Source organism: Cardiocondyla obscurior, linkage group LG07 (genome assembly GCF_019399895.1).
Source record: "Cardiocondyla obscurior isolate alpha-2009 linkage group LG07, Cobs3.1, whole genome shotgun sequence".
Taxonomy (NCBI): domain Eukaryota; kingdom Metazoa; phylum Arthropoda; class Insecta; order Hymenoptera; family Formicidae; genus Cardiocondyla; species Cardiocondyla obscurior.
The window spans coordinates 8,169,364-8,449,571 of NC_091870.1; the positions used below are offsets into that span (position 1 = coordinate 8,169,364).

General features: G+C 41.7%; 23 protein-coding genes across 56 annotated transcripts; 12 read left to right on the top strand and 11 right to left on the bottom strand.

Annotated features, from left to right (window-relative positions):
* Positions 1-315: 315 nt before the first annotated feature.
* On the bottom strand, positions 316-31,323 carry LOC139104215 (interaptin). Of its 5 annotated transcripts, none has more exons than XM_070659559.1 (6): positions 26,773-27,805; positions 5,277-5,438; positions 3,351-3,746; positions 2,546-3,219; positions 1,338-2,442; positions 316-1,256 (listed from the first exon to the last, which is right to left on the bottom strand). In XM_070659559.1, exons 3-6 carry the CDS (start codon positions 3,744-3,746, stop codon positions 813-815), a joined length of 2,619 nt encoding a protein of 872 aa, XP_070515660.1. In that variant the 5' UTR covers positions 5,277-5,438; positions 26,773-27,805; the 3' UTR covers positions 316-812. The 5 variants fall into 5 exon arrangements, with proteins under 5 accessions (XP_070515660.1, XP_070515661.1, XP_070515659.1 ...); XM_070659560.1 differs by lacking the exon at positions 26,773-27,805 and adding an exon at positions 7,081-7,358; XM_070659558.1 differs by lacking the exons at positions 5,277-5,438; positions 26,773-27,805 and adding an exon at positions 30,647-31,323.
* A 260-nt stretch (positions 31,324-31,583) lies between these two features.
* LOC139104354 (ciliary microtubule inner protein 2B) lies at positions 31,584-32,741 on the top strand (the record flags this gene model as incomplete). Its single annotated transcript, XM_070659776.1, has 3 exons — positions 31,584-31,803; positions 32,125-32,315; positions 32,375-32,741. Coding segments are annotated over 3 exons (585 nt in total), but the record flags the coding sequence as incomplete, so codon positions are not given.
* Positions 32,735-36,549, bottom strand: Kyat (Kynurenine aminotransferase). 4 transcript variants are annotated; one of them, XM_070659567.1, is made up of 9 exons: positions 36,355-36,549; positions 35,349-35,482; positions 35,102-35,252; positions 34,658-34,894; positions 34,343-34,586; positions 33,747-33,913; positions 33,307-33,657; positions 33,125-33,192; positions 32,735-32,826 (listed from the first exon to the last, which is right to left on the bottom strand). In XM_070659567.1, exons 1-8 carry the CDS (start codon positions 36,394-36,396, stop codon positions 33,136-33,138), a joined length of 1,383 nt encoding a protein of 460 aa, XP_070515668.1. In that variant the 5' UTR covers positions 36,397-36,549; the 3' UTR covers positions 32,735-32,826; positions 33,125-33,135. The 4 variants fall into 4 exon arrangements, with proteins under 4 accessions (XP_070515668.1, XP_070515666.1, XP_070515670.1 ...); XM_070659565.1 differs by having other exon boundaries at positions 32,735-33,192; positions 36,355-36,548; XM_070659569.1 differs by lacking the exon at positions 36,355-36,549 and adding an exon at positions 36,045-36,173 and having other exon boundaries at positions 32,735-33,192.
* Position 36,550: 1 nt separating this feature from the next.
* On the top strand, positions 36,551-39,313 carry LOC139104219 (E3 SUMO-protein ligase NSE2). Of its 3 annotated transcripts, none has more exons than XM_070659572.1 (6): positions 36,551-36,830; positions 36,965-37,125; positions 37,204-37,297; positions 37,377-37,566; positions 37,658-38,768; positions 38,907-39,138. In XM_070659572.1, exons 1-5 carry the CDS (start codon positions 36,752-36,754, stop codon positions 37,755-37,757), a joined length of 624 nt encoding a protein of 207 aa, XP_070515673.1. In that variant the 5' UTR covers positions 36,551-36,751; the 3' UTR covers positions 37,758-38,768; positions 38,907-39,138. The 3 variants fall into 3 exon arrangements, with proteins under 3 accessions (XP_070515673.1, XP_070515674.1, XP_070515671.1); XM_070659573.1 differs by having other exon boundaries at positions 37,658-38,573; XM_070659570.1 differs by lacking the exons at positions 36,551-36,830; positions 36,965-37,125; positions 37,204-37,297; positions 37,377-37,566 and having other exon boundaries at positions 37,758-38,539; positions 38,615-38,768; positions 38,907-39,313.
* Positions 39,314-40,291: 978 nt separating this feature from the next.
* LOC139104214 (uncharacterized) lies at positions 40,292-84,344 on the top strand. 8 transcript variants are annotated; one of them, XM_070659555.1, is made up of 12 exons: positions 40,295-40,789; positions 42,704-43,235; positions 47,352-47,513; positions 49,117-49,645; positions 50,841-53,513; positions 58,695-59,268; positions 69,782-70,025; positions 70,154-70,374; positions 71,165-71,351; positions 73,522-73,836; positions 76,984-77,254; positions 79,876-79,995. In XM_070659555.1, exons 2-12 carry the CDS (start codon positions 42,977-42,979, stop codon positions 79,883-79,885), a joined length of 5,445 nt encoding a protein of 1,814 aa, XP_070515656.1. In that variant the 5' UTR covers positions 40,295-40,789; positions 42,704-42,976; the 3' UTR covers positions 79,886-79,995. The 8 variants fall into 8 exon arrangements, with proteins under 8 accessions (XP_070515649.1, XP_070515650.1, XP_070515651.1 ...); XM_070659554.1 differs by lacking the exon at positions 79,876-79,995 and adding an exon at positions 78,171-79,848; XM_070659553.1 differs by lacking the exon at positions 79,876-79,995 and adding an exon at positions 78,171-79,848 and having other exon boundaries at positions 76,984-77,241.
* Positions 84,345-84,586: 242 nt separating this feature from the next.
* Positions 84,587-105,191, bottom strand: Scar (wiskott-Aldrich syndrome protein family member 3 SCAR). Of its 3 annotated transcripts, none has more exons than XM_070659562.1 (9): positions 104,916-105,191; positions 91,935-92,278; positions 91,651-91,804; positions 91,457-91,571; positions 91,169-91,201; positions 89,862-90,160; positions 89,442-89,752; positions 88,944-89,363; positions 84,587-88,822 (listed from the first exon to the last, which is right to left on the bottom strand). In XM_070659562.1, the coding sequence occupies exons 2-9, from the start codon at positions 92,206-92,208 to the stop codon at positions 88,641-88,643; spliced, it is 1,788 nt and encodes a 595-aa protein (XP_070515663.1). In that variant the 5' UTR covers positions 92,209-92,278; positions 104,916-105,191; the 3' UTR covers positions 84,587-88,640. The 3 variants fall into 3 exon arrangements, with proteins under 3 accessions (XP_070515663.1, XP_070515664.1, XP_070515665.1); XM_070659563.1 differs by lacking the exon at positions 104,916-105,191 and adding an exon at positions 103,745-104,503; XM_070659564.1 differs by lacking the exon at positions 91,169-91,201 and having other exon boundaries at positions 104,916-105,188.
* A 325-nt stretch (positions 105,192-105,516) lies between these two features.
* LOC139104485 (uncharacterized) lies at positions 105,517-110,548 on the top strand. Of its 3 annotated transcripts, XR_011546040.1 has the most exons (5): positions 105,517-105,689; positions 105,859-106,380; positions 106,664-107,250; positions 107,344-109,863; positions 110,427-110,548. XR_011546040.1 is itself a non-coding variant. In XM_070660020.1 (4 exons), the coding sequence occupies exons 2-4, from the start codon at positions 105,867-105,869 to the stop codon at positions 109,453-109,455; spliced, it is 3,213 nt and encodes a 1,070-aa protein (XP_070516121.1). In that variant the 5' UTR covers positions 105,517-105,689; positions 105,859-105,866; the 3' UTR covers positions 109,456-110,332. The 3 variants fall into 3 exon arrangements, 2 of the variants coding, with proteins under 2 accessions (XP_070516121.1, XP_070516122.1); XM_070660020.1 differs by lacking the exon at positions 110,427-110,548 and having other exon boundaries at positions 107,344-110,332; XM_070660021.1 differs by lacking the exons at positions 105,517-105,689; positions 110,427-110,548 and adding an exon at positions 106,547-106,589 and having other exon boundaries at positions 106,294-106,380; positions 107,344-110,332.
* Positions 110,499-113,093, top strand: LOC139104487 (cilia- and flagella-associated protein 91). 2 transcript variants are annotated; one of them, XM_070660022.1, is made up of 6 exons: positions 110,499-110,595; positions 110,720-111,000; positions 111,139-111,347; positions 111,549-111,873; positions 111,943-112,152; positions 112,830-113,093. In XM_070660022.1, the coding sequence occupies exons 2-6, from the start codon at positions 110,724-110,726 to the stop codon at positions 112,904-112,906; spliced, it is 1,098 nt and encodes a 365-aa protein (XP_070516123.1). In that variant the 5' UTR covers positions 110,499-110,595; positions 110,720-110,723; the 3' UTR covers positions 112,907-113,093. The 2 variants fall into 2 exon arrangements, with proteins under 2 accessions (XP_070516123.1, XP_070516124.1); XM_070660023.1 differs by lacking the exon at positions 110,499-110,595 and having other exon boundaries at positions 110,606-111,000.
* A 153-nt stretch (positions 113,094-113,246) lies between these two features.
* Asx (Additional sex combs) lies at positions 113,247-122,134 on the bottom strand. Of its 3 annotated transcripts, XM_070660019.1 has the most exons (8): positions 121,365-122,133; positions 120,642-120,901; positions 119,417-120,529; positions 118,965-119,243; positions 117,499-118,416; positions 117,146-117,382; positions 116,965-117,008; positions 116,470-116,605 (listed from the first exon to the last, which is right to left on the bottom strand). In XM_070660019.1, exons 1-7 carry the CDS (start codon positions 121,690-121,692, stop codon positions 117,003-117,005), a joined length of 3,141 nt encoding a protein of 1,046 aa, XP_070516120.1. In that variant the 5' UTR covers positions 121,693-122,133; the 3' UTR covers positions 116,470-116,605; positions 116,965-117,002. The 3 variants fall into 3 exon arrangements, 2 of the variants coding, with proteins under 2 accessions (XP_070516119.1, XP_070516120.1); XM_070660018.1 differs by lacking the exon at positions 116,965-117,008 and having other exon boundaries at positions 113,247-116,605; positions 121,365-122,134; XR_011546039.1 differs by having other exon boundaries at positions 116,965-117,382.
* Positions 122,135-122,594: 460 nt separating this feature from the next.
* Positions 122,595-129,148, top strand: Smc3 (structural maintenance of chromosomes 3). 2 transcript variants are annotated; one of them, XM_070660015.1, is made up of 19 exons: positions 122,595-122,761; positions 123,042-123,117; positions 123,192-123,370; positions 123,513-123,831; positions 123,898-124,183; positions 124,274-124,448; positions 124,874-124,987; positions 125,070-125,320; positions 125,394-125,537; positions 125,619-125,930; positions 126,036-126,347; positions 126,486-126,687; positions 126,809-127,099; positions 127,192-127,454; positions 127,587-127,752; positions 127,841-127,979; positions 128,133-128,370; positions 128,489-128,616; positions 128,803-129,148. In XM_070660015.1, the coding sequence occupies exons 1-18, from the start codon at positions 122,747-122,749 to the stop codon at positions 128,613-128,615; spliced, it is 3,609 nt and encodes a 1,202-aa protein (XP_070516116.1). In that variant the 5' UTR covers positions 122,595-122,746; the 3' UTR covers position 128,616; positions 128,803-129,148. The 2 variants fall into 2 exon arrangements, with proteins under 2 accessions (XP_070516116.1, XP_070516115.1); XM_070660014.1 differs by having other exon boundaries at positions 128,489-129,148.
* Positions 129,149-129,770: 622 nt separating this feature from the next.
* On the bottom strand, positions 129,771-132,771 carry Stip1 (Stress-induced phosphoprotein 1). The gene is made up of 3 exons (XM_070660016.1): positions 132,612-132,771; positions 130,672-132,236; positions 129,771-130,605 (listed from the first exon to the last, which is right to left on the bottom strand). The coding sequence occupies exons 1-3, from the start codon at positions 132,621-132,623 to the stop codon at positions 130,533-130,535; spliced, it is 1,650 nt and encodes a 549-aa protein (XP_070516117.1). The 5' UTR covers positions 132,624-132,771; the 3' UTR covers positions 129,771-130,532.
* A 1,776-nt stretch (positions 132,772-134,547) lies between these two features.
* Cact (NF-kappa-B inhibitor cactus) lies at positions 134,548-142,692 on the bottom strand. Its single transcript, XM_070660017.1, has 4 exons — positions 142,485-142,692; positions 140,953-142,252; positions 139,324-139,676; positions 134,548-136,336 (listed from the first exon to the last, which is right to left on the bottom strand). Exons 2-4 carry the CDS (start codon positions 141,450-141,452, stop codon positions 135,930-135,932), a joined length of 1,260 nt encoding a protein of 419 aa, XP_070516118.1. The 5' UTR covers positions 141,453-142,252; positions 142,485-142,692; the 3' UTR covers positions 134,548-135,929.
* A 335-nt stretch (positions 142,693-143,027) lies between these two features.
* Positions 143,028-147,862, top strand: Mfs10 (major facilitator superfamily transporter 10). Its single transcript, XM_070660006.1, has 7 exons — positions 143,028-143,411; positions 144,095-144,321; positions 144,752-144,988; positions 145,055-145,142; positions 145,205-145,425; positions 145,514-146,044; positions 146,135-147,862. The coding sequence occupies exons 1-7, from the start codon at positions 143,342-143,344 to the stop codon at positions 146,255-146,257; spliced, it is 1,497 nt and encodes a 498-aa protein (XP_070516107.1). The 5' UTR covers positions 143,028-143,341; the 3' UTR covers positions 146,258-147,862.
* Positions 147,615-151,886, bottom strand: LOC139104474 (protein CIP2A homolog). Its single transcript, XM_070660005.1, has 10 exons — positions 151,170-151,886; positions 150,862-151,083; positions 150,201-150,694; positions 149,937-150,111; positions 149,501-149,824; positions 149,214-149,419; positions 148,888-149,137; positions 148,564-148,803; positions 148,230-148,481; positions 147,615-148,143 (listed from the first exon to the last, which is right to left on the bottom strand). The coding sequence occupies exons 1-10, from the start codon at positions 151,269-151,271 to the stop codon at positions 147,916-147,918; spliced, it is 2,493 nt and encodes an 830-aa protein (XP_070516106.1). The 5' UTR covers positions 151,272-151,886; the 3' UTR covers positions 147,615-147,915.
* Positions 151,879-159,343, top strand: Rab5 (RAS oncogene family member Rab5). 3 transcript variants are annotated; one of them, XM_070660008.1, is made up of 6 exons: positions 152,070-152,742; positions 154,713-154,881; positions 154,960-155,111; positions 155,221-155,437; positions 156,180-156,304; positions 158,668-159,343. In XM_070660008.1, exons 2-5 carry the CDS (start codon positions 154,719-154,721, stop codon positions 156,290-156,292), a joined length of 645 nt encoding a protein of 214 aa, XP_070516109.1. In that variant the 5' UTR covers positions 152,070-152,742; positions 154,713-154,718; the 3' UTR covers positions 156,293-156,304; positions 158,668-159,343. The 3 variants fall into 3 exon arrangements, with proteins under 3 accessions (XP_070516110.1, XP_070516109.1, XP_070516108.1); XM_070660009.1 differs by lacking the exons at positions 152,070-152,742; positions 158,668-159,343 and adding an exon at positions 151,879-152,013 and having other exon boundaries at positions 156,180-158,260; XM_070660007.1 differs by lacking the exon at positions 158,668-159,343 and having other exon boundaries at positions 152,071-152,742; positions 156,180-158,260.
* On the bottom strand, positions 159,095-169,596 carry LOC139104473 (putative leucine-rich repeat-containing protein DDB_G0290503). Its single transcript, XM_070660004.1, has 38 exons — positions 169,160-169,596; positions 168,882-169,064; positions 168,633-168,826; positions 168,512-168,533; positions 168,155-168,234; positions 167,799-167,982; positions 167,386-167,595; positions 167,138-167,278; positions 166,354-166,404; positions 166,222-166,266; positions 166,013-166,150; positions 165,834-165,929; positions 165,598-165,729; positions 165,411-165,521; positions 165,240-165,335; positions 165,007-165,147; positions 164,854-164,886; positions 164,689-164,772; positions 164,523-164,615; positions 164,290-164,448; positions 164,134-164,214; positions 163,998-164,057; positions 163,803-163,892; positions 163,576-163,722; positions 163,390-163,485; positions 163,105-163,167; positions 162,927-163,022; positions 162,335-162,418; positions 162,098-162,241; positions 161,790-161,837; positions 161,383-161,706; positions 161,212-161,292; positions 161,010-161,147; positions 160,735-160,923; positions 160,512-160,658; positions 160,192-160,439; positions 159,902-160,094; positions 159,095-159,824 (listed from the first exon to the last, which is right to left on the bottom strand). Exons 1-38 carry the CDS (start codon positions 169,376-169,378, stop codon positions 159,618-159,620), a joined length of 4,848 nt encoding a protein of 1,615 aa, XP_070516105.1. The 5' UTR covers positions 169,379-169,596; the 3' UTR covers positions 159,095-159,617.
* A 173-nt stretch (positions 169,597-169,769) lies between these two features.
* On the top strand, positions 169,770-175,127 carry Cycy (cyclin Y). Of its 2 annotated transcripts, XR_011546027.1 has the most exons (5): positions 169,770-170,622; positions 170,714-170,934; positions 171,039-171,325; positions 171,409-171,763; positions 172,108-175,127. XR_011546027.1 is itself a non-coding variant. In XM_070659871.1 (4 exons), the coding sequence occupies exons 1-4, from the start codon at positions 170,391-170,393 to the stop codon at positions 171,695-171,697; spliced, it is 1,029 nt and encodes a 342-aa protein (XP_070515972.1). In that variant the 5' UTR covers positions 169,770-170,390; the 3' UTR covers positions 171,698-175,127. The 2 variants fall into 2 exon arrangements, 1 of the variants encoding a protein (XP_070515972.1); XM_070659871.1 differs by having other exon boundaries at positions 171,409-175,127.
* A 181-nt stretch (positions 175,128-175,308) lies between these two features.
* On the bottom strand, positions 175,309-186,323 carry LOC139104405 (bromodomain-containing protein DDB_G0270170). Of its 5 annotated transcripts, none has more exons than XR_011546026.1 (22): positions 186,152-186,323; positions 185,228-185,423; positions 185,099-185,157; positions 184,791-184,974; positions 184,541-184,713; positions 184,331-184,450; positions 184,045-184,170; positions 183,847-183,971; positions 183,384-183,745; positions 182,415-183,276; positions 182,024-182,324; positions 181,070-181,894; positions 180,009-180,935; positions 179,514-179,921; positions 179,049-179,426; positions 178,884-178,984; positions 177,661-178,802; positions 177,075-177,480; positions 176,732-176,839; positions 176,524-176,649; positions 175,593-176,433; positions 175,309-175,426 (listed from the first exon to the last, which is right to left on the bottom strand). XR_011546026.1 is itself a non-coding variant. In XM_070659864.1 (22 exons), the coding sequence occupies exons 2-21, from the start codon at positions 185,396-185,398 to the stop codon at positions 175,892-175,894; spliced, it is 7,446 nt and encodes a 2,481-aa protein (XP_070515965.1). In that variant the 5' UTR covers positions 185,399-185,423; positions 186,152-186,323; the 3' UTR covers positions 175,309-175,770; positions 175,863-175,891. The 5 variants fall into 5 exon arrangements, 4 of the variants coding, with proteins under 4 accessions (XP_070515965.1, XP_070515967.1, XP_070515964.1 ...); XM_070659864.1 differs by having other exon boundaries at positions 175,309-175,770; positions 175,863-176,433; XM_070659866.1 differs by having other exon boundaries at positions 175,309-176,433; positions 184,045-184,161.
* A 263-nt stretch (positions 186,324-186,586) lies between these two features.
* On the bottom strand, positions 186,587-193,573 carry Ugp (UDP-glucose pyrophosphorylase). Of its 2 annotated transcripts, none has more exons than XM_070659869.1 (10): positions 193,432-193,573; positions 188,987-189,223; positions 188,644-188,826; positions 188,327-188,532; positions 188,178-188,253; positions 187,956-188,102; positions 187,737-187,875; positions 187,516-187,653; positions 187,212-187,378; positions 186,587-187,127 (listed from the first exon to the last, which is right to left on the bottom strand). In XM_070659869.1, the coding sequence occupies exons 1-10, from the start codon at positions 193,453-193,455 to the stop codon at positions 186,915-186,917; spliced, it is 1,530 nt and encodes a 509-aa protein (XP_070515970.1). In that variant the 5' UTR covers positions 193,456-193,573; the 3' UTR covers positions 186,587-186,914. The 2 variants fall into 2 exon arrangements, with proteins under 2 accessions (XP_070515970.1, XP_070515969.1); XM_070659868.1 differs by lacking the exon at positions 193,432-193,573 and adding an exon at positions 192,202-192,460.
* A 177-nt stretch (positions 193,574-193,750) lies between these two features.
* Positions 193,751-197,151, top strand: Sin1 (SAPK-interacting protein 1). Its single transcript, XM_070659870.1, has 7 exons — positions 193,751-194,054; positions 194,204-194,344; positions 194,527-194,801; positions 195,098-195,267; positions 195,340-195,633; positions 195,844-196,085; positions 196,219-197,151. Exons 1-7 carry the CDS (start codon positions 193,982-193,984, stop codon positions 196,410-196,412), a joined length of 1,389 nt encoding a protein of 462 aa, XP_070515971.1. The 5' UTR covers positions 193,751-193,981; the 3' UTR covers positions 196,413-197,151.
* Positions 196,973-198,246, bottom strand: LOC139104409 (uncharacterized). Its single transcript, XM_070659872.1, has 2 exons — positions 197,768-198,246; positions 196,973-197,585 (listed from the first exon to the last, which is right to left on the bottom strand). Exons 1-2 carry the CDS (start codon positions 197,883-197,885, stop codon positions 197,149-197,151), a joined length of 555 nt encoding a protein of 184 aa, XP_070515973.1. The 5' UTR covers positions 197,886-198,246; the 3' UTR covers positions 196,973-197,148.
* A 5,063-nt stretch (positions 198,247-203,309) lies between these two features.
* LOC139103842 (dual specificity mitogen-activated protein kinase kinase hemipterous) lies at positions 203,310-210,772 on the top strand. Of its 2 annotated transcripts, none has more exons than XM_070658899.1 (8): positions 203,310-203,744; positions 204,300-204,790; positions 205,024-205,203; positions 205,273-205,407; positions 205,594-205,838; positions 207,431-208,237; positions 208,347-208,643; positions 208,791-210,772. In XM_070658899.1, exons 1-8 carry the CDS (start codon positions 203,552-203,554, stop codon positions 208,939-208,941), a joined length of 2,499 nt encoding a protein of 832 aa, XP_070515000.1. In that variant the 5' UTR covers positions 203,310-203,551; the 3' UTR covers positions 208,942-210,772. The 2 variants fall into 2 exon arrangements, with proteins under 2 accessions (XP_070515000.1, XP_070515001.1); XM_070658900.1 differs by having other exon boundaries at positions 208,806-210,772.
* Positions 210,773-212,941: 2,169 nt separating this feature from the next.
* On the top strand, positions 212,942-220,853 carry G9a (histone-lysine N-methyltransferase G9a). The gene is made up of 12 exons (XM_070659028.1): positions 212,942-214,644; positions 214,723-215,306; positions 215,405-215,455; positions 215,546-215,643; positions 215,753-216,398; positions 216,594-216,926; positions 217,162-217,390; positions 217,474-217,680; positions 217,841-218,097; positions 218,211-218,461; positions 218,735-218,910; positions 219,494-220,853. The coding sequence occupies exons 1-12, from the start codon at positions 213,578-213,580 to the stop codon at positions 219,657-219,659; spliced, it is 4,065 nt and encodes a 1,354-aa protein (XP_070515129.1). The 5' UTR covers positions 212,942-213,577; the 3' UTR covers positions 219,660-220,853.
* The last annotated feature ends 59,355 nt before the right edge of the window (positions 220,854-280,208 follow it).

The window sequence follows — 280,208 nt, forward strand, 5'->3', positions numbered from 1 at the left end:
CCGTTCCCGCCAGGTCTGTGGCCACGCCTTTTTTGCAATGGTTGGCGCCTCCAATGCAACCAACTATTGCGGCCACACAATCGGCGGGAACGAGTTGTCGGTGGCGGCTCGTAGTAAATTTTGTTGGAACCAATAAAAATTTCTATTACCTGATTGGTCCATCATGAGCCTTTAAAATTGAGAAGTTGTCAAGACTGTCGGAATATAAATTTATTTCGAGGTTATAAAGATCGGCGACGTTATTATTTGCAGGATGAATTAAAATAAAATTAAATTGCACGGGAAAAAGGTTTAAATAAATTAAAATACCAAAAGAAAAGTTGAGACAATATATTGTTCACATATACATCATATAAAGACTAATAAATAATTTCACAGCAGAAATAGTTAGATCAACATTTTATAAACATCTTATCGTGGAAGGATTAAATAAATTAACCACTAAAAGTGTAACTTGAAAATCTAGCGACTCATGTATCTTTTATAAATGTATGAAAAATAATATTATAATTTTTATATGTATATATGTTAATTATCTATACATTAACATTGTAACATACTAAGGAAGCAAGGTTCTTTTTTTTTTTTTTCGTTCTTAATTAAGAACTTCTTGTTCCTTGAACAATACTGTATAAAATTCCATTTGCACTTTACGAGCGAAAGTCACTTGCTGTACAGACAGCGATTAAAAATGTTCAATTAGTCAGTTAATTAAAAGATCAAAATTTTCTGAAGTGAGCTTTTACCGGTGAATTATCAGCTGACACAGAAGTGCGAAAAACGTTCTTAGCCGGCAAAAAACTGGCCAATCGTCAGACAAATGGTCCAGTCCAATGTCTAACATGCGTCGTTGTCGTACTGCCAGTCGGGGTAGTTTGTACTCCGTGCCTTTCTAATACCGCCGTGGCCTTAATCCTGCTCTTGTACTTGACGTCTTTCGGCTTCAGCATGCTCTTGTGATTGCTCAGCAATCTTGAAGGCGTTAGAATCGACTTATTGCTAAGGCCGGTCGCTTCCAAAAAATGATCGTATCCGCTGCTTCCGAGTTCACCGTTGCTATTGTTGTTAGCGATACCGTTGCCCACAGCAGGAACATTGTTGTTGTCTTTGGCAATGCTATTCTCATTTTGACCAGCGCTGTTAAGTCCTGCGTGACCAAGTTTTTCAGATCCGTCACCCTCGGGTCGATCAGGATCGTCCGACAAATCACACTCGTCCAGATTAAACTCCTCGAAATTTTGTCGGATGTCAAACTCCTGCAGAAAGAAAAAAAAGATTTTTTTAATTGCATAATTTATTAAAATAATTTTTCTTTTTTTATATATATAAGATCTTACATGCTCAAGTTCGAGATGACGATCCTTTGGACGATTTCTGTCTTTTGTTTGCTCCTCGGGATCGCCGATTTTAAACTCTTCGAAATGCCGAACGATATTTGTCACTCTGACCGCACCTTTTGCTTGATCCGCCTCCTTTTGTCGTACCTGGAAGGACGAGCGTACGTGATTGAATCTATTCTTCCAAAAACCACCTTCTTCGCGGCCCTTTGTTTCTCTCGCCGAGCTTCTGGCTGAAGTCTTGGCTTCCTCTAAATTCAGATTCCTCACCGCCTTTGACGACGAAGAGGATACTAATCCTAAAATGCTCTTTTTTATAGGATCCGCTCCTCCTGAATCTTGTTGTTTCTTTTCATCGATTAAAAACGATGGACTAGGTATTTTTTTCAAAATCAATGTGTTGTTACGAAACTGTGGTTTCGGTGGTAACGCTGGTGGTGTTCTGGGCGGCGTCGGCGACGTCGTTGTTATTTCCGGTAACGATTCTATATCTTCGTAATCCAAATTCTTGGCAATAGTTAATCCTCTCGCGGACATTTGCAAGCAGGCCTTCTCTTCGATTCTTTCCATTTTTAAAGGAGGACTGTTTGTTAGAGGTTTCGTTAAAATCTTTCTCGTTTCCTCGACGTCGATCTTGGGCTCGATAATGACTAACGGAATCGCCTTGGAATCCTTGGAATTATCGTCGTCCGACTCCTTTTGAACAATTCTCATACCGAACTCATCCTCGGACGCGTTCGCTTCAGTTTCCGCTGTCTCCTCTTCCTTTGACAAATCTTTGTTATCTGAAACGGAGTCTTCAGAGTTCTTTCTCTCCATCTCTGAGCCCACAGATTCGATATCAGACAATCTGGCCGGCTGAAAACGAACAATTCTGCCGCGATGTTTGAACCGGCGCGGCATCGACAGCACCGAAGTTTCCTCCTCTTCCATATCCTGCAACAGGATTTGATTCACGCACTCTAACACGGAATTATGATTGCTATTCGGCCGATAAGTGCTGTGCCTGAATACGTCATCGTTCAGTCGATCCTCATCAGGATCGCTGTACCAATTTCCACTAGCGTCTTCCACCGTCAACTCGGACGTTCCAATTTTCGTTTCACTGCCAAAAAAGAAAAATTATTATTACAAAATAATAAAAAATGTAACAAAAGATATAATTAAATTTTTAACAAAAATTTTTAACAGAAATGCTCGTGACGTACATATTATTATTATTGCTATAATCATCTTTCGTTCTAGATTGCTCTGTCCGCTGCAAATTCCTCTCGTTCACTTCATTGCAAGCGTTGATGTAAATTGGTTCCTCTTTGTCTCCCTCCTGACTGTTTATTCTACTATTAGTTTGCTCCTCGTCTTCCGAAACAAAATTGCAGTCCATCCCATCGTCTTTGCTTTCGGTTCTCGCGATACCGACCGCTTCGATCACGTCAGGACACTTGGACGTTTTCTGTGCCTTTGTTCTGCTCTTCGTCGGCACTATTATCGTCCGATCCTCCGCCGTTAAATTCTCATCGTCCAGAATCATCGTTGTCTCGTTTTCGCTGTCGGTCACCGTCGTTGGCGTGCATCTGTTCGAACATTTGTTTAGAGTCGACCCAGGCGACACGTCCGTGCTCTCGCCCTCGCAAAAGCCCTCTGTGCTGAGCAACGAAGGACTGCCCTCCGTCGTCGTCGTGACGATGGATGCGTCTGTGTTCTCGCTACTGGTCAGACTGGTCTTCGAGATATCGCTACCGGCAAAACTGTGCGTCTTCCTCACGCTGTTACGGTCCAGCTCGTCCAAGATGCCAGACGATGCCGGGTTAAGTCGTGTGATTATTTCACATTTTAGACTCGCGATCTCTTTGCCAATACCGCTCTCCTGCAGCGTTTCTCTCTAAAAATAATTAGAGCAAGTGGTTAAAACTTAGAAGGTACACGAAGAGAATAAAATTTAAAAAAAAATGTGAAAGGTATAGAATTTATAAATTGAGAGTTGCTAATTATTGCGCGAGCTTCTCTAATTACTTGCAAATTCCCGAAGTCTTTCTGTAGATCCTTATCGACGTTAGCGTTGATCTCGATGTCGGTAGCAGGCGTTTTTCGATCGCGTTTACTCTTAATATAGTTCTTCGTATATCGCCTGAGCATCGCGATCTCCAACTGCTGATTCCTGATGACGTTATCTTTCTCGCTGAGCATCTGCCTGATCGATTTTTGCTCTTGTTTAAGGCGCGCCTCCAGAAACAGCAACGCCCGCAGTATCCTCGAGAGCTGCTGATCCCGCAGAATCCTCTCGGATTCGTGATCGGCAGTGCGGTGGTCCAGCTCCCTCACTAGCTCCCGGCATTTTTTCGTGGCGGTCTTCAGGGCGTCCTGAGTCCGCGCCAGTTCCTGTTTGAGCGTTCGGACTTCGGTTTCCATCTAAAAAAAAAAACGCAAATTAATTAGACGAAAAAATAAATTCCGATAGCATGTTCGCGCTTTAAATCATTATCACGAAATTGCGTAACAATGTCATTCATTAAATAATTTAAATCAATCCTCCCTTCATGAAAAAAAAAAAAAAAAAAAAAAAAATAGTAAAGAAAATATTACAGCGGCGTGTTTATTTTGCAGATAAGGAGATCAAGTAATTTTTATCGCGGCAATGGACTGAAAGATCCCTTTGTGGGATCTCCCACGGATTTTCCCCTTCTTCTAAACTCTCCGTTTCTCTCGAAGTAAATGGCTCGCGTTGCACAATACGGATCGCGTCGAGATATACGCTCATCGTGCTTGCGAATGCAAACGCGCAGGCCGATGAATACCGTCAACGTCTGGGTAAAATCGAAGAACAATGCCGGTCGGTCTCAGCCCTCGCTCCGCGAAAGAAGAAGGGCCGAGAGCTGACTCGAGAAAGAGAGACGTTCGCGTTTGCTCATCCAGATGCAGGGTGGACCGGCTCTAGAACCGGAAGGATTTCTGACCCGACCACTGGAGAACCGGTAAGTCATGGCCCGCGCGATAGGAACGATCGGCGACGGCGGTCTATTGTCAGGCAAACAATTTCCAACTTGACGCATTGACTGCGCAAGGGTGCCAGGCATTTGCATTTTAGGTCATGCACGATGACGTGCACCGAGTGTCATTATTACAGCATCAATTACTACCGGGATCCCTTCGCGAGTGACTTTAATGACGAGTCTATGCTTTCTGTCGTTCTCCATAAATTTTCTTTTTTTTCTTTCTTTTTTTTTTTTTTTTTTTTGAGAGTGAGAAAATTCCTGTGGATTTACGGTCCGAGATTTCCGTTTCCGCGTGCAGCGGGGCTCGCATCGCCAGAAAAGGAAACCGCAAAGCGGCACTTTCCGCTAGTCGATTTAACGCCGCTCTTGGCGAACGATCTAACGGCGATGCAGGCTAAAGTGCAACCCGCGATTACGCGTGGTTTATTCGTGGCTGGATGCGCGTACCTCCCTCCGCCTTTCCCAGCTTCACGGGCGGTTACGTGTACGATATATTGGCCGGGACGCAGTGGTGCGTCCATCGGCAAATGGTTCGTCGATGCCGAGCGTCTCCTAGGCGATAAGCCGCGGCCTAGCTAATTAAAATGCGCGATGCTAATCGCGTCGAGGAACGAGACCGTGTCTCCGCCAATTAACGAGTGAGTGCGGGTTCTATTTTTTTTTATATTTTTTTTTCTTTCTTTGGACGCGACTAAATCGCGTCATGTGGGGTCCTCGATATCGATCTCTCCAAGAGAAATTGGTCTCGAGGATCTCGAGCCTCTGAATTTTTTTTCCCCCTCGACTTTCCGTTTCGCCGAAAACGAAGGCTCCTCTCCCGAAGACAGCTAGTTCCGCTGCGTTACCGCAGGCTTCTTTCATCGCGAACTTTTATAGAGCCAGATCTTTTATATCATGTGCCACGCGCGTCGCGGAGATGTGAGATAATTACGCAAACTTGAAATACCTGTGCTCGCCGGAGGAGAACGTTAACGGGAGGGACCGCGTGGACGATCCTTCCGTGAAATTCCTTTAAGAAGCTCGCGCGGACCGGCCGATTACAAGGTTACCAAGTCATCGGGACGGAGGTTTCTCAGGCCGTTGGCGTTGGTCATAAATTATACTGGCTCTGAGAAAGAGAGAAGAAAGAAGAGAGTGATAGAGAGAAAGAGAGAGAGAAAGAAACGATTTTTTAATGCACGCGAAAAATAAAAATAAAATAGCTTCTTAAACAAAAAGATTACTTTCTACAAAATTTCGTGATTTAAATAATAAAATTTTTAATAAATTAATCAGGAACTAAAGACCGAGATAATTCATGTTTAAAATAAAACACATCATCGTTCTTCTTTTATAAATTAAATGTAAATGAGTGAACTTTGATTAAAGTCCATGAATAGGCTTCCATCTTAGGCATAGGCTCATTAGAATTAAAAAAAAAAATAAGAAGAATGTTAATTAGATAAAAAAAAGTTTAAATTAATCTGCGTTTCAGGTTGCTTCGCGCTCCCTTTGCAAATCACGGACTTATAGTTCTTTCCCAGTTGGGGGGCTGAGTTCCAAGATCCGGAAAATTACCCGCGCTTCTACGGAATCGTCAACGTCGGTCAATAATCTCTCCGTGACGACGCGGAAACAATGTGTCGGCCGCGATAACGAGCGTGAAAAGTCACGCCGGCACGAAGAGCGCTTCGATAAACGCGAAGAAGGAAGCGCGGCGGAGGATGTGCCGCGGCACGTCTCCGGCAGGAAGAGACAAATGTGACACAACGAGCCGTGCCGCGTTCTCGTTCCCTCGAACGCCGCGGCGGCGAAGGACAGCCTCCTTTTCCCGGCCCGGTCGGGCGTTATACGATTCAAATTGCGGGTTCACGCGGGTTCACGGACTCCCGCCGAAAAAAAGTGTGCTGCCCGCGCCGGACTTTCTCCGGCCAACGGTTTTTCGGTCCACCGATCGGAGGCGAGCGCGATTGGAGGTCAAGTGGTGGCCGGCGCGAGACAGATCGGGAGCCGGTACAGTTATCCCGGCTCTTTGTGCTACAATCGATCTCGGTCGGATAGTCGCGCCGCGGTTGCCCGGGCCGCCCCCGAGCAGGTCGAGATTCTCGTCTCGATAAAACGCAGCATCCCGAATTATCTCGCGGGGTACCACGGCACCTTCGCCGACGGACCGCCCCGCAAGCGGTTCGCCAATGACGTCACGCGCGCCCGACGTCGCGGCGGGTTCCGCCGGCCGATGAATGGAGAACGCACTTTCTCCTCCGCGTTTACGTACCGCCGACCGCATTTGTTGCGGCAGCTGCGGGACGGCGGTGCCGTTCGCTCGCATTGTTTAATACTTGAAAACAAACCGGCACCATATGCGTTCACCGCCCGAGTGGACGTGCGTGCGTGCGGGCCGTACAAAGGCAGCCAGGTGACGGCCATCGAATGACTTCCCGTCGACGGCGTCGGCGGAGCGATCGCGATCAGCCGCGAAACGAACCTCTCGTCCCCCGGCTCATAATTGGCGAGCCAATTAACACACCGTCGTCCGAGCTTCGTCGAGCGAGCGCTTTGAAAAAACGCGAGCTTTAGCGGCGCGTTATTTAATTCACATCGTACATCGAGAATAGTTGAAGAGCTGACGAGTCTCTCGGATTGGATTCGAGTCTAACCCGAGCCGCTGGTCTTCGAAATACGCGAAACTATTCCGTCCTCCCTGCCGTTCAGCTCGGGGCGAATCTTAGCCTTCGCGAATCGCGGTTATCAGGCCGAATTTTTTCATTTACCTTCGCGAATTCTTCCTCGCTGAACTTTGCGTCGCCGCGGAACGATCCGCATTTGGCCGCGCGTGGGATCAACGTCGGCTCTTCAAGGTGCGCGCCACGGCGGCGGGGCCGAATTTCACCTGGTCGCGCATTCCGCGCGTTCCCGCGATCCTCTCGGTGTCCGGTAATCCTCAACGGGTCTCCGACCAGTCCTACCGAGGCGTCGCGAGTTCCTTCACACCGTCGGGTCTCATTTCGGACAGGTAACGCACCACACGCGCGAAGGAGAGGCGGAAACCGAAGGAGACGAAGGCACACGCGAAGACGGCGCTCTCCAGGGCACCGCAAGATAATATTCGAGGGCAAGGGAGAGAGAGAAAGAGAGAGGGACGACTTGACCAAGTGCTGGAATACCAACGGACTTAGGCCACGGACTGCCTCCGACTGGTCGACGAACACGAACACTCGGTACGTTGCCGACCCACCAGCGAAACGGTGCGTGGAAGGGAGAACGTAGCCGTCCAGGCACGGATTTTCAAAGGCCAGGTCTTGATTTCTTCGACGACGCGGCTGGCTGCAATCGCGACCTCGTGGCAGCGAGAAAGGTTCTTCGTTATCGAGCTTAGAAATAATATATATTTTTTTTTTTCAGGTACAGCTAAGTGCTCGAATTTTTTTATAAGACATCTCAAAACGGCACTTCACGCTATCGAAAGCCATTATATTTTTCTGATGCGGAAAATAAAATCAAATTGTACTAAAATACGAAAGTGATTTGATAAAGTCAGCCAGGACGAAAGTGGAAACAGTATAAAATAAGACATAAGACCCTGGCAGAAAATAAATTAGAAGAATTGAAGTGCGATTAAAATTCTGAAGCGAGGCACTTTCGAGTGATTAGAAATTATTTCGCCCCGCTGATTATTCTCTTCTTTTGTTGCAGAATCGCGAGGCGGCCCCGTTTGCGCCGTGAGTCACATACCGCTGAATGATATTAACCGGCAAGTTCAGCCCTGCATCAAGATGGCAAGCGGGGAGAAGGAAGAAAGTAAGAAAAGCCGACGCGATGGAAAGAAGGAGACGCAAAGTCTGCCTAACGTTGGGATAGTAACTGTGTGCGTGAGCGTCGCACATTTATATGCGGTCGGTCCATCGCGCCCAGGTGGAAACAGGTAGGACCACCGATGGTACCGTCGCAGTGATGCAAACGCGAGCGGAGCCGTGTCCCTTTTCTTCGGTGAAACGCAAAACCCTCGCGGTCGCCAGTCAGCTGACTCGGCTGCCGACCCTTCGCGTTCTCAAAATCGCGCCTCACGGAAGTTTCCTGAAAACGTAGCAACGTTTTCACGGCAACGTTTTCAAGAAGACGACGTGATTCGATTAACCAACGTCGCTCACGTTGCGTTGATCGCGAACGAGGATAAAAAGGGGACGGCTTTCTGGAATACGCCGCGTATTTCCGCGTATTATCACCCTTGCTCGCGACACGCGAGCTATCGCCGTCGTTGGAATGTTATCGATCGATCGGGCCACTCGATCTTGATCTTGCCGATAAAGCGCGCGCGGGAATGGCGATTGTCCTAGAAAACGAGATTCTACGGGTCGGCGCCTGGTCTCGGTTGTGCAATTGCATCTTAACGACTTCGTCGAGGCCTTCTTGCTCTCCCTCCGCTTTTTACGGCGTGAGCACCTTCGGCGGTTCGCCGTTTCGGAAGCGGTGTCTCGATACGCTGATCGGAAGTCCGCGTAGTCGGGCAGGAAATAGAAAGGTATGCGAGATCGAGGAGGGTTCGAGTAATTAATTTTTTATAGCATTTAACGCGTACTCGTTGTCTTGATTTCGTTCTAATATTCGCGACACTTTGCTAAGTTTGCTCGCGCGTCCGCGAAACGTGCAATCTTCGATAATTTTACGAGCCGCGGTAAAATTAATTCTCTCTTTCGTCTCTTTTCCTCCCATAACGTTATACTGATTTATTAACCCGGTTATCTTGGAGACTTCCTTTATCAGTTCACCGGCACGATCAATGTTCGCTATTGAACGGTAAAGTTGATAAACCGAGCCTTCCCGATAGAAAAATATTTCTAATGTCTAAGCTACGTGATTCATCAATCAACACTGGATTATAGATTTATTGGCACTAAAAACATTTATCTGAAAGCAAGACAATAAAACGTTTTAATAGGTAAGAGATAAAACTGTGGCCTCGTTGCTTCGGCGACGAGAAAAAAATTTTTAGACACTTCGAATCTATTCCTTTCCGAGAAGCACCGACCGTCGAAATCGATAGCGAAAGCGAACGTAAATTTAATTCGCGTTAATCCTTATCGCCTCTAATTATCTATTTACCGATTTCCAGCTGAGAACTGTAAATTGAGAATCCCTCGTGGACCGCGTTCGTTTAATCGATATTGGATCGCGCTGATCCGTGACTCCAATTAAAATCAAAGTCGGACACGACGGTGAAGAATGACAATGCGATCGTCGACACCAAAGACGTACGCTGATGAACGGTATCGTTGTACGCGAAATATTCGCTCGCACGTCGCGTTGACGAGTCCTCTTCGTCGTCACGATCACGAGATAACGATAACGGGACACAGGTGAGCACCTGGATCTCGCGATTGATCGTACCCGCACGTGTGACTGAAACCAGAACAAAGTTCGCGATGGGCGTAGCTTTTGATGTCGGATATGCCGTAATACGATACACGCCAAGTGTATTTTTCATACGATCTAGTATTCTATTTCGGCGAAAAGCAAATTCTCTCTCTCTCTCTTTTTTTTTTACCGAAACGCGAAGTAAAAAATCTCAATAAAAAAAAGACACGTGGGAAAAGAAAAACTGCTCAAGCTGTTGAGCACAAAAAAATGCAGGGAGAATAGGTTGTGTCGAATAAGACTGGAACTCGATACTTTACGAAATTAAGAAAAAGTAGTCCAAGCAAAAATCGCAAGAAGTGAAATACCATCGAGTAAACGCGAATAAAATCTGTCGGCGAACGGCTGGAAAAATAATTGTGCTAAGATATCGCGGACAATTGCTAAGTCGTGATTTCGAGGCGCCGTGATTTTCTTTTAGAGCTCTTCGCAGAACAACGCGGAAAGCCGGGCATTATCGTTGCGACGTAACGAATAAATGTCTATTGTTTCGCGATAAATACGAGGTAAATTATCCAGATAAGCGGGTGCTGTGTTATTGCTAACATTAATGAAGATTGCTGCAAAATTCCAGTTTTATGCGAGCGTCCTGTCTACCGGTTACGTCATTTCTTATCGCGGGTGCCTCGGTAGCTTAATTCTTATCGTTGCTTTCTTTCACGCGGGGGAAAATACTCGGGCAAAACCGAGCGTTTCTCCGGGGAATCTCGAGCCTGGGCGCAAGTGTTTATTTTTTCAAATTTTTCTTACGGCACCTCTGCACTTCCCGCTGAATCGTAAAGAATCTCGCGAGATGTTAAGCATACGCGCGTATCCCGTAAAAACTCGGGGACGCGATTGAAAGCTGGCATTAGATTCAGCTTGAAATTAATTAATTTTTCACCGACAGGCCTTAAATTTATCCCGCAAGATACAGTCCCCGTTTTCCTTTATTTAACGACTCAGTTAACGACGAAAACATACCGGCGAACGTGGCGGGTGAACCGCGTTTTACCGTTTTTCAGCAAATAGCCCGAAAGTGATCGTCGGCGCCGCAGTAGGCGATGGAATTTTTTGTACGCTGCTTAATTACTTATTGCCTTCGTTAGGTTTCTCGCGGCGTATCGTAAACCAAGTTTTACGCGCACGCATGCGAACGTAAATGCGCTGCGACTTGCACCGAAGAGACGATCTAATATCGGCGATCTCTAAGCATCAAGTCCGCGGTCCTGAGCAAACGGATCGAGAAAAACGTTAAGTACTTTCGGCGCTTTTTACCTCAGCCTCCGAGGATCGCCGTAGACGCCGTTAATTTTATCTCCCGATACTCCGAACGCGGAGCGCCAATACGTTTTTCAAGAAAACCGAATAATTCGCGGTCGCCTAATTGTCCGAATAGAGCGCTCGGGCTCGATTTGAAAGGATCGCCGCGTAAAGTTTAAGCTGTGCTCTACACCGCGAAGCCGCGGGATGCGGGTGTGCGCGATTTCCATCTGCGTGACGAGGCAGGTGCGCGATGAAGACACCACGGTTCTTGCGTCATCTCCGTGATTCTCCGATTAACAGTCGGCGACGGCAGGCCCACTTCTGCCGACCGCCTGCCTCGCGGCTTTTTAATTCCCCGTGGGAATCGATCGGCTGCAAAGTATCTCGCGAGATTAATTACCGAAGGGCATTACGAAGCTCATTAATATAATAATCAACCAGCGGCGTTTCGGATCGATTTACGCTGGGATAGCGGGACAGCAAAAAGAAGAGGAGAACCACTGGTTGCTCGTTAACCTTCTAGACTGTCGTTGCTACGTAAAACAATGCCACATGTGTATAACGTCGGGTAACATATGGCACTCAATCGCGAAAAAAAAAAAAGAAAAAATGTAAAAGGATCGATACAACGCCGAGATAAGAGCGATATGCGGCGGCTCGCGTTAACAGCGTGACGATTACCTTTCCCACCTTTTTTTTTTTTTAATGCGGTAACTACGCGTGCGAAAACCTCGAAGACCGATGCCTCGCAATAGTAACTCGTCAGTGCGATAAAAGAATTTTTTTCTTTAATAAAATAAAATAAAATAAAAAATAAAATATGCCGGGTTGTCCCTTGCACTTTCGCAGAAGTCGCAGTTTGACTTTCAGAACGTCGCATGCCCGATTATTCTGAAACGTTTTACCTTCGTGACGGTATTCCTAGGATACGTGATGGACTTTCCCCGAAGGAAAGCCGTCCCTCGAAGCCCGAGGCACGGTTCTTCGCGTACGCAAGAAAACAATTTTAAGAACACATCGCGGTTTTTATTAGAACGGCCGGCAGAGCGGCGCACGAACGCGGTGAAGTAGTCGCTACCGCAATAATCGCGTCGCTGTTATCTTATCACCTGGGGAATTTCACCGATTTTTTTTAAAACCTGGCCACAAAAGCGGCTACGAAAGTGGAGCGTGCACTTCAGGCACGGGATCAATTATTCGAGCGGGGACCATCTCCGTTGCATATTTCCACAAAGTTTGCCGGTCGCTTTGACGCCCGTTCTCCTGCGAGTAATTTCTCCGGTGAAAGACGGCGGAGTTGGCAAAGGTGGCCGAAAGGCCGGTGCTTTCAAAGCCACGAAGAACGGGCCGGTAATCCGGAGGAGTTATTTTCATCCTTCCGTCAAAAATTCACGACAGCGTTCACGATCGGCCGAGGCCGACGGTGTCGTCGGTACATAATTCAGCTGCTCTTGCAAATCGGCTCGCGACGATTTAACACCTTGATAGTCCGCGGTCGGATAATTCAAAACTTTCATCGATCGAATAGAGAATACCAGACGGATAAATTTTTGTCGCGCGTCGTACGGTTCGCCGCTTGTATTCCGCTCTAATTGTCGCTCTGCCATTATCGCCGACGTTTGTATACGCGATCGCGTTCGAAAGTGCGGCTGACGTACTCGATCGCCAACTCCGACGTCTGAGAGGCGAAGAAAAATTCGAGGTTAAACTACTCGCGTGTGTTTAAAAAAAAAAAAAGAAGAAGAAGAAGAAGAAGAAGAAGTGTATCATTCGTCGTCTAGGTACGCGTTGAGTTGAGAAGTATTCCGTTTTAAAATTAAAGTTGAATCCCGCGTCGTTACCGTTTATTAAAACGGCGAAGGAACTTGCGCGGCTATATCTTGACAATTCATCGCTATTCCACCTCGCCCGGATTGCATGCCCGACGACTCTAATTGCGAGTGGCGTGAACTTCTGTGCGGTCCCCCTCGAGCCTCCGATCGCTCATCTCGTGCCATTTTCTCCCCTGGCACGGCTCCTTGCCCGCGCGATCGCGATCGCGATCGATAAAGATAGCACGCGAGATGCGCGACACGGATAACAAACACGCGGCGGAGCACACGCGGTATTACGTTTGAAAAGTGAGCACACGTGTCCAATGTGTAATGGGCCCCGCGTGAGTCGCCGCCGGGAGTACCGGCCCCCGTCTTTCTTGTTCCTAGTTCTTCTCCTTCACGACAACCTCCCGCAGCAGCCAACTCGTCAGCGCTACTTCCCGGAGTGCGTTATTACGATTATATCACCATGGACGGGCTACTCGATTCACTCGCTCGTAAAGCCGGCACGTGACGGAAACTCTCGACGCACGGCTCGTTTCCTTCTTTCCGTAATTATTTTTAAGTTCTCTAATTTTTTTTTTTTTTTTTTGAAGAAGCTGCAACTGTCCAGAATAATTCACGCGAGATCAAAAATTTTTTTTTCTTCTACATTTTATTATTTTTATATTTATCTCTCTTCTTGCGTTTTAATTTTATTTAATTTTACTTCCGGCATATCTTAATGTTCTAATTTTTTTTTTGTTTTTTTTTTGCAGGCCTAATTTTGTTTTATGACTCGGTAAGTATATGAGCAAGCTCGACACTTATCGGCGGATATGCAATCACGTCAATAAGGATCGCTAAGGAGCACGGCTTTTGTCTACGACGAAAGTTAAACGACGGTCTTGGTCATTGTTACACATTACTTTTTCCTCTTCTATCTCTCGGTGGTCATGTGCCTTTCTTTCCTTTACGAGTTTCGCAGCAGAACAGATTCGCGCTGATGTTGCGAATGTTATTACGAGAGATCATGCATGCGTACATTACTATCATTTATGGCAGCGAACTTCCTGGTGCTTCCTGTCGTAAACGCACAACTCCTCTTTCAAGCTCTAGAAACGCATTTTATTTGAGCGAAAATGCGAGCGACGGATAAAAAAGAAAATATCAAGACAACGACTAACGTGCACTCTGATCGCGGAATAAAAAAAACGCGTAATAAAAAAAAAAATAAAAAATAATAACTGTGTCCTACATTTTAATCGGCATATACTTCTTCTTAGGTGTATTAAAATTCCAATTTTAAATACGCGTGTGTATGAAATCCTCCACTCGGCAAGTGCCGCAGAGTCGTTTCTATTGTACGCGGCGAGACAATGGGCAGATATTATACGAGAAAGAAGAGGCGGCGAATACAGGATAAGAGGAAGAGGAAACCTCGATGAGACTTCGACGGTCTAGGCCATGGCAGCCTCCGGCTGTCCATTAGATCGACCGTGCGTGATAGCTACGATTGTTAAGCCCGGCATCGCGTAAAAGCGCGCAGCATCCGCGGGGGAGGAAGACGACGCGTATCGCAATCGATCGCGCATCCCCGCGACTTCGAGATACTGACGGAAGGAACGGGACGCTCAAGTGGCGGCGGGAGATTGCGGGAGATTCATCGGGACACGAGGCGAGGGACAGGTAATGCATGATCTGCTGAAAATGTACAATATAGCTCGACATGAATAAAGGCTTTTGTACGCCGGGGCGAGATACGCCTCGGGTGCTGCCACAATAGATCTTAATTTTATCCGATAAATCTGCAATCAATATCAACGGTCATTTAATACGAATATCAATGTTCGATAAAAAAATATTTTTAATAATTTATCACGGGGGATAAATTTATTGCTCATCTGGGCAGTCGGTGGTGTCAAATGTCTCGCACTCTTTCGCTTGTTTTCAGACGTGAAAAGTTATTCTTCTCTCGGCGGCGAGTCCTCAAGCGCGCCAGGTGAAATCTCTCCCGGCGCACAATTACGCGGCGAAAAATCACGCGAGAGCCGATGTGCGCGAAACGTTGTTATTTCACGGGGTAATTACGGCGTCGAGAAAACCTCCCGAAAAATTACATACACTTCTCGGCGATTAAACGGCACCGATTTCACCTATCGCGTCTCGCGGGAGCGAGCGTCAGCTCGGCCGTGGATCTCGTAATTCTCTGCTCGGCACGCACACTCGGCCCCGCTTTCCTCGTACGAGAAAATGGTCGGCCTTGAACTCCCCGGTGCGACCTTGGGGAGGGACCCCCATCGATCATCGGCACGCAGCCGGACTCGCGCGGGTCCTCGACAAATTACTTAATTGATATCCAGCCGATTCGAGACGGTCGGGTTCGCGGGCGCATCGTAAGCCCATTACGACGGATTTGCACGCTTCTTCCCTTCGCCGATGCCCGATCGGTGCTACCCTGCCCCGGCCGAAAGAAAAGCGAATCGGATAACGTCCGAGCAAAAACGAGACGATGAAATTCCTGCGACGAGAAAAAAAGAGAGAAAAAAAAAAAATTAGACTTGCCGTAATCTCGTCCGCCAAGGGATCCGCTATTAAAATTGGATCCAGTGGTCACGGCGCGGTGGGACATCCCGTACGAACGTTACGCGCGACGACTTATAATTATGTTATTACACACTGATTGGTATTGTGGGTAATTGTAGCTCTCAAACGGCCGGGAATCTCATAATTTCGCGATTCTTCAGGGCCGAGAGCGGCTTATCCCCGAACGAAAATTCACTTCGCCTATTAGCCCGGTTAACATTTATTCTCACTGCGATTCGCTTTCACTCGCGGTTTTTGTTCTCCCGCGGCTACCATCTCTCGTAATAGGCTCAAATGAGAAAAGGTAAAAAGAAAGATGAAGAAAAAAAAAAAACTCCCCGGCGCGTTCACGTGCCACGGTCGTCGAGCTTGAACCGTGCAAATTCGCTTTCACGCGCTTTTCCACTCCGGCTGCTACGCCCGGTTTGTACTCCTCTCTCGATGTTTGATTAATTCTCCGCGTCTTTGCAACTTCGTTGCCGTAAGTCTGCAATCACGCCAGCTAAATAAACCGGACAATTAATTATAAAAATATTAAATAATTTACTATTAATTAATTAATCTCCTTTCGATTATAAGTATCGCGAAATTAAGGCTAAAGGTATTCCGTCTCTCGAGGGTGGAGTTGGTGCCGCGGCAAAAAAAAAAGAAAAAAAGACACGTCGAAGGCACGTAACCACGTCCGGTGCAGACCGCGATGCCACGCGTCTATTCGGAGAGCAGAACGCACGTACGTACGTGCGTGGCACGTGCGTCACCACCCGCCGATCCGCCGACACGTGCAACGCGGTCCCGAGATGCATACGCGCGGTCGATCGGAGGCTGGGCGGCGCTTGATAAACCTGGACAGCGAAAAGCACGCATAACTGAATCGCGTTTTGCAGATATCGGCTTTCTTATCCGATATATAAATACTTAAATGCGCGACACGTGTGCCTGAGAGAAATAACTCGTTCCTTGATCTGAATATTGAAGGTATTTAATTAGTTAAGATTGTCACTAATTTTTTTTTTTTTTTTTTAATAGAGGTGATATATGATGGTGATAATAACCAAGAGGTGAATATTAATACAATTATAAAATTATCAGTTTCAGAATTTTCACTTTTTTCTTCCTTGTTGCAAATTTTAGCGGAAAAGAAAAAGACATTTTTAATTACAAAGCTGTTGTATATTAATTTACTCGTTCCGTCACAGAAAGGAAGTAGTTATTTTTCTCGAAGAAAGTATTCTTTTATTTTTTTTTTCCATAATGAAGTAAACGAAACGAAGATTCATGTGCTTATCATACCATGGCCAACGAAACAGATTCCCTCTCAGCGTCGTCGCCTGATTATTCTCGGAATTGAATTACACGCGAGCGTTACTTTGAATTAATTGTCCGGTGCGTTTTCTGACGGCTGGCAAAACCAATCCGTTTCTGCGTGATGCAATCGGATTTCGTTTAATTTAATTAAATAAAAAGTATTTAATCTCGCTGGATCGAAATTTATGAATTACTTAGACTGCTTAGAGATCTGGCTCGCGTGTTCGTTGCACGCGCGGAACGATGCCGCTGCTAATTGCGGACAATTAACGAATGCACTTTCCGGCTCGGTTTACTTTTGATTTCGTCGGCGCGATTGCCAGCCTCTTGTTCGCCCGAACGAGAGGACCGACGTACGTGCACGTAGATGCGTTTCGACGCGACGCCACGAGGTGCATAAATCTCGATAAGGCTGAAATGAGACGAGTTAACGGTACGCTCGAGTGATTAGCACACTAACCAACATCGAGAGAAGTCAGAAACGAAGGCTCTCCCGACTGCCCTTATCTAATTGCAGACGCAGAGGTTCTAAACCCGTATTTACGATCGCGACTTTTTCCTTTTCTTTGTTGCAAAACGTAACTGAAACCAGTATTGAGACGTGACACGCTTTTTAACAAATAAATTAATACCCGAGAATTAATTCGATATTCATTACGCGTAACCGCTATTATATGCAACTCGCATGAGAAACTAATGTATACCGCGGACAAAGAGAAGCTGTAAAATCAATGAAAAGTGGAGGCTGCGGGCAGCCACGGACATTAAACAGTCAAAGCGACATCAGTATTTATTAGTCATATTAAATAGATAATTGTTTTAATAATTATAGTAGGCGATTTAATAACGCCGGTATTGATTGAAAAATAATATTGCAAATAATTAAATAAACGATTAAAATGACTAGAATCCGCCACGTAAAAATAGCGATTAATTTAAATAAAAGAAATTTTTTTACACCGCGTTAAACTGCGTGAGGGTGAGACGCACGAGGGGAGCGCGCGGGGCAGGTAGGGTGGTGCGTGGTGGGAGTACGAGCGGTAGGCGGCTAGCGGTAGCGTGAGTACGTGACTTCCCCCACCACACTCACACGTACGGCAGACCGTATAGCACGTAGTTAAAAAAGCACGCGGTCGGACCGGAAGTAAGATAATTGTTCGATGTGTGGAGACGTATCCTGGCAGGAATCGCATCTTCCACCCTTCTCTTAACGCGGAGAACACGGGCGAAGAGTTCCCGTTCCTTTAAAGTAAGTTCGATCCCCGTTAACATATCATGCGCTTATCACCGCTATACGGCACGTGGTAAAAAGAGCACGCGGTCGCATCGAAAGCTAGGCGATCAATTCGTTGTACGGAGATATATCCCGAATCGCATTTTTTATCTTTCTCTTTACGCGGAGAATACGGGCGAACAGTTCCCGTTCTTTTAAAGTGAGTTCGAGCCCCGTGAACGTATCATACGCATATCACCGGGGTGGTTTAGTGCGTGAAGCCAATCGTTCGGATAGAGCTCGGTCGAAGTGAGACTTGATCGACAAGTAGAGCGACTTATTTAACAGGTAAAAATCTGTAGTGCATTCCGAGTGATAGGGCGTAGAATATTCGGTATAAATTCCGTTCTGCGACGCGTATCGGGGTAAAGCGGGCAAGGTCGTGACATAAAACATCGCACGGTATTCACGTAATAACTTTGAGTATGTTGGCTGCCGGTCAAGCACGCAGTTAGGATACACCGACGAATATATAGTTATTTAATAATTTTGTACTAATCGTTCACGTTTCTGTTTCAGATGAGGAGAAGCTGAAGCACCGCATCTGATTCTAGACATTCCGAGAGGTGGAAAAGGCCTCGGAAAGGCACCGTGCTTCGACGGAGCAGCTCCACGGTAAGAATTTTTTTTCTTATTTCTCTAATAATTTTTTTTCAATAAATATATTAATGTGAACGCTCCTGCAATTTAATATTAATTTTTGTGTTACAGGATCTTGGTGTGATCTACATCCCCGACATCCTGAGAGGAGGAGGAGGCCTCGGATAGGCATCGGGCATCGACGCAACAACTCGAAGGTAAGGATCACACTTCGGCTTTGCATAAAATTAATTGCATTGCTCTTTTAGTCATAAAAAAATTTTTTTTATTATTTAATTAATTAAATGATTTAGAAACGCGTAAATAATTTTTCTTTTAAGACTGACTTAATTTACAGCATGTGACTAATTTTTATTTTGTATCTTTTTTCTGTTACAGAAATTATAATGCCGTTACCGCCGATATCAGTCATCATACGAACCGCAGCCGGTTCGTCGGTCGTTCGGGAGTGCCGCTAGTTTTCCGGCGTTTTTTTTAACGATTTTCTTTTTCATTTTCGGAAGTGCGTTCGCGAGTTACTTGTGCGCGGAAGGATGGCTCGTCACGTCCCATCTGAGAGGATGAGCAGGCCCACCAGGAGGCATCCTGCATCGGCGGAGCAACTTATAGGTAAGCATGAATTTTATTAAATTATATCTTTATTAAAAAAAAATTTTTTACCTTTTTTTTTATTAATCTAATTAATTTTAATAGCACGTCTACATTAATATATTTCTTTTTATGTTACAGCCACCCGCAGAACTCTACAACTCCGCTGTATGCAGATTGGGTAAGTCAGTAACTTGTTTTCAGGATTTTCTCTTTACAGCAGCGTCGAAAAAAAAAAAAAACGCGCGCGAGTGATTAATAATTTTCGCGAATATAAAATCACGGTCGCGTTCGCGAGTGACATGTGCGCGAAAAGATGGCTCGTCACGTCCCATCTGAGAGGAGGAGCAGGCCTCGGATAGGCATCCTGCATCGGCGGAGCAACTTATAGGTAAGAATAAATTTATTAAAAATTAAATCTTTATTTAAAAAAAATATTATCTTTTTTTTTATTAATCTTATTAATTTTTTGGCACGTCTACAATAATTTTTTCCTTTTTATGTTACAGTCACCAGCAAAACTCAAGAACTCCGCTGATGCTCATATCAGTAAGTCACGCGATTTTTTTTCTTAGTGACTTGTAACTGAAGTTTCTTAAAAATTAGTACGTGCATAGTTTCTTCTAGTTAAATATAAACCTTGTTAATTTTTTCTCGCGCCACCATTAGACGAATATGTAGAAAAAGCAACGTCTGCGTTAGGTCACGGTCGAATCCGTTAGGATAATTTCCTTTTCTACGATTCAGGAGTTACTCATCCGGGAAAACGTGCGTCACGCGTGAACGGTATGCATAAATCGTCGTGACATTCCGTAACGCCGCCGTGCGATCTCTCGTTCATAGGGTTCGAGAAACGTGAGAATCAGAACGCGCCTCCGACGGAAAAGGACTTGACGCTCCAGATAATCCGAAGCACCCGATTATAATGATTTGCGACGCGCTGTCGTTCGATTTCGCTCTGGCCGCGGCGTTTCGCGTGCCGTCAAACCTGAAATTAATTGTCCGGCTGTCCGTATCCTCATCGATTTCACGGTTTCTCCCCGTCGTCTTTAACGCAAATGTTAGTATCATCGGCAAAGTATCATCGTACAAACTTATCAGACCGTATCGACGTATTTAAGTATCCCTCTCTCCCTCGCGTGTCGCCTATCGCCACTGATTAAAAAAGATGTGTCTTTACATTACATTTTAACCCGACGAATTAATTAATTGTTCCTCATCGCCGCGTGTTATTTAAAATCGTTTACCACCTCGTGACTTTACAACAGAACGTAATTAAAATTAAATCCCGGTTCTCATAAATCGCTTCGAGTCCAGAACAGCGGGCGCCGCGAAGGGAACGGTTTTCGCTTTCGCGCGTCGGCTCATCACGGCTGCGCTCATTACATCTATCGGGCTGCGCGTGGAGGAGGCAGGTGACACGACGCGACGTCGGACGGCGTGCGTGGAGAGCGCGTATGCGCGTCCGCGTTACGCGATTTGCGCAAACGTCTTGATCGCGGCACTATCAGGCGAGCATAGACCGAGCGGAAGCAGTTTCGGTAGACCCGGGGTACCGCGATCGTGCCACCCGCGTGCCGCGCACACGCGTGCGTGTCGGACACGCGCGGGTGCACACACCGAGGCTCGCTCGCGGGTGTCGCCTACGGCGGCTTCGCTCACCGGGACACCTTCGACGGCTTAGACTACCTCGCCCTGTGATCGATACGGGACGCGAGCACTTCAGCCGCGGCCTCTCGTCCTCGACGCCTCTCGATTCCGCTGATCCGTCGCTCATTTCAATTCCGCGATCGAACGAAATCTCGCGAAATCCGCATCTCGCCGTCGAGCGTTACGTAAGCGATAAAGACCACCCGCGTAACGAGTGCCTAGGAGTGATATCGAGCGTCGAAAACAATAGCTCAGCGTGCCGGAAGTCACCGTCACGATATTCCGTGTAATGATATTTCAGATTGGCCATCTCGTGCGTAATACTAAAATACGTAATTTGCTATGAAACCTGATCCCTCCTCGAGAGGCGTTTTCGTTCGGAAGATCACGTCTACGTATGTACGAATAAAGTCTCGGTAGCTTTCGACAAAGCGGAAAGGTGCGAGATGTAATTAAAAATAATTTACGCCGGCCTGGGGATAAATTTATCACTCGGGCGGCGATAGTTAAAAATACATTACGACACCGAGTGATAATAATATTAAAAATCGATGACTTTCTTTTTTTATTTATTTTTTTTTTTTCTTTTTTATTAACAATGTCTTCACTCGATCGGCGCCGCGGATTTGCAGCTCGTTCGCGAGTGATAAAGCACGAAACGGGATTAGCTTCGGCGAGGTGTTTGCGCGGCGCGGTGCTAAAAAAAATAGAATAGAAAATAAAAAAAAAACGCGAGGAGGATCCTAAAGAGGCCCTGAGCTCGATACACGACGCGAGGCGATTTCGTTATTATAAAGCCATTACAGTCGCGGATCGTACGTTGCGTAAATAACGCGCGGCGATAAATTAATGTCATCAGGGATGTAGAAATTTTCGAGCTTTCCCGCGAGGTCTGTATTTTGCAAAAAACTTGCTGCGCGCATGCTGTCCTGTTACGCGTGTAACAATGTACCAACAATTGTAACTCCCCACAAGCGGCCCGGTCCCCTCACGTGTGCGTGCGGGTTGGAAAATATGATTAAACAATCGCGTTGCCGCGAGCGAGAACCGGCGGAGAGAATTTTTCGCATGTATATATATGAATATCTTTTATCATATGCATAATAGCTAAAAAAAAATTAAAAAAAAAATAAAGACTCGTATTAAACAAAATTATAAAAATCGACGCGAGATCTTGTTAAGTTGTCTGATATTGTGCGGCCTACCGATAACACTGTCGCGTGGAGATTAAAATCAAAATCGCGAACATATCAGGCTACAAGTAGAAACATTGTTTGCTCTTAGGTGCGCGTATCAATACGTGGTGATCTCTGACTTAAGTAATCGACTAATTTAGACGCCGTCGACGCGTGATAATTGTTGCGACTGATATCGCCGGGGAGTAAATAAAAGAATCAAACGCGAAGAAAGCTCGCGAGATAAATCCCGCGTAAAGCCGCAAATGAATTCCCGTTGAATGTAATTACCGAGCGTAATTCGGTTACGCGGTGTGATTAATCCTGCCGTAAAGAGCCGCGGATAATTAAGGCCGAGGCGATGCGACGATTCGCGGCAGCGAGCCAATTATAAACGATAAATATAAATTAACAAAATACGGCGGCTGTGCCGGCAACCCCCGCGGATGTTCGTTCTTTATCCTCCTGCTTTCCTGACGATCCCTCTTCAGGGCTGATACCTACGCACGCCCACGCGTCCAGCGGCGGGGAATACTCGCCGGATAGGTAATTTTCCTCGCGGCTCCCTCGCTTGCTTTTCCACCCTCTTGCAATAACAAATCGCGCGTACGAGGCGCGCACAAAGGGCTCCTTCGCCCACGCTCGCCCGAGCTCGCGGGCTCGGTTTATGCCTTATTTATGAGCGCGAGCCTACTCACGCCCGCTTCCTTACCCAATAGCGCGAGCAAAGCGCCCGAGATGCGCAAAGTTATTCGCTCGCGGGAATCTCGACCGGAATCCGCGCGGCGTCCTCCGCTCTTTCCCGCTTCCTCGACCGCTCGATTTATTAAGAAAATAATCTGAATTTCCGATTGGGTCAATTTCGCGTAAGCGACCATCGCGGAATTTCCATGGAATCTGCGAATAATGATCTGAGATCTGCGCTTGATTATCATTCCCCCGGGGCTATCTGTTATCGGGAGGGATAAAATTTTTTAACTTTTCCATCGGTGTTAATCATTAGGTGCTTTGAAAGCTTTCTTTCTCTCTATCTTTTCTTTTAGTTTTTTATTTATTTTACAAATTACTTAATCTTGATTCTAACCGGGAGTCTCGAACGTATCTGCGATACGGCGGTGGTAAAAAAAATTAAGCGAACGCTAGAATGTAACCGCGAAATATCTTCTCGCGAGCAGAGGAGAGGAAGAGATACTTCTGCGTTAGGACTTGGCGGAGCGAGCCCTTGATATATCGTCTAGATACTCGTATTGTACGGGAGTACTGATCTACGAGGCAATCCGTATTATCTGGAAGAGAATTGGAACGATCTAACGATCGGCACGTTCATATATCGTATCTATATACTATGCACTTTGAACGAGCACGGAGATGCCTCATCACCGCGGCGAGATTGAGAATCGTGACTAATTAATACGCGGCCGGATGCTTTCAGCGTCGACGCGAAATGTTGATTACAATACGTTACTTAAATAACGATAGACAATCTCTGTTCATAAAAAAAAAAAATAATTTAACAACTCTAAAGAATTAAAAAAAAAAAAAAAACGAAGATGACACAATCATCAATTTTTTTTAAATATATATTCACGTGATATATGATTTATGTACAGAAGTACGTTACTTTAGCACCTTTAGCTCCATTATATTAAACGTGAAAGAAAACTGCTTGAAGCGCATAGGATATAACAGCGAATGATTAATCGCGGGTCATTTGCGACCGATCGAAACATAGGACAGGGCATTTCTGTCTGGTAACTTTAATTTGTTGCCCCGCGTTCGAAGGGGATATATTCAGGAATTACGCAGGCGAGGCATTGTGAGCGAGATAAGTTATTCTCGCGGCGGATGCGCGCGGGACCGGGCTCCGAGTGGTCCCTGATTTATCGGGAGTTCTCTCAAAGATGGGGGCATGTTTCTCCGGGGAAACGTGACTCGTTAATCGGTACCATCGTACCGGGGCATTTTATCCGGTTAATAACCGGCCGTGAAATGAACACGGGAATACTATAAATACTTGAGGATTATCCAGGGAAGTAGTCGAGGGCCGTGAACGGAGATTAGAGTCGGTCTCGATCTCGAGATAAGATAGGACTTTCCAATTTAGTCGTTTCTTTATCGCCCCTCCGATAGGTGTTGCAAATTTTTCCCCGGGGAGAAAGCTAGGAGGATGCGATCCGATTTTACGAGAGCGGTACGCTCGGGCGAATATAACGGGCCGGACAGCGAACGGGCGCGGGAGAGCTTTCTTACCGTATTCCGCGGGGCCGCGAAGAAAATGGCAAAATTAACGGGAGGAATTATGCGGCGTACGGGCGATAGAACTCGTTTCTTCCGCGGGGGCAACGTGAGCCGCGAGTGAAGGACGACGCCGCGTCTACGTACCGTTTGCGCGACAGTTACAATATCGTCGGTCGATTTGCATAACATGTCCTCATTACCGAAAAACCCGGCGCGACGTAAAGAAACGGTAAAAGCCCGTTAATGCTCCGTGGGATAAGCATCGTGGGATTTTTTTCGAAACCACGAGGAACGGCGGAAACGACGTTTCTCTTCTCGGCGACGCGGTCCGGGCTCAAAGAATCTTTATTATGTTTATTATGGAACACGCGCGTGAAAGAGCACTTACAAAAGTCTGTCGCTCGAGAATACGAGAAAGGAAAAAAAAAAAAGAAAAAGAAAAAAAAAAGAGAAAAAAGAAAGAACAAAAAAAGAGCGAGGTCGTTAGCCTTTGAGAGAAAAGCGTGCGCGATAAGTGAAAGATTCACGGCGAGCGAACTTAGAAGATGCATTCGTAGCGACCCTAATGGACTTATTTCACCTCGGACCTCTTATAAACGGCGGTCAAGCCTCCGTCGAGCCTGCTCGTGTCATTCGCGGAGATCTACGTCGCCGTGCAGGTTACTTTACTACGGCGATACGTAAATTCACGCGTTCCGGCGGCGTTTATTTCTCACTTTCCCCCCACTGGACCGTTTATCTCGCCCCTTGGCTCTCCCTCGAAGTGGATTTTCACGGTACGTCTCCCACGAGAATGAAACACCCGGTCGTTAAGCCGCACGCGCGGGCATTTCTTTAATAAACGTCGATTAAACGGACGCGCCTTTGACAGTCGCGCCCAATTAAGCCCCGAGCCGCTTTTAATTGCTCGTAACGAGGCTAAAACGCGCGCGCGCCTATACTCCGCGTCACGTCGCATAACAATGACTAACGGTTAGACCACGAGCGTGTCTTTATTCCGTTTTCCATTGCGACGCGAACGAAGTCGATGACATGAGAAACGATTTACGCTCATTCATACGTGAATCGAGGACGCATAACACTTCCGCCGAGGATTGAAAGCCGCGAGCGGAAAATTCAGCCCGAGAACGTCCGAATGGTATCGATAAAAGTTTGCGTTGCGAAATTAAATAAAAAAAAAAATAAATAAAGAAGGGAGGGAGGTAGATTAATTAACGCGAGTATTCCGCGTGCACGTCTTAAATGAGGCTCGACCTCTTCCTTTCCCAACGTCCGCAGAAAATAATTTTCCCGCCTGCCGGAGCGGATTCCTCTCTGCAAATATTCCGCACTTTTCTCGAATACGTATCGCGTTATGCTCCGGCGTGCGCGTCAGTTCCCGGGCAGCCCTTAGAAACGCGCCGGCTACATCTGGACGAGCAAATTGGCCGGATGCCGGGCGATTGCGACGATCGCGGTAGTTCCGATTCATCGATTCGTACGCGTACTGTGCTTGGACGGGACGGGATTGCGCAATGAATCGTGCAATTACAACGCGAATGAATGCCGGGGAATTAATTAGGAAGCTAGACCCGCGACATCGGAAGAGAGAGAAAGAGAGGGAAGCGTCATTCGACTTAACGCAGCTTCATTAGTTACGCGACAGTTATTACCCGTTCGTTAGATCGCGAGCACGGCTCCCGACCCGTGATAAGCCGTTCCGTGGGTTTTAAATGTCGCGCGCGACCCTTATTTTATATCGCTTTTACGTCGGCCGGCTCCCGGCGCGCCGGTTATTTTTAATTAAACGTTAAGGTCGCCCTTGGCACTCCGCGCGGATAGAAGGCTCGCTCACTTTTGCGTCTTAAGAAACGTAGGCGCTTTATATAATATTATAATAAAGCGGCACGCGCGCGTATCGAGGGAAAAGGTAACGTGACTAACCCTGAAAACTAACCGCGAGCGGCAATTATTTCGCGAGAAGCGGCTCCCTTCCGCTGAAATAAAACGCGCCGCGCGCAAATTGCGAGGCTTCTTACGCCCGCGGAATTAATCACGAGCAGAATTAACGTTAACGAGCGCAATTATCCGGCCGGTGATACTATTATTGAAATAAAAGCGCATCCGGGCCACTTCAATCGCGCGCGGGCCAGCGGCATTAATTGGCCGTGCATAATTCACCGGTCATTAGCTATTAATGCATTCGTTCGGCACGTCTTTATCGGCCAATAAGCGGGAGGGAAAAAGCGGTATTAAATTAAAGAGCCTACTCGAAGGCTACTCTTAAACGCGTCTCGAGCACGTCTCGACTATCTGTCTGGTCCCGATTGCATACTACTGACTTCTTTAAGTTTGAAATTACTCTTTGCTTTCTCGCAATAAAAACATTTTCACGCGAGCCCCCTTCTTAAAAAGAGATAAAAACTATTTACCGCTCATTCATCGGGAGCTTGCTCGATGTACTTTGATATTGTACGTGACGTCGATACGCGAAGTAACGATCAATGTCTGAATAGTAAAACGTAATTGCTTGTATAATTTGTAAATTAAGGTGAACGAAAAGGCAGAACGAGGTAGATTGAAAATTCGGCTTGGAGCGTCATTTTTAGATTGTCTCACCTTCAGATCGACATGACGTCCGTCGTGTGATTGTCGCCGATGGAAACCCGTCACGCTCGAAAGGATCGTGGACACGATCATGCGATCGCGATTTTATATATGGTCACGTATGTCTACATTAATGTCATCTCCGAACAAACACACGGGCTCGCGGCGGTATTTGTCTTTAGTTACGTCCGATCAGCGTTTGCAAGATTTTTTTTTTTTAAACTCGATAGTCTCGCAAAGATTTTCCGAACACTTCTATTACTTCTACTTGGCAGATATGATTTACGGTCTTTACGATGATCCACGAGACACACCTGACGAAGAGTAGAATCACACTGAGCTAGTGGCTATCGCGAGTATCCCTCCACCGGTCTTTACCCCCCTTCTTCCTCGTGTCCTTTCTCTTCCTCTCTACTGGACATCCCTATCTGACCTTTTCTCGCTTCTGGATCTGCTTTGACAAACTCGGTTACACCAACATTTTTTTTCTTAGCCTCTTTGAAAGAACCTTTGAAGACACCGTCGATACTCGTTAATAATAATACAACTAAGTGGAATAAAAATAAAATATATATATAAGACAAAAAAAAAGAAAAAAAAAAGAAATGCGTTCGTATTTAGTTCTATCGCTAGTCGGATTATTAAATTCTATTCCTCGGCTGAATCTAAAATCAATTTAATTCTAATCGAAATCAGGTAATATTTAATATTAAATTTCTAACGCTCGAATTGTTGACCGATGGCCGTTCTAGGGCAAGCAAATTTTCTTCAAGCGCAGCGTGATACTTTTGAGATTAATTAAAATTGTGATTTCGGCTTATTTGCATCTCTCGTTTACCCCCTCTCCCCCTCAGTTGACTTCAAGTGTGTACTTTGTTACACGGTTTAGAAGGGTCCGAGGTAAAAAGTTTAAGCCCATATATCATCCGCGTTCGCGAGGTATGGACCGTTTTCAACGCCTTGCGATCCTTCGCGGCTTTAACGACGTGAACCATCGCGCTCTCGCCGATTCTACCGGCGCGGGTTTATGGATTACGGTGCTTCCAGCACCATAAAGTCTGCCGGAGGAGATCAGCAGACGCGCACGTGAGTCACGAGGCACGAGGGAACGGCCGCGCATCTTGCACGTATTGTGTACGTGTATGGGTATATATAAACGTTAATATCGCTCATTCCTTATGACGCGTCGAGCCGCGGAGTGCAAGGGCCTCTAGTAAACCGTTAACCGCATCCCGACGTCGATCCCTCTAATCTTCCGGTCCTTAATCATCATTGTTCTCGGGAAAGCCGCCCAACGCCTCGCGGAATTTATCGGCCCGCGTGGAAATCGGATCGCGAAATCTCACCGTTTTCGCGTTTCAGCGTACATGCCGAAGTGTTGCGTTCGATAGTCGGATTCCTCGCGGAATGCGGTCACGTTGGGACCGGCGAGTGTGAGAAAGTCGCCAGAAAGAATTCCGCCTTGGAAACAGATTGATTTCCGTGGCGTCCGGACACTCGTAATTTTGCTTTGCGGCAATTTTTTTATGCCACGGGAATATTACAAATTTTATCAAACGTTTGTTCTCATTAAAGAGAAAGAGACAGAGAGAGAGAAAAAAAATTCTCAAAGTTAAATAAAAAACGTTTTAGAGACTAAATTACATAAAATTGTTTGCTCGGTCTTTGCGTTTGCATAAATCTATCGCATATGTCCCATGAATTTATTCTACTAGATATTACAAAGCGCGCGCTTCGCGATGATTTTCGTCGAGCTCGACTACTTGCTCGGATTTCCTGTCGAGGACTCGCGTCGTCGCGCGAATCAATTCCTCGGATCATCAAAGATATAAGACGCGGCCGAAGACCGCCCTCGCGCTCCACGGGATCCAGCGAGAAGGATCGATTCGACGATGTGTAAATTATGCGGGCCGCCGTTGCGAAATAAATTATACATGCACGTGCGCCTCGTCGTCGCTTTCTTTGTCATTCTCTGGTAGCACATCGCAAGTTGTACCCGCGTCTTCGGAGCCTTTTGTCCGTACGCACGCGTTCGTTGCATCCGCGCGATCGGCGTGACTCGCATCACACTCGCTAACATTGTTCCATACGGCGGATAGGCGCGACTCTAGATATCCAAGGTGAGGCGTCGCTACCTGGATACAATCATTGAAAATCATTGGTATTCGCGGAGCGGAATTAAAGTGATGAAATTAGGGGAGCCGCAATTGTTTTTCTCCCTCTTCCCCCCTTTTTTTTCCTTTTTTTTCTTTAACACGCACTATGCAGGACGTGAGTGACTCATGCGATGTGCTTGACACGCGCGCGGTGCACCGTCATGTGTGTAACTGCGTCATATGAATATCATGTCGGAATTTCCATAAAAACTCTACTCTTTACGGTTCCTCGAGAAAGAATCGTTTTATTACAGCCGAAAAAAAAAATAATAAAATAAAATAAGCGGTAATATTCGTGCAAAAATTCGTCATTAATTTTTACTGGTGGCGAAGGTCTAGTAGACTTCAACCAGTATATTCTAACGGTAGATTTCTCCACTAGTGCTCGAAATTATAGTGTTAAATTGCAAATATGCGGAAAATAATAGCATTGGTGGGCGCTGATTTAATGCCTCTCTTTTTTGTTCAAGGAACGCATGTCCAGAGAGCTAAGCCGTTTTATCTATATATAAAGTTCGGAGAAAATTATTGATATTCGGGGACGTGCTCGCGTGTCGACAAATTTTATCTGTGTACTGCGGCGTTATAGTCGTTTCCGTTCGTGGCTTCCGTTCCGCGATTTTTTTTTCGATGACGGTACGTTGGTCTAAATATCATTTGATTTAATTAAATAGATAAAGTTGTTGATTTCTTAAAATTTATCCTGCAACTTTCTAAAAATACTTTAATGCGTTTGAAAATTTTAAATATATGTATTAAAAAAAAATGCCACGACAGCGATGCAAATCCAAGAGTTTAAAATTATTCCAACCCTATCGTGATATTTATAGATTTATTCGCAGCGAGATCTAATTAAGAGCGTCTGTGAAGGATGAACGAATTAACCTTCTGATTCATTGAGACTAATAATCTGCATTGATATGTGACCGTAAATTTATCGCGGGCTTCAACGTTTCTCGTAACGCGACGACGAGAACCACTTCAATAGTCAATTAAATTCATATTTTTCAAACATTATGTCGACGAAATGTCAAACAAAACGGAGAAAATTATTGCTTCTCCGTTTCACGCACGAGCAATTAGATTTCGTCCACCTGGTCATGCACCTGGCCAGGTCACGGCCCTCCTAAAGTACGACACAATCACTATACTTAACGAATCACCGTTGAGAATAATACATTTCTCGACGATGATTCATTCACTGTTAATACTATTAATTCTAAATATTACTTTGATATTTTCTTAAAAAAAAAATCAGCAGAGATTGATCGTTATTCACGCGAGCGAAATGCTATTTGACTCTTTTGCGTTACGTAAAAAAATTAAAAAAAAAATAATAAAATAAAATAAAAAGTCAACAAGGTGTGGAAACAAACGTTAGCAATGCGGGTAATTTCATGAATTTTTCCACTCTCTCGTCCCTCTGTCGAAATATCCGGAGAACTCATAAACGTGGCCAGGCGTTAAGTGTTACCTTCCCAAGTTTCACTTTTCCTTTTGCGCGTTTATTATTATCATTGCTTTCGACAAACGTAGGTGGGATTTCCACTTTTCCGCAAATGATATTCTTTCCCCACCTGCTAATTTCACTTGTTCGCTTTTTTCTACTATCTTCCCGTCATTAACGAAACTCGTACAAAGTTATTAACGTCAGAGAGCGATTAATTGCTACCAATAAGCAATTCTTATTAAGTCGTTATTGGCTGTTTAAGCATAAAAAAGTCATTTACCTCATTTTTAGCCGCTTTAATAGTTCTGCAGTCAGATTCGACGTAAAAGATGGAATTCATTTCTGGACGGAACCACATAGTTTGCCTCGCCTTTCTTAAACAATTTACTAATGCGTAATCGGTGAGGTTCTCGTTCCAATTACCATTTTAACACGTAAAAAGATCAACGCGACTGCATCAATAGACTTCACAATTATTTCATATAAAATTATTCTACACTACACCACCGAATTTTTTTTTTTTTGTTTTTTAAACTCGCGGACAAAATAACGTTTATCTTTGTAAATCACTTCCGTTTCTGGAATTTATTACCCAACAATGGATAACGCTCATTTGTGCAAATTATGCCTTTTATCTAATCGCAGATGAGCTTTGCCCGATGTCTACACTTATGTATTTTTGATTATACGAATATTGACACGGTCCAAGATTTTAATTACATAAGTACTGAATGCAACGTCCTGCCGTCGCGATAGCCCCATGAAAACTGGAAAGCGAAACTGTAATCAGGCACCTTCCTCCGTTTAAATACACAGCGCGTGTCCTCCCTACTCCACCGCGAATACACTCTCTTTTCTTTTATCTCGTTGTCAACCCTATCTCCCCCTTTGCCGTACGATTATCTCTGAACCCGCATTAACCGCTCCGACCCACCGAAAGCCGCAGCAAAAGGCTCGTAACGGCTGAAGTAGCGCCAGAATTTCAATTGTTCGATCGGCACGCATTCAAATTAACAGGTTAAAATGTCTAATAAAAAATAAAGTTACAACTTTCTGATTTGGCGAACTTCTGACGAAATTAACTTCGCGAAATAACTGAAATGGAGCTCGTACGAACGGCGGAACCTCACTACATCCCCGGGTAGAAAAACTCTATCAGACAAATTATCACACGATTAATGACCGCGTTTATTAAGCATTAATTGATTATCGATGCGACAACGATAGTGAATTTCGAGGCAGTCGCTCGGTTTTTCAGATACACCGGTCACTGTCCGCAGTACCGATTCAGCTGCGGTGAAACGTACGCAAAGGCCACGCACAGACTGCTGCTCGATCCTACGATTGACCATGCGAAAACGCACGTCCTGGCAAACCGCGCGGGCGATCACGAGGTGAACGATTCGCGGGGCTATGCCTTGCGGCAGCTTAGTAAATGAACGATAAGATAATATAAGATAAGACAATTTATGTTAAAGCTTCCATATATATATATTTAAAAACAAGTTTTTAAAACTGCTCTAAATCGCGCATTTTAAAAAGAACTTTTTACTGCAAATAATACGCGCGGTAGGCATGGAGACCGACCAAGGGCGATGTAAGCGTGGCGAACGGTCGTTCCGAGAGTACCGATCCCCTTATCGTTCACCCCATGTTGCCAGGATACAAGGGTGCTTATCGTTTCCTTCTAATGCTTATCAGTGCAAACTTCCGATACGCGTTTAAAATCGTCGCGAGTCTAACGGGGCTTTCCGTGAAATTTAACTGATTATCGGATAGGTTTCGCACCGGGATCGAAAGACGGATTCGAGGAAAGGTACACGGTGTGCGTGATCGAAGGTCTTGCCGACGCAGAACGACAATTGCGAGGCAAAATGATTTCGGATTGCTTGGGAACGATCGGCGCCCAATACGAACAAATCGAGTCGCAGAACTTAAAAAAACAATTGGTGAGAGAATAAGAGTCGATTGTCAAAATGTCCAAATTAAAAGTAGAGAAGTATCTTAGTTTTTCTTACAGCAAAATTATAAAAAACGACACGTCGTAAGATATAGAGAAATGGCTAACACTTGTCCTGATCCGCCGTTATTTATTCAGTCCACTGACATCTACCATAAAAATATTAAAATGATACCAAACTATCTAGGATATATTCCCGGAAGAAAGTTCAGGCAGGTTTAAATAATTAATCACGTTAAATATAATATACATATGAGGATTAAAGGATGTGAGGATATATCAACCCGGAGATCTAAGGATTAAAAAATCCAATACCTAAAAAAAAGCAATTGGATTTTAACGAGTCCGAGGAAAAAGAACTCAGGAGTTTGAGAAGTCCAAGGATCGAGTATCAAATAAGAAATCACATTTTTCAACAATATTCTTTAATTTGTAGATGCGGTAAAACATTTGGAGTTGATTCAAAAGATGTTAAGAAATGGCTTCGACGAGACTCTGGCCTATAATTTAATTTTACGACAATATCACTTTTTTTGTATGAATGCGATCAACCATATTAAGAACAAAAGCACCTAATTTAGTATAGTATATTACAGAAAAAAATATATCCTGATTTATACATATAAATTGGATATGAAAAATATAACACGAGTAAATCATTGATCTATTCTATACGATCCTATACGATACTATAATAAGTCAGAGTAATGGAATACACCTAATGTTAATATTCGAGCAATATAAGAACTAATAAAAAAAATTAAAAATTGAAATATGCAAGATAATATACACACATACATAGTCGCAATTTATTTGGACGCCCATTTCTTCAAAAGATCGGCAGCTGCTTTCAAATTTTCGTCTTTCTGTTAAAATGCAATAGTCGATGTTTAACAAACGCCAAAGTCGTTTGTTATCTCAACCACAACATTCAACAAATCAAATTTATTATAGTTATCTCTGAAATTTTGTCCACTTACCTTTATGAAGCAATATCGTACATAGTCCTCTGCTAGAGTTTTATGTTCGGGACCGTAAAATGCAGTGGGAGGTATACCTTGAAGACCGACGTTCTTCGTCATCCACTTAGTGAACCTGTAGTCCTTATTCTCGTCCGATTCTTCATTCAGTCTCACTTTGTTTTCCAACGCAGACCAATTAGCAAGCATAAAGTATCCACCTTCGGGTATCGTCGGTATCATGCCGACTTCTCGAAGAAATTTTGCCATGTAGTCACGCTTTGGTAATAATTCCATTGCTAAACTGCGGAAGTAACATTCCGGCTGTTGCAAGCGTTCCATTTCCAATTCGAATCCGATAGCTATCGCTTCCTGCAATAAGAATAACAATTTATCAATTTATTTGTTAAAGTAAAAAAAATTAAAAATCAAAATATTTGAAAATTTTTATGTAACTTTACCTGAATTGGTGTGCTGCAAGTATATACGGAGTTCTGATGTATCACTTGCAGATTGCGCAATAAATTCGCTGGCCCATAAGCCCAGCCTATTTTCCAGCCTGTGACGCTAAACGTTTTACCCGCTGACCCAATCGTAATTGTACGTTCGTACATATCGGGCAAAGTAGCTAATTAAATGAATAACGTTTTTAGATATTACTTCAGGAAATAGATATCGTACACTGAAAGATAGACGGCGACTAGTTTGCAATTTGCATAAATTTAGCATGGTGTGCGTAGTCTTACACGTGCTAAGAAGTGCTTCGTGCGAGTTGTCGTCGCAGCAAACGTTATATCTACCTGTCAGTGTATGCTGAAAGACAGATATGACGACGGCAGCTAGCAAACGCGACTTTAACGTTGTGTGCATCGAGTTTCATCTATTTCCCGTATGTATATACCGCGCCGGCCGGATTGCCGAAGACAGTTGAAGACTGATTTCCCCCCGTTCTCTCACCCCCTGCCTCTACCGCCTAAGATTACGTACGTACGCTAGCCGCAAAAAATGTCATATCTGCCCTTCGGTGTACATAATTTTTTTTTAAGGTGATTCTTACCGATTCTTATATGCTTGTACGGCTCGTAAACGATATGTTCATAAACTTCATCAGAAACCACGAGCACATTCCATTTCTTCGCGAGATTGGCAATAAATTGTAATTCATCTAGCGTAAATACTTTTCCTATGGGGTTATGTGGCGTGTTGAGGATAATACCTTTAGTTTTTTCATTGAAAAGACTTTCCATCTCTTTTCTATCAAACACCCAATCACCAGAAGTCACTGTACCCGATGTAGATTTCTGTAAAAAACTAACATTATATATTCAATGCAGTTTTTTTTTCCTTACAAATTTATTAACAAAGTTCTTACTGGTTTTAATGCTATATATCTGGGAATTCCTCCAGCAGTTTGTACCATAGGTTCATAACAATCGAAAAAGGGTTCAATAATAATCCACTCATCTCCAGGATTAGTGTGCCCTTGTAGAGTGGCATATAGTGCTTCATAAGCACCAGAGGTAACTAATACTTCCTTATTTGGATCCAAATCACGGTTAATCAGTTTAGAATAAAATTTTGCTATCACATTTACTAATCTTGGATGACCCTGCAAGATTTATATTTGCTTTAAAAAATATTGCACAATATATAAATAAAATAATTATTTTATTCGTTATTGATAACAATTACTGGTAATAATTTAAGCAATACAACATTCATATCTTATAAAAAAAAAAAAGAAATTAAATCAAATTAATACAAGACATATAAAAGTAACATAGATAAATTAAGAATTAATAAGATTATCACTTACAAATCCTCTTGTATATTGTTGTAAAAGTGGATTGTCATTTTTAGCAACAGCAGCTAGAGCATTAGTTACATTCTCTGGTGCGTAATAATCAGGAAAACCTTGGCCCAAGTTCAGTGGCTTGTACTGCAGAGCAAGTTGAATGTATTCAACCCTAACCAAAAAAAACATAACCAATGTATGATATAAAGTTTATTTAAAATTTATCAAAATACATGCATAGATCTTCGAAGAATCAAACGCTAGTTACCAAACAGATTTATCGTTGCCTTTTAAACGATCCGGTAAATCAAACTTCGACATTTTGGTGATACTCCTGATATTTTTTACAGTGCCAAATGAAGCAGTTTTACTCGTCGCCGAGAAACAAACTCTCGTTAGCATCTAAAAACACATATAAACACAAGTTAAATGCATCATAATTTAGGTTGTTAAATAATTATATTTATGACAACCGGAGGTGATAATTATATTAATTGCAATTTAAAAGCTGAGGTTGACGTTAATGAGTACGATTTAAAAGACGAGACTCTGCGTATACCTTTTCACGAACTGGAATGCAGAAATTATCGCTACGTCATAACTCTCGGTTATAAAATTTTTATCATCTGCACCGTAATAAAAGCTTATATAATCCGTTATGACGCGAAATACAGCTCTCGGGAAAATGAAGCGTCGCCATTTTTTCCGAATCCATTATCGATATATCAATGCTTATTTTCATCGACGTGAATTAACTTTTCTCAAGCTCAAAGAACATTCGAAAGCAGATCAAGGTAAAATCTAATTTGCATACGGCAAAAGTGAAACGCGAACGACGCGAGCCGAAGGAACAGGCGACATCGCGGAATGACGTGTGTACTACACGAGCATCGTAAAAATTCAATTTGAATTTCAAGTCAAACGTTCGAGCGTACATACATACATGCATACATATTATACGTACTCAATTTCGCTGACTTCTCGATGGCAAGACAAGCGACGACGCGATAGCAGAGCGATCGGCACGTCCAGCCGCGTCAACCGTCGAGGATATTTTGCGCAACAAGTGAAGAACTAGTAGCGAGCTGAAGTGAACCGCGAAAGTCGCGGCTAAGTTCGAAAAAGGACAGAGAAATGGAGCGCGCGCGCGATTTTATAGGTTACCGGTTCATCGACTGAAATTTCTAGGAAGCGATATCGCGCGACTTCGTTCGTCATCGTTTGTTTTTATCTCGAACCTTCCTTTGTCTTCAAAGCGAACGTACGTTACTTACCGAGAGGACGAGTAGAACCGTGGCACCCCGCATGACGGACATATATGGTTTGACATGCTTTCGATTCGAATAATATGTAATACCAGGCGATAAAGGCCGACCGCTTTCACTTTTCCAGCAGTCCTTCGATTATGTTAACTGGCAATCGATCGACGACGAAGGATCTCCTCTCTCTCAGTCGTCAGTTTCGCGCGCGTTGATCATCCGCCATAGACTAGGTAATGTAGATCGGTCAGTCGAGAAAATTTTCGGTGGCCATCGGAAGTCATCGAACGACACCGAATAAGATCCGTTCGTTGAATAATGGCGATTCGACAGTCGGTTGAGAATGCTGTATGAGTGAATGTTCGACGACCGGTATTAATATTTTTAATAGAACGATTGAAGTAGAAGGAAAATGACACAGTCATCGGATCTCACAGATGAGTTAGACGATTGTTTCTTGAAAACGGCAGGGAATATAATAAAATATTACGGTAAGATTTTACGGAGAGAGGTTAGAAGTCCACGCTCTGCGTTCTTGTCTTTTTTTCTCTTTCTCTTTTTTTTTCTTTTTTATGCTTGTGTCTTATTTTATGAATATAACTGTTATTATATTTATTATATTTAGACGACGAAGAATCGAGGAAGAAATTATTGAAAAATCTAAGAGAGACCTTAGAGGAAAATTGTATTCAAGTTACAAAAATAAAAGCTGCAAATGAGATCAAGGAGCATCTGCAATTTGACAACATGTCTGAATTAGAAAAAGATGTAAAAAACCTCACACAAGTAAGGATTGTCTCGGAATTAATTGTTTTATTTTCCAGATTTATATTTATATGACACACTTCTTATTTTTTGCAATAGGAATATAGAAAGGCTTTATCTGAAATAAAAGTTAATCCTGCAGAAGATAAAAGATTAATAGCTCATAATCGCCAAGTTAATGATTTAATTCAAGGTAATAATTAGAATGTAAATTTAGATCTTTCAGTTTTAATGTACTTTTTTTTTAAATTAATAATTTTTAAATCTTGCAGCCATCAAAGCAGCTTCAAATAATGACTTAGACAACACTGACACTGATCTACGGTTAACAAGCAGTGAGATAAATGTAATTGATCCAATTTCAAAAACGAGAATGACAGACCCTGTAAGAAATGCCGCGTGCGGTCATGTGTATGATAAAGAAAGTCTCGTTGCAATGTTAAAAAAGAACCCAAATACTAGGTATGTAATGCATAATTTCGTAATATACACGGATGTTTTGGACAACTATATATTAGGACACAGGCTACAATTTTTATATCTTCATTTACAGGTGTCCAGTGGTAGGCTGCACCAACACAGATTATATAGTTTTAAGTCAATGTCGCTTTGATATTGTAACGAAAACGTATTTAGAGAACAATCCTGCTTAAATTTAGAAGCAGTAAAAAAATTCTCTAAGTATTTATGTCAGATTCGTCAAAATTACATACCTCATGTGTGCTACTAGATTTTGTATTGATTGAAAAAGTTTCTTACCGAATTTAAGTATTTTTTAATTAAAAAAATACATTTTATATAATACTATTAAGTAATAAAATATTTCTTTAGTTATTTATACGAACTGCAAAGCAAAATTTTTGTTTGTGATGGATCTGACAAAATTATTTCGAGTAGTTTACGATTGTGCTCGATTGGTTGCAGTCAATCTAATCGCGTTTATGTTCAATCGCATCGCCAATGATCGATAATGACGGCTCAAACTATGCTTACGTTCGCTCTTTTGTCGGTACTTTTAATTTTATCGGGCATTCGTACTGTCGGCAATGATTTTAATCATAAATCTTCAAGATCGCCCGCTTCGGCCGTTATTACGAAAATTATCTACGGACACACTTCGTACGTAGAATCCATTTTTTATAAGGACATTGTGCAGCCACCACAACGCCGTCTCCTCGAACATCCACGAAGAGCTAAGCAGGTATACCGCAGCCACGACTACAACATTGCACGAGAATATCGTCGGCCTCGATATAAGCTCGACGAAAGCAGACTTTACCGCTCGGCTTTTAATAACGACGAAAATGAGGACGAGGAAGAAGAGGAAGAGGAAGAAGATGAGGAGGAGGAGGAAAATGAAAGCGACGAGGAAGACAAATTTGACGATGAAGACGCTGACGAAGATGCAGACGCGGAACAGGACGAGGAAGAAACGGTGAAGGAAGAACCCAGCGAAGTCTATGATTATGGTTAGTATTAAAAAATAAATTTTTTTTACCGCGTTTTTTAGGTTGCTGTCAGGAATCGTATAGCAAGGTCGGGTTACGTGCCGCTCCGAGGTGAGCTCAGGAACGATCACGAGAAACGGGAAGTCGTAAAAATAAGATCGAACATGAAGGAGTGCAAGGATGAGTCGATAGAGCCGTCACAGTATTACGAATATGGTGAGGACGCGTTGAAACAGAAAAACTCATTTATTCTTTTATAAATGATAGACTTGTAAATCTTGACATTGCGTTGTTTAACTTTAACGTTACTTTAATTTTTTTATTTCACTCATTATTGTATTAAAAATTTTTCAGAAACCGAGGTGAGAAATGTCGCGTCTCAAGATGCCCGATGCGGTGAATGTCAAGTGATTATTCTCGCGAAGATCTTTACAACAAGTTTACTGATTCTTCTATTCACTTAGAAGTTTCGAAAGAAAGGACGTTTGCAAATGGACGCAAGTATTCTAGAATGAATAGTGTTCAACGTGCGGTGTTGTAATAAATTCCTACAAGTTTTTTTTAAGCTGAAGGGACATAAGAAGGATGCGGACTTTATTTTAATAATTAAAATAAGTTATTATCTATGAGCAGCATGCAACTCTAAAAAAAGTATACCTTTTATAAGTTTTTTAAAAGTAAGTATTATACTTTAATTTTTATTGATAAATAAATTTTATTAATTATAATAAAAGGCACTTTATTTGGGTAAAAAAATAAAACTTTTTGCTTTTTGTATTTATTTATTCACAGAAGTAATTCATTGCGTTACGTATCGTGCGTTATGTGCTGATTACAGAAGAGATAAAAGATGCCAAATGTAATAGAAAGAGAAGATCGTCGAGGAACAGCTCCAAAGATCTTGAAGCGTTAATCAAACAGTCATGCCAATTCGGGTGAATGACATTAATACATAGCGGAAGATGGTTTTTTTTTGTGAATCGCCTCATCGACATCGAATCTTGAAAAACTGCCTGGTCGCAAAATCAAGTATATTTTTTTCTTTTACATTTTTTAATAGAACATTGATCGATGCGTTATTTCTTTTTCAAAATTGCGTGCGTATATAATTAAAAGAGTTAAGTAAATAATAATGCAGCAAGTCGATGATTCATTCGAGTGAACGGCAGTGAGGCATCGGCATGCTATTGAATCTTATTAGAAACTGTACGCCTCGTGCGACATGAAAGCGACTCATTAACGAGTTCGGTCGCGTAAGCGTTTTGCGCATTTGTTTAAGATTGACCTTCGAGGTACGCTTGCAGCCTCACACACGCAAGTAACTTAAATAATTTCAAAGAGCCACACGGTCATGTTGCAACGAAGAGTTTGAGATGCCTACATTTTTAAACGGGATCGAACTACCGATTGATGAATAGTTAAGGGACGACTTTTTAACTTTTAGATAAGTTAATCTTTCAGATAGATTATATGTCAATCATTTTTTATACTTTATATTATACATAGAAACATATATTTTATCCGAAAAATAGTTATCGAGAAGTATAAAGAAATCGGGCATAAGTTAATTTCGTGTGGGTGAGATGTGATCCAAGCCGTCAGATGGCTTTACGAACGCCGTTCGTGCTGTGACGCGCGATTGGCCGCGGGGGCGGCACGTGACTGCGACCTGGACGGCAATTCGTCGGCGTCACTGCCATTTTGTAGCCGTGCACCGCTTGCGACGGGCGCCGCGCGTCCGCACTTGTCCTTGTAGTAGTATTAACCCCGCGGTGCTTAAAGCCAACTGGTCGTGCATCGTTCCGGCTCTCGGGTCTCCGGAGGTGAGCGTGGAACCGCGTGCGCGTTCGTCGTCATTTCGCCAGCGGCAACGACGAGACGTAGTGAAACGACGCGGGCGGCTTTTGCGAAGCGGAAGTGACAGGTCGCGCGGCCCGCGAGCGTTGTGTTTTTCCGGTACTCGTCCACGCTCGCCACGTTCTCGCTCTTCGCCTCCCCCCTCCCTGAAGGTGCGTACGATCCGAGTCGCGGAACTCGCGGATCGACGGGCGAGCGAGCGCGCGCGCCATATTCGCGCGTCGGCGGCACGTCACCGGCACGACGACGTCTTGGACGTGCGACAAAGGGGAGTGACTAGCGGCGGCGAGAGTGCAAGTGCGCGGGTGCCGACCGAGGAGCGTCACGCTCGGCGAGCGAGCAACACGCGGACCGTGGGATCGTGGAACGCATGCTGACAGGTAAATACCCCTGCGCCGCCGCACTCGACGAGAATTCCGGAATGCGATGTGCATGCCTGCGTATCTTCGTCTATCGTGCCTAACGTTGTACGTCTCTCTCTTTCTCTCTATTTCTTTCTCTCTGTCTCTCTCTCTCTCTACTTATTCTTCCGTGCGCGCGCGCGCGCGCACGTACAGATCTTTTTTTTTCCGTTCTTCTCGTTCTCGTATGATCTGTTTATGCATTCTATCTGTCTCTCCTCGTTCCTCTCGCCGCGTCTCTCGTAGCCTTTTTCTGCCTGGTGTCTTGTTCCCTTCGCTTTCAACTCCGTACATCTTTGTCTCAGGTTTTTCAGTCTCCGTCTCCTTTTCTTTCTAAAGTCGCATGCAAAACTCTGTCGTTGAATCGCGGAGGGATTCGTGGCCGTTCTTCGTTTTGAAGGAACGCCGCTGTGCGAGCGTTTGCCCGTGTCGGAACGCTTCCCGGACGCTCGAGGGAGGCCTCGGCGCGAGACGAGTCAAAGTTCGTCGCCCTTAGCAGCCGTGAATAAAGTTACGTAAAGTGAAAGTGTCCGCGTGTGGTCAGACGCGTGCCGTAAATACACGGTGATGCGTAAGGTGCAGCGGCGAGAAAGAGGGAGACGGAGGCGACGCGGTCAGAAGTCCCGTGCTTTTTCCGCCGCCGCGCGGATTCACGCGAGCGATCGATGTCCGATTGATGTTCGCGCTTTGCCAACGTTCTCCGGCAACGGTCCAGGCGCCGACCTGAGAGATCTCGGAGCTTTCTCCATCCCTTGATCTTTATCGGGTTCCGTCAAACGTCAGCGAGTCAAAACAGAAAAGAACAAATATAAAAAAAAAAATCGGAACGCGGATAAATCACGTTTCAGATCAATATTCATGAGGAACTGACGCGTTCGTCGTGCAACGCGAAACGAGCCTTTACCGGTGAACGGTTTCCGGTTTTCCGTCGCGGTGGTTTCCACGCTTTTGAAATGGTTCCGCCAAGGACGGCGTTCCGTGCGAACGGCGATAGGCGATTACCTCGAATCGCGCTTCTCGCTCGGAGCGGAGGAAGCGCGGACGGATTTGAGCGTTCTCTTTCACCCTGGCGTACCGCCGCGATGATTTATCGGGGAGGGACGATCGAGAGCGTTGTCGTATATGCCGGCCGCGAGCCGGCTCGGCTCGCCGCGAAAGAAATACGGCGGCAATAAACTTTCCGCCGGTCGCGGAATCCCGCGGGATGGGACGGCGGGCGGGTGTCGGCCAAGGGCCGACGACCCGAGCCGATCTTTATCCAATTACACACAAACGTAGCTTCCACCTGCGTGGAGGATTCCCCCCCTTCGCCGACGTGCCGATGTAAATCCGCGGCTCGCGGCAATATTTAACGCCCAGGCAGGGCACGCGGACTCGTTAAGGTGCGCCCGTATCTTCCTCCATCTCTTGAATACGCTACGGAGTACTCGCGATCCCTCCTCCCCTTCCCCTTAGTTGAATGAATCGCGAACGGATTTAATCGCGAATTCCTCCTCGCCCGCGTCCCGGTCGCGAGAGCTCCGCCGGAGAAAGTTTGAGGCCGGAGGTTCGGGGAAGTCAAGGATGCGCGAGTCAACATTCTTCGTCGTCGCGGAGGTCTCGGCGGCCTTTCTCCTTCCTGAGAAAGATCCTGAAATCTTAAATCTCTCGAGAGTTCAGGGGCCAATTAAGGGGTCTGAATAGGAGGCTATTATGAAGCGTCGAAAGACCGAGTGTTCTGATAAATTTGAATCTTGCGGGAGAAGCAATTTGCCGCGGAACTCTCGAGGGACTCTCGGGTGAAAATGTACGACGTCGGCAGCTCCGTAACCCCACTGTGTTTCCGAAAAAAATAAATCTAAAAATAGAACTCAATCCGCCGATTAAGCTAATCGTGTCTCGTTTGTGTTTCAGCCGTTCCCAGGGCGTGCGAGATCAAAGTGGAGGGTGGGCACGCCGTCTGTGTGTCTAGATGATGCCGAAATCGTGCCGAATCTAACGCGGCCGGGTTCGGCACGCCGTGTCCCCTTCGGGTCGGAAAGAAGCGGCGCGGCTTCCGGTGCTGGACTCGCAACGGCGGGATATGAAGGAGGGGCGAGAAGGGGGTTCACAGTTCGTCGGAGTGGCTAACGATCGTCGGTGCCGATCGTGGACGACGTGGCGAGGGATCGTCGTCGTCGTCGCGCGATGATGAGCGGCAACGATTCGAGTGCGACGGCAACGCTCACGCCGACGCCGACGAGCGTCGGCGTCGGCAGCGCCCCGGTGATCGCCGCTACGGAGGACGAGGAGGAAGATCCGGCGACCTTGACCCTGGACTGCGTCGAGCCCGTCGCCGACATGGACCTGGTGAACGGACCGAATCCCTGGCTTCCGGCGTACGGCTTCCAGCTGCAGCATCACTCCCAGTTCCAGCCGACGCACTTGGAGGATTTACGGGCTAATGGTTCGTACATTAACGCTTCTACTCTCTTTCCGCTTTTTTTTTCTTTTTTTTTTTAACGTTTGTACACTGTACGTATATGTCTTTTTTTCTCTCTCTTTTTTCTATCATGTTTAATATTTAATTCTTGCACGTGATCTGTGCCTCGACACGTGCAACTATCTGATATTTTAGTCGTACGCTTTTAGCATTTTTGAATGGATCTCAATTAATTAATTTAATTGTGTTATTTAAGATACTTTTACTTTGATATTTCTTAACCATTTATTGCGCCTCGTTGTCATATTTCTATTTCTATTTGCCGTTCGCAATTACTTGAATCAGCAGGCAGAAATAATCTCTTAATGCAAAATCTCGAATGCGAAAGAAAACGACCGATTTATTATTATTTTTTTTTTTTTTATGCTTCTCTCGGCTACGTGTGACTTTCCGATACGATCGTGGAACAACAGGCAGCGCGAGATACTGTTAAATCACTCTTTGACGCAAATCTAAGCGCGATTATGGTGATCTAGGTCATTCGCGACTTGTCACGCTGAACGATTAACCCTTTCAATTCAAAATCACGTTCGTGTAGCTTGGGAAAAGAAATGTTTTACGATGCGTAGTTTGTTAAAAACATTTATGTATCAAATTAAATAATTTTGATATCTGTAACAAATAAAAAATTTCCAAGTACCAATGTAGGAGCATATTACACACGCATCAGACAGTTTAAATTATTACACGCGATATTAATTTCGTCGGCAACATTTTAAGCAACGTTACGATACGTCAGCGAACGTATCAGATCGTAATTAAGTTCGGTATCGCGACAATTAACGATGCAATCACGTAAACGGCGCATTCGCGGAGGCGCGTTCGATTTTTACTCGCTAGCGGGCTTCCTTTAGCCTCCTTCTCACCCACGTTTAAGTAGAAAGCAGCGTACCATTAGCAGCCGATCTGTATGCAAAGCCGATCCGTTTTCTAGCCGCTGGAAATCGCGGTAATGATATCGGCCTCCGTCGCCAACATCTAGAGCGTAGTAGACGAGGCGGCGGGATCGAGAAGACTCCGAGAAGTCATTGCCAGCGATGTAAAAAAATTTTCCTTCCGACATAACGCGCGATCAATGCCGACCGGTTATTCTCGCGATCAAGGTCCGTGCGTTGAAACTGCGAGCGCGGTAAACGTGGCAGTCGACAGTAACGATCGGTATTAATCGATAGTAATGATCTTCAAATCTTTCATAAGCTTGCGAATAACGACTTGAGTATGTTTTTCCAAGCTGTTACGTTGATTGAATATTTTTTAGGATAATATCTTTACGTGGGAATTAGAATTGAGAACTTTGATTTATTTGAACGTTTTGTAATTAGGTCGGGCAATAATAACGACGACCGATTAATGCGTCACGGAAAGGACGCTTTAGTTTCTCGTCACGTGGATTAACGTGGATCGATTAGCGAGCGAGCGGACTAATGAACGAATCGCACGGGGCAAGAAATGGAGAGTGAGCAAGGGGGATCGGTCGAGTATAACTGCGCGAGAAAAGTTACCCGCTCTGGTTAGCTTATCATTTGCTTCGAGAGACCGGTTTGGAATAAAGAAAGTCTCGTATCTCTAAGGTGGAAAGTAAAATATCCTCAAAATTAGTACACTGTGAAATATTACTCGCGGTGATAAAACGAGTGCTCCCGGTTACGCAAAAGCTGCCCAGTATTTTCAATTACGACGTAATTCGGTCTTTCGAGTCCGCTGCTTTACGTTGATTCTTCGACGTAGCGAGCAAATTGCGAAAACCTTGAGAAGTTGGCTTTGAGAGAGGCGGCCCGCTCGTTCGAACTCGCGCGTACAATAGATATCGCTATGTGCGCCGGGGAGGTCTAGAAAAAATTCTGATTATTTTTACGTAAGCTTATGGCGGTTTATTCCTGCCCGTTAGTCGTGGAACGGCAACAGGCAGGCGACTGCAACAGGTGGCTCCGCCATGATGTTGCATACTCTGGTGCGTGCCTCCGCACTCGTGCAAGACAAATTGCGTTTCAGCGTCCTGACGAGCCCGCTCTCGCAATCGCTCCGAGGTCCGGCCTCGCGGTTAAAAACACTTCCATTTAATGACGCGTCGGTTACGCGTGATCTTATTCCGTATCTATCGTTCGTGACGGCAGAAGACGACCCGCGGTATCGCCGGTTATGACATCCTCGCTGGACCCGCGTACCGCGCTCTTTTTTTCCCCCTCTCAGGCTAATTAATTCAGTCCGATACAACGGACTACATTTTCTCTCCCTCCTTCTCCCCCTCTCCGCGCTGATTGACTTCGTCGACATTAGCTTAATCTTAATTAACCGGCGAGAAGCAATTTCTCGCATGCGATATCTCTCTCTCGCCGAGCACGTCTTTCTCGGCGAGCTTGCGACGGGAATCAGGTGCATCCGCACGCGGACGCTCCGTTGCGTCACTCGCGGCGAACCGGTTTTATAATTATTGGGATTAATTGGTCGATCCACGATTCGAAGCGTAAGCTTGGCGATCGAAGTGGCGTCGCGCCTTTGCGCGTAACCAGCGCTCGCAGCCGCGATGATTAATGTTTTCCATTGACCTCCCCGTGGCCGTTTCTAGTTTTTATCGGGAATGTGCGCGTGCACAGTCGAACAATTGCCGGCTAATTAAGTGTAATAGAGAATGGATGCAGAAAGAAACACTCGATTTGACCCGTAGGCGTCGCACTTCGTTTTCCTCGCTCGGAGAGCCGCACTCCGACTATTCTCACGCCATTCATTATTTCTCACGTTGTTCCTGTTCAGTTCGCCATTCAAGCGCACCCGACGCGGACGGTACGAACTTTATTTCAATAGCGATATCGGCATTTACTCGCGGAATATCGCAATAGGATTTTTCAGAACTTTCCCCGGACTTCGCCTCTTCGCCGGTTCGCTTCGCGGCGATTCTCTCGTTCTTTATTTAGCAATCGCGTGTGTCTCGTTTTAGAAATCGACCAGGGAAAAAAAAAAAAAAGAAAAGAGAAAAGAAACGGGGGCAGAAATATGTCTAAATTTGGATTGTTCTCTTTTAATTGCGGAATCGCGTGATGCGAGCGCGAGCGAGCGACGCGCGATGCAAATGTTACGGCCGCGTACGCGTAACGTTACGCAACTATTTCAGTAAGATGAAAGGGTGAGATAACGTTTGACTTTTCCACAAGAGAACGAGCGATCGCTCGTGGTTAGAGTGCACCGAATATATTCCATCAGCTACGCCGTGCAGCTATGCAATGTCCCGTTCCCAACAGCGTCTAACTGTTCACGCCATCATTCATTGCGTTGCACGATGACGAAGAAGGTAGGAAACTTGTAGACGCCACGTTCCTGCGTTCGTACGAACATCGTCGTAGGTGCGTAGATAAAACAGCGTTTAATTTAAAAATTAAAATAGAAGTTTCGCCCAACTGTATTTTCGTATCGTGCGCTAATAATTCGAAGGAAATTCTGTTAATTAATTCTTTTTTTTTTTTTTAATAATTTTTATTTTACGAGTCGGATCAGATGATTGTAATGAGAGAGTATTGGAGAGTCAAGTTTATGTCATATAAGTTCTGAGGCGATATCGTCTTTGCGTGTCGATAGAAGTGATAATAATTCTCTGGAACGTACATATACCGGACTCGAGCCTGGGTTTGCTCGGCGGCGAAAGCTTAAGAGGTGCACGACCTTCCAGTTACGTTATCTTCCGACGTAATGGTTGCACTCGTTGATAACGAATGAGTCACGACCTTAAGAATTTCTCTCTTAAGAATTTCGCTCGGACGCTTCTGCGGCCGCCGCACTTTCGACGACAAAATGACGAGGCAGAAAACCACGGAGTTTACATTCGTACGCCTCGCTGAGCTCGATCGGCATGAAATAACGACTTGCGTGTAACGCGTGAGGTTTAAATTTAGAATTGGCGTAATCCGACTGACAAAGTACACGTTGATACAATACATTTAAGGAGATGCAGACGTTTTAATTAACTTTAATCAGTCGAACGAGATAAAAGTTATTCCGATTCTGCTAAGTAGAAGCTTTATTGGGACGTTACTTGTTAATTTATTTCAACTATATTAAATTGTTCTAACGCGATATTTTGTTTTACAGATACGGTGCTAGTGCAGCAAATCGATTTTCTGGAAACAATTTTGGAGGAGACGTCTGACGATCTTCAGAGCGACTCCGATCGCAGCGGAACGACGTATTGGCTGGGATCCGATTCGGAGACCGAGAGCGTAATTCATATAAAAACGAAGCAGAGATCAACAGGTAAGATTTCCAATTCTTAACGCGAGTGTAGTAACAACATAGTTACGACGTTATTCAATCGATATTAAACGGGGAAGTTGCCGCATGCCGAGGACGGTCTCGCGATGAAATTCCGTACGTCGCCCTGGGCGAAAATCGCAAGAGTTAGACATTGTTCGCGCGAGGTCTCGCTCTACTTTCTCTTTTCATCCCGACAGTTTAATCTTCCGGGCTCATTAGTGAACCGGGAATTACGTCGAACGTGCAATTATTCGACGCGATTACTTGCGTTTACGCTATCGACATCGGCGTGGTCGATCAATCGAGTATAAAATCTAATTTCGTTCTAGCATTATGCATTTTCTTAAAAAAAGAGAAGAACTAGAAAATTTTACGAAATAATATAAATTTTAATTTTTAATATGCACTCGCGAAACCGGAAATCTGTAAAGCTAAAAATACTAGAAAGGACATGGGAAATAAAAAATACAAGTTTATACATTTATATTAAAAATATTTTCTTTATTTGCCATGTGAAATTTATTTCATCTTGAAATTTCTTAATTTTAAATTTACATTTACATTTTATTATTTATTCTAATTTAATTTAAACGGGAGATCTATAAATCATGCGTCAGTATTCTCCGTCCACGCACTTTTAAACGCTCCTTTGAATATGCAGCCATTGTAACGTCGAGGTTTGTGGTTGCGATGCCTAGGGGCACGTAGGTTTCTCTTGCCACGAATATCTCGTATTTATGCAGTACAGAATATTCAGAAAAAGTTCGCTTCGAAACGAGCTTGTTTAAAGTGCTTGAAACACAGCTGGACAACGAAAAAACTACGTTCCGTCAATATTTTATTTTATTTTTTTATTTTTTTTATTCTTTTTTTTTATTCTCTTTTTTTTTAACAAGACCGTTTGAATTCGATGGAACGACAAACATAACTGGCGGAATTATTTCCCAGCACGCGCGCGACCTTTCGCTGCCGATGCAATATTCCTTCCCGCACTGTTTGCCGAGGAACATATCACGCTCGATCGAAGCGCAGTACACGATATATATATATCTTCATATCAAACTCATGTATTCCTTAATCGAGGAGCTCTGAAAGGTCAGCCTGCGAACGAGCATTCGGTTCTTTAACGCTGAAAGAGATGCTCTTGATGCACAGACGGACGCGAACGTCACACCTGGATCAGCGGCAGTAGATACGGTTTGATTACATTCCGCACGCGACAATTACGGCTCGGTTGACAACCGATGGTAGCTCGCGTGTAGTGCCCTAAGAGCCGCTTCCGGTTGAATGAACCGTGGCTTCCTGAACGGGCACCGTACGTGTGCACTCGTACGCGTGTGCACGGGGCGAAAGTGAGCCGTTAGATCGGAGCCACTTCCGTGACTCAATTTTACGGAAGTGGGTCGCCGTGCGTCGGATTCCACTCGCATCGATTCTAACGCGATTCGCGGAATCAAAAGTTTAACGCGGCGAGATCTGGATTTCCGCGTAAAGTAGGTTTAGGCCGCGCGCTCGCGTGCTCGTCTCGCTTTTACTCTCCCGAGGTTCCTCCCGCGTTATCGCCGGCCGCGTCATCCTCATCGCATTGTTTCGTTCTCGGAAGACGAACGGCTGGACGGCAGCGGCAGCGAATGCAACTCGGTGGTGCCGAAGAAGCGACGGCGACGCGACCACGGCGCCGATCATCATCACCACCATCATCATCATCATCAGCAAGTGACGGGCTACGACGAGTACCCGACGTCGCCGAGGTCCTCCAGGTCCACCGCTTCCTCGAGATCGAGCTCGCTCTTGCAGTTCGAGTCACTCGAGAGGACCTGCGCCACCTTGTCGCCTTCCAGCTACAGTTTCGACTCCCTGGAGTACTCCAACCGATCGAACGCCTCTCATCAAGAGAACGATTCGCCGGACAGCTTGGAGCAGGACTACGACAAGCTGTTACCGAATGGTTTTGCCAGCACCCTGACGGATCATTTTCCAAGGATCAGGCCCTATCGCAGCTTCGAAAGCCTGAACACGTGCCAGAAGGATGAGGACTTCGGCCAGGCGTCCATGTCGAATGGCTTCGCACCTTTGTACCTGAAGAGAGGTGCTGATTTGTCGAATATTAGGAAAAACAACCGGCGTCCAAGGTAAGTGCACACCGATTTTTTTATTTTAATATCGAATTTAGATTAGCGAATAATGACACGTTTGAAAAGTAATCTAATTAAATCTTTGAAAAAATTAATTTCGCGATAAGTTATTTTTAATTATTCTTAGTTTCAACGAGAATAAAATTGATAACGAGACGGTTCATGTTTTCTGTTAGAATCTCGATGATTTTACGTTCGAGTAATTTTCGTCGCTTATGTGTATAATTATTTTAAACGTAACAGACACAGTTAGTTCACCCGCAATACCAACAGACGCCACCAAGGCTTTTGTTTGTTATTCTTGGCATACGTGCACACGTCGTTTAACACGCCTGCCTATTTTTACACGCGTCGTTAGAATAGAGATACACGACTATTGTAATCATGGATTGTTTCTCGAATTAGTTTGCGAGGACTGGCGGTAAGTGCAGTTTTGCATATCGCGAACACCCATGAGATAAACACTTGCACGTTTCTTAATCAGTATAATTAAAAAATAAAAAAGAAAAAAAAAACATTTTACGTATGAGCTTTGAATTTTATTTTACTTAAATATTTTCTGGAGTTATAAATATAATTTTTATTTAAAATTTTTAAGAAACATTTAATAATGAATTTGTAATTAATAAAGTTACATTTTTCTTTTTTCCCCCCTCGATGAAGTAATTATTGATAATTGTCTATTTGCCAGAATAATTTCCTTTCGTTTATTTAATTTCTATTTTAATCTGAAAATGATACGGTTAAAGAATGTTGGTCTGTTCGTTCAAAATCCGTTTCTGCCGAGTGTTGAGCGCCTCTTGGTTTTCTTGGCACTCATACGCCGAATTCCCCTCCGTGTGACGATCGTTTTACGGCCAAGTTAAATGCAATCGCGACCCTGAGAGAGACCACCTTGACTTTACTGTCGATATTATAAACGTTTGAAACATAAGTGCATTACCGAATCGCCAGATCACCGCTATTCAGCTTGTAAGAACGTGATGCTTTTGCATTTTACGCAATCCTCAAGAATTTTTATTTTTATACAAATTTATATTACAGACAAATTATAATTTAATTTTTTTATAAATTTTATATAAATAAATTAAACGAACAGTATTGACATTTGCATGAAATTTCAACATTTTATCACTTCTGATTTAAAAATAAAAGAGAAGGAATCTTTCAATGTACCGTTTACACGAAACAGAGATTTTTGGCACGAGGACGAGGAATATGAAGAAGACGACGACGACGATGAGGAGGAGGAGGATGACGATTACGACTTCGAAGAGTACGAGCGGAGCCGAGCGCACGCGGATACCCGGTTGACGACCGGTTTCGAGGATCGGTTGCTGTACGGCGAGTCCGGCAAGTACGCGACGTCCTTGGACTATCGGAACACGATCGACTTGCGGGAGATCGGCGTGGAGACAAAGAGGGACACGCTTTTGGAGCTGAAGTCTGGCCAGAAGACGGCCAGGTTAAATATAGCCGGCGGCGGGGCGGAGCACCATCATCACCACCATCATCATCATTATCAGAATTCGCAGCAGCAGCAGCAGCAGCACCAGCAGCAGCAATACCAACAGCAGCAGTACGATCAGCACGATTACCATCACCACCACCACCGTCATCACCGCCAACAACAGCACCAAGGGTGGAGCGACGAGGAGCGCTTTAATTTTAGATTCACGGACAAGTCGCAGAGCGCGCCCAGTCTGCTCGACGGTGCCGAGGAGTCGGCACACGGTGACACGAACTGTGCCTCGTCGTCCCGTCCACGCACTTCGCGGACGACCTCCTACGTGTCGACCTCCTCTCTCTTCGAGAATTACACGCGGGTGGCCAGCGTGCCGGTGGACCTCAACCTCTGCGGCGTCGTCGCCACGCGCGACGACGAGATGAACGGCCACGAAATGGCGGAGGCCGCGTCCGGCGACGAAGATCTTCCCCTGAAGAACCCGCGGGAGGACGCGATCCCGAAGGAGAGCGACGAAACGCAAGCGGAAGCGAAGGCGGTCTTGACCAGCTCGGTCAGGACGCAGCCGGCTCAGAGCGCGATCATGGACGGCAATACGGAGGACCGCGAAGAAGAAGACGAAGAGCAAACCAAGGTCGATCGTGCGGACGATTATTGCGAGGCGCGTAACAAGCAGACGAAGACCACTTCGACGGTGAAGACTCAAGATCCCGCCAATTGCGTGCTGGACATAGCGTTGGTGACGGAGAACGACCTCGACGAAGCCATCAAGCAGTTCAAGCGAGAAGTGGAAGAGGCGACCGCTTCCGGCGTGACGAACGCCGCCATCTTAGCGATGGAGACGATCCAACGAACGTCGTCCGGTCGAGTTAAAAATCGAAGGGTCAAGAACAACGCCAGCTACGAATTGGCACAGCAGTTCGAGGTGGACGAGAGGAATTTTCACAGGAAGCTTCAGGACAGCGATCAAGATCAAGCCGGCGAGGGACCCGGTTCTCCGGGAAAGCGGCGAATATTGAATAACGCAAGCTACGAGTTGGCGCAGCAGTGCGACTACATCAAGGCGCTGCAAAGCTCGAAGGCGGCGTTTCATCGAATGGACGCGTGCGACGAGTTGGAAGAGGCCGCGCTGGGATGTTCCCCGAAGCTAAACGTCGCCGACGTGATGCGCCAGATGGGCTCCGATACGAATTTCAGCGAGAACGCCAGGCCGAAAGAACCGCCGAGCGACACGTTCTTCGGTCAGATAAAAAAAAACTCGGATCCATTTTCAGCCTGTGGCGATGCTAGCGCGCTGAGCCCACGGTTGCTAGACGATGAGGTAGATTACCCCTGCTTGGAAACCAAACCCATAGGTGCATCCTGCTTGGAAAATAGAGCCGTTTTGCGCGAAAAAGTCGAGCCAGAAAGTGAAGCCCAATCGGGAAGTGTCCTTGAAAATTCTACGGCGACGATATTCCCTCGCGTCGACGAAGAGTCCGTCAAACGAGGCGACGAGAAGCCCGAGGACGCGAGGAAGAACTTGATCGGTGAGTTTTATCTCGAACGTGCGGCTCAGCTTCCGCGGAAGGGTCCCGAGGCGGACGAGAGTAGAACGGAAGAACGAAGAGCGGACTTGGAGAACGCGCCGTCGCGCCAGGGCCACGAAGACCGCGCTTGCAGTCCCGGCTCGAGCGAGCGAGGCGCCGGCGAGTGTCTGTGGAGGGTCGTGATCGAGAAGCAAACGCCGACGAAGAAGGAAGAGGAAAAGGAGGAAGAAGAGAAAGACACGGCGGAGGCAGTGGAAAAGATGGTGCGGGGGGAGGAGGAGGAGGGACGGAGTGTTCGTGGTGTTGGCTCAGAGTCCCCACCCGGCGTTGCGGGTTCACTCGGCGGTGAACGTGGTAGTGGGAAGCCCGCGGTGGCCGTGGCGGCAGTTGATACGAATCATCGTGGTGATCGTGACAAACATCAGGGCGACGAGCAGCTAAGCGCGCCTGGTATCAGCAAACGGGACGCGAGCGTCGTAAACGTGAAACGGTCGTCGTTTGTCGCCCCGAAGAGAGAGCCCGCGAATATCTACGCGGCCTCTTCGACCTCCTTGCCGACGTCCGCAGCCGCCATGAAGAGCGAGGAGAGGAAGAAGGGCGGCCTGGGCGGCTTCCTGCAGAGATTCTCCAGGCTCAGGTTCAGCGGCAGGACGAAGGTGCCGCGCTCGGAGGCGCACAAGAAGGCCGTCGAGCCGACGAGGGCGCAAGAAGAGCAGCAGTCGGCCGCGGGGAGAAAGAAGGAGCCGGATTACATTATCATACCGTTGCACCCGCCCGAGGAAGAGAGGAGACGCCAGCAGGAGGTCGTTACTCTCGAGGAGGCGGCTAGGAGGAACAATGTGGACATTCAGAGAAGCGTCTCCAATATCAGGTAAGCCGTAAATTTAATAAAACACTCGTAAAGACGGTTTATTGGATATTCGTTAATCTCGCGTTTTAGAAAAACGTTGCTAGGAACAATTCCAACGGTGCTCGTTAATGTAGTTTCTAAATAATCGAAAGCAGTTTCGTTAAATTACTGGTTTGCTTAATTTTTTTTTTTTCAGAAATGAGCGATAAATATATGTATATATATATATATATATAGACCGGAGTATGTAGTCTCGCATAAGATATTCGAGAGCAACAAGTTGTTGATTGCGCGGCATATAAATATAGAGATCTCGAACAGCTTATCGTGATTTTCTATTCGTTTTATAAGCAGTAATGCATTTTCTTGCGCTGTAACACACGATCGTTCGTCGCGTGCACGATATAATAATCCGCGAATAAAGCCCTCGAGTATTCACATCGAAAACCCGATACAGGCCACGTGTTTCGCGTCGATCACGCGCATGTTTATTAGTTAAGCTATCTGCAGCTGCTGGCTTTTATTTTTTTACAATTTCGCAAGCTTTATCTACATTCGACGAGAAAACTGATACCCGTAACGATCCGCGTATGCCTTTGTACAATTTTATTCGGTCCCCGTCACTTCTACCGTCCTCCCACGCTAAAGCGAGCTGCTTCATTCACAGTTTTGTTTAATTTCCACTTTCATCTCGTCCCACACCGCCGTCTGTCGCAACCGCTCGTCGACGCGTTTCGTTTCTCTCCTCTCTATCTCCCGTGGACCGCGCGAGTCCCGATTACCGCGTCGACCTGCGATCAGGCGGCGGACTTACACCTCGGCAATCGGCGTAATTTCATTCTCGCGCGGGAGCCCGCGATCCCGCATCATTTCTGTTGTCTCTCCGTAATCAGAGCGCCGGGTCCCGGTTCCCTCCCGTTCACGACGGCGGAAACCAGTTCGGTTCTCTTAATTAAATTTCACTCTCACCCCGCATCTCGCCACGTCATTCCCCGCGTAATGCGACCTAATTGCATTTCATTGCAGTCGCCCCCTCTTTCCATTTGCCTGCAGACGGGCTTTATTTCATATTTCTTAACTTCCGCGTTGCGTCGCGTTTCCCTCTCGTGCGTAAATCGCGATTTTTATTCTCGTCTTTTTTTTTAATATATGTGATAGTAATTCAATTAAATTAAAGACAGTCGAGAGATCTTCGTGGATGGTATTCGACCGCCGAAAAGGTCATTTTCAGTTCGTTATCTCTGGGAGTATTTTTATTAGCCTACGCGTGCTCGCCGCCAATCAAGATCGCTGTTCTGGGAATTACGTATCTGATCCCTGTACCCACCTTCGGCTTTAACAAACATTTGCTTTATCGCAATTGAATTTCGCTGAAGCAGCGTCTCCCATTTCGATTCGTGCTGCACCGAAAAAGAAAAAGGAACTTAGAGAAAAAAAAGATGAGAACAGCTTTTATTATTTGACGCGTAAAATAGCTTTGCTGTTTGTTAATTTAACTTCTGCATGCATCGCGTATGCTAAACGTGAACATTCCGCTCGATTATACAGAATATTTAATGAAAATTATTCATTATTTTATATTGTGATAATTTTATAAACTTTCCGTATTTATCGTCACTTCGCGTCATAAATAATAATTATTAATATTTCCGTAAATTAAGATCTTCGATTTTTTTGTTATCTTATTAATGGTCAATTTCCTCACAGACTGTCGGCGCGAATTTATTAATCTTTAGGTACCGATAATTTATTTAGAGATTGTACAATCGTCGTCGATTTATGACTTTGTTTCTCGCGAGCTCGCGTGATTTTTATTCCGAGTCTCATTTTTCTCTTATAACGTACCTCGGTGAGAAAACATCTCATTTACAATACGTCAAGAATTTTTGTCGTCGGCCGCGTTTTTCGGTTTACTTGACGAGATGTTAAACAGAATGCGGCCGATATCCCACGCCCGTTCGCTCGCGTTTAGAGGCGATGAATCATCATTGTAAGCTGCGGGATGTAATTTAGGAAGCCGCCAGCATTTACAAGCGTAGCTGGAGCCGAGCTTCTCTGGCGAGGACGCGAGAGCATGCATATCGAGCTGGTTATGCAAGAATATGCAAAATATCGCACATCTCGGAACAAAACGTTTTATAATTCGCCAGCGACTTTATAACTGAGACAACTTTCAAAGCGGTTTCTTATTTTTTTTATCAGTAATAATTATCTCTTAATGTGCCGCGCAATTAAACTAGATTTGTCGCTTATTTAATTACTTTTTTCTTCATTTTTTTTCTGTTTTAAATTAGTTTTATTTTTAATTAGTTTAATTAAAGAAAAAACGAAAAGGAAACAAAGTACTACTGAATTTGGCCTCGTTTTTTTACTTCTTAATTATCTTTTACAACTGCCCCAGCGCTCTAAAATATTTAACGGCACAGATATTCCATTATTTCGAAATATTTCGAAGCAGTGCGACGCATACGCCGATTCTCGCTCGCTCACCCGTCTTGTGCCGCAGTTAAATATACACCTTGCGCACGTGTGTAGGTGTGGTTGCCAGTTAGAGAGTCGACTTATATTAATCTTATTCCATTCCGGAAGTCGCGTTCGCGACGGGTTCAACGTCACGTTGAGGATTCTGGTCGCGCAGTTTTTGTCCTCCCCCCTCGTCGGATCTCCCGCTCGCGTCTTCGTTATTGCGTAGAAGGACCAGCAGTGTTCTCCGGGCCTCCGTCCCTTATCTCTTCATCCCGGTTTGGCTTTCCTCCCTCCACCCTTCCTCCCGCTTATTTTCGCCCTCCTCTCTTTATTCACCCGTCTCGAAAACGCAACAAACGCTACCATTTAGCCGACTCTAACGACGGCGCAATTAAGCTTCGCTCCCGCGCTCATTCCGCCGGCTCCCAGCTGCGTTCCGTCGTCGTCGGGACGAGTTATTGCGTCGCACCGCAAGGCTGAGCCTCGCGCGGATTAAGCCTTCGTTATAAACCCGGAGTACGGCGGGCCGCGTCATTGCAATTTACGGAATTCGTTTCGGGAGACATCGAACCTCATTAGCGCCAATTACCGCCGACGAAAGGGTGGAATACTTTGTATATAATTTTCCGTATCACGTCTGCCCACGCGGGATGTTTCGTAGCTCGCTCGTATCGTGTCTCAGGCATTCGAAGACGTGTCCCCGCGGCTTCGATAACCGGAGGTTCGGGAAAAGTATATCACTCGGGTCGTGAGCTCTCGAATCGTTCTCGGTATCCGTAGATCCGTCAGTTTTTTTTTTTTTTTTTTTTTTTACGATTGACCGTATGCTAATTTTAGAGACCGATGACGATTCCCCATCGTTGTTGGCCGCGCTTATAAGCATGATCTCACGCTGTACGCGACAATAAAAAACCGACGATTGCAGCGCAGTCGAATCACGTGCAACGCGGCGCGGGAGATCGCCGTGTCGTAATTTTATTCGGGTCTCGCAGGTGGTCCCGCTTTTTCGAAATACCGCAGCTCCCTATTATTAGACAGATTCTCGCCGGCGCGAATTCACCGAGACGGTCGGCGATTCTCCGGAAAGTTCAGGAGGCTCCGCGGAGCTTTTTGCGTGTCGCGCGTAGGCGGCCCCGTGGTTTCAGCCTCGGCTCGGTAACGACTCGTTAATCAAACTCGTAATCGAGTCATCCTTCCACGCGTACGAGAGCGCAGAGCTTAGTGCTGATTTTAAACCGTAATCGCGTAAACTTGCGGTCAAAGATCATCAGCCACGGCAGATTACGGGCCCTCTCTCTCTCTCCCTCTCTCTGACAGCCTCGCAACAGATTGCGACTTGGTACTTATTCGTAATGTAACGAGGCCTCGACGGGCACGGAATAGTGGTCGACTGTATCCAGCTCCTTATCTAGAAGGCTCATGGCGGCTAGAAAGTGTCTCATTAATGACTGTCCTCTCTCCGCCGAGATATATAGCTCTGACTTTATCGATACGCCGTATGCCCGCCGTAGGAAGCTCAATAAAGCGACCACTGTCTCTCGCGAATCCGGACACCGTCGGTCGGAGATGGAAAAGCGAAAGTCGGGATAATTTATCGCGTGTAAAACTCGCTCTAATCGGCCGATCTTTAATTCGTGATTAATGCGGCAAAAGTGCCGGTCGATGATTAACCGCGCAACGCCGCGAGCTTTCGTTGACATTACGATAATATATTTAAAAAAAAAAAAAGAAATAAAATAAAATAAATGAAAAAAAGCTCGCCGACGAATTTATTGCGATTAGCTTTCTACGTGTCAACGTTCGGCGATGCGCTAACCAGACGTTTGCGACACGTCAACTTCAACCGGGGCAACAATTGGATCAGGCGGGGACGTGCGCGGAAAACGCGAGGGGCTAATATCCTCGATTTCGGTCAAGGGGACGGCGAAAAGAAATATAGATTACGCCGTTCAGCCGTCATGTCTGCTATCGAAAACCGATGATGCTGTCGCAGCGTCATCGTAAAATTCGCCCGAACGTCAATTTCCAATTACCGGCATCACAATAGCGTTCGCGTTCCGCGGGACAAAAACTGTCATCGCTTTTATTCGGCACGATTAATTCGGCTCGCGTGACGCGGCCGCTAAGGAAGCCACGCGGCGCCGGGAGTCCTCGCGTGGCGTGACTCGCTGTTAACGCGAATCGGATAATATGTTAGTTTAATGAACCAATTATCTATCATAAGACAGATAAGGTGCAAAAAGTTATTTCTTAATTGCGACGAGCGAGCGAGTTGTGAATAACGGTGGCGTTCCTCGTTTTCTCATCGCACCGCACGTGGAATTAAAGAACCGAGGTAGGGTATGCGAAAAAAGAGCGCCGTCCGGTCGGGATTATAATAGACTTTTATTACGAGTTAATTGCCGCAATATGTAACATCGGTCTACGCTCGTAAGCTTCCCCACCGAAGTGCACGTATCAGGGTCGCTCTTAAAACTCTGATGCAACTCTCCGATATCCAATTATCCGGCGTAACACGTCGAGCAAAGCCTGTAATCGCTCAGCTGGACTCGCTGTTCCGTCGGAACTCGCGTCGAGCTACCACCGTCGAGTTTTCACCCCGAACTCGCCATGCCTCAGCGTGCCGAGGTGTCTAATCGGCGGTTCGTATCAAATCGAATCGCCCGCGTTACCCGGCAAGTCTTCCGGCGCCGATCGAGTCGGGTTGTCTTGAAGAGCGTCTGTTCATTGTTGCAGCAGCAACGGGAGGGCATCAGTGTCCAGCAAGCCGCCCCTGCCACCTCAGCCGCCACGCGTCGCCGCTCTGGGCATGACGACGCGAGCGTCGGCGTCGGCGTCGGCGTCGGCGTCGCGCCGACGCGCCGCCACGGACCTTGGTAACCCGGCGGCGATCGAGATGGCGAAGGCCCGCGCGATGCAGGCTGCCCAGGAGCGCCCGGTCGGCCTACTGGAGACCGACCTCGACGAGGCGGTGATCAACACGAGCTACAACGGCACGACGTACACCGCTGGTCCAGCCGCTGTCTCCGTTGCCGCCGCAGCTACCGCCGCCGCTGCCGCCGCCGCCGCCGCTGCCGCCGCCGGCGCCGGTGGTAAGAAGACCCGCAGCCTGCTCGACCTCAACCACACCTCGGCGGCGGCGCCGCGGCCGCGGCCCGAGCACGCCCTCCACGTACCCCAGTCGCCCGTCGGCGCTACGCACAGGAGTCCCCACGACGACGTCGCGTCCGCCGCAACATCCGCCATCCATCAGCGGCCTCACAAGTCCATGGAGTTCCTCCTCGACAAGGAGAACCTGCATTTCGTTAAGGTGAGTGGTCCCCGCTTGGTGTTAATCTCTCGCGGCGTTCAATAACGTAGTCGTTCAACGTGCGTGAACCAGCGAAAAGAATCCGCGCGCGAAATCCGCGAGAGCCTCGGCTCGCGGCCACCGTCAACCAGGAGTCGCGTCGACGAGAGATATCCCCCTCGTTGCGGGATCGATCGCCTGGGAATCTGCGGACGCATCTATATTAGACGAACAGGGGAAATCCCCTGTGCCGTGATTAATCGAGTCATGCCTGCGTTGTGAAATCGGTCGCGCGTGATATTGGGGAAAAAGGGGACGTTCCAGCGTAGATAGAAGAGACGGTCTCGCGTTTCGCCGAGTTTCCTCGCACCTTGATAACATATTGATTGACAGGTACTGCGACAAACATAACGAAATCAAGCGCTCGTCTGCGATCGTGATCGACGAGCTCGTGCTTCGTCAAAACGTGTCGGGAGGGATCGTTTCGGTGAAATCGGGTGAAGAAAAAAGACATTTTTTAAAATCTTTTTTTTTTTCGGACTCTGCCTATTACACGAAGAATAATTGGAAACGTTCCGAGGCAGCCAATCTGCCCGTTAACTAACACGGTTTTGATCGATACGTTAATTAACCCAGGTTACGTGCTCTTCGTACTATCGTCGTGTCGGAAATTAGCATTCGTTTAATTAACACTGTGTCGCAACACGGATTATCATCGTCATTCATTGGTCTGCCTGGCTTATCTAATATAAATTCTCAGCAGGCAAGACGAGCGATATTTATTCCGAATTCGATGCACGTTATCACGTTTACACGTGGCGTGATAAACTTTCGAGATTGCCGAGAAATTTGTGTCGAGAATTAAATGGCAAATAATTAATTCTCTCAGGTAGATTTTGTGGTCTCGCAATTTTCTTTCGTCGTTAAAGTCAAGGTCTTCGGAATTAACAAATAAATCCGCGCAGCTTCGAGATTCGCCGCGATCTGTTCGTCGAACGCGCTTCGTTTCTTCGTTAGCCTCTCGGCTCGCGGGACACGTTCGGTCTTCGCGGACAAATCGTCGTAACCGCGTTTTGGAAACCGCCGCTTCGATCTCGCCGTCGATAGAGCACCGCCGACCGCAAAGTCCGTCCTGTATCGACAAGCTGACTAAATTAGGTCTCGCCGGATGAGCTCCTTTTAGCGAGGGCGACGAATCACCGATACCTTCGATTCCGCTTCCTCTCTCGGCTCGTCGCCTAGGTATATCGCGGCGAGGATCAATAGAGGCTCCTTCCGCGACAAGGTGCGATGAGTGTCGCAGAGTCTTTCTTCCGCATTGGCGTAATTTCACGTGGACTCGCTCCGGCCTCTCCCGCGGAAAGCGTTTTCGTCGTAGAAATTCCAGGGAAACTTCTCGGCTATTAAAATCGTGAACGTGTCGCTTTTTTTAATTTTTTATTCACCGAGAGGGAAATTCCGGTCCCATCGTTGATCTACTTTTGTAATATAATAGCAGTCCTCGTGTAGGTCAAGCTTTTTTTTTTTTTTTTTTTCTCCAAACGCTTTGCGCAACGGAACTTTCGTTTACATCGAGATATATTCGCGCGATCGTGTAACTTATGTGCAGACGCGGCTCTCGGGTTTCGATACCGTCGGTCTTTCACGGTGCCACGAGCTATCGTGAACAACCGTCATAACTCTTGCCGGACGGCGAGTCTTTCTCCGTTTGTCCTGCTTTCTCTCAGGCGTGTTTCTCGCGATCGCGTACACAGTTCCGCGGCAGATGAAGACATCGATCTCACCGCGCACCTCGATACAATTATTACCGGTCATCCGCCTAATCCACGGCACACGCGGGTCGGGAAATAAATCGGGCTACCGTTCGGCCAATTCGCTCAGAATTCTTCGAGCGTGCGAGGCCGAAAATACGAGGCCTGGGACGTTCGACGCGTCTCGATACGTGACCTAGTCGAGCGTAAGAGGAAAATGGTTTAATAAGGGTCGACGGTCACGGGGTTACGCTTCACGGGACGACGGTCGTCGGCACGATGATCGGCATCCGCGCATCGTGGGAGCCCCACGACCATTCGTTCCGTTCGAGTCTCTTGAACGGACGTAGACCGCGCAACAAAGACCGTTGACCCTGCGCTTTCGTTCACACCCTTCCTTTTCACGCGTGCACACGTTTCGATCGGCTCGATTAACGCCGGGCGGCCCGTTATACGCTTACACAGCCTGGGCTATTAGGCGCTATTATAGTTTCAACAGCTATTCCGCGTATTTGCACCGCGTCGGGAGAAACCGCGAATGTGGACCGGCCGCGCGCGATTCAGAGTTCACGTCGAGCATGTGGAAGTATCCTCGGGAAGAAGAGCGTGAGAAGGTACGCGCAAAATTGTCATGTCCCGTGAGATTTCTGCGGGTCTAACGACTGACCTAACGGCAAACGTGGTATAAAAATCGTTTGCTCGTGGGCCGTGCAGAAAATTTCTAACGCGACCTCTTTCGTTGAGCGGTTTCTCGCGCGCTTCTCTCTTAGGAGCTGGAAAATTATACAATCGCGCGCGTGCGGCCTCTCAGTTCTTTTTTATTTTCATTATTTTTTCTTTAATTTAATTGAAGAAAAAGGAAATTTTTTCTTTTCTTAATTCGATATAACTCGCGTGCGTAAGATATTCTCGAGGTGTCTGTTTGCACATGGTGAAGCCTCCTCTATCTTCGGCATTCTCGCGCCAGCCTCTTCGCCTATTCCGCTTTGTCCGATCGTCGCCGTTCTTTTATTTCCGCGTCTCTCTTCCCGTTCCCTCCGCGTAACGCTTCTCCCTTCAATTTTACTTATTACGTAACGGGGAAAAAGGCCAAGTGGTACCTTCGGAAGAAGGAATTCGGAAGGAGATGAAGGGGGGGGAGAGGGGAAAAGGAGGAGGGCGAAATCTCGTGACAGGTCGATAACCTTTATGCGCATTCTTCCGGAGTCGGAAAGGCCCGGCCGAGTGTCGTTTCAAAGGAGGGAACCCGTCCCGAGGAAAGAGAAGAAGCGAAGCGATGCAGAAATACTTTGATCGCCGCCCGCGAACGTCTTTAAAAAGCTCGATTGACATAGGGGGTGGTCGCGCGGGGTCGGTACGGTCGCCAATTTAACGGGTCAAACGCGTGGAAACGACATATCCAGAAACGTACAAGTTGAAACGACGCGATATATGATATTGACCACTTGAGGAACCCTTCGCGTATTGTTGCGGGATAATCGATAGCTGTTCGGATAAAAATATCGTGTTAGTGCATCGTTGCGGTCTCCGTCGGGGAAGTAGCAATGAAAGCCTGACGCGAAAGAGCCCGGGAATGTCGTGACTCCGTTAAATTATTTTTACGTCAGTGAATAATAATCTCTTCCAGGAAGAGGAAATCATTTTTACCTCGGCGATTTGAGAAGAATTTTTTTTCAAGCCACTTTCATACTGCAAAACAGATTTAATAATAACAGTTAAAGCTCGCGATTATATAAAGGCGTATTATTTTTATTCCGTTACGAACGCAGCTAGATTTTTTTCTTTTTTTTTTAATGTGTATATATTTCGCAAATATTAATGTAGAAAAATACGCGCGGTGCGGAAGGTCCACTCTTCTCTCGCGCGCGAGAGACTCGCGGCAGATGCTCGTCGCTAATTTCCGCGACGATCTCGAGGGCAAGGTGGTTCGGGGAGGAGATTCCGAACACGACCACGCGACTTTCTGCGCATTGTGCAAATATCGGTCCAGTATGTCCACGGCTTTAACAATGCCTCCCTCCCTCCTCTTCATCCTCTCGTGCCCTTCAGCCTTCTCCTCCTCTCATCTCGCTTCCAACCCCTCAGCATAGTGTATTGATCGACCAACACACACACCGACGACAGCGGGGCTCGTCCTGCTGCGCCCGCGTGCCGCGTCCGTGTGCGCCTGTGTGCGCGCCATGCGTTTCTTTGTGCGCGCGTGTTACGCTCCGCCGTCCCGCGATACGCGCGCTTCCACATACGAGCGCATAAACCGATCTCTCTCATTCCGCTTCGTGCACTCCGCTCGGCGGATCCAACACCACCGACGCCTAGCACGCGAATCTGTGCCACGTTGACCCCGCAGCCCGCTTCCATCCCAGCTGTTATCTCGCGAAACCATTTAACCGACTCTTTGTTGCAAGAAGCTAAAAGGGTAACTTTTCTTTTTCTCTCTTTTTTTTTTTTTTAATTTTCTTTTTTCCTTACAAATTTCTCTTACGGCCGTTCGCAAACTCGCTGGAAAATTTACAATCGAATCTTTTTTCAATGAGTTATCGGCGTAATTAAAACTTCACGTTCATTATCACGAACGGGCCTGAATTAGCATCGGGCGGCTCGGAATTCCTCGGAGAAACGTTCCGGCGGATTTTTGCGCGACGAGACCGCTCGCGGTATTGGAATTAAAGTCGAGTGGTTATCGCGAGGATAGAAATTACGAAACGCGCGCTTGAGCGATCGCTCGTTAACGTCTCGCGCGTTAATTCGCTCTTTGACGAGCGTGATACTTCCAGCGCGGATATCGCGATGCTACAGAAATCAATCGCTTCGCCAGCTATCTCCCTGGTTCCGCGGATGATGTCGGGCGGCAGATACGTTCGCGGTAACACCGCGCGTTAATCGCTGTTTGGTACCGCGACGTCGGAACGGAAGTCGAGAGCCGGTGCTTTTTACTTTACCATCCGCCCGGCTGCGGCCGTGACATTTGCATTCGTTAAGCACCCGTCGCGATAATGTAAATTCTCGATTAGCATTCATCGCCCGATTGTTGGGACGGTGCCTGTCGCGCGAAAAAAACTGCCGTTTGTCGACACGTTAATGAGATGAAATTTAATTACGCACGGGGAAATTCTCCCTCCCCCCTCTCTCCCTTTTAGGGAAACTGTTTAAACGCATTATCTCCGGTTCACGTTTGACAGCTCGATTGTCCCGTAATAATTTCGAAAGCCACGACGTGACGTAATGTATGTCGTGCGTTTGCGCGGATATTCCTGTTAACAGAATTGTTGGCGAGTTCCGCGCAATTTGCGCAGTCACGGCGCCATTAAATTTCATTGTTAAATGTTTGGCCACGAAAGCGGGAGAGCCTCGTAGATTTCGCGCGAGCCTAGCCGCTGAAGGCTCGGCTGTTTTCCCGCGGGGAGATCTTCACCGCGCGGACTGTAACGTTACGCGATTAAAAAAGATTCATCGCCGAAATCTGTACGTCGCGCGAAGGCGGGATCGGGCTCGTTGCCTTGGAACGAGGAAGGGATTAAGGGGGTCACGGTAAAGTCAATGAATCACGTGGAATCGTCCGTTTGCATTCAATGTATCCGCCACAATCGATAGTCACGCCTGGCCTGCTAGGAAATCAACGACACGCTCGTGCGCCCGACGTCGAGAAAGACCGGAGGAAACGAGAGACACGCGTTTAGCGATGTACAGAATTAATTTCTGAAAAAGAAAAAAAAAAAAAAAAAATAGTAAATGAATAAGTAAATTTTTCGATAAATCGGGTCTTGAATATTCCTTGGCGAATATTTCTCAATCTCTCGAGGAGCCCCGAGAGAATCTCTCGCGCTTCTACTCGCGTCGAGGAGTTCTCGACAGCTTGTCACGATTCGGGCCAGCATTTCCGGTACGTTTTCATGTCGCAGAGCCGTGCCAGCGCGCCCGGTCGTCTCGTCTCGTCCCGTCTGGTTCTCGCCGAGACGCGAAATTGTGCCGCGCGTAGACTCCCGCAAATCGATTCGACGTTTCTCACTGGTGCACCTGCATATGCGCCCGTGTCCCACACAATCGCGCTGCGGCTGGCACGTCGGGTATCTGGAAAGGAGTCGACATTCCGCCAACCGGACGCACGTCGGTAGCGTTATGTAAGCATTAACCGCGCCGAAGTAACTTCAGAACGCGCGGGGCATAATGTGAGGCAAACGAGAGGACATGATCCGACGACAGAAATACGTTTAAATGGAGCAGCGGCATTATCAAAGACGCCGCCTGTACTCGCAGAACTTGCCGATGTAAAAGTAAATTTTTCTGCATCGCGCTGGTTCGCGAGAGCTATCTCGGTTTTTATTAATTTTTTTTTTTTTTCTTTTTCTTTCGTTAATTTCGGTTTCTTATTACGTTATCGCGCAACCTTCGCGCAAATTGAAAGCAATCTCGAAAAAACTGTGACTTGTCGTCTTTCGGTCTGCGAGCTTGAATTTTCCGCTCCATTTAAAACGAGATGCGAAGAACGATACTGTATGATATCGGAGATTGTACAGCAGCTGACCTCTGTCAGCTACCCTTGCGTCAACCCTTGTATTTGACCTACTTTAACACCCTATTTCGGTTGAAAGATCTCGGCGTATAATGGGGGGAGCAGCTCGACCACTCTAGAAGTGGCTTTAATCCTCATGACAGCTCGCAAGTGGATTATTTCGATATCGAGTTTCAAAAGCCCGTCACACTGAAACAAAAAGGTGCGATGCAAAGTGAATAGGCACTTTTCTAAATAAATACTTTTTACTAAGCGAGGAATAATTATATACTTCTAACAATAAAAATGATTAAATGCTCTTTCTTAAGGAGCAATTCTTTTAATTTCTTTTTTTTATTTTTATTTTTATTTATTCTTTAATGAAACAGTTTTTTATTTTACATATATTGTATTTAAACAGCTCTCTTTCTCTCTTTCTCGTCCCGAGTCTCGGTCGTTCCCTTCGGGCGATTACCAATTCCGCAAAACCGCGGCGTCGATTGCGTTAAGATCGTTTAGGTGCTGGGCGGTGAAAGAAAGAGGCAGTTGCGTGAAACGTTAATACCCGCGAGCACGAGAGTCCGAAGGCCGAGCGGGAATCCGCGACGTGTGGGCGCTCTTCGTGCCCACGTGTATCTACGATACGGGCTGTATACGCCACGTGCAATGTCGTAAACATCGAGGGGCTGATAGCCGTGTGACAGAAAGCCACGTAAGAATTTCCAGCCCCGCTTCGGCTCTTTACTCGACCGGGTACAGCGCTCGCGGTTCTTTCACCGAACAAACGTTTCACGAATCAACGGGATTTTATTGAAACTGAGAGCAATAATTATATCTCCTTTTTTTTTCTTCCTTTTCGTTTTTTTAATTTTTTTTTGTGTATGTCGACTTGAAAGCTTGGTACGCGAATGAAGGTTTCACATTCTCCGGTTAATCGCGAAATAGAAAGGTCTTGTCGGGCAAGATCCGCGTCAACGAACGCGCGAACCTTCGTCGTCTAGGAAATGATAAAATATCGCCGCGCGCGGGTTCCTGATTATTTCTTTCGCAATAAAATATAACTTTTAAGTTCTCCGCGAGGCGCGACTTTGCACGAGGGTTCGTTCGCACGCATTTATGAGTGCCCGGTGTCAGTATATTTATACGCGGCGGGCATATGCGTGCCGCATGTGCGAACCGCAATGCCCGACTTCGTGTAGACGATATTTTTGCTAATACGCATTAGCGACTTCAATAAATATCAGAAAGATAATTTATGCCTACTACAAATTAATCGTAACAGTTTTTCAAAGTGAAACTTCAAAACGTAAAATAATATTTAAGGAAAAAAAAGGAAAAATAGAAAAGGGGAAGAGAAAAAACTTCTTTGCGTTACTTTAAATAAAACTTTATTTAATTTAATATTAACTTGATATTATTTTAAAAGAGCGAATAATATTTCTTTTGTACGCGAATTGTCGATGGAGGAGCTTCGCCGTTATTAACTCTTACTCGGCCATGCTGCTTTGTTCATTTTCTTAACACAGTTCGCTATTGTAATACATCTTCAATCAGCATTTCTATGATAAGGCGCCGGGAATTATTTAGACACAAGGCGACTCCGCCGTTCGCGATTCCCAAGTTTCGAAGGGATCGGGTAAAAGTTTCTGCAACTTCCGCCGCGTTGGTGTGGGTGCATTATTAAGGCCAGCCTTTGAAAACAATAGTAATCGATGGCGGTTAACAATGAATGGTAACAGGCGGCAAGCCTCGGCGCAGGTTTTCCTCTTTTTCTTGCGACTATAGGATCGCAGTTGCACGGTTATTAGTACTATACTTCACAATATTATATCTATAATTCACGTGCGTGTATGCAACAATTTCGTTAAATACTTAATGCGATTGTAGATAGCCAAACGGCTAAGCTGAAATAAAAAAAAAATAGTGTTTTTCCACAGCTGTCATAAAATTAAAAAAAAAAAATAAAAAATTGTTAGTCCACCAATTCGTATAATTAAAAAAGAAAAGGCTATTTAATTAATATTTTAACACGTTATAAGATTATACTTTTTATTAATCACGAATTATTTAATCGACGTTTTATGATGAGAACATTTTTTTACACGCGTGGATTGTGGCGTTTGAAGGATACTTTGAAAAGCAGACGGATATTTCTTGGGTATCGTAGGCGGTGCCGATCGCGCTTGTGGATGCTGCAGCAGCCAGCATGCATCGGCGCGATGCACTTGCAAACGAGAGAGACGCCCGGGGTCTTTGGCCTTAATGGCAGATGCGCTATGTCGCGTCTTTGACGTGGCTTTCCCCTAATTCACGTCAATTGACGGGGGGACAACGCGATGACGCGATGACGGAAAAGACGACGGCCCGTAATTGAAATTAGCATCATTGCATCCCCGTGCTCCGACATACGAGACGTCCGTTATGCAACGCGGCCGTTCGTAACGCGATACGAACTGAAACCTCGCTTTTTTTTTTTTCTTCTTTTTCTTCTTTTTTTAATCGAGATATAGAATCTTATGTCATTTTGGTTCCACCTTCTAAACTCGTTCTGTTTTAATCTCTTTTTTTTTCTCTCTCTCTCTTTCTCTCTCTTTTGCTACATCGATCCAGCTCGATTTCCGGCCTCGTCGTCCAACTGCGCCAGTCTTCGCGCTTTATAAATTTTATTAGAAGCGTAAGATGCGAGATATACACTCGCAGACGTTATTAGGTTTTTCTAGAGGCCCGAGCGCGCTGTGGGAAAGTCAGGTCTCGCAATCTCGCGAATTGCAATTTTTATTTCTGCATTCGCGTCTTATATGGGTGTATTATAAGGAATTTAGCGATTCGCGAAATAGATTCCTCGAGCCGGACACCTCCCCATGCTTTTCCCGGTCCGCATTACGTAAACGCCCCTCATATTTCCGCACGCGGATCATTCCTATCCCGGCTCGCACACAACTCAGCCTTGGCCTCGTACTCCGAATCCCTGCATCATTCGGTTTCGTGTCCGCGCCGCGGGATTGAGAAACCAACCAAGCGCTCTCAATATTTTAGCCATCGAAAATAACGAGACAGCCATTTACGCTTAATTTTTTCCCTTTTTTTTTCTACCATCTCAATCGTGATTAATTTATCAAGAGACGAATTCAAGTTCGTGGAAGACGCATGCATTAGTCACGATAGCTTATTTCTGGATCTTCGCCGTGGAATTATTTAATGGGCTATTTTAATTGTTTTGTAATTTTAACGGAAATGCGGGCTGACTTTAGCACGGCCTTGTCGTTTCCGCGGGTTGGTTTTAATTTCTCGCCGGGGTTAATTTTAACGGGCGCCGATTACGGGAATGCAGGCCGCTCTCGGCCGCTCCTCGAGGAAGCCGAGCTCGAAGTCGGGCTGGAGTTTCAGTTAAAGAAATATTTACGGAGCGCCGTTTCACCCTTCGCGCGGAAGGAAACCTCAACGATCTAAAATGTCTCGAGAAATATTTTCTTTAGGCCGATACGCGCGCACGTGTACGTTACGCTGCGCGAACCCGCTCCCTCGCGCGATGAGAAGACGTTGGAAGCCATTCGCTTTCTGATTTAATCCCGTTAGGCTCCGCGCATGAAAATCACACGCACGCTCGTCACGTGCATCCGTTATGTGGCCATCGTGCGATTAGCATTGAAGTCGAGACAATGAAAAATATGAAGGAAGCCAGCAGCGGCGAACCTCTCGATATCTGTCAAAATTTGCTAGTCATCGGCGACCAACTTTTTAGGTTTTTTTTTCTTTTTTTCTTTAATTCAACGTCGAGAAAATAATAAATATCACGTCCCATGCATGTATAATCTTGGCAATGTAACCTTAGTTATCTGGAAATATTTTCGAATATAGAGAATCTACGAATAGAACTGAGTATCTCTCGCTGAAAGATCAATGATCGCGTCGTAAGTGATTCGTATCGTCGATTACACGTCGAGAAAACGATTGCGGCACGATGACGACGACGACCCGCGAGATCGTTAATAGTGCGACGTGTCGTATTTTCATCGAGAGCACGCCGAGGAGTTGCAACGAGCACCTCGTTGCACCGGCCTTCGCCCAGGTTTGTCCCTGAAACTTTCGCGGCACGGGATTGATGTTTCGCGCAACAGCGACACGTTCTCTATAATTTGTCACACGTCACGCGCCGAATGTCCCAAGCGTTCGCGTTACTATTCGTCAAGGCCGATCTCCTTTACAATGAGCGATTCGAAAAGAGAACAATTCTGCCTGGGGGCAGATTAATTATATTTTCGTCATTTTAATTCCTAAATTTTTCTGATTGCAGCCGCCGGAGAATGAGCTACAGAAGGTGGGCGAGCGCGTGCCGAGCGAGCATGAGCTCAGGGTGCAGCGGTCGCTGCAGCGGCTCAACGTACCCGACTGGTACAAGAATTCACCCGCTGCCCGCGACGGGTTCCGGCTGAAGAGGCACTCCGACGCGTCGCAGCATGGAGGGTGGCGCGCCCTCGGCTCCAAGACCACGTCTCTGTCGTCCCTTTCGTCGTCTTCCAACCGACAGCCGACTACAGGTAGGACAAACTTTGGAATCGCCCGCAAAGTGCAATTAAATAAATAAAAAAATAGGGTTAAATATTTTTTTTAATTTTTTTTTTATTAAGTAATTGCCATGAATAACAATTTTTTTTTTCGGCCGCAGGTATCCTTCTGAGTCCCAGTCCCACGCCTCCTGTGTTTTCGAGATGGAGCACTAGCTTGCTGAACAGCGCCGGCAGTTCACCCGCGAGTTCGGCCAGGTCGTCCTTCAACCATCGGCAGCCTTACCTGGGCTGGCGTTCTCAAGAGCGGCTGACCAACCCGCGGACACCGGCGGAACGTCTTGCTCAGGGTATTCTTCCCCAGTTGCAAGCCGCGAACAAGGTAAGAACGCGACAATGAGATAGCCCCTCTTGTTTCTCGTTTTCTCACTTCGATCCCGTCGAGTCCTTCGCTATCTTCGGCCGCGGGATTTAATCTTCGGACAAATTAAAATCGTCCATCCGTTTATCTGCCGTTTAAGGCAATTTTCTCTCGCTTATTTCTGCCGGCCAGCAAACACGAAGCGCCTCGTCGGAAATTATTGACGTCACCGTTAGCGTCACGATTTTCTTTGCGTCAGCGGGGCTTTAGAATTCTAACGTGTTTGCAAATCGATATTCGCGATTGCATAAATGTGCGTTACGTTTTTGAATTGCGCGTTCGTGCGCTCGCAATATTTACGAATTCTGAAAAAAAAAAAAATCTCGACGTAATATTCCTAGAGCTCGTTTTAGCTCCATACTTTAATCCCTCTGCGAGATCTCGCTCTTTATGCAATTTATTTTTAATTTCCTCGAATAGTACGCAAGCGCGTCGGCACTTTCTAAAATTAGAAATTCTGGCAGGAAAGCTTTTATTATTTGATATCTTCTTTCATGCTTTCTTTCCTAGCAAACATTTCATACACTGTTTCTTAAAAAAAAAAAAAAAAAGGAGATAATTATTTCTTAGACTATTTTTCTTAACGATCTTATTAATATTAAGGCTCTTTAAAGTTTACGATGGATCGCATAAAATACGTAATTATTTATTAATCACATATGCAAAGTATTTATCGAAAATATCAATTTTTAATTCATAATTAATTCTTATATCATCTGGAACGGATCTGACATTTGTTTCGCAACATTAGCAACAGCAACAGACAACGAATCAGCAGCTGGAGGTGCGGAATTCGATAAAGGAGGTGACCTCGGCCATCGTGCACTACGTAAAAAGCGGCCAAGAGGTTGGTGGAAGTGGTAGCGGCCGACTCTCGCCTCGATCTCGACCTGAAGATTGGGACGATAGAGGCGGAGCGAGGTCCACTAGCCCCAGAGGTGAGCACTAAAGCACCCCCAGCCACAAAAAAAAAAAAAAATACCATCCTATCAACATCACAACCACCATCACCTTTGCTCTCCGCCACGAAGGTAATTTTTGAGTTTTCCTATTTTCTTAATGTCTTCTTTTATCTTCCTTTGCAAGCTGCCTCTCTTTTTCTCTCTGTCTCTGTCTCTCTCTTTGTCTCTGTATGCATCAGCTGGCTCTACGCATCGATGAGGTCAAAACAGGTCGGTTTTTAACATCTTTCACATTCCCCGATTTCTTGAATTGAATAATTTTAAGGCTCCATTTAAATCCCAGTTGCCGTATTACATTTTAGCCAAGCGCCGCTATCGCGACTCGTGGACATGATTTTTTTTTTTATACCGTGAATTGAAATTAATGGATAATTAATGAAAGTTCGGATTATAGAGTTTCTAACGGATGGAAAAATCCATCGTCGCTGGTCGGCCATCTATTTTATTATCCGCGATGTGAAAGATGTATTCGCAGCAGATATGCCAGCTTGAGACGTGATTAAAAACAGCCGTGCATAAAGTTCTAAGCCGTCTAAATGTTTAAACGAAGACGCTTCTTTTTGTTCGCCATCGAAGCACCGTGTGTAAGTCATTGTGGCTTGCGAAAGTGCTTCGTACAAGTGGCGCGGATACGCGTGTCACACTTTAACGTGACACGACCATTCAAATCGCAAGTACTCAGTCCACGTCTTCCGCGTTTATGAATGCGCGATGCATAAAATCTCGCGAGCGGTGTATCGCCACCGATATAAATAAACCCATTGGTAACGCGCAAACGCTCGGTCTCGGTATCAGACGATTCTTTATTAGACTCGTCGCGGAATTGGTGCTAGAAGTGCCTTTAGATTTCGCCTTTGAGATTAATCCCGGGGAACGTCAGTCTCGGTCGTCTCTGCCTCGCTCAGAGCTTGACGGCCTCATTGTGGAAACGAGAGATAACAGAAGTAGCGCTCTCGTTGCTCGAGTATTAATTATAAAAATCATTTATTTACGGGAACCGCGCCGTCTTAAGCGAATGGGGTTCATGGCGTTTCCAAAAAAATCGCGCGATCGTGCCACGCTCGATTTTGAGAGTCCGGCGCAGCTGTGATTTGCAGCCGACGTCTTGGTTGACGGGATCCGGCGACCTTCTCGCCTCTTTAATCCCGACGCTGCATCTCGCAAAGCGCCCTAGCGAGACGGCCGCTGCTATTTCGATAGCGTCTCATGACCGTCGTCCACCGAAATAGATTACCCTGAAATTTAAATACCTTCCACTTTTTCTCCCCTCGTCTTTTCGGCGCGAGCAAAGTCGCAAGCCGTCCCGAGACAACGTCGAAAGGTATAAATTGGAAAGGCGTTCGCTGCAAGCTAATTAAATTTTGCGTAAGATCAAACACGCGGAGATTTATTTTGCCGCTGAAAATTTCAATCGACTTGACCGGTCTCCCCGATGCCGCTATCACGTTTGGATTCTAATGCTTGTGACATTAACACACTAGTATTAATTAATATCGATAACAGATAACGAAACTAACTTGCCGCTTAATTAAATATTTTTCACATAACACGCTAACTGTTACCGTAACTTTGGTGCTAGCTTTACTAACACTGTTTCTCAAGATAGATTTACGAACGTTACTCGTGCCGGGAAATTAAAATTATGAACAAACGCAATAGGGTCGTATAAAATTACGTACGATTACGTTTAGTATTCTTTCAATTTATTTATTTGTTTCCTTTGTCATTCATCTCTTCAACACTCGTACAATGCTACTATTACTTAAGATGATTACGTGATCAATGAAGATTAATGCCCACGTCGTCAGATCCTAATCGTTAAAAGAGCCTTAAAGCGAAATACACGACTCCCCCTCGGTATTACGTAACGTGTATGCACGTTAATTTTTTTTTTTTCCATAGTGCTTTACGCGATTTCAATTCGCATATGTCTCTCGCGAGATTAAATTTCGTAGCTGCGTTTGTATTTGCAATCGGGGGACCTTGAGGCTAATAAGTGTCGCGTGACGTAATTTCTCACGGTGAGAAAATAGGGCTAGAAAGAATATTGGAAGATTAGAAATAATTTCTCGACGCCGTCGCGCGCGAAGGGTCATTTTACGGCCCGGGGCCTAATCGCTGTCGCATTTGTCTCGGCACCCCGAAGGGAGCGTGAGGCTGTGCTGGATGGAGAGCTCGTTCGTCGGCACGCGGCCCGTGGACTCGCCGGAGACCCCGATGAGCCTGGCGACCGATCAGGAGGCCGGGGACTGCTGCAACGCGGCCGGCACCGAGTCCTGCAGCTGCCAGGACTCGGCCGCATCCGGCCTCTACCTGGACCTGACGCCCAGCCGGGACGACGTACGCCATCAGCATCTACAAACGTCCTCGGCCGGCCCATCGCCCACGTCCTCCTCGAACTATCACCACCACCATCAGCGTCATCAGCACCGTCAGCAGCAGCAACAGCGTCATCACCGCGGTGAGTTGCTGCTCGCCTAGCGGACGCGCGAAAAATTCCGGCATCCGGCCACTTCCGGTGCCAACTGCCCCCCCCCGTCGACGAAGGACCGCGAAGCTGACGGAGACTGTCCCTCGAAACGAAACCTCCCGCGAAATCGGTAAAATCAAAGCCGGGTAATCGCGTGCGAGGCGGACGTAATTTATCCCGGAGAGAAATCGAAACGGTAACGCGAACGATATCAATGTAAGTTGGGTGTATTGAATAATGCTTTTTAATCTCGCGTATCGGGAAGTAAATGGTTTAATTAAGGTTTAATTAAGCGTTACATATCATTGTATAAATTTGAAAAATATTCTTCCGCGAAATTGATCGTGAAGTAGATTTTTGCATTCTCGTCTTTCCTCCCTTTCGCCTCCGTACCACTCTAGTAAATATTAAAGATGCCTTTTAAGGGCGCCGGTTATTCGGCGGTGCTTTTCATATCGCTTCGTGTAGGTGCAGAGGCCCCGGAGGCGCTCTCGTAATTTTCTCTCTGGTCCGCGAGAGAGCTTTTTATCGTCATCACCGACGGTGATTAAAGCTTACGCCCACATATCGATAATCGTTATCTCCTTTTATCCCGTCCTCGTTTTCGTCAGCTTTCGTCGCCCACTCGAGCGAACCGCAGGTGTGCGAAGCTCAGATCAAGCTCCCAAGATTCGGTTGATGATTAATTTACGACGGCGAGCCAAGCGAATATGTACTTCGCTTTTCCTCCGCGATTCCCGTCGTCCACTTGGGAGCTCTCTTCGAGAACCAGGCTCGGTAGTAAAATCTTTAGTGCTTGCGATCGAGTAAATCGTCGAGCTTCTTAAAGAGTCCGCTATCGGGAATTCTCGAAGCCGGAGCTCTCAAGTGGATGCCGTCGGACCTGATAAAGCGGCTCGAGACGACGGTGCAAAACGAGACGAACTCGTTTAATTAGTATTTAGCGATTCGCCCGATTGTCGCTCGCTCGCTCGGGCGGTCTCGACTTCCTCGAGGACCTTTTTCTTGGGGCAGACGTGGCAACCGGAAGTGCAGCATCCGAGTCGCGCCTTTTGCGGACCTTCTTTCGCGCTGCGAAAAATTCTAAGAGAAAAAAAAAATATATATATAAAAAAAAAGAGAAACTCTCCATTCCACGCGCGTTCTCTCGTCTCTCACTCACTCTTCCTCTTTCTTTCTCTCTGTCATTCTTTCGCCACTCATGCGAGAGAGCTCGTCGCGAAGAATTTTGTAGTACACTTTCTTATTTTGTTTACGATGAAACGCGCCGACGGCCCTTTGCTTCCCCTTTCCCGTTCGCTGATAAAAGAGTAATTACAAAGGCGCTTCCGTACGGTATCTCATGTAACAAGATATCAATTTTATAATTTAATCGCCCTCTTTTTATTCTTTTTATTCGATTTTTATTTCTTTTTCTTTCTCTTTTCTTTTTTCTTCTTTCCGCGCTCACTGTTGTTAGTAGTTTACTTGCGTTTATGTATGTTTTATTGTAAATCTGTCCACCTTACGATTACGCCTGTAGAACCTGTACAGGTGTAATACACATAATTGTATTAATTAGGTTTACTTTTTGTGAAGCGCGCACGCCGTTTATTGTGTTACTAGCGCGTTGATATTATCATTATCGTTATTATGATTTTTAATTATATTATTATTATTATTATTATTATCTCCATTGTTACTATTTTAATTACGACACCGGAGCTCGCAGAATCACGCTCGCACGTCTCGTTTCGTCTGCTGCAGTGCCTTAAAGATTTTTTTTTTTAATTTTTTTAATGTCTTTTTTTTTAATTCTATCATTGTTATCAAGTTGTGTATCGAGTACGTGTAAGTGATATTTATAAAAGTAAGTTCTAATTGTGCGAGTCGCGGGACGACGAGAACGACGACCTCGACGTGATTCTGCGCGATCCGGTGCAGCCTCTGGTCTCTCTCTTTCAAACGGTTCCGTACTTATTGTCCGGACGCGTCAACCAATTATCATTTGTCTGTAGAGCGTAATTATTACCCCTTGGCAAATAAATTATTGTCACCCTTTTTTTTTTATGTTCCGTCCATAAACCTTTTTATTCCAGCATTTATTTTATACGCACATACGTGCATACAATTATTTCTTTATATTTTTCTCTCTTTATTTTTCTCTCTCTCTCTCTTTCTCTCTCTCTATCTTTCTTTCTCCATCCTTGTGTGTTTTACAGTCGATTGAATCGGTTCTCTTCGCAAAATTTCGATTGGTATTTAACTTATTTGTCACGAATTTATATCGACGAGCATCGCCTTGCGGTTTACGAGTAACTTTTAGAGAAGGGAACTGATTCAACGACGTCCATTCACTCATGTGAACGTCTTCTCTCTGCATACACCTGTAATTTGGTCGCATTGTGTACCACGTTCTGCTTGTGTCACGGTAAGTGTCGCAGAATTTTGTTGCTTTCTTCGGCCACGACGTCAGCAATTGAGTTCTGTATCGTCTCTCTATATGTAATTCGTACGCACTTAATGCGCGCGTGAAGCACAATCGATGATGTACAATTTAAATGATCTATCGGTCGATCGGCAGTCAGTGGTCCCGCAAACGTAAACTTGATCTAGCACACAACTAAATGTACTTGTTCCGTGCCGCAGGCTGATCTCGATCGGCTGCAACGGGCGCGTCCGCCGCACGTATCGCGGATCGCAAAAGTTTGTCATCTCCTTAGCGCGAGGAGCTCTTTTTTTTTTTGTCCCCCGAGGCCAAGAGAAATTTAACGAAATTAATCCGAAGGACGCAATGGGGAGAAGGATTCGCTTTTGTTCGTTAATTGACGGATCGGTGGGATCCTGGGAAGGATTATTTCATCGACACTTGGGTACACACATACACGCACACACGTACACATAGACATGCACTCGTAGTTGCTCCCTTTCGTGAAACAAGACCGGACGAAGGGAGCAAAGTAATCGCTTTGTAATTAATTATGGAATTAATGGGAGAAAAAAAAAAAAAAAAAAAAAATTGGGAAAAAGGCTTATTATGTTCTCACCTCGGTGGATACACGCGGTACACGCATACATGTCTACGTACACTTTCGAGGCCAAGAGGATGACGCAAACCTCTCTGTCTCTTCTTCACCCCCGCATGATATCGATGATCAGGATCGGGCCAGAGCGATACGGACGAGGCGATGGCGACGGCAGCTCTTCTGCGGAACAAACCGAGCCCGGGCTCCACGACCCTGGAGGACGTACTCGACTCCCTCCTGGGGCTGCCACCCGCGTCGCGTACCCCGAGTCCTGGCCCGGGGGGACCCGTCGTGACCGCCACGTCCGCCATCCGCCATCGCCATACGAGTGCCGCCGCCGGCCAGGCGAAAGCCGGGAAGAGTTGCAGCGACCTGCGCCAAGACCTCCAAGGTAGGAGGACTATGTAAGTTTTCGTTCTGATCGGCGGATCCTACTCAAGGACGATCAATTTCTATGCGTGCGAGCCAATTCCCCCCCGCCCTTGTCCCCCTCCGAGGAACGTGCGCATCGGGCTGTCTTTTACTTACCTTACGCAAGCGGCAGAATTCGCACACCGGATCTCGTGCCTGGTTCTCGTTCATTTTGCAAGCTCTCTTTCGAGAAACAATTAACATTTCATCTCCGCGCGCGGGGGATGGGGACCTGTCCGTTCTTTTCCTCACGGTTCTCGTACGCGCGAGGGAAATCTGCCGCCGGTGTACACGTATCCCCGGATCATTTTGATGTAGTACGTACCTCGCGATCGTATTCCCGCGCTCAGCGGCGTAAAAGGGAGCCTTTAAACTTGCGTTTTCTCTTCGCCTCGTCGTCACTCATCTCATCTCCCCTTCACCCACCAAGACTGCGCTTCATATTTGAACGTACGAACGGGCCAAGTCCCGCGCGTAAAGTAAGTCGCCCAAGATAAAGTTGCGAAACTGCCTACGCGCGCATCCCCTATATTTTCATCTTCGCCAACGACGCAGGAAATCGAAAGAATAGAAAACGTTCCGGAGAAATTAAAAATAAAATAAAAAAGAAACTTTTTCCTCGTCAAATAAAAAAAAAAAAAAAAAAAATTCCTCTCGCTTTCATCCCTGTGAAATGAACGGAAAGGCAGGAAACGCAATGAACGAAACGGGATGAACGGATGCGTGGTCGTTGCCCTTTGTTTCGGGCCCACGGGCCGATAATCACCAAGTCTATCGATGTAGAAAAAAAAAGCAACGTTGTCCGGCACACGAAGAGGGCGATAACGCGTATCTCGTGCCTCGATGCCCTCCCCCTCCGCCCCCTCTCCCCCTCATTCCTCGAACTCACGTTCTTTTGCACCTTTGCAGAGGCGAGCCTAAGGGCGTGTAAAGCCCATTGCGGGGTAGACACCCCAGAGTCCAAGGACGAGTTCGGCCGTGGCCGGCCACCGCAGCAGCCGCTCGCTGCTTATCGCGCGAATGATTAGGAGCGCGTGATTAATAACACGAGCCGAGACGAAGATCGTAAGACAAAAATCATCACCAAGACTCTCGACACTCTTTCTCTCTTTCTCTCTTTCTCTCTCTGTCTGTTTTTCTTACATAACTTTTTTTCTGTCTCTTCAAAGATCTGTCCCTCTTTTTAGCAGCGTTTCCTATACTTTCCAACGATCTGTCTCAACTTTCGCTAACGCAGTCGAGCTTTAAAAAAAAATGAAAGGTATAGTTGCGTAATTTAACAATATATCACAGAATTAATTCGTAGACTTTAATAGTGTGTCTTCTAATTTTTATTATTTTTTTTTTTTCCCTTTTTTTTCGTTCTTTTTTTCCACACGGAAAACGTAGGAAAGTGCAACTAAAAACGATACAGATCTTCTGTGGTTCTGTGCACGATCAAGCTTCTGGCACGTCGGATGAGTTTAAAGTCACGACTTGAATTCGCTTTTACGCGAACTTAGCAATTCGCCCACTCGCTCTTGTTATAATAGTTCTTTTTCCAATTGTACGTTCGATGATTCATTAAACCTAGACATGTACGAAGTTGGAAAATAATAAATATATTTATTAATATCGTTGGTGAAACGCAACGAGATGTTCGGTCGTAGAAATATCAGGACGAAATCCTGAAGTAATATTAAAAATTCCATGCGTCTTTATTAAAATCAATCTTCATTTATTAACGTAAAGCTCGTAATAAATAATAGTCCTGTAAAAGGAACTTTCGCGCGAGGATAAAAAGGAATATATCTAATAAAAATTTTAAATATATTTATTAGTAAAGTATCCTGTGCTTCTTAAAAGAAAAAAAAGAAAAAAAAGATTTCACATTGTTCTTTTTATAGATTAGAGTTCGATATCTTTTAACACCTTCTTTTCAGTTAGCCGTCTTGTTCTTCTTTGAATCACTTATCTCTAATTATTATTTGCTTCGACGCTTCGGTTTTCCTAGGCAGTTGCTTCATATGTTGAGTTGTGAAGCCATCACCGACACCGGGAAAATGCGATTGAACAGCGGGGAGACTTAGACCGTTTGGGGGATGAGAAATTACACATCCTACTGCGTCATTAACAGCTACATCACGCCGATCACTGTCATTCACGCTCATACTTGCTTATAATTATCATGTCATTGTGCTTAACGCGTTTCTCGCGCTGATTCTCAGTGACGATGACGGAGGCAAGTGAGAACGAGTCCTCTCATTTCGACGCGTAACGTCGTCACGCGAGTTTCATTTACTGCTGCTCACCTTGCCGCATCAAAGCAATGAACATCATCATTTTCTATACGACGCCGTCATTTCGATAGTACCTGAAAAAGAAGAGCTCGCCTCCGAATCGTGTTAAGTTAATTTTTTTTTTAGCGATTGTTCAAGCAGCCGCGAGCGTCTCGCGAGAGTAATGTCTCTCGGGAAACTGCTGAGTCTAAACGTTTGACGGAAAATGAACACGATTACGAGATAAGCTCTTCGTTTAATCACGATCGTTCTCCGACCTCTCTCATCGTTTTCTCCTATTGATCTTGCTTCATTTTTGCGCACTCGTACTGATAGTGGCAATCGATCTGTCGTAGAGTCAGCTAAGAGCGTGATGGACGTTCACCAGGCGAGCGCCGACGATCAGCGCAGCTTCTACTCCGGCGAGCTGGTGAGACGGAAGAGCGAGGGCAGTGACACCCTGCCGGCGTCGCGGGCCGCGGCTGTCGCCGCCGCGGCTTCGTCGTCCTCGTCGCTGATGCCGCGCGGCGGCGGCGGAGTCCAGCCTCGGCATCGCAGGGTGTCCTTCGACAACGCTCAAGACTCCACCAACGGCAGCTCGGCCATGGACAAGGTGGTGCGGTGCCGCAACAACAAGTGCGGCAACTCGACCACCCTGGCGGAAGCGAGGAAGACCTACAAGAGCTGCCACAATTGCACATGCCTGTACTGCTCGAGGGAATGTCGTAGGGCCCACTGGCAGCGTCACCGTAGGACCTGCCTTCACTCGCGCGCCGGCAGCCTCTGCCGTCAGGTGCTGTCCTCGGCGAAGGAGGATCCAGCCACCCTGAAGCACATCTCGGCCCTCGCGAGACGCGGTCACGCCGCCCACGGCCGCGGCGCGGTCAAATGCTTCTTCTCGAGCCCCGAAGCGGCGGAACGTTTCGTCGGCAACGGGTTCGCTGACCTCGGCGAGCCTACTTACGTTCGCTGGTCGGACCTGCTTCCGGGCGAGATGGGTGCCGAGCTGTACGCCGAGCTGATGCGCCTCTGCAAGACGTACAATCCGGAGGCGCGGCTGGTGCTCTACGTGGCGGTCTGCGTGGTCAGCGAGGTGCCGACCAGCGGCGCGGTGAGATGGGAGCGGCAACTGGTCTCCAGGTGCGCGAAGATCAGGCTCGACGGGGCGGCTAAGCAGCAGGCCTCCTCCTCTTCGGCGTCCCCGCAAGCCAGAAGGCGGCTTTCGCAGCCGGCACCCTCGTCTCCCTGCAACATCACCAGAGAGATGGACTCGCCTGAAACTCTCGTGCTGACATCCCTCCCCGGTAACAACGGCCAGAACACGCTGCGGAAAGCGCGAGAGATCAGCTTCACCAACATTCAGCGGCAGCTCAGGCTCAGGGGAGTTTCCCTGCGGAGGCACTTTCCTCAGGTTTACCGAAAGCTTTGTTCCTACGTCGACGGCTCGGTGGACAAGTTCGCGCCGGTGACCATCTATCCCCGAGACCAGGCGTCCGGCAAGAGCTTCATGTGCATCATCATGCTGGACGCGGAGCCGGAGCGTCTTCAACTCTTGCCCACGGACTCGTCCAGAGTCAGGACGGTGGATATCAGCGTGGAGCAAGACTGAGAATCGTATTCGCGCGGTGAAAACCGGGACAGCTCAAGACACGCCGCTCAGGATTTTCCTCAGGTACACGTGGAGGAAGTCGGGGACGTCGCAGACGGATCTCTTCAGGGTGAAAACGATCGACAGTGACCGGCGAGGCAAGGATCACGTCTCGACGAAGAGATGATCGAGAGAGTGGTAGAAAATCGCGACGAACGTCGCTCGGAAATAGCGCCGAGCGACGTTCCTTGCGATCCGCAGTTCTTCTCCGAGGTAAAGAAGACTTCAACAGCCCGGGAGTCACCTTCGCATCGAGGACGGAGCTTCATCAGCGGGATTAACTCGGCCAGTGCAGCAGCGAAAGATACCTGCGCTGGATATCTTTCGAATGATTTTATCGCCTGGAAGAATATTCACGTAAAAGTATCTTGACGAGGGACGGAAATCTCAAACGGATCCTGAAGAGCTCGACACTCGAACTCGTATGATTTCACACACACACGCGCGCGCAAAAACTTTTTCTATCTTTCCTTCTAGAGAGAGACCAAAAAGAAAAAAAAAGAAAAAAAAAAAAAGAAAAAAAAAAGAGAGAAATCGAACGCGAAAACCGAGAAGCATTAATCTAATCGTACACACCCTCTTTTGTGACACTCTTCGTATCGCGATCTGTCAACGCAATCCTCCGTAATTTCAGATATTCTCAATTTGGTCGTTGCTATGTGAAAAGGTTTATTAATCGCCCGCCGGGATAAAGTCTCGACGAGGAAGTCGTCGTCGACCCCTTCAACCCAGAACGCAAGTAATTCTCAAAGGATCGCGGAGAACCGTTCTCAAGTAATTATCACAACGTAGACGTTACAACGATTACGCGGCAAAACGGAGGGAACAGATCCCACCGCGGAATCGCGTTCGCCCGGCGTGGATCTTCTCGAAAGAGGTTGAAGGGATCGGTGGACTTTCGCAATCCCCCGGCGGCCGAGGTGGAAAGTAACGCTTAGAGTACGTTGTTGTGTCTTCGTTCAACTTTGCATCGTTTAAATTTTATCGTATATATTATATGTGATGAGGCGCGGAAACGTTTTTTCTCAGCGAGCTATACGCGTTTCGCGATCGATCGCTACGGAGTCTCGCTTTGGATCCCGCATTACCGGAGACGAGGTGAGAACCGTGCGGCGTCGTGCCTCGAAAAGAATATATGTATATATATATTTTAAGAGATATGTTACATTTTAATTCGCGCAAGAGTCGTTAGCATGTGACTAGGAGAAATGCCTGCCTTCTTACCGGCATGTAAATATACACATCATTATTCTCGTCATTGTATTATAAATCGGATTAATTTGACGACGCGAACGTGATTGCGAGATTATTATTTTTTTTCTTTACATATATCCACGTTCCTTGAGAAACGCGCGGGGAAGGAAAGGTAAAACGAAACGCATCCCGGAGTTGCGGTATGCGAGAAGCTCTTTACAAGAAACGTCCACCCTCGTGACATCGTGCCAAATGGAACAAAATAAAATAAAATAAAGATAACGAAATAAAAAAGAAAAAAAAAAATCGCCGGGGAGAACGCGAGCTTTCGGAACGGTTCCGCGAGAGCATTGCGAACTTCCTTTTGGACCTCAGCTCCACGTCGTTCGAGAGAACGCACCAGATATCGTATAATTTCGGCCGACAATGAGAACAGCGAGCGAGAAGCTCTTCATCGTGAATCAAAGAATCATTTTCCTCACAATAGATTTTAGACCGAGCCGCATCACAAAACGACGCAACGAAAGGCTGATTTCTTTCTTGTGGGAAGAAGAAAAAAAAAATAAGTGATTGATAATGGTGCCAATGATGAGAGACTTACACCATTACTTCATATAGCAATATAAAAAAAAAATTAAAAAAAAAAAGAAAGGAAAAGAAAAGAAATCCGCAATGCGAAATAACGCGAGTATCTCGGCGTCATCGGGCGACGATCACTCGAGCGATCGACGACGCTTCGGCAAACAATTTAATAAATAATTAATGGAAAACGCAGGGGAGGAGGGAGGAGGGAGGAAGGAGGAATCGTCGCGAGGGAACGCAGAGCGCGATTTAATAACGCTCGCCGACGGAAGCCGATACCCGTTTATCGTTACTATCGATGACACCGTAATTTTTATCGAAGACGAAACACAATGGAAAGTAATATCGAACCAATAAAGAGGTGCGTCGTAGTGCCAATGACAAAATGCCACGGATTATTCCTATAATCGACGAGGAAGTCCCTCGACTCGCCGTCGTGGAATCAGACGACGAGAGCCACATTTCGTATACGCGATCCCCGAACGACCCTTACGAACATTGATTTCCGATTTCTTCGCGACGATATCGGGTTCTTTTATAACGCGGGGGAACGTCGAGGCCCCTTATCGATAACCGTTTTAACACTCGTTACATTATCAAGCTTGCGACCAAACGTTGATCCCTCACGTTACGTTTGTACATAGCGCTATTAGAGGGACACATACCTAGAAAGGATAATTTAGAAAGTAAGAGAGCAACTTTGCTGGCGTGGGAGACTTAAGGGAAACCGATCAAAAATGCGAAAGTAGACGGCTTGTCGGAGATCAGCCTGTTACATCCTCGATAGTTCCTTTCCTTTTTTTTTTCCTATCTCTAATTACGAGAACGATTAGCGCGATTTCGTTATACAGGCTGTATGATGAAGTGTATTGACTATTGAACGCTTTGGGATACATCTTGTATAAATATACATATATATTTATACATCCACTCCGCTCTAGAAGTATGTAAGAATCGGCGAGAGAATGCGGTCGGAAGAGAAAATACTCGGTCCTGTTTTAATTGAGAATACAGAGTGTTCCGCGAGAGACCAGCGTTGCGAGATCCTCGCGTCGAAACGTCAAGAAGAAAAATGAGATTACGCGTTCTTTATATCATAATTTCGTTGAGCTTGGATAAAAGCTCTCGGAGCACTCTGTATCGCTCCGACCGACTCGCGAGAAAGCTGTTGCTCGACGCGCGTCGCTTGGACATTAATCGTAACGAAGGAACTTAATTCGCGAGAGAGAAAAAAAAAATAATAGAAAAAATTAAACGAGCAATCAGCCCGCGCATAGTCACTCTAAAATCTAAAAATATCGTTTCAGCGTCTATTTATCGATGCTACCAGAATGTGCTATCATTGTTTTCGCATCTGTGTATGTCTCGATTTTTCAAATAAAATGTTAATTTTATTATATACACCTCTAGTGCCGAATGCCTCGCCGAGGATCGATCCAGAGCGATTCCAAATCGGGAATCGAAGTAAGGTAAAGTAAAAAAAAAAAATATATCCCTCCCTGGCTCGAGCAGCACACTACGAAAAATCGAAAGAGCGATATAACATTTAGCACGGCGAGATAGGATAATTCGGGAACGCTTATATAATTCGCGCTATCAGTTCAAAGGAACGCACCACCCTCGACAATGGAGAAAACTTGGGATGGAGGATTTACGAAATTTTTTTTTGATTTATTTGGCTTTGTACAGATTTACTACAAATTTATTATTATTAATAATACCATCATATATTTGTAACGGTGTGGGTAAATGACGTTCTTGCAACCCTCTCGCGAATTCCGGAGACCGACTCGAGTCCCAAGCAACTCCATTCTCCGTCCCCTCAAACTGTAGATTTCTCATCACGGATATGATCGTTCCCGATCGATTCCCGACGACCGTTCCTCTATGTAAACGTATATATACGTGTGTGTATGTACGTGCGTGCGTATATACACACACATTTGTATCACGAGCATACACTTCGTTTTACGCAAGCTTTGGAATACCCGTGGACATTAGGTACACAACGGTTTTACAATAATTTAGTTCTTACGGGAAACCCTTGGCGGAAAAGCGCGATTGAGACGAGTGACAATTATATTTATTTCGTTCATACAAACTCGCACGATATCGAGAAGCCTACATTCAAACGAGAACCACGTTTCATCCCCCTTCATTTTTTTTTTCCTCCCATCCTCCTTCTTTCTTTCCTCTTTCCTTTAAAAGAAAAAAAAACCCTCTGATAAATACTGTGTCGTAAATTGGCGAGATAGCTAAGAATATCTTTTACATCTAGTGTCCTTACGTCTAGTTTCGATCTGCATTGGGCGCTGTTTATAATACCGGATGTGTCTTAATAACTCTGTAACAATTAGGTCAAACTGATTATTTGAAAAATATAAGAAAGTAGCTCTTTCGTTAAAATTCTGACGGCGCATCCCGTACGCAAAGTGTTGTTCAAATAAAAAGTCTCCTCTTGACGCGAAGTGCAATTCATTTAGGAAGCTAAATGAAATCGTTCGTCTATCAGTTATATTTGCGAACGTGAAGTGATATAAGCATCATTCGTTCATGAAACTTATTTTTTTTTTTCTTTTGGCTCTTACGAGAAAGCCGATTACTGTACAACCGCGCAACAGCATTGAATTGAAGAATTAATCAAATCGGGAATTGAAATTAATTGATTTGATTTGATTAATCTAGAGGGAATCGTGCAATTTTCTAAATTGCCTTTGTTTCGTTTTCATCCAGTCCCAAATAAATTAAACTTAAGCTCGAACTGTTGTCGGGCACTTTACTCTTTGTCTCAACGAGCATCGTCGATCATCGTTACACTGTAATTATCGCATCCGGCTATTTTCAAAGACTCATGCAAATGCACACGCGCTGCCGCCGATTATTCGTACGTCCTTCTGCGCACAGTTTCGTACCTCATTTAATATATTATGCTTACTCGAATCGAAATTGAACAAGCACCGCGATAAAAAAAAAAATTAACTCGCGAGATAGAAAAGAAATGTGAAGTATGTAAAAGCGCAAGGTTGATCTTTGCGCGCTCAAAATAAACTGGAACTTAATTACTTAATTAATCACTTATTGAGAATTTATAAAATCTCAAAGGACGCAAGAATTCTCGGGCTCGTTCAGCGCTCTTCTAAGCAATACTCTTCGAGTGTTCATTTACTTGGTCCAACAGAATCGCTTGCCCTATTATCGCGTTACTTATAGAAGATTTGCAGTACATACAAGAAAATTTACATATCCTTATTCGCGGGGAAATAGCGGAGGTGGCGGAGAAAAAAAAAAAATTAAAATAAAATAAAATAAAAAAAGAAGAACCGCTTATCTTCCTCGCCACCGCCGTGAAACTTCGCGGCAATCTTAACGCGATCAATATTTATATATATATATATTCTATAATATATTTATATATATATAATTATATTTCTGTGTACACATACTTACATACATATTTAAATATATGTATGTAGGTATATATATGCAACTTATCTAGAATCGTCGTCGTTATCGTCGTGTTACGCAAACATCGATGCAAAATAAATCACAATCGTACATATTTTCTCCCGTTCACCCTCCGATTGGCAACTGTGTTCTGCGCTAACAACAATGTGTCGCCTAACGCGCCCTTTTTTTCTCTCCATTCTTTTACCCCATCGTTACACGCTAATGGATACGTTAAAAAATATTCCACCCGCGCGCTCAGTTGCGCGGTTTAACAAAAACATTTTGGTTTCTCGGCACAACAGTTCTCGCGCACGACGCAAACGAAAGTAATCCCCCTGCTCGAGCATGAAGCACTTATGTTACCTTGCTTTTCAGTAAATTAAGATCACTCGCACGCGTGATTGTCGTACGGCATCGACTCGCTAAACGATGCATCGCGTAAAACTGTTCGGAAAAAAAAAAAAGAAGGAATGCTTGAGTGAAAAGAGACTCAGTGTATCGATTAATCTCGGAACGATTACTTTCGCATCGCCTTGCGGACTCTTATCGGCACCGTAACATGGAAGATCGCGGCTCGAAAACGGAGGATAAAGAAAATTCCTCGAGGGGCCTCGCGAAAAGAATGTGAAAAAGAGTTACGGTATTAAGGTTCCTATCTTACAGTCTTGCTCGTGAGTACCCAGCCCTGCGCCTTTTGGTTTAACTTGCGTCACCGCCGCCCTATCGATAGTGCACGCATTTGACGAAGAGCGCTCGTCTATGGGGTAAGTAGAGACGCTTATATATTATTATTACTATTATCTTTATATTATTTATTTATGTGTATGTGTGTGTGTGTGTGTATCTGGCATGTGTATGGATGTGTGTAAATGAACGATCGCCATGCACAGTCGTAATGGAATGTGCCAGGGAAGTCATTAACTACCTGGTGAGCCACGACTTCGGCAAGTCGACGTTCACTTTTCTCTCTGTGTGCGCATATTTTCTGCTGACAGCTTGAACGCCTTCTAATACCATTACCATGACCAGAATTATATCTCATTTATAAATACCAAGATTACGCGTTAAAAATCTAATAATTAGTTTACTTTATTTATATAATGTTCCATGTATTCCCTCGTTTCGAAAATCCATATAAATTTATAGAAATTTATCCTTTCTCGATGGATGAATTTATACAATGATTATATAATGATAACATATAAAATAATATATGCATATGTATATATGTTATTACGTATTTATCAATATTCGCAGTATCAATATCTAAATTGTGATCTCTGAACGAGCTGTACGGCTTGGAAATATGCAGAAGGTATTTAAATTTGAAGCGACAATATTTTAAAGAGACTATAAATGCGGCGTCCAACCTGTCAGGACTTTCTGCCATTCTATGATTTACAATCTGAATTAATTAGTGCGTATTGGTTTTCCTTTTTTTTTCTTTCTTTCTTTTTACGAGCCCACAAGTGCTCCGTTCGCTGCAATTAAAATTTAAATCGCGATTTAGTTATACTATATTTGCGATTAAATTAAACGCAATTAACGGATCTTTGGGGACGTCCCTAAGAACAAAGTGATTAAACTAAAATGATGCTATTGCTTTGTCGACTGACTGATTGACCAGTCGATTCAATATTGCGATTTGACCTTAGAACAAAGTACCGACATCATGATTGACTATTCCATGAAATCGTCGAAACTTAAAAATGTCTTTCAAAAAGTTATTTTTTTCCTTGGAAACTCAACACTCTTCTACTGTTTTCTATTAAGTGACACTTTCTGAATTTTTCAACAGAGAATACGAATGAGATAATAACAAAATACGATGCAAATAACGATATTACTTCAATTTTTACCGTAATATTAGTAACACGATAAAAAAAAGCAAACATTAATTCCATTAATGAAATTTACATTGTCTTTTTTTCATTAACGAGTATATAAACTAAATTCATATTTATAATTTCCACGATTTCTGACGAATAAACCTTCGAGAGAATCGTGGAAAATGTTTTCGTAACTCAAAATTTGCTCCGATCAGTTTGGAAATTCAGAAGTTTGAACGGACAGTATTTAAAGAGCGCGAGTGCTTTACGATTTTTCGAAAGATATAGATCACGAAAATACGAACCGAGATATAATAGAGATCGGCTCGTTACAATGCTGGAAAAAAGAATGGCGTTGAAACGAAATTAATTGGCCGTTTTCCTATGAAGCTGTAACGGCCGTAGATGACAGAGAGTTGGGTCACGCCAGATTGCTCTCTTGCTCACCCCATCCTTCGCTGTCGCATTCACTCTCCGATGCCGAATCGCTGTCGCTGAACTCGACCGCCACACGACGAGCCAAGATTGACGCGACGTCGTTAAGCGCGTTTACGCGCTCCACTTCTTTCTGCTCGATCTTTTCTACCTTCCGCAATTTTATGCCTAAAAAACAACGATCTCGATTAAAACAACGTTACTTCTTATTAATGTAGAATTAATCAAAGAGTTTAAATAATTTTATTTTAATATAATTAAAAGCTAGAAAATATGTATATAAATTTACCGTCACGAATTGCTTTGAGCAAGTCGTTTCGCGGGTCGACTAATGGAATATTCGGGTTGACAGGTTTCCTTAGCTGGCCATCTACGATGCTCTTTAAGGGCTTTAGCTTCGGAGGATTGGTCGCGATCATTTTCGCGATATCGCCATTTGTCAATGGTAACGGCGCCGTAGGTCCATTGGCAATCGGGGGAGGTGGTGGTGGTGGTGGCGGCGGTGGGATGTTACACGGAGGCGAAATAGGTCTTGGCGGAGTAGGATCTGGAGTAGGCGGGGGTGGCGGAAGATCTTGAGGTGCTGGATCTGTCTCGTCTGCACCTAACTGGCCTGAATGATTCGGCGGCGTCGGCGTCGAACGCTGACTTGGTAAAGGACTATCCGACCGACTTCCGCTTCTATTCAGCAAATGCGGTGGTATGGAACCTGAAGTATTAAGAAGCATCGTGCCGTGTAAATTATCGTTCAAATTATAATTACTGTAAGTCATAATAATTAACATACCATTCATGGAAGGAGGAGACATTGTTTCTCCTGGTGGTGGTGGTGGGGGCGGCAAAGTATCTCTCCCGGTGCTCATGGATCTTCCTCTAGTGGGAGTATTGTTGGCAGATGCTACTGTGGGCGTAGAATTGCTCGAAGCGTTGCTCGGTGGTGCCGGTGGTGGTTGCGACGGTCGTGACCTACCACCCCGACTTGGGGTGCTCTGGCCTCCAGGACTTTGATATGCATCGCTACCAGGCGGAGCCTGACCAGAAGCATAATGCGATCCGTACGGATTATCATCGTAGCCTTGAGCTATATAATTCATTCCCCTGCAAAGAGAATTATTAATTAGAATATTTATTAAAAAAACGTGTAACTTTAATCTAATTATTTTAAAATTATTAATTATTGCTAGCTGTGTCGTTGCGATATTTCTACCTGTAATGATCGGAAGACGGCGGACTGTAGAGATGCTGTTCTTCTGGGGGATAGCTTCGTCGCAGTTCGATGCTGTTGGGCCTGGGTGGCCTGGGATCCGTCATTACCATTCCTAGTAACGCATCATCGGGCTGCACATTGTGCGGTGCCCTGTACTGCACCGCTTGTGCCGGCATAATATATTCGCCATGGCCGACGGCCAGTTGTCGTTGTCGTTCCCTCGTATTATGCGGTTGTCTCACACGTTTCTTGTGCCTGCCTCCACCTCCGCCGCCACCCTCATTCCGAGGCCTGTGCGGCTGTTTCGCGAAAAAGAAATCAATTTAAATTGTATAACACGAAAAAGACAACAAACAAGGTGCATCGCATGTAAATCAAGCACAATCGGTTTAAATCGAAAACATCCCGACGATTGATCCAGAGACTTGGTAAGTTGTTTCGATGAATTTAATACGAAGTAGTTAAAAAAAAAAGTTTAAGATACTATCACTTCTAAAATAAATCAAAATTTACTGGATCAATAGTTAAATGGGATATGAATATGTATAGAAAATAAAAGTGAAAATATTACTTTCAAATTTTGCAATAAAAAGCTATCGTGATAAAGAGAAAGAACAAAATTATTTTCTTTTTATTTGCGTTAACACTTTTATTTTCTATGTAACAAATATGGTAAAATGGAGATGAGATCATCCTGAAATGAGCGATGAAACGATCGAAATCGTGAGGATATCGGTCTCGGTCGAAGATGAATCGGTGGATGATGAATATGACGTAGTTCTATCAAGTACATTCAAAACTTGCATGAAAATTGCAAAGAATGGCATTACATAAGTGATTCACAAAGTGACGATAGGTGTGAGATTTATTTCGAGTATCAAAAAAAAACACAACTCGGTTTATGGAAAGGATAGGGAAAGGGCTTCGAGTCAAGATTAGGCCCTGCGTAGATGGAAATTATGCGCTATTTTTTTTCTCTCGATTTCGCTATCGAGAAAGACAATAAATACCGAAAAAAAAAATTAAGTTTATTCGCATTCGATCTACGCAAAGTATATCGCCACTGAGAAAATGTGGCTATTAGCACAACTACAGAACTTCGAGAAAGCGAGCATCTAGCGTCAATCTCTATGTCAGCGCTCAAAAAGGTCGGTTAATGAAAGAAAAACCACAAAGAGGGTGATTATGCGATGAGAGTGAAGTGACTAGTGACGATCGATCGATTCACTGAGACACTATTGGATGGTTTCGTAGGAGGGATAAGAGAGATTAAAAAGAAACTACAAAGATCCAAACCATCGACTTGCCTCTCTGAACGGTTCGGCATATTCAGACTCGCTCTACAACGAAGGGGACAGTAATTCAGTATTTAGAATTCGCAACATTAGATACGTTAATTAATTATAGGTAATGGAAAACCTTTAGTTTATGAATTTACACACCTCGACAACACTGATGATTAAATTCATACAATTTATTTGTAATTGACTAGATCGAAAAAAAAAAAAAAAACAATATAGATGTAAAGCTGTAAGTGATATACGATCAAGTTGTCGAGGTGTGATTTTGAATTATTATTATGCGAGAATTTGTACCTTCTTTCCTCGATCGTGTAATTTCTTTTCAGTGTCTTTGAGCATTTCTTGACTCCATAGGTCGAAGAAGTAATTCGGATCGGTGTAGAATTTCAATCCGTCCTTGCCATCCTCCCTGAAATCAAAGCCATAATTAAGAATCCCAGTTATTATCAAAGTAAATCAATTTAAAATAATTGACGCCGATAGTCAACCTGTAAATGTTAAGCTTGTCCAGAGGCGGCGGCGTATCACATGAGTGATAAGTTTCCATCATCGCCGTCGGCATGGTGTCCCTAGAGACGACTTGCTGGTCGAACACGACGGAACTCTTGAAGGCTTTTCTCATGTGTATATCTTGTAACGAAACTGCACAAAGAAAAAAAAAAAATGAAAAGATGTAACGTTAGATTAATTTTTCAATCTTTATTCTCGTTTCGATATTTTTCTGTGTCACGGTTTATCGTGCAAATTGAAATAAAAATCATGCCGTACGCACCTTCCTCGACGTTGCTATCCAACTGCGTGACTTTGACGGCTAGACGATCTATCCTAGCCTGCAGGGAATTTGCCCGGTCGCTCAATCCATGCGCCTCCCTCGCCAACTCGGCGAACAGGTCCTCGGCATGCCTCGACAGGCTAGAAAGTTGCCTGATAGTGTTGGCCAAGGTACCATTGGTAGCTGCTTCGAGTTCTGATGGCAACGGGAAGTCCTCGGGGATGGTGCCGCGTGCCACGTGCACGGGCTCTACCAGTCGCTTCGGAAGCGGCATCTTTGGCCTACCGACTGCTTGTTCCTCCTAGCTTCTCTTTGCAGTAACTCACTCACCGCTCTCTCGAGACCTAAAATCATTCAAGACGATCATTAGAGATCAATTGCCAGGTCAGGGCTCAAATATATCTCGATAAAAAAAATTACATGTGGCTGAGAAGCTTCAACTTTGTAATATAAAAATTTGTAATACAAATTCTTATATTATAATTACATATTAATATTACAATTATATATTATAATAAAAATATTATCTTATACTATCTGAGAAAAATTAGTGTGGCGCCCTATTTAGCTGATAATCAATTCTATTGTTGCCGTATATTAAATTATAATTTTTTTTTTGTTACAGATCGACGCAGCTGCATCCACTGGTGTCAACGAAAGTGTCGTCACCGCCGATATTAAAAATTATACGAACCGCAGCCGGTTCGTCGGTCGTTTCGGGAGTTCCGCTAAGTGTTCGGGCGTAGTTTTTCGACTTTATTCTAAACGCGAGTGCCGGACAGGAACGCGCGCAAGTGATTAATAATTTTCGCGACTGTAAAATCACGGTCGGGGTGTTCGCGAGTGACTTGTGCGCGGAAGGATGGCTCGACACGTCCCATCTGAGAGGAGGAGCAGGCCCGGGAAGGGCATCATGCTTCGGCGGAGCAACTTTTAGGTAAATATAAATTTTTTCTTCTTAGAAAATCTTTATAAAAAGAAAGATTTACCTTTATATTAATTTAAATACTAACGTGTCTACATTAATGTTTTATTTTATGTTACAGTCACCGGCAGAACTCTACAATTCCGCTGAAGCTCATGCAGATTGGTAAGTCGCATGATTTTCTTTTTTTTTAATTTCGGATTCACTTATAAATACATGAGGAGATTAAATGAAAATATTCTTATCGTTCGCTTTTCCTCTTATTCCGCTGGATGATTCGGAGTTTTCTCGAAATTGAGCGTCACGACGGGCATACGTGTGCAATGATGCATTACGTAACCATCGTAAGTGATAATAATATCTTATCGCACGCGGCTGACTGTCGCTGGCAAGGTGATTATATGTATATCGGTCGCCGTACTTTTTTCCGGCCGCGACAAATAATATAAATATGATTTTTATTAACGCGCATTGCCGCTCACGAGCAAAGTCGTCGCATTAATTCGTCATCAAATCGTAGCTTGCCGTTGGAGAAAAAAAAAATGGCAAGAGCTTGCGAGCTCCACACTCGGAATAGCGAATTAACGCGGCAATATTGACGTAATGGTCGTCAACAAATATAACTTGAATTATCTACCATGGTCAAGAATACGACCGTGACCAAACGCGACGACTTTGACGGCGATGACGACGGCGAAGTCGCGGCGAGCGAACAGCTATTGTATTTCCTAATTAGCAATTAGCCGCCGTAAAATGAGCAACCCCGCCGGATGTTGCACCTGTGAGAAAACACCGAAAAGCCACCGTGACTAACCGTGTCTTTTTAAAAGTAGCCAGAAAGCCCGACCCGCCTTGTTCTTTTTTTTTATTCTTTTTTTCTTATTTCTTTTTAATTCATTAATGCTTTCCAAATTTAATTTTATCGATCGCGAAAATAAAATTATACCGTTTGATTTTATTGTCGAAAGTATTACAGTGATTCGCGACAATTAATTGCTGCTCATAAAATCTGCCATTATTTTAAAGCTCCATCAATTAGAAACTCGTTATTAATGAATTCATACGATTCATAAAATTACTCGGGCAATTTGAAATTGTTGTTTTAATTATTATTGAAATATTAATTTGTGATCCGTACTTGGACGAGGTTTATTTTTTAAGCGGCTCAATCGACCGTACGAACATGACCGTGAGTCACTGTGATTTTTAGCCCTTGTCACGCCAGTATCTGGATTTCATTACGCTCCCACGCGGTCTGGCAGTTATTTAGCCGGCGAGCACAAACCGGACGGAAAGAGATTAATAATACACGATCCATTTCGCGGCCGTTAATCAAGAGAAACCGGACTGCGGTAATAAAATCGCATAACGAACTCGCTAGCGTTGCAAAACGTTACGTGGGGCCTTAGGGTAATGCCCGATGAAAAAAAAAGTACTATTTAACGTCGCAATACATTAATTACTAATCTATTAATTTAGCGTTCACCTCATACGCTTTTCCAATATGCAAATAAAAAAAAAAAAAAGAAAAATAATTAATTAAAAATGTTACGGCTCTCTGTCGAGTAAATTTACTTCGAATCGAACATTAAAAATTATTTTAATAATATTACTCGGTGTTGCATCGACGAATGCTTCTAGAAAATTAAGTACTTCATATCGCAGTGCGTAAATTAATTTTTTCGCCATCGGAATATGCGTTTAAATGCTTCTTGCTCTAATGCGAGCCGGCGCCCGTGGCATTCGGATAAGTATCGGGCTGTTAAACTTAAGCATTTGCGCTAACAGGGACCGGCGAGATTCTCGCGTGCGTCTCGTTGTGAATGAAACCGCAGACGGACGTTACCGCGTGCAATGGGCTCGCATAAGGTGAGGTAGTATCCCGAGGCTGAAAGGTCGCTACTACGTCGCAGTGTGGATCACGAGTACTCGCCGTTGCTACCATTACCGTTTCCCGACGATAGAAACCGGAAGGAACTCACGCGCTCTTTGCTAAACGTGTCCGCCGAAAGTTCGGAGTCGCGTTTATAATTTTTTTTCATACGTTGCATTCAATCGCGCTCGCATCTACAATAAATTATCCACTCGAAACCTCAAACAGCGATTCGAGATCTTCGTCGCATGTCTCGCCCGAGACTTCGCTCTCTCTCCCCGAGTCGTACTTTAGTATTTTTATCTCGCCAACGAGCGTATATAGAGCGTGAAGATCGACTCATTCAGCAAAGTAATAAAATGAAGCCTTCTAATTTTATAGAATACAATGCACGTTTGACATTAAGATATATTGTACGGAGCATATTTTCAAAGACTTTTTAAAAGTTCCGTATGAATTGCTTGTTCGATCCCGCGAGTTCCTGCGCTCCGTACAAATAAATCTAAAAAAACATAGGGTCGTTTTGCCGAGCCGTGAAGTTATTCAATGATTTGTAATAAGACGAGCCGAATTGCTCGATCTGTTTTAAATCCGCCGGGGACAATAGTAAGTGACAATGACTAAGACGGCCGCGCTGATTCCGTCGATTATTCACGCTTGTTCGCGGCCGCATCCTGGCGCATATGTGCGGCTGTTAGAGCGGCGAATGCACATGTCGACCATATGGTCACGCGTAAAACGAGTTGGTATACGCAAGAGGCGCAAGGTCACTACCCCCTGCCCGCAAATCGATGCGGCATTCAGCGACTTTGACAGATATTTTTTTTTTTTTTTTTTTCAAGGATTACCGCACGCACAAGAGTTCACCTTGTTGCAAAGCTGTCTCTCCCTTTCTCGAGAAATTATCTTAATAGCGATAGCAGCGTGAAAAATAATACGACGCCGCAAAAGGAATATTAATCTGTTACAATAATTAACGCACTCGGTAGGCTTTTATATTCACGTTGTCGCCTCGGAAAATCTTACGCGACTGTCTCTCCCTTTCTCGAGAAATTATCTTAATAGCGATAGCAGCGTGAAAAATAATACGGCGCCGCGAAAGGAATATTAATCTGTTACAATAATTAACGCACTCGGTAGGCTTTTATATTCACGTTGTCGCCTCGGAAAATCTTACGCGATTGGACTACGCGACGGAACGATCGCGAGAGATTCTCAAAGCACTTTCGTCGCGTCGTACAGCTAGTTTACAAAGAGGAAGCGCATACCGATGCATCGGCACCGGGACGATATCGAGCGATCGTACGGCGCAATCCGACTCCCGGCGCCGAGAACAAAGAGTCTATGCTAATGCCGGGTACGTGCCGCGATTTTGCAATCGTGAAACACGTGCATCCGAGATCCCATCTCTCGGTCCGCGAAATGTCATTCTTCGTCGTTCCCGCGATCGCTACAAAGCCGCAACGTTCCGACGTACCTGCGAATATCGCATCTGCGTTTTTTTTTTTTTTTCCAAAGCCACTCCGTAATTATCTCTCAAGGTTTCATTTTTAATCCGCTCGATAATTAAAAAACCCGCACATCCGTTTCGTTATCTATGAAACGAATGCCCCGTCGAATGTGGGCGACGCGTTAGTTAAGCGCGGCTAATTAAGGCGTGAGAGCCCAGCCGGAGGAGAGACGACACGGAAGATGAGAAAAGGGGGAGAGAAAGTGTGGCCCGTATTCGGATCACCGATAAGGGAAGGATGTGAGTCGTTGAGATCGCTAAAACGACAGGTTGAATAAATTATATCGACGTTTATGCGTTACGGGAGCAACGTGCTGAAAAGCTGCGGCGGCGCTGGTTCTCGGAGATTGCCTGGCCGAGGGGATATTTATATCCCGCGCTCATTGTGTGCAAGGCACCATTACCATCTTGCTGGTTTCGTACATGCCGCGAGACCGATAGAGGTGCAGCGACCGCCAAACTCGCATCGCGTTTACGTTACGATAAAAATATTTCTACTCCCGTCGCGTGACGCTTCTGTGTCATCGTACTCCGTCACGATAGCAATTGCAGGAGAACACAGCAGTCGGCTGCATACGCTCGTAGCAATTCGATTTCGTGTCTTTGGCATTTCTCCGTTTCTCTTGAATAAAAAAGAATTAAAGCTCTGCGAGGCGGAATAAATCAGCGCGACTTTTTATTATAAAAATAAAGCGCGGAATCGCTTCTCTTCCGCTCGGATTAAGTTTAACTACGCCTGAAACAGTGCCCGAGTTGACGGACTATGTAACTAGCGTTAGTAGATACCACGCGATAGATTTTAATTTCTCATTAGTGACGTTTTACGTCGTTCGAAAAGGAGAAAAAAAATGTCGACACGCCGTACGCTTTTCACCCGTTTTTCTCGCATAACTTCGGTGAAACCTGACCTGCTCGTTACCTAATTCTCGCGATGAAACTTGGCGCTTCGATACATTTTACTGTTTTACAGTCTCTTTAATTTTTATCACGGACTTAGATTTATGAACGATATCTAATTTCCAAAACGCAAAGATGTATGCAATAACGTATATCTTAAAAAATTTCCGGAATCTCGCAAGTTTACTGTTATCTAATCGCAAGATTGATCTCCAACGTTTCTCTTTTTCTTTTCTTTTTTTTCCCCGCGATTGTTCAATGAGCAACGAGCGATCTAGCTTCGACCGATAAAATCGTGCTCGATTCCGCTCGAAGGCGACCCACGGCAGGCTCTCTTTATACGCTTTTATATATCTCCCCTGTCGACTTCAGCGGCTTGATCAATATGCCTCGCGCGCGAGAGCGGGACCGACAAAACGGAGAGGATCGATTTGCACGCGCCGCGCCGTCGACAATTAACGATCGGGCTCTCGCGCCGAATCTCGATTTAACGCGCCTCGGATTTCACGCTCTCAATATCGCCGGCTCGGACACGCTCGCCCAAGTGAAAGCGGACGATTTGTTGCTGCGACGGGATACGCTCCGAAAATGTCGAGAAACGGAAGCCCGTGCAACTCGATGCGCGGCCTCTCCGCCTTTCTTAGCTAGAAGTCTTCGGGAAACTCGTATTCTGTAAGATCTAACGCTGAGAAAGCGACGGCGTCTCGGAAACGTACGGTAGAACCCCAAAGATATTTTCGTTGACCCTCGCTACGAACTGGGATCGACGGGCGCGCGTGTCAGGGGGGGAGGTCCCCGGTCGGTTTCTTCGATAGCGGAGCTGCAACCCCTCGATAACAAAGCGGGTGACGTCATGGATGTTTCCGTGGGTGTAACACGGCGTTCGCTAGCCGGAAAGTGGAAGGTTCATGTGTCGCAGGCCGAATGGGGAGACGGTTAGAAACGGAAGGATCTGAAGAAAAATATAGATTATGAAATATGGATACGTAACTTAAAGCGCTACGACTTTTTCCGGTTGGCCCGGTTCCTTCCAACTTCCTGATTAATTTATTTATCAGATGAACATACGTATTTTATTTAGAAAAAAAGTTGAAGATTGACGTACGATTATCTGATAATTCGCCAGAACGTTGGAACAACCTGTTTTACGTCTTTAGAGCGTCGGATCGGTCGTGATACGCGGATAAAAAAAAAAAAATCTAAAGTGGCGGCTAAATAAATGCCGTAGGATCCTCTTGACCGTGTTTAAAGAGTGTGCACTTCCGGTTGCTCTTCGCAATATGTATTTCTGTCACACGCGATATCGTAAACTGCGCCGCGCGCTGGAAATCGGCGTGTTCGATCGAGGGAATCGAATGTCGGAAACCGGTTAGTTAGCCTTGTTCTGGCGTTGCAAAAAAACAAAAAGAAAAAAAAAAAAGAATTTTCAAAAGCAAGGAGCACGTTAAAAGGAGATCGAGATTGAGAAAGACAGAGAGGCTCGCTCACCGAGTTAATAGCAGCGGTTGCTACTGCATCTGCGAATCTCGCGTATCAGCAGTTGACTGCGAACAACTTTTCCCGCCGCGGAATGATATAAACTTGTGTCCCGTTACATTTTTATTCATCTCCTTTTCCATCTGTTTCGCGGTTACGAGATCTCGGAAAACTAGCAGACCCTAAGAGCGCTCTAAAGCAGTCGAAGTCAGAAGTTACAAGCGCAGCTTGCAGTTTTCCAAAGAGAAAAAAGTTCAACTTGAGACAATTTTTAGACTCCGAAAAAAATGTGAAAGCTCAGTCTTCGAACGAGACTAATTACCCGGAGGGAGGGAAAGGGGGGTAGAGGTTTCTCGAGAAGAAGCAGGATCCGGAGAGGACTCGGGAAGGCACAAAAAGCTCAACCGCGAGTGGACAGAGTGGCGCAAAGTATCGAGTAACATTCGTCATGGTGAGTGCGGAGACGTCGACCTCGGATGCATCCCGGTCTTACTAGTTGGACGCGCGGTCTTGTGTGCGTGCGCGAACACGAGCGGTGCACCAAGTCCGTTTCGCGGCGGGAGCAGATGCGCATCTCCGCGGACAGATTTAATCCCCTTTTCTCAAACAGAGAAGCGGCCCTTGCAGATTAGAACCGTCGGTACCGGGCGCGGAGAACGACGTCAATGACTTTGTAAACGGAGACGATTACGGATCCCCCTTTCTTCCGCGAACTCAAAATATTCGCGCGCCAAGTATATCTGTATATCTGAAAAACTCGAAAGTCTTGCAAAAGTCTGCCGGCGAAGCTCGTACGTGCCAAAGGTCAGTGCACCACGTTGCCGGTACGGAATTAACTTAAGTACGGTGCAGCACTCGTACAATCGCTGGGCTTTTTTTTCTCAGATTCCCGAGCCCGGGTCCACAGCCGTTTCCAATCGCGAGAGCTAGATACGCGCGGAAAAACCGCGCAAAGGCGAACTTGCCACGAATACCGACCGACGCACTTGCATTTACATACATCGTTCATATAACAACGCGATCCGAAGACTTTGCGCGCAATATCTTAATTTTTAAACATTATTTTATCCGGAAAAAAAAAAATTGCTTATTTTTTTAATCCACTCTCCTTATTAAAAAGATATCGTTCAGCTAAATTGATATTACTACCTGCGAAAGAAATACACATTTGACTGATTGATCGCGACATTGATAAATCGGTTACACCGCCGTGCATTTGTCGAAATCGACGCCGTTGTTCTTCACAGGGCGTGCAGCTGATAACGATAAGAACTATAGAATGACGCAACACCGACGAACGTGGCTGACGAAGCCAGAAACTTGATTGGATCACCCGTCACAGCATCGAACTCTCTTTCCCACGATTTGTTCTGGTAATAGAACGTTAATTAGACTAGCGCGAAGTTAAAATATTTGCGAGCGTTGAAATTAGAAATAAATTTATCAACCCTTCGTCTCATCGAATGCTTAGCTCTCTTACTCGGTCAAAATCTTTTTCAGCTTCTTCCACGATTTTTCTTTTCTCTTTCGAAGCAGCGATCATCGATTCGCAAACTCTTACGGGCTCGGAAAGGTCGCGGCGCTATTAATTGCACTTATGCTAATTTGTCGAATAAATTAAACACCGTAATTCGTTTATCTCGCGGTTTAATGTTTGCGATCGAGATATCGCTTCTCGGTAATATCTTGGATCTCTAATCGGCAAAGTTTACGGTACAAACAGCCGGCGCGCTCTCTTTCAACGCGAACCGGCCGCGGTTTTGCGGACACGCTTCTGTATTATCGTTTACACAGATATCACGAGACGCACGGACTTGTTTTTCATTGTCGTGAGAGAAAGAGTCCGAGCTGCGCTCGCGAAAATCACGTTCTATATTGCATATCTCGTAGACGAGTAACTAAAATATATTTTATACGCGTTTTGAATTTAAAAAAAAAATTAAGAACCACCGTCAACTACGGATAATTAAAATTAGCACGATTTCCTTTTTTTTTTTTTTTTTTCTATGTTAAGCCTAGATGTTCAATTTATGCGAACTAAAATGCGCCTATTGACCAATGTCAATAACTACCACATACGCTGTCCACATACGTCTCTTAGCCTAGTTTCTGTAAGCACGTGAATTCCCTCCCTCCTTCTCTCTCTTTCTCTTTCCTTTTTTTTTTCCTTATAAAGCTTAATTATATAGGTCTTCGCGCAGCGCGGATTAAACCGCAACCATATAAACTTGGCGATAAAATCATAATCATACAACCGAATGGTTTCCTGTAAAGAAACCTCTTTTTTCTTTTTTTTTTTAAATTAAATATAACTTTCTAACAAAAAATTAATCTATTGGTTTAAATTGAATTCTCAGGCTGATCTAAAAATTCACGCTGGACTTTGACGGAACTTCATTTAAACCTGTCGAGCCCCTCTTCAACAGATATAGAGTTATTTCGTTATCCCGTTGATAGCGATAAGCAATTCAGAAGCTTGATAGTAAAATACTCTGATACGATAAGTACAACTAATGACAAGAGGAAGATCAAATCGCGCGCATATCACAGCTCGGACACAGCTACAGCTTGTAGACATGTTTGCGAACTGCAGATTATAAGAACGGATTGCTCGTCGATCAAAAGCCCTGAACCTCGCGGAGCTGCGAATAAGCGGCTCGTTGTAATAAACTAAGTCGCCGGCACTCGCGATTTCAAGTCGGATCAACAGCGATATTATCCGGCGTAATTCCTATAAACGAGCCTACGGCCTCGGCAACGACAACCGCGAGTCAAACTGAAAGCCGCCGAACGAAGCTCGTAGAGAACGAATTCTCGCTACGCGAGCTAGATATTTAGCCGGGTTTGTATCAAGTCGGCGGAATCATCGACCCCCCCTTCGAGACTTCAGATCGCCGTGTGGATAAAATTAAATTGAGAAAAGGCTCAAACGATTCAAATTTAATCTCGAGGTTACGATCGGGAATGATCGCAACTGCTGGAAATCAACGTGGCGTTTTCAGCTTGGAAGATCCGTCCGCTCGCGGACGATAAAAACTTTTCTACGCGAGAACGAGTCCTTTCCACCGTCGCCGTCTATTTAGGTCCGGAATATTGACCCCGATAATACGAAAACGTCACTTCGCGCCCGGTTTCGAGTCGCGCAACTGGAAATACGTGTACCAGGCTTAGTCTCTCGCCGATCCCTCTCTACGTGCTCGGAAACGCGGTCAAATATTATTGCGTGCCGGCACTCGTTGCGTAAGAGAGAAGACGTAATCGCGCCGGTTTTTCGGACCATTTTTTTTTTAAAGCGAAGGGACCCGACAGCAGCCGCCCCGATAGCCTCCTACGTTAACTCCGCGATTCCGCCGTGATTTCCCACGACCCTCGTCGAACCGTGAGCACCATAAAGGCCTGGATTATCGATTTTACATCGCACGTCTTTTTCCGTCACGCCGCGGGAGCCCACGGAGCTTCTTGAGTTGGTACCGAATAGGGATGCATTAAAAATACCCCGATAACACCGCGATCCCTCTCGTTACGTATAGGCGCTTTAAAGCGAAAACTTTTTCAGGCCTCGCGCGATTCTAATTTAATTACATTATTAATGTCGCTTGGATTCTAAATACGGACGGACTCGTTTTGCATTAAACGCCATTAGGTCGAATAATATCCTATTTATTGCACCGTTGATATACGCGTATTATTTTACTTCTCTTTCATTTTAATATTTAACCGAAGACGGAACAGTCTGGTCGATACAAGACGTACCGGAGGCGTGTGACAGGATCGCGCACGTGAATCACGTCGGCGCGCGATTGCGTAATCTCGCGCTCCGCAGAAAATTTTTGCGAAGCGATACGGTATTTACGTTACGGCACGCGATCGACTCCGTTCAAGGTAACGCGGTCGGAGGAGGCCCGTGAGGCGACGCAAGGTGCACGAGGTGTTAAGCGCTATCGGCGACACGTCGCGGGGCGATTGTCGCAAGCACCGCCTGCACGTGCAAACGTGCTCGAGATAATTACAAAATCGATGGAAGGAACGACGTTGCGAAAGAAGCGCAGGATGATTGCGTTACGTTGTCTGAAAACCAGAGCGAGGGTAGCATTGGCGTAACGGTTTAGAAATGAGATTTGGCTGCAGCAGCCAAAGGGGAACACGCCGGAAGATGATCCAAGATTAGCCCGTGGACAAGTAAGGGGGTCGAGTTCACCGGTCGCATTCTCCCTCGGGCTACATCGGGAATGTCAATAGAGTCAAGAGGGCAAATGTGGATCCAATTGGGTCACAAAGATTTCAGACCCGCCTAGTAAAGTTTCAGAGCTCGACGGAATCAAAATTCCCAAAGAGAATCTAGAAGACGAGCCGGCAGAAACGGTTCCAAGTTGGAAAGCTGAAGATCTTCCAAAGGTGATCGGACATTTAATAACCGTGGAATGTCGGGATAATCGGAGCTCATAAAATTAAAGCTGCACTTAAATTGCAATTAAAGAATTCAGCCGAAAGATAGAAGCGAGTCGGAAGCTTAAGCTACAACGGCGAGAAGCGAACTATTCGGATACCCCGAACACGCGGAGGAATCTCTCACGTTCGCGCCGAGCGTCGAATTAAGAATTCGATTCTCGGACGCAGAACACGCGTCTGTCTAGGCGGCGAAGAAAAAGCGAAACGGGATGACATGGTGTGGCGAGTCAACGGTCGTCAATCGATAGCGCCGCGTACACGCGTACACGCGTACGTGAAATCATATGCACGCGCGCGCAAGCGGCGACTACGATCTAACGGTTCGTTAATAACATAACGCGGGAAAGGTCAGGCGAACGATCGTTCTTTCAAGCTGCTTATTCGTTGAACGCGCGAGTGGTTCGCCCTCGCAATTACAAGCTATTCGGGGATCGAGCAGCGGCGGCTTGCTTTCGCGAATACATAAGTTTTCGGTACTTCGACGACGGACGCGATTGCCGATCATACGTGCTGCTGCACGACGGAAAGATCACCGTCGAATATCTTACGTTCGCGTACGTGTCGTCGAGGAACATCAACGACGCGGCATTTCGTTCATATTCCCGGCGCATTACTCGCAGGTCGCTTTTAAACGATCGCCGATTCTGGGTCTCCATCGACCGTTCCTTCGCGAGACGCACCTCCAGGCATAATTTCCCACGTGCGTGCTCCCTCGTCGCAGTTCCCCGCGTATCCCACATGCGTGCGTGCGCTAATACGAGCGGCGGGGCGTAAGACCGTTGCGCAAAAATCCTTGCGAAGAGTCCGCGCTGCTCGATTACGTTGCCGCGTTCAAGGCCGGATTTTAATGCTCACCGTGATAAGCGTTATCGATAGCGTGTCGTAAGTGTCCTGGAACGAGACAATGTTAAGCGAAAGGAAAACTGGCGGTAATTGGTATTATCGTGCGCGGTGTTATTACGTGTAATTAATTACTTCGACGACTGATTCACCGTCCTTCTACTGGATCGTCAGACGCGCGACGTCGCTCCCGGCGATAGTGACGTGCGATGCGACGTGAAGGATCAAGACCGTCGATGACAAAATCGTCGGGTTACTTTCCTTGCGCTCTCTCATTCTCTGCACGATCTGCAGATCAACAGTAAGGTGACAGAAGCGGCGAAATAATAATTAGCTAACTAAACGAAATTGATAACCGCTCGCTGGAACGGATGACAAAAATCCGAAGGGTCCGACACCTTTAAGTCGCTGGCGGACGTCGAGAGCCAGCCTCGAAAAACGGAGATACAAATCAACTAACGCATTATTCAATCAGTCTTATGGTGTCACCGGATCCTCGTCCCACGGAGGACGAGGGGTGAATAATTACGAGAGCGGCGGCGGCACCGTTTCGGCACTCGGCGTCGCGCTGTCAACGAAGACAGCGGCGTCGCCGCGTCCCTCAAATGGCAAGAGAAAAAAAAAAAAGAAATAAAAAGGACGAAAGTAGCAGCGCCGGGCTCGTTAGAGACACTCGCTCGCCGCGAGAAAGACGGTGGAAGCGAGAAGGAAACGATCGTCGGGGGAGGGCCACCCCCTGCACGAACTGCCGGCGCCCCGTGCTCTCCACGACGGCCATGTGCCGCTCCCTCCCCTCCGGGTAACCGCCGCCCATCGAGCGGCGGCTTTCCTCGACGCCGCCGCTCGTGCTATCGGGTGCCCCGCTGGGTTCCGTTATCGTGCCACGGGACTTGGACGATCGGCCGACGAGAACGTCGCAGCGGGAACGGCTCGCGGGAGCCACGACGAGATATCGCTCCGTCTCCGTCACTCTCACTAACGCTCGCATACACGCTTACTCTCGCCACTCACCATCGTATCCGTCGCACGGCTGTCCGCCGCGTGTCCGCGCATATCCCGGGGCGGGGATCTCGATCCGAGCAGAAGTGGACGGGCACAGGACGACGAGGCTCCTCGCCGCGCGGCGAGGCGCGGCCGCCGATCACCCGTGGGACGTGTCCGTCGTTCGAAACCACTTCGCGACGTTCGCCACCGAACGAACGACTCTGACTTCACTCGCGGGCACAGAAAATGGCGTTTGCACTGTGGCACGCAGCGACAGCGGCGGCAGCAGCGGCACAGCGTTCGCATGCCCCGCTCGTTCGCTCGCACTCGCTGGCACTCGCGCCTCCTCGCTACGTCACCGCGCGCCGCCGGGGCCGCGGCAGCAACTCCGCCGGGCCCCGCTAGGGGACGCCATGCGAAATTTAAATTCGACCGTCGCGTGCACGGTCCGCACTCCGCGCGACGGACATGACGTTTGCGTAGCTTCCATTGGACGTCGGGACGTAAATCGCGCTGGTACGTTCAGCATAACAGGCACGGTAATCTTGAGATTTTCATCGGACAGTCGCGAACTATGAAGACTCAAGATGACCGTACCTGTTAGATTTATCGGACCTAGTCGAAACCGAACTAATCCGAATTATCGTAAATACCCTATATATCTTATTTGTATACATTTTTTAATCGGGCTCCGCAGCTCGATGACCCATTGATAGCGATCGAGATACGAACGCGAGGATTCAAGTCCACCCACGGAATTATTAACGTTCTGCTTACGCTCAGAGAACCGCATCTCGCTAGGTTTGCATATACATGTGTTTCTTCCACGAAGTCCTTGTCAGCCTCGTCAGTATTCCGGTTTTCTTAGTCGCTCAATTAATTCGGCAACTTTTTTATTTCGCGAATATAGACTCTCCTGTTTAATTTGCGTTTAATTCGTCGCGCTTACCTGGTTCATTAAACTTCTCAGGTGACGATATGTCAGCGGTATATCCAGCTCTGCCAAAGCTAGCGGTGAGAGACAGTCTTGACGACGACGACCTCACCGACATCGACGACGAGGTGTTCATCAGGGATGGGAGAAGCGGTGGGTTGAAGCTGGACGACGACGGTGGCGTGAAACGGCCCCTCATGGCACCTCGCAGAAAGTGCAAGAAATCCTGCAGCTTTCAGAATAATAGAATCCCGTACAAAGCGTTCCTCGTGCCGCTGTGTTATGGAATTACAGCTCTGATCGTGGTGCTGGGCTTAATCGTGCTTTGTATATTCACGGCAAATATATTCCCGATGCCGCTGACCGTGTTGAGAAGCTGGCTGTCGCACGAGCTCAAGGAACCTGCAAACGTATCATCGGAAATAATTCCATGCACCTCACTTTCGTCTAAAGTTTTATGGACTAAATCGTTACCTAAATTGATACCAGAGGCACCTTTTAGAAGTAACGATGTTAATTCCGATGGGGTCGAAGATATCATTGTAGGATTCGGCACAGGTATAAGAACGTTATGTTTTACTAAATAAACTGATGTATTGCAATTTTTTTACTTTCTACTTTCTTTGTTCGTACTATTTATAATTTTGTATGCTATTGTACGCTATATTGCACAATGATTTGCAATTAGCTATTTTTATTTTGTTTCCTCTTTTTTTTTTTACAGATTTTCGTTTTGCGTTTACGTGATGTTTCTTAACAATTTTGAGGTGAATAATTGTTGTTTTATAATTTAGCTTATGAACTTAATTAAATTAATATAATCGTTGATTTATAAATATAGGTTTGGATGCGATGGACACGAAATATATCTGTACCGTATATTTCGAAAAGCAAACGCCGTGCCAAGGCGGTGTGCTTGCGCTAAATGGTAAAACGGGCGATGTTATATGGACACACTGGACCGCCTATTCGATATTTTCTGTCGATTGCGGCGTGGATCTGACACACGACGAGATTAAGGACTGCGTTATATCCGGACGCGGTGGAATATTGCAAGCTATCGACGGCCGTGACGGCTCTAATCTGTGGGAGATGCCACTTCAAGATTCTTCCGAGCCGCAAATAACTTTAGATGTCTACGACGCCAGATTTATCGCGGACATGGACGACGACGGTACTGGCGATGTAATAGCGTCGCATGCCGTGCAATCGGACAACACCCAAACGAGCAACATACTCGTTATATCGGGCAGAAGCGGCGATGTTATACGGAACATTGATTTGCCGGATACAGAACAGCTGTTTGTAGCACCACAAATTATAATACATCCTGACGGGGAAAATATATTCGTTCTGGCTACAACCAGCCAGCAGGACGACGGTGGATTGTACATAGTGTCTCAAGCTAATATCTTTTACGGTGATTTAGTATGTAGCACAAATAATCTGTATTAAATTTTAATCGAAGAAGATTATCGATGGCATTAATTGACGCCGTAATTCATTTTTTCTTTTTTGCAGAAATTACAAAAGATCAATCGTAACAACGGCAAGAATGCACTGCTGGCACCGATTCTAATTGATATCACATCGGATGGAATTGCGGATATCGTTGCCGCTATGTTTAATTCTACGATTGTAGCGTACAATGGCGCCACATTTGAGCCTATCTGGGAATATAAAATCCCTAATTCTGAAGTAATTAGCATTCCCATTCCCGGTTATTACAACGACGACGATATACCAGACTTTATGGTAAAGCATCAAATAGGTACAGGTTCGTCCACGTACTATTATACCTTGGCTACAGTTTTAGATGGTCGTAACGGGCTGCCATTGCTCGAAAAACCGATGGAGGATAGCTTAAGTGGACAAATGTCTGGTTTGTCGATCACCGTTGACGGATTTGGCAACGATTGGTTTTTGCATTGGTCCACCGACTGTTTGAACTACGAGGGGGTCAAAGATAAATATCAATTCTTGAAAGATCAGAGCTTTATGTCGCAAACAAATGCTGATCTTTGTTTTTTGAAATTTAATTCAACGCTCACGACGAGGCTGCTGGCTTTGAGTCAACATGTTGGCCCGCCCGGGCTGCCGCTGTACATTTCCGAAAAGTGGAAGTCGTTGGAATTTAATAATTCAGCCGACACACAAAAGGAGAAGAAGTACTCGAACTCGCGATTAAAAATCGCAGATACTTACGTAAACGCCCCGCTAGTTTCCGAGAGATCGCCGGAAGTTCATAAAAACCACCGGAAAGATAGAATCTTCAAGCACAAAGATAGTAATATACTCGAAATCGGCAAATATGATTTGGATGCGGTATATGAAAACATTGACGAGTTAAAAAGCCACAAGAAGCACAATCCCGAAGACACCGTAGATAATTTAGACGTGGATCAACCGTGGAAGCAAGATAAATGGATGGATGACGATACGCAGTCGGACAAAGAATACGGCAGTATATATGAAAGTGATAATGCTAACGAAGACGAACAAAGTGTAGATTATTCGCAAGGTGAAGTGCGAGAGCAGAGAAGCGTCACTGTAGATAATGATTTATCTACGATGAATATTTCGAACAAAGAAGATTTCCTGAAGGAAGCTGGCAATTACTCTACATCTGAATCATCGCAGTACGATTTGCAGTTCGATCATAACAATAAAAACAGCTCGGTAAATAACTCCGATATAACAATTACGACTTTAAAATCTGAGGAAAAATTATCAACCACTTTGAGCGATGAATCAAATATAGAAACGACTACCGCAATACATAATTTATTAAATACGAGCGAATCAATAAAAGTAAGGAGCACGAATAGTAGCATGGAGTTGTCAGAAGACGCGCATACTGAAGCAGTAAACGTAACTACAAATCAAATAATTACTAGTCGTCAAGAAAAAGCTCCCGTTAAAAAAGTCGGAAACGCGACACAGCGCAGACAAATTTACAAGCACAGTTTTCCGAGTATTATCCAAAATGCGGACGATGACGCTAGTATAGAAAAAGTATTTAAACGGGAGTCGCTGAAAAATCAAAGTAGAGGAAAAATTAACAAAAATCAATTGAGGATATTGTCGTTGATAACTGATAAAGATTTTAAAATGAGGCTGAAACGAAGAGCGAAGCGGAATTCCGGAACTGACAACGGTCAGTCGAACGGCGTGAATGGGGTTCAGAAGCAAGCGCCGACTGGTATTCTATTGCCATCTATCACCGAGTCTAAAGGAAAGACTTCGATAGACTTAGTATTTTCTACGTTCTGGCTACCATCGCCAGAAGTATCTCTAATCTTGATCTCCGATCAAGTGGATCAATGCATTCATAAGAAGCAAGCTTTATTTCAGAACAAATTTGAGTACAAGAAAGACGACGATATCATTAACGAATGCTTATCCGAGCGAGGCGTTAATTACAGATGGTACCAAGAGTCGAAAGACAGGGAAAATAATAAAGTCGCGCTCGGCCAAATGACAATATACAGAATGAAGCTAGAGTGTGTATGCCCCGAGGATATGCTACCTAATCAAACGTGCAGAAATATTTCGTCACACCAGAGCTGGCCAGAATATCTGGGCTCTCTTGGAAACGGTTATTTCAAGCCGTTAGGTAGATCAAATGTTTAAAGAAATTGCAAAGTCTCATCGAATTATGTGAACGATTAAGGAATTATTATTAAGGAAACTTTTATTAAAATAATCTCGAATGAAATCGTTGACGATTGATGAAATTAAGGAATTACTAAATAATCCTACACGTTATTTGTAAAAGTATACAGTAACAATCGTAATTCTAATCAATTGTTATATAAAAGTAATTTGTATTGATATTTATATGCAGTTTTCTTCGCGATAAAAAGAATACAATTATACGCGTATTTGTACATAAAATAATATTGTTGCTCTCGCAGTTAAAAATTTTTAGCGTTTAATTTTGAATAGAATCGCTATGATCACATATCTGTTTGTCATATTAATAATTAAATTTGTTTTTTTAGAATGCAGTTATAAATGAAAAAGTTGTGTGTGCCAAAGGTGATTTCCATTACGTTTTATGTCTATTAAAGTGTATTAAAATTTATAACTTCTGAATGCATAAAAATTGTTAATATTGTATAATTAACTCTGAAAGTATACGTTATATAAAACATAATTTAAATGTAATAATTCTACTATCTACATGAATTAGAATGTTAATCATATATACATAAATATATATATATTACATATTGATAATTAAAGTTTTAAGTATCTGTATACTTAAGTGTCGATGTATATTAATTATATTAACAGATACATTCTGGTGCTACTGATTTAGTGTCTTCTCACATGCATTTCCTATAATTTTAAATTTTAATATAATATTCAGTAAAACTCGTGAAAAAAAAATATCTATCTTCGAAGATTCATATATTGTGTTTGCAGGATAACATGCGTAAACATTTAATCACTGTTAAGTGTATGAATATTCCAAGAGTATAAAATATACATGACTAAACCATAACGTTAACGATTCTTCCTAAACTCCTGTAAAATTTCCGCTGCTACGGTGCACTGCTTGATCAATACTAAACTTATCAAACGATTATATTCAACAGATACGTCTCACGGATTTTAGATGGCATGGTTCTTCTACAATTTATTGACTTTCACATTTTTTCCGAGGACTACTTGGACATTCTGAAGTGCAGATAACAAGAAGTGTCAAAATCGTAAAAAGAATCTTCTATCCAAATATAAGTTATCAAGTTATTTTTTTAATCTCGGGTAAGTTACTGATTTTAAGAATATTCTTTTTGCTTATCAAGTTTACAAATTTTGTAATAAAAAAAATTATCTTTTATTTTTGTATTTAATTTAGTTCAGAAACTTTAAACTTTTGGATTTACAGGAGGATGGCTGTGCAAGGCAAAATGATTGGAATCGTCAGCGGAGATGCATATAAATATTTTCGAAGATCAATGGTGCCTTTTACTGTTGTACCAAAGGTACACACCGCCGATCTACGCTTGGAAAACGAGGCCTTAAATGGAATATTGCAAAATGCACAGAGACGATGCTGCACAGCACTCCCTAAAATAGAGCTGTACAAAAATGCAGAAACGCAAACGGATTACAGAGACAGCGAGGCGCAAACCGATCCTTGGGAACCACCGTGTAAAATTATTCCAGGTTGTTAATTTACTTGCAATTACATTGTGCAATATTTGTGGAATAAATCAGTTAAAAAATAAAAATTGTAATTAAAAAAAAAGGAAAAAAAAAAACGTATTCTAGATTTCTAATGGAAGTATTCTGATTTTTACTTAGGTCACAATCCTGAAGTTCTAACGTTAACTAATTTAACTTGGGAACATGGGCTACCTGCAGGAAATCACGAAGTGCACGTTATCAACAGAATGCGGATGAAGAGAGCCTGGGAGTCTATTCTACCGCCAATGGATACTCCAGCTAACATAAAAATGCGGAATTCAATAATCACCGCCTTGGAGAACGATGAATGGGCGTTTCGGGAATCGGTAAGTATTTTAAAACAAAATCCTAGTAAAGAAGAGCCTCAGTCAATTTTTTAAAATTATATCTACTATGACATAGCTTAATATCTGCGTTTATTTAATTTTTTTTTCTTTAACTGTACTATGACACTTTTAAAATAAAAATTCTAATTATTTTCCTAACGTAATACTTATACTTTTTTTTCTTTAATTAAATTATTTTAGGAAATACAGTTCATAATGGACTTACGTTTGGACTTGATGAGGGACCGCTTACAGAACCGTGAGCTGGAATCTGAAAAGAAAAGACAAAGTCGTTTTACCAGACTTGAAAGCAAACTGAGCAAGGGTCGGGACAATCAAATTAAAACAATCAGGCATAATCTTAAACGTGATCTGCGAAAATTATGTCAAAAGCATCGCGACAAGCATCAGCTTTGCAAGCTTGATATAATTGAACATCACGTCGATCCGAGATCTGATCTGTACGCACCTCAAAGGCGGCACGAAATCTCGCAGAAGCAACTCTTGAGCGAAATCCAAATTGAACGTAAGTATATTTAATTATAATTAATAATTAACCGCTGGTCATTTAATTTACCGCAATTATCTTATTCAGAAGAAAAAGAAGCAGAAGAAGAAAAAGACGCAACGCTCAGCTGGTTGCCGATAATTGAGAAACCAAAAGAAATCAGAGGCGGCCTGAAATCAGGAGACATCTGTATACGAGAAACCAGATGGACGGAGGAGAAACTAAAGCAGCTTCATTCCGATTTGAAAACTATTCGAATGAAAGTCAAATCTGTGGATGAAGAACCGTCAGTGGAACGTAAGTATTATTAAAACAGTCAGTCGGCTTTGTCAGGCACGCCGCGTAATTTAATCGTACGTCCGTATGCGGTCGAGAATTACAAAGTAATTAAAATAACGAATCTGTCATTACTTACATTAAAACCGTGGTTTCGCGACGCCGAGGCTCTGAAAAAGCTCGAGAAGTGTAAGGAGATTGGGAAGAGTAAGTTGGAGGTCCTTTTTATAACGACTGCCGTTCCCGCCGAGGTTCGTAGCCACTTTACTTTTGTAATAGACGCTTTCCCTCTCCATCGAGCCACGGCGTAGGCGGGAACGGCGCAATGATCAGGCTGACCACTCCGACAGTGTTACAAACTTATTCGTTTTAACCTTTCAATACTTCTCAAGCGTCTTTGAAGACTCGGCAATGAGAAGATCTTGATGAACGCCTTATAAATTTTATTCTTTTATTATTGTGTATTATATTACGTATTGTATTTTATATAATGAATTGTATGACTTTATATTACGTATTGTAATAATTTTATGACTTTATATTGTGTATCGTAATATGTATTATAAAATATCGGACCATACACAATTTGACGACACAGATTTCGTGCTGTTAAAAAAATGTTTGCAGGTACAAGTAGTATAACTCAAGTCAGAAATATTTTATAATTTTATGTCTGACGCTAGCGTACGTAATTCTAGAAGGAAGAGGCAGGAGATGCGAGAACGGGGAGAAATCAGTCATCGGTTATCCGGCCGACGCGGTATATCATACATGAGGTATGTATCCGGACCATGAACAACTTTCCCGTATTAAACGTATGTTACTTTATTTACATTTGAGCGACGGATACAGAGTAACTTCTATCGAATTGCAGTAATACTAGTTGCTATCGTTATGAATAAAAAATAAACGCCATAATTACATGACATGATAGATAAATCGGTAAGTAATGCAATAAAAAGTATTAAAGAGAAGTATGACACAATGTAATGCGTATTCCTTAACTTCGATAAATGTAAGCTAACAAGTCGAGGGTGATAACGTGTTAAATTATAATACTACAACTGCACACCGTGATCTCGCCGATCCTAGTCAACACATTTTCTATTGTCACATTTTCTTTTTTTCTTTTTTTTTTTTTCTTTTTTTTTATGTTCCTTTACTCCCGCAGTAAACGTTACGTTTTTAACAACACAAAATGTGCGAATAATATTGTACATTTGAATGAACGCACTACATGTATTTACACATACGCATCTATGCGCTAGCACGAAGATTAAATTAATGAAAGATACTCGCTAGTTGATGCACAAAATTAAAAGTATAATTAGACCCCTATCGAAAGTAAAATACACCGAATTTACAAGACATAAATTTCATGCAAAAGTCTTACGATAAATTGGTGTTTCGGTGCTCCATCATTACAAGTTATATATACTATATATATATATATATTTTTTAACAATTTTTACGTTCCATCAAAAACATTTCTGACAAACACTCAAAATGCATTTCTTACACGTGTGAAAAAAAAAAATTTAATATTGAATCTTGATCACTTTAATAATAAAACAAAAGTCAAATATTTGAACGTCAACTTGAAGTAAAATAATTTTATTATCTATTTGCATTGTTGCATGTACCGCAAGTTAGACGTCATCTAATCATTTGCGATGTACGGATATATATTTGGTTTTAACACTGGAATAGTTGCCGCTTTCAAATATTCAACATCTGCATTTTTTTACGTGCTCATTTAACTATAGACAATAATACTCACAAATAATATCTAGCTGTTTAATTTATATCAACTTAGAATCGAAAATAAATATATTCCTCTCGTTATATTCATTCTCGTTAAATAATGAAAAGAAAAAAAAACGTTTCGTGTCTGTTAACAACATTCAGGTGTACAGTTATAGCATCGAATATAATGTATATATATACATATACATATATGTACATATATATATATATGCTAGTTCAAGTTAGAGTCCAAGATAATCATCTTAAGACTTCCAGAAACGATATTTCCATGTGATCCTTACGGGATCGTCACTGCATCATTTGTACTGCATAGAATATTCCTAGATATACACAACGCACGAATAAGAAAATAATGTTAATGATCGTGTCATTTAAAAGTTTCTCAATAAATCATTCCTCGGTGTAACTAACGACATTAGAGAATTAATCGCAACGAAATAGAAGAGATAAAAATTGAAAATATACAGGCTACATATCGTATATATATATATATGTATATTAGAGCTACGAATATTGTTATTTCTCTTTTCATTTGCAAGAAACTGTTAATCTTAATTACTCGTTCTCGTGATACATTACGGTTCCTGTACACAATGTCCGGCAATACTAAGTTTGACATACAACATGCGTTAATACATGTGCAAAAGATAGTCTGAGCTACGCGTTAAGACTTGAAGAGTCCGGTAAATCACCTTATTTCCAAAGGAATGATTAAAAGAGAGCATATACAAAGGTTTCGTCGTTTCAGTGTTCGAGATCAACATGTACAGGAATATCGTCTACGCAGCTATAATAAAAAATAAATTCGTGTGTTAATAAATAAATAACAAACATACATATTCTAGAAATCTAGAGTGTGATGCTTAGTGGAAGACTGTATTAAGGGTCGGTATATAAGAGGTTAAACTTTTTGTCTTAAACTTTTCATAAGCAAGGGCTCCAAGAATACAGTTGAAATATTGGAATCGGTAGTTAGAATTACATTATACATGTCAATGCGTGCAGATGATATTACTAATAAATAAAATGACTATGCAAACAAAATAAAAGTAAATGTACTTTTTATAATAGAGAATATAAAAACTATAAAAAAATTATCATTAATAAATAACATAATAAATAAATGTAGAAGATATATATAAGTATATATATGTATAGTACAGACTAGAGTTTGATTTTAAAGAAAAAGAAAAAGAAAAAGTAAAATAAGATTAAAAAAAAAAAAACGTACCACAAAGAATCCTTACAGGACTTTCTTATATATTTATCCGTCGAGTATTAAATAATTTTTAATTTTGCAAAAGAATATATAAATGAAAATATGTGTCGTTAATAAATATATTAATTTATTAAAGCATTCAAAATTTTATCGAAAAAGCAGTGAAATTTTAATTAATTATTATTTAACGTACGATTTTTATTTCACGCATCTATTTGAAATAACTAAATATTGCTACTTATAATACGAACTAATTGCCTTAATGTAATTTTGCATACAAAAAAAATCTATATAGAAGTTTAATTTTAATATGCATATTAATAATTCGTCATAAAAATAATCACTAATTTATAACGAAATTGTGACAGGCAAGATAATGGAATGAGATGTTCCGTAAGTAATTTATATTTTTTTTTTTATCTGCTGTATAATGTAGCAATGTTAAATTGTTCAATACCCACAACTGTATCCTTCATTACCCTTAATCTACAAAGATTTCTCATATAAGAGTGCTGGGCAATATTTTGTAATTTTCAAATTAAATAATTTTATTGTATTTTATGCCAGGTTTAAGAGGCACAATATACAGACTGAAGTTGCGTTCTTAGATTACAATATAACATTCTACAAAGTATCACATGCAAATATGCAATTTGTTTTAATCATAATAGTCGAATTGGATAAATATTTAAAAGTTTAAATCGTAATAAAATATAAATAGATATAAACTTTACAATAATTATTTTAATTTTCTTTGAATAATTTTTTTAATCAAATGCTGATCACATATTTATCAGACCATTACAAAAACGTCTCTAAACTTTTTGATTGTACTTTGTAATATAATTTTATGATACATCGTATGTTTCCCTGCATACGTATTATATCCGCGTATATATCATAGCGAGTTTGGAATACATTTACGTGTTCGCAATACTTCTTTTACATTACATATATAGAAAAATGTATTAAGAAATTACCGTTTTGGTGTTTTCTGGATACCGATTGCTCAGCACTCTTATTTCATAACGGATTTCATTTTATACATTAATGGTTGAATGAAGATAAAGGTGATTAACGTATGAGGCAGGTAGCACAGATACGTTGAGGCCCGATGCAGTCATCGTGACAGAAGGCACCACACTGCCGACAAATTACCATAGCTCCTCGCATGTTGCATTCACAGGGGGGTGGCGGATCGCCGCCAATTATCATACCGGGTGCACCTGGTTCCGCACCACCTGTCACTCTGCTATCTGCGCCCCTCGCTTTTAAAGTGACCGCCTGATGCGAACCTTCTCCGGCGCTCGCCGGTCTTCCTCGTACTAAATGAACCCCGACACCCATTCCTGGTATCTGCGGCGGTAATGGAGGCGCGGATGACGCTCTCGGCGCACTGTCCCCAACTCCTGTCCTTTGTACAAGTATATATTGCCCGAGACCATTGCTAGAGGAGCCGAGTTGCGCTATAGGAGGGCTTTCTGTAACCTACAAAGAAATTGATAATTTAATTGTCAAATTATTATTAACATTTTACGAAACTTGAATCGGTACATTGTGCATTCAAGCTGCTCTCGACAGTAGAATTATATTAAATAAATAGCATTAATTTAATAAATAAATAACTGTAATTTAAATTACAGCATTCTAAGTTCATTCGTTTGTACAATAAGAGCGTTCGTTCGTTCGTCGTTTTTTTTTTTTGTTTCGTATTTGTACAAATAAATTTATGAAGCAATGCACACAAAATCGTCACCGAGTCGTTGCGTCTGATAATTAAAAGTCGCACTATCGCTACTGCGTTTAGAAATCCAAAACTAATGTAAAGACTTATTTTTTTTAGCTACCTGCGTGATACTGAGATCGTTACAAGCGATCCGCAAGATTAGCACTGTACACACAAAAAAGGATAAAAATAGTATGCGTGTACGTCTCAAATGTTCATATGTGTAGAAAGCAGCACAGGTAAATATCTAAATAGCTATGCTAACAATATAATAATTAATATGCGTAATAGATGCTAGGTACCTCCGTCGATGTAGCTTGACGTGCCGTAGCGATAACATGTCTAAACATAACCTGTGTCTTATTTTGAGACTGTTTACTGTGTTGTATCGTTTGCTGCGTTTTTTGAGATTTCACTGTCGTCACGGTGCGCCCGCTAGACTTGCTAGTCATATATGCACCGTCTCCTCGAGCAAGCAGGCTTGGTGGTGGCTTCAAGTGGGCCTTCAGTTGATCTCTATTCGGTGAGCTTTGTATGACCTAAAATAATATCAGCGTTCCTACATTTATCAATGTCATGCGAATCATATATTCGATAAATTCATATCTTTACTATATTCGCATGTGACTCTAAACTGGATACTGAGTTAGTTTACCGCTTGACATATTTGATAGCTGCGCTCCAAATTGACAGCGCCCGGCGGCTCTTTCGTAGAGCTTCTCGATCTGCCACCACCCTGCTCTTTATTACTATTCCTGGAGCCTCTTTGACTACCTTGATTGGAAACACGAGAGGGTCTCGACGAAATAGCTACCGATGGCCCAGCATACGGCTGTTGCTGCTGTTGAGTTTGCTGCTGCTGCTGTTGAATTTGTTGCTGCTGCTGCTGAGTCTGCTGCTGGGTCTGCTGCTGGTGCTGTTGGTGCACAGCAGCTGCAATTTGTCGAGGTTGAACCGAAGTGGCGGTCTGTTGCTGAATAACAATCGTATTCTGCACACGATTCTGAGATTGTACTCCCATCGTGGTTGAAAGAGTATTTTGCACTTGACTCGGTGTCGCGATGGTGTTTTGATTCATATTACCGTGTGCGCCGTTGTTTTGAGTATTTATTTGAGCGATGGTATCCTGCGCTCGTAACATGTTAACTTGCGCGGTGTTATTCTGCTGCGGCTGAAGCTGAGCCGAGATGGCAGGCGAATTATTTGTCAGCAAAGGCGTTGTTTCCTGCTCCGGATTGAAATTCGTTTGCACAAATCTGATAGATTGCAGCTGTGGAAACGCGATAATCGGCGGACTTTGCGACTGCAAGCTTTTCATAACGCAATTGCTTCCTGGTGTGCTAATAGCTAAACCATCCGATTGAAATGTCGTTCCTTGAACCACTGGCAATTGAATACAGTTGACAGTTTCCACATTGTTATCCGAATTAATAAACTGCTGCGAAGATGTAGAATCAGTCGTTGTGGAAGTCTCATTGCACTCGTCTTGCGTCGTTACTGTTATGTTCGCCGCTACAGACCCATCAAGAGCAGCCGCTACTAAAGGCCAAGGTACTTGCAGATCCTCTTGCGTCTTTGCACAAACAAATAAATCAATGTTAAACTGTGGAATTTTGTCAAATATTTGAAAAAAAACAGACAAAATTTATCTTCTTTATACCACTCTAATAAAATTACGAGATTACATTTATTAAATATATTGTGCATTGTTTTATATTAAGTAATCTCTTATAAAATTAAATTCAAGTAATTTGCACAATATATTTTATGTCTTCTTTTTAAATTAATTGTCATTACTGATATAATAATATGGTATAAATAAGCGAAGCCTCTCACATTCGCGCCCCCGAAGACGCGAAAGAATGAAACGACACCGAAATAAAACATGAACTAATTTATGGAATTATTCTTACAAGATATTGAATAGACTCGAACACGTCAGTTTGGGACAAAAGTCCTGGACCAAATCCGTCAGCTGTTTGTCAATAAACAGCGGCTCGTCTCCAGGAGGACGCTTCGCTTCTGACTTCCTGTCGATCGAAGATCGACACGAAGTTAAGGCTAATTCAGTACGGGCGTAGCAACAATACTAAAATAATGATTAATTCACGATATACCTACCCTATTATTATTACTGATGTTATTCACGGGCGGATCCACTGTCCAACTGCATTCCAGCATTTCCGAACAGACGTAATTATTCGCCTCCCGCAGAGCCTCGTCTTCGTTACCGGCGTTTACGTCCGGTCCCGTAGCGTCTTCGGTTTGCCCGGACACTACTTGCGATTGAGTTACTTCCGCATTTGTCGAAGCCATTTCCATTCCCTCAAGAATAGGGTATATTATTTCTTCAGGACATCCCGAAATTTCCTCGTACATTTCGCGCATTTCTCCTTGCATCTAAAGCACGATTAATAATTAAATTTCTAACAACATAACAGTACATTTTTATTAATTATTTATTACTATTTATAATTATTATTTATTTTAATATTATAGTATATTGAGATTGTACTAGTAATATATTTACGCTCTCTTAATAATTCGTTTAAAACATATATGAAAAGTTTTACCTCAAGTTCGTGGATACGTTGTAACGTCTCGCTGTCAATTTCCATTCCTTCTGGAATTTGCGAATCGCTGTCCGCTGGATTTTCGTGAGAAGTTCGCGTCACTTCAGCCTGATCACTGTTAATCAAACTAGTGTCTTCTATAACAATGCCCGCGGGTCTGACTTGATCCTGCGGCGACGAACTTTCCATAATACTCGTGGTCTCGCAATCCGATATTTGATAAATTTGATCGTTGGATATTTGTGAAATCTGTTCTTTTGAGATCTGAGAAATCTGATCAATGGACGCTTGCGATATATATTCGTTGGACAGCTGCGAAATTGATTCTCCGGACGTGTGTGAACCGCGTTCTATTTGTTCGCTCGATCTAGGCGACGAATTGTCGTCCGGTAAGAGCACGGTATCATCCTCTGACGCTTCGATTAAATTATTTTCTACAGACGGCAAGTTTTTCTCGTTGGAGGAAAAATCTGCCTCTTCCTCATAGACATTCGAGATGGCTTCTTGACATATTTGTTTCGCAATGTCGCTGGCCTCAATAATATCTTGCTTCTCGCAAATGTCCGCGATCTTATCCGTATCCTCTATTCTACTTTCGTGCAATTGAATATCTTCGGTCACTTGCATGGGGTCGTCTAAATGTTTTTCGTCGGCTACATCGTCCGTTAGCGTATTGTAATCCAAGGGCATTAAGTTTTCTTGCGCTTCTTCGGAGTTAACTAGATCGTCGGAAGTCTTTATGCTAATTTCGGTCTTACAGCTGGTATCGACCTTGTCTTCCGCCATCACGATAGGACAGATCGCATGTTCCGAGGTAGGAATATCCGCACTAGACTCCAAACGGAGTCTCAAACTTGAACGCGTTACTGCACCACTAGAACGTGACTCGGTAATGTAATGGAGATTCGATTTAAGTTTAGGCTCTCGTTTCTCTCCCCATATCGGTTCAAAGTGCTTCACCTTCCACGGATCTAGCTTATTCTTATCCCGTTCCGCTTCCATCTTCAGGCGTTGCTGATTTTCTGGAGTAAACTCCCCTTCCGCTAAACGCTTTCGCCATTCTAGGCAGGCTCTCGCAAAAAATTCATTGTTTAGCCCAGAAATAGCAGCATCCTAGAAATAAGACGAAATTAAATTTCATCGAAAACATTAAAAATATTTTTAACAATTAAATATATAAAATAATTTCATAGTAATTACTGCGAAAAAAAATTACGTTTAATACCTGTCTATCTACAGCAGGCAGGAGTTGTGCAAGTTTCCGTTGATACAGTGGCGGTAAGCCTTGAAACGTATGCCTATTCAACAGAGCACGTAAGCTTGTACTTGCTAATATACTCGCCGGAGATTCTAAATCCACAAGACCAGCTTCTAATTGCGCGGTTGCGGACAATCTTTTCGTCGATCTCCTGCGACTCGATTTTAAACTAAATCCAGGTAAACTAGCCAGAACTTCTCTCATTGTGGCAGCAGGCTCTTCTGTTGCTATATTTATAAAAAAATACGAATTATTTTAAATAATAAAACTTAACTCACAATTTCAATATTATTATAAAACGTCTACAAACGTAAAAATAAATTAATCGTCTTAAGTTTCCTCAAAACATACAAAGCATTACTTCGAAATATTTCGTCTGCTTTTATTAATACATTAAAATAAAAAAAAGTCAGTGTAACATAAAGCTTTCTGATATGTCATACAGCAATCTTTCAATAAAAAAAAAATATTAATAAGCCTTTCCATTAATGCAGTGATGTGGTTACAGTAATCCAGTCATTAGAATGCTATCAGTTTTCTGTCCACCACATTCTAAATAAATATTACGTTTCGCTACAACGAGGAAACGTACAGTAACCATGAAATATTTCAAATTACGTCCTACGATCAAGAAAGATACGGAAAGCTAATGAATCTTAGAAGCTCTGCATCTCGGAGCCCGCGGTTTACCAGTGGTAATGTGCTGCACATTATTGACTGGGGATGGCGGATCGTTCGGCGGTGGCGGCGGCAGCGGCTTGACAACGATCCTGGGCAACGTGCGAGAGTTGCCGGCGGCGATCGTCGTGTTCTTCCTGCGTCGCTTCGCCTGCTGGCGCAGAGCGTGCTTAATGACCTTCTTGCTGTGCACCATGCTGGAGTAGCCGGAGCAGCCCGGGATAGTCTCGCACCCGTCGGCCTTGCCGAGCTCCACGTCCGCGTCCATCGCGGCGCCAATGGCTTTCACGTCGTCGCCGAGCGGGACGTCGGGGCACGTGGTGTAGGCCTGCCGCGGCATAGCCGTTAGAACGCGCACTCACGCCGCCGTTCGCTGCGCCCCATCCCGGCTCGGGGTGGCTCGCAAGAGGTGTCCCGCCACTTCACCGGGGCATAAACATAACGTCCCTGTCGCACGGAGGTTCCTCACCAGCAGCGGTCGCGCGGCATTCCCCGTCGATTTCTCTCCCCCCCGGCACTTCTGGCTGCACTCGCCCGCGGGTGCAGACTCACGTCATCCTGTTCCAGAGGCAGGACCCGCGAGTCCGCGATCACGCCAAGCGCCGGGACACACTAACCGCCTCAACCGCGGCGGTGCGTGACGCCGTCCGGATAGGTCCTGGGGACTCCGCTGCCCATGGCCATGCTGCATTTATATACTCGTGCCGCGGAGACGTCGCCGAAGGTGGACGCACGACTTGTTTTGCATCCGACGTTACGTGTTGCGTACTCCAGCGTAAGGGTAATATTACATGCGTCGTACGACAGACTTGTCGGACATAACGATTGGCTGCCGTGATGCGCCCAAGTGGGAGACTTCCGTCGGATGGCTTGCAAATTTCTATCGTATCGAAGTTAGTTACTAACGAACTTCACACGACGAAAATCCGCAGGCTTTATCTATTAATTATATTCGTAAAATAGAGAAATTTTAATTGCGATGGCACAAGTACCTTTACGGAAGAGATTATCTATGGTAATATTATTACTTAAATATGTAAGAAATAGAAAATAAAAAATGCTGGGCATTTACGTTTATAACACAACGTACCCAGCGAATTAATGTTACGTGGTGCTTTCTGTAACAATTATTATTTTATATTGTAGTTTTCAGATTCAAAATTTTATTTTTGACACCCTGCAGATCTTATTTCCCTAACCACGGGAAGCGCATCTCCCGCTAAAATCTTGGGACTTTTTACGAGCGCCGCCCTGCGTGTTATACAAATGTCGCTTTGCCAACGACCGACCGACGAATGTTTTCGGCCCGTTTGGCGTCAGAGGATCTCGCATGCTCGATCGCGTTCTCGCGTGACGCCGACGCGGATGATACGTGCGCCTGATTTTTCGTCGTCATGTACATCAAACAGGTACCGTATGCAAAACCTGTAATCGTATCGCAGCACGATGCGACCTGCTTGAAGGGTCTCTGTTTAGGAGCCTTCATACGAGTTTACTGCATCACTCTAACATTTCCTTCGTTTATCTCACTGCCTGAATTTTATAAACTTAGTATTGCTTATCTGGCAGTGTTCTGCTCAAAGTATTATACATTGTGCTGTTGCTGTAACTCCTGTGTCCAAATTAATGAGGCAGTATTGGAGTATTAAACATGTATTTCTGATGTATTTATTATATTTGTTGAAACAGGTAATCATTCAGGGATTCAAGTCATATCGTGAACAAACGGTTGTTGAGCCCTTTGACCCAAGGCACAATGTAGTGGGTATGTAGCTAATAATTTTGTATAAAATTGGTATGCATAATGATATATACTACAAGTAATTATTATATTTCTAGTTGGCAGAAATGGATCAGGCAAGAGTAATTTTTTCTATGCCATTCAGTTTGTCTTGAGTGATGAATTCTCTCATCTTAGACCAGAGCAGAGACAGGCACTGCTACATGAGGGAACAGGACCTCGTGTCATATCTGCCCATGTGGAAATCATATTTGACAATTCTGATGGAAGATTACCGGTAAATTATTTATCTTTATAGCATTGGCATAATTAAATATTTGTTGTATTTGATAATATTATTTTTTTATAAATATTCCGCTATTTTTTTATAAATATGCCGCTATTTTTTTATAAATATTCCGCTATTTTTTTATGCATAGATTGACAAAGATGAAGTTTATCTAAGAAGAGTAATTGGCTCTAAGAAGGACCAATATTTTTTAAATAAAAAAATTGTCACGAGAAACGACGTTATGAATTTATTGGAGTCAGCAGGATTTTCCAGGTCTAATCCATATTACATTGTAAAGCAAGGAAAGATAAACCAAATGGCAACAGCACCAGATTCACAAAGATTAAAATTATTGAGAGAAGTAGCAGGTACTCGGGTATACGACGATAGAAGAGAAGAATCAAAATCGATTTTGAAAGAAACGGAAGGAAAACTGGAAAAAATCGAGGATTTTTTGCGAACAATAGGTAAAAATTAAAATTAATGAAGTATTTGTAGTAAATATAATTTTAATAAAAATTATTTGACTTTAGAGGAACGTTTAAAAACGCTCGAGGAAGAGAAAGAGGAACTGAAAGAGTACCAACGTTGGGACAAACAACGTCGTTGTTTGGAATACACAATTCACGAACGCGAACTTAAAGAAGATAAAAGGAAATTAGAAGAGCTTGATGAGTCTCGAGCAAATAGTGGAGCTGAGCAAGCAAAATTGGGTGCGGAAGTAAAAGCAGCTCAAGAAACAGTACGTGCAGCTACAAAGAGGCTGAAAGAAGCAAAAAAAGAAGTGCAGACCGCCAAAGAAGAACGAGATACACTTAGGTAATTCGTAAAAAATTTTATATATTGGCTAAATAAATTAATAGTAATACAATAAAAGAAAAATATTTATAATAAAATATTATAATTTAGTGCAGAGCAACAGCAATTACTAAAAGAAAAAAACAAGTTAACTTTTACTATTAATGATTTACTGGAGGAAGTAAAAGGCGATAACGATAGCAAAAAACGTGCTCAACAAGAATTAGAAAAATTGAAGGCTAATATCGCTGCTCGGGAAGGTGATCTCAAATCTCTTAAACCAGAGGTAAAATAATATATTCGTTTATATTAAAAAATAAAATAATATATAATAATATGTTTAAAATAAATAATATATATTGTTACGGCGAGCGCAATGTCCTATAAATTCCTAAATCCTGATCGATCTGATCCAAATTTTGCATAGCTATTCCTTTGGATCCTGTGGAAAATATAATTACCGTGAAATTGGAAATCCTACCCTCTCTCTCTCTCCCTGATTCCATCTTCTTGATACTTTGCGACTATTTAAATTTGTAAAATTGTTATATAATTAACATTGTGTAATGCAGATGTAAGTAAGCACTGTATAATAATTAACGACGACGCTTTATTTTTAATTTTTAAAATATATTTATATACGATGGTTGAAAAGCAATATTAAGCAGCTTGATTTGGTATGTTATAAAAATTGTATTTTTTTCGATCTAGTATGAACGAATGAAACGTGTTGAAGAAGAGTGTACGCGAGAATTGCAATTAAAAGAGCAAAAACGAAAAGAATTATATGCCAAACAAGGTCGCGGCAGTCAATTTACTACTAAGGTAAAAGAGAATGTCACTATTTAAATATTTATTTTATTAAAATTTGTGTAAGGTATTTTAAAGATTAATTTTTGTATTGCAGGACGAAAGAGACAAGTGGATACAAAATGAACTTAAACAGCTTACAAAGCAAATAAAAGATAAAGAAGAGCATCAGAAAAAGATAAGCGAAGATTTAAAACGTGATGCAGAGAAACAAGTTGCCTTGGAGAGGAAAATAGGAGATCACACGCGTGAGATGGAACGGCAACGTACATCGATAGATGATCACAATAAGCAATATTACGAGCTTACGAAATCGAAGGATCAGTGTCAAGCAACTCGAAAAGAGCAGTAAGTTTAATTTATCTAATAAACGCGGGAGTTAGAAATCTTAGAAATTTACAATCTGAATATTCTTTTGTAGATATCGACAGGAAAGTGTAATGCAATTAAATTTATCTGGTTTGAAGGAAGATTTAGCGAAAGCAGATCAAAGTTTAAGATCTATGGCTGGCAAACCTATTTTAAATGGCCGAGATAGCGTACGCAAAGTACTAGATACTTTTCGGTAAGATTAATTAATTTAGTTATTATTTTTTAAGACTTGTAAGATTTTTATTAAAAACTTGCGATAATAATAATATTATAGCGGACGAAAAGATATGGCTAATGAAGTGAGCAGCTACTATGGGCCTGTAATTGAAAATTTTAACTGTGACAAGAGCGTTTACACGGCAGTTGAAGTAACTGCTGGAAATCGATTGTTCCATCACATTGTGGAAACTGATAAGTTTGGCACAAAAATTTTAAAAGAAATGAATAATCAACGATTGCCAGGAGAAGTGACTTTCATGCCTCTAAATAGACTTCACGTAAAGGAAATTGGCTATCCGAAGACTAACGATGCTATACCCATGATATCCAAGTTGAATTACGATCCAAAATTCGATAAAGCGTTAAGGTAAAAATACACGAAATAAATAGTTAAATATAATTTTATTATTTTTTTGTCACTTTTCTTTGTGATATAATAGATTTTATTATTTTCTTTTTGTTAAATATCTAGATATATATTTGGGAAGACTTTGATCTGTCGTAATTTGGAAGCAGCAACAATTTTGGCGCGCGATTCGGGTTTAGATTGTGTTACATTGGAAGGCGATCAGGTTTCATCAAAGGGCTCCTTAACTGGTGGATATTTTAATACACTCAGATCGCGACTTGAGATACAGAAAACGAGATCAGAATTAATGTCGCAAATATCTACACTCGAGGGTCAATTAACGACGCTTAAGGAGGAAATCAGAAAAGCTGATCAAAATATTAGTTCTTATGTTAGCGAAATGCAGAGAACTGAAACAAGAAATAGTAAAGCTAAGTAAGTACAATAAAATAGAATAGTAAATAATTAAATAAAAAATTGGGGTAGAATTTAATACATTTTTGAAATGTTAAAATTTTACTATCAATTTTAATCGTAGGAAAAGTAATCAATCGTTTATTATTTATTTAACAGAGATATATATGATAAAATGAAAGCAGAGATCCGTATTATGAAAGAGGAATTGAGTGCTATTGAAAGGTATCGAACACCAAAGGAAAGAAGTCTTGCACAGTGTACATCAAGTTTAGAAGCAATGCGCGCGACGAAAGATGGTTTAGAAAGCGAATTACATCAAGAACTTATGGCACAGTTATCTGTTGCTGATCAACATCAAGTACGTACAAGAAAAAAAAAGAAAAAGAATTTTTAATATAATTAAATACAGAAAATATTATTTTTATTTTTTATTTTTTTAAATTTAATTAAAGATTTTAATTCTACTCATCGGTTTTTAGGTGGATACATTAAATGATGATATAAGACGCTTAACAAAGGAAAACAAAGAAGCGTTTGCTAAACGTATGCAATTAGAAGCAGAGAAAAATAAGTTGGAGAACTTATTAACAAACAACTTAGTGAGAAGAAAGGATGAACTGGTTCAAGCTTTGCAAGAGATATCGGTTGAGGATCGACAACGACAGCTTGACTCGTCGAAGATCCAATTAGCGGATATCGAAAAAAGATTAGTAAAAGTAAACGAAGATTTTAAAACACAGAATGAAAAAGTGACTAACGCCATGAAAAAGGTAAATATAAAAAATTGAAACTTAATATTAAAAGTATAGTATATACATTTATCTACATGAGGGAATTCTTAATTTCTATTTTGTACACTTAGCAAAAATCGGAGTCAGCTGAAGTCGAGAAGTGGAAATTAAGGGAAAAAGAATCACAGGAGAAAATAGAAGCAGATGCGAAAAATTTAGAGAAATTAGCAAGCAAGTTCAATATCCTACAACAGAAAATAACTGAGCGTACACAGAAAATTACTGAGCTCGGCGCATTGCCCAGTCACGAGGCTTACTCTAAATTTAATATCATGTCCACAAAACAGCTGTTTAAAGAAATGGAGAAAGCGAACAATCATTTAAAAAAATATAGGTGCGTATTTCTCTTATTTAAATATATTAAATTCGTTGCCTACGAAAATTATTATCTCGTATACTGTTACTATGCACTAAAAAATTAAAGACCGAATTTATTACCGTATTTATAACATGTGTCTATTTTCAGCCATGTGAATAAAAAAGCGTTGGATCAATTTATGTCGTTCAGCGATCAGAAAGAAAGATTGGTAAAACGAAAAGAAGAGTTAGATCGAGGCGATGAAAAAATTAAAGAACTCATGTCGGTACTTGAGCAGCGTAAATGTGAGGCCATACAATTTACATTTAAACAGGTTAGATATACTTACATATTCATATGCTATATTATTGTGATTCTCGAATCCATGCTTAAACTTAATTTTTAAAACTTTTCTTTTTAAGGTCAGCAAATATTTCAGTGAAGTATTTAAAAAGCTTGTACCTTCGGGGCATGCACAATTAGTGATGAAAACTGCGGATGGCGATGAAGGAGATGACGGAACAGCAGAACCATCGGATTCCGATAGATTTATTGGCGTAGGTGAGGAAATACCTTTATATAAAAATATAAAATATTGCAATATAATAATTAAAAATTATTTACCAATTTAATATATTCTTTCTTTAAATTATTTTTATTTGTGATCGATATATTTCATAACTGTAAAATTTTCTATATCCGTACCGTTTCTAGGCATAAAAGTATCATTTACGGGACACAAGGGTGAGATGCGAGAAATGAATCAATTATCTGGTGGACAAAAATCGCTCGTGGCATTGGCCCTGATTTTCGCGATACAAAAATGCGATCCTGCACCATTTTATTTATTCGATGAAATCGACCAAGCGCTAGATGCACAGCACAGAAAAGCGGTAGCGGATATGATTCACGAACTTAGTTCTGATGCCCAATTTATTACCACGACATTCAGGTAATGCAGTTAATATTTTGTAAAAGATTGTTAAATCTCGAGCTTATTTTAATTTACATAACCTAAAAAATTATTATTTTAATAGTTTATTATAAAAAATAATATGATTGCTTTATAGACCAGAATTATTGCACCATGCGAACAAATTCTATGGAGTTAAATTCAGAAATAAGGTTTCGCATGTCGAATGCGTGACACGGGAAGAAGCAGCTGACTTCGTCGAAGACGACACAACGCACGGTTAAAGTAAAAATATTTTATTTATATCTATAATCGAGAAAACTTATCGTCTTTTTTTTCGAGCATCCAGGAAATAATATACACTTGTATATGTGGAGTTATACTGTGATCTCCATCAAGATTTTCATAAATAATAGCTTTTTTAAAAAGTATTTTACATTTAGAACGAAAAAATTAATTTTTTTTTCACAGTACATCGAAAAGCCGATACGGCATTTTCTGCGGCGACAGCGGCTAGCGTACGTAACTCTAGACGGCAGAGGCAAGGGATGAGAGAACGGGGGGAACAGTCTTCAACTGTTTCGGCAACCGGCCGGCGCGGTATGTAATACATGCGGCACATGTGAAACTCGACGCACACGACGCTAAAGTCGCCGCAGCAAATGCCATATCTACTTTTCAGTGTGCATACACATTCAAAATCTTCGCATAGATTACATTATTGTAATATGCGACACGATAGTCAAATTACATTATGAAATTAGTGAAAAACAAAGTGTATGATTTTTATAATTAAAAAATTTATCTTTTTTTTTTATTTTTATTTTTAATTTTTCTAGAGCGTTCAAGACATAGTATATCACACTTGCATATACGGAATTAAGACCAGAGCACACTTTTGCATAACGCATAACTCGCATGCATACGCGTTATGCTTTATACAGAAGTGTGTTCTCTGGCCTTTATACTGTGATCGTTATAAGGATTTCTTTTTTTGCACATTAATAGCTTTTCTAAACATGTGTATAAAATCAGAAAGCAGGGAAGAATTAGTTTTTTATATTCATAGATATACATCCAGATTCTCCGCATAGACCATCGTAATATGCGACTTAATAGTTAAATTGCACTACGAAAAAAATACAAAACTGTATGATTTTCGATAATTTAATATTTAATATTTGATTTGCAATAGGTTACATGTTATAGAAACATTACAAAATAATATAATCATTGAAACTTGGTATATATGAACTGTTTTTTATATTATAAACTTTATAGAAAAATAAAAAGAGGACTTACGATAAGAAATACACCGTCAGTTTAAGAATAAAAAAATTACTTGGAATGATCATATCCCATTATGATTAATCGGCATTTTTTCTAAGTAGATATAACAGAAGTGTTAATAAGGACAATAAATATTCCCAAGTAAAAAATTCGGTTTAAAAAGATGTTTATTCGAAGCATTCCTCTTGTTTGTCGCCTTAATCTTTTTTCGCATTCATTATGTTATAACTAATTTTAGTACTGAAAGCACTAATTAAATCAACAATAAAAAAAATGTTAGTGTGTATGTGTGTGTGTGCATCATATACAGAAATAATTAGATGAAAAAGACTTTGCTCTTTTAAAAGATTATTATTCTAATTGTAGATTCTTTGTACCTAAAATGTACAATAACGCTATCAACTTCCAAAATAATGATATTCAGTTTAGCCATCGGAGTTCTTTTTTAATTGTAAATATTAAATATTCAGAGTCCACCAACTTCACAATTACACTTTCTTTAGCACAGAGCTTCACTATATGTATATTATGTGTATCGTTATACACATGATCACCGTAACAAGTCTTGTAATACAAGTCATCGATGACGCTAAAGGCCACTGCGTTTTGCACGAAAAAATCATGTGTATAATTGTAACTTTTTTTTTTTCCAAATGGCTTTTTGAACACAGATTTTACCAGCAATATGACGATAAATATCCCATATGGCTAATGTATTTGTAATACACGAATGCGAATTTCCTTAATACATCAAAGGAATCTGTGACAGCATAGCAATATGACGATAAGTATCCCATATGGCTAATGTATCTGTAATACACGAATGCGAATTTCCTTAATATTAAAGGAACTTGCGATAGCAGTGTTAATCCTTCTTTTATTACAAGTGTTATATGCAATTCCTTACATTTTCAATGGATAGCAATGAGACCAGATTCCAAAAGTTTTTGCAGTTTTGCAGCTATATCAGGATTTTTCAAGTGGCTGTAAAAAAAAAAAAAGATTTATGTTAATATCGATGTTGCGTAATATGCGTGTAAATATACTTACTCTTGTAAAGCTCGTGGATCGCTTTGCATTTGTTCCAAGATCAACCTCATGGCCGGATCTCGCAATATACTCTGAACCTCCGGATCTGCCATTGCTCTCTTCCTGACTTCTTCTGGATTAGAACTGGCGGATACAGCGCAGGAGCGATAGCCTTCCAACGCTTCGCTGTTTTGCGGATCCAGCTCCAAAGCCTTCTGATACGCTGTCAAGGCTTTTCCTTGCTGTTTCATGGCCTGAAGAATTTTTCCTTTTCTAATCCAACCTTTGATAAACTTCGGATCCAACTCTACGACTTTTTCGCAGTCTTTCAAGCCGAGATCGAATGCCGCTAGCTTAGTGTAACAGAGCGCTCTGTTGCTGTAATATTTGGGGTCGTCTGGATTTCTTAAAATTGCCTCGGAGTAATGCTTTATGGCCGCGGGATAGTCGCCGTCTTTGTACTTTTGATTTCCAAGTTCCTTCTCCTCCTCCGCTTTAACCGGGTCAACGTAAGCCTTTCTCTCCTCCTCCTTAATTATTTTATCTATATCCGAAAGTAAAGTTTTTATCTCCGGCGTTCTGTGCTCGGACATAGATTTCTCGTAGTACACCTTAGCCTGCTTCCAGTTTTCCATCTTCTTGTAAGCGTGACCGATTCTCGTGAACGCCTTTGCTATCAGTTTGAAATCCGCCCTGTTTTCCCTGCCGATTTCAATAGCTTTCTCGCACTGAGCAATACATTTATGGTACTCTTTCTGCTCGAAGTACACCGCCGCTATGTTCAATAAATATACGATTTCTGTCGAATCTAGTTCTACTGCTTTATTGTAATGCTCTAGTGCCTCCTCGAAACTCCTCTTCTTGTAGGCTTCATTGCCGAGCGTTTTCTCTTCTAACGCTTTTCTCTTTTCAGGTGGAAGATTATCTTCTTCTTTCTTCTGAGCCTTCGGTTCCGGTTTCGGCTTCGGTGGTTCCCGCGGGTTCATCGGCTCCGTTTCCATATCCTCCGAATCCCCAGGATGTGTGAAAGTCATATCGGCGCTCATTCCTAATAGTACACTGAGAGTCGTGAGTATCCTGGTGTCTTGGAGCTTGGTGCCAAGGCTCTGTGGATTGGTTCGCAGTTCTTGCAGCAGTTTCATGTATTCAGGATCTAACAGATATCCCTTTGTTCGCGGATCGTTAGCCAGCTTGATAAAAATGTCTGGCGAATTAAACGGATTGTTCCCAGAGGCTGTTTTTTGGGCCCTTACTTCAGCCAGGCCACTTCTAAGCTGTGCATTGCTTGGATCTAGCTGCAAGCCCTTTTCATAGGCCCGAATAGACTCATCATATCTGCCTAGGTAAGCAAGAGCGCTGCCTTTACGAGAATAACCCTTTCCCCAGTCTGGCTTCAGGCTGACAGTTTTTTCAGCGTCCTCCAGTGCCTGCTGATACTTTTCAAACTTTGCATATGCCGCAGAGCGGTTGCTGTAGAGAACGTGATTATTGCCGTCCAGGGCGATCGCGTCCGTGTAGCATCTAATGGCCTCATCGTAGTTACCAGTTTGCAAGGCAGCATTTCCTTTCTCCTTCAGCAAAGCTACCTGTAAAGTGCAACAGAGTATAACAAATGAATCGCGCGGATATAAAAAAAAAAAATGAGACATAGAATCTCTCTCTTTCTCTTTCTCTCTCACTCTCAAACCGATTTCTACATGATTAGCCGAATTTTAGAAATAACTTTAAGTGTACATCAATTAATTTTTTATTATCCATGCATTCCTGATCTAGCTTTGTCATTGCACTGTCCTTCGCGCCTTAGCAAACGAAGTGTTCGCGTGGGTGCAACTCGCTGGAAAGCGGGGGTGGTGGCGGGAGCGATTGCAAAACGCGGGGAAGCGTGCCCGTCGCTCCCTCAAGCACGCGACTCGTCACCGTCGCGTGCGCGAACCCACGCGACGTGCCTTCGCAACGCTTACCTGATCATCCATCACGCACGGCGGAGATGCTTGGGCCTCTGGCTCGTTCTCGATCGTCCGCTAAAACGAATGACACGCTCGGCGATGACTCGAAATTACTGGTCGTGATGACCGCGCGACTCGTGGCGAATCCTCTCAGTGGCTAATCGCCGCACGCGCGCGCTGTGTGCCGGCGCAGTCTTCAGAAAGCTCCAGAAAACGGAGACGCGCAGCGACCCCACGGCAGAGAGCCCAACTCGGAATCGCGGCTTCCACGCGTTCACATGCAGAGGCTCGTCCGTGTGCTACACAACGCGCGTTGGTATACCGCGGATCGCGCTAAATTTTGGCTCCTATTCTGCTGAACTGGCTGCACTGGGTTACACCACTCCAAATTTTATCTCTGTTTTCGTAACACGCGGGAAGAGAGATAAAACGAGCTTGTTCTTTGTAACTGAACCGTCTGCACTAATTCGTACCAGTGTAGAAGTTATCCTTCTCTTTCTACATTAGAAAGAAGGAGTAAACTTTGAACTAGTACAGGCAATCGAGCTAAAAAGAACAATCTCTGAACTGGCATGGACCAGTGGGATCAACAGCGAGATGACGAGATGGCCATGAAACCGTGCCGGCTTCCTTTGAATTTGAAGACGTCTTCTATATTTTTAGAAGCACTCAAGTTCGGCGGTATAATAAAATAAAATAAAATAGTAAATGATATAATTTATATATGGCTGAGAAATGCTGAATAATATCTTGACACATTTGTTTGTAGGTGTACTTGTGCGTTGAAAAAAATTACTGAGGCACACGCAAAAGGCGTGGGACATAGAAAAAAAAAAAGAAGTTTCCAAGAGCTTTACAGTATAAGGACGGATATCGAAGTATACGAATGAGCAAATATAATATTAGCACGTTGACCTCGATTTACATACAAATGACGGTTTGTAAGAAACTGCCACATCACTCGCGTATATTAACGCTGTTGATTAACTTTATAAAAAACTACGATGACGTTAATTTTTCTTTTCCTTTTGCTCGTTTGTCGTGAAACAGTGTTTAAGTAAAAATAAAATTCTTATTGTAATGCTATAAAATATTTGACTTGAATTTCTTGAAGAATTTTCTTTATACAATTATAATCTAATTAAAAATCTTAATGCAATAGAATCTATACTGAATAAATGACCAAATAATAATGTAACTGCAAAAGGGAGTTGAATCTTTTTGGATTATAGAAAAGTTCTCACCTGCAGAAAACTACAAATCATTTGACTGCATATATTAATTAATAAAACGATGTCAGGGTTGGCTTCATAAGTTAATCCCACTCAACAAATACGGAATATATTGCAGTAACACATACAATAATGTTGCTGCAACGTTCTGCGTTTACCGATAAGTCGAGTATTAATGATAAAACAGTAGGAATCGGTATATAATTAAACAGATATTCTAGTGAACGAAAGGAGACCTGTCTCTCTCTGAAAAATGGTATTCCACCATGAACGACTATAATTACTCCCCGCTTACGTGTCGGGGAACACGCTCTCGGACAACTCGGAGTCATCATTTCTGCGATATCCAAATATACCCTGAAACCTGCGTGCGAATTCTCTCTTTCTGCCTGCCTCCTCTTTTCTCTTCCTCGCGGCGGATCAAAATCGCTGAAAAAGGAATAAGCGGGCTTCTTGACGTGCCTAGACCATTACGCGAGGCTCGAAATAACGCGCGGCAGACGGCCCTTGCTCCAGATTTTTACGTCGCGTTCTCGGATTTAAACCGACGCCTCTTACACCTCCGAAAGCCCCATTACGACTACTCTGTATACCTAGCGTTGTTCGTATTAAAGTTAATATACAAGATTTGTCTCATTTCTAATTATTAACGTACGGTTTCTGAACTATTGATATCTCTAAGGCGAAATACTGAATACTGTACAAGAATCTTATGCTACTTCGTGTTCTTTTATACAATATATAATTTATAAAGTCGCAATATATTTTGAAAGATATTCTTTCTTTTTATTACACACAGACGGACGACATATACATGTCCAAGAGACATTCCTCGATACGACTCTACCGTCGTATTTGCGACGTGGGAATTTCCAGATTTCCTCTGCCAGAATGTATTGACCTAAAGCGACGTCGTCTCCTTGTGATTTTTTGCGTCGTAAATAATAATGCCAGCCGCCGTAGGCACAAGGTACCCGCAAGAGGAAAAGACTTCGGATTTCGCAACATTCTCCTTTTTTTTTATTAAAAAATAATTATAACTTTTACGTACTTGTAGGAATATAACAATAATGACAACGCTGTCGCTATCGATGCGATGTGTTGCAGTCATATGAACTTAATGAAATGACTATGTACAAGTGAGAGGAATCTACATACTCGGAAGCGATCTTAAATTACTAAATGAACACTGACCTAAACGTTTATCATCGACTAACATATCGTTTCTGGATCTTCTTGTTTTTCCTAGTATAAATACACGCGCATATTATTATCTGGCCCATTATTTCAGCTGATTAAAACATTATACTAACACGATATTGCTAAGTCACGAGTGAGAACGCGAGATCTGATCGATTCTCTTCGACCTAAAATATATTTTGTACCATGCGTCGACCTCGCCGTCCGCTTCCGCGATCTGTATTTTATGATAAAACCTTTTCTCCTAGATGTTCCTTTGCTGAACGCAATTCAACGTTTCCCTATTTACAGTATTTCGATACGTATGTACATTATAGAATATCGCAGATGAAATATGTTATTCTCACATTTTCAGGCACTCCAGAGTAATCACGCTTTCTTTTCGTTTGCACAAACCGCTCGATCGGTGATTCTGCCAAAATGCCTTTCGTATTTTCTACAACACGCTTTAGAAACACGCTTCGGGATGACGCGTTCGCTTATCGCACGTCAAAGAAAAGAAGAGATTACTAAGACAATCTGTGTTTGCGTCGTTGCTTCGTTCGTTGATCGAGTATTCGTTAATCGCGTAACATTCGTTTCTGATAGCTTCGACACTTTCGCATCTTCAGCATCTCTTTACTTGCTTATCTTCTAGTGTACGTCGCCGTTCTAATCAGTTTGAGTAATCCGAATGCGACTTTAATCACTGCATTAATTAATTTAGTCCGTCTAATAAACTGCAGTTATTTGTCTTAATGTACAGATAAAATAATTTCATATTTCCTTAGACTTTTTTTTTTTCTTTTTTTTGCTATTGAAAGTAGAGCGATGTTATCGCAATATGACGAATGCAAAAATTTATATTTAAATAGAATTCGCGGGATATGTTCTCGTACGTATACGTATCTTGGTAGATACTTCAGACATTCACTTCGACTGTGTTTTGCATCTGGACGATCGCGGGTAAGTAGCTCGCTTCTTCGTAAGCCTCGTCCTCAGAACTGTTCCCGGAGTTACTCTCCGAGTCTGATTCTGGTAGAGGTTCCGGTTTCGCGCCGCATCGCACTAGGTCCCGGGCGAGCTGGCTGTTGATGCACAATGCCAGCTGGTAGGCCGTCAGACCGCTGTACATCTGTGTGTCCAGGCAGGGCTTGCATTCCTGCAGCAGGAAGTTAACTACTGCGTGGCACTCGCGCTCCATCGCGAGATGAAGTGCCGTTTTACCCGCCAGAGCCTCTCTTGCCTCAAGATCGGCGCCGAGACGCAATAGAAGGCGCACCAAGTTCACGTGTCCATTAGCGGCGGCCAGGTGCAAGCACATCTCACCTGAAATCAACAAACTGGAAGTCAAGTGGTGCATAATAAAAATCAACTGAATAATTGGCATTCTCCACTTCTAGGAAGACAATTATACAAAAAGAAGAAACGCGTGTAAGAACTTTTCAAATAAATCACTTATTAATTAATAATAATTATTCGTAACTGAGAATATTAGTTATTCATGTACGTAGTAATTTTTTTTTTTTTCCTTTCTTTTTACGTGTTTACTTTCAGCTTCCTGTCATTTTCCTTGACAGAACACGAAGATATGAACATGAAACGACGGGCCGGTCATATGCTTAAACTCGTCGTGAGATATAGTTAGAACTAGGAAGACTCGCGGTGAATCATTGTCGTCGGAGATTTCGCCTGGCGTCCCGCGGTCCAAACTAGGCCCGCGCCGATCGAAGTTACTTCTAAAATTAACGTCGCCGCGTTACAAGCCGCATTGGCGGAATTCGATGGCACACTCGCGTGCATTATATCGCGTCGGAATCGCCAGTAAGAGCCGGCGAGGCAGTTCTAATCAACCGAAACGCACTCGAGGAATTTAAACGACGCCGCGGAAAGGCTCTACCGAACCCTCAGGCTCGGTTTAAAAGGGTTTAAAAGAAAAAGCCCAAAGTTTCATGCCACTATCGCGTGGCTAGGGCCGATCGAGAGAGGAAAAAAGAGGGTTGACCTCTTAAGGGCAGCAACGAAAGCCACCGGCGTCGACGCCGCTGTGGGGTTTTCCAGCCGAGTGAGACGAGGCGAGAATATCGAGCGGTATGCAAATAGGCTCTACGAATATTTTTAAATATCGAGAACATCTGTTCGCTCTTACTGGCACTCCGATCTCGCGGCGTCGCGACGTTCCGCGTGATGTAATGCGGATGCAGGACCACGTCGAATTTCGTCGCGCACACCAAAGAACCCCTCCAGCTACTAGGCTCCTTTAAAAAAAAAAATGCCATATATTTTTATCGGCAAAAATGAGCTGAGCGTCGACACTGAAGTGTCTTTCCATGGCCGAATTAAAGATAAAAAAATACCGATAACATTTTGTTAAATGGCCCGATTACACGCTCGTTTAATTCCTCGGCTTGATACTTCCGCGGAGACCGACTTAATTATGCGAATCGAGCTGTGAATAATCGTTCCTTTTTTGCCCTCTTCGGAAGAAACAACGTTGCGTGCCTGCGCAAAAGAATATAAATTAAAGTATAGCGAAATAGTTTGTGCGAAAGCAACAATTTTATCTAGTTCCAGCTGATACGATCTTCGTCCCGCGGAACCCGACTTCGCTTATTTGCCGTGATCTGTATCAAGGGCCCAGTCGCGTGAAATTAAAGATACATTTTTCAAAAAAGGGAGGAAAAAAAAAAGAAGCAGACCTTGGAGCGTAACTACTTTAAATGAATAATTGATCTCTCGGTCGCGCGGGAACGACTTGAGACTCGCTACGCTATTCTTAATCGCGAATCTAAAGCGCGAGTTACCTAACGAATCACACAGAAAACGTGGGAAGACCTTTATCGGCGCGTTTCAAGTTCGGTTTAACGATTAGTTGTCGAAGAAATATCCTAACAGATCAGTTCCGTGTCACGAGCTACGAATATTTTCGCTGCGATTTAAATATATTACAATTTTGAGTAAAATTATAATACTTGAAAGTAACAGCCGTGGTTTACTCTCGCTGGACGACGTGCGATAGTATATTCCACGAGCTCGTGGCGGAATACGAGCAACGATGACGTTACGTGGGATTTCCAAGACTTTTTAAAAGCCGGCGAGCACCTCGTAATGATTGTCGCCGCGGCGACTTTGTTCTTTCTCCGCTTAGCACTCCTTAGCTCATTAGCCCGTTGTGAAAGCCTTCGAAGCGGCGGAAGAGTGGGTGACACAAAAACGCCTAACGCCTTCGGATTCTTTTGTTTTGCTTCTTTGATTCTGTGACAAATAAATCCACGTAATTAGCGCTGTACGACCTTCTTTTTTTTCTTTTTTTTTTTTTTTCTTCTGCGACATTGAACCGACGGACGGCATCTCGCAAATTTGACGAACTAAACCGCGCTAACCGCAGAATTAAATCGTTGCTAATCACACTTAATCGATTCTTGATTTATGGCGATAACAAGCCACAGTAATTTTCGATCGCGGGTTGATAATGGATGTATTGGCGCGAGCTATCGTCGTATTTAGTATCGGGGAATTCCTGTGCCATTATATGAAAGAATCGCGTTCAGATAGAGCGTGAAATGAAGGCGGCAGCGGTTAAATAATTCCATGAATTAGCGCGATAAAGCCTACGACTGCAGAGCAATTGTCAGAATGCATTTCGTAATTAGTCATTAGCCGGCTGACAATAAAAGTATTGAAATATTTACTTCATCGGATATTAAATCTAGAAGCTCGTAAAAAAGACGACAAGACGTGCTATTCTCTGAGAACTCCTGAGATGTGAACTTTTAGAAATCTAATTACTTCATTATCTTTCTTTCAACGGTGATGAATCTCGGATGCTTGAGACCTTCTAAGTGAGGAAGAAGTGTAAAAGTGTAATTCTCCAAATGAAAGTGATGAAATCATAGGAAAGCCACACAGTTCCTTCATTGCGATGTGATCATTCGCTGTGCGTTCCTCACGCGGACTTCCACAACCGCACTCAGGATTTTCCTGCCATCTCGGCGTTCTTCGGACCTGCCGTCACGTAGGAAAAACATGGGTAGTCTTTCCCCGCATTAACGATAATTAGCGGCGATTATGTTGCAAGGCTCCAAATAGTTTCAGTAACCGCAAGAGAAGTCACGGTCCATTAAAATACCTCTCAATCATTCGCAAAATTCAGCGGCAAGCCTATTAATTAATCTTTCATCTGTGAACGCCGTTCCTGCCTTCTACAATGTAATCTTAATTTAGAAGAGATTTCCTGCTGCTTCAACGTTCAATTATTCATCGTAAAGTAAAGCTGTTTCTAAGAGTAAGTCAATTTAACATTTTTCAGTACTAACCGTTGTAATTCCGCTGTTCCAGATTCTGAGGTAAAGCAGGAACTGTCTGTCCGGGCATCAGCTGGTTTCTTTCCAGCGGGGACAGCGGATCCGTGAGGGCCTTGGCGCAGGCGAGATCTCCGCTCGTGCAGGCCAGATGAAGAGCCGTGTTTCCTCGAAAGTTCCTGAGAGACGGATCGGCGCCGGCCAAGATGAGCCGTCGGGCGACCAGCGACTGGCTCGTCAGCACCGCTAGGTGCAAGGACGACTGCATGTCGTCGTTGTAGGTGTTCAAGAGGCATGGATGAGGCGCTATCCTAATCAACACGAGCGCAGCTTCCACGTAGCCCTGCATGATCGCGATGTGCAGTTGCCTGTAACACGATTACATCATTGTAGAACAGAAAGTTTTTTTTTTTAATTCTTTTTTATTTATATCGTAATGATCGTCACATTGCGATTTTTTTTTTAATCTTAAATCTTGTTAAAATTCTCGAGTATTTCTGTTTCCATCAATGAATTGCATCTCTGTCAATTAGAACTGGTTTAATTGAATCGATCAGCGAGTCAAGTGACGTCACGTTAAAACGTATACAAGTCTTGAGATTTACGTAAACGCAAACGTCAGTCGTACGTATATCGCTCGCACGTGAATCAATGCGTGGCAGTTTTGTAAGAGACTCCTGGATAAATGTTACGTCGCTTTTGTGGAAAAAAAAACGCAAGTATGCGATAATTAGCGAGATTAACGATGATTATTTGCTAGGTAGAACTCACCGGTCGGTTCATTATGAAGATCAAGCGATACAGAAATAAGATTTTTCTCTTTTTTTTTCAGATATGCGTGATTTAAATAAAACATGATTTTTTTTTTAATTTCAAGAATTTAATTAATTATTTTAATTTCTTTCTCCTTCTTCAAAGTGAAACCAACAAATTTGTTGTATTAAATAACAATTTAATAGTTGAAAAATATTTTAAAAAATTAATTAAAACATGTGACAAACGAATTAAAATTCTCGATATATAAATCGTGCAATCAAAAATATCCAGCAGCTATGTTGAGAACTTGAAATCTTTTTTATCTCGAACGTCACTATTTCTATTTTCGTTGATAAATATAAAAGTTATATTTGTATAAGTTATCTATATTTAAGTTCACTATTTCTATCATATTATTTTAGGCGTCTCCACCGATATTAAATGCCAGAAAATCAGCTAATTATAAAAAAAAAAACCTTCGACAAATATACAGATTACTGGCGAATTAAAATCTCCCTGAACGTAACTAATTAATAATTAACGTAATTGCGGTCGAGTGAAATTATTATCCATGTATCATCGCGTCAAATCTTGAGTAGATCTTACTCTACATTTCGAACTCCTTCACCTGCCTTGCTTCTTGGATTTGCCTTAGATACATACAATTTGATTTCACTAATGAACACCGCTTTACTCTCGCTCTTTCTCTCTCTCTTTCTCATCACTCTCGTCCAGCCTGTCTAATATAACAGTTAACGTTACGGCACTTAAAGATGCCTCCATACATTTAATACTCAATTGCAATCTTCGTGCTATTCCTAAAAGTATTGCATCGCAAGTTACAATGAACAAAATCATTACAGTAAAATTAACGAGAGTCAAACTTACGTGTCCCCGTCGTCGTCCTGTTCGCAGTAGAGCCGCCAAACCTTCATCGCGCGCCTTTTGGCATCGCGTTCGAGCGGAAGGTCGTCACGGTCCGGCAGCTCCGCGGAAACCTTCGGTCCCACTTTGACGGGCGACAGATCCAGAGCCGCGGTCGGGCCAGATCGGTCCAGGCTCTCGCTATCGCCGACGAAATCCCGGCCGCGGTTCCGCTTCTTCAGGGTGAGCTGGCTCAGGTCCTCGCTGAGGTCGACGTCCACGATGCCGCTGTCGGCAACCGGCGCCGGGGTCATTGCTCTCAACGCGACGCTCCGCCGGTCCACGTCCTCCCGCCGCAGCATCCCAGCGTCGCATATCTCACCGCTGACCTGCACGCTGCCGGTCGACAGAAATCCAGAGTCGACGTTGCCCATCGCAAGCTCGTCCTCGTCTCGCCGTTCTTTCGCAGCTTCCCGTTGAGCTTGGCCCTCCATCTGGCCGCCTTCTTTGGAAGAGCACCACATTTCCCGGCCCTTCGGCAGTCCGCGCGCTAGGAAATGCGCCCCCTCCTTCACCGATCGCCCGCTTGAGATAACAAAAAAGTCCAGCAGGCGCTCCTCCAGACGCCACGCGCCAGCGAATTCCTTACGTTTTCGTTTTCTCTTTTTGGAAATATTTTTTCAATTCATTCCGTGAGAACTTACTGCTCGATTAGTCGGCGTCCCCGTCTTCACGCACATCCCCTCGATCGTTCGCGGATCCTCATCGATGTACACCTTCGCCCTCGTCTTTCTGTCGTTTCACTCCGACCGTCGTCGAGCCCTTCGGTTCTTTCGATATTTCGCGTTCGAGTCGCTTCGTAAGTCGAATCCCGGCGTCGTTCTCCGCTCGTTCGCTTCGAGGCCCTTCTGCCCGTTCGCTGCTCCGCCGATTTTGCGTTGTTTTCCTTCTATTTTTTTCCTCTTTTTTTTTTTAACCTTTTCAGCAAGAATATCCACCTTGCCTCGAGCGTGACGGATCCCTCGCTCTGTTTTGCGCCACGAGAACGATACGCGTTCCTGACGGTGGGGCAGAGAGCGCGGGCGGAGGGCGGCTTGCTCGTCGTAGTAACATTGAATCGTGGTCGCGCGAGCGAACTTACACCTCTCGCGTTTCGAAGCGGACTGCAAGAGGCCGTACGAATGAAACGAAATCAAGTCGCGACGAAGACGCTCCGCTTCGCGCATGCGCGAGTGTCATTGACTACGTGATAATTTTGACAGATTCCTGTTCCTGGACGCGGGTTGAACACTTCGCCGGTTAATTAATTCCTTCTTCGGGTGCCCTACAATTTTTCAGCCAGAGAAAATGCGAATTAGAACGACTTGAATATTGCTCAATGCCGCTTAATTACAACGCGCTCGAATCGCTAATTATAACGCGCTGTAATAATAAATTAATAAGTAATCGAGTCAACGATGACAAGTGTACGCAATATAATTAAAAGGCTCGTTAATGGATCTTGTAAGAAACCTTCGCGCAACAGCGAGGATCTGTTGCGTGACGGATTAACGAACCTGGCCGCGTATATCGTAGCTACCGCTCGTTTCCAGGTATCTCGTTCTTTTTCGAAGTTAACGGTACTCGCTTTGTCGTCCAGTCGTTCCTTTTCCTTTAACAGTCTTTAACAGTGCCGCAAATGCGCGATGTAGAAATGGGAAAAACCCATCGACCTTACGGCAGGGCCATTAAAGCATCGTCTGCGACTTCCGCGACCTACAATATTAATTAACATATTAATAAATCTTCATATTTAATCTACCGTCGATTTGCATCTTCACGCTCGTACTCTATAACGCAGGGGTGAAGCAGATTTTTCGTTAGGAACTAAAACTCGCCCGATTGAACTTGAGTCGAGAAGTAACGTACTACTAAAAGAAAGAAAAAAAAAACGAGACGTCCGAGCTGGTGGCGGTTGACTTACCATCGTCACTCAGATATGTAGGTGGCGGCTCGTAGCAGATTTTTTCGGAACGAAATAGAAAAACTTGTTTTGACTTCCGGTTGGGACTCAAACGGTTTCGATGAAAATCCGCAGGTGTCGCCACGCTCGCCGCCCGCGAATCAATCTCGTAGTATAGCGCGTACTACACTGTAGTAATATATCCGCGTCTTACACACGACGAGTGACAAAAGTGACAGTAGACACAGTAGTGGCACTGACAACAGCAGGCAACGGTGACAGCTGTGGCCGCAGAACGTCGTAGGGCATCGTAGGGCACCGTAGGGCACCATAGAGCACCACGGGGCACCGTAGAAACTTGCGCGGCCAGACTGCGGGAGCCGAGGAAAGTGCAATTTCTTTCATGTCCCGCGGTGAATCATCGTGAAAGTGTGGCACGTCAGAGAAAGAGATAACCCGCGGCAGATCGTGATGGAAGTCCTGGATCCGAGCGTCTCCAGGGACGATCAGCCACTGTGCGTCAACGACTCGCTGGAACGCGGTAATTAGCTCTGTTAATCAACCGCGTTGTTTTTACGCGCGATTACGTGCACTATGTATTGTACAATAGTTATCTTCGTGGCGCAACCGCGCGTCGCATTATCGAGAATTAAACGGCACTAAGCCAGTAAGTGAAGCAAATGTTCGGGAATGTCGAGATAGTCGAGGATGACGCGGCTTCCTTTGTCCACGCTCGCGTTTCGTCCGTGCGAGAAACTCCAATGTAATACAGTCAATTTATTTTATACCAGCTGAGTTGTGCGTGCTTACTTTGCTATTTTTTTTTTTGAAGGGAAACAAATGATTGATTGTTGGCTTATGTAAATGTTAAATTAATATTTCGGGAATAATTATTAAGATCGTTGGTAATAGCGTATTATACAATGCATTGTGTAAAGATAGCGATACTCGCCCGTCGTGATTATTCATTCGCAGCTTCTTTGTCCCTTTTACGTGTCAACATTTTATTTTATTTTATATTATTTTATATTATTTTATTTTATTTTACATTATTTTATTTTATATTATTTTATTTTATTTTATTTTAATTTTTGCTCGATAATTTTTAACATTTTATTTCGGACACCCTGTCTTATTTAATAATGTAATTCATTAAAATAATATTTTAATTTTTTTTATCGGCAATTTATAATTAAACTGTAATATATATATTTTTTTTTCCAGTTAACATAACGCAGATTCCAGAAGACACTAAGTCATGCGTAAAAGCACGTCACACTCTCGGATTTTTAGGCTTTCTGGGTTTTGCTCTTGTGTATGCTATGAGAGTCAATTTATCTATAGCCATTGTCTCCATGGTTAATCAGACTGCGATACCGCATACGGAAGAGAATGATACCAGCGACGTTTGTCCTAAGATGCATAATCCAACAAACGGGACTTTTGTACCGGTAAATCCAGTCTTTCTTTCAAGTCAATTTTTTAATGTCTATTAAATATAACATTCAATGTATTACGCTACTTAAGTCGATTTTTCTTACTACTTATTTAGATGATACAATTACCATTTAACATTTATCACTCGAGCTTATCATGTTACACTACATGAATATAAGACACACTATACTATTTCTTTTTTGTGTTAGTACATGATAAGAGTCCGTTCGTTGCGTTAATACTATTCACTCGTACATAAAAAATACACCAAACGTTCAAGGTTCGAGATAATATACTAATTAAATAATTATATGGTCCATAAAAAAAATTTGTAATACTATTAAATTATGGCACATAATTTTAGTCAAACTTTTGCTAAAAATAAATATATATGTAATATTTTTATTACGTTACGGTTTAAAATAAATTTTAACATTATTTCAGAGCGAAGGAGAATTTGTTTGGAGTGAAAAAACTCAAGGTATTATATTAGGCGCGTTCTTTCTGGGCTACGTAACTACAAATGTCCCAGGTGGTAGAATGGCTGAGAAAATGGGCGGTAAATTAATTTATGGTCTAGGAGTATTTTTAACTGCAGTATTAACCGTACTAAGCCCTTTTGCCGCATACTGGGGACTGGTACCGTTTCTAGTTGTACGAGTTGCGGAAGGCTTTACTGAGGTAATCGTCATACTGTTAGATATAAATGCGTAAAGGTTCCTTAATATTTTATTTTAATATACACAGGGGGTAACGTTTCCTGCAATGCACAGTATGCTGGCACATTGGGTGCCTCCGTTAGAAAGAAGTAGATTTGCTGCTATAGTATACGCAGGTAATAGATTTAAAACTTACCTTGTAATAGATTTGAAAAATACCGAAGAATATTTTCCTCAGGTGCAAATTTCGGAAGTGTTGTCTCGTTACCAGTAAGCGGCTGGCTGTGTTCCTTAGAATTTTTAGGTGGCTGGCCCCTTGCATTCTATTTGTTTGGAGGTCTCGGTCTTGTGTGGTATGCATTCTGGTTGATATTTATCTACGATACTCCTTCGCAGCACGCGAAAATTGATCCTTCCGAAAAAGCATATATCGAAGCTAGTGTCGAAAAAAAAAGCCAGGTCATTATTATATTTAATTCAAATATTTCTGCAAAGTTATAATCATGTTTAACACATACACGTATTTAATGAGATTATAATTTAACAGGGCGAAGATCCAGGAGTACCTTGGTTGTCTGTTTTCACTTCTTTACCCATATGGGCGATTATTGTTACGCAGTGTGGTCAATCTTGGGCTTTTTACACTCTTTTAACGGAGTTGCCGACGTACATGGACAAAATTTTACATTTTAATGTACAGCAAGACGCATATCTCTCGGCGCTACCTTATTTAAGCGCTTGGCTAGTGGGCCTTGGTATCTCTAGCTTTGCAGATGCTCTCCTCGCTCGTCGTTTGATCACGCCTTTGGCCTCGTTTAAATTGTGGAATACGGTGGCTTCGTTGGGGCCTAGTCTCAGTTTCGTGGGTGCTATCTGGGCCGGGTGTGATCGTATGACGGTGATGTTAATGCTTGCCGGACTGGGCTCTCTCCAAGGCGCAGTATATGCCGGAAATCAGATGAATCATATCGCATTGGCACCACGTTATGCGGGTACTCTATATGGATTAACAAACGCCGCATCAAACGCATGTGGTTTTCTGGCACCATATGTTATCGGCAGTATAGTAGAGGGACACGTTAGTATATTTGTCGCGTTTCTCGTTTCAAACATACATTAGAATTCGTAGATAATAAGTATATACATTTTTTTTTTTCTTACATTATAGGAAACTCTCGCGCGCTGGCATATAGTTTTTTGGATGGCAGCAGGAATAAATATGGCTACAAATTGCTTCTACTTGATGTTCGCGTCTGCTACTGAGCAACCGTGGAGCAAAGGCGGTAGTTGATGACAATATCGCATTAGAAATGCGATATTAAATGTGGAAAATAATATACTTTTTAATCGTGTTGCACATAGTACATTTTGATTTGGCTGGCCAGTTTACATAATTTGATATATATTTATCGTTAATTATTATTTTAGAAAATTTTTACAATTTTTCTAAAGTTTTAATTGTATTTATCGTTGAGCGATATATGCAATGACAAATGAATCAAATTACAGTATTATCAACTTCGTTGCTGGCATAATATACAAAGGAGATAGTTGTCGCCGACTGGCTTTTGCGTCAGATAATTGGAATTGATTAACATATTTTTCACGTCCCTATTTTGCTTTACCGTTTTATCGATCCAGCTATATCTTATCTGGATACATAAAAAGGTTGCAATTCCATGACAAAATAAATTAAATAAACTTGTTATACTGACGTGAAGTGCAGGGTGCTCAGTGGTACAAATAGAAAAGATAATTATATATATAAAAAAAATATATAAATCCTACTTAGAGTTACTTTGACATATAGATATATAGAATCTCTTTTTGTACCAATTATAGACACCCTGTTTTTAAAATTGCATTTAATTTTACAGACATATATACATATACAATAATGTAACAGTATATATAGTAGAAAAAAAATTTGACGTTAAAAATATGTATATATGAATATGAATTAATATATACATATATACCTCTTTTTATTAATATACTTGACATTTTATAAGAATCGTATATACGGATAATTAATTAGAAAAATATAATTAAATTATTAAAATAAAAATAATACATTTTTACATAAATATTTTTTATGGATAATTTAAAGATATTTGTTATTATTTTTGAGTATTTTAATATTAGTTTATGGCTTTAAAAATTAAAGTATTATTTATTTATTAAAAATACCAAAGGGGACAGTAAGATAAATTAACTAATTGCTTTTTGTATGGTATAAGAGAAATTATAACAGTATTATTACATCATTGATGTATGTACATTTCTAATAGTAAAATATGAAAAATAATATAAGAAGGTAAAAAAAATGATTTTATCATTCGAAACAGCAGGATACATATATAATTACTCATAGAAATTTTGTTTTAAGTACTACGATACGAAATAAGTAGAAATCGCTAATGATTATATCTAGCATGACAAATTAAACTAAAAATATTGCATACATATATTATATATTTTAAATCTATTTAATGATATTTTACGATATATTTTACGGTACAATTTGCGTATGTAAAATTATATTTTCGCGTTTTAATTGACAATAAAAATAAAAGATCTATACATTATTTTGTCTTATGTGCACACAAATTATATAAAGTATCTCGAAATGTAACGATCATGTTGAATAAGTAATGAACACAATAATTAAAATTGTAATTGATTATTTGTATATAACTTTTAAATCATATTTCTATATTTTTTCAATAAATTTTTTTATATTGTTTATTTTATTTATATAGTTAAAATTTTCCTCAAAAAAAATACTATAAAATATCAATTTGTTGTTATCTTATACAGCGTTAGAGATTAAAATATAAAATTGTTAGATGTATATTCGAACAAAAATATTTGATAAAGATAAAAATTATATCGATTTATGTGTACGTTTCTCATATTTATTATAACAGTTCTAAAATGAAAAAATTACTAACCTGAACTTATATCGTCTTTGTTTTTAGCAGTAAGCTCAAATATCATATCTCGCATGCGACTCAGCTCTTTCAATTCTGTTTTCATTCTTTTAATATTTTGATCTTTTTCCGACACTTTTTGCTCATATGTTTGTAGCATATGTGTCATTTGTTGAATTTCTTGTTTAAGTGCAGATATATCGTTTTGATTTGTTTCTATTTCCGCACTTTTTTCCTCTAAAGCCTGTAGCATATAAAATATAATATTTATTTAAAGCATGTGGCAAATGCTTTTGTCACATATATATAATATAAAGAATTGTACTGTACCTGTTCTTTTTTCAAAAGAGAGTCTTTCATTTTTTGTAAGTGTTTACTTAATTCGTGATTTTTACTGCTCATTGCCGTAGCCTTTGCTTCAGTAGTTAAACGTTCATTCTCTAAGTCCTTCACTACTTTAGTTAATACTTCGATTTTATTATTTTTAACTTCTAAGTCTTGTGTACACTGCATTAGTTTTTCATTTATTCTTTCCGAATTTTCCGACTTCTCCATTACAATTTTTTTCAATGATTCAATCTCCTAGAAAAACGTAAGCAAAAGATGTAATTATAAAAGTATTTGTTAAAATTACATATTTTATACATTCGTAATAAATACTAACTTGTTTTTTCATAGAAAGGCTTTTTTTAGATTGATCTTCCATCTCGCTAAGTTTTCCCGTTAATGCAACCTTTTCAGCATTTATCCCTTCCAAACATTGTTGAGTATCAAATAATAATTGATGTAATTTACTACATTCGGCTACTACTTGCGCTAATCTATGTTGAAGATTAGTTGAATGATTATTCGCTGCTTCTAAACTCGATTGCATTGCCCTTTCAGAATGTCGCATTGCTGCTAACTATAAATTACAACATGACAAATATATTAAACTGAATTATAAATGTTAAAAAATATATGTACATATGTATATAATAAATTTTACCTTATATTCATATAATTCCATTATTGCGGACGTTGGAAAATCGGTAATCTGATTCGATTCGACGACCGATTTAAATTTAGTTAAGAATTGATCGAGGCGTTCTTCTTGAGCAATAGGAAATAATGGTACTAGTTCGTTGACGGCATAATTCAAGGATGTTTTATTTGAGACTTCCTGTATATTGATGTTCGTACTCTGAACTAATATTAAAGGTTCTAATTCTTTCATACAAAGTGCCACTGCAGAAACACTTGTCAAACAAAAATTTTATATATGCAATTATCATGAAATTGAGATCGACATTTTATCGCATGTAAAATACTTACCATTCTTGTGGAAATCCAATCGATGATGTTAACTGCAAGACTTTCTGTTTAACTTCTCCGTCACCAGTGAATAATGCTAACGCTATTATCATTTGCACCTGTTTTCTACTGAGCAATTCGGAATATAATGTTAACCAGTTAGAATGATTTGCTGCCAAGTCCGCTGTTAAAGCTAAGGCATGAACGTAGAGATTCGTAGAACAATTCTGCAAAATTGAGAAAAATTAATTTATTATACTTGTAACATTTTTATTTAATATATATTCTGTATAAAATTCTATATTAACTTGGATAAAATTTCCTGTCCAATCCCCAGCGGCAGAAAAATTATTATCCAGTACGGGATTAAATAGTTTGCGTATTGTATGTTCGCTAAAAGATTGCATGATTTGCTTTTTTATCGAAGGAGTTTTAATCATTTCTTGAAGCAGCTGTATAAATTCAGCCTGCTTTATTTCATTTTCTGCATTTTGATCTCCATTAATATCGTTTGGGTTTGTTATAAGCATAAGAACAGACAGATCGAGTTCCGATAGAACATCAGTAGAAGTTCTGGTGCGCCGAGAATCGATTATTATATTTCGTATGAGCGCTACAGCTTTCGAGCATACCTACATTTTTAAAAGAAATTTTAAATATATTTCTGATTGTTCGCGATTAATTTGTCGCGCTATATTACGAATTTATATGTTATAATATTTATAAATAATGAAGATTACGTACTTGTTCTACAGGCACCCACGTCATCGCTGATTTTACACACATGGGATAAAACGGCACTAAGGCTATTAATTTTAATTTCACTAAAGATAATAAAAACTCCATTATTAGTTCGATGCATTCCGGATCTGTGCTCTCTTCCAGGGCGGTCAATAAATTTTCAATATCTTTGCCATAACTTAGTACCGGAAAACATAATATGCATCAACTTTAAAATATTTTATTATTATAATTTATAATTATCGAAACTTGATTTAATTTACTTACTTTGGATACGTGAGCAGTATATTTCGCGAATGTTCGTTTTGTCCGATATCGTTAAAAAAGTCAATAATATGTTTCATTAATAAAACGTCCTTTTGCTTCATTGCTGTCCTGAGATTAATAAATGTTAACGATGCGAAGTCTGCAATATATTTCTCAGATATATTTGTGTTTGAAGGCTCCAATATAATCAATAATTTGCAACATTGTACACTGGTATTAACATGCTCTTGGAGTTTCAGTAACGTTCTGACAAATACTTTAGTATTAACGGTCCGCATAAATGTGTACACCACCGGAAGATTTTTATAGCACAAATTTACTAGTACACCTAAAGAAAGTGCAATAATCTCTTCTTCCTTTGATTGTACTACCCAGTTAGTTAATGTAGAAATTAAACAAGGGAGATGGGCCTCTTGCCATGATATTTTAATTCCATATGTTAATTCTTGAAGTAGTTTTAGTACTCGTATTTTTTTTTCAGTTGTCAGATTTGCCTATGCAAAAAAAAAAAAAAAAAAAAAAAAAATTACATTAATATTATCATGTAATAATTGCATCCAATAATTTACTAAAATTTCTTTTCTATGTCATGTTAATTAATGTTGGATACTGGCAGTGAATATCACAACCATAATATTTTTAATAATATTAAATTTAATACCTCTAATAACCGTGCTACTAATGGTGCAAACTTATAAGTATGGATAAGTGATTGTCTAGCAGATACATTTCGGCAAACATTTTGCAAAACATCCACAGTGCTCCAGGTCAAAGTTGACATTGATCCCAAGCAGTTCATGAGCTCATATAGGCACACATAGAATTCTGCAGCTATGTTGGTGCCTGGATTAAATATGCTGAGATCCAGCGAGGTACTTATCATCTTAAAAACACAAATATGATTACAATGTAAGCAAAAGCACTTATTAAAATATAAATATGGCATAAATGTATCAAATGTATACTTACTCCAAGACTCCTTTGTATGACTGAGATTACGCTTTCATTGGGATGCCGGGTGTAGTTCGACGCCGCCGATATAAACGCCTTCATGTGCTGATACTTCTCCATCGCCGCGCAAAAATAGTAAGAAATATTTAACAAAAATACCTAAGTTTTGACAGTTCAAAGTAGGAGACGCCAGCGAGTCACGTGCGATCTGATTGTCTCCCTTCGACAATTTATTAAATCTAAGTCACTTGGCGTCAGAATTCCACGGGAATTATGCGAAGAGCATCGGGAATCATGGCTCGGCGAGATATAACGCTTCGTTAGCGGCGTGTGCGTTTCTCGACTTAAACAAAAGACAGTGCGTGATGCGTGGAAGAATTTTAAACGCGGCGTCCATTTTTAAAAACTGACTGCAACTTAATTGGCCAATCGTGCTTTTCGCTGTTGTAAAGGCCAGGTTCACGCTGAAGCTCGTCGCGCGATACAGGGCGTGCGATAATCTGCGTTTACAACGGTGAGGTTGAGTGGAGAGTCGCGGCATCAGATGTCGTTGCGTTAGCGGCACGTGGAAATCCTGGCGCGATGTGCCGTCATTGTTCGCACTCATTCACACTGCTTCCTACTTGTCCGTAAGCGGTCGGTACGTATACGTTCTCGGTGGAATTGTCGGAGAGAGAAAACCGAGAGTCGGGTGGGTGCCGCACGAGAGGCGTATCCGCAGAGATTTCGCGTTTCGTTCAGCGCGAGCCCCGGCGAGACTGGTCAGCGACGTGAATCGCTTGCGTCTTGTGCAACCCTCGGAAAATCCGAAGCGGAACGAACGGCGAAAAGTGACGCAGCACCGTATGCATCGCGCGTGTCGGTAATCTCCTTTTCTTTCTCTCTCTCTCTCTCTCTCTCTCTCTCTCTCTCTCTCTCTCCGCTCTCGTTCTTTGCCTCTGTTTCTCTCTCACTCACGCCCTTACTCGCTCACTCATTCGCTCTTTCTTTTGTCTCTTTCTCTTCCAACGGAGTGTCAAAGTTCCGAGACTACTCTCGTCGACGTATCCGCCGTCGGTGCCCGCCGATGTAGGTTACGAGGAGGAGAGGCGAACGGGTCCCGAGGTGCGAGTATTGTGCAAGTGTGACGCGGCCGGGCGGCGACGCGCACCTACCGCGGCGGAAGGAACACGGGGGCAACGTCGGTACACGGCGGCGTCGAGTGAGACTAGCTGGTAGACGTGCGTGCGTAAAAAAAGCGGGGAAGAGCAAGAGGGATCGCGGTACGCGAAGACGACACGGTGGCGGTGAGTCGGTGACTCGGAGAGAGCCCTTGCCTGCTGCCCGACGATCATAAATGTGCAGCAAGCTCTGCGTAGATTGCGCGACGATCTATGCACGGTCAACGGGCCGCTCTATCGGTGGCAAGCGCTGATCGAGCCTGACGGGCTCCCGGACACAGCGAGGTCGACCTCGGAGCTATCATCGGCCGCGCGGCGTTGCGCCTGGCCGCCGCCGACGACATCGTCGTCGTCGCCCGTCCTGAGAAGCAGCAGCTAAGCCAGCGCAGCGGTACCTATTTAACGGCGTGCCCCTCGACAGTGCAAAACAGGTTAAGCATTATAAATCCTCCTCGACACACGTTATTTCCAATCTTGCCAGGTATCCGGGAACGGGGCGCGATATCGCGCGCACCGGAGAGCGAGCGAGCGAGATAAGGAAGTGAAGTTACACCCCCCCCCCACCCCTCTCCCTCCCTCACGGTGGAAGAAACAGAACACTATGCAGACAGGAAGTGGAAGGAGGATATTTGTGTCGGAGGATGCACGCTGGCACATACGTCCCGACGAGGGGTGGCGAGAGGACGGAGAAGCGCGCGTGTTGCCCTGTCATCCAATCGGGTCGTCCCCCCCGCGCCCGGGACCAGCACGCTTTGAATGTTTGGATGCTGCTGACGTTTCGGGCGGTGACAAGTTACCTCAGGATAGTGACAATCGTGGCGCATTCATTCCCTTTATTCGCCTCTCTTTCTCTCTCTCTCGCTCCCGCGGGCGCGCTTCGTTCTCTCTTCGCTTGCTCGCTCTTCTCTTTTTCGTCTCTCTTTTTTTTTTCTTTTTTTTTTCTTTTTTTTACGCTATCTCGCATCATCCGTCTTCGTCTATCTCGCTCTTATTTGCACACATACGCCTGCGGCGCTTGCGCGCACACAAACTATACGTTCTCTCTTTCTCTCTCTATCTATCTCTCTTTTTACTCCTCCATGCTACGTCGATGTATCGTTTTAACGGTTTCTCATAATTTTTTGATAACACCCCGACCGCCCAAGGCTGCCAAGGTACCCGGTGACGTAGGCGATCGCATTCCGGCGAGTTTTCCTTTCGATGACGAACGCCGTCGCGCCGAGGGAGACAGGCGGGCTCGCAAGACGACGGTGCATGGGGCATAGAGCGCGCGAGTGGTGCTCCTCGTCGGCGGCCCTTTCCACGAGCGTCGCACGCACTCGGATCTCGTGATCGCGCCGAGAAGAAATTGGAGTCTGGGTGCATCGCTCCCGCCCCTACGGCGCCTTCCCCTCCGCCCCAACGTTATCCGGCCTCTCGCACGGGATCGCCGGCCGTCGCCGCGGAGGAAAACAGGAGAGGAAGAAGAATAACAAACGCCGGAGGACGTGCTCGATGACGTGTATAATGCCGAGGCTAATTGGATAATATAATTAACAATACCGGATTCTAATGGGCTCGACGGGGTACGGCGGGGAGAAAGAGATTCCGCTCCGCGAGCTGTTCCCCTTTATCGCCGTTACCTCCTCCAGATAAACCGGGGGCTACCTTTGACTTTTTATCACGGTGCGACGGCACGGGTCCCCGTCCGATTCTGCAGCCGCGGGGCTTCGTTTTACTGGCCCCAGTAGGTGGACGCCAGTGATTCACTCGACCCTCCGTCGCGCGAGATCTTACATGCCGGCACCCGTGTCCGCCCGCAGTCTTGGACGACTCTCTTTTCACTCCGTCGCTCGTTTTCACCCCGCAATCTCTGTTTTTCTGGATATCCTTATCTTATCGCTGGTGCATTCGTATTTCGCGAGAGTATCTGTCCTCAAAATGATCCTCTGCCTCTTGCACGCTTTTCTTGAGATCATTCTTCATTGATTAGTCACTTTCGGCTGTGCGTTTTTTCCGTCGTCTCTCTTGTACTTGTTCTTTTTTTTTTTTTTTTTTTTTTTTGTTGTCGAGTTTGTTAGGTATGTAAACTCAACGGGCAATTTTAAAATATTGTAATTAATTCCTATACGCTCGAAGCGAGATCTTATCTGTCAGGTATAAAGTTCCAGTATAAATAGACATTTATCTGTCGAGTTCGGCTTTTTAACATGCAGCAGCTGAAACCTGCAAAATATAATAATATTATTTTGTCGTACGCATTTAGTATTGTTGCCGTCTACATTTAATTTTTTTTATAGGCGAAAAGTTTAATGCTATAAGTATATTTTACAGTCAACACGACAGCTAGCAATATTGTTTGCTATTAGTGTTAGTAAAATTGTAAGATTAATTGAAATTGAAAAATTAATTTTGTTTCCAGGTGATCATGGCGAATCGGGGTACGGCCCAGAGGCCGAATGGTTCGACTCAAGGAAAAATTTGTCAGTTTAAATTAGTTTTACTCGGTGAATCGGCGGTCGGAAAATCGAGTCTCGTTTTAAGGTTTGTCAAAGGACAATTCCACGAATATCAGGAGAGTACAATTGGTGGTAAGCACATTTTTATGAAATTATTACTTGGTATCACGCTTGTGTTATAATATCACAAACGTCGGCTTTTTTTTTCAGCTGCATTTCTAACACAAACCGTGTGTCTGGATGACACAACTGTAAAATTTGAAATTTGGGACACTGCGGGGCAAGAACGTTATCATAGTCTTGCACCGATGTATTATCGTGGTGCACAAGCAGCCATTGTCGTGTACGACATAACAAACCAGGTATTTAATTCAGTAATTTATGCAAATGTTTAAAAGAAATTATTATTTCTAATAAGGATTAAATTAATGTCTAATGTAGATTAACTAATTGATATATAAATTTTTTTAGGATACATTCTCACGTGCCCAAACATGGGTGAAGGAATTGCAGCGTCAAGCCAGTCCGAGTATAGTAATAGCTTTAGCTGGAAATAAGGCAGATTTGGCAAATAAAAGAGTCGTCGAATATGATGAGGCTCAAACGTATGCGGATGAAAATGGCCTTCTTTTCATGGAAACATCTGCTAAAACAGCAATGAATGTCAATGACATATTCCTTGCAATTGGTGAGCTGTATATTATTTTATTATTTTTTTTTTTTTTATCGTACTAAGTTGGTGCATTAGTCATGAATGAGCATTTTAATTATTGCCCAAAGATAGATAAAGTTATAAGAAAAAAAAGAAAAAAAAATTAATTTTAAATAGACCAAAAATAAAATTATAATTATAAATGCTGGTTGGCGATTTTTTTTTTTTTTTTAAATAAAATAATCATGTCGGGATTCGAACCCGGTTTACCCCCACGCTCCTCCGGACACGAGACGGGTATCATAGACGCTCGGCTGACCAGCCTTTATAATTATATTATATTTTTTAATTTATTAAATTATTATTTTTTTTTTTTTTTTTACAACTTCATCTATCTTTGGGCAACAATTAAAATGTTCATTTATGCGTAACGCACCAACTTTTTAAGATAGGAGACTAGAACAAACCAGGTTTTTTTTTTTTTTTTAATTTAGTAAAACATCTTTTGGATTGGTTTTTTTTTGGGAAAATAAAAATTAAATTATGTTGAAAAATAACGCGCGCATGGTTTGTTCTAGTATATATATATTTTTGTCAATTTAATTATATATTATTAAAGTAATGTTGGAAATTAAATGCTGGACATTAAAAAATATTTTGTAACTACAATTTTATAATTGCTATTGTGTTAAACAACAAAAAGTTACTTTTGAAAAGAGTACAATTTTAACGCTCTTTAATATAGTTAAACTACATTGAGATATTTTTATTTTTACAGCTAAAAAGCTTCCTAAAAACGAACAATCAGGAAGCGCAAGTACGAGTGGTCAAGGCCGTCGACTAGTCGAGTCAGATGGGCAAAAAGCAGCAACCGGCAATTGTTGCAAGTGATTATCTAAATCCGTATGTGTCTCAATATATATTCGTATCTATATTTTTGCATTATTTGAATGAATGAATATATACAAAGTATGTTTCAGAGCAAACAAATGATATTTTGAAGGTAGGTAGGTAAAAAACCTACCTATCCTCAAATTATCACTGGTTTGGTCTGAGACATCCTGTGTGTGTATATATACCATCTTTAAAATTTATTGAATCGATGAGAGACATTATTCCACTGATTAAAAAAACCTGCAAATATTTGATATGCCTAATGAATATGTTATGAATCAAACACATTCGGTGTAACAACATATTCACATATTTTTATAATATTAGAATATGTAATGAAGTAAAAGTGCGATCAAAAAGAAAAAAAAAAAAAACTAAAAGAGAGAACGGGAAAACGGGAAATATATCAATTTGATATTGCATAGAGTAGACATTTGCACTTTAAAATGCTTTTAGCAGATTTTTGTATTAGTACCATAATATGGAGTATCTCAGTAGTCATGCAGTTTTATAGAGCATATATTTCTTGTTATGTTTATAATATTTTTATAGCATATAAATCTCTCCCTTCTCTTAACTTTTGCCTTCTTTATATTTACTGAAACAGTAGATAAGTAAAGGCAAGCTGGAAATAAATAAGAAGATAAAGAATGCGAATTAAAGTAAGATTCATATGACCATTAAATACGTAATATGCAGGATATTAATGTAACTGTAATATTGCTGTATAATAATTAGCTACCATTGACAATTTCTTGTAATTAAAAGGTCTACACATATGTGTGCATGAAAGAAATGACTTTAAATTTTGATTTCCATGTTAATAATATGTCTATACTTATTTCTCAGAAAATTTTTAGCATTATTGCAATATATTTGTTCATACCGTACATTCATATATACAAACTTTAATGTTAACATTTAAAATAACGGTTCTATATACTCTTAAAATAATTCTCTAACCAAAAATCTTTTATTATTTTGTCGCATTAAAGGATATTATACAGTATCGCTATTAATCGATCTTTTACTAGTAAATCTTCAATATTCTTTCAATGTATTTCTCTTAGATTTAAATATAGCATTTACATTACTGTGACAGCTTTATTAAAGTCAGAGTTTGCATTATATGCGTATCAAAATTGTAATTTATGTGATACAATGTTTAAAAGCATAATACTTTTTTATTATTTTTTTCATTTTATTGTATACTCATTCGTAATCAAGTTAAGTGCACTATATTCCAAATTAAAAAGTAAAGTTGGCTAATAATAAGGCATTAGATATTTATTTATGCTCATTTTTATTAATGTAGATTAACTTTAATATCAATTTAATTTACTTATCCTTTTATAAGTTTTAAAGCTAAAAAGAGATAAAGAATTAATTTATTCAACATTAAAGTTAATCTTTTATTTGTAAAAATGAGTATTAGGTACATTGTAGTGTTTTACATGACACACTATATGTTTATAGATATAAAATTAGAAAGATTTCCTTTCTTCAGAGAACATTGATTTCTGACTGATAAAGGTGCTACAAGAATACATGTGCATGATATCTGTTGTGGAAACACATAAATGTTTCTTGTAATTTACAATAATGCTCCTATTTTCTGTGCAATGATTCGTATCATTGAGTTGTATATCTAAAATATTATTTTATAATAATAATAGGTAAAATTGTTTAAAATTGTTACGAAAAAAAAAAAGAAAAGAAAATTCTCAGGGTGCAATCCTTCTTTTCCATCTCTAGTGATGTATCCGAATTAGATATTTATTTTTATTTCTGCTATGAGATATGGTTATCTAGAAATGTTTCTATTCAAAATCACAGGTAGGTTTGATTATTTCTGTATACAGAAATTATCAGTATTTACCAGGCAAATAAAATGTTTTACAATAGTTACAGTCTTGTGCATTGTAGATATTCAACAATTGTAATACAATACGTTATGGAATCGTATTTTGTGACTCATTCTCCTTTTATCATTTACACACGTGTAATGGAAGAAAACATTTTTATATACGTTTCTAAGCTGTATATTTTACATTTCACTTTAAAATAATTAATAACGATATAAACGTTATTTAAAAAATTATTTATTATTATATATCGTTTTGTTTCTATGGAAAAAAAATTATTTCTCAGAGATTTTTTATTAAATTAGGTAAGTTGCAAGTAAATTGCTAATTATCCGAGAAAATTAACATTTTAATATAATATTCTGGACACAATTTTGTATTATTTTCGACCTATGAAACTTTTTAATTTAATAATTGCTCGATGTTGCTACTTATTATATTATAAATCTGCGTTTATACCATTTAGAATAATATTGCAGTAGACGCGCTATTTATTTCTGATTGCAGATATGTACTATAATCTACAAAGATAAGTACACTATGAGTGTGCTACGATGAATTAGAGAAGAAGACACAACAGGAAAAGTATTGAGTGGGAAGTGAACTGTGGGACATTCGCAAACATTTGCTTGAGTGATTGACTATGAGTTTGTGTCTCGATGTATTCGACGATATATCATCTATTTTGAGTATCAGATCTATTAAGAGGTGGTTAAAGAAAGCTCCCATTTGTAATTCTAGTAGTGTAATGGGCGGTGTTCGTTATAAATATATAAATATATATAAATACACATTATATATTATAAATCATATAGGTCAATATGATTTATATATGTAATAAGTATATAAATGCTAATGATAATAAATAATAATAAAAATATATATATATATATATTAATAAAAAAAAATATATATATATATATATATATTAATATTACCGTAAATAATGATAAAGTAACAGTACATTTAAAATAAAATATGCAACGTCTAATGAATTTTTGGCACGCGGAGATCTTGTAAGATAGGAGAGGCTATTCCTGCTGCTACTACTATGTATTTCCTTTCTTAGTTTATAACACATATAACAATTTCTTGCTCTAAAATATATTGTATATTAATTTTATTGACTCATAATGAATTATAAATAATTACACGGCAAAAAAGAATAAACTTGTGAATATTATGACGATTCTTTATCATTACCTAATTATTCGAACTGAAAATTTGATAACGTTTTTTTTATTCGTTGTTTTAAAATTAATTAAATGAACACTAGTATATTTATACACTTTATGTATGTAATATATATTTATTTTAGAAAAAGGACATATATATAAGTAAAAAATTACGTCTATATAATAGAAAATGTAGCACTCACTAATTAAATATAAGTCGAGATATAAATTTTTAATCTATATTCAAAAATCAAACATTTTTTTAGTCTTCACCTTTATTTCTTATTTGGTTGTTGAAGAAGACTGATAACCATAATCGCGGCTTTCTTCCATTGAAGTATCGGATTCTGTTTCATTTTTCGAATTTTTATTCCACCACCGATTATTTTCTTGAACCTCATTTATTAAGTGTTCCATTTTAGGAAACCACCACGAATTACCACACGATGAAGTACATCGACCACTTTTTCCTAGTTTCATTAAATATTTCTAAAAACAGTAAATCAATTAAAAATTAAATAAAGTTAACTTAAATATTGTATTTTATATTTTTAATAATTACTGACTTCGTGTAAATCTGTTTCACTTAAATGCGAAATTAGATCCATGTTCATAGCCCGATGTGCTGTAATTGACGATGATCTATAATTATTTATATATGTTTTTCTTAGACTTTTACCAGTTAATTTATGCGTTTTTTTCAGTTTTTGTGCCAACGAACTGTTTCGTTTCATCTTCTTAATTTTAATTAACAGAGCTCTAAAAATAAATTTTATTTAAATTTTTAATTTTTAAACAATATAAATATTTTAAATTATTTAGTATATATACAGTATGTATGAGTGCACATGCTTACTTTTTTTCGGATATAAGCTGCATTAAAAGTTGTTGCTTATTTTCTAAATTCTTCGTTAAAGCTTTATTGTATTTTTTCTGTTCTTCCATACAATCACGGATACATGAAAGTATATGTCGGGATTCTTTGCAGAGTTCTAGCCTACTCATAGCTGTCTCGGTTAAATCAGCTGACATATGCGTTAGAGATTGATCTTTTAAGTAACACTCCTTTTCCAGATCGAGCAAAGATTTACGCATCTTTTGTAACTAGAAAACATAACAGTTTAAATTAAAAAATGTAATACATATATTATCTTTTATAAGAAGCAGTTATTATACCTCATTTATGTACGTAGAATTATTTTGTTCGAGTGACACTTTCTGTTGATTAAGGTAGAAAGAATTTTTCATGTATTCCTGCAACTGCTGAATTAAATCACGATTTAAATGTTCAACTTTTGTCAATTCTTCTTTCTCTTTTTTTAGCTAAAAGTATCAAGACAAAAATTTATTTTTCTTATTTATTTTAATATAAATTATTAAATAATATGTATGTACGTACATCTTGACGGATAACATCCAAATGGTCGGTATAACTCTTGCATTTATCTTGCATTTGACAAAGTTCGATATTTTTTGATGCGAGTGTTTTTTTTGCATCTTCCAATTCCTTCGTTAAGTTATGCATTAAATCATGAAGACGAACTGTTTCGCATTCTAATTCTATGATCTTGGAATCATAATCTTTTTTCTAAATGAAATAAGCACATAATTAATAAGTGATTCATGTATTTTTCTTATTTGATAAAATGTAAAATCTATTTCGTAATAAATTACCATAATTTTTAACGATTCTTGTAAATCAACGTCTCTTTCTTTTGCAGATAGTAATTGCTTTTGAGTGTTATTAAAATCTTCTGTTATTTGCTGACAATTATCTTCTGTTTGAAGCAATTTTATACGTGTCTCTTTGAGCTATATAAATTTAAGAAATTAATAAAAATAAAATATATATATAATTTATATAATTTAAATATACCTTTTCCTTCAACTGATAAATATCGTTTTTAGTTTCATTTTTAATAATGTCATTTTGACTCCTTAATATAGAATTTTCATTCTGCAAATGTGATTAATATTTTATTGGATATAAGTTATTTTCTATCCTATTATACATATATTAGATATTGAGATAAAATCATTTTCATACCTTTAGTAATTCGTAATCTGCCTGCAATTTAACCATATTTTCCAATTTTTCTTGTAATAGAACTTTTAATGAATGTACTCGATCACATAATACAGTCAGCATCTCGTGTTCTGATATATTTAATTCAGATAAATTTTCCTCCGTTTCTTGATCGTTCTTAAGTAATCCTTTCTGAACGATGTTCTTTGTCTCTTCGCGTTCCTGTGTGCAGTGTTCTAAATCTCGAGTGTCGCAGCTTTTATCTTCAAAATTAATTTTGCTTGATCCGTCTATGCCTATGTCTATACTTTTGGAGTAATTCTTCGATTGCACAAAATGATCCATCTATAAAAAGATAAAAATAAATGTATAACGATCATAAATGTTATTACTAAACTAATGTAAAATTAATATTTTCAGTGATATACCTTCCACTTTAGTTCTTGGAAACCTATAACATGATTGCGTACTTGCTCCTGTAAACCAAATAATTAATATTTTTTTAACTTTTTAATTATATTATCAAATTAATAGCAATCATATGCACATAAATACGTGTAACATATATTTTTAAATTATTTAGTATCAATTATTTTAAAAAACAACATCTATTCGACATGCATATTTCTTTATTGAATATACATAACTTATTATTTTCATAATTTCAATGATTATAAAAATTGATTACAAGATCCAGCACACTGTAAAAAGAAAAAAAAAAATTTATATACGATACCTGTATTCTGCTTAAAATTGAGTAATACTTTGCACGAAATGTGGAAGTAATAAAATGTTTATCGCATTCCAGACAACGAATTCTTTTATGTAGACTTTCAATAGCATCTCGTTGCGTATCCAGCAATATGTCTTGATTTGTTGCCTTCACGTAAAAAAAAAAATGTAAATTAATGAAATTATAAAGGAGACGTAAGAGTTAACTAATCGAGTAAGAATTCTTGTTACGTTTAATTACCTGTGTAAAACATTCGTTATATTGGTCCTGCGTCTCATCGATGCGCATTGTTAGCTGACGTATAATTTTATCCTTCTTACAAAGCTGTAAAGATGCTTACAACAATGCATTTGTATAGATACAATCCGCTTTTAAAATTAAAAGCAGAGAACACTCACGCACGATCGTAGATCATGCAGTTAACTGCAAAGTTGTTAACTGCAAAATGCAGACAGCATGTTATGCTTTAATATGCATGCTACAATTCCTTGTCACTTTGTAAATGGGATATTCTAGTATGTCACAAAAATTTGTAACTCAGTGTTTTTAGTTAAATGCGCACACGTCATGCATGGCACTCATCTTTCTCACATTTTGTAACGACACAATGTAAATGTAAAGACATTGAAGGCGAAGAGAAATGTAATACTCCACATCTTCGAGAATCAAATTTTTAATAAGCACTTATATATATCGACAATATTTACAATTGTAATAAATACATATTGGCAAAAACTATATGGCAATTTAATCTGTTTGTAATTCATATTTAAACGTCATGCACATTTCTATGATTAAAGGAAGACGATAAAGCTGGTCTCAGCTCACTCACATCATTCATCGCTTTATGACTCATTTGATCCAAATTTCGTTTAGCTTCAACAACTGCATTTTGTAAGTGTCCGATAGTTTGTATTTGAAGTTCGTTCTGCAATGCACTCAAGATTAGAAAATAAATCTTATCATTAAGATAATAGGTGAGTACACGATGATGAAAAAAAAAATCTTACCTGTTTTAATAATTCGTTCTTCTCCATTTCATATTGTGTGATAGTAAGGCTTTGCTTATCTATCTGTAAATAAATTCTTTTATATTTTAACACACATACGTACCTCAAAAATTCTTGACAAGTAGAATTTATGTGTATTTAATTAATACACCGTTCGTTAGTACACGAAAGATATTAAAAAATAATTATCACACAATAATTTAAATCTTCCAACAAAAAATTATTTTACCGATCCAAAAGTTTTCTGCTTAGCATTTAAAATATTAGTTAAATAACATCGCTTACCTTTTCTTGAAATTTCTGATGCAGATCTTTTATTTCTGTTTGACTGATTGCTAACGAACTTCGTTGTATCCGTACGATTTCCTCCATATTTTCTAACTAAAATTAATTAAATTATTTAATTTACATACTTCTATGTGTGATGTTTTTTCAAATATATTTTTGAATTAATAAATAAACTTCACTTACGAGTTTTTCTTTAGAATATACAGCATTTTTAAGTTTCCTCAGTTCGTGAAAGCAAATATCCATTTTTTCTCTACATGTTCCTGACGAGTCTGTCAGTGTCACAGCAAATTTTGCTGAGACAGAAGAGAGAGATGATTCTTCATGTATCTGTAAAGACGCTTAAAATAATTCTTTTGCTACCGCAAAGTTCGATATTAATAATATGATAATAATAAATAGATACAAACCAATTTTTTAAGTTCGTTTTCAAAATCTTGAACCGCTATTTTTGCAGATTGCATAGCATCTTGTACAGCTTTGAATAAGTGAGATAAGTTCTATAATATCGAAAATACAAATTATATAATGAACATTTTATAATCGACGAACAAATACTCGTTTTATTATGATAAAAATTGTAATATTTTAATTACAATACTTGCCTCATGTTTAGATGGATAATCGCAACGTAATAGCGCTGCTTCCGTGCTGTACTCCGTATTCTTCGTAATAAAAAAAGTTTGATTAAAGAAAAAAAGAAAATCCTGTTATAATTATAATTAAAAAGTTATTACTTACAAGTTCTGTGGTTTTTTTAATATTTGTAACATTATTTAAATTTTTCCTAAGATCATTTTCTACTTCTTTTTGCGTTTTAATCTGAAACCCAGAATTATGATATTATAATAGTACCAGTTCTAACAATTTTTAATTACCAATAAAGCTGATACTTACGATATTTTCTAGTTCTATTATTTTCTTTTTTAATTCCATGCTATCTTTACTATGACATTGTCTATAATTTTCTGTTTTTGTACGTGCAGTAATTAATTCTTTTTCCATAGACTGAATATTATTCTTTAAAAAATTAATTGCTTCTTGCTTGCATTTTGTCTGTTTTAAAATACATTTCATTATTACTTACAATTAAAATTAAAACTTTCTATTTAATTAAATATAATGATTACCTCGTGTTGTAACATTCTGATTTGATCTTCTAAATCAGTTACACGATATTTCCACTTATTCAGTCTATCGTCATATTTTATTTGACATGTTTGCTACAAAGTTTGTTTGTTAAGTTTGTTTCTAATTAAAAAAAAAATAATTTCTAATAATTATATATTTGATTACCTGGATCATGTCGAGTTTTAAATTATCATATTCCTTTCTTAATTTATGTAAATCTTCTTTTGCTTTTATTACATCATTTAGTTCCTGTAAGTTGAAATATAAGTGTACCATAAAATAAAACATATAGAAAAAATTTTTGTGTAACAATTATTCTTATTTTAATACCTGATTGTTATAAGTGTAGTCAGGAAATTGTTCCTATAAAATAATATCTGAGTAAATCATTTCAATAATTTATACATATGATATAGTACGAAAAAAAAACATTAATGGAATTAAAGTTATTTAATCAATTAATATAAATAAATTAAAATTAACCTTTTCATCCTGTTTTGCAGAAAGAAATGTTTCTAATACGTCTTGCATTTTTGAATGTGCGCAATCGACTTCATTTTCAAACTTGGCTAATCTGCTTTCCCTTTCACAAAATGTGGTTTTTGCTATTTCGTTGTTTAACAACTGATAATTGTAAAAGTTCAATTAACAATATGGAAATAGATTAACATTTTTAAAGTATACATATATACACATTAATTAAAAAAAATACTTACAACTTCGCTAGCTTTTCTGTGTAATTCCTTTAAAGAATTATCTATTGTGGATAGTTGACTTCTTAATCCTTTTAGTATTGACGTCATGCAACCTCCCTAAAAGATAACATTTATATAACATACGTTTTATTTTTTATAATTTATATAAAAACTATTTTCTTTTCAACTAACCTGAGTTTGGAATAATTGCAAATTGATTAATATTTGTTCAACTTCTTCTATTACCACAGTTAATAAATCATTGTTAATGCATGCGCCCACATGTTCAGATTCATTATATCCCTAAAATTTAAATTTAATATTTGACAAATTAATCGATAAAATAATTTAAGGTAATTATTTAATAAATGTTTTAAACCTGTATTTTTTCCTGCATATTATTAATGCAACGAAATAATTCTGATTGAACATGATTAATTTCATTTTTCATATCTTTTAGTTTAACTTTGCCATTCATGATTCTTTCATTGTGTCTAAGTCTTTCTTCTTCCTGATAATATTAAGTATTAATTATAAATGTGTATAATATTTTAATGATATTGATATACCACGAGATATATGTATATATAAATGCGTATTATAATTAAATATTACTTGTAATTCTAGTTTGTTAATAGCTTCTATTAATCCTTCTCGCATTCTTGCCAAATAACTTTGTGTGTTTGTGACCAATTTATTCAATTCTTCATACTAAAAATGCAATAAATTAATATTAATTTTTAATTTACGAATAATTTACGAATTTATGCGTCAATTTAATAATCAAGACATACATTTTGATGTCGTAAACTAAATGTCGATATAACGGTGGTTATCTCCTCGCGAATGTCTTCTGTTGCTGCTTGAGCTTCTACAGTACATACTCTAAATTCTTCCATTAATTTAAATTGCCATTCATCATTTATATTTCCCTGGAAAAATTAATGTCAATTAAATAAATAATATAACACATAATACAAATGAAACAGATGTACCTACAAACCTTTTTAGAATGGGGATTATGTCTTAATGAAAACTTAGAACATTTCTAAAAAAAAACAAAATATCGTTATTTCAATATGTTACATACTTAATATTAAAATATATGCATACATTTACATTTAAATTAACTGACCTCTGGAGAATTATTTGTATCGTTGCACACATCTTTACGAGAAGACGCATCCTGAAACAAATAAAAAAAATTAATATGTGCCGACGAAATTGATATAACACATTTGCAAATAAAAGATATTTTATTTACTTTGTTATTATCTATTTCTTAATTTTTGTCGTTAAATGTATATTTCTTATAAATTATTAATATAAACGTATAAAAAATTAATTCAAATTTATGTTAATTCTGTAAAGGAGGCAATCATGTTGTACACACACACATTTTAACGAATGTCGCGTAAATTACTAATTTACTAAAATATTTTTAATGTAGTAATAATATATACGAATCTCTGATTAAGAACTGTAAAAAATTATAAATGCGTAAATTTATTTATTAAAAATGATCAGCGGTCGTAAATAGGTAAACTACTGTCTTTACACGGAGGTGACAAATTTCTAGCAGCGTGTAAAATTCTTTTATCACTATTCTTTACGCATTTACGAGATCGATTTTGTTGATTAGACAATCTATTTTGTAACTCTGCATTAATCATTGGCGAATTTTGTTTTTCATAAATCATGAGAACTCCAGTATCGTTATACAAAAATTTTTGTTCTGGGGATATGTGTAGATGGTTCGATATCGAAATTTGCTCAGAAGATCCATAAAACGGTTTCATTTTAATGATACGGTTTTTAATATCACACTTGCAAGGATGGGAAGAGGATCGGGATTTCTAAAAATGTAAAAAATTATAAATTTGTTTTATTAAATTTTCTCGATATATGTATGTACATACCTCTAAAGTTACTTGTTTCAGTTTTTTGCGCATTTCTTTAATTATGTCGTCCTTTAAACGATTGCCGGCGTTGGCATGATACTTTTGTTTTTCCAACGTTTCAATCTCCGCAGCCAGTGTCGCTTTTGTTTGTGCAGCTTCCTAAAAATGAAAAATATATTAATATAAAATAACACGCACGTATGCATACACGTATGCATACCACGGCATACATTTTTAAAATTAATTTTTTAATATAGTAAACTAACTTTTTCGAGTCGAGCCACTTTGTCCTCTAGCTGTTGTACTTTCTTGCATTTTTCTTCCAGTTGTAATTGTAGATTAATTGTACCGGCATTATTTTCGTAAGTATGTACCATGAGCTTTGATTCTAATTCTTGGAGTTGTCGTTGTAAGTTTTTGTTTTCCCTATCTTTTGCATCTAGTACACTTTCCAGAATGTCAGATGTTAAGATAATCTGAACAGTAACATGAATTTTAAAAGATACTTTCGATCACTGATGTCAAGAAAAGCGAACTATTGCTTGTTTTAATTTTAATATATACTATGACATGATTGCCTCCAAATTAAATCGATATAAATCAACCCAAATTAAATCGATATAATCAACTCATTAAAATAAATTTCTACCTGCGGAATAATTATGAAAAAGGCACTTACATTGCAATCTTGATCAGAAGTCAATGCCAATGGATGATTGATAACTTGATTTGTTTGCTTAGCATGTTCTTTAAGCTTTTCATAAAAGCACTGAAGTCTAGAAACGTATTTTTTAATAGTATAATCCCTTACGGATAATTCTGTGGTAAGATCTCCGATTTTTCCCTCCAGTTCCAATTGAGATCTAGAAAACATGTTAGTCTATGCATATGTGCATGTATTTGTGTGTCAAATAATAAAATAAAAATTAAATTATATTTTTTTTTGCATAAATATCGCGAATATTTAAAATTAAAATAATAATTGTCACATAAATATTAAAAAAGTAACGATATAAAAATTTCGGCATAACTTACTTGAACATTTTTCTCTCGTTTTCCTGAAGTTGTTCTATTTGCAGATTCAAGGATTTTATATGGTCAGTATCTGTCTGCTCCTAATTTAGATATATATTACTGTATACCAAATTATCATACATAATGACAATGCTAAGAATTTCTCGAAAATATTGTATTTTATCCAATGGGACTATTCATGCATAAATTTAAATTTATTCTTCATTAACATGTATAATACTAATAATTTTCAATTTAATAAAGGTGTAGGGAGAAAAAAAAATTTTTTGGCTCATATATAATACAATTAAATCTTTGAATTTAGTCATGCTGTGTATATAGAACAAATCTGAGCTGTTTGGCAGCACACATATTTACCTGATCACAGATATAGCTGAAACTATAAATTAAATTTAATTAATAAATTCTTTATAACAATATCAGAAAAAAAAAAAAATTTAAGATATGTTATTGCATTAATTTAGAATATCACACTTACTCTAGAACTGGGATGTCCTCTGGTACAATTTCAAAAAATGTAATACCCTCTAGACTCCAAACTTTTTGTCTGTATGCACGGTTAATCACTTTCAACAAGCTCTTAATGTCGCTTTGCAGATTCTCTATTTTTTGCTTTAGATATTCCTCATCCTTTTCTAGTTGATTGACGCGATTTGAAAGAGTATTTAAGGTCTGCAATACAAATTATGATTTTATAAGGAAATTATTCCGACAAAATTAAACGAACCTTTTCCGAATGATCGGGTCTCGTTAAATTATCCATGACCATTTGCGACGACTGATTTAGCTTCTCCTCCAATAACTTAACTCTACTACACGCGGCTTGCTCCAAATCTTCGACCGTATGCACCAACATTGCATTTTGTTCCCCTAAATCTTTAATCCAGTCGCTCATTACTTGCAGCTTCATCTGCAAGTTACCTCTCGATAATAATCACGATCAATAAAAGCAGATTCGAGTGGAACAGCGTCGGAACGATAAACTTGAAGAAAACTGTTACTTACGGAAACACGGTCGGACTCATCGTCGGATTCCCGATCGATCTTCTCGATGCGGCTCTCGTACAGTTTGCGGAACTCGTCGAGGATACGCAGGCCCTCGGTCTCGCCGCACGGCTCGTCGGTGTCCACGTCTGCCGCACCGCAAACCTGAGCACGCTTAATCAACGTCGAGACGTCGCTGGCTTTCGTGGAGCTCGACAGGCTGGCGCCGACCGAATGCATCGTTGTCCGCGGGCGAATGTTCAACGAGTCACGGTCTCCCTACACCTGGTTCCGAGAAAAGAGGATGCACTTACGGATTGAATAAAATCAACGCGACTATCTCGCCATTTCAGCGATTTTAGCCGATCTTAGCGAAGAGATCTGCGACCCCTGCGACGTTCCACGGGGGGCCACGGGTGATAAGCGCAGCGAGAGGGGCGAGCCAGCGGGTGACAGCAGAACCGGAGCATATGTAATAAAAATAAACAATTCTCGGTTGGCGGCCCTTGCCCGCGTCCACATGAGAACGCCCTTATCTCTCGCGATCGCGCGGATTCGAATCTGCGTTCACCACGCGAGATGGCGCAACCGCGGCCGGTGGGTGGCACGGGGGGGGTTGCGGGCGGCCCGTCACACTGTCGCACTGTCGTGGATCGTTGGAGCGCGTTCGCGGGGTGTCTGAGGGTGCGAGCCGGATAAATCGTCGACGAGAATGGGATTGCCATGTGGCGGCGATAAATCGCGCCGCGAGCCGGCCGCGTAGCTCAGGTGCGACTAGCCGTGACAGTCTGGTGACCAGGTCACCACTTCCTTCCCTGACGGAGCGAACGTCGGTCCTACCCGGGACCCCCGAAGGGAGAGAGAAAGAGAAAGAGAGTGTCTGTGTGCGCGCGAGAGGGAGAGCGAGAAGCGGAGAAGAAGAAAGAGAACGAGACGCGAGGACTGAGAGGAAGTCCCCGTCGCGCGTGTTGCTTTTTTTAGGCGAGCGTCGCCGACATGAGCCAGACAAGCCACGGGCGAGCGAGTCGCGTCACCAGTCCGTCAGACGACCGCCCCGTCAGCTGATCGTTTATCGCGCAACGAAATAATGTGAGGTAGCGAGCGTCGAGCCTTGCTATCTACTTAGTTAACCCGTTCTACCCGACTACGTCGAGCCAGGACGTTGCGCATCACGGCGCCGATTCACGCGGACTCTGACCGATCGACGGGCACCCTGGGCTGCTGAGACACCGGTTCGAGTTTACATGGGAACATGGGGAACAAGAATAGCTGTTGCGTCTACTCCAGCCCGCAGGCCGGACGCAAGGAGGTCGGGCCCGAGAGCGCGATACACAACCTCGAGGAGCACCTGCCGGAGGGTGGAATTAGCGTTAACAATTTGCAACATATCAGCGAGCGCGAGCCCGAGGACTGGGACTCCGATCCGTCGTTCCACCCGTGCGCGGGAACCATCTTTATGGAGCGTTCTAAGCAAGCTATCGAAAGTGGGTACATTCGAGCAGATTAAAAAAAAAAAAAAAAACGAAAAACTGCATGCATAATTTATTACCTGTGATTTTCTCTTTTTTTTTCCAGATGGCATGGTGCGGAAGAAAAGTCAACATCAAATAGCAGACACAAGGCCTTTGAAGAAGAGTAGCAGCTGCAGTACAATATATTTAGACGACAGCACGGTTTCACAACCTAACTTGAAAAATACCGTCAAATGCGTTGCCTTAGCCGTTTATTACCATATTAAGAATAGAACCTCGCAGCGACAGATCGATATATTTGATGAGAAACTGCATCCATTAACGGTATTACGCCATATAGAAATGTAACAGTGTATCGATTGTTCTTATATCTTAGCGATCCGTTTTAAATTTTCTGCTGCATTCTACTTGGATAATTAATTTTTTAGAGGGACGGTGTTTCTGAAGATTATGACAAACATAATCCAGAACATAAACAAATCTATAAATTTATAAGGACTCTATTCAATGCTGCTCAGCTCACTGCTGAATGTGCCATTATAACATTGGTTTATCTCGAACGCCTACTTACATACGCAGAAATAGACATAACGCCAGCTAACTGGAAACGTATAGTACTGGGGGCTATTTTATTGGCGTCCAAAGTTTGGGATGATCAAGCAGTGTGGAATGTCGATTACTGTCAAATATTGAAAGACATCACGGTAGAAGACATGTAAGTTGCTTCCTTTTTCTCAATTAAATTACATTTAGATCGTTGCAATATTTTAATAACATCAATTTACAATTTCTAATTAGGAACGAATTAGAGAGACAATTTCTGGAGATGCTGCAATTCAACATAAATGTTCCTTCAAGTGTATATGCCAAATATTACTTTGATCTTCGTACACTTGCAGAAGCGAACGAATTAACATTCCCTAGCGAACCACTTAGCAAGGAGAAAGCGCAGAAATTAGAAGCTATGTCCAGAGTTTACGAAGATAAGGTCACAGCCGAGGCTCTACGTACTGGTATTAAAAAGTGGTCCAGCTTAGACAATGTATGCATAGGCGGACCTAGACGTAGCATTGCTATTTTATCTTAAATTTATGTATGGATATAAGTGAATGTAAAACAGACGCGTGGTTACTGCTCAGATTTTTAAATAGAGGTATGTAAAAAATTTTGTAAAGAAAATATTGTTATCGATCAATTTTGACTAATTTTGAAAGAGATACTTTGGATTATGCCAAACACTGGCGTTACATTTGTTTAATTATTTGATGTATCATATGCATCTCTTAGTAAAGAGAGTGTTTTTATGTATATTGTCTAAGCTAGATGTCGAAATATCGCAAGTACCGTATGTACAGCTGAGCGCTGTAATGGAAGAATTTCCATCGCTAATATGATTTGCAATAACGATGTTAAATTTAACCATTATATATATTAAAAAATTTTTTATGGTTCTCAATTTATTATAATTTCTAATACGTTATATTATTTGCATTACAGAATTATGAAGTGACTCTATGATAGAGCAACGTTTTCAATTAGCATTTTTTTTAGTTAAATTTTCTAATTATTTTAATTAATTGTGTCAAACACAGTTGATTGCGAAAAAGCATAAATATTAATCTTATTTTTGTTGATTATGCACAAATTCTACCGTTTGGGACCTTAAAATGTGGGTATAACGAAACATATGAGGAGGAAGCGCAGGACGAAACGAATGGTGAGAAAGAAAAAGTTTTAGTCGTAGCATTATCTGTACTGTTTTTACGGGAAAAGATAACATGTGATATATATATATATACATATATATATTAGTCAACTATTCATTATCCAAAGCATTTTATATATTGACTGAATTTAATAAGAATCAAACTTACGGCTGATTTACTAATAACATTCTAAAAAGCAAAAATGTACAGAGTACGTCTTAAATTATAAAGTAATTAGTATTTACTAATAATCTAATTAGAAATTTGAAAGTCAACACTGTAATGCATCTCTATATGTCCCAATTATTTTTGACATGACGGAAAAATTTTGCTGTCGAATTAGAATTCAGCGGTCAAAAATCTCTAGAAAGTGATAACATTTTATGATGCACGCTTAGTGTCGACCTGTATTATTAAAGTTTTAATCGCAAAAGTACTTGTTTAATTATGTATTTTGAATAATAGTACATGAAACAAGAACACCATTTATCATAAGAATATTATAATAACGTAAATATTAGCAAATCAGCCTTTGTAGCTTATTAAGAATGAAGAGCATGATAAATTAGTCTGACATAATTGCTTTTATATGGCGCTACTTCCATGAATTTATAACTTTAGATAATGCGCGCGATAAAAATGAGCTATGATACCAGGGTTACATTATATTTTTATTTAAAAAAATTACTCGGTCACGTATGATTATTCACATTATTAATGATAGAATTTTATTTACAATTAAAAATCTTACTATCAGGATTATTATATTATTAAAAAAAAAAATTTACTTAATATCGACGTTTGTCGATACATTTCTTTCAACTTTTCACCATGCAATACGTATTAGTTTTAGATGATTCATGAAGATGTGTTGATTAATAGAAATTTATTAATCTTGAATATGATAGGAAATTATGAAATGATTACATTTTTACGGCCATAAAAATTTTAGAAACATTACTATAAAATATTTAAATCTGATAGCTGTATAAAGTATTGCGTTTCGTACAGCATGCAATGAAATCTTCCAAAGATCATCGAGAAATACGCTCACTAAAAAAAAAGAACAAAAAAAGGAAAAAAAAAAAAAAGAAATTTAGAAATTGTATCATTATTCACATTTTACTACGTATATAAGAAGATCAAATTGAAATATTATTAATGTACCGTTAATATAATCGTGTACCTTAACACTAATTGACTTATGTATGATATAATTTAATATTTTGTACCTACCGATTAAAACTTTAAATGTAAGATAGTCTTATTGTATAACTGGTATATGTCTACAGAAATTAAATTGTAATCTAAAGTTCCGTTGAAGATTTTCAGAAAACAAAAACCTGTTACGGAGGAAGAGTAATTACGATTTATTATTATTTTTATATTTTATTACACGAAAGTCGAAGTACTGTAATAGTCGAATTTATGATAGAATGGCTGTAAAGCTTGTTATATGTGAGAGGAAACGAAGTGAACTACGTATGTATTAGCTTTTAATTCATTGTATAGTATATACTGAAAAGAGCATAATGTAATGTATTTGCAATTTCTGTCCATAATGCAATTTTTTATTTCGCCTGTCCAATAAATAAAAATCTATTTTTACTGTATGATTATATTATAGGTAATTATACATACGTGCTATGTATGTTGCGGAAGTGTTTATACAACTTTACAGAACAATTAATGCACCGTGCGATGCCAAAATGTTGTTAAAATTATATTATATAGATTATTGCACACACACATATACATACATTTAAAAAAAAAAAGAAAAAATAGAAAAAAAAAGAAGAAGAATGTACTGTACTGCGATTTTCAATTTGTTTTTATCTCTATTCTGATTTTCTGATAAAAATTAGATATAGATTTTCACGCGCATGACTATTTTTATAAATAGATATTCATTACGAAGACAATCTTCGAGTCTTATTGCGTCCTGTAAATAAATTGCCGAATTCGTGTAAGATTCGTAATCGTGTATATCATAAACCGTACCACTTTGTTAATAGTTACCTGAGCATTAAAAAAGCAGCGCTTGAAGGTGATATTTTGTAAGATCGCCTTTAAGTCTTCCATCCTGGCCCCGTCTGTATAGATTCCTAAAATACTTTAACTGCATGTAATAAGTATTATGTTTAACATATTATAAGGTCGATGCTTTTATAATACGAATTTGTGATAAATAGATATATACCAATATATTACATCGTTTTGTACATATTATATATATGTATATATCTGCATAAAACACGTCTGTATCTATTTTTATTGTAAATTTTATTGTCCGATTACAAAGGCAGATATTATAAGGCTATGAAATTCATCGCATCTTTTACATTCACTTAAAAAAAAAAAAAAAATTAATTTTTTCCTTACATTTGCCCGATAAAAAAAATGGAAACTTAACTTTAATACATGGCAATTTCAATATAAGTTCGAAAAATGTAGAAAGCGATATGTGTACGCGAATGATAATAGAATATATAAAACATATTCCATTTTTTTGCAAAGAAATTATTATTGATAACGATTATACACAGAAATACAATTATTCGTATCATTCGATCTTGTATACAATGATTAGATCGAAATTTGATAATTGTATACACAAGCGAAGCAATTCTTATCTTTCCGAAAAGCGCTAAATTTCTAAAAGATACGCAATTTCTTATAAAAATAAAATTGTGCCTGAAATAATTTATTAATCTCATATGTGTATTTGCATTTGTATATTATGTCCTATGCCAAAACTTTTAATATATATTATATGTAATGCATAGATGTAATAAAATTAATATACATAGATTTTTAATAAATACCTTTATCTCGTGCATAATTGAAAAAAAAAGGGAGAAAAACCTTCGTCTCAAAATCATGTGGTAAATATCTTTTTCCTGTTAATAAAGTTTTCACAGACAAGAATATTGTAAAAAATGGCACAACAAATTGTTTTATTTCTTATGAATAAGATAATAAAAGTAGGAAATAAGTTTTGAATCATTTATTTGAAAGAGCATTAATATTTATCCGATCGCGATAAATATATTATAATAAAACAACCTAGTTTCCCCACACTTTCATTAAAAGATGTAACAGAAGCATATCTAAAAAGGAAAAAAGAAAAATTATATCGTACAAATTCAGTTTAATAGAAACGATGCAGAGCATTTTTTTTAAATTAGGAATATATAAAAATTACATAAACTATACAATAATAATTAATCGATCGAATATATATTATTTTATATCTACGCATTCTGTAATTCTTACGTTTCTTTTAAATATAACACAAGAAAATGATAACGCAATGCGAAAAAGATTAAAATACAAATTGTAGTCTGCAGCAATCTCATACTATGTCACTCATATAGTCCACCAAAATTGACGATTAATCGCGACAAAAATTGATTACCGCATGTCACATGGTTGGTATATCCTTCCTTATAATCTATCGAAAAGAAAATTTGTAGGTAAATCACGATAATGTGTTATATGCATACACATTCATTGTAAACATTATAATAAGAAGAGAACGTTTACTTCAATCTCCATCTACTATACGCGTAGAATCACTGCAAGATATTTAATTGTCCGGTGTTTGTCGCATAAACCATTCCTTGACCCGGCTGCGGCGCCCATCTAATACAATTTAGACTAAGGTAGCTTGAAACCTCTCGGCTACTTTGCAACAATTCCCGGATAAGCACCATACTCTCCCAGTCAGGTTTGAAATCGATAACTCCATTTCTTATTCGAAGTTCACGAAGCCCGCAATTGTTAATGCGCCTGTAATTGTTGGCTGCAACATTATTTCGTCTCTGAATGCCATTCGCAGTAACATTATCGTCAAGCATCTCATCAGAGGAATCATATGACAGTTCCATAACTGAATCTGTCGAGGAAACATTTTTCTCGTCGTCCGGCTGCTCCTTTATCAGCTTATAAATTAGAGCCATTGGATAAGGTATGGCAGGTACGTGAATTCTGCGTGCCAAACCTACCAAAAGATGCTGTTGCGTTGGAGAGATTGAGACAGACACTACCGTTTTATTATTAATATCGGTCGCATAAATTTCTTCTCCTAACGTTTCCCATTGGAGGCTGTAAATCCCTAAATCGAAAAAATTAATTATATAGCTTTAATCTTTCGACAATTTCAAATAATCGAGAAATATGGATTTTTTTTTTCTTCTTGTTTTACCTAATGTGGTCGTTACATTAATGCGACCCGATTGTGAAAGTGTCGCCAGCAATTTTCCATCTGTAGATATGTCAATACTAGCATCGTTATGAATTTTACATTCGCGCACTACGACATTTTTCTCAGCTGAAAAATTAATTTGTATAAATATATAGAAAAAGAATAAAAATTACGATTAATAATTTATATTTAATATTTTTTTACTAACAGTTCGTGATATCGGGTATGTCACCATTGGAAAAGTCCCACGCTTGAACGCGATAACTCTGGATTTCTAACGCTGGATTAAACGGTATACCCACAGGTATATGATGTTCTAAAAAAAAATATTTAAATTTCTTCACACGTATTTATATACGTGTATGCAAACACGTGAAAAACTAAAATTTAATATTTAAGTATTACATAGAAAATGATTGCTTATTGGTAGTTTTATATTTAAAAAAATAATAATTCTTGTAAAAATAAATTTATTAATACTTAATTAGTATTTTCGACATTTTTACTACCAATAAAAAATCATATCCTGAAAATTAAAAAAAATATAATACCGAAGTCCCAATAATAATCATTTTCATCATTTCCTGGATCTTGTCCTCCTCCTCCTCCTCCCCCTCCTCCACCTCCTCCGCCACCTCCCCCTCCTGCTCCTCCTCTTCCTCTTCTTCCACTACTTCCTGCCCCTCTTCCTGTTCCTGCTCCACTACTTCCTGCCCCTGTCCCTGCTTCTGCTCCTACTCCCGTTCCCATTCCTGCTCCTGTGCCTGTTCCTGCTGCTGCTGCTGCTCCTCTTTCTCTCCCTCCTCCTTCATTTCCGCCGTCATCACCACCGCCACCACTATTACTAGAATTGGTACCAGTTCCTCCAATTCGTGATACTGTATCAGTCACAAAGTCAGGTATCCAGGTGGGTCCAACTCGATTGCGCCACAACGTTAGAAATGTCGGATTAAACAACTAACATAAAAATTAATAACAATTAAACACGAGTCATCTTTTAAATAAACAGCAATATACGTATCATTTAGTAATGTAAAAAATATAAATTAAAATTATAATAATTAAAAAACTACAGAATTATAATGATAAAAAAAATTATTAATTTATGCATGCAATAATTAAAAATTAATATTATACCGGGCTTCTATTGTTGTTTGACTGTCCAGCCCAACTTGGTCCAGGTTGATCTGTGGACTCGTTTGTTCGATCATTGTTTCTGTTATTGTTATACAGGAAATTATTAATCAAGAACGGCGGAGGCGTATGTGGCGGAGTTGGCGGGGTATTCTGCCTTCTTCGCGGATTATCGGAAAGATTATCGAAGTCGTTTACGGGCACATTGTTCACCTGTAGTTCTGGGACATTAAATTCTCGTCGAAGAGATGCGCCTTCTCTGCTGTGAGGAAATCTGCGATTGTTATTCGGATCAGAATTACCGTATCTGTGCAAAGGACGTTCGAGTATTGACGAGCACGCGCCTCGCGCATATTGGCGAGAGCCCCAACGGGTTCTCGGCTGTGATAGTCGGGCGCTTTGTTCATCTCCCGATGAAGTGTAAGAAATATAACTCCAGTTCTCACTGGAATGCGTATTAGAGTCGATCTCTTGTGTACCCCTTGATTCGTTGATACGTCTCGCTGTCGGTTCCGATATTGTAGCATTTCTGTAACTCCGTCCACAGTTTTCGATTAAGTTTTGCGACCTGTTAATAGTATTTGCCGTACGATTAGTTATTTCTGCAATGACATCACGAGTTCTGTTTTGAATTCTTTCCACAATACTCTGTACTTCCGCCGATAGAGCATTTTCAGAAGTTGATTGGCGATTATCCTCATTTTGTGCACTTTCATCGTAATTGTTATCGCGCCCGCTATCACTAGATCTAACTGTTGTTGGATTGCTCGCTTGATTTTCAGACATATTACTGCTTTGATTTCCCCGTCGATGACGTAATAGTCGTTTCAAATGCGCTCTCATAGCACGTCTTTTCCAAAGACCGAAAGGTACAGTTGATATCAGGCGGACAGGCTTCCTCGAAAACCTTTCTCTATCCGCTCTTCTTCTTGACGTGCTAATGCTTGCACGATGCAAATTTTCCGTTTGCAGATTATTGTTAGTGCTATTATTACCGCGTGTATTGTTTCTATTTTGATTATCGACAGATAAATCGGAAGTAAAAGGTCCATATTGACTAGATTCCAGTTCTCGTCTTGTTATTACCAATTGTGCTAGCAATAAGTCTGTTAACTCCAGTGCCAGATGTAGCAATACGTACAGTTCTAAAGGAGGAAGGCAAAAAAAAATATATAAAATATAAATACTGTGTAAATATTTTAATACATTGTGAATAATATACTTACTGTACATTTGTTCGTAGAGAACGTTACTTTGAGAACCATTTCCTGATCTCGTTACTTCAAAGAATTGAATTAGAGATCGTACCATCAAACCGAGAACTTGTCTGAAATAATATTAATTAATTAGAATATATTATTAATTTGTATTAAATTACAGCGTCGTCTTACCTAGCTCTCAATCTTGTGGCTTCACGAATTTCTTCCATTTCACGATTATCGTTTTCTCTATTAGTTTCCGATTGTTGGCTATTACTATTCAACCTTCTGTTGCTATTTCGGACTAAAGCCCTCTGCTGTCGAACCAATAATTCCAGTCGAAGGATCATCTTTTGCAAATATTCGGATGTAGGCGAACCGCGTGCTCTATCCCGATTATCTACATCTACATCTAAACGATTATTATTACTATTTCCACTATTTTGTGGTGCATTTCTGCGTAAATGCCACGGTCTCCTGACATTTTCACAATGGCGAAATGAATTACTGGCAGATTGAGATCTAATGTTTATACCACGCGACCTCAAAAGGGATAAAAATTTTAAACGTCTAAAAAATAAAACATTAAACGAGATAAATAACAGATAACACTTTTAAAATAAATTATATCATTATAGCATGTATGCATATAAATACCTTAGTTGCCTATTCTGCTGTCTTTCACGTAAAAGAGAGAAGTTATATCTAGTGTTAAATGATTCAGATGACGTGGAAGGTGTAGTTCTAATTCGATTCGTTACATATTGTCTAAGAGAATCGAAATTACTACCGTCGTTCCGACTGTTGTTACTCGTTGCATCATCGGTCGCAGAGTAATTGATACTCGTATCCGATGCTTGAGTCGATCTGCTGGGACCGGCGTGATCGAAATTGCTGACGAAACTTGAAATGCTGGGTAATGGTTCTGACTCGGAGGTTGTTATCGCAGTGATTGCTGGCAGATTTGAATTAGCTCCGATATTTGATACAACGCTAGACATGCTGGCAGATTGAGATCTAATGTTTATACCACGCGACCTCAAAAGTGATAAAAATTTTAAACGTCTAAAAAATAAAACATTAAACGAGATAAATAACAGATAACACTTTTAAAATAAATTATATCATTATAGCATGTATGCATATAAATACCTTAGTTGCCTATTCTGCTGTCTTTCACGTAAAAGAGAGAATCTGTTATATCTAGTGTTAAATGATTCAGATGACGTGGAAGGTGTAGTTCTAATTCGATTCGTTACATATTGTCTAAGAGAATCGAAATTATTACCGTCGTTCCGACTGTTGTTACTCGTTGCATCATCGGTCGCAGAGTAATTGATACTCGTATCCGATGCTTGAGTCAATCTGCTGGGACCGGCGTGATCGAAATTGCTGACGAAACTTGAAATGCTGGGTAATGGTTCTGACTCGGAGGTTGTTATCGCAGTGACTGCTGGCAGATTTGAATTAGCTCCAATATTTGATACAACGCTAGACATGCTGGGCAATTGTAATTCACTGTCGGTTGTCACACTGGAATACGTGTGATCATTCATCGCCCGCGTATCAGCGGCGCGTGAATCACAATTTTGACACTGCGATGTTAGTCGTGCGTATAAACCATCCAGCATCTTGGTCAATTTCGGACAATGCATCCTTCGTAGCTCGGTATCGGTCGGCAGCAGATTTGAAAGACTAATATTCGTACTCTCCTCGACGTTACGAGTGCCAGACGTCGTCGGCTCGTCCTCGTCATTTCTTTCGAGGTTGGTTATTCCACTCGACGTTGACGGTTGACTCTGATCGTACGATCTTGCATCAGTATCACGATCGTCTTCATTATTTTCTCTCTGGTAGTTCTCCAATAGCTCTTTCTTAAAATTTCTTGCCGATTCGCTCGATGAAATTCCAGTAGACGTTGTCGGACTAGAATTGTCAACTGCACTGTCTCGTTGTGCCTCCGTCTGACTGCTGTTCTGCCTCTCTACGCGGACGGTCACATGCAACGATCGGATCTGTCGTTGCAGATCCTCCCACATTTTACGCACTTGACACAGCTGAACTATTTCTAATCGTGCTCTATTAAAGAATTAAGAAAATTATTATCATTTAATTTACGTAATTATGCAACTTATAATACAGAGATTAAATTATAGATTATAATGTAATAAAAATAGATTATAATAAAATTTCACAGAATATTTTGAACTTACCGGCACAAACGACGCATGTTGTCAATGTGGCAGCTGAGCAATTGAATTCCTTGTCGAACTCCTAGTGAACCTTCTATTGGATCTGTATTGTCAGTGCCGAACGTTATCGGATCTATAATATAGTCGAACTCCGGATCATCTGCATTCTGTTGGTCTTGATTTTGTTGGTCTTGATTCTGTTGATCTTGATTCTGTTGGTCTTGATTCTGTTGTTGCTGACTCTCGCTATTGTTGGTTGCATTTAAAAGTAAAGTCGTAATAGGATCATTAACTATTCTCGATAATTCTGCGAATCCCGCTAATGTCGCATGCGTTGCGCCCGACGTCGTCTGTGACGGACGAGGACTGTGAGACCTGCTGCTAGTATTAGGTCTTTGATTTTGTTCCACTCTTTGAGATTGATTTTCACGCAAACTTCTAAACGGAAATAACGGCGGCTGTTCGTAACGAGTAGGATTCGCAGATACGGGCGACAATTGATTTCTTTGCTCTCTGTGCCTATCGTTAATATTTTGATCTGTATCTTCCGAAAGAGGCCTTGGCAAAGATTGATCATTTTGCGAGTCGTTCGTATATTCCGAATTTCTACTAGAAGTATCAAGCTGTATCCATCGACTAGTCCATCGACGAGAGCTCGAGGTGGTATTAGAATTCGTATCATCCACATTCGAATCCGAATTACTATTTTCCTCGAGCAGCCAATATCCATTTTCTGAGTCATCTAACAATACTTGTTGGGTAGTATTATTGTTCTCCATCCGATCCGCGTGCAAATGTCGAAGCATTTGTAAAACATCCATCACTCTTCTAGGTAAAGGTGAATGTCTAAATGTTAAAAATGTGAAACAAGAGTGTAACATTTTTTAAAAATACGCTTAAAATATACAATAAAAAAATTTCAACAAAAATATAAAAAATTAAATAAAATTTGTTTACTTGCGACTGAGTTCTTACCTTCGATTGAGTTCTTGAGACCTCGTTTCTTGCGCACTTTGCGTAGTTCTCGACGTTCTATTATCTTGATTATTATTTTCATTCGATTCATTATTTACACTGTCAATTAAATTGATTCTATCTGTTTCATCCAGCCTGGAAGAACTGGTTGCTTCTTGATTTTGTGAACTATTCGTTCGTTGCGCGGATTTGGGTATGTTTGGCTGAAATGCCGAATGAGTTGAAACTGTAAAGTTAGAAGCGCTGTTACGGGATGTGGATGCTGAATAGCCTTCTTCATCACTCGAAGATGAACTGATTTCTGTAATAAAATATATATTAAATCAATAATAATAATTTTATTTTTCTATTTTATATATACGTGCATTTCTGTTCAGTTAAAAAATATTACCAATATAAGATGACGACATGGGTACAGAGAGGTCTATAGGTCCCAATTTACGCTTTCGCTGCCTTGGCGGTTCGTCTTCCGTGTTCAAAGCATCAAATTGTCTTCTTGTTGCTCTCCCAGTATTTCTACTGGTAGTAGCAGTACTGGCATTTTCACTATTGTTGGTATCGGACCATGTTGTGCCGCTTTCTTCGTTTTCACCGGCGTAACTTGTGCTAGGAAGCGCATTGGATTCTAAATCATGTATTCTTGAAGATAACATTGACGATGCAGAACTAGTGCTAGGCACTTGTCCGTCATTCGAAGTTAGAGTTCTCCACATGGTGTCATTTAAATTCACCTGCGGAGAATTGTTCGCGACCTGCCGATTTCGCGGTAGAATACCATACATCGTAAATTCATCTCGCAACCGCTCGATTCTAGAACTTGTATTAGTAAACTGCGCTTCCATATTATTAAGCGCTTCGATCTCATCATTCAGAGCGTTTCGAAGCAAGTGAAGACGAGAGTTACGATTGTTAGAACGCTCAAATAAAGTAGCGGTCTGCCGTTGTAATCTTTCTCGCAATTTCTGCAATCGCACTAAACACGAACTATTATTTTCGGCGGCGGCATTCAGAGCTTCTCTCAAATTTTGTAGAGTAGTGCCGATCTCCTCTTGCTCGGAACGTTCCATTAATAATCGCTGACATCGTTGTAACCTATCTAAATTCGTGTTATTCGCTTGCGCACTGGAATTTAATTCATTTCGTAATCTTCGTATAGACGATTCAGTTGCTGCAAATTCGTTTCTATTACTAGATTCCTCTGGATTAGATGATGATGCTTCCGGCATATCCATAGGATCAGTGCCACGATCAATCTTTAGAAAATCGACAAATTACTTATATACAATGTTCGAAATAAAATTTCAAAACTGTATAAATAAGAGAAAAATTTCGATAATTATAAATAATATGCATAACTCACCGTAATTCTATTTCTGGAAACGTCAAAGTAACGTCTTACGAGCGTCACGTATTGATCGACAAGGTCTCTATAGCATAAATTTATTCTCCTTTCTGGATTTTGAGAATTACTCCCGCGTAATCTTTCGTCCACGCCAACCCATACATTATTTATTCGCTCGTATAACTCGCGTCTGAATTGAGAGTCATTTGTTGTGCTAGGTTCTCGATCGCGTCTTCTTATTGAGTTTGTTAAATCATCATCATTACTATCATCTGCCGATCTATTCTCAACATTGTCGGTAGTCGTTGAATTGCCAGGCGGACAAGGTGGATTTCTAGTAATGCTTGGTCTTGATGTACTTTCCCTAGTTTGATTCAGTTCTAAATCATAAGGCATAAAACTATTACGATAAATCTCGACTGCTAATATCAGATAAAATTGTATATTAATTTATTCATAATAACACGATAGCATATTGTACCTTCAGATAAATCTCGTCGCCGATATAGTCGCATTTCCTCCTGCCGTAATCTGTTTCTTATTTGTTGATTGGCGAGTCGCTCAAACCTGGACATTTCATGACCTCTGCGCATGAACAAATACGCACTAAAAAAAATTTTATTAAAATTTAACAAATTTCTTAATAATAAATTTCAATGATTTTGTATATTTTAAATACCGGGAAGTTCTGTCTGCACTGTGACTGTCTGCTGAAGCTCTTCCATAAAATGAACCATGATTCCATAAGTGAAAAGGTGAAAGCTCAATGTCCGGAAAATTTTCCCGTGGCTGGTACCTAAAGTTCCTAATTTTTTTAGATTAATTAAAAGTCTAAAAACCAGAATAGACCAAATACCATTTTTTAAATAAAAATAACAAGACTTAAAATTATTTAAGCAATATAATAATTTTTTTTTTTTTTTAGAAAAGTGGTATTTGGTACAAGAGTATTTTTTATTACTCACATTAAACTCGTTCTAAGTAATTGTCCTCCCACGGGATGTCGATCCCATCGATATTGTTCTTGCGGCGTATTCGCGATGCCTGTGATTAATTTTCTTCCTAAATTGTCAAAAGCTACATATCTGCAATTTTTATAACAAATATACAGTTTCTCATAGCATTTTTTCCCAATATAACCATTGTATTACGATTACATTTAAAAATAAACATACCTCACTTTTTCTTTGTCAGTTTTTGTAGCAGTTACAGCAAATGGTTGAGACTTACTCCAATCCCAAAAGTGAATTTCGTTATATGTAGCTATAACTAACAGCCTTTCAAAGGGATGGAATGCGAGTGAAGCAATAACAGTATGACTCTCAGCATTCCAAATTTCACTACCACCCTGCAGAAACAAATTTCAGAATTGTTAAATATTTCGTCATTTTATACTAAAGTAAATTATATAATTTTAAAACTTACATTTAAATCCCACACTCGAACTTGACCCCCTAAACAACCAGACGCTAAGATCTGACTGGAGGATGGGTGAAAAGCTATGCACCAGGGAGTACGCGGATGTCCAGACAAAGTTCTGATATTTTTTCCCGTCGTAATTTCCGTGATATAAACATTATGATTCCCGTGAGTGGATGCTACCATGGTCCTAAAATTATTGTTGCATAAATTAATAACTTGCTCTAATTCTCTCAATTGTTTCATTATAGATAAAAACAGCTACTGTACATATGTTACTTTCTAATGCCAAATTACTGTACTTTGTATCTTACCCATCAGGACTAAAAACCATTAGGAAAGTAGCTCTAGGAACACCAGGTAATTCACATTTCTGCAAATAAACAAATAACATGTAATTGGTAATTAAAAATTAGATGAAAACCCAAAATATAAGTACACACCAATTCCTTGTGGTCCCTCAGCACAAAATTTGCTTCAGCTATTGGCTCCAATTCACGCGTGCTGGTCTTATGTGTTGTATATAATCCAAAGTCCCTCAGCATTAAATTACGCAATATGTTACAAGACTTGCTACGGTGTAGCAACTCTGGTCTTTTCTTGACTTTTCCCATTTGGCTAGATGTTTTTCCACCACTTCTAAATAAATTAAAAAATATGTTACAACATATTTCAACACAATCCTGCAAGTATTTTATTACAAAGACTGAGATTACTCTTCTAGTATACTATAAACAAATCATATGACAAATTTAAATATTTCTCATCGTCAATACTAGCTCGTTTTATTATCAATATCAGTAATTTTTACTTCGTCTTTTCCATACTTTTTTACGTCACATAATATTTTTATCAATATTTTTTTAACCCCGAATGCATATATATATATACGTGTACATGTATGCGTGTGTAATTTAATTTTTCTGTTATAATCCTCACACGCGAATGTCGTGAATGCGTGCGGAAACACTTTCAATTTTGATTGACGACCTGATCCTAGTACCGTATAGTTAGAATTATCAGTATTAGAGATATACAATGCATTGTTAAAGTAGGTTAAGCTTAAGAAGCGCCCATACTGATCTCAACTGGGAATCTCGACGAAGGACAGCGCAATTATGCAAAGGATCAACGAACGTGGCATTCGTGATTCGGGCAGCGTTCTTTCTGGCGGCGTTTACCCCCGGGATCAGCTCACGTCGAATTAAGCTAATTACCACTTACCAGTTCGCTGGGTGGCCCGCAAACAGCGACGTGGCACAAAACCGAGACAAAATCTGAACTTCGAATTTGCGTTCCCCCTCCCACCCATCGGTGAATCTGTCGTTCCCGAGGCCCTTTTCCGCACGCATGGCGATCCCATTTACCTGCAAGTACTGCTGCTCCGCCGGGGTGACGGGCATGGAAGAGAAGAGCAGGCCTCACTTTGCGTATACGGCAAATTGGGAATTTCTAATCGCGTATCCTATCGAAGCACATCGTCGTCCTCCATTAGCACGAACGTGAGCTCTATCGTGATCAAGACACTGCAACTGATCCTTTAGCTTGTCGGTCACGATGTTTTCGACTGATTAAATTCGTCATGCATCGCTAGATGACACTAATCTTAAAAGCAAAATGGAGGGGGAAGGAAAGAGTAGGAGAGGGAAAATATGAATAAAAAAAATTAATACACTTAAGAGCGAACAATAAAAAAAAATTAACGAAAAAAATTGACATTTTTATTAACCATTAATTATTTTTTAATTTTCTTGCGCATTTTTTTTAATGCTTATTATATCAGAATTAACAATAACTAATGGTTGAAACTTGAAAGAGCATTTATTATATTTTATAAGCTTCCATAGTGCCTACAGTACACATATTATACATATATTATAAATTTCTCTTGAATAGTTAAATTCTCGTGTAAATTCTTATATACAATTAAGTAAAATAATTTTTGTAGAAATATATTTTTAGCCCTTTCTCTCTAAAATATTATAGAATCTAGAATATATACAATTTAATTGCTTGACTAGTAAATTTAAGCTAATTGTAAGACATGATTTCTGAAAGAATAGACCTTTTCGTTCGTTTACGTGATGTTTGCAAGACAGATTAAGATCTTTCTTTGCTCGGTGCTGCAACTTAGTGATCTAATATACGTAGATTACCCGACACAATTTTATTTTCTAAAACAGTTCCGGAAGGCAGATCTATGCGTTCTCCATGATTGGCGATTATAATGACGGTACCCTTCAGCGTTACTCCTTTACCAAAAGTAACATCGCCTGACACTGTTAAATGATCTAATTCGAGAAGATCGGGTATTGTTGGAAATCTAGTGAGAAACTCTTTCACCTGTAAAAAATTTAGAAATGAAAAAGATTTAAGTTTATCTTTATCACTACAACAAGCCGTATAATTTTTAGAAATTAGCCCTACTTTCGAAAAGTGATTATCCCCTAATTTAATGAGAGGCGTCGTGGGGAACATTCTTTGAGGACTCATTACGAGAGATCCGTTGCGCAGTGTGTATAAATTACTCATTACGAGCATAAGATCAGAAGTTTTTTTCACTGGCAAAAATCTACTGCGAGGTACATTTATACCTGTAACAGATTTTAGTCAAATACAATCGCATTAAAAAATAATTAAACAAACATCGATATAAAACAAAAGTTTTTTAATAAATAGATTAAATAATAAAGAGTTATTTTATTAAAACCTTAATTCTTTACCAACTTACCTATACTTCCTTCGAATGATTTCATTGCAGCTCCTACAGCTGTTTCAAGTTGTATTATATTCAGACCGTTGGTAAAAGTTTTATTGTTTACAATTATCTCCATATTTAATCCTTTTTGATCAAGCACTCTTTCAATAGCTATTTTAAAAAGTAATATATATTAAATATAGTTACATATATAGATAAATATCGTACAGTATAACAAGTTTAATTATATGTACCATTGAGATTAATCCAAAGATTATTTGTGTTGAAATACTTAAATGTTTTGATGGACTTAAAATCATCGATATGATCTTTGGGAACTTGAGCAATTTCAAGAAGACGTAGTTTATCCTCGTATTTTATAAGTGTACCACCCTAAAAGATAAAAAAAAAAATATATATAGTAAGTTTCTTAGTAAAACTTCAAATAAATCTGTAGTTTTTATAAAACGTACCTTAACATCTGCTCGCGTTTTGTCAGTTACTTCCATTACAAATTCAAGAGGTGGTTCTGGTCTGTTACTCAACAATAATTTCAATATCTTAATATCAACTGTTGCCCCAAGATTATCTATGTTGGAAATAAAGCAATACTCGCGACCCTAAAGAGAATTAAAATTTTTCTTGAGAGGATTATTGTCATTACTTATAAATACGAAAGATAAAGTATTCGTTACCTCACGAATAAATTTCTTGAGCAGCCCAGAGTTCTGAAAGCTTTCGTAAAAATCTCCATGACCGGGTGGATACCAGCTATTAACAAATTATGCATCGTTTATCATAAATGTTAAAAGACATTTTAATAGTTTTATAAAAATTCTCTTACGCTTCAATATCTTCATCAATTTGACAATGTTTAGCGATTGGGAGGAGAGAATCTCTGTTTATACGCGGATAGCAACTCTGATTAAATGTATAAATATCTATATCGATTCCTTTGTACTTTCTTATTATGCGTTGCGTATCGTCATCCGTGTTGAACGAGTTCATCAATATAAGTGGCACGTTAGCGTTGTATGTTTTATTCAGATGCTGTTATAATAAAAATATATTATTAATTATCGTTACGTTAAAATCTTAGATGTAACAGTAATTATAAATATGGTGGGAATAAACTATCAGATATAAAATTTACTGCAATACCTCGATCTGTTGCACGGTGAGATCGAGAAACGTAAGCCCGTTTCGTACAGCGATAACACTTTTCGGTCCATGGCATCCCATACTCGTTCCGAGACCACCATTTAACTTGACCACAACCAGCTTATCTAACAGGTCCTTGACTTCGTTCGCTTCTGGTGGTGACAAAGAGTTGTAATCCTTGACCTGTAATTAAATAAAAGCATATTTGATTAAAATCCAATTAAATTTTATTATTAATTAATTTAATAAAATCTCAATGTTTCCTTAACAAATAATTCTTATGTTATTCGTTTCATTAAATTTATTATTAATTATATTATTAAATCAATCGAGATTATCTCACCGCATCTTCAGGGAGTCTCTGAATGTGATCCCATTCCAAGGACGGACCCTCTTCCTGTAGGAATCGCTCGAACAGATGCTGGAATCCAGAGAACTGTCGGCCGATCATCACCTTCTTGTTGTCGGTGGCGGTTGCCTCCAGCTTCTCGAGCTCGCGGTGCAACTCATCTCGTGCATCCCTCTTCGTGCGCTCGCGGAACGCCTGTGTATCTGAAGAGCTGCGTTGGTGACCGCGGGCCTGTGGAGTTATCTCCGTGATACAAAATAAAACGAGACTACGTTTTACCTATTCTTTTCGCAAAGTCTTCCCAGTCCGACTCGGCAAGCTGCCCGTCGCAATTCGTGAGATCGCGCATGATTTTTTTTTTTGAGACCGTAAAAATTAATTATAAAAAAATATATGTAACAGAAAAAAAAGGAAAAATAAATAAATCGTGTATATGTGCGACGACAGCGGGTTATCCGGACAAGTCTTCTCAAAAATCCTCGTTAAAATCTCCCTCGTTGGTGCAAAATTCTCATGTAGAAATGTAAGATCGCGCAAAAATCGGCTGCAATCTATGTCGTCGACGAAAGACGAATGAATGAAAATCAGTTTCGTTTTTCCTTTTTTTTTTTTTTCCTTTTTTTTTAATACGCATAAAATCATCGTCGTTGTCTGTCTCGAAAAACGAGTGGGAGCAATCATATCATCCGCGCCCGAAAGCTAGAAATGAATAGATAATGAGATAATTAGTGAAAAAAAAATATGGTAACATATATTAAACTCAATAACGATTATAAACTCAGATAATGATCCATAAGTAAAAATTATCATAACATGTAGCACGTGTAATTAATTTTTATCTCGCCCGCTTAGAGCGGAAAGAAAAAACTTCTTTTTTGCGACTTTTTTTTTTCCTCCACTAATTAATTAAAGCGTGGTGTTCAATTTGCCTTTCGTTATTCATATGTTGCGGTTAGGTAAATTAATATCTTTGATTAAATAAGGTACAGGCAAACGATAGCGACCAGTAGACCCTGACCCAATGTCGCGTTGATGTCGCTTGCAAAGCGATAATCCGAGATCACGTTTAACCCCTTCGCTGGAGACTTCTACTGCCAAAAAGCAAATTAACAGAAAAAGAAAAAAGAAAAAAAAAAAACTTGGCAGAGAAAATCAAGCAGCATTTTACATCACCTTATTTTAAAATTTAGATAACGTGCTCAAATAAAACTGAGTTTTTCTTTCCTCTTTCTATTATCCATAAATGAAACTAGTTGAAATCATCTACTTGAATATTTAACATTCAAATATGCATATTGCGATAATAACATGGCATATACAAGTACTGAATTAGCATCGAAGATACGTAAAACTGGGCATTAAAACGAAATTATCGTGCCTGAATACCGTGACAGTACATACATGAAAATTATTTAAAAAAATTGGACACATTAAAAAAATTAATTTACATTCCGTGCTCCGTCGCCAAAAAGCTTCGCCAACTTGCAATCAATGAAACAGCTATTGATAATCGTACAACGCTAGAACCTTCGCTTGTGTCGTCGCTGACCCTTTTACAACTTTTTGCGATAAGATAATCTTCAAGAACAGAGTCCATGCCTCATTTTTATCTCTCGTTAAAATAACATTTTTTCAAGCCCGGCCACTAGTAATATCGAGAATGATCAAGAGCTTCGTCATGGGAATAGAAAAAGAATTTAGAGCTGCTAATAATAAAACTTAAGCTCCACTTAAACGCTTGTTATCGCAAGCGTTTATGACAACAGGTGTGGTTCGAGGGATATAATCAAAAGCGCCAGAATTTCGCTTGGGATCCACCTCGCAACATATTATAACTTAAATTGAAGATAATTCTCGCGATCATCATTTCGCTTATCATCTCGCATCACTTGTTACAATATCTCGTGATAAAATAATTGTCGAATGACACAAGCGAGTGATAGAGACAGAACGAGAGAGAGAAAGAGAGAGTGATAAAGGAGAGATCATGAAACTCGACGGAGTGACTTCGTCACTCCTTACGTAAACTTCAACGATGACAAGAGAAAAAAAAGGAGTTCTTTAAAGTTGATTGAAGGTCACTTTGTGTCTTTTAACGCGGACGTGTTCTTATTTGCATAAGTTGATTTCCCATGCAATAAAGTCGTCGTCGAAGAAAACGTCTTTATCAAACGCCTCGTATTTATCAGAAAGAAACCATACAGGCGGTTGTAAGACACAGGCTTTTGAACAGTGCTTTCTTAATTTCAAATGAGGGAACGATTACCATTTTCAAGAACTTATGGCTAGATAAATGGAACGATATCGGCGAGGGTCAAGCGGCTAATGAGATCGGCGATTACATTCCAATGTGACGCTACGCACTCGGTCCGAGCTCGCGTATCATTAGCTTACATAACGACAGATTAACGCGCGTCCTCGCCTAAGTAATCGCACGAAAACTTCCGAATGATTTTCAGCTCGTGGCTTCGAAGCTGATTCTGGACCAAGACGCTCTCTAGTTTTCTCGCTCCCTCGACGAGCACCCTCAACGTAGGGTGACATTCCCTGTGGAAATATCTCCCAGAAAACAGATGAGGGAACGTTAATTAACAACTCAATCTCATTAGATATCTAAAGATAACCATTATCTCACCCGAGAGGAAAGGAGGGCGATAGAAATAAATTCATGAAGAATCATCAACGTTACGACGTAAACAGCTCGAGTACTTCGCAGTTTTGACTTCTTCCAAGATCAAGATCCTTTAGCTGCTCATCGCAACAGAAATAATTATAATGTTTCCGCATTATCCAACGACGTCTATCAACAACTGTAAATATAGAAAATACAGAAACGAACCAGAATGCTTCTTTTCTTTCTAATACATATGCCAGCGTTTCCTTCGTTTCACCCCAACAATCAGACGAGCGATTGGAAGTCAATAACGTATTTTTCAACTGAAAAAACGTCGATCGAAATAAATCTGCGAAATTCTCAAGCGTTTGACGAAATCGTTTAGACTTAATTCTTCTCGTCAAACGGAAGCACACGAGTGTCTTACAAATTTTACTTAGCCGCAGATTTTTTTCAAACGAATAAAAAAATTTAAATTTGATTCGAACGTGAAATCTTCTCCGAGCGTGGCGAGGAGAAGATTTTGGGAAAGTTTTCGGGTCTGATTCTAAGGTGTAGCTTTATCGGGACCGCCTGGGCGGCGGTTACCACTTACTTGCAACAAGTACTCCATGTGCGACACTGTGTACGTGCGTGACGGACGATCGGCAACTGTGGAATGCGAGAACTGCGGCATCGCGCCGTACGACGGCCGGTGGTGGCACAAGGCGTGCTACGCCAAACACGGCGTAAAAGCGTGGGTAAGCACGTGACGTGCCGGACACACGGGACACAGGATACGGTTCCTTCCCGGCTACTTCCCGTGCCTTCGGGACTGATGCGATCCGATATCGTCCACGCAACGAACGCCGGCATCGTGAACGTTGGCCAGCCTATTTATTGCGTGAAAAACGAAAAGAGAAAAAAAAAAAGTGGGCGAAAAAAAAGGGAGATAATCTATGTAAGGTTATTCGGTAATGACAGTGATATGAAATTGTACAAGTTACCTCCTATGTTTTCCTTGGCTCAACATGTAAATGTGACAAGTATTTGCTATTTCGAATTGAAATTTATACTCTGTAAACTTAGGATGAATTATTCACCGAGTTTTTTTAAGCACATGTAGATCGTGTAAAAGAGGACATGCATATTTACGAAATGCGACAATTCTTCTCTGGTCTGGCAAAATAAATTGCAAATATATAAAACGATGCCAAGCCTAATTATGCGAGTAGTTTGGCTCTCAAGAAGTTTCTTAAAAAAGAAAATATTCTCTTGAAAGATGACTGCCTCAGTTAGCGAAATTTTTTTTCCAGCAACGTATTTGCGATTGCAAAATTTGTTAATCTTTGATCTATCATCCTGTCTCTCCTACAAATGCCAGAGAAAAAAAAAAAATGAACGGTGTTAGTCCCACAGTTCCATGAAAGAATAACGTAATCGTTTTACAACTAAATAGAGATATTACTCAATAAATTAACCACTGATTAAGCTAATCGCCTTGACTTCTAGGTCATCTCGAGATAACGGCAGATAACAGTTAAACGTCGGGGAAGGCATGGGCATAACCTCTTTAACGGCAAGTCCACGGTCGACACCACTTTTGGCTATCGAGAGAGAAGCTCGGGCAAGGGAAGATCGCAGAACTTCGTTGATTGCCGTTTACGAAAATGAGATATCCCAGTGACAAGCTGGACTGCGTTCTCTCTCACTATCCTGTCGGCACTCGACGAGTGAAACAAAAGAAAGACGTGTGAAAAGGCGAAGGGAAAACTCGTGCGTGAACATTACGAAGGAAATTGGCATATAACGCAAAGACGGGGCTCCGGCGAGCTCGAGAATGTACCTTTCTGTCGTCGACTTGCAGCATCGTCGTGTAGAATTATCAAGACCGTTGGAGGTGCCTTTTACGTCGCGACGGAGGTCTGGATCGGTCGCGAGGTGCTCGAGACCTGTCGGATCCGAATTCTTCCAAGCGCAGGCCGCACGATCGTCTAGGCGCCGCGCAAAATCTTGGACACCGTTGCGAAAGAATGCATATTTTTATCCCGATCCGTACGAGCCGTACAAGATATCCTTGATCGCACGAAAATATGCCGGCTCGTGACGTGTCCACGCGGTCGGTGAGTGGAGCTACAGAACGCGACTTTACCGGCCACGGCGCCTCGCTTTCTTCACCCGACTCTGGCCCGAACTCTAACCCTCATGGAAACTTAGGCTGCGCTTATGGACGCACCGCGCGACGCCGCGGGCGCGGAAATCGATCTTGTGTTTGTTGTAAAAAGGCCTGACCTGCCCCTCCGGGTCGCCGTGAGCGCGGTTTCGACGTTTTCGGATTTATCAATATGACGAGTGACATTTAAAACAGAAACGGAGGAGGAAGTGAAAAAAAGAGAATGGCTCTTTACGATAATCAGCACTGGCTCCTGTCGCACATCAGGGACAGCTTCCTCGCGACGGACGACACAGGTGTGTACTTAGGTTAGAAATTGTTGATCGTCTTTCTCTCGAAATACTTGTGTGACAAGTATTTAAAAGTTTGACGATGAATATTAATACCTAATTTATTTAGAATCGCAACTGTCTTGTGCTAAATACGTATTACTCTTGATTGAAAGGCATGTGTGACATGGTGATACTGGGGGAGGATATTCCCAAGCAGTTAAAGAAAAATGGAACGCTGCAGTGTTATCCCGGCATGGAAGAGAGTGACGACGAAGACTTGGACGTAATGGGAGAATCATACGATATACAAATAGGTATGTACCTTTGTTTTTTTTATTTTAAAATTATTAGAAATAATATCTTAATTAAGATATCTTAATTATAATTAAAATATTACAATTAATTATAATTAATTAGAATTAAGATATTTTAATTATAATTAAGATATTATTTCTAATTAGATTTCTTACTTAAGGTGCTCTATTGCTCATTTTAGACATGGAATTCAGTCACAGACAGAGATCCAACACTGCACAAAGGCTTGAAAAGATGGACATAGAAAGGAAAAAGGCTGCTAAAGTCAAGCATGTTAAATGGGAACACAATCCTAATGCTATAACGCCAACTGATCAATCAGAACTATTTCAAAGAAAAGATTTTCGAAAAAAAACGTCGTTAAAAAAAGGACAATCGCTTTTGTCAGAGCAGCTCGAAAAGTGCCCACATTTACCACCAAATCCATTCAAGGATTATGCCAAATTTGATGGCAATGTATGTAATATACTTTATTATTTTTTTTAAACGAGATAAGCCGGCCCCAAATCGGACGGATTGAAAATTCGTCACCCCCTCCACAGTCAGACTTCGAACAGTCTTATTTAAATGATTTATAATGAATAATAAAAAATTAAAATTTAATTTTAGTTCTATTTAGAGTTACAAGCTTAAAACTTATAAATTTCTTATCTGCAAAATAAACGATATTAATTATATTAATTTTTTAAATAATTAATATTATAATACGTTCGTTATATATTTTAAAATTAATTTTTTAATTTTCTATGCAGGCACAAGTGAGCATCCCTGTGAGAAAATACAGAATATTCATGTGTATGCTACCGAAAGAGGATAGAATGTATCCGCTCCAGGTGGTGGTCACAGTAACGGCACGAGTATTGGATTTCATCGGTTTGATTTGCTACAAATATGCAAGTGAACATCCCGATCACAATTTAAAGTCTGTAACAAGTTAACTCTTGTTGTCGGAACGCGTATGTCTTATTCATAAGATCTCTATCGTTCCTTTTAGAGAGAATATTTCACATTATGGACTGTACATTACCGAGGATGATGGTGAGATAGATTCGGCCTTTCCTTGTTTAGACCCGTACGAAACGATCTCTAAATTCGAATTTACTACGCTGGGCTTGATCGAGATGAAACCGAGCGATAAAGCACGACACATTACAACCGGTTGTGTAGAAAAGAAGAATAAAGAGGATCCAGAAGTGAAAAACAAGGAACAGGAGGAAGTTGCAAATGATTTGGCGAAGATGGAGGGTCATACTACTGCAATGGAAGCGCCATTATATCAATCGTATAGGTAGTTCTAAATTTTACATGAAATTTAAATCAATCTTTCGATTATTAGCTATATTAAATAATTAATAAATTATTTTTTAAAAAATTCTGGAAAAGATAAATAATTTACTGCTAAAAATTTAAATATAACATAATATAAGATAATTATTAATTAATATACGATAATTGTTAAAATGTAATATCTCCAATTTGCACGCATTTCTAATTACAGGGTATATATAATTAACAAGATGCGAGCAAAGACTGAAATTCATCTCGGAATATCGGGTGAGAAGATAGAAATAGATCCGGTGATAACGGGCAAAGGCGCTGCTAGATTTTGGAATAGACAACGAGCAGTCAGTTATCACATAGACAACATTGCCTGGTGTGAAGTGACCGAGACTAAAGGATCGAAAACAATATTCACTTTGGTTTATACACCACAGTCCAGCGCTCCAGATAATTTTCTGAGTTAGTTTTTAAATTTATAATTACATATTACATGATAATTTTATTTATTTCAATAAAAAAAAGTATTTATTAATATAAAATAATACTATTATATAGATTAATATCGTTTATAAAATATGCGGTGGTGTTATAGGCCAAAGTCATTCGCTCCATCAATCGGCATCTTTCAAAAACCACGATTTCGAAGCGGACTCTGTGACGGCTGAAGAGATCGTGCGAAAAATCAATCATATTTTGGAACTGCACAGCAGTCAATCGAGAAAGGAATACCTCGCGCAAAAAGAGAGGAAAGCAGCGAGAAGAAAAAGTTTCCACCTGCACAGATGACAACTCTATTGGTTATTCCGTACAATTATAGAGTACTTGAAGCATTGAATACTAATGTATTACGATACGTGATTGTAAGAATCGTATTAACATCGGCAACATCTACACACGATCGAATCAGTATCTCGAATCTTGTCGATGCGCTAGAGATGGCGGAGGATGCACGATCTTCTCCGAAAAGTAGGCGTATTCCACGAGTATAATATTTAATATTGTATAATATTGATAACGGAGTTGTAAAAAAAAAATATGCAGTCGCTAAAATTATAATTACGAATAATCTTAATCATCAAGTTATTGATTACTAAAGTAGTTACTACTTTTACAGCTCTGAATGACAACTTAATTTTGTATTTATTATACCACATCTCACCGTTACGAATGCAATATAAATACGCCGACAAGTATTGTGTAATCAATTGTACGTAGCATCGTTCTAATTTAAGATTTATTTACACAGCTTCGTTTCATCTCCGGTCCATATCTGTTCCGTATCGGCAAAATCGGATTTGACTTCGGCGATGTCGATGCGGATCGGACGATACGGATATGGAATAGTGTAAATGCTTACATTTAATTATATAAAACCGGCTCTAGCATTCGTGCACGGAACGGATACAGACCGAAGTCGAAACGAAACTGTGTAAGCGAAATCTTTAAGTGTTATTTATACTTTTATTATAACGCTCCTGTAAATTTGTAGAATTGAAAAAAATTAAATAATACCTGTAAAACTTTACGTTTTCGAACGTTTAATAATGTCTATGGTGGTTTCCTTTATATTATTTTCCATTATCTTCATGAATTTCTGATTCAACTTGTGGATATGCCGATTAAGGAAGGATATCTTTAATTCTACATCTTGTAATTTCAGGCTGTTTTTGTACATGTGCTCGTAATTGGGACGCGTCAAGATAAAAGTTTTCTCAGCTTCCGACAGTAAATTTATATCGAAAACTTGTTCCTGCCTTTTCAAGTCTGCTTTCTGCTTGGCCAATCTCTTTCGTTGAGCCCTGCGGTTCCTATATTCCTGCTGCCAGTTATCTCGCTCTTGCTCGAGCTTTTCTATGTATTCTTTCAAATTAAAAGCCTCAACTTTGTTCTTTGCATTGTGCTTTTCCTGATTTTTGTCCAAAGTAAGATTACGCTCACCGGTTGAAACTTTATTTATGTCTAAAAGAAGGTATTAGTTATTAAATGTAGGCGTTTGAAAATCGTTCCGGAAGTTAATTATCCACAGAAGTAATTATCGGAAGTTAATTAATCGACGTTGAAAAGAGACGAAGTGACGAAACGAACGTAAAAAATGAATGCTGGTGCAAACAAAATGCTAGTCCTGCAAAAAGCGACCTAACCTTTGTCACAAACGTGCGATACGCGCGTCTGGAATACCAACGACCGTCGTTTGTGGACGGTCTTGGGGTTCAGCTCGTCGTTGAGATTCGACTTATGCTCGTCGACCGTAGCCTCCATCGGAACTACGCGTTATCGGTGACACCAGGTGAAACTCCACCGTGCGTGGGTAAACTTTCAAACTAATTCAAACTTGTTTAGGACGTTTGAAGGCACAGGCTTCACGTAGAAAGAAAAGGCGAGAAGATACGTTCGTGCTCTTTTACCAGCCAACGCCGACTGAAACTGCCGAGCACAATACGGACGCAACAGCTGTCGTTTGCGTGTGCGTGCGTTACGCTGCGTCCGAGCAGAGAGCCCAACTCGGAATCGCGGCTTCCACGCATGCAAATCCAGAGGCTCGTCCGTGTGAAGCCACGTTTCGGCTGCCGACGGATAAAAGAAAAGGCCAGAGCTATACACTGTCTGTTCTTTTCTTTTTTTAAAATAAAAAGATTTTGTAATGATTTTATAATTAACTAAAAGAATCCATGCGCGCGTTATTTTTTAAAACACCCCAATTACAATAGATGAAAAGAAAATCATGTCTTACCAATCTGTATGAGTTTCGGCAAAGTTCTAAAGTTCTGCCGGTGACTGTAACATAAAATGAAACATATTAATGTAGATATGTTAGCATTTAAATTAATGTAAAGATAAAGCTTTATTTTAATAAAGATTTTATAAAAAAGAATTAATTCTCACCTAAAAGTTGCTTCGCCGATGTATGATACTCTTCCTGGTCCTCCTCCTCTTCTCAGGATGTCTGCGGAATGTCGGGTCGGTCCTTCCTTCAATGCTAGAGTATTATCTGAAACAGAAAAATTACGATTAATATTCTGTTCCGTTCGATGTCTTATTGAGCTATCGATTTCTTAAATTAAAATAAAAAATTTAACGAGAAAGGCGGTAACGCGTTCTAAAGTGCGGTAAAAATAAAACGCGGGAGAGTGAAATTATAAATAATATTTTATTTTGTTCGATATCTTATTGATCTATTGATTTCTTGAGTCAAATTCAAAAATTTAACGAAAAAGGTGGTTGCGTGTTTTGAATAACGGTAAAGATAAAAAGCGGGATAGTGAATACCCCCCGGTGGGGGTAACACAAGGGGGTAAAGAATATCCCGCGCGATAGTAGGGAAAACATTGAAGGGGTTGGGGGAAGTTTTCGCGGTCATTCTACCGACGACTTTTGACCGCGCAACAAGGTGACGTGGACCTCGCTTGAAGTGACAGTTAGATTCTTGTGTCGGGATCCAAGGTTAATAGGAAGTGTCGTGGATTATCTCGCGAGTGTCTACCGCGGTAGGAATATTTTATATCGCGGCCCGTTTTATATCGACGCTTCGTGCAAGTTTTGTATAGTTCGTTACACCGACCGAAGGATTAAAGTGACAGTTAGACCGCGTTTACGTCTCAGGGTCGTGTTTAAAGATTTAACGGGAGTGTCGTGAATATACCGCGAGTGATCTAGTGCGCGGAGAACGTTATTTTATCATAAAACAAGGATGCTTTTTCGTGATCGGAATATTGTTTCGCGCTTTCGGGATATAGTAATTCGCGTTTTAATTTATTTTTTAATTGATCGTCGTACAGCCGGAGTACGCGTTATCTCTTGCGGAGTGTCGATTTTCTGTTTGGTAAGACGTGCTAATAGTGTATAGTGACCGGCAATGATGACCTGACACACTGTGGTGACAGCGGCTTACGCGCGTGAGTTAGGGTGGAGTGCGTTAGGCCTTACCGCGGATCGTGTACGTGAACCTTGGAGTATCGAGAGAAGCGAGAGAACGAGGGAAAAGTTGGAAGAAGGCATCTTCATGTTCTGTTCTGTTCGCGACTGTGCGTGTGAGAGAGAACGCATGAGTGATCGCTAAGAAATCATTATAGGCGCCTCTAATGATTTCTTAGCGATCACTCGTGCGTTCTCTCTCACATGCACGGTCGCGAACAGAACAGAGCATGAAGATGCCTTCCTTCAACTTTTCCCTCGTTTTCTCGTTTCTTTCGGTACTTCAGGACTCACGTACGCGATCCGCGGTAAGGCCTGACGCACTTTACCCTAGCTTACGCGCGTTAGTCGCCGTTGCCGCAATGAGTCATGCCGTTATTAAAGGTCACTACTATTACATGCAATTCGGGAAACGGTATCTTCTGCTTGAGAGATTCGCGTTACGCCGGATTGTGCGATGCGTATTTTAGTATTTTTTAATTTCTATTTGAACAATTTTTCCTTGTTTTATGATAAGTTACGCTCTAAGTGACAATGTAATAAAGTGCGCGGTTAATATGAGTCATAGTGTTATGAAGTGCGCGGTGAATATTATGTGAGTGAGTGTGAGTGTGAGTGTACAGTGTCGCGTTTTCGTTTATAATACGGGGTGCCGCGTTTAAGTTATTACAAAACAAGGTCGCTTTTCTCGTAATCGGAATATTGTTTCGCGCTTTCGGGATATAGTAATTCGCGTTTTTAATTTATTTTTTAATGGATCGTCATACAGCCCGGGGTATTCGTCGGTCCCTCGCGGAGTGTCGTTTTCTGTTTGGTTAGCCGTGACTGATAGTGCGTGCGCTACTGCACGCAATTCGGGAAAGTGGCATCTGCTGCTTGAGAGATTCGCGTTACGTCGGATTGTGCGACGCGTATTTTAGTAGTTTTAAAGTCCTATTCGAACAATTTTTTCTTGTTTTATAATAATTTAAACTAGGTATGAGTGATAGTGTAATAAAGTGCGCGGTGAATATGAGTTATAGTGTTATGAAGTGCGCGGTGAATATTATGTGAGTGAGTGTGAGTGTGAGTGTACAGTGTCGCGTTTTCGTTTATAATACGGGGTGCCGCGTTTAAGTTATTACAAAACAAGGTCGCTTTTCTCGTAATCGGAATATTGTTTCGCGCTTTCGGGATATAGTAATTCGCGTTTTTAATTTATTTTTTAATGGATCGTCATACAGCCCGGGGTATTCGTCGGTCCCTCGCGGAGTGTCGTTTTCTGTTTGGTTAGCCGTGACTGATAGTGCGTGCGCTACTGCACGCAATTCGGGAAAGTGGCATCTGCTGCTTGAGAGATTCGCGTTACGTCGGATTGTGCGACGCGTATTTTAGTAGTTTTAAAGTCCTATTCGAACAATTTTTTCTTGTTTTATAATAATTTAAACTAGGTATGAGTGATAGTGTAATAAAGTGCGCGGTGAATATGAGTCATAGTGTTATGAAGTGTTATGAAGTGTTATGAAGTGTTATGAAGTGCGCGGTGAATATTATGTGAGTGAGTGTGAGTGAGTGTGAGTGTACAGTTTCGCGTTTTTGTTTATAATACGGGGTGCCGTGTTTTAATAATAATTTAAACTGTGAGTGATAATGTAAACTAACGAGTGATAATTTAAATTATGAGTGATAGCGTTAGGGGTTAATGACAGTATTTCGCGAGAGTTTCCAGTGCGCGAAAAGATGACTCGACGACGACGACGACCTCCCATCTGAGAGGAGGAGCAGGCCCGGGGGGTATCCTGCATCGGCGGAGCAACTTTAAGGTAAGCATTAATTTTTAAATCAAAATCTTTATCAAAAAGAAACTAACATGTCTGAATTAATATTTTCCTATTTATGTTACAGTCACCGGCAACAACTCCGCTGAAGCTCATGCAGATTCGTGAGTCGCATGCTTTTTTTTTTTTTTTTTTTTTTACAAATTTCTTATTTAATTGTTTTTATTTCTTTTTATTTTAATTGTTATATTACATATGTTTTATGTATACTTATATATTTTTATATGCATATGCTTTAATATATATTACTTTCAGAGAAATAATGCTTTTTTTACAAATTCTCTATTTAATTGTCTTTATTTCTTTTTATTTTAATTGTTATATTACATATGTTTTATGTATACTTATATATTTTTATATGCATATGCTTTAATATATATTACTTTCAGAGAAATAATGCTTTTTTTACAAATTCTCTATTTAATTGTCTTTATTTCTTTTCATTTTAATTGTTATATTACATATGTTTTATGTATACTTATATATTTTTATATGCATATGCTTTAATATATATTACTTTCAGAGAAATAATGCTTTTTTTACAAATTCTCTATTTAATTGTCTTTATTTCTTTTTATTTTAATTGTTATATTACATATGTTTTATGTATACTTATATATTTTTATATGCATATGCTTTAATATATATTACTTTCAGAGAAATAATGCTTTTTTTACAAATTCTCTATTTAATTGTCTTTATTTCTTTTCATTTTAATTGTTATATTACATATGTTTTATGTATACTTATATATTTTTATATGCATATGCTTTAATATATATTACTTTCAGAGAAATAATGCTTTTTTTACAAATTCTCTATTTAATTGTCTTTATTTCTTTTTGTTTTAATTGTTATATTACATATGTTTTATGTATACTTATATATTTTTATATGCATATGCTTTAATATATATTACTTTCAGAGAAATAATGCTTTTTTTACAAATTTTTTATTTAATGAATTAAATAAGACAGCTGTCTTATTTCCTTGAATTAAAATACAGGCGCGCGCCTGTATACATATATTAAATATATTTATTTGCACTAATATTATATTACTTTAATTGAAATGATGTGTAGGATGCATCAAAAATTTTTAACCACACCGGTTGTACTTACAGAAAATATTAAAAATATGTACAACCGACAGTCCGCAGTCTGTTTAAGTGGGACGGAAAATTTTTGTTGCATTGCACATAAAAAATTTACATTAACACATTATACCTTGAACATTTCGGACCAAACACAATTCGGTGACTCGGATTTCGTATTACTTAAAATTTTTTAAGACTCGGCGATGTTACAGAGAAGCGGATCTGCGATAACTGCCGGCGACGCCGCGAAAGAAAGGGACAAACAGTGTATAACTCTGGATTTTTCTGTTATCCGACGGTAGCCAGGAACGCCTGGCTTCACACGGACGAGCCTCTGTATCTGTACGCGTAGAAGCCGCGATTCCGAGTTGGGCTCTTTGCGTCCGAGTCTTAATAAACGGGACGCGTTTTCTCGCATATACGCGGCAACTAACTACGAAAAAGAAAATCATGCAACTTACCGATCTGCGTGAGCATCAGCGGAGTTGTCGATTTCTGCCGGTGTCTGTAACATAAAATAAAACATATTAATGTAGACATGTTATTTAAATTAAATCTCTTGCTACCGGCATCGTAGATTCAATATGATTAGTTCAATACCTTCGCTCTGACGGAGAAAAATAGCCCGAGTTCAGACAATAATTTCACATCTCGCTATAGCACCGCGATTCCGATACGCGAAATTTCAACTCTGATTTGTTTCCCACATCTAACATCGTTACGGAGCACGAATTATTTTTTTTACAGATAGAAATAGTCATTCGAAATATGACATTTTGCAATTAATGATCTAAAAAATTATTACTCCATTTGTCGCGCATGCGTGAGAAAAAACCCGTCCCGTCTATCAACACTGGTCCGAAGAGCTCGGGACGGGACAGCTCTGAAATTCGCGAGGTCTCCCTCGGATCCACCGTACCGTCGGGCCGTCTCGGGCGCATGACGGCGGTGTGGCGAGCCCGGTGAACTCCGGCATTTGGTGGCGCACGTAGAAACGGCCGTGGAGGTGCACGGAGAATTACGAGAGCCGAAGGGCCGAAGAAGAAAACCAAAACAAACGCGTTAGCAGCGCCGAGGAGTCGCGGCGTGTGGCGGGCGCGATGTCGAGCACCCTGGAGAAGAAGATCATGAACTTGGAGGAGCGGCTACGGGCGGAGAACGAATCCCGCGACCGGGACAGGCAGGCGGCCGCCGGCGAGATCGGCGCACCGAGCCTGCACTCGTCGTCGTCGTCTTCCTCGGCAACGACAGCGGGACCCGCGTCCAGCCCCGCGCTTCGCAGACCCCGGCAACGTAAGCAACCCGCGATTCCTCCACGAGGCCCACCTGGATCCTCTTTCCCTCCGATTTAACGCAACCTACCCTCCGCGGACGACGTCGCCGTCGCATTTCGCGCTCGCGTATAGGTTATGTCGAATGTTACGTTGTTGATCAGTTTCCCCTCGCTCGTAACGCGAAAATTTCATAGACACGTCCAGAATTTCTTTTACTTGCTTCCTACTTATTATTTTCTTTATTAAAACCATTTATTATTCGAGCCATTTGACTTGCTCATTTTTCGCTGAAGCATTCCCTTAGATTAGAATCCGTTTGTTATCGTGACTGAACTCTGATATCGAATCGTAATATTATAGAGATTAATATAGCTGAGTTCTAAGGAAGCTGAATGCTAAATTTGTAAAAAATTAACTATAATACTTTTCAATATTCGTATTAAGATTAATTCTTATTATTAAAAACGCATAGATTCGATTACGCGTACTTTGTTGCATGAAATTATGTGATTAAGGAAGTAAATGTATGTTAAATTCGAGTAATGTGTTAAAATATTATGTGCTTTTATGCCAGTTGGAGATATGGGTACTCCGACGCGACCTAGAAGACAGCTAGACCTGCCAGTGTCGCAGATAACACCGCCAAAGATGCACGACAGTGAGGTCGAGTTAAAGCTACAAGAGATCATGAAGATGAACGGCATCCTGAACATTAACGGCCAAAGGTATCAAACGGAGATGAAAGATTTGGAGCATTTGGGCGAACTCGGCAACGGCACTTGCGGGCACGTTGTCAAAATGAGGCACAAACCGAGCGGCGTGGTAATTGCCGTGAAACAAATGCGACGCTCCGGAAACGCCGAGGAGAACAAGAGAATAATCATGGATCTCGACGTTGTGCTCAAGTCGCACGACTGTCCGTACATTGTACAGTGCCTGGGGTGTTTTATCACAGAATCCGACGTCTGGATTTGTATGGAATTAATGGCAACGTGCTTAGACAAATTGTTAAAGCATAGCAGGCAAGCCATACCCGAGGATTTTTTAGGAAAAGTTACAGTAGCGGTGAGTTTCTTTTTATTTTTATTTATGAAGATTTTTATTTCGAATTAAAGTGTTATTTAAAAGTTTTAGGAAAGTTACAGTGGACGAGAAAACGCATGTTTAGAGAGACGAGAAAATTTTGCTTCTTGTTACTCTTATCTTAAAAATTGAAATTAATTTTGGATTTTTTAAATAATATTTAAAAAATTATTTTACAGGACGATTTTAGATTGTGACTAATTTTTTTTTTTTAGACGGTAAAGGCGTTGTCGTACCTGAAGGAAAAGCATGGTGTAATTCACAGAGACGTGAAACCTAGCAATATATTACTGGATGAGACGGGAGGAGTAAAACTTTGCGATTTCGGGATCTCCGGTAGATTGGTCGACAGTAAAGCGAAAACGAGAAGCGCGGGATGCGCAGCGTACATGGCTGTAAGTAGATACAAGGGAAGGTTTTTATTTCTTAAATAATTATGCATTATGGTATCGTATTTTATGCAGCCTGAAAGGATAGACCCACCGGATCCTACGAAACCAGATTATGATATAAGAGCAGATGTGTGGAGTTTGGGCATTACTCTAGTGGAACTAGCTACGGGAGTATTTCCTTATCGAGACTGCAAGACTGATTTTGAGGTAAAACTTATATTGAGAAAATTTGTTTCTCACTATCCCTTCGATATTTCTGTGCAAATAATTTTTTTTTTTAATATTAATATATTAATAATATTGTATCTATGTTTTTATTAATTATTTTATTAATTATTTTATTAATAAAAATTAATTATATTGTTTTTACGTTTATTATTCCGCTTATCGCAGGTATTGAGCAGAGTAGTACAAGACGATCCTCCGTCTCTTCCGACGGATGCACCCTTTTCTAAAGAGTTTAGAAGTTTCGTCAGTTGTTGCCTCACTAAGAACTACAAGCATCGGCCAAAGTACCACAAGCTAATGGAACACCCCTTTATTCGCAAGTACGATATTCTACAGGACAACGACTCCAACTCCGCCGTTACAAATTCCGGTCAATGGTTCGGCAAAGTTATGCGGCAGTTAGATCCAAGGTGAGAGTCTATATTTGTTAATTGCTATATGCTTTTTTTATTTTTAGATTAGACATAATACTTGAGACGTATAATATTATAATAGATAAGACAAGACGATATAATCACTAGTTTGACAATGAGATCACGAACTTTTAAAACATCGCATGAGATTTCTGACTAATAAAGATACTGATCTCTGGTTTGGTTACCTTTTTTTTTTTTTCTTTTGGCAATAACCAGGTTTAATCACGTTTTACGATTTTTATAAAGTATTTAACATATTTACGGTTAACGAGTTCTGGACCGGAATTTTGCGAATTGACCTGTTAAATATTAACAATTTTACAAGGTGTCTCAGAATCACGGCGTTTTATAGTCAACAGATTCTCTCTCGTTGATTACGTGTCAAGTTTTGCCAGTAAAGGAACGATCAGTTTGAGTTTGTTTAAAAAATACGGCTGAAGGGAGACGTGATGTACTCTCGGAGCATTCTACTATATATACATTTATCTTTGATTACTGCTTTTGCAAAAAAAAAAAACCTGACATTTATAGTTCTTTCTTTTAAATTAAAAGTTTGCGTGCGTGTTGAATTGTGTTGCAGCGTTGAGCTTGAGGGAGGCAGCGCGGCGTAGCATCCTCCCTTACCCTTGCTCCTCTCTCCTTTCCTTCTTCCGCTCCTCTCCGGATAAACTGCCTGAATATCCCCAGAAAAGAGATTTAAAAAAAGAAAAAAAAAAGCAAAGAAAAGATAGATTCTACCCCGCTACTCAGAGTATCCAAAAATCTACCCGATTTTCATTTCGAGTTGTTTGGTTTGTGCACGCGCCTGTTACACATTCCACCCTTCAACCCTTACTCACGGTAAGCATTGTTTTTTTTTTATTTATTTCAATATATTTTTGTCTCTCTCTTTTCGCCTACTTTCGTTGCGTTTTTTTTTTTGTGTTTCATTGAGTTTTGTTGCGTAGCGACTTGCCCATCGCAATGCACGCATTATTTTTCCCTGTGCACACGCCACTTTTCTTTTCTTTTTTTGCATTTTAATTTTGTGAAAGGAAATCTACTATTGTACGGACCGGGGACGGAATAGCCGCAGCAAAATTAGTATAAGTGTGATAAAGGGGATTATGGACCGTGTAGATAACTGCTCATCTTGCAATTACAGATATTTTAATCATGTTACTTTACTCTTATTGTTTCAGAAAAATTTATACCAATCCTATAAGTTTTTTTTTTTGTCATTTTGGTGTTGAGTTTTTGCCGTGAACCACTCGCTCTGTAATTTACACGGAAGAACATGAATCTTGCAGCATAATCCTCCAGAAATTTCCGGGATAGTTTAGAAACGACCTAATATATTCTCTTATTAGAAAACATCTACTCGTCTGCGTTTTGCATACTAACAATTAATGATTAACATTCTGCTCTAATTTTCATTAACTCATTTAGACTAGGATTCTTGCAGAATCGTCATGGTGTACGATTGTGGGACATTAGTGGTACATATGTACATACGTATCGAGTCAGATCATCTTTTCATGATGGGAAATCAATCGTAATTCACAAATTAAATCTCGAAAAAAAAATTAATTTTAATGGAAATTTAGTTCCAGATTGCCGGGAGGCCAGCAGCAGCGAGTTTCGAGTCATGTGTCTTTGAAACAAACAGTTTATCTGCGGGCACAATCCGAGGTGCCAGCCTTCCTGCGGAGCAACGTTAATAGCAGCTTCAGAGAGCCACCGAATTCTGGCTTTTTGCCGTTCCACCAACGTTGCAACAGTGAGAACGGCGCGAATTACGTGCCCTACAGCCCGTATGCTCTTCGCCGAAAGGAGATCGCACGGCCGTTCTCGCCGCCGATATCTAAGGACTCGGTGGACCAGTCAGAAGCGAATCTACCGCCGAGACCTTTCTCACCCTATCGACAGCAGAGCATCACCAGGCACGATTACAACTCCTCGAATCGCTGCTCGGCAACGAACGGTGAGGATGGACAAGAGGCAGCGACAACGGCCGCGACGATAACGACGACAACGACGACGACAACGACGACAACGAGACCGTTTTCTCCTTGGAGAACTCAGGATACCAGCTCGGACAACAATGGTCGACCGTACTCCCCGTACCGTAGTAGCCGTTACGAAGAACGCGACAGCGGTAAAGCCGACCGGTGGCAGGGAGGTGTCTCGAGATCTCTGAGTCCTTTCGCCAGGGACTACTCGCCGTGGCGGCGAGAGAACGTCGACCCGCCTAACGTCATTCAACCGCCACCAGCTACGTACGACAATAGTGGCCGTTACTCGCCATTCTTGCAACAACGACTAGCGCAACCATCGCCACAGCAATCTGCGGCAATTCAAACGTATCCGCAGACGCAGAATATCTATGGTAGCCCAATGATCAGTCGGAAAAGGTGAATGGAAAATCGGGTTTATCCGTTAATTATTACTTAACTAAATGCGTTGAACTCTGTACTCTTTTAGCTCGTATAAAATTTAATAATATTCTGTACTTCGCGTTAGATTTCCTTCGGAGCCGCCGCCTCAGGGATCTCACGGCTCTACTAGTCCGCAGCTGCTGATTTCACGTTTTGCTCATCAGTTGAAGCAGGAATCACCACCGTCGTCGTTGGTGATGCCGTCGCAACAGATCAGCTCGAAGGAGTCCGCGAAAAAGCGTTTCGCGTCTTACGTGCGCCTCAGGCTCGGTAGCGATCGCGCACCATCGCCAGAACCGCCACCGAGACTGAGTCGCGGCGAGTCCCCGCTCGCTCTTAGAAGAAACTTAATTGAACAGGCGTCTCCTTCCTTTCCGCGAAGGTACGCGCTTTCTTTCTTATTAATTACCTTTTGCTTGTTAAAGAAATAATTTTTTACGTAACGATAAATTACATAATATGTGTAATCATTGATTATTCTCCAGGGAGACCGGTTTTCAAAAGAAAATAATGTGCATGTACATGACAGATGGGCTTTTTCTAGGTACGTCTCGCCTTCTCCGCCTCAGCCACCGCCTAGAAGATTGTCGGAAAGCAATTCCGTGCCTGGTAGCCCGCAGCACGTGCGAGCTCGTTTACGTTATACACCCGAACCTCAGAGGAGACCTCCGCCACCATAACCCACCGCTACAATCATTAAGCCTTATTATTCCTTGTTGGTGCCATATGTGACTGCGGACACCCGGATGATTACGTGCACCATGTAGCAGCGAGGTGCATCCGTCGTCTGGCAATATTTGCACGCACAGAGCGAGTCGCAAAACGTGTGGACGCCGCAACGTGTACACGACGTGTCTTCAACCGTTATATACCAAATGTAAAAGCGGAGGAAAAACGAAAAAGCGTGTTTTTAATACTCGAAATACTGTTGAACTCGGAGCTGTACGCGAATCGCAGACTTTGTACGAGAACCGTCGATTTAGCGTGCGAAACGGCCGAGATCCCGGGAAAATATTTCATCTTGATTTAACATTATCGCGCACCTGAATTCGCGGACATTTCTAACGCGAGAGTTGCCTTAAGAAACACGAGTACTAGTTAAGTGTGAATGTTTCAGATTTCTGAGAGCTTTCCGAGTGCTTCAGATGTTTGATTGCAAAGTATTTTCTGAATTCCTTATCGATGTTAGGACGTAGAGAAGAAAAGTGAAACGTCTTTCTCGAGTTTAAAAAACGCTTCACACGCTAAAGTCGTAAATGTACACCTCTTGCACGGTCGAGTGCTTTTAGCTATACCGCGTCGACCGCCTTGATTTGATTGATCCTGGACGCGTGAGTGCTTGGAATGAATTATTTTCTACGAGGTGCAGTAAGGAGATGATAAAAATTTACGTAGATTAATTAAAAGTAAAAAAAAAGAAACATTTAGATAGTTTCGATATAAATTCTCACCGAGAGTGTTTTCGCCTTGGCCGATGTAAGCGGAAAGAAACAATCGATTAAAGCTAGGATTAATATTAGACTTGAGCGGTGCAACCGGCACCTCGAGGCGAAAGGGTTCGCGTTGTATGCAGCCCTCGCAACGTTTTGCACGACTTTTCTTCGCCGCCGCGAGATGCGAATCGATTTACCTTCGTCAATAATTATCTTCTCGGTGTGTATTTTTTGATGGCACGCGGCGTGAAATATGATGCTCAACTTTTTATATCGTTTGCGTACTATAAAAAAGAGAAAAAAAAAAAAGAAAAAAAAATACGAAGAAAAGATACAGAGCAGACGGAGAAGTACGGCATTAATCGCGATGAATCGCGATGATTTTTCTAAATCAGCCTCGACACGTTAGACATGCATACATACATATTTATGTATGGTATAAACGAGCACACACGCATACACACGAGAGGAATATGTGTAACATGCCGTGCGTGAAAAATGCGTAAACCGTTCCTATCGTTCTTCGTTTACGCCTCTTTCTATCAATCTTGAGAATTTTGTCAGGGGAAGGAGAGATAATAAACGCAACGAAGTTCGCTCTTCTCTCTTGAACGGCCTTGCAACTCGAATTGCAGTCTCACAGTGACTTCTTTTTCCACGTTTTACTATTTAATATTAATGATTATTCAAGCAACGTTAAGTACGCGGGCGAATAATTCATGAACGCATAATCCGGTACAGACGGTCCAACCGAGAGGGATGGTATCTGTCCGCGATTTTTCTTCGAGATAAAATCTATGGAAAGAAGGAGAGAAAGATAAGAGAACCGAAAGCACAATAATTTCGCGGTGGCACATCTCTGTCCTACGAATGTACATTACTAAATTGGTAGGGCGTGCAAGCGTCTCGCAGACGAACACATACATGTACACGAGACATGCGGTTTTAGAATGTTGTAATTATTATTTTTAATTAACATTTAATCTCTAACTACGTTCAAGTCTACACTCGTAATCACCTTTGTCAGCTATTCGACAAAAGGACCTGTTGCAATGTAAATAAACTTATATTTATACGAGTTATCGCATCTCCCGTTTCGACTTTCTTCGACCGTCGCTCTAGCTTTGTTTAAATATCGTTAAAAAAGCGCCTCGTATTATTTTCAGATCGTATTTTCCGTTGTAATCGACGACGCGGTACGAGGTAACGAAAATGCAAGTCAGGAGACGACTGCCTTGGTCGCGATGAAGTACAAAAGTGCAATCTTTGACCTCTTAACAGTTCTCACTTATAAGTCGCCGGAGAGTCTGACGTGATATTAAAAGAAGTTTCTTCTAAGTTCAGTTTTATAGGCTGCATTACTTGTTGCTACGCGACGAAATAATTTATCAGGCACTGTGTGATTACCATAAAGCGAATAGATAAGAGCCTCATTATGGTGTAGTTCAAACTTGATCAGAGTACGCGTTTACATTTTGATCCCGTTAAAAATATTAGTTATTAAAAAAAATTGTATGGCGCCTGGAGAGGAAAAAAAAAAAGAAACATATTTCTCCTATTAAATGTAATAGACTGCATTTATCAATGTCATGCTCTGATTGGCGAGTATATAGATAAGAATTCACCGTGACATACTTTCGGCATTATCAATAAATTAGATCTTGCCCATTTTCATAAAGAAATCTAAATCGGGGAGGAACGTTCAAAGGCGGGATTCGAAAATATTTGTGAGCCAACTGTGCGTTAAAAACTGGGATGCTGGGTTTAACAGAAATAAATCTCTCCCTCTCTTGTGACCTGCAATGCGTAGAAACGTGACGTGTAATGCAGTCTAATATTACATAATGCGTCGTTTTTATCGCTGTTTGTTCACCGAGAGAAAATAATTACTCAATTACGTTTACAATTGACTCAATCAGGTTTCTCGATAGAGGCATCATAAAGTCATGGCTTGGTCTAGAGCAGTTGTATTTTATTAGCATAAAAAGAGGAGGCAGCTGAAGATTTCTAGCTTGTATCTTTCGGCGGATTAATTTCATCATGTGTTATCATATTGATTTAGATATTAATGGGACGAATCTTTAAAGTCATCGGGTTTTTCCTGAGCCTTATCGAAGGCTGGGAGGTCAAACTATTCCCTTCGTGATCCCGCAAAGTGAAACGGCATTCCCACGCGTCAGCGTCATTCAATTCGAAGGCATGTATTTTTATCGTATCATGCCACGTAATCTACTAAGCAGGTCTTTTTTTTTTCTTTCTTTTTTTTTTTTCCCCTCGCTCATGCGCGCTGGGCGCCGATGGATTTTCCAGCTTTACGTCCGGCCATATTAATATCGCTAATTTGCATTCTCCTGCAAACGAGCCGATCGAACCTTCTCGCGTGCGTTCATGCATTGTTTATCACGCGTGGGCGCGGACGCGCGCAAATTTTCTTAACCCTCGAGCGGATAACACTGGGTTGATGTAACCCAGATTCGTGAAAACTTTAACTTTCTTCCCGAATGGTTCGGCGATAAGAATACCGCCGTAAAATGCAGTAAATTATCAAGAATGAAATAAAGCGCCGGGGACAGAGCGTGCCGTTCGAGGGTTAAGATTAAAGCCGCGTAGCTGTACTCGAGTCCATGACGATCGGCAATTAAACGCAGCGTACGAAACAAGTGAAGGGCCAGAAGGGCATTCGTACTTCAGATTTTTTTATTCGATCTTTTACATTTCCGCGACTGACGATAAGCGGTCCCTACGTTCTAATTGTTAGTATGAAAATTTATCGGGATTAATTAAGCATTTTGATGGAACTTTACTTTCGTGGCGGGCAGGATCTGGACAGCGCGGGGGACAGAGGGGGAGCATCCGAAGCCAGCGGATGAATATTCCTTTTATACGCGACGCGCCGGATGCTTTTTGTCGGACAAAACATATCCACGCGGACGTCGCCGTGCAGCGTAATGGCTGCCGTTACCCCTCTCCCCTCGCCCCCCCCTTTCCCGCCCGTTTGTCTGCCTCCACCCGAGGAACCCCGTGGACGAGGCGAGAATCGAATTGAGCGTCGGCGAAGGTTAATCGGACGCGATGCCGCTGCTATCCGGCAAGACGGCGGAAAGAAAACGATTCCGCCGCCGGCCCTGAGCAATCGATATGACTTCCAACCGCTGGCCGCTCCATGAGCGCGCCAGCGTAAGCGCGGCCATCTTTCCCTCTCTCTCTCTCTTCTTCGTTTCTTTCCTTCTCTGCCCGACGCTCTCGCTCTCTTCCTCTTTCGCAAAGAACGTGAGCGCGGTTGGCTCGGGCCGTCTCGCGCCGCCTCGGCACTGTCGATCCGATTAGTTGAGCGGCCACGGGGTCGAGCCGTCGAGGACCTCGACTCGCCGCCGAGAGCACGGGCATTTCGGTGAAGCTAAAGCGAGCTAAAGGTAGTCGACGGGTGCAGCGAGCCACGCGTGCGTACACATCGCGTGCTCTTCAATTTAACACGGAAAGCAAGTAAGGAAGAGAAAGAGAGAGAGAGAGAAGAGAGAGAGAGAGGAGAGGAGCGTCATCGGTGGAGGATCAACGGGTCCGCGTCGTCGATAAGCGTCGCCGATAAGCGCGCGTCGGGGTGAGATCGATCGCCGCGCCGGAAGCTGGCACGTTGCCGTCGGCCAGGTAGTTAGGTCGGTTAGGTCGGAGGGCGGGAGAACGGGGAAGAGACGAGGGCTCCGGTCACGAAGAAACGGAAGCCAAACACGGAGAAAGAATAATCGTTCGAGGGGATACCCGAGGAAGACGTGATGCACCGGTAATAGCGTGGGCAGCATGAGGTACGCCTTTGGAGATGCGCGTCGTCTCTCGCCGCTGCGAGTCGCCTGCCGTTTGTAGCGGTAGCTAGCCGCGCGCACCGGGCATGGCCGACGTAGCGTCACCGGAGGGCGACAACGGCCTCGTCGCCGCGGCGCCCGAAGGGTGCCGGGCGCCGTCGCTGCCAGAGGCCGGCAGCGTCAACGGCGGGGATGTGGACATGGCCGCCGCCGATCGCAGGGCTGTCGACGCTAAGGTCAGTATTCATGAGATTCTCGAAGGGATGACGAACGAGTTCAACAAGGGTGTCAGTCCGACGAAAAGCAACGACAGCGATAAGGCGGCAGTGGAGGAGACGGTGACGCTGCCGGTGCCGTCGAAGATCGTCGAGGAGGCGCCGAAGGGGGAGAAAGAATTGGACGGTGTCAGCGAGGAAGCCCCCGAGAACCCGGAAAGCACGGTTACCTCGCAGACCCCGGAGGAAAATCATAAGAGCGAGGAAGAGAGCTCAGCAGGCAAGCAAGACGCCGTTAAGAAGGATAACAATGTAACTAGAATCGTTTTGACGTTCAGGACCATCGACGAGAATACGGATCACGGCAAGAAGACTAAGATCTCCAGCTGTTCCTCCAATATCACTTTAGTTCCTGACGAGTTGGTCAACTGTGACCAAATCGGTGGTGTTTCGGTGAAAATAGAGAACTCTGATGAGAATTCTGATATGGTGGAGTCTCAAGCCGAGGAGTCTCAAGCAGAGGAATCCCAGGCAGAAGAATCTCAATCTGAGGAGTGCCAAGCGGAGAAATCACAATCGGAGAAGTCTCAATCAGAAAAGTCTCAAACGGAAAAATCTCAAACAGAGAAATCTAAAACGGAGAAATCTCCGATGGAGAAGTCTCAAGCCGAGAAGTCTCAAACCGAGGAGACTAAGAAAAAGGATTCTACGAAAGTGATTGAGCCAAAAACTGTAGAAGAGGTTAAAAAGGAAACTGCAGACGAGAAGAGTGATAGCGATACAAAACTCCCTGTTGAAAAAATACCTGAAGCTAAGGAGAATAATTCCGAAGATAGCAATGTTAAGGAAACAGTTGCAGAAAATACTGAGCAACAAGAAACTACCGCTCCAGTTACTAGAAAAAGAAGAATTGGGCGACCTAGGTTGAGAGCGCTTAGGTATTTTATTTTTTTTTTTTAATAATTATTATTTCTGTATTTTTAAGCAATTTTTAAATTTATTTTTATCGTTTTCAGTGATTCAATCGAGGAATCTCCTGGACCCAAGCGTTCCGCAAGAAGACTGTGTAAAGAGTCTGTAAAGAGTACTGTCCTAGAAAGTGCCATGGCACGTAAAGAAAAATCTAACTATACCGACGAGTTCAAAAAACGGAAATACAATAAACCAGGCAGACCCAAGAAAATTGTTCCAGGCAAAGATCAAACAAAGCAGCCGGCAAAGCTCACCGATATCCGTCAAGAATTGGAAACGTCCCTAACGTCTGACGGTGTTAGCACAGCTGAGAGCACGCTGTTAGAATCGTCGCGTAATAGTTCGATGTTGGAAAACAGCGTGAACGAGAATGTGGAAGATTCTCAATCGTTTTCCGACTTCGAAGGAATGCCGAAGCTGTCGCCGATGACGAGGAGCTCGGATTCACATACTAAACTGAGTAATTCCATCAATAGCCCCGGTAGCGATGACATACCTCTGGCGGATATTCAGAAGCCTTTTTTGAAACCTGCCACTCAATCTACCGTACGATCGAAAAGAGAGAGGGGACGTCCGCGCGGAAGCTCGCAAGCGGCACGAAAAATCGCAAAAGCTGATCTGTACGAAGGTGATGCAATGACTGCGTAAATAATAATCTTTTTCGATCGCAACAATTATAATCGAATTAGAATAGACAAATATAATAATTAAATTTTTATCTTTCAGATGGTTCTCCATCTGTTGCAGAGGCAGAAAAAGATAATGATTATCCTGAAGGTAAAGCTTCGGTTTTTAACAAAGTATATTTTATAAATATATAGACGAACTTCATTAAGAATTTTTTTTTTTTAATGTAAATTTTAATAGAGATACCGATTAAACGAACACGCCGGAGTATGGTACCGAGCCCAAGTCCCGCGGAAGGACAGGCATCAAAACCGGAATCGACGGCGATTCTAAGTGAAGTAAGTATTTTCACCTAAGGCATTTTATATATGCGTAAGCCTTATCTAATTAATTTAATGAATATCACATCAAAATATTTTTTAATTAATATCTTTCCATCAATTTCAGACGTATGTGCAATCTATGTTGTGCTTATGCCAAGTACGATCTCAATTATACGTGACGATAACTGGTACCGGTGGACCACTCTACTGTACTGCTATCGATTCTATCGACAACCGGGTAGTAGGCTGCTGTAACGAAGTGGACGCCAACGATGTGGCAATGCGGCGACCTAGCACTCGCGTGCCTTTCATTATTCTTTGTCGCATGCATAAAGAGCGATTACTGCGTCATAACTGCTGTCCCTCTTGTGGCACGTTTTGCTCTCAAGGTAGATTCGTACAGTGCACCAACGGTCACCAATACCATCGCGAATGTGAGATTTATCCGAACAAGAAAGGCGTTTGTCCGCACTGCGGAAGCGAGACAGCAGCCTATGATGTTATGGTGACAATGAATGGCATGCGACGGCCAGTTTTCATTCCTACGCGGAAAAAATTTTCCAAGCTACCATCCGCAAAGATGAGTCTACCCGGCAAAGGTGATAATACGAAATTGGCTGAACGCCGTCCGGCTAGTCCGTTAATTAAACCTGATATTATTAAAATACCCGAACCGTCGACTAATCCCGATAGACCAGAGCGTTATACTATTATGAGTCTTTACACTTCGGTGAAAAATGGAGATCTTGAAAAGTTGGTGAATGTATTAGGTAAGTGGAAACTTTGTGAGTAATTAAATTAATCGATAATTTAGTTTATAAAGCTGGAAAATCCTAAACTTGTTAATCATTTATGATCCTTTCTATTTTAATCTATTTTAAGTCTCATTAAGTAAATATTTTATTCATAACTATTATTTTTTGTAATTTATCATATCGCTATAAAATATAATTTATGTTTTTCAGCATGTGGCTACAATGCAAATCACACATTCCGGGATTACGCTCACCGAACCGGTCTGCACATAGCGGCAGATAAAGGACATTTGTCGTGTGTACATGTTTTGGTTCAAGCTGGTGCTCAAGTAGATGTAATGGATAGGAATCAATTAACGCCGTTAATGTTAGCCGCGATTAAAGGTAATGAAGCCGTGGTAAAATACCTAGTCAGATCAGGGGCCGATGTAACTGTAAAGGGCGAGGACGGTATGACCGCCCTACATATGGCTGCCAAATCTGGTCATTTAGAAGTCTGCAAAATCATTCTAACTGAATGTAAAGTGCCGAGGACATTAGTAGGTAAGTAATGCGCTGTGCTAAGCTGGCCATTAAATATAAATGTTCTATTTTTTAATTTTTTATTTAATTAAAAAAATATATTTTTATTTAATTAAAAAAAATTTTTTTTATTTAATTAAAAAAAATTTTTTTTATTTAATTAAAAAAAAAATTTTTTATTTAATTAAAAAAAAAATTTTTTATTTAATTAAAAAAAAAATTTTTTATTTAATTAAAAAAAATTTTTTGTTTGCAGATTCTGTGGACGACGGTGGCTGGACAAGCTTAATCTGGGCATGTGAGTTTTGTCACGCGGATGTCGCACGATACTTATTAGATAAAAAATGCGATCCGCTAATTCGTGATGCCGAACAAAATATAGCGTTGCATTGGAGTGCCTTTAGCGGTAGTTCTGAGATAACAGAGATGCTTCTTAACGAGGGATGCGATGTAAACGCTGTCAACGTTCACGGTGATACTCCTTTGTATGTTTCGTATTTTTTATAGTTTGTTATAATTGTTTTTTAAATAATTCTCTTTAATTTGAAAGTATTTGATTTTTTTTCAGGCACATAGCAGCCAGACAAGATCAATACGCGGTCAGTGTTTTACTGTTAGCACGTGGTGCTAAAATAGGGGAAGCGAATGTTGCTGGTGAAACAGCGATCAATTGTTGCGCTGCTGACGGTGATACGATGGCTGCTTTGAGATTGAACGCGAAAGTTAATGAACTCTCTGAGCATATGTGGGAGAAAACAGCTAAGATATTAACAAAGTATGGAATTTTTTTTAAGTAATAAACGATTATTTGTTTAAAAAAAATATATAAATGTTTTTATTTTATAAAATTTGAGCAATAAATAATTATTTTTATTAATTTTATTTTTTATGCGTACTATAATAATTATTTTATATTAATTTTTTTTTTTTTTTAGTGATATTTCACGCGGAAAAGAAACAAATCCTATACAGTGTGTCAACGGATACGATTCCGAGGACAAGCCGACAGATTTTCTGTACGTAACAGAAAATTGTTTTACGAGCAGCATTAATGTGGACCGTACAATTACATCGTTACAGTCTTGTCGATGCGAAGACAACTGCAGTACCGAAAAGTGTTTATGCGGAAACATAAGCTTGCGATGTTGGTATGACGAGGAGGGAAAACTCATACCAGAATTTAATTATACAGGTATATATATGTATAATTCTGCAAAAAATTTTTATTTATAAGATGAGAAAAAGCCTTTTAATGTGATTTTATTAAAATTATTAATACTTTAGCAAATAATATTTCTATTGTAGATCCACCAATGTTATTTGAATGTAATCCAGCTTGTGACTGTAACCGTATTACATGCAATAATCGAGTGATTCAACATGGACTGACTCAACGATTTCAATTATTTCGTACAAAGGGCAAGGGCTGGGGTCTCCGAACTTTACGGCATATCCCTAAAGGCACTTACGTTTGCGAATATGTTGGCGAGATAATCTCAGATTCTGAAGCTGATCATCGTGAAGATGACTCCTACTTGTTCGATTTAGATAACAGAGTAAGTTATATACTTTTTATTTTACTTAAAAAATAATGAAGATGTAATTTTGCTTTAATGTTTGCATATTATTTTTATTTTTCTCTTAGATCTTGTCGTTTTTTGAGGGATATATTATATTATTTGTAAAAAAAGATTATTTTTAATTTTTTGTTCATAATTTGCTTTTTTTTTTACTATTATTTTTATTGGTACTTGACGAGCTTATAAAATGTGTAAGTTATTTTAATTTTAATTTAGATTGTAGATGAAAAATGTTTACTTTATGTGCAGGATGGAGAGACATACTGTATAGACGCGAGACGTTACGGGAATATTGCTCGGTTCATTAATCATTCGTGTGCACCGAATCTCTTACCAGTGCGAGTATTTGTCGAACATCAGGATTTGCATTTTCCAAGAATAGCGTTTTTCGCTAATCGCGACATCGAAGCGGATGAAGAGCTCGGGTATGTTAAAAAGTGGTTGAGACGCCGATAATCACTGAACTTTCACTGAGCTTTTAATCTAACTAACAGAAACAATTTAACTTTGCACAAAAAGATTTTCTTTAATTATTTGACATTTTACTTTTATATACGTAATACATGTAGTACACGTAGTACGTTATTAAAGTTCTTTTTCATTTTGTTACTCCGTATATTTCGTCTCTTAATTCTATGTCGTGGCTCAAATATATATTTTGACAGTGAAATAAATTTTATTTATTTTTCGTTAAATGTAGACCGACAAATATGTTACGTTTATTCAATAAAGAATATAATCATGTTTAATTGACCTTCGTAATCTTTCAGTATCTTTTGTATAATTTTGCAAGATATCACGGTTTAATTCTTTTTTATATTTAATACGATATTTGACGAGTATAACTTACTATATGAGTACGTTATATTTATTTATTGCACGACAGATTAAGGTGACGGTATCTTTAAGAATTTTTTACACTTTACAAGCTCATTTTTGTTTCTTACGTCATAAACTCTTTTATCAAAACCGAAAAAATAGGTCAATATTTGATATGTTTGCCCTTAGCTTCGATTACGGCGAGAAATTCTGGATAATAAAGTGCAAGTCCTTCACATGTACCTGTGGTGCCGAAAACTGCCGTTACTCTGAGAAGACTATTCAAGTTACGTTGGATAACTACCGAAGAAAGATACAGCAGGAGGAAATGTTGGCAGCTCAAGCCTCGTCGTAACCCTAATGCGATCTAGCTTAATTCTTTAGGTGTTCACGATTTTTTTTTTTTTTCGCGTACGGACACGATGACGAGGATAAGAATGGCAGCGATCGTCTCGTCGGTCACAGCTTTCCGCATCGGTTCGGCGTGAAAATTGATTGCCGCAACGCGCGCGGAATCGCAAAAGTACAAATGCAAAACGGTGGTGGGATAATAAACGATTCGATTAGGTTCTTTTACCAATTGTTCTCCTACGCTGTAATATACCACTCGGCTTCGCGGCGTCGTGTTCGGTAATGTTACTGTTTTTTGCCGAACACCGAACGCTCGCTCCGCGTTTAGGACGAACTAATTGACAGCCGGTCTATCAAGATTTGTTACCGCTTGTTTTCGAGTATTAATAAATTTTAATATGGAGAAATGAACTAAATCTATATTAGGTAGAGTGCATATACGTTAATAATAAGTTTATTAAAAAGATTTTTATGGTAGACAATTATGATTTTGAAGGAATTATTTTGTAGGCGTGTCTCCTATTTATCTTGGCAGACCGGTGGTTAATGACAATGTTTTATATAATGGATTTTTGATTTGATTTGAAGAGTTTACGGAGGATGTAGTAATTGTTACACGTTTTGTAATGTTTTCGAGTCATATTCTCCCTCAATTCTCTTTTTAGCCAAACGTGAAAAAGGTTCTAACACCGTTTATCTGTATTTTTTTTTTCTCTCAGACTTGCTCGTACTTGTTTTCTACGTTTGCCGATCTTTTCTGCGAGAGTTTAATAGCTCTGTGAGAAAGTGCCACACTCGATCTTTTCTTTTCCCTTTTTAGCAAGATAACGATGCGCATAATATATACATATATATATGACGATTATTAGTTAGCTCGCGTGTGCAAGGTGCGAAAATAGTGAATGTGCATGTTGATACTATTGTTACGGTTCTGCTTGGACGGAATTTGTGATTGCAGAACGGATAGGTACGTGAAACTACCATCGCTTTTAAGTGAATCGATGTTGGAATGATCGCAGCCGCGTGTTCGTGTGTTCCTTATTATAAAGCGTCACGCTATTCCAATTAACCGCTTACGTCCCAGAATAAAGCGTTTTAACGTGAGGTTCACTACAAGCGATGTAATATATAAGAATACACCTTTTTGTACAAACAATCGACTTTTTGTATAATAAAAGTTATCCTTTTTAACGCGCTAGTTTCCTGACATTATACTTAATCTAATTAAGACAAATTATATTGTTATAATTATTTTTTTTGTAATTGAAATTTACTTCACAATTTTTTATAACTTTAGTTTACATTATGTCTTTAGTCTTTCTTTTTATAAGAAGAAAAAAAGTATATTTAATGTGAAAATTATTTTGGCTAGTAAGAGCTCAGAATTGTTGCCAAGTAAATTTCGAAATCCGAATAATTACATCGGAAACTTTGTTAAAAACGCTGAAACGATGGCATAATTTGCGACTGCGATCGGATAAAATCATATTCCTCGCTTTAATTGCTCTGAAAAAAATATGAATTTATTCAATAAATCAATCTGATCCGGATCGTTTCGATTGCGTCACGGTGGCAGCCCTGCGTCTCTAACCGTGCAGGCAACAGGCGATGCTCGGGCCAATGAGCGATCGCGGGTGGCACGAGCACTCTGAGCGCTGATTGGTCGGCGCGCGCCCGCGCCGGCTCGAAATTTAACCGACGCGACGCACTGTCGCCAGTTAGTGTAGAGACCGTCTGGAGCGAACGCGCTTGGGGGCGCGACGCCGTGTAGCCGCGTAGGATTTATTCGTAGATACCCCTTTTTTCCTTACATCCGAGCGTGCCCACGGACGCGCCGTGTGTCCGCGACGCTTTCCTATTATTTCGCGATCGGCGCCGTTCCCCATTTCGCTGATTTCGCTCGCGTTCCGGCGAAGCCCCCCCGTCGACGCGTCTCCTCGTACCCTCCGCCGTTATCGCGTTCGCTCGCGGCCGCGCGAAGTTTTCTCGTCGGAAAGAAGCGCCGGGGGAAGAGATGTGCATATAATGGTATGTTGCGAAACGCGGTAGAATCAGTGTGTGTGCCTGGATGTTCACGATGATCACGGTGCGGACGGCTAACGTCGACGGAAGCCTAGCATGACGACTAGCTGACGGATGGGTGTCTTTTCTACCTTCTCGCGACCGGGCTGACGACTAGCTGACGGATGGGTGTCTTTTCTACCTTCTCGCGACCGGGCTGACGACCGGACTGACGACCGGGCTGACGACCGAGCGGACGCCGAAAGGTAAGCGATACGAAACAATTGCCTTCTACGTTCTTGAGAACGTCCGCGGAGCTGCCTCACGGGAGACATGTTCCAACATGTTTCCGTCTACGCGAGATTTATTCGAGATCGAAATAGAATTCGGTGACCATCGCCATGAACACGGCTTATACCAAAATTCACGTATAATATATTTATATGTTGGAACGACTTTCCGAATGGCAGTCTGCGCGACGATCACATTTTTAATTCGTGTCGTTTACAGAGGAATTTGTTTTATAACAAGTTGTACGAGCATAAAGACAAGCACGAGCGTGCTTCTCTGAAAAATATTACGCTATCGAAAGATATATATATATATTTTATCCCCCACGCGGCTCGGGATACTTTGGTATTTTCCTGCGGAATTTAATTAGGGAATCCCTAATTACCCGAATCGAAATTGCCGACTTTCCGATATTCTCCGTAAATGAATTGGCTGTTGAAAGCGCAGTGTTTCACGAAGCACTGCTTGCACGCATTCAAATGCGCGCAAACTTTTTTAGGGCTTTTTGAAAAATAATTATCCTCAAAGATCTTAATTTATGTCAACGGGATTTTTTTTTTTTCCTTTTTTTTTTTTAATTCCAAGAAAACTCCGAGAAAATATCTCTAATTTTTTTGTCGATCGGAAAACATTTCGCGCGATATTCGCTCCGTGAAAATATTTTTCATAAAATAGTTTAATGTCTTTAGCATTCGGACGCGTTTGTTTTACGGCGATGGGTTTTTACGTTAATGTGTATTTTCGAGATTGACGTTGTTCGATGCATGAATTTTTTTTCGCATCTCCGGAATCGAACTCGGGCTGAAAGTAGGTTTTAAAAATCGCGATCGCATTGTTGCTCATTGTTGACGGCTTTATTGCGCCGCTTCTTGTTACCGGTCGTTCTTTACTTTCTGAGCCGAGACCCCGTTCGTTTACAGACCAACTATTAACTGGGAGCTACGGGAAGCTTCTGCTTAGTTATCAGAATCTCCTCCACAAAACAAGAGACAGTCTGGGGAGGCAATCTTTGCAAAATCTGTTACGTTAAAGCAATGTGACGAGATGCGCGAGGATGCAAGTTACTTTTTAATAAGCCGCTCGATCGAGCGATATTTTTTTTTTTTTGCAATATTAAGCTCGACGACAATTTATCTTTATTTAACTTCCGAAGAAAGAAATATTTTAATTCGTTAAAAAATAAAGCTTGACGAAAATTTATCTTTATTTAACTTCCGAAGGAAGAAATATTTTAATTCGTTAAAAAATAAAAAAAAACGTAAAGAATTAATTAAAAGATTAAAGATAAAAAATAATAAAAAAAAGAATTCGTTCATCTGTCGCGTACAGATTGTTTCTCTTGTCATTGTACTCGTATCGACTGATGTTTCACAAAAATAGGTCTTCCCACATTCGGCGATTATCCGCGATTACGACCCGCGATTCGTTACATGGTTTCATCGGGCTACTAACGCATCGCGAGAGGGAGAATCGACTCTATCGGTTTCCAACGTGGACCACGCGTGCGATTACCACTCTTTAACGATTCTAATCCCTTATTTTCGCCGCGGAATTACACCAACGCGAGCGATATTTCATGGAAAAAGTCCCGGTGCGATCTTTCAACGCGAGATTATTAATTATTATTTGAAATTAAATATCGGGGAAAGCTCGCGAAAAACAGGCCGACGGAGGAACGTTCAGCATTTCGGAGATACGGTAATTATGAAAATAGACGATTACGGGATAATCGCGGATTTATCTTAGAAACCTTCGTCTTCGGAACGTAAGATCGAACCAAAAATTCGCAAGATTATAATTTACTTTTGCGGCGGAGAAATATTTACAGCTCGGAGAATATTTGTTAATATTTAGTGCACTTGCATACGTTCTCGCCTGGCGAAATTAATTAACGCAGTATCTAATATCTTCTATTCTGCTTCGAGGAACAAATGCTTGACCGGTTTATGATCTAAATGCACGGCTCGCATTCTGTTTGCGTAATTTGAGAAACGTTAACAAACAACGGTACCCGTTACCGTCTGGTAACAACTATTTTAGGCTACATGCGCGTTTTTAGAAAGGTTTTTAATCCTGTTTTTTTCTTCTTTTTTTTTTTAATTCCGTTCACGACGAGATAGGGCATCGCCCGCGCAACGTCATCGCTTATCGCGGAATCAATGGATTTTCGTGTTTATCTCCCCCGTCGTTTGCGGAAGCTTTAGAACTGTACAATGCTCGTATACGCGTTACGAGTCAACCGATGGCGGTCACGTTTGCACGCGATAGTTCTGGGTAGCTGTTTTAGCAGATTATGTTAATCACCCGAGTCCTAATAAGCAGAAGTAAATGTGCTTCGAATTTTCTGAAATCTGTTTTAGGCGAAGTACGTTTGCAATTTCCTCTTTGTAAATCGACGCAGGGTACGACCGGTAATAAAAGTAGCTAATTAATATCCTCGCGTTGCATTAGCGATATTAATTCGACGTTTCTGCTTTTTTTTTATCTATTTTTTTCTTTTTTTTTTTTCCCAAAAATTTGCGCACGAGACTAATAAAAGGGGGAATGTCGTTTATCATATTTCACAAATTATTCGAATGTGAAATTTTGGTTCGAGGCAAAAATTACTCTAGAGATGTAATAATACGTTCGGGTCTGCCAAAAAAAAAAAAAAATTTGAATTTATTTAAAGAAGACAGGATTTTATGTTATCAGTTTTATCACGCGTGCAACTCGATTTCCGACATTTCGTAAATTAACACATTTTTTTCGGCATGTTAAAAAATATTATTCCAGTCTTTTTACTCTTTTTATTTTGCGTCCCAAATGTAACGGAGCGGCGGAGAGTATCGAAATTAATCTCCGCGAAGGTATCGGCTGTAAAAATAATTATACGAGAGTACAATTGTCGCGATTAATAAACGAGGGACTCGATATCGATCTTTTCTTATTTCTCGCGAGGTCCGCGGTCGTACCGCTCGCTCGTTCGCGTTTCTAAACCTTTCTGGGTTTCCGGTAACGCCTTAAGAATATAGCACTAGAGTCCGACGTTGTTTTCCTACTGATTTTGATCTCCGGCGGCCTAGAGCCTTTCGAGCATGCGCGCGTAATTTCTCTTAATCACCCAGAAACCTGAGGAGGGTGCCGTCGCCCACAGATTTCCACTCTGAGATTGCGAATCTCATCGGCGATCCGGTGTCCACTCGGACGATTGCATCTAATCGCGAATGCACGCGATAGGAACAATTTGTGGGCACGTCCGGCGCAATTGTTTCTGCGCCATCGACGGGAATTATGAGCTTCTCAAGAAGTTCTGAAGGGACAGAAAAGTAGCGGCTATTCGCGAGCGAAAAGTATGTTAAAATAACGATATCGATTCGCGAGACTATCGCGTCCGAATTTAACTGCGCGTCGCGGGAGCCTGCACACGTCGAGTGGCTCACGTGCCGCGAGTGATTAGCACGAAAAGTCGCATTTTTAACGATGAAAACCGTGTCACGCGGTAACACGTCGATCGCGTGAATTGACCGGCCAGTTTCGCTCGTTCACAGACGAATTGATACTCGATTGGCACGTAACGCGAGAACGTAAAATAGAGGGACTCAAAAATGAGCCTGCGATTCACCGCGCGGCTCTTCTCTCGGCGTCGATATTCGGCGCCCTGCGATGTATACGTCACGTCCGTGGGCGGCCCGTCACACGTGGCGCCTGTATTATAATACGTAAGCGCACACATGTATGCACCCATGCGGCGTCGTGGTTTCACGGGCGGTTGACCACACGTCGTTCCGTCTTTTCCCCCCCATTTTCTCGACCTCCCTCGAGCCCGCCTTTCGACGGAATATACGCGGAATAATCGCACGTCCGCACGTATCGCCGGAACCAGAATGATGTATCGCGGACCCATCGCGTGTGTCGGGGGCTGATCGAATTTTATAAAAAGTTCCGTCACTTTCTGAATTTCGAGGTAATCAATAAGCCCGTGATAACCATCGGTTGACTCTCCGAGGAATCTCAGAGGGCTTCTGATATCGCCGGGATTCGAGGGGAGTGGGAAAAAAATTTATGAAATAAAATAAGGGCCTCGTTTCGATGTAAAGGTAATAATTCTCTGGGAACCGCGAGATAGCCCGATCTCACGAGAAATACGTATTTATCGTGCTCCAGTGCTCGTCGATAGGGACGAGGAGAAGAGAGAAAATAAAAATCTGTGCCCTACGAGCTGTGAGTGTTTGCCCAACAAGGCCGGTGGCGGGAAAACGCCGGCCTTGTAAGGGCAAGGAATGTTATATCGACGCGTACCCCGGTTACAAGCCTAACCGTCGCGATCAGTCCTTTGATGTTGAGAACTGTGTTACACGTGGCTGCGAAATTAGCGAACGTGGGCAACTAGATTTGTGGACGGTACGCCACGGTTAGAAATATTAGGCTCTCCCGTTTGCCGCCGCCGTTAATTGATCGATCAAATCATCCCCCCCTCGTCGATCGACATCGATAGCCCCCTGGCACTTTGGCGTGCGGGACACCTCGCGGCTCGTGTACCCGGGTTCGTTTAACGTTCGACTCTAATGTATCCACGTACGCGGGAGTATTTATGGATATTCGTAAATTAACGCAACTACGATACAGAGTGTATATTAAGCGGAGTGTACGCCGCTTGATATAATTAATTACAGATAACGTTTATTACTTCATTATTTTTTTTTTTTCTGATACGATATTTCACGTTATAATTCACCCAGCAAATACTTCCTGGGACGAATTCATTAAGTGTGATTAATTAATCGCGTTCGAATATACGCTCGTGGCCGCGTTTTTAGCTCCGCGGAGAAAATCCGGCGGAAAAGCAGCTGTTTCAGCGCGAAGTGAACGTAAACGTAAAGGTTTGCCCGAGCGCAGAATTTTCTTTTCGCTTTCGAATTACGCGCCGGCTCAATTATCGACTTCGTCAACTTTTATTAGCCGGCAGAGCCGACTGACAGAACTTTCGGCGAAGAGATAGAGAGAGAGAAAAAAAACCCTCCCTTGAGGTAATTAGGAATTTTTCTTTGCTCCTCGTTAGGAAGAAGTTGGAAAGGGACGATCTTTAGGACACCGCGTTTCGGGTCGCGTTTGCGCGGGTGGAGGACAGGACTTAAGCTAAATCCCTAAATCGCGTACCGGGCAATCATAATGGATTTCACCCGTGAGACTCAACGACGCTGGCATACTAATTAGTGGCCCCGGCTTGCGCTATCTCAAGCGACTTAGCGGCGCTCGTCTCGGAAGCGTCTCGGATGCTGCGACACTGCCGGGTCTAATGATCCGGGAAATAGACGTCGAATCGCGCCACCCCTCGTATATTGCGCACGAATAACGCCATTCGGGAGCAGTGAATTTACTTACACTGTATATTTGACGGGTTGCAAATAATTCAAGCGCTGCCGATTGCGCTCGTGCCGTTATTTCCGCCGCAATATATTTGCTGAAACATTACCGCCGGGAGCATTCATGCGTCGGGATCTTCTCGGCGCCGGTGGGTTATCGAAATAAAATAAAATTGCGACGCGAAGAAATAAATGGAAGCTTCAAACTTCGCTTTATTATCCGCGAGGAATTAATTTATTTTATTTTCTTTTCTGAATGTGTTTGTGACTTAAACTTTGTTGACAAATCGTTAACAGAAATTACGTGCACGCGCCGATTTTTTTTATACGCAAAGAGATCAGAGGAGGAAATAGCGAGAGAAATAAATGCCGTCGTTGTTCGGCAAATATTTAACGTATTATATTTCAATCTAAATTGCTTCGATATATTTATTCATCCGTATCTAATTTTGCATTTGATTATTTTATTCAAGTTATTTGCGTGTGACTTTTTAATTTTGTTGCCGCTCTCGAGAAAAAGTATTTGGATCGTTAGCGCTGGTGTAAAAATGTTCAGCATTTTGCGCTTTAAATTCTTGAAAGAAAGTAAATGTCGTTTTCGCCTCGACACCCCCAGAGGTACGCTTATAGCATACCCCTGTTGCATCTGACCCGGTCCTCACGCTGTTGCTCTCCCCCTGTGCAAAACGCGTGCGCGGGCCACCCGATGGATTTTGCGTTACGTGGCGAAATAACGTCTGTTCGGGTTACTATGACATATTCTATGTGTAACGTCGGCTTTGAAATTTTCGTATCCGTGTCGCAGTCGCTGTCACCACTTCTCGCATGTCTCGCATTTTTTTTGTCGCAAAAAAAAAAAAAAAACAAAAAAAAAGAAATATATCAAAAAAGTTCTGCTACGCGCAGCTGTCACAACCTTTATCGATCAAAGTTAGAGCAACCTGTGTCTTTCCGGAGACATTTAACAGCGTGGTGTTAAATATTTTTTCCCATCGCGTTTACGGGTAAAAATCTTCCCCGAAGAATTCGGGATTGCTTCGCGACGGGCATCGTCGCCCAATCGGTTTCGGGCCGATCGCTTTGGAGAACGTGCTGTACAATACGCGAATCGGGATCTGAATTTATTCGCGTTGCGTCAGCGGCGCGTCACGTCTTTGACGAAAATTGGGAGTGAAATTCGTAGCGTCAGAGCGGAGCTTTTATTTCGCCGAAAAGGGTGGAAGATTTTCGAGGGGCAACAGAGAGGCAGTTTTCCTTTATAAAGATCGGTACATGTTTAATAAAATAGCGCGAGCAAAATATCTGGGTGACAAAGGTTTTATCTGAGTGCGACGAATAGGCTCGGATATATCGGTATTAACGTTTGATTCCATTCGACGGATTGCCCCGGGCTTTTGTCGAGCTCGACAGTGAAAACAAAACTGGCACGGGGCGATAATAGCAATTTTTTACGATCGCGCGAGCCACTCGCGCGAGTTCCGCGTGCGTAAACGGGGCGGCATCGCGAATTAAAATTTAAAGCGCGGCTGGAAAGAGAAAGAAAAAGAGAAAGAAAGGCACGGCACTTATTTCACGCAATTCTGAATACAAATTTGAACATAAATGGGAGAGTAAGTAATAAATAAAACCTTTGTCGCGTGCATGATAACGTTGTTCGCTTTCACCTTTGGCTTTAGCCGCGAATTGGAAGTGGCGTTAATATCTTTGTCGCTTGTACTTTTCGCGCGATAATTGCGTCACGAGAGCGCTTCATAATTACCAGTTATATTAATTACCATTGGGAGTATAATTAAAAGGACCAATTGTTATCTCGCATCGTTACGCGCGGTTATTATTTTGTTTTAAATTTATTTGGCGCTCCGTCGTATATTCCTCTCTTTTTTAGAGCGTGGCGCTTTGAAATTATAAGAAAACACAGCCCTTCGACTTTCCGTTTCGCGCGCCTTCCATCGACACACTTAGACCACCCACCCCTCCCCCGTTTTTCCCTCTGGTACATTAACGGATTAACTCGTTATCTTCCACGAGTCGCTTTTTCCTGTTAGCATAATTTATTGCGATTGAATACTTCTTTCTCGCGTTACACGGGACACATAATATTTCGCGAAGGGAAAAAAGAAAGTTCACCAGGAATAAGTTTCGAAACGCGGTAGATTAAATACTCATAAAATTTCGCGCGTGTTTAATTTTTTTAAATCAAATTAAAATATGTAAAATTATATGTATAGAAGGAACCATGCGCTCGCTACGCGCGCGGTATTTTTTAATAGACCGCAATTAAAAACTAAGAAAAAAAAAAATTATTGGACTCACCAATATTTAATTCAGAGGAGTTGGAAAATGCTGCCGGTGACTGTAACATAAAATAAAACATTAATGTAGACATTTTGTTATTAAAATTAAAGTAGAGGTAGGGATTTATTTTTATAAAGATTTTCTATGAAAGAAAGAATTAGTTCTCACCTTAAAGTTGCTCCGACGATGCACGATGCCCGTCCTGAGCCTGCTCCTCCACTCAGATGGGACGTGACGAGCCATCTTTCCGCGCACAAGTAACTCGCGAACGCGACCGTGATTTTAAATTCGCGACAATTATTGATCACTTGCGCGCGATATTTTTCGGCACTGCTGTAAAGAGAAAATCCTGAAAACAGGTTACTGGCTTACCCAATCTGCATACAGCGGAGTTGTAAAATTCTGCCGGTGGCTGTAACATAAAAAGGAAAATATTAATGTAGACGTGCCAGAAAATTAATAAGATTAATTAAAAAAAAAGGGTAAAAATTTTTTTTTTATAAAAATTCAATTTTAAAAAATTCATGCTTACCTAAAAGTTGCTCCGCCGATGCAGGATGCCTCCTGGGCCTGCTCATCCTCCCAGATGGGACGTGTCGAGTCATCCTTCCGCGCACTAGAAACTCGCGAACGCACTTCCGTAAAAAATAATCGTATAAAAAAAACGTCCGTAAATTAGCGGCACTCCCGAAACGACCGACGAACCTTTTGCGGTTCGTATGATGACTGATATCGGCGTGCGGCAGCGGAGTTCCTCTTGATCTGTAACAAAAAAAAATGAAAAAAAATTATTTCATACATATTAAATTAATTAAATAATATATTTAAAAAATACAAAAAATCTGAAGCGTTTAATTCGGAAGGGAAATTAATACCCTGGGGTTGCTCCGCTGGTGCAGGATACCCTTCCTGGGCCTCCTCCTCCTCTCAGGTAGCACGTGTCGAGTCGTCCTCCCGCGCGCTGGACACTCGCGAACACCCCGACCGTGATTACAATCGCGAAAATTACATTGCCCTCGCGTTTAAAATAAAGCCGTGCCGAAAAATCACGCCCGAGTACCGTCCGAGACTCCCGGAACGACCAACACGACGGCGCGAGCACGTGGTCGTCGCGTATTGCGTACTTTAACGAGAGGAGACGTAATCGTACGTGCTCTCCTCACGCGGAGGACGGAGAGGAGAAGATCTCGAATCGCGAGGTATTCGTCGAACGGGAATACGTATTAATTTCGGCACGAGCACGCGGTCTGCGTAACGCGTACGTACGTGTGTGTTGCGCGACCGCTGGAGAAGGACAAAGCGAGAGTGGGAGTAGTGGGGGAATTATCTAGCGCGCGGCACGTAGGCTCGCGCTCGCTCTCACCCTGTCCCCCCCGCCTCACCCCACCACCCCCTCGCGCCTATCTATTCTTATCTATTCGTTCCTTTCGTTCTCTTTAATTGTACTCGTTCGATTTAATTGTGATATTAAATTAGTATGTCCAGACAAAGACGGTGCTTTCACCAGGTCGTTTTCGATCTCGTAAAACCGCGAAGACCGTCTTTGCCTGGACATATTAATTAAATATTAAAATTAACTCGGACCACAAAATCGCCGACTTGATAACCGACGTTGACTCTCGCTTGGCTTGCTTCACGCGAGAACTAGTCACCGTCGATTTTAAGCGGTAAGAATTAACAATTAATTTACGCGTTACATTAATGTTTTAAGATAGGATAATTATTTCTCGGTTTATTAATTAATATTGCCCCGTGGGGTTTCGACCCAGCTGGTTATATGCGGCGGCAACGGCGAGGAGAGTGTCGTGATAATTAGGTATCATGCAGAAACGGGTCTTTGTTCGCGTAAGGATAACGTTTTGCGAGGTACGTCAGGTGCCGTGCCCGCGGGAGTACCTGTGGCGTACAGAAGGTTGGCTGGTCGACCGAACCCGCGGAGGGAAAAGGGGGGGGTTAGGATGAGGACGAAGGGAGTGAACGAGGTGGCCGCCAGCGGGCTCGATGATGCAGCCTAGGCAGAAAGACAGGGAGAGAGAGAGCAGGGGTGGTTATATATAGCAGCGCGCTCCAGGCATCGATCGTTGGACCTGGGAGTCCGGATTCGGCACTGTTCACTCGCTCAGCCCCGACGTCTCGGCTCGCGAGAACACTTCCGGTGCTTTCTGTACCGCGCGCTATCACCTCACCCGGATCGGAAGTATAATATCGTTCGGCAATACTGATCACCCCATTTTTCTTTCCTTTCCCCCGCTGAAATCGCGGACTTATTCATACTTTCGCGAGCTTCGCGCGCGAGAACTATTCAACTGCAAAATAAACTCTTCGAGAAACATTTCTTTTCCCTCTTTTTTTTTTACTTTTTTTTTTTAAGGGCGAAGATATAAAATGATAGAACGGTATACGTGAAGTTATCGATGCGGTCCTCTTTCTGTTGGAAATTATTTCGCCATTTATTTAATATATATCATTTTTATATTAAATACATATCGTTTAGATACGCGAAGGAATTTACTTTGCATATATTTTTCTTTGTCAGCTTTGCGCAGATTTCTTTTCATGGAAAAAAAAAACGCCATTGTCCGTTTATACATCTCGGAATGCGAAAGACGTAGCTATCACGTTAATTCGAAAACGGCAGAGTTTGCGGGTACAGTTTCCAGTAGTAACAGTCCGCGAGTAGTCAGACGCTGCGGTGGCTGAGCCGGTGCTCGTCGAGAATGCCGCTCTTAACGTCAAATACGGAACAACTTCGTGAGTTTACATCGCGGGAGTCTCGCGATACATGTGCCCGGGATATTAATTAAAAACTTACTCTGCGGATCGTAACGTGCGTTTATTTATTGCCCGGAACCCTTGTCGGAATTTGTCTAATATGAGTGATAGCGCACTCGACGGGAAGTTCGCGCTATAATATGAATTAATCATTGCACTTTACGGCGGCGAATGTCGACGTGCGCGTTTTAACACTCATTTATGAACGGTCGAAGCTGAAATCTGAATGAGTTAAATTTTTTTTCGGGTATTGAAAAATTCGACGAAGACGATACCGTGAATTCGGTTAAGTAAACGAGAGTCAGCGAGCTTACGTAAAAGCAATGAAAATAAGCGGTAAACAGACATGTGGACGCAGGCGAGGTTTTATCGAGATTTTCTAGCTTCCGTGCGTGACGGAATCTAGCTTCGCGGTCACGTGCCGTTTATTAAAATTCCATTTGAGCGCCTTTGTAGTTTTTTTAACAAACGCTGTCAAACGTTTTATTTCATTTCGAGAGGGGACTTGAAATTATGAAAGCGAATACAAAACCTTTTCACTCCGTATTTCGGGCGAATGTTAATATTCATGAATGATTCTATTTGAATTCGACGTTTCTCTTTACATTTTACGTTTCTCATTACGTTTTAAGTTGTACGTTTTTTTTTTTTTTTTTTTTTTTTTTATTAATAGAAGAAGAAATATTTTATCTGGGCATCGTAGTATTGAAGTGTTTCCACGTGTTCCGCGATACTTAATTATAAATATATATTACTGTTTAATTAGTTTTATATTTCTTTGAAATATAATGTCGTTTTTACAGTCCATGCAAGTACGCCGCAGGTTATTAAACTAAAATATTTATTGTGGCTGAAATTAAATGTATCAAAAAAAAAAAAAGAAAAAGAAAAAAAAATTTGCACGTACTAATTGATTTGTTTTTAAATATTGAACACGATATAGTTTTTGGGGTTAATTACGGTATCGATTTAATGAAGCATCATTTACCAATTGACATGATTTTACGTTACAATTATTTAGAAAAAAAAATTTATAAAATGCTAAAAAAATAATTTCAAGCTTGTCATAGAAATTATTTTCTATTAAAAGAAAATACTATCAAATTAATAAACAACTATTTCAGATTCGCGATTAGTCCGTCGATCTTTTTTTTTTTATTTTTTTACGTGGCTACATTTGCACTTATATTTCTTTTCTTATTTACAACAGCCGGTTTTATCGTACGAGAAGGCAAAGAAAACGCGGCGGTGTCTTGCGAAGTTATTGCTTGCGAAGTACAATCGCGGGGGATATAACACAGTGGAGATTGCCTCTGGCAATTGGGTTTTACCACGAACTTGCGACTTGTTGCACTTGCTAGGGACGCAGTCGTATAGATGCTGCGCCGTTCACGGCTATCGATGTCGCGCATCTGTTGCACGGGTTACAAATTAATACCGCCACGGTGCCGTTTCGTTGCCTATTCCACCGATTCCGTAATCCTAATTTCGTAGATTAATTACACGATATTAGTAATTAAAAATCTAAGTGATCTATCGAGATAAAAAAATGCGAAACGACGCATCGGATCCACGACGGACGATTAACGGCGACGTGAAATTTCGCGCGTACTTCGGGAATTTATTTTGATCTTTCTGGAATAAATATCCAGATTTATCTCGCCGTGAATATATTATTAAAAATTGATAATTCGCGATTCGACTGCGGCTTTCGGCAGAGGTCTGAGGATGCTCGCACGGTCATTTTTTTTCTATCCCACTTTCGTAGATTAATTACACGATATTAGTAATTTGAAATCTAAGTGATCTATCGAGATAAAAAAATGCGAAACGACGCGTTGAATCAACGACCGACGATTAGCAGCGACGTGAAATTTCGCGCGTACATTCGGGAATTTATTTTGATCTTTCTGGAATAAATATCCAGATTTATCTCGCCGTGAATATATTATTAAAAATTGATAATTCGCGATTCGACTGCGGCTTTCGGCAGAGGTCTGAGGATGCTCGCACGGTCATTTTTTTATCCCACTACTCGGCGGATTATCGTATTACTCTTCGAAACGCGATTATGACAAGTAATGACGGATGATTGGCGTGCACGCGATCGTATATTCGCGAGGAAATGTAACGAGCGCGAAGGTACGAGGGGGAAAAAAAGCTGGAAATAAAAAGATAAGGCTTCGGACAGTCGTGCGGTGAAAGATTTCCTTTTTCCCTTCATTAGTTACGGCACGTAGTTTATTATTATTTCATTTGCATCGCAGCCATCTCGTATATTCCGATACGTTTTTTCTCCCCCCCTGTATTTACAGTGGAATGTAGGTTACCGTCGCGACGTGTTCCGTGTTACATAATTAGAAACTTTTATTTTAATCTGCAATTAATCATCAAAGCAGGTTATCAAATATAATTACGGAGTATTTTACATTGCGCGTCGGGCCGGGCAGGAATTTTTATTTCTAATCTTCAATTAATCATCAAAGCGCGCTATTATATTTCATTATAAAATATTGTGCATTATGCAGCGAGCGGGAGAGCGCGACGTTTTACTTTTCACAAATAACGGTAATGAAATAGAATAATTATAATTTATTAAAAATCGGGGGTAAAAGTAGTTACGGAATTATTAATCCCGGGCGCGCTGGCGTCAGCGCGGAAACGAGATCCGGTCGGAATAATGATCAAAATTAAATTATCACGGCGACAAAAAGTCGCTCCGAAAGCTTTCCGGGCAATCGTTACAAAATACTCGTGACAATGTTACGGAGCATCGTCTTGCGACTAATGCAATCTTAACCGAGACAGTTCGCCGCAATATTGCTTGCCGTTCTCGTAATTACGACCGCGGCTACATGCCGTTTAGCCTAATTAGTAAGAACACGTCGATGCTTTAGATCGGGGAATTGCCGGGATGCGCCGAGTACGCTTTCAGCACACACGCGCTCCGCTCGACTCCATTAGGCTCAATGAATTTAGGGACGGACCTTTCAGCGAGGCGCGTTCGTTCCTCGCGCATTGTTCTAGGTTCACGAAGATCTAAGCGCAAGCTGTACTTTGTTAGGTTTATTTTTTAATTAGTATTTTTTTTTTCTTAATTCTTTTATTTGCATTTATTGCGCGCGTATGAATGGAACACGAGGATACGACAAGACGCGGTTCTGGTTCTCGCTCTAACTCGGTTAAAAATTTATCTAGCTAATGTTTTAATTATTTAGTTAATTAATCCGATTTTGAAGCCAAGTGATTAGATCGCGCGGATAAAATATATTTCTTAACTACCGACTGTCTTCAGAAAATTAAGTTACCGTTTTAGAAAGAAAAAACGAAACAAAATCTGTCTCGTATCGGTCTTGTAATCGCTGTCCAGCGTGCACCCACGTATATAAATAAACGCCTAAACGTTCTTTTGTCGCGCGTTTGTTTACTATGCGTTCTCGGCTTAGCTAACGCAGATTCGACGCCCGAATTCGCCGGGCGAACCGGTTCCCGCCGCCCGCCGCCCGCGCGCCCTTCACCCAGCGATCTTGGAACGCGAAAACTGCTGGCTCGATGCCAGATCTTGACACACGCACGCACTCACACTACCACGGCGATCGGTGGTCTCGCAGTCGAATGTTGCGTAAGGTCAGAACGCGCTACTAGCGGACTTAGTACGCGGCGAAAAACGTTCGGATATCCAGCTTTTCTAGCTCGTTATTAATTAGTAATAATTATCTCGTACTCAGTACGTTTTGAGCGTCACATTTCTGGCTCGGTGCCGGACGGAATTTTGCTAAACAGCCACGAGATGAACCACGAAGTGGCCGGCTAATCGTTAGACAACGGTGGGAATCAATTTCCACTCGGGAAGAAGATTGCGGCTTTGGTATCGGATTGATTAAATTAATTCGCGCAGCTAGGGCTCTAACAAGGTTCAGTTTCTTCGTTGCCGCGATACATCGCGATTACATCGTTGTAAATTTAACCGCGCGGTCGAATTTTATTTACCGCGCGCAGCTGGGTATCCGCGCGTATTTGCCCGCGACGCTGCAAGACGTGGGTGAATTATTTCGCGAAATTTCAGCCGTGCCTGGCTTTAAAATAATTTCTGCGCTAATGCTCGGCTGATTAAAAATTTCTGTTCCCCCGTAACTTCGAAATTAACGCGAGAACGGCGCGGTATTATGCGCGCCAAGTATTTTCGAACCTAATCCAATATCGCGTACGCTAATTTAAAACGCCGCCCCGTGATTGCGAGATGCTTTAGTTGTCTTCGTCTACGGATTGCAGTCATTGGTAAATTGTGTATTACTTTACGACACGTTTTTTCGGTGTACTCGGGGGCGTAATTACGCGTAGGATTATTACGGGGAGCGTTTTAATGGAGGATGTCTTTGTCCCGCAAAGTGGCCGGGTCCTTTTGAGCAGCCTTAGAGGTAGGCCCTTTGTGCACGAGGCTCCACATTTCCTACACGAGGGTACAATGTATTCCGATCTTTGACGGTATCATGTAGCTCGGCGCGGCAACACGTTCCGCTCGTCCTTGTTCGCATGCTCGATGAAGTGACTACCGGAAATTCCGCGGGTTTAAAAACGTGCGTCGCGATTCAGGCGATTCAGGATATATGGCGAGAATCTATGGCTAATTTTAAGACGTAAGATATTCGCCGGTTATTCAATTGTTCCTCTCAAATCTGTGGCTGGCCAATTTCTCGTGGCTCGCGGCTTATAAATCCGTAAAATAATTAATAAAAATTAATTGACCTCGTTATTGCGCTGTTTTTATTTATTTTTTTTCTTTTTTTTTTTCTTTAAGTTATAATTTACATCCCGTCGTTTCCGTTTGCGTCGACAAAAAGCGAATCGGCATTCGAACGAACGGACCGATTTGCATTTAAATGGTGCGCACATCGATCGAGCGAGCGTGCCCGACCTAAGTGGAGCGTACGCCTACATAAATTCGGGGGATTAAACTCTTAGCAAAGTGGCAGCGATGTGTGAAGCACATGAATATTTCACAGAGATGTTTTGCGACGAGAAAAAAAAAAGAAAAAAAAAAGAAACACTCGCGAATTAAGGGAGTTAAAGCGAGCCCCACGAGGCAGCGGAATTTTACTCTACGATTAAAATCCGGATAATCTCACAAATAAATACGCAAATTAATTCGCAATAAATTATCAATTTCTCTTTATCTAATATAAAAATAAATCATCGGTCGTTTAATCGTTCACGCGTCGACCATAGAACGATGATCGCTGACTTTTTCGCGTCGGGATGAAACCCCCCCGTTTAATCCGCCGCGTTCGTGAAAATTCGCAGGCGGAAGTAATCCCGGAATATTCAAAGGTACTTCCCTTATCGTTATCGATAAAGCGCCGACCCAAACGTTCATTCTTTTTGCCTCTTTTTTTTTTTTTTCCTTGCGGCTACGAGAGCGCGGTGTCCTGACGCGAGGTAAACGGCCGTGGCATTACGGGACACCCTTTCCGTGAGGGAAAAAGAAAATTCGATATACCGTTTCACGGAGGGGTTGATTGGAACCCAAGGCTCCTCTCGAGGGTGATTGTTCGCAGTTTCTTTCCATCGAGATTGGAGGCTGAAACGTAGCGGCGTTACAGGCGACCGTCGCCTTTGAAGGGGGTACGTTTTGCTATCGATAACGGCGTGTGCCGCTTATCGGAACGCCACCGACGGCGATCAATATTTTATCAGTGTGCCTGTGGTCCAGGTACAGTCCCAATTATAATTTTGCATTATATCAATGTCGCGCGGTGAGACGTCCGCGGCGTAATATAATCTCGTACCAAAGTCCCCGTTGCGTTCGGAAGACGGGAAGGCAGTTATTTAACGTTGCTAACGAGATACGGATTGTAGGGATTATAAAATGAGATTCAAAATTAAATATAACGAAATAGAAGCGAACGTTAAACAGCTCGATCGATGCGTGCATTGTTATTTTATTTAATATATACATATAAGAAAATGGGAAATATTATATAAAATTTGCTCGCGCTTTTTAATTTTTTTTTTTCTATTTTTTTTTCCCTCCCGCGAACAATTGTTTACCGGAGAATATTGTGCGTCTAGAAAATTTGTAATTATACGAAGGTGGAATATCTTAACCTGATTATTATGCTCGGTTGCTCGGCTCGGCAAAAGAAAGGCGTGCAAAATTAGCTCGCTAACCTTTTAATAGTTTAAATAGATAATGCTGTTTTACCAGCGATTAACGCATTAATGCACGAGCGGGTAATGAAAAAATACGACTCGACTGCGTTTCTCCTCGTACGCGCGTACGCCGGGAAGTCGGATATCGATATAATTCAAAGTACGACCGATTGCGCCGTAAGAATGTCCGCCCCGATTAGATTCGCGCGATGCAAAAACGAAGTCCGTGCACTTTGAAGGTGTTTACGTGCGAGAGCTGACGGATAATTACTATCGATTTCCTGGGCTGTGTGTGCAGGCCCTCCCCCGCGATAACCCCGCGGTCCACCTGTTGCTAGGCGCGGACTGTTGGCTTGTTACCTTTTACGATGCTTTGTATTGCATTGGGAATTGAGATCGATACAACCGCCGTTGCATTCGAGACGGAGGAAGTAAATTCGAGCACCTGGATTTCTGCATTATTGATGAGATAGCGCGCTCGTGAAAATTATTTTTTTACGAAGGAAGACGAACGAAAAATATATATTTTTATATATTTATATTTAGATAATTTGTAAATTAATTTTATATTTATTTATTATTACGTATAAATGAATATATTCGTGCGATTGTTGATAAATTTAATAAGCCGTCATCCTCCATTTCTCTCTCTCTCTCTCTCTCTCTTTCTCTTTTATTTGAGTTAATTATCTGTCGCTGGAAGAAGTCCGCGAGCATTGTTAAATCTCGCATTGACTTTATGGAGTTATATATCAATATCGCGCGTCGCGCGGGGTATATGGAACGCGTATGAAGTACGTATTCTCGAGCGATTCAGATACAGCGATGACGACAGCGTGCTGTCATTACACTTTATCGTTCCCGGATTGCCAATATCAGGCTCGCGCTATATTACGTGTGTAAATCCGGCCTCGGACAGAGGCGGAAAGTGCGGACGCGTTTTAAATTTACGGGCAGATATCGCGTGGCTGCAATTGCCGTTCGGGAAAAAAAAATTCCTTTTTTTTTTTTTTTTCCCTCCGCGAGTGTCACACCAGGTCATTTTGACTCAACCGGAAGGTAACCTAGTTTGCGGAGTTTACTTTTGCGGACATTAAACAAAAAAAAAAAATAAAAAAACCCCTGGTGAGGCCTCTGAGAGAGGAAGGGTGTCCGACGTTATACGCAAAGAGGTCGAATGCGTTCTACGTTCGCGTTGTAGATGCGCTCTCACCGGGCGGCTCGCAAATTACGATGTTCTCGATGAATATCGTGTGTTTGCAGTCGCAATAGCACGCTCGCGTGTCGAACGCAACTTCGGGCTCGCGAATGAAGTTGCGGGCGCGCAAGTTGTTCGTAGAGAGACGCGGGAGCCGAACCACTTCTGCGCTTCTTATCGGGCTAATCGCTAATCACCCCGGCGCGCGTGTGTGTGCACCCCGATAATATATACCTGGCGGCGCATTGTGCGGCGCGACATTAATGCCGCGGAGATCCGACCGCGAGATAAATAAATCTATTGTTTCACGCGAAAATTAAGCGGCGAATTAACATCGTTACTCGATCACGCTGATTGCGGCAAGCGCACTTTTTTTTTTTTTTCCGCCGCGAGCAGCTCAATCCGCGAGCTCAGTTTTTTCTATTGAAAGCGTCGATTATTCATTCAGTCGGGAGATATCGAAGATCGCGTTACACGGATAACGTTGCTCCTCGTGAAACTTTTAACTGGCTCTCGTTGGATAACGCAACTCGTTGAACTGTACGTAATTATTGCTCGTCGTAGGTCGGGGCGTGATTTCGCTGAAATAATCGCCGGCGATTAAAATAAAAACGGAAAGGATACGTCTTTTTCTTGTACTTTTTAATGATTTTATTAATAACGTTAACGTCAACCGTGACGTTGTGCAAGTTTTCCTCGACATTTACCGGTTTATTCAAAGCTTTCACCACCCGCGTAATACTGGAAATAGCTTTAATTTTAATTAAATCTTTCGCTCTTAATCCGCCGCGTTTAAGTATCTCCGGAATATTAATAATATACTTCTAAGATTCTAAGATTAAATTTTTTTTTTCCGCGGTGCTTCCTTCTAAATGGCTGTATTTTTTTTTTTTCCCTTCCGAACGAACACTTGGGTGCAAACGTAATATAATATTTAAACACCGATAGGAATAAACTTAGAGGAGCTTATTCCGCGACTTTCGAGTCGTGAATTATTGCTTAATCCAATTTCACGAAACAAACATAATAATTGAACGTTACGTTTATTATTCCTTTATCTTATTTGTACGTATGTAACGCACGCAGTACTGAATCCTCTTTAAACAGATTAAACAGACGGGCGCTTAAACCTTTATTAGAAAATATTTCCCCTGAAAAATTGCACTACTTCCTCGTACGCGTTCGCAATTTAAAGCCGCCTTTTGTCTTCTATCCTCGTTATGTTTATTTATTAATCATTATTATCTCGGTGATTTTAATCGTTCTTGGTGAAGTTTCTAAACTTCTTTTCTTTTCTTTTTATTTTTTTTTTCCAAACAATTTTATACGAAAGTTTTCTTTACCTAAAGCGATACGATGCACTGCCGAGTCGGCTGACGAATCTTTGTCGATCCTAGGTGCGTTTAATCAGGACTCGTTCGCTCAAATATTTATGAAGGGTGTCCCTTTTTTTTTTTTTTTTTTTTCCTCGAGGCGAGGCCTCCTTACGTCGCGGGGAGATCGATTAATGCACGTGACGCGTAACGTGTGGAGGGTGGTTCGTAATTATTGCCGGCCTACGTGGGCGTTGTGCATCATTGCACGTTAATCGATGATCACACGCCGCGTTAAACGACGCCCGCTATAATTAGCAGCTCAGGTGGTCACTGATCTTTCGCGCCGGATACTTTACGACCGTCGCTTCTTGACTCGTCGCGTCTAATTATTTTTCGGGGGCTACGCCCGGAGTCACTCGAATTTCGCGGCGGAGAGACTCGCGACGCACCGTAATACTCGTTTGCGTTATTAAATCGAATGTAACGAATTTTGGTAATTAATGCCGGTCACGTGATCGACGATAGGGATCCATTGACTGCAGGCGAATGTATTCGGGGATCGCGTAGAGACGTGAAATTAATATTACAGTGCATACGTTTCATTTGAATACAGGTTCGTTCGTTCATTTGAAGAGGTTATTAATTAAATTTTGAATTATTATATCTCTGCATGTGATTCAGAGCTGCGCTGTAATTTTCTTTAACAAAAATTTATTTCACCGGTAATAGTCGAAACGTTTTCACATTGAAAAGTAATTAATACAATTGAAAAAGCGCTTTCGCCGAACTGTCAATTTTATTTTTATTTTCTTAAGAAGAAAAGAAAAGAAAAGAATTAGTTCTTTTTTTTTTTTATTCCACGTGCTTAGTGCGCAAGCAACACGCAATCGATACACGATTTTGTGATGTGTCATATGTTGGTACATTTAATTGCCAATATGTCGCGAGTGTATTTAATATGCAATTTGATTATTATTGCATTTCGATCGGAATTTATAGTTTCCCCGATAGTGTATGTATATTTGCGTCGCGTAACAAGCATAATTGAACGCCTAATTTTGCATTTTCGATCGCACTATTAGTCTAAATTGCGGCGGAGTATTTCGGCCCGTTTAAACCTGCGTGGATAAATTTTGTCTTATTTTTTTCCACCTTAAATCTCAAAATTTTCGCTAAAATACGGTTGTCAAAATTCAGTCCCTATCGCGGAAGGAACACAAGAACGGCATGTTTTTGTAATAATTAAAACTCTCGCGAAATTCGCGAATTTAAACGTTCGTTTCGCATCCGGTGAAGGAATGACAATTAACGACGACGACTTAATTACAAGCCGCGGCAGCCGATATGCACTTTGCCGCGTGTTTATTCCGTATTTTTCGTTCGGATATTTTTTACGGAAATGAAACGCGTGAAGTCTCGTTCGCGTCTCGCTTCTTACGCGAATTATTTTCTTTTTTTTTTACAACGCGCCAGCCGAGCGTGCATGCAAATTCCACGCCGGGGGTTTTAGCACCCTCGTGCATTCTGGGGTGGCGGCAATCGATAGTCAATATACTTGTTGCGCTCCGGGAAAATATGAGATGTTTGTTCCAGCTCGTGCATTTTTATGAAAAATCTTATGTAATAACGCCGGTAGATCAACATTTCTTATTTGCGCGCGAAAATACTCTGGCGATAAATTAAAATTTTTACAGGCATTTATCATGAAAATGTTTACCGATTCCCCGCTATCGTCCCGCGTAACCGTACTCTCCGAAAATAACGCGATTCATGTAAAAGCGTGTTCCGCGATTCATTCATTCGATTCATTAACTCCCTTTATCCGTTATCTTTTTTCCTTCTCTCTTCCAGCTTTTTTAAGACGCATTTTAACGCAACAGATTAATTACGTTACGTTTCTCTGACGGATTTCTCTTGCAAATCCTTCGTTTCGCGGAGATTCGAAATATCGCGGAAATGTGTTTCTCTTCACGTTCCGGTACTCATTTTTCTTCTCAAGCTTTCAATTCGCGTAACGGGAAAGAAGTTAACAGCGAGAGAAAACGAGAGAGAGAGAGAGAGACAAACAGATTGAATTTTTTTGCTCTCATTTTTTTTCTTTTTTTTTCTTTTTTTTTTTTTTACTTGCACAACGTGTGACCTGTTGTAAAATGACGGTAGATAATTTTTCGAGACTCCGGGTGGAATTATTTCGGAAAAGCTCTCGCCTATGGAAGTGCAAAAATGGAGGAAATGGGGCAACGGAATTAAATATTTGCCGTTGACTGGCGCGAAGCAATTCTGTAACGCGATAACCATTTGATGTTAACGAGCGCGATATTTCACGCTATCGCCGTGCTAAATTCGCAGGCTGCGATTCGAAACAATTACGCGTTCATTAGACGATACCTCGCGATGCGGATTAAATTTCTCGTCTATTGACGCCCGGGCAGTTCGATGGAATATCAATAAAATACGTTGGGGAAAAAAAAAAAAAATTATTGTTACCACCGTACGGAGGAATATTATATTTGCGCGCATATTTTTAAATGAATTCGATATTAGCTTCTGTTCGTTGAAGAATCGTAATATGTATATTTTAGCGGCGCATATTTTTTTACCGCCCGCGCGAAAGAAATGTTGACGACGAGGAGAAAAGTTACGCTGCAGTTATTCTTGATGACGAGAAACCGCGAGATGCTCGCCCGAACAAGTATCTCACGAACTTTCGCCCGGCCGTGTGTCTTTCTTAATAGCGCGCAGCCGGTATTTCCGTGCCTTAAAAAAAATGAGCGCCCGTCTCCGGGAACTGAATTTATCGCCCGACTTGTCGTTTCTTCTCGACGCGCCGTTATTTGCCGAACGTAATTACGCGAAAGTCGTTCGATGTTATTTTTTTTCCCCCGCCGCGAACGAACGTCGCGAATTGTTCGGCTTTAGCATCGCTTTATTATGCATTTATGCGGTAACATCGCGGAATAAATGCGGGTTACATTTGAAACGTACGGCGGTCTTTCAGAGTGCTCTTTGAGAATGTACAGGTTGAAGAGATTTTGCACGTGGTAAATATTTAATTAATTTTCGAGTCATTTAATGTGACTTATCGTAACGAGGCTGAAAATGTATTTTTCATTATTGTTTTATTATATAAAAAAAAACAGAAGAAGAACACTGCGTGGCTCGCCGCAATCACGTTATATTCTCTATATTTTATTTTTTATTAAAACTATTTTTTTTAATTATCAGTTTTACTACCGGTGTTAGCGGCGCGTTTACAATTTACGAGACGTGATAAAATAAACGACGCCATATACCATAACGTATTGTTGTCGCACGCTCGATGAGCCATAAAATATAAATGCGATTATTATCGGTTAAATAACATATCAATTCTGTTTTAATTTGAGCGACACTGAAAAACGTCTTTTATTTTCGCGATTTAATTACGTAGACGTGTCGGCTTTTAATATGTTCGCATTAATTATATATTTTTTATCTCTAAGGAAAAAAAAAAAAAAGGGAAATAGCATTTGACGTGTATTTTTATTTTCGTTTATTTTGTTGACTATTTTTTTTTCCTTTTTTTTCGCTGAACCCGTATCGGATTAGTGCACCGTTTTTGACTTTATTTCGTTCCCGTTTGGTCTTTTTTTTTTTTTATTCACGTTTTTGGGAAAACGAACCGGTGTAACGTGAGAGACAAAGGCACGGCACGAATGCCTATGACTATACGGTTCAGATATTTCGAAAAAAATTGTCAAGTACAACGTTTTCACCGGCGTAACCTATGGTCCCTCATAATTTTTAGTGGCGCATATAATGCGCGATATTTCGGGGATTTAAAAAACCGCTTTTGTGTTGGGAGGATACGTTCGGGGTTCCTACTTTCCGCGTGGAAGCAACAGGGTGTCGGTAGATCTCGCGAATGCTCGCCGGGTGATCAAATAACTTGATCCGCAGATTACTTAACGTTATTTCAAGCGATAAACGATTCGTAAATGGACTTCTCATTCCTGCCTCGAAGAATGACTCGAACGATTCAAACATAATTTAAGGAAGAAGGAGTCGCGGGTCTGCGACGATGAAAAGGGAAGATACTCCGTTCCGACACGCGTCGCCGAGTTTAAAATTAACGTTACGAGTTTAATACAATTATTTCTTAATCCTCGGGAACGGCTGCAATTTCACGTGGCATAAACTTCTTTAGCCTTCGTCTTGAGATCACGATCCGCAGTTATAAATGCGAATATTACACAGCGTTCTGTTTGAGCAGTACTTATTTCCCGTATCCATAAAGCGAGTTATAATGAAATCCGCAGTGAAGAAAATCGTTACGTTCGCGATCGTATACGCGCGGGAGATGAATCAAAATGAGAGAGGAAAAAAAACAGGGAGAAAGAAATTTTATAGGAACTTTTAATAGAGAAATCGCATTACAGTGCCGATTAAAATTAGAGTATAATTAGGTGCAATTAAAAAGAATCTTCAAGCTAAATTTCTGCAGTATTATATTTACAACTTTATAATTAAAAAAAGAAAAAAAAAATTTATGGGACTTACCAATCTGCTTCAGCGGAGTTGAGGAATTCTGCCGGTGGCTGCAAAATAAAAAAAAAAATATTAATATATTTTTATAATAAGATTAATAAAAAAAAAACGAGGTAAAATTTTTTTTTTTTTTTAATATTTTATTTAAAATAATTTATAATCACCTAAAAGTTGCTCCGCCGATGCAGGATGCCCCCCGGGCCTGCTCCTCCTCTCAGATGGGACGTGACGAGCCATCCTTCCGCGCACAAGTCACTCGCGAACACCCCGACCGTGGCTTTACAATCGCGAAAATTACATTGCACTCGCGTTTAATATAAAGTCATACCGAAAAATTACGTCCGAATACCGTGCGAGACTCCCGGACGACCGACACGGCGCGAGCACGCGGTCGCTGCGTGGTGCGTATTTTAACGAAAGGAGACGTAATCGCACGTGCTCTCCTCACACGGAGGATCACACGTGCTTCTCCTCACACGGAGAATCGGGAGACGATAGTCCTCGTACCGGGCGGTTTTTGTTGCACGCGATACGCAAGCGAGTATCACTTCCGGTACGATCACACGTGGCTGCCGTACAGTACGTGATATGTGAGCGCTTGCGCGAGCGCTGGAGAAGAACGAGGCGAAAGTGGGGATGGTGAGGGAACTTGCTGTGCCGTGCGTAGTACGTGTATGCTCGCGCGACCGCTGGAGAAGGACAAAGCGAGAGCGGGGGTGGTGAGGGGAAAGTTCCTAGCTCGCGGCACGTAGGCTCTCGCTCGCAATTTTCGTTGTACGCAATACGCAAATGAGTATCACTTTCGGTACGAACACTCGTGGCTGCTGTATAGTACGTAAATACGTGTGTGCTTGTGCGACCGCTGGAGAAGGACAAAGCGAGTGCGGGGGTGATGAGGGAAAGGACCTAGCTCGCGGCACGTAGGCTCTCGCTCGCAATTTTCGTTGTACGCAATACGCAAATGAGTATCACTTTCGGTACGAACACTCGTGGCTGCTGTATAGTACGTGATACGTGTGTGCTTGCGCGACCGCTGGAGAAGGACAAAGCGAGTGCGGGGGTGGTGAGGGAAAGGACTTAGCTCGCGGCACATAGACTCTCGCTCGTTCTCCACCTATTCCTCCCCCCGCCGGCTACCTGTTCGTAACTCTCGTTACTCGTTCGATATAATTGTAATATTTCGGATCGACCGATGGACCAAAGAGACCTCTTATGTCGTAACTAGCACCTTGTGCTCCTTGTGTTTCGAGTGAGAAAATTCTCGATGACTTTATCAGTGCGGTATCGCGTGTTAATTAATAGAGTGAGGCACCTCGAGATTTCGCCATCACTACGGCGTGAGCGTGCACGTGTTCATCCGAGCTTTATGCAGGGACAAGCGCAGACAGTAACTTCCGGGGTTCTTGATACGTGTGCGGCAGCACGTGGAAGTGCAACAGCTCGCCGGTAAATCTCCGTAATTTCCAGAATACGCGAGCCCAGTTGGTCGGATACCGGGTGGCGCATCGCAAAATTGAGCCTCTCTCTCGCGACGGATTCATTAATTTTCCCGGCCTATTTTCTCCCTTTCGCGTCACTCTTTGTGTCCCTCTCGGATTAGTGAAATGTGAGAACGCGATTTCTTATCAACGATCCCGGCATGTGGACGATGCGCGTGATTTTCCTGAAACTCGTCGAGTTAACACCGACACGTTTTCCAAGAGGTAAGATTTTTCTTTTTTTTCCCCCTTTTGCGGCATAAGGGTTTTCAGATTTGGTTGCCTTTTTCCCGATGGCGTTTTTTGACAAACTTTCACGACGATTCTTATTACGCATTCCTCTTTACCTCGTTAGAATTTTATGTCTTCTTACTGGTAACTCGTCGTCTTTCATTCCGTAATATTGCATCGATAATTGGATCGCGTTACGTAATACGGAGATTAAATGATATTTATTACGAAATGAGAAAAATTGTGTTGTAATTTGTAATTGTGACAAACGGGGCGCTTTTATCAGAATAATTAAATAAAGAATCGCACTTGATATTGCGTAACATAATATAATTAATACTTTACGATAATTGAAGTAATTTTCAATAAAATGCTATTAATATTTCTCCCTTTTTTTTACTTTAATTTTTTTTTTTGGGAGAAATATCTTAACGGAATAAAATAAAGATGTGATACAAAATTCTTTTCAGTCTCACATATTATATGAACAATACGCCCTATATAACATTAATTCACTGCATTGTAAGGGTTGGATTCTCAGCCCGTTTATACAGTCGGAGATAAACCAATTTTCCACGTTTCCTAATTTCAAATCTGCGGGGCTTTTAACTCCATTCATCGCAAATATGAGAATAGACTTGGTTGATTCTAGAATCTCGATTATCACGGCAGGGCACTGTACCGTCGAGTCAATTATACTTATTCGTTCGAGACGTCATAAAATAATAGTTTAGGTCAAAAGTAACCGCATCTTTATCTCAGGTCGTCCAGTTATATTGTGCACTTAACGATTTTGTACATTCTCGAGTTATGCTTCAATTTCATTAGTCAAAGTTTGGTGGGCTCGTTCTCGTGTAATTCTATCGTAATCGCCGCTTGTCGCTAACACCGTGTATTTATTCCGTTAGTATTTCGAAATAATATGCAAATTTGTCATAGTTCAGCGGCGACTCTCTCTCTCTCTCTTTAGTCGGAAACCAATTTGTGTAATTTCTCGAGCGGCATCGGAAGACCGGCGGCAATGGACTTTAATCGGATTAGAAATCGCCAACTAAAAGCGACATATAATTCAACTCGCGTTGTTTTCCCTTGTTTTATGCGGCCGAATTAATCGGTTAAACTTGCAGTCTATATAAACCGCACGTGCTTCTATTCGGCTAATTACGTTCTATTTTTCGATCCGGACTCCCGAAAGCTTGTTCCGGTAGTTTGCGCGAATCGTGTATCGCGAAGATAAATTCGCAAATGCAGAATGCACTGAATTATTAATATTCCAATTTTATTCCATTATTATTTGATATTAAAGCGTCACTTGTCTACTATTTTGCTGTTCATTATTAATCCGACGTTACGTTGCCACTTTATGCAAACACGTGCATTAATGCGCAAAATAATTTTCTAAAATTTTGCTAATATTCTTTTGTGCATAATAATTTCAGACAATAGTGTAAAAATATAAATTTATTTCGCGCAGTTGCAAGGGGATTTTTTTTTTTTAATTACGGCGAGTTCGAACGTCTTTACCGTAAAAGGTAACGTTAAAGTTGGCATCGGATTACCATCGTATCGTTATTTATGAGTTTCCGCGCGAAACTGGGTTTATATGACTTTGCTTATATGACCGTTCTGCGGTTTTATTGCGAGACTTTTTTTTTTTTTTCCTTCTTTTACTCACGCATTTACGCCACGCAGGCACCATTTAAGTTCTCCTTAGTTCGAAATCGCGGACCATGAAACTTCTCGAAACTGTTTTCCGTCGTTGGGCATACGTGCCGACATACGTGGCGTCGTTGTCAAAGGGACACGCGAGTCGTTCGCGGTATTACGCAAACAGCGCGGCGGAATTGAATCAGCATTTCTTTTGACAATTAATTAAGCGTATTTTGTTGTCGCATTTGTGACTTCGTAGTTTCGTTTTACGCGCGTGTACGCGCACACGGGACTTCGATATTTAATTCACTGCAGGTTTTTCTTGCCGTAAAAAAAAAAAAGAAAATAAAAAAAATAAAATAAAATAAAAAGAATTCATTAACGTTGGGATACAGAACGGAACCTTTACATGGAAAATGTCGGAGGCACTTCGAGTGCGCGCGTATGCGTAAATAAATGCGCGAAACCGTCGGTTTATTAAAATCGCGGACGTATTCACGTTGCATTCACGGCGATGTTCCGGCACCCGAGTTGAAAACACGACGGCGCATGTGACTGCATAAATGGACTGATTTGCCATTTCGAGGCCGGCCGCAGCGCGACCGTAACTACTGCACGAGTCCGGTGATCAATCCTACTCATATCGGTTAGTTACTTGCTCTCGATCCTCGATTACTATGGGCGTTAATTATTGCGAAATAGACGTTTCCAATTTACATCACGTCGCCGGGCCCGCGTGACATTTGTCATTATTAACAATTAACATATGACTTCATTGTCGCTCTCAAGTAGGGTGCAAAATTAATTAATTAATTAGCTAAGCTTGGAAATTGATTTGTCTAAAAAGTATTCAGCCAGCTTGCGTAAATTACAAATTTCATACAATTTATATACGTATAAAAGACAATATAAAATATAATATATTTGTATCATTTTTTTTTTTCTCTTTTTTTTTTATTGAGAAATTCTCGGATGCGACGCGATGTGTTATCCGTTTTGTATTTTACGTGACGTTATCGCTAAGGGCGACAAATAATATGCGCGCGCTATCCACCGAACTACTCGCGGTAGTTTCCCTACGTGGCGTGTCTCCGAGGCAATATCTGTTAGTTTTCGAGCGAACCAAGAGTAGCAGAAGGGCGGCGCGTATGTACGCGCGGTATCGCTTCTCTCTGACGCGATCAAATCACCGGCAGGATCTCGGCCGAAAGGGTCTCGATTAATATTGAATAAATACGGTCCCGGTTAGATAAATACCCGGAGCACGACGGAACCCCGCGATGCGTTCTCCCGTGCGATTCCCGTGTAAACTGTGCTGGAAAATAATTGCGCGCCGAACGTGAGATATTTGATCGCACGAGCGCGGCACACACAATCCGCGCGAGAATAAACGGGAGCGCGCGGTCGAGCAACGATATTGATTTCATTTATTTTGCGGGACTGCCGGCGGATTGGCGTCTCGTCCAGGAGACCCGGGCGATCTCACACGCGTCGCTAACGCCGACAATCGGCGAGACGCGCGAAAGATTGATACGTCCGTAGATATTGTTCGCGACGGGTTGTCCGTAGGCGTCGACGGGTCCGTTACGAGTGCTCGATACTTCGAGTATCAGGTATCAGTTCGCTAATAGGACCGTTACGTAAGTGTCCTGAGTAGATACGTGAGGACACAACGCGGGTACTCTCGCTGCCTTCGTAGACTTGAAATAAAATTAAAAAAAAAAAATCTAATCGTCGGAGTATATTTAACGGAACGCTACGTTTATTCGTACAAGCCGATAATGTTATCTCGTAGGTGATACGAAAGCACGACTTGCAGACTAGCGTAGTAAAAATGCGATAAGATTGTGAACGTTCGATCGCGAAGCGTGTTAAGTATTAATTTAATTTTTATAAGTATGCAAAATAAAATTAAAAAAATAATTAAAAAAAAGAGAATGGAATTAAACAGGTAAAATTTAATGAAAAATAGTTTAGATACCGTAACGCCACTCGAGCGATTGTACACCGGACAAAAGTCCGCTTTTTTACATCGAGTCTTTTATATATTGCACGCAAAATGTTGTTGTTCGCGCATCAATTAAATTGGAAATCGATATCTGTAAAATGCTGAATAAGGATACGGGAACGTTGACCTGAATATTATAGACATTGTTTACCTACGTCGGTGTATGCATGTATAACTGTTCTTTCAACACAATGGCGCCTCCTGAAAGGCTTCGGCATAAACGTTAAATGCGTTATTGTTTGTTCAAATACGAGTAATTGGATAGGCAATGCCACATTTGACATTTGCGAGCTGGTTATTCTACTAACGTCTCTGCCTTCTTAATACCGTAATGGACTCGAGTTTTTTCGCGATCGATCGCGGCGAAAAAAAAAAAAAAAAAAAGGCAAAGAGATAAGAAATATATTACAACTCTTTCGATATAATTTTCGTTACGTTTCCGGACAACGTGCGTGCCGAATTTCGCTGTCGTTCTTGATGCTTAACGACTCGCGGCGATGAGGGCGGGTAACATACGGTAAACTGTACATAGACTTTGAGACGCAAACTCGATTAAGCTCACATTCCGGGCTGGCCCGAGAAATGGATTTGCCGGATATCAGACGACCGAGCTGCAATAAGCTTGCCTATAAAAAGAACGAGGAACTCAGTCTCGTGTGCCGGGCCTTTGATACCTTTTACTTCGTGCAGCCTAGGCTTTTTTTCTTTTTTTCGGAGCCCGTCACGGGCGTCCTGCTTATATGCTATTTTCAAGGAAACTTGACTTCGAATTAATCGGCGAGATTCGCAGGGTGAAATTTAGCTGGTCCGGGAGAAAGACCTCGCGACAGGTTCGCGATGATCTACCAATTCTCGCCGTTTGATCGACCGATTACTTGGATTTAACCCACGCTTTCAAAACTCCCCCTCCTCCTCCCCCTCCCGCTTGTACGTTCAAACTTTCGAATTTCGTCCGCGAAGTAATTTAATGCCGCGAATCGTACGTATATTCTCGTACACGTTCGATTTAGTCTGCGCGGAGAAATATGATCGGGGAAATAGCTTTTCCGATTGAAATCTGCATACATCACCTGACAATAGACTGCCAATCCTTCCCCGACGATCGTTCGTACGTGCTCTCAAATATTTTACTACTCTGGCTGTTCTCCAAATCGTCTTGCGGCAGGGTCTTTGAACCTTAACGCTACAGTCTGGATCGACAGTTATCTCCGTAGTCGTTCTATTTGATCTGAACGTGGGACTAGATAGAGACGAGGCAAGGAATCGTGTCATGATATAAGCTGCGTTTTCAAAACTAACGGTGTCGTTAATTTTTCCTTTTTTTTTTTTTCTTCTTTTTTTGCCGTCTACGAGATATTAAGAAATTCTTTTAACGTTTAATTCCCGCGAGATGACGATAATACGTAGTTAGACGCGTTCCTAAGTTCCGCAGGGCGTAAGGTCGCCGCGTGTTAAACGAAGGTCCTCGTCGCGTGGCTGTCATGTCAAATCACGGCCTGTCGATTGCCGAGGACAAGGAGGAAAATGAAGGACTCACTCGTGACGCGCTCGCGAACACGGCTGGGCTTTTCAACGGTCGATATTTGGTCATTGGCGGATTTAATCGGGAAATAGCTTTTCCGGCTGATGAGGCTCGCGGCGCGAACAATACGCTGCTGCCAATCTTCTCCGTTCCGACGACGATCGGAGAGGAAGCGCGTACGGGACACTTGCAAAATCGGGCGATCGCGATACCGACAAGGACGGCGAACCGTTCGCCAGATAATACGCGAGACACGCACGCGTTTGCCGTTTTTAAATTTAATTTTTTTTTTTCACGAACGCGCGAGTTAAGCGAGGAATTAAAACTCCGCAGCGCGAGAATGTAGCGCCGGGTAATATATGATGCCGTTGAGATCATTTATATTATACATGCATAACAATGGCGGCTGATGCGATAGAAACGTCTCTTTCAAGAGCCTTCTCCTCTCGAGGATCTTTTTTAATTTACGAGCCGCGTGCGAGATGCATTTCCTTTGTCGTCAATCCGCCTCTTTACGATCGCGGAATAATGGGCGAGAATTCACGAATCACGTCTTGTGACGGGGTGCTGAAAGTGTCGGAGTAGCTTTGGGATACAGGAAGTTTCAGAGCAGAGGAACAGGCGCGTACGTGTTATAAATTATGCTCGGGCGAGGCATTCCATTACCGACGAGAAATCGATTCCCTTGTCATTTATGAAGTGCGTCTGCTCCGCGAGCAATAATAAAGCGAAGAGCCATACTCGCTAATCATTCTCTTTTGACTCGATTTTATTTTTAATTAAAAAAAAAATGAAAGGGCGCTAGGAAACCGATAAGTATTTTTATATCTTAAATTAGCAGAAGAAAAGAGACGGCGGAAAGTAGCTCGCTCACGACACCCTTTCCCTTTCTACTTCTACCGCCAGCGCGCGATAAGAGAGTTTATCCGTTTATCCGAGAGCCGAATATTACATCGAATATTTATTTTAATATATCGCGAATTTTGATCTAAGCAAAACAAGACTTTTGCTTTAATGAAACTCTCAGAGTACTGTAAACGGTATCAACGTGAAGTTAAATTATAACTGTGTGTAATTGTTACAGTTTTAATTTAAATTTATTTTATTTTATTTTATTTTTTTTTGTAACGTAAAAAGAAAGAAAAGTAAATGGCGCACGCAAAATTCGTACTCGGTAATTTTTAGTAAAATGTATTTATAAAAATGAACATTTAAAGGATATTTCATTTTGGGTGGAAAACACAGCGAAATGTGAGCTCTTCGGCGATTTGCGGAATTCATTAATTGAATAAACGCGGATATTAAAACGGCATTCCGCACGGGCGGCGTATTTTCGGCGCGACAGGTTGGAAAACAATTTAGTTTGTCATACCTTGCGGTTTTCGTTAACCAACAATGTTCACTGGCGGCGAGCGCACGAAATGTGGGGCAGTATCTCTCGAACGTATCGAAGGTAACTATCTCTGGGCAAGAAATTGCAGAAATTTGTCATGGCCTCCGGGCAAAGAGATTTTGACGGGCTTAATTATTCACGCGCCGCGTTATCGATAAATCACTTGCGATTTTTTTTATAATTCTTGAGGCGACATTCGGGATGGAATAAAAAAAAAAGAAAAAAAAAAGGAAAGAGAGCGCCGCCTGTGGACACGTTGATCGTACGTGGCAGGTAAATGTGCGGCACGCTGCTAATGAACGGCACTGTCCACCGCGTGATTAAAAGTCAGAAAAATGCACGCCTTGTTCGTCGATGTATCCATTATAACGCAAAATGCACAGTAATAACACGCGTGTCGCAAAACCTATCGCGACGCGACGTTAATCACGTATCAAGGTACGGGATGTGAACGCGACAGAAATTTATCTTGCAATCTCTGGTTCAATAAAAATAATATATACATTCGCGATTCGCGTCGTAATTATTTATTAATCGAGTTATATCGCGGAGATTAATGTGAAAGCACGATCCGCGTGGAAAGAGCAGCAATCGAGGTAGTACGTCGATCAAGTTCGCTTCGTACGAGTATTCTTACGCTCGATGCTTGATTTTCGGAGAGCTAAAGCACTTCGGAACGTCGAGCACACCCTTTTCACGGCCGGAACAAACGCGCGTGCCTCCGAAAACGCGCGGGCGAATCGTTAGGAGAGATAGGCTCGAGGTGGAATCGGAAAGTCCGAAATTCAATGCTCACTTACCACGTTCTTGTCACGTCTATTCCTTCCCGCTGGGAATCTCTTCTGTTTCCTCCGCCTCGCCTTAGGCGGTAAGCCTTTTGTTGGATTTCACAACCTATCCTTGACTTCCGCTACCTTGGGAATTGCTTTTCGGCCTTTCGCCGTAAAAAAGGGAGAAAAATCGAGGCCGAACTTTCGCACTCGCGGGAACAAAACGCGATCTTGCCCCGAGATTATAATTAACAGTTTACCGGGTTTGATAGGTCCCGATTAAATATAATGCGTTTTTTTTTTTTTTTTTTTTTGCAGCTTATAACACTGCGAGATACGAGCATAGTTATATTTTATATTGCGAGGTAACTCGATAAAAAGTTGCAAGCTCCGCATTATCGAAGGTAATTAGAAATATAAAGATAAGACTATAGTTTCGTCCTCTTCTTACTTTACGTAGAGAGCTTACGAAAATATTTGCGGAATACGAATTATGTAAATTAACTTTCTCTTTTTAATGATTATTTTTTAAATAAAAGTTTTTTCTTTTTTCTTTTTTTTTAAATGAATTTTTATGCATGGAGATTGACTTTCCCTTTTTTTTTTTTCTTTTTTTTGCTGATCGTTTTTTAAATATAAAGTTTTTATCGTTTTTGCGCCGTGGAATGGGATTTTAAATTTATAAAGTGGCTCATCTATTAACTGATATATTTTGTGGTATGTCGAAATTGAATTTTATTCTTTCTCTCGCTAAAATCTCGTCTCTCGGAAGGACCGAAAAAACTTTTTAGAACGGAGGAACCGATTTCCGCCGAAGTTTATGAATAATTAAAGTCAACTTTGTCATCGCTGTGTTGTCCGGTTCTTGCGTTTGCGTCTCTCTGCAATAATTGTAATTAAAGTAACTTTAATGGACGATTGTGAACTAAAAGCGATTCGATTTAAGCGGCCATTTTTGTCACTCTCTTGATTTCCATGCAATCAAGCAAATTCACTAGTTTCCACTCGTTTGTAAGTTCGCGTTACTCGCTCGCGGGATACTGTAAGATACTCCCGAAGTAATGTACATTCAGCTTCGAGGAAATAACATTACGTGTTGTAAGTCGTGTCGGTGAATCAAATTAGGGCGATATGCCGTAACTGCTGCTCCAGAAAATTCGCGGAGGATAAACTTCTTCTTTTTTTTTCTCTCTCTTTCTCTCTTTCTCTCTCGTCAAAAGCGGCACGAGGTGATAACTTCACGTTAACCCTCGATTTCCCAATGGAAGGATTCCGGGATTCCGTATATGAATTTTTGAGATTTGGGCTCGTAATGTGAAACATAGCACATTTTTTTTTTTTTTATGAAGACTCGGTTATAAATTACGAAGTGAGAAATTCAACGGTGGCAATTGTCGTATTTTTTATTTGCATACGCATTTAATAAAAATACAATTACTTAATTTTATTTATTACGTTATATAAAAAATAACGCAATCCCTTATATTTTATTTAGTAATCACGACGTTTACGATGCACAACTGATAATCTACTTTGTTTGCGCATTGTAGGACGATAAATGTTACGCGACATAATAATAAGATACACAAGTTAAACGTACGGGGTTTAATTAACGATGCGTTTAATTAAACGCACCGTTTACGGGCTTGATCAATGATTGTCGAATTGCGCTAATCATTTCTGGTGCACGCGCGCCGTTCATTTGACGATTAAATGTCGGCGCGCGTGTTCCGCGAACGGCCTCCGGGAATTCCGTAAAGCGACGTTAACGAGCGTGTGGCATGACGTTACCCTTTCACAGGACACGGTGTAATGCATGCGCCGATGTTGTCGCCCGGTCAAGATTGCGTTACACGTGTATCGAAGATTGATCGTACCTCGTCGCGGCATAATTATCGCCCGTAAAACCTTCGCGCCGCGATCCCGGCGACGATACCCGTTTTGATTAACCGAGGAACTCGCTGCTTAACTTCGCGCGACGACGACCGCAAGCCTTCGGGAACTTGCCAGTCTTGAGCAAGCGGAAACTAGCGAGTCTGTTTGTTACGCGAAGATAAATGATAAGATTAATCTCACCTGGGCGCAAGCTCGTTGAAATAAACAGTTTACACGTGCGCGAAAATGATATCCACAAGACGGTGATAACTCGCGTTCGTAGCAAAGTATGCATCTTTGTAGAAAAGTACAATCGCCGTTTCGGCCGGAGAGGAAAGATTTATATTAAATTAAAAAAAGGATTAGATGTTTGCTCGTCACGTTAGGGTGGTGGAAACTGAAATTTTCAGACATATCGACAGTCAGAGTAATTGAAGAATACTTCGGATCCTACTTCTTTACGCGATTCTGAAATATACAAAGGGTTGCCTTCAAAGAGTGAGTCCGCGCGCACGAAGAACTCTCCGCGATATTGTATTTTCCGTAATCAAGTTTCCGGTCCATTGTCGCCGAGTGAAAGGACGGGATGTTCAGTTTTAAGCCACCGTCTGCGTAAAATTCCTCGCGTCAAAGGCGCGCGCGCGGCAGGTCGCAGGCTGCGGACGATTTAGATCAAAGGGACTGCAGGCAAAATTACCACGCGGAGAGCGAAACGCGGCGGGAAATCTCGCAACGCGGCACGCTTTGTCGCTCCCGCTCGTTCCCCTTTTCCCCTATTCTCCGTTTCACGCGAGTTTGTTTATGAAGTGTCGGATGCAGACGTCTAACAAAATGAACTGATTTTGCAGAAAATCTAGACGGAATTTCCTTCTTTCTCGCGCTGTTGTTCCTCGTTCTCCATTAATAGTCGATGAGAATTATAGTCGCGTGAGGGAAAGAAAGCGAGAAAAGAAAGAGAGAGAGAGAGGGTTGGGAAGGAATTAGATCCCGCTGTGCCTAAAGTGCAGCGCTGAAAAAAGGGAAAAGAGTCAACGTCCGGATTATCGCTTGCTCCCGCCGAGTAAGCCTCGCAGTTTATCTCGTGAGATGATGTATTTTCCATTAGTCTGCTTGTTCCAGATCGTTATTACCGATAATTTATCGTATACGCTTATCGCGGGAGGGTTTTAACAATAACATAATTAAGCGATTTTATATTAAAATGCGGCGATGGCATGCCTGCAGTTGATTGCGGATTGTGTCGTTGAAACGGGAGACAATTATAACCGCAATTGCAAATTTGTTTTTATCGCTGATTATATTACAAAACCTTCTTATATCATTGCGCGGTGGCTGTTCCTTGTCCCGAACTTTCCACTCAGGCGGCACTTCGCCGCGAGTTTCAGCTGCGATATCGTTGCGACCCCTCAGTCAGTGAAACTTCGTCATTATAGCCTGCCAACTATTCGTAGACGCGGCGCGGCTCGTCCCAGTGATTAAAACTCGAATCGGTCGGACGGTTTTTGTTATACGATCGTTTGTCGGGGCGCATTTGCGATTCCGATAACAGCGCATTGTAACGCGATACGCGTAAAAGAGTTGCGATCCGTTGTTTCGTCAAAAGCGACTCACGGGCGATTTATCGGGCTCGCCGAATAAATCGCCGGGTATTTCGCGCTGTTAATTTTTTATCAATAAATAAAATCGCTCTTAGCGAATCGATAAATTGATAAACTTCTATTCTTCACGACGATCTTACTGACGTATCCAGGATAATTAAATAATTAATCCGTGCCTTCATTATGCACGGGATTACTCGCCCTTCGAGATTTCCTATAATCCGACGCGGTAAAAAGTCCCCCCGCCCTAACAGCGGTCTTATAAATTTACTTTTCCCTTTCATTTCGCGCACTCGAACGGGACTCCTCGCCCTCGTTCGGCCTCCTTCTCTTACCCTTCGACGTAAGAAGTGGCTCCGGGGTGAAACTAATTTTACGGGAAGCCAATCCCTTCGGTTCTTTATTAGATTTTCTATATGTCGACGTAGGCATTTTGTACCGATCGGCGAGAAACCGGCGAGTGAGATATGTTCCGAGGTGATTGCAAACATTTTGAGAATCTTTGCTAAACGAGATATCGCCGATCTTGTACCGAAAAGTACTTCGCGTTATTTTATTATCCGAGAGGGCCGAGAGACAAAAAGAAAAAAAAAAAAGTATGCTCTAAAAGCAAGGGCGACCTAAACGTTCGGTGGAACTTGAACTCGGTTGAGCTTGACGCAAGCGAAACACGCGAGAGGAAGGGGCGCCGGCCTGGACAAAGAAAGCGGGAGAGGTGGAAAGGACAATGGACGGAATAAAAATGGTATCCCTACGCGGACGGACCGTGTAGGAGTCGGCGAAGAGAGATTCTCGGGCGAGATATTCATTTTGTTATCTAGAAAAAGATAACGAGGGAAAGAGCTGTACGTACAAAGGGAGAACGCCCGCGCGCACTCCCTCCCCCTCCCCTCCCCCTCCCTCCCCCTCGCTTACGTGTAAAGGCAGACGGGTGGAGGAAGAAACGGCGGCTGAAAGGGTTAGGGGAGGGCGAAAAGAGAGAAAAAGAGAGAGGTAGGGCAGCGCAGGGGTTGCCGGGTAACACGGGCGAGGGTAAGAGTTCCCGGGGGTGCCTAGCAACAGGTTGCTACCCGAAAATTTCGACCACCGCCGCGGGAAGACTCAGGAACTCGGTTACGCGTATACGTCGTGCGATCCGCGTATTTTTCCTAAGCCCGATTACACGAAGCACGTTGATACACTTCCCTCCCGCCTCTCGCCTTCGATTTCTCATTATTCGAGAGCGGCGAACGGCGCGGTGCGCGAAAGGGGACGGAGAAGCCCAGGGGTGTTTGCATGTTCCGCCGCGCTCAATTTTCTCCTCGTCTTCTTCTATCAGTTTCGTGCGAACGCGCGGGCGAAATAAATAAATGATTTTACACGGTTACGCGTTACGCGATGCAGTAATTTGCGTAAATGATTGAGCACGGGCAAACGGACAATGACAGTTTAACAGCGACGGTTTGCATAAGTAATGTAATGAATAATGACTCGCTAAGTGGAATCCCCTGTAAACGGGAAAACCGCGGCCAGATCTACGCGAGCTCGCGAAATCGTTTGAACGCCGTGTCATTAATTGCGTATCGATGCGCGGCTTTTCGTAGATTTTTATCTGGGTGCACGATTAGATACGTTATCCGCGCGCGGTGTTCTCGCTTCATGTAACGATGAGTGAGAATGCAGAGGAACGCAACGAAACTGGTCTCAATTTTTTTTACCGACTTTTATTCCATCACGCATTTATGCAGGGGAACAAACGCATGAATGGCTGATGTGTAGATGAAGGCGAGGCGTTGAAACGAGTCCGATGGGACACGAGAGAGCAAGAAAGAGAGATAGAACAGACAAGGATAAAAAAAAGAAAGAAAGAAAAAAAAGGGGGAAAGAGAGAGAGAGAAAGAAATTTAGCATAAAAATGTGTAAATTAATTACTTTCGAATGCAAAACGATGGTATCGCAACAGCGATGTCTGCTCGGAATGAAATTTCACGTTGCGACGTATCGAGATGTGCGCGTGGGCGTGCCCGTAATGGATTGTAATTCCGTTTCGTTCATTCGATAAAGCCGGACCGGATAATAATTCGTGCGCGCAAATAACCGCGCGAGAACTGACGCGTGTTAACGCCCGCGAATTGCCGATGCCCGCGAATATCGCGATGCAATTCGTGAGAAATGAACGTCGGAAAATTGCGGATTTAATCGCGTCGCGTGCAAGGGTTTTTTTTTTTTTTTGCATCGGGGGAATACGGGGCCAGCTGCAAAACACACAAATTAAGCACCCTCGTGATTTTTCAATTAGCTGCCCTTTTTCTTTTCGCCGCGGGGACCGGCCGGGGCGAATGACGCGATCCTTTTTTACTTCGAAAACACCGCCGTTGCTTTTGTTTCGCGTTTAATTCGATGCCGAGATTCCATCGCGAAATTCCGCCGCGAGACCTTTTCCCTGCCAGGTTAAAATATTTCGGTCGCGGGATCTCGATATCCATCTCGTCGCCGGATCCCTGGCATTTCACGAAATCATAATTTACTAGTCTGAGGAGACTTCGTGCACGGGGAGCACGCAACGTGCAAACTGTATACCCAGCATGCTCCTCGATCCACGGATATGTACTTATTTAGCGTGTACCGACCTACGTGCGCCTGCTTAGCGTAATGCGCTTGGTGGTAAACTTCGGCGAACTCTGCTCGCAATAAAGTCTCAAATTTGATAGTTCGCTGAAACAACGGTGATATGGTAACGCGGCTGATTAATCCGTAATCGAAATAATTTTACTTCGCAACATCTACAATCCTCAATTCCGAGCTTTCATTAAGGATGATTTTAAAGAGCGCCGTTTATTTTTCATTCGATTTTAACGAATATCGTTCAATCCCTTTTATCGTTCCTTAAAGGTTGATATCGAGGTCTCTCTGTTCACCAGAATATTTATAAGTTACTGACGAATATAAAAATAATGTCTCTCAGTTTTTTCCCCTCTTTTATTTATTTTTTTCTCTTTTTTTTTAATGCGCCATAAAATATTACCCGCAGGAAACCTTTAACGTCTCTCTTTCTTCCGCCGGCTCTTTTTACGCACCGAGGTACTGATTGCCGAGAAAGCATTGCGAAAGCTCCCGATGATTTTTCCTTTCACGCGGTGGATAATTAGAGGTAGGGAGGTCCGCACGTTTACGGTTCGCCGGGAGTAACGAACCCGACGTGTGCATCGGGCGATGATTAATCGGATTTCGCAATATCTAGATAACGTTGGCGCTTTTATTTTCCATCATTTCAACGCGCGCGACGGACGCTTTCAGGAAATGAAGAGAAAAGGTAGAAATGGAAAGGAGATCCGCGCGCGCTTGTGACGTTTGAAAAGCCGCGAGGCAGCCGATACGTATGCTGGACGCGGGTACGAGTAATTAATAGAATATTTTCGCGCACGTTGTCGGGAGACGATGCCTCTGACGCTTGTGCAACGAATGAAGCGCGAATCTATTTGTCCGGCTTGAGATTTCGCGGCCGCCACCGAGAGCGCCCGGCTCTTCTTTCCCAGAGTTTTAAATTCGACAGTCGACGACCGACTTTTTCTCATCGATCTGGGGATTAGTTAAGCATCGCCGATACATTAGGGAGGGAAAAAAAAAAAAAGAAAAATGCTATTAATGGTACGCCGGTACGCGTACCAGAAAATAGACGGGCACAAGTGCTCGATCGCGTGACTGCCGGCTGCCTCTGATGCGCTGAGATTAGGCCAGTCAACGTAACCTAATTAACGAAAGAACGCTTCGCTAGATTTCTTCTATGCCTCGTTAATTTACCCTCGCAGTTCTCTCCTTCTTTTTTTTTTTTTTTTCCTCTCTTTTTTTTAAGCAAGAGAAACTTTACTCAGGCCTGGATAGTTTACCGTCACGTAAATCATGCGTGCCATCTGATTTTAAGTATCATGCTGATTTATGAGCAACGACCGTAATTTCGAAAGTGTATATCGGATGAAATAGTCTATAGGCAGAAACGTTGGGTGCGATTATTTTATTTTTCGTTGCGTCATCGTTCACGACATGTCACTACACTGTAACGTTTTTTTTTTTTTTTTTTTAAGGAGGATTGGAGTGTAAAAAAAATAGAAATCCAAAGATACGTCAGTTCCGTGTTTTGATATTTTTTTTATTTCGATAGCAAAATTGATTTGAATACAATAATACTCTTGGCTGTTTTTCGATAGAAATCTTTTCGAAAATTTTATTCCGACGATAAAAATATAACAACTGAAAAATAAAAAAGTCAAACATACAAGATCCTTCTTCCATTTATTCATTCATTGTTTCGTGGCTTTATTAATCAGAAAAAAAATATCTATAAGTTATTAATGCTCTGTTTCTAGACGTTAAAATTTTTTTTTAAGTACATCGCAATTTCGTATGAAATGACTTGAGTTTAATTAGCTTATGTTGTATCTTTCCAGATGTTGGGCGGCGTGGGAGGTCGGCACGTGTCTTCACGTCGGCGTGGCAGCATCCCGCTGGTGCGCGGAAATCTGGGCTACGTCGGCTATGGCGCCACATCCGGTGGTTCCGGAAACGCGGCCGACGGCGCGATACACATGGATACGATTCCGCGGTATAGCACCAGGAGACGAAGGGCTGTCACTACCAGCGACCACAAGAGCTGCGCCCTTATACAAACGCGGCTCAAGCTCGGCGATATCATGTGAGTAAACTTGCACTTTTTCTTATTTGACTTTTTAACTACGACAAATGCATGGCTTGGAAAATTTTCAACTTCGAAGAAAAGCTCTGGGGACATTCTTTTTAAATTAGGTTTGCTTGTTGGAATTTTAAATTAGAATTTTCGAATAAATTCTATTTAGATATCGCGATGAAGCGTTTTGGCGAGAGATAATTTTTAACTCCCTACTAAAGCTTTTGTTCAAAAGTAATAAATGAAATATACATTGACTTGCAAAAATTCGTGTAAATTATAACAAGGGTGTTAGCAAGCGGGATATTTTATCTCCAGTTTTTATCTGCGCGAAATTTATTTTACCGACGTTGTCGGTAGTTGTTTCAACCCCTTTTCACCCCTTGATGGTCTCTTTTACCCCTCGATATAAAGCCGACGAGGGTCGATATCGGTCGCTCTGCCAAAGGTAGTAAACTGTACTCTGATAACGTAGGACTCGCTGGTGGATAGATTACGCAAGTACGCTACAACCGTCGGTAATATTTCCAACCCCTAGCGTTCAATCTTTAAGCCGGCGTTTGGCAAACGGAGCTTTTACCCTGATATTATACAATCTAGCAAGCAATTCCTGCAGTACCGATTTAAATTAAAATTTACTGCATTAATAATTTGATAATTTAAAAACATTATTATATTTAATTTTCGTTCGCTTGAGAAAAACGATTAAACGAAAAATGCTTTAAAAAACGTGTTAAAATTATTAAATTTTAGATTATCCGCTAGTGATAACGTTAACCTTCGAGCGTATCGCTGAGATAGTGCCAGACGGGGTCGCGTCTGACCATGTCGGGTCATGCACTACTGCGGCCGAATTAAAGTCTAATGTAGCGAAGTGTCTGCACACCCCTCGCGTCGTCCGCCCGTCCGGCTTTACACACTATCGATTAGCCTTCGATTGTTCAGTCATTACTTTCTATTTCCAGCAACGTGCGCCGTCGTCGGCCGTTCACCAGCGCGAATCTAATTACGATTTCTCCCTTCCTTTCTCTCCCCCTCGTTCTCTATTTCGACCGGCGATCGTTTTCGCGACCGGGGCAATTTTACCATTTTCTTGCGTTCCCCTTTTTTTTTTATTCCCCCCCTTTTTATTAAAACCCTTCTCAAATCGATAGCATCTTCTATTTCCGAAACGAGCGACGTTACACTTTTTTTTTTTTGCGAACTTTCCTACGAACGTTAAACGATATTTTAATTCGTCAAAAGTCTAACGATTTTGTCCGCCGCTTCGTCTATTATATTTACTTCTCGTGCGCCTCGCTTTTTACGCGACATTGTAGTTTAATATTTGCTCGTGATACTTTCCACCGTATTAATACCTTTACGTATTTTCTATTGACGCGCGCTCGCGTAATTACCGCAAGAATGATCGTGCCAACTACTCCGCTAGCATTCTCTATTTAAAATTGAATTACCGAATATCGATTTCCAATTAATGAATAATAATGCCCGGCTTTACGTACGTCCCATGTAATATTGTACAAAAATAACCGGCCTAATTTCAAGGGAATTTTCATTTTACATCGGCTTTGGGGCGCGGTGCTTGGACAGTTACGATGACGTTTCAGATATCAGCTCCGGTCGTCATTTCTCGGTAAGAAGCCGAAACGGTGATGCAGAAATCGCGACGCGACTGGCGATCGCGGCGAGGGTGAGCTTTTCCCTCTCTCTCTCTCTTTCTCTCCCGACTTCTCGCAAAAATAGAATCAATAAAAGGAATCGACGTTACGTGGAAGTAGGTCTGCGCGCTATCCCGCGAGTCAACTCGACAAGGTTTTCGACCTTTGCTATTAAGGGACGTACCTATCCGCGCCGCCGATCCGTGCACCCTCCTTTATTTATCACGCTCGATTCCGCATTGTCTTCGCGGCCGCCGGCGCGATCGATGCCCCGCACCGAGCTGGATTTTATTAACGAGCGCGAATCGAACCGCACGGAATCGAAATTTGCCTAATCTGAAGGGGAGGGAAAATATCATATCGCCCTGCGTACGATCGGGCACGTTTAACAGACCCGATCAATTTTATCGTCGGAACGAATTCGGGTCCCGATTCACCAGAGCCCTTAGATAGTTCAACGTAAACCGTGAATTATGTAAACGCACCAAACTTGCCCGGCATTAAATCTTATTATTAAGAACAGCAAAACTTTTCGTTATAAATTTCCTTCACGTTACGGAAAATAAGTTAAAAAAAAAAGAAAGAAAAAAAAACATATTTATTTAAGGAAGGAAGCTGTTTACGCAGATAAAAATTCTGTTTTTGTTAGTCGTTTTAAATCGGAATTTGTAGGCGGTCCGCCTTTGAAAGTTATAGAAAAAGGGTCCCAAGCCAAGGGAATATTTTTATCGCGAAAGCAGCGCGAAACACTTTCTACTCTTTGTGTATTGCAAAATACTTACGTTATATCTATATCTGCATCGGGCATATTTTATTTATACCGCGAGCCGTGCACCCACACTTTTATTAGCGGTCGCATGGTTCGTGGGAGCGCCGGTCCAATCCTACGCAATGCTGGGGGTATCCCGGCCATGTTAGGCGCATGCAAAAGCCCCGGCCGATACCATCTAACCCTGATCGGTCCTAACCCTGAAACCGGATCTTTCCCGTGCGCTTTCAAGCACGCTACTTTTTCTCGTTCCTTACGGCTCGCGTAATTATGCAGTAGTATACAGGGTGGCTGTAAAACGGTATTTCAGCTCAACATGTGCTCGTCCTTTTCGTAACCCACCATGCCAGATAAAGGTGGGACTAAATTTAGATTATCGTTATCAACTTTCGCTGGTTCGCGTCAAAAATTTCGCGACGTTACTTCGAGAAGTTTTCGCGATTCGTGGGAAAAGTTGCTCGAGTTAATTTTATTTTACGGTACACTTAATTATTATTATTCTCACGTGAGGGAGGATCGAGGGAATTTCTTCCTGCATCCTAAGCTTATCGCCGAGCATCCTCAATTTCGTCGGTACCGAACTCTCATGGAGATCGTTCCTGTAGAGATTTTGTATTCAGTCCGTGCGAGATCTCGATACCGGAATCGACAGTAAATTCTTTAAAGATTCGGGATAGTTCGACCGATAAACGATTTGTGAAATCGAACCGATCGACTCAACGACACGGGGGGTCCCTTTGTTCGTTCTCTTTTTCGCGTCTTCTCTAATCCTTTTCTCCCTCGTTCTTCCTCTCTGTCTTCTCTCTGGCTTGTGACTTGATCCCTCCTTGCCTCGATGGTGAATCGAGTCGTGGAGTCGAGTCGACTCAGCGCGGTCGTGTGTTTCAAGCTGGCTGCCGGCTGCCGCCGCCGTGAATCAATACCCGCATTGCGCGTGCCACCTTTCTCTCTCTCTCCCTTGTCCAGCCTCTATTACCCTCTGCTCTCCTCTTTCTCTTTCTCTCTCTCTCTCCCTCGCTCTGCCTCTCGTTCACCCTCCGCGAGCCCTCGGCTGCTCGTCGTAGCTCGCGCCCTTTTCCTCTTACTCGACGTCCCTCTCTTTCTCTCCACCCTGTCTTCTTCGCTCTCTCTTCATCTTTTTTTTCTCTCGCACTTTTTCACCGTCTCTCCTTTTTCCTCGCACATCGGTTCCTATTTCTTCTCTCTCTCTTTTTTTTTTTTTTTTATCCATTGCCCTCTTTGTTTTCATTTTTTTACCTTCTCCATTCTCTATTTCTTCCCTATTATCGTCCCATCTTTCTTTTCAATCCCGCAATCTTTCTCTATGTTCTCTTACACGCGGTAATCGGCGGTTTTCCGTCTCTCTTTCTCTCTTTTATTTTCTCAAACTCCATCAATTCATTTGCGTTTATGTCCTACATCGCGTCCCTATTCCCCTCAAAAACGCCGGAAACCGCGGAGGGCGAGGGACACGAAATAACCGCACGGAGAAAGTAACGTGTAGGGCGAGAGGGTGGGAGGGTTTCTCGATCCCCTAGGATTGGACTGACCCCGTGAGGTACGCAGAAAAACTGTAGGAAGACACGTGCACGTGCAAGAAGCCGCCCGTATCGTTGTCGTCGAGCCGATGACTTTTCACGGCGCACGATTCTTTCCCCTTGGGAACGTGGAGGCGCGAGATACTCGCAAATATCCGGGGGGTCTCGCGTCCTTTAAACCTTTACCTGCGCCCTCGCGAACCTATTTATCGCTTTATCGCGAGAGCAAAAGTGATAGACGCTGGATAAATATCGTAGTCTGCTCCCGTCGTCTGACCGACGATCTCACCGCTCTTTTTCAAGGTTTCCCCGTTAAACTCACGGGACGGGAGCAGATCTGCGGAAAAATCATGTATGTGGAAATCGACCCACGCGCCTTCCGTTTTATCGCCTGACGTCACCCGTTTTTGAGTTATTCTCGGCACAGAAGGAAGCGTGCTGCGGCGCATAGGGAATAATATGTGGCGATCCGCCGTTTGTGTCTTTCCGATGTACATACGCGAATAATGTTCGAAATGGAAATTTAAATATTTTATAAAATTATTTAATAAAATAATTGAAAGGTTTTATTTCATTTTTCTGATTTTGTCGAAAAATTCAGAAATTCTTTTTATAGACCGAGGCGCGGATTTTTAATAAATCACTGATTTTTTTTTTTTTTGTAGTTTAATATGTTGTTAAGATATTCTGTAGATTTTTTACCTCTGTAGATTTCGTTAAATTGATAAGTATGGAAGTTTCCGAAAAGGGTCGGGGAACGCGAGAAACTGGTCCGGCGACCTCAAGGAATTTGCGATATGAAAGAAGTATAAGCAGCAGCAGGGGGGGAAAAAAAGTTTTTCAAATAATTAGAGATTATCGCCCGCGGCGGTGGTAATTGCCGGCGACCCACACGTCACCCCGCTGACATTTTCCTGATATTTACGAAAATTAGATTGCCATTAACCGGCGGGCTTTTTATTTTCCCTTCGCACGCACGCATAGTTCACGCGAACCCCTTGGCGTCCCTCGAGTTCCCGGGATATATTTTTAATGTTAAGTCTTATGTAATATATTTTCAGACCCCCCCAGCGTTTCTTTAAAGTAGAGTGCGACAAAAGGTCTTTATTCCTGGCCGCGCAGCGGCGCGATATTATTTTATAAGAAATAAAACTTATCGAAAATAAAATCTTAATACTTATATCTTTGCGTTGCGACTTCTCGAGTAAAAGAATTTATCGCTCCTCGCGCGGGGCGATTACTGCTGGTTTAATCGCGGCCGGATTATTGTCCCCGTTGCTCGTGTCCGAGCCATCCGAAACGTTAACAACCGAGGCGTGTTGTCCCGGCGTAGTTCCTCCCCTGCGAACGTTGTCGGGACGATAAAGCGAAACTTCCCGCGCGCGAGAAATTTAGAAGACGGCCGGGACGTTCTCGGCTTACACTCGATGAAAACGGAGCGGCGACGACATCGCCACCCCCGGCTTGCCGGGTCAGTAAACCTCGGCGACTGCCGGCGTTACCCCGCCGCGTTCTCCGGGGGATAATATTTCGTAATAAAACACCCGCGCGTAATGGCGCGCCCGGCTGGTTCCGGGTGTCGGCCCCGCTTTTATTTTGCCGTCTCCAGCGGTACATTTCGCGGAGATTTTGGGGAGGATGGGTAAGCCGGGCGTCGTAAAACACCCCAACGGAAATTGTTGGATATAGAAAGTCGCGATGCTTCGTCAAAAGGTTCTAAGTCCTCCCCGTTAAATGCGCCTCGATAAAGGCGCTCTTAATAGCGCCCGATCGCTTCGTTTTAACACACGCTCGATTATCTGTCTCATTAATTTACACGCTGCGGAGGATCGCACGTGAGCCGCCGGTCTCGAAATACCTTCTAGCCGATGTCAAATATAACGCTGGGAAAGGAACGCTTCGCTTATTTCCGCGCGGCTTTGCGCAACGCAAATTATATTCAGATATAAATTGAATTACCGGTAAAAGGGACATCGCGAATGTTTGTTGTATCTTCGGATACGCGAAGGAAATACTCTTGGCCTATTGAGAAAGAGATTGCACGACGTGGAAACCTTACTGCTTTATCCTCCTCGTAAGAAGACGTAAATCCATTTGCCTTTCTTATTGCGTGCAACAACTTCACGCAGTATAAGCAATAAGACAGCCTAGCTTCAATTTAAGTTTACATTTTTTTTATTATTTTTTTTTAAGTTAATATTTAATCTACCAGATCTTAGATTTTTTTTTTAATTTTATTTTTAACAGCAATGAAATAGGAATAAAAATATTGAATAATTATTTATATGGTCGTGAAAAATATGTTTTAATGCCCGAGGCAACGGGTCGGACTTCTCAACTCGGCTCAATCAAATCGCAATGTCGGTGGACGAGGAGGTCTAATCAGATTCGAACGGCTTGAAGCCTCGTGTGTATATTCTCGTCGTGATCCACTGCAATTCTGACCTATTATCGGCATGCCGATAAAGTCGTTATGCACAACAGCGGTTCGCGCGGAGCATTGCCCGGGTTGTTTTGCAGATCGATGAAGCCTCGTCCGGCAAACGTAAATTTCCGCGGTGATACTTCCTTCCGATTCTCTCGCAGATTTATATCCCCGGCTCTGGCCCGAACTTTCCGCAGGAAAGGACGCGCGCGGCGAACTTCGCCGGACTTTATTTCCGCTCGGTATATTCTCCCTCAACGATCGCCCGGCTTATCTGGTTTTAAGGAGCCTCCTCGAATTGATATATATAAAGTCCGAGATAAGAAGTATGAGATAGCACGAGAGATAAATAGGCGGCGCGAGATAGACGGAAGATAACGAGTGCAGCTCGCCGAATCTGCATTATCCGAGCGTGTCCGAATCCCGATCGGAATCTGGAGGCGAAGATCAAAGGGACCTTCGCTTCGCGCTTACGCCGATTGTCGCGCGAGCGTGTTAATTAATTATAATTGCGCCCCTATCGAAAAGTCAGGGACGGTTCTTGGATCAAGATCGCGATCGAAGAGAGCGCGTGTATCCGAGATGGACTCGATTCTTTCACGTTGACAGCTTTATTATCGAGTTAGGTCCGTTTGTCGGCGCGAAGGTGATAGAGCCCTCGCGATATCGAAGGAAACGAAATTATTGCTACCTTTGCGAGGGGAAAAAAAAAGCTCACGCTCTCGCGTATCGTCGGGTTTCTTCCGTCGTCCACTCGGCGGCGTATTTTTTTTTTTTTTTTATTTAGGAAGGGACTTTTAGATTTTACCACACAGTTTTCTATTAAATAGTCATTCTTTTCGCTTCAACTTACCTCGCGAATGTCCGCGAGTGTCTACATATACGTATAGTGCACGCGGTAATGCATATGGATCCGTTTTAAATAAATTATCGGCATGTAAAAGGAATATTAATAAAGTCAGCGCTGTTTAAAAGGTTGCGCACGGAGGATAAGTCGCGTGATTAGATTTGAGTAGAAAGACGGAGGGGAGAAAAAAAAAAAAAAGAAAAATCCAGCTGCATCCTGAAATAGTTAACCGATAAAATCTCCACGCTGGCAGAACTAACGAATTTCAATTCAATTAATTAACTCACAGTTTTCGCGATCTTTTTAGGGCGCGTTGAAATTTTCAATTGTCAAAAATTTCTCGACCGAGCATTTAGATCGCAAATAAATCTGTCATTTGATTATCGTTAACCGGCGATGAAAGTGGAGCCGTTTAAGTAATCGATTTGCTCGCAGCATCGAATTATTTTTTCGTGCAGCCTGGCCGGCCACGGTTTTTAGAGAGCCCGCAGTTTATGGGGACGCGTATGATTTCCAGGCCGATCCCCATTGGCCGACACGGATGTGACGTTATTGTGGTGCCTCGCTTTGATAGACCGATCGTGTGATTCGATTAAAATTTCCCATCCTTGCGCTGAACGACATGATCACGCGGACGCGACGAGCTGACGGGCGAATGACGAAAGCCGCAGGCCAACGACGTTGTTTTCGTCACCGTCGTCGGTTATATCGAGAAAAATCGATCCCCCTTCGCGAGTCGTGTCTATTGAAAAAAAAAGCACGAAGTAACGAGACCAAAATTCTGCCGACGCAATGAAAGCTTTCCCCGGAAAAACAGCGGCACTCGCCGCTAATTAGGCAACGTGGCCCTAAAGACGTAGGTGGGATCCGCCTCGACGCGTGTTTGCCTCTGCCTAACTTTTCGATGTGATTTTTAACGTAATTAATTACAAAATTTATCCTCGGTATCTCGCCGGAAACCAGGGCGTTTGCTTGAACAACAAGCAAGAAAGTTTCGAAACGAGGCGTGCGAACTTAATAAAATCGGATAATAAAACCACCGGGGCAAATAAGCGGTGAAATTAATTTCGGTATAATCAAAATTGCTGACACGATTTGCTTATTTGATAAATATAAAACGACGCGTTAATTATCCGTTACGTATTAATTGTTACGCGCAAGTTTTTTTTTTTTTTTTTCCGCATTATTTTATTCGCATTGTAAATGACAAGATCAGAGATGAAGGGCCGTTGCTTTTTGTACTTCTCTTCGTCGATCGAAACAGGATCGATTGTTAACTAACGAAACCATTGCTTATTCATTGCGAGTCATTTCTTTATGCTTCAACGAGGTAGCTCGAGTGGTCCCGCGGTACATCCAGTTTAAATTAATTAATTTGTCGTACTTGTACATCGGCGGGCTGCCTTTCTCAAATGTATATCGCCACTCTTCCCTTTCGATTTATAATAAATCTGCTCGGATCCATTTTCAACCGGCCGACTTCATCGAGGGGCGCGGGGCACCGTTCGCTTTAATTACGAACGCGGCTCGTTGCGTTTATTGTCTCGCCCGCGATTGCGATCTAAATGGGAAGAAGGATGAGAAACCCGGAGTGCGAACGGGGAAGATTCAAATTGAACAATGCAGTCGCGATGAGGCGGCCCTTAACCCTTCCGCGTCTAATGACTTAGATATCAGGTCGCTCGCTTTCCGCGAGCTCCCGTTTCTTAGCGAGACGGACTTAGAATTGCCGCGCCGCGCCTTCGAACTCGCCGTACCAATTGCAATTAGAATTTTAATTAAAGGCCTGTACATAATTACGGCGCCGTGACGATACGCATCTCGTGCCGATAATAATAGTTCCCGTCGTACGCGGTAAGGATTATTAATCGCATTGATTAATAAAATTTATGGCGAGAGGTATTAAGTAACCTTATCGTGATAGATGTCATCGATAATTCAAAGGCACCCTTAATACGGCGGGCGCGAGTGGAGCCGTCGAAATACACGGACGAAACGAGGCGTACGGGTGAAGTAACACACGGGTGATATCTTAGGTGCGAAACACGGCGTCTAGGTGAGGGGAATTGTGTTCTTGCGGTCCAGCGTCGTGTTTCGGTTTGAGCAAGACGTATCGTGACACTTTCACCCGCGCGAGACATTCGAATTGCACGCGTCTGGCGTGGAATGAACCACGGCGTTGCCTTCATTTTCATCGGACAAATCGTTGCATTAATGTAGGAGGGCCCACGCGAGCATTTTGTTCTAACAAATAAATGTAAAAGCCGAACCTACTTGTTTGCGAGCCGTGCAATTAAAATTCGCCGCGAGGTACGGAAGGCGCACGATTTACTCTGGGTCTCATCGCGGAACAATTACATCCTCATTATTTTCGGATTTGGTCGGAAGACAATTATATATTTCCGGTGGAGACGGCGCGCGAAAGAACGATCGCCGCGACCGCGAGGCGCCCGGGTTTTTTAAATTAAAAAGCACCGCGTTGCGTAAACAAAATCCCATTTTATTTCGCCCGAGTTTCCCCGGCTATATTAATTCCGCGCGTTAATTGCCGTGTGCATTATTAGTCTCTTTGTAATGCCGGGGTAATGGCGTAATAACGTGATATTCTTCGCGAACGCGCTAATTCTAAATAATCGATCGGCCGATCCCCCCCGCGCAATCCTCTCGAGGATGCTTTCTCTTCCCTCTCGCTCGAGCAGATGGGAACAAAATAGCATCACTGGACAATAAACAATGCAATAATCGTTGAATAGCATTATCGCGCTTAACGCAGGTGGTGCTCATCTATCGATTACGCAGCCCTATAAATTATGAACCTGGAAATGCGATGGTACGAGGTGCTTCGCAAAGTCGCATTAAAGCTTTAGGGTTTTTTTTTTTTTTTTTTTTTAAATTTAAATTTAAATTTTATAATTAGTATGGCATGATAAAACATTTAAATTTTCAATTGATCAATTTCTCGCCGTTTGGAAGTCAATACTTCGTGCCGAGAGTAAAGTTTAGTCACTTTAGCCCTCAGCAATAATTTAACGATATTTCTGAGAAACAAATGTAGTCGAGTCCGACCATTACGATGGTGGAAACGACGGAGTCAGCTATATTTATGGTGAAAAATATCGTAAAATTACAGTCGGGGACTACATTTTCCTCTGGGTATATCCGCGTCGGGCATTATTGTTACCTCGCGAAATTCCCGTGATCTCAGCATCGCCGGGCTGACAGACGGCAAAAACGAGAGTCGTCTAACCCCCTTTTTTTTTTTCCTTCTACCACTTCGTCCTCGATCTCCAGCCCGCCGCTCTGATTTTACCCTCGCATACGAAAAACTGCAGGAACCGCGGTAATTAAGATAATTGGGGTAATAACTCCTGGGCAAGAGAGCGATGTCACGCGATACCGATGCTGATAATCATATTACATACAGGGTGTGCTAGGTCCGCCGCACTTTATTTGATTTACAGAGGTCTTGGCATAATAATGCAAATACGCGGTTAAATAATAATGGTTAAATACTCCACTTTTTACCGAGCCGCAATTCAGCGACAAACGATCCGAACGGCCGACGAGCTTCCCGCCTCTTCGATCCCCCTCGCAAGTAGATTCGATTTTAATAGAATTCTCATGTCGGGCTTAATTGGACCGGAAAGATTGACGTTCGCGGATCGATTTTAAAAATCGGTCAAAGAATTTAACGTTCCGAAGTGCTCTTTTTACGTCCAAGCCATCCCCCGCATTATATTTAATTGCCGCGATTTGATTTTCCACTTCGGAATAATGTTGCCCGCGGAGAAATGGGTCAACCTGATTCCACCAGCGGTGCATTCAATCTTTTTGTTTCTTCAGCAGATTTTATCTGCCGTAACAGTTTTACAAAAATATTGCTGTACTTTGTCCGGCGGATTCCTCTTGTACGCGCGGCTCGTTTTTGCACCCACGACGCCGAGGATTTTTCTTTACTACGCGGAGCATCGTCGAGGTTTATTAAAACTTTCGCGTTTGACTTGTTTTGCGGACGATGAGGCCGGTCGTTCGACGTGAGATTGCGTTCTTATTTTTTTTTTTTTTCGAAGGCGTTGCAAAGAGTTACGAGTGCATTATCTCGACGCGACCGACGCCCCTGTGGACGCTGCGGCAACGCACTTGCGTAGTTGTATATTTGGAAATAAATTGGATTCCGCACTCCTGGGAGACGGCTGATATTTTTCGGTCCTAGAAAGCACGCGACGGGGAGAAGTTTATCCGCGCCGAAGTGACTTCGCGGCGAAAGCTCCAATTCAAGCAAACAGCCATTAGCAATCGATACTCCCGTAAACATAGAACGCCATGCTTGGCGGCGAATTAATCAATTTGCGTCGCTCAATTTACGCTCCGCGGTTTATTGCAACGTCTGATAACGCGCGGCCGGCGCAAGCAGCGAATCGGATTATCGCTGAGAAAAATACGTTTCGCGAGACGTCGGTGACAAACCGTCGACGAGAATCGTCAAGAGTAGGTTTCGTAAAGTTGCAGATATCTCTTAGAAAAAAAAAAAGAAAGAAAAAAAAAATACAAACGCCGGGATAATTATAGATATTTGATAGAACTGAGAAGCAGCGGCTGTTAATCGGATCTCTGGATATCCGCGGAGATTTTCGCGGTATTTCCAGGTAACCTCCGGGGAATTTCTGGAGGCATAAAGATTACTCTAATTTAATCGGGAATTATTTAAAGACGTTCCTTTAGACGTCGACGTAAGTTTCATCCTTCGACAGCGTCTTTTAGAAATTATCGTTTAATCCGACAACTTAAAGTATTATTCACGTCTCTTTTTACTGGACCGCGGCTATTAATAAATATCGTGTTTTGACGAGATAAATGGAAGGAGAGACACGGTAATACAAAAAGGGGATTAATGCTCAGAGCGTTCTCGTGAGCACGCAAAACTTCGTTATCGAAACTTCCCTCGTTCAACAATATTCGCGCCGGTACTATTCACCCTTGACGCGCCGCGTTGATAGAAGTCGATCGAGTGACGGCCGTCTGCAAAAGAAATCAAATGCATTCTACGTAAGAAACACTGTTAATCTTTCGGAGATAATAACGCACAATAATCTTTTAAATTCCACTCTTTAATTAACTTTACGTGAAAAGAATTTTTTTTTTCTTTTTAAACAAAAAATTTCAAGAAAAAGATTTCTAGCAAAAATGCTTGTCACTAAACGAATTTACAACTGCGCGAATGTGCACTTCTGCGGCGTGCATTAGCAACGAGGAACGTCGTGTTTTTTTGCGACCTTTATATTTTATTCGAGCTCGATGGAGTCAATAAAACGCAGTAGTATCCTTGCGTGATCCAAAATGTCACCCAAAGGAGGTTCATCCCCCACGCAAACGGCACTGTTGCATGAGGGTTTGTAGGTAATAGGAGGGTAGCAGCCGACAGAGAAGGGAAGGAGGATGAAGGGAAAACGCAGGGGGACCGAGGGTTACGAATGACGGGAGGGCGAAAAAGAGAGAAAGAGAGAGAGAGAGTGGCGGCGGAGGGAAAGCGGTGGAGTGAAATCTAGGTCGCCCTGCGCCGCGTACCGTTCCAAACATTTCCAAAACTCGGTCAAGTTTTCTGCACCTGCAGGTCGAATGCCTAGGCATTCGTGACACCCGTCATCGTCGCGTCGCGATCGCCGCTCCTCGATTCCCAATTTTTTTTTTTTTTTTTTTTTTTATTCCTTCTCTTTTTATTTCCCCGCTTCTTTCGAATTCTCGCCAACGTTATTCTCGTCCCGGCCGAAAATTCTGGGAAAAGGGACGGCGGAAATTGTTTCGCGCGGAGCGAAGGGCGCGTCGAATTTTTTTTTAAAGATAAAAATGATGATACGCTCGGGGAAGAGACCGCACGGTCTACGCAAAAATCTTTGTCGCTTTTGCTGTGCCGTCTCGACTGCACGAGCCAAAGAAAGGTCCGGCGCGCAAAGTCTATCGTTAATTTTTTTTTTTTCCTTTTTTTTCTTCTCTTTTTTTTTTCTCGCATTAGCGCACGTCACGTGCCTGGTAGGGTAGTAACGGCGGCGGTTAATAATATCGGGATAAAAATAGTGCGTGGATATTAATAAGAGAGGGCTTCTTTTCACGGCGCGATGGAAAAACAGATCGATGAGCGGGAATGTACGAGTGTGGCGAATCCTCGCTTTCTGCCCCTAGCTTTTTTCTCTCCTTTTTTTTTCTCTTTTTTTTTTCCTCTCCCTCGAGATATCAATCGGACTGATAGCATCGATCGTCGCGTCGTCGTCACGTCTGTCTTGACGTCACGTTTCGCGAAACGCGAAAGCGAATATGCCGCCGGTTCGGCTTGGCGCGGATTTCCGTCTTCGATGACTATGGATACGTGGTGCGTGTTCGGAGAAGAATCCGCCAGATCTCTCCCCCGGAATGCATGATTCAACGGATTTCCCGCGGATTTAAACCGGAGGCACTCGCGCGAGCGTCGGAGCCTGATCGGGAGGAGATTGAGAAAAATAACGACGGGAAAACGAGTTCCGAGAATGGTGATCGAGTAATACCGTAGCGTTAAACGTATTATTTAATACCGTTAATATCCGTCGCGGGCGTGCTACGTGAATAATGCTCTTCGCGAGCGGCCGCGCCGGCGAAACATCCCGCGCTATCGCTATCTCGGTTGCAAGCGACGCGTGAACCCGGGATATCGACGCGGACGTGCGGGACAAGAAATTGAGAAAGTACGCGAGGGCGATATGTGGGTCGGCTGTTATTCAATCAAAATTTCAAAACAAGTGGGAGGAAAAACGGACATGAGAAACGGACCGGCGTGGCAGACGTCGAGAGGCGCGGTAGCGAAATGGAATGGACAGGAATAGAGATGCGATATTCGGATCGCGTATTAAAATATTTCGAAGGGCAGGCCGGAGAAAGAGTTTAAATATGCCAGCAGAGAGGAGGATAGTTGCTATTGTAACGTACGAGATACGAGGAGGGCGTGTAGATTGCGTGGGATTAAGGCGGAAGCCTCGGCAAGAAATTGTGTTTAAATGGTAAAATAGGAAGCAAAAGGGAGTAAAGATCGGATGATAACGATGAGAAAGAAAATTGGGATGAAACTTTGTGGAACGCCGAGCGCTAGAAAAGACTTCAAAAAGTAAAGACAGGGGAAGGGAAAAAAAAAAAGAAATTATGCAAAGAGCTTTTCGAATGAGAACGATATAATTTCGTATTTGCGGTTTACATCGCGTATCTTTGTTCGCTGAAATTTTTTTTTCTTCTTTCTTTTTTTTTTTTTTTTCTCGTAAAAGCGGGACTTATCAATTACTCGGCCGCGGGAATTTTTCTCGTCTGGAAACCGCGCTCGCCGTGTTTGCACAATGGCTGAAAATTGTTGGCGCATTCGTGGCTGCCGGCGATCCGTCGTCGGCGGTAAATAATAGCGCGTGCGTGCGGAAAGCAGACAATAATCTCGCGTTTACTGGAACGTAAAATCTGACGGGCGTGCGCATTAAACGGGGAGAAGAGACGGGCGATATTTTCCTCGGAGGAATGCGGCCCGGCAAATCGATTTTCCGCGAATGTACCTTTAAAGTACGTGGCGAGGGTGCTGAATCCTCCGCCTCGCCGGGGCGTCTCGTAACTCTGGTATCAACGCGACGGTTTCGGTTTCACCGCGAAGAATGATGAGTCTCGCGAGAGAGAAGGGAATCACCGATGTTCCCGAAGATAATTCGTACATAGCTCGCTACGGCCGAATAATAAAATCGAGAGGATGAGAGTAATGAAATTAGTATTAAAAATTGGCATCTACGTCGCGTCTTTCTTTTTATTTATATCTTGAAATATACTGCGTCGATTTTAAAGCGTGTTCTTTTTTTCTTTTATTTTTTTTAATTGATACGCTCTTCCGTATATCTTATCGTTCGACGCGATGCAAGATTTATCTTCCTCCAGTTTCGCTAAATGATTTATCAAGCATACAAATAGTAATTTGCAAACAGCGCGGAGCTGTGTAACAGACCTATCTGCGCCTCCGACGTCGCCTGATACGAATGATTATCTCTTTGGAAATGTCCTGGGCGGGAATTATCTCGCCGTCAGCGACAATCGTCGGGTATCTTGCGAGTAGGTAGCTGGCAAATATTACGACAACGGAACCTGATAAAAGTACATTAATTTTCAACGTTTCTTCGTGCCCGTGTGCAGGACATTTTTTTTTTTTTTTTTTTTTCCTTCGCTTTCGTTTGCTCGCCGGGAGACTCGCGTGGGCTTACCCCTTGCGAATAAAACGCAATCGGACGTGGGATAAGACGACGCGGAATCGCTGTCGGCGGTTCGCGGAGGAGAGGGCCGGAAAGCGAGGAGCAAAGAGGAAGAAGTAGGGTGCCGAGAGCGTTCGGTTGTGGGGGTTGGCGCGGAGGGAACCGGGACAGGAGGGGTTCGGCCGGTCGGTCGTACGTATCGCATCAGGGTGCATGCACCGAGGAGGGGTAGGCCGCGGGCAGGCGGGGGTCACGGAGTGCGCTGACCTACTGTTCCATATTCGTGCGCCGCGCGCACAGCAGCCTTTCCAAACCTCGTGAGGTCGACGAGGAGGGTGGAGGAGGCGGTGGAGACCACCACGAGTTGCGAGGGCGGGCGAGAAGCGAGGGAACGGGAGACGAACCCAGAAACCCAGAACGCTGCCCCTGCACTCTCTGCCGCTACCATTGCCGTCGCTGCCGTCGCCGTTGCCGCTGCCACCCCTGACAAAATCGTCACCCCCTTTCCTCCTCCCCCTCCCCTTTTGCCGCCACCCGTTCCCTGCTCATGCCCTCGTCTTCGTTCGTGGGCTCCGCAGATTTAAAGCCGATTCCTTTATACACATTGAATCGCGCGGCCATCCCGAGCGCCCCTTTCTCTCCTCTCTTTCTCTCTCTGTATATCTCTGTGCTCATTATTCGAGAGAAACAAGGAAAGAGAGAATTGCCCCCAAAAACAGGGGCTGATTTATTTCGTTAGTTTCGCGGGCATAAAAGAAGAAAATCAATCGGTGTTTTGTTACATCGTTAGGGAACGTCCGATTGTAAGTGTCCCGCTTTGCGAATGACGATAACAGGGTACAATTAGCGAAGTTGTTACGCCGTTATTTCGGCTCGAGCACGGGGGAGGCGAGAGGGACTTTGAGTTTGATGATTTATATTTCGCATTTGCCGCCGAATGTAATCCTTTAATTTTCGAGTATAACGTCATATGCGCCTGCGGAATAATCGGGATTACAGAACCGTACGATTATTTGCTCCGGATTAAAATTACGTTCTCAATATATCGCAAATTTATGAACTCATCCCGCAGCTCTAATTTTCAAACTTTTCTCGGCCCTTTGTCCGAGAGATTCAACGTGAAACTCATTAAGAGATCTACGATTAAGAGGAAGCTGATCGGAACCGTTGATCGCAGCACCTTCGTGTAAACTCATATAATGTCTTGATACGCTCCAAAGTTACGAGTAACTTTTGATGGAAGACGTGGCAAAGCACATTCGCAACCAAAGCTCATTTATAGCGAAGCGATCACAGGACACGTCCGGAGACTTTGTTGCGACCTAACGTGGTTTACGAAATAACGTGATTTTTCTAAACTTCTCTTTAAAAAGACAACGATACGTTTAAAATAAAAACGATTACATTACGTTATTTATTTAAAAAAAATCTTTTTTACTGTTTTAGTTAAAAAAAAAAGAAGAAAGAAAAAGAAAAAAAAGACGACACATGTAATTATTTTAATCGTATAATTCGCAACGATTGAGGCTATTCTTAATGAGCTCTCAATTAACCAAAGAAGAGTTAATGAATAAATAATTTAGATATTCAAAATGAGAATTAATAAATTAAGTCCCGGTGAACAATTATAAATAATATACTCGGAACGCGAGGACCTCTCATGACCCGATTAGCCCCGTTCATCTAATTAATTAAGCTCTCACGCGCACGGGCTGAGTTATAGCTACGTGGACGACGACTTCCCGCCGACGCGGGGATTTCTGCCCGCCTTTCTACGGAGGCGTCAAGAAAATGGTCATCAGATAACGAGGCGCCGGAATTTATCGTGGCAGTTTAGCTGAGGCTCGATCCCAGGCCGTGTTACCTCGTTTCGTTCGCGGCAAGGCCAATTAACGCCTCGGGCGTATTGAGAGCGTTGAACCACCCACCCTTTTTCCGGGGGCCACCCTTGCATCCCGGCGGGTTCCTTTGATCTTCGACGCTACTCGCGTGATCGTTC

What these genes read in the sequence shown, in the direction of transcription:
- LOC139104215 (XM_070659557.1), bottom strand. Translation starts at nt 26,853, where the DNA reads ATGATCGTGTCCACGATCCTTTCGAGCGTGACGGGTTTCCATCGGCGA. An exon ending in GACGTCATGTCGATCTGAAG is followed by an intron (nt 3,747 to 26,772) that starts GTGAGACAATCT and finishes TTTTTTTTTTAG; the next exon opens with ATGGAAACCGAAGTCCGAAC. An exon ending in TATAGCAATAATAATAATAT is followed by an intron (nt 2,443 to 2,545) that starts GTACGTCACGAG and finishes CTTTTTTGGCAG; the next exon opens with TGAAACGAAAATTGGAACGT.
- Kyat (XM_070659567.1), bottom strand. Translation starts at nt 36,396, where the DNA reads ATGTCCGTCATGCGGGGTGCCACGGTTCTACTCGTCCTCTCG. An exon ending in GGCAACGATAAATCTGTTTG is followed by an intron (nt 35,253 to 35,348) that starts GTAACTAGCGTT and finishes TTTTTTGGTTAG; the next exon opens with GGTTGAATACATTCAACTTG. An exon ending in CTTGCAGCACACCAATTCAG is followed by an intron (nt 33,658 to 33,746) that starts GTAAAGTTACAT and finishes TTCTTATTGCAG; the next exon opens with GAAGCGATAGCTATCGGATT.
- LOC139104219 (XM_070659570.1), top strand. Translation starts at nt 38,075, where the DNA reads ATGACGGCTCAAACTATGCTTACGTTCGCTCTTTTGTCGGTACTTTTA. An exon ending in AACAGGACGAGGAAGAAACG is followed by an intron (nt 38,540 to 38,614) that starts GTGAAGGAAGAA and finishes CGCGTTTTTTAG; the next exon opens with GTTGCTGTCAGGAATCGTAT. An exon ending in GTCACAGTATTACGAATATG is followed by an intron (nt 38,769 to 38,906) that starts GTGAGGACGCGT and finishes AAAATTTTTCAG; the next exon opens with AAACCGAGGTGAGAAATGTC.
- LOC139104214 (XM_070659548.1), top strand. Translation starts at nt 42,977, where the DNA reads ATGATGAGCGGCAACGATTCGAGTGCGACGGCAACGCTCACGCCGACG. An exon ending in CAACCGACAGCCGACTACAG is followed by an intron (nt 70,026 to 70,153) that starts GTAGGACAAACT and finishes TTTCGGCCGCAG; the next exon opens with GTATCCTTCTGAGTCCCAGT. An exon ending in GAGGTCCACTAGCCCCAGAG is followed by an intron (nt 71,352 to 73,521) that starts GTGAGCACTAAA and finishes GGCACCCCGAAG; the next exon opens with GGAGCGTGAGGCTGTGCTGG.
- Scar (XM_070659562.1), bottom strand. Translation starts at nt 92,208, where the DNA reads ATGCCGCTTCCGAAGCGACTGGTAGAGCCCGTGCACGTGGCACGCGGC. An exon ending in GACAAGCTTAACATTTACAG is followed by an intron (nt 91,572 to 91,650) that starts GTTGACTATCGG and finishes CTTTGATTTCAG; the next exon opens with GGAGGATGGCAAGGACGGAT. An exon ending in CCGTCTTCCGATCATTACAG is followed by an intron (nt 89,753 to 89,861) that starts GTAGAAATATCG and finishes TTCTCTTTGCAG; the next exon opens with GGGAATGAATTATATAGCTC.
- LOC139104485 (XM_070660020.1), top strand. Translation starts at nt 105,867, where the DNA reads ATGTCAGCGGTATATCCAGCTCTGCCAAAGCTAGCGGTGAGAGACAGT. An exon ending in CATTGTAGGATTCGGCACAG is followed by an intron (nt 106,381 to 106,663) that starts GTATAAGAACGT and finishes TTATAAATATAG; the next exon opens with GTTTGGATGCGATGGACACG. An exon ending in ATATCTTTTACGGTGATTTA is followed by an intron (nt 107,251 to 107,343) that starts GTATGTAGCACA and finishes TCTTTTTTGCAG; the next exon opens with AAATTACAAAAGATCAATCG.
- LOC139104487 (XM_070660022.1), top strand. Translation starts at nt 110,724, where the DNA reads ATGGCTGTGCAAGGCAAAATGATTGGAATCGTCAGCGGAGATGCATAT. An exon ending in AATGGGCGTTTCGGGAATCG is followed by an intron (nt 111,348 to 111,548) that starts GTAAGTATTTTA and finishes AAATTATTTTAG; the next exon opens with GAAATACAGTTCATAATGGA. An exon ending in GAGCGAAATCCAAATTGAAC is followed by an intron (nt 111,874 to 111,942) that starts GTAAGTATATTT and finishes TATCTTATTCAG; the next exon opens with AAGAAAAAGAAGCAGAAGAA.
- Asx (XM_070660018.1), bottom strand. Translation starts at nt 121,692, where the DNA reads ATGCCGCGGCAGGCCTACACCACGTGCCCCGACGTCCCGCTCGGCGAC. An exon ending in TGCCTGCTGTAGATAGACAG is followed by an intron (nt 120,530 to 120,641) that starts GTATTAAACGTA and finishes TCTTATTTCTAG; the next exon opens with GATGCTGCTATTTCTGGGCT. An exon ending in GCTATCAAATATGTCAAGCG is followed by an intron (nt 117,383 to 117,498) that starts GTAAACTAACTC and finishes ATATTATTTTAG; the next exon opens with GTCATACAAAGCTCACCGAA.
- Smc3 (XM_070660014.1), top strand. An exon ending in AAATTCGATAAAGCGTTAAG is followed by an intron (nt 125,931 to 126,035) that starts GTAAAAATACAC and finishes TTAAATATCTAG; the next exon opens with ATATATATTTGGGAAGACTT. An exon ending in TGACTAACGCCATGAAAAAG is followed by an intron (nt 127,100 to 127,191) that starts GTAAATATAAAA and finishes TTGTACACTTAG; the next exon opens with CAAAAATCGGAGTCAGCTGA.
- Stip1 (XM_070660016.1), bottom strand. An exon ending in GATCCACGAGCTTTACAAGA is followed by an intron (nt 130,606 to 130,671) that starts GTAAGTATATTT and finishes TTTTTTTTACAG; the next exon opens with CCACTTGAAAAATCCTGATA.
- Cact (XM_070660017.1), bottom strand. Translation starts at nt 141,452, where the DNA reads ATGTGGTGCTCTTCCAAAGAAGGCGGCCAGATGGAGGGCCAAGCTCAA. An exon ending in CAGGACGACGACGGGGACAC is followed by an intron (nt 139,677 to 140,952) that starts GTAAGTTTGACT and finishes ATCGTGTTACAG; the next exon opens with GCAACTGCACATCGCGATCA. An exon ending in GGAACAGCGGAATTACAACG is followed by an intron (nt 136,337 to 139,323) that starts GTTAGTACTGAA and finishes TGTTGATTTCAG; the next exon opens with GTGAGATGTGCTTGCACCTG.
- Mfs10 (XM_070660006.1), top strand. Translation starts at nt 143,342, where the DNA reads ATGGAAGTCCTGGATCCGAGCGTCTCCAGGGACGATCAGCCACTGTGC. An exon ending in TTGCGGAAGGCTTTACTGAG is followed by an intron (nt 144,989 to 145,054) that starts GTAATCGTCATA and finishes TAATATACACAG; the next exon opens with GGGGTAACGTTTCCTGCAAT. An exon ending in GCAGTATAGTAGAGGGACAC is followed by an intron (nt 146,045 to 146,134) that starts GTTAGTATATTT and finishes CTTACATTATAG; the next exon opens with GAAACTCTCGCGCGCTGGCA.
- LOC139104474 (XM_070660005.1), bottom strand. Translation starts at nt 151,271, where the DNA reads ATGGAGAAGTATCAGCACATGAAGGCGTTTATATCGGCGGCGTCGAAC. An exon ending in TAGTAGCACGGTTATTAGAG is followed by an intron (nt 150,695 to 150,861) that starts GTATTAAATTTA and finishes TTTTTTGCATAG; the next exon opens with GCAAATCTGACAACTGAAAA. An exon ending in ATACTGCTCACGTATCCAAA is followed by an intron (nt 150,112 to 150,200) that starts GTAAGTAAATTA and finishes TCCGGTACTAAG; the next exon opens with TTATGGCAAAGATATTGAAA.
- Rab5 (XM_070660009.1), top strand. Translation starts at nt 154,719, where the DNA reads ATGGCGAATCGGGGTACGGCCCAGAGGCCGAATGGTTCGACTCAAGGA. An exon ending in TCAGGAGAGTACAATTGGTG is followed by an intron (nt 154,882 to 154,959) that starts GTAAGCACATTT and finishes TTTTTTTTTCAG; the next exon opens with CTGCATTTCTAACACAAACC. An exon ending in TGACATATTCCTTGCAATTG is followed by an intron (nt 155,438 to 156,179) that starts GTGAGCTGTATA and finishes TTATTTTTACAG; the next exon opens with CTAAAAAGCTTCCTAAAAAC.
- LOC139104473 (XM_070660004.1), bottom strand. Translation starts at nt 169,378, where the DNA reads ATGCATTCGGTCGGCGCCAGCCTGTCGAGCTCCACGAAAGCCAGCGAC. An exon ending in TTAACAAACTAGAATTACAA is followed by an intron (nt 165,730 to 165,833) that starts GTAATATTTAAT and finishes TAATATTATCAG; the next exon opens with GAAGAAGAAAGACTTAGACA. An exon ending in AGAACGAATTATTAAAACAG is followed by an intron (nt 163,023 to 163,104) that starts GTAAGATTTTTT and finishes AGTGCATTGCAG; the next exon opens with AACGAACTTCAAATACAAAC.
- Cycy (XM_070659871.1), top strand. Translation starts at nt 170,391, where the DNA reads ATGGGGAACAAGAATAGCTGTTGCGTCTACTCCAGCCCGCAGGCCGGA. An exon ending in TTCTAAGCAAGCTATCGAAA is followed by an intron (nt 170,623 to 170,713) that starts GTGGGTACATTC and finishes TTTTTTTTCCAG; the next exon opens with ATGGCATGGTGCGGAAGAAA. An exon ending in AGAAACTGCATCCATTAACG is followed by an intron (nt 170,935 to 171,038) that starts GTATTACGCCAT and finishes TTAATTTTTTAG; the next exon opens with AGGGACGGTGTTTCTGAAGA.
- LOC139104405 (XM_070659864.1), bottom strand. Translation starts at nt 185,398, where the DNA reads ATGGGAAAAGTCAAGAAAAGACCAGAGTTGCTACACCGTAGCAAGTCT. An exon ending in GCGACGAGATTTATCTGAAG is followed by an intron (nt 183,746 to 183,846) that starts GTACAATATGCT and finishes CTTATGATTTAG; the next exon opens with AACTGAATCAAACTAGGGAA. An exon ending in TTTCCAGAAATAGAATTACG is followed by an intron (nt 183,277 to 183,383) that starts GTGAGTTATGCA and finishes GATTTTCTAAAG; the next exon opens with ATTGATCGTGGCACTGATCC.
- Ugp (XM_070659868.1), bottom strand. Translation starts at nt 192,282, where the DNA reads ATGCCGCAGTTCTCGCATTCCACAGTTGCCGATCGTCCGTCACGCACG. An exon ending in ACATGGAGTACTTGTTGCAA is followed by an intron (nt 189,224 to 192,201) that starts GTAAGTGGTAAC and finishes ATAACTCCACAG; the next exon opens with GCCCGCGGTCACCAACGCAG. An exon ending in AAACGCGAGCAGATGTTAAG is followed by an intron (nt 187,876 to 187,955) that starts GTACGTTTTATA and finishes TTTATCTTTTAG; the next exon opens with GGTGGTACACTTATAAAATA.
- Sin1 (XM_070659870.1), top strand. Translation starts at nt 193,982, where the DNA reads ATGGCTCTTTACGATAATCAGCACTGGCTCCTGTCGCACATCAGGGAC. An exon ending in ATCATACGATATACAAATAG is followed by an intron (nt 194,345 to 194,526) that starts GTATGTACCTTT and finishes TGCTCATTTTAG; the next exon opens with ACATGGAATTCAGTCACAGA. An exon ending in CATCCCGATCACAATTTAAA is followed by an intron (nt 195,268 to 195,339) that starts GTCTGTAACAAG and finishes CGTTCCTTTTAG; the next exon opens with AGAGAATATTTCACATTATG.
- LOC139104409 (XM_070659872.1), bottom strand. Translation starts at nt 197,885, where the DNA reads ATGGAGGCTACGGTCGACGAGCATAAGTCGAATCTCAACGACGAGCTG. An exon ending in ATCGCACGTTTGTGACAAAG is followed by an intron (nt 197,586 to 197,767) that starts GTTAGGTCGCTT and finishes ACCTTCTTTTAG; the next exon opens with ACATAAATAAAGTTTCAACC.
- LOC139103842 (XM_070658899.1), top strand. Translation starts at nt 203,552, where the DNA reads ATGTCGAGCACCCTGGAGAAGAAGATCATGAACTTGGAGGAGCGGCTA. An exon ending in TAGGAAAAGTTACAGTAGCG is followed by an intron (nt 204,791 to 205,023) that starts GTGAGTTTCTTT and finishes TTTTTTTTTTAG; the next exon opens with ACGGTAAAGGCGTTGTCGTA. An exon ending in ATGCGGCAGTTAGATCCAAG is followed by an intron (nt 205,839 to 207,430) that starts GTGAGAGTCTAT and finishes ATGGAAATTTAG; the next exon opens with TTCCAGATTGCCGGGAGGCC.
- G9a (XM_070659028.1), top strand. Translation starts at nt 213,578, where the DNA reads ATGGCCGACGTAGCGTCACCGGAGGGCGACAACGGCCTCGTCGCCGCG. An exon ending in AGTGCCGAGGACATTAGTAG is followed by an intron (nt 216,927 to 217,161) that starts GTAAGTAATGCG and finishes TTTTGTTTGCAG; the next exon opens with ATTCTGTGGACGACGGTGGC. An exon ending in ACCAGAATTTAATTATACAG is followed by an intron (nt 218,098 to 218,210) that starts GTATATATATGT and finishes TTTCTATTGTAG; the next exon opens with ATCCACCAATGTTATTTGAA.